The sequence below is a fragment of the Melozone crissalis genome, unplaced genomic scaffold, assembly GCF_028551555.1.
Source record: "Melozone crissalis strain CALT ecotype California unplaced genomic scaffold, PUWL_Pcris_2 ptg000016l_1, whole genome shotgun sequence".
NCBI classification, from domain to species: Eukaryota; Metazoa; Chordata; class Aves; order Passeriformes; family Passerellidae; genus Melozone; species Melozone crissalis.
Window position 1 is genome coordinate 52,436,145 of NW_026535794.1, and position 288,358 is coordinate 52,724,502.

The following is a 288,358-nucleotide window of genomic DNA, read 5'->3' on the forward strand; positions in this document are numbered from 1 at the left end:
CGCGGCTCTCCCTGAGGGACGGGCCGGGACAGCGCTTCTGCTGCACCCCCCGGACACCCGCGCTGCTGTGAGCCTCTGCTCCCCACCATCCCCGACAGGAGGGCAGGAGCTGCATGAGGGCCACGCCGCTTCTCTGCGAGCGGTGCCGCAAAGGCACGCTCATGCCTTGGGCAGCTGCCGGGCAGAAACTGCCGGGAAGTAGAAAATACACCCACAGACACATACACACACACACACACACACACACACACACACACACACACACACCCTCCCGAGCAAGGAGGAACGACTGAACTACCTCGTCCCCGCTCCCACCTCCTCTCATCCGATATTCCGGGACAGGTGGGGAGCCCGCCCCTTCTCCACCTCGGCGGGGACGGCGCTGCCGGATTCTCCTCCCCTCTCCTCCTTGCTCCCTCCCAATCCTCCTCCTCCTTGGCGTCCCCAGAGGGAGCCCCTGCGCTCCGCGACCGAGTGGAGAGCGCAGCCGGGCGCACCCCGTCCCACAGCCGGCTCCAGCCGCTCCGCAAGCCCTTGTGCGCCCGCCGCCGCCTGCAGCAGGAGGAGCAGAGGTGGGAGGAGGAGGAGGAGGAGGAGGAGGAGGAAGGCAGCAGCCCGCCCGCAGCGGGGCACGCACGTGTGCGCGCAGCCCTCGACGGCCGCCCTCCATCCAGATCCAGCATGCTGCTCGGAGCCGCGCAGGGCAGAGCGCCGGAGAGGAGCTGATCGCTGGATCGCTGCCGCGGGAGAGGAGCACAGGGGAGCAGGAGCGGCTCCGCGGATCCCCCGTGCGCCCGTCCCGTCCGAGCCTCAGGCACCCCGCCGAGGGAGCGGCGGTCCCGCAGCATGGGCGGCCGCAGCCCCCTCGCTGCCGCCGGGCCCCGCGGCGCCGCTGTCCTGGTGCTGCTGCTGCTGGGGCGCCTCGCTCTCTGCCTCGCCGTGGAGGGAAAGAAAGGTAGGGGGCCGGAGGGGTGCGGGGTCCCGCCGCTCTTTGCCTGCTGCGCACCGGGCACCAGGGAGCCGGGGCTGCGGGCGGCTGCGTGCCGCGGCCTCCCGTGGGGAGAGGCGGAGGGAAAGTCCCAACTACTCATTTCCCTAAGAAAAAAACAACAAATCAAAATAAAAAAACCCACCCCAAAAACAGAGAGAGGGGAGAAATGCGGAGAAAACCCAACCTATAGCAGCGATCACGCAGCCCTGACTTCCTGATTCTTGGCTTATTTTCTTTTGTGGGGGTGGAGGAAATAAAAGGGAATAAGCCTTGGCACATCTCATCGGTTGTGCTTCTCTTCTTTAGTGTTTCTTTTTTCTTCTTCCCCCCTTCCCACGTTTCCCAGTCGCTCCCCGGAGAGCGCTCCCCGGCTCAGCCCAGCACGGCACGGCCGCTCTCGGCTCCCCGGCACCGGGGAGAAGCCGCGGGGCTCCCGAGTCAGCGCCGCTCCGGTCACCAACCCGCTGTCCCTCTGACCCGGACACCTCCGCTTGTCCTGCTCAGAAACAGTCGTAGTAATAGTAGAAGGAAGTATACACCTGGGGAGGGGGTGACTGAATAAAAGGGGAACTTCGTGTGGGTTCTGATTCCCCAGCTATCAGAAAGAGCAGCGATTTATCCCTGCCCGACCCGGCGCGAAGGAGCCGCCGTCCCGTCCCGTCCCGTCCCGTCCCGCCGGTGCGTGGGAACAGCGCGGCGGGTCCGGCTGTGGGGCCGGGCCGTGGGGCTGCCGCGGGGGCTCGGGCTTTCCTTCTTCATTGGAGAAGCTCTCTCAGAGGGTGAGAAGACGTTTCTGGCCCGTCAGACGCGTCACATTTTCTCTGTGTGTGGTGTTCTCTTTTGTGAGTTTGGAGAGCAGGCCCCGGCTGCCGTTCCAGCCGGAGAGCAGTCCTCTTAATCTTGGAAATCTGCCAGCCAGAGGAAAAAATGCACATTTGGGTGGTTTGGTTTTTCTTCTTTTTCCTTTCATTCTTTTTAAAGAAAAAGTGGGAAAAGGGAACTATTACTTTCTAGAAGGACTGATTGCATGGCTTAGAGCAACTGAGTTAGAGTCTTTCGTGACTGTGGACTGTAAAGCCGCCCTGAAAGTGAGGAACACCCCATCCAAAAGAATTAGTTGCACAACCTTTAAAAAGCGGAAAGATTCTCTTGTTCCAGAAATCAAGTTCATACCTGTTGTTGATGTAACATGGGCAGTTTTTCTTTCCTGGTTTTCATTTATTTTTTTTCCCTCACCCTTTGAAGGTGATGAGAAGTAAAGTGCCTCCCATCTGCTCTGCCTGTCTTTTGAGGTGCAGTCTCAGGTGCACATGCCCTGTATAGTATGCTAAGGGTGAGGAGAAATACCTTGTTTATAAGGTTTAATTCTGTGTCTCATAAACTTGCCAGTTTTGGAGGTGATAACTAAATAATCAATTGCTACGTGATAAATCCAATGGAGGTTATTCTCAGGATGTTGTGTCAGCAAGTAACTGTTCCTCTGGTAAGAGCTGGAGGCTCAGTGGCAGAGGTGGAGGCAGAAGGATTTCTTCAGAAAGCATTAATCAATTGATTGGACTTCATTAACGTCTCCCCACACTTGAAGATAAGCAAGGATATTACTCAGAGGCACAAAATGAAGCAGCATTTGAGAATTGTGCATTATTGATTTGAAGCAACAGGTCCAGCAGGTAGTAGAGGATCAGCGTATGTTCGGGACTGCCTCCTTGGTCAAATGATATGACCTAGCATCAGAATTCAGAGAAATGCTGAGAGGAAGCTTGCTGTCATCAATATATGCAACACTTCTGCAAGTTCAAATCGCATGTGAAATGACACTTCTTAAAACTTCAACCTGATTTGTTCTGTTACCAAATGGAGTGGTCTCAAAAAAAGAAAAGGTAAAAAAAAGAAAAGAAAAGGCAGCTGTTAGAAGAACATCAGAATCAGCCTAAAAAATCCAATCAACAAAATGTCTGAATGGAAATTTAAATACAATTGTATCTTCTCCCAAAATTGTAGAATTAATTTTCTTGAAGATGGATGAGAGAAAACTGGTTTTATTGTAACACTGTAATCATTAAGATACAAACAAGCCTAATTGAACATATTCCAGAACCAAACAGCATTGCTCAAAAGTGAAGTACTCTCATCACAGGGATCAATACCCACCTCTATGTACCTGCTCTGATGTTGGCCCACCTTGAGCACGGTGGAACTAATCCAGATTTCCACTAATCTACCCGGAGGCCTGCTTGGTGGTACCTGAGATAAATACAGTGATAGCTGGCATGCCACTTACTGGATGCATTTGACCCGTGTTCTTTTTGTGTGCCAGTGCTCAGTGACAGTGCTACGGTTCAGCAAATTGCTTTTAGTTGCTATATATTGGTTTTATATCTGTAGTTTTGATCTGTAGCTGCAGCCCTTGTGGGATGGGAGTGTGCTCCGTGTCGGGAGTGTGCAGGCAGCCGTGCCAGGCGGCTCGGAGCTGCTGGAGTGGGCTGTGGTACCTTTCTGTACCTGGAGACTTATACAGAGAGTTCTGAGTTCTTTAAGGGTATCCAAGTGTTCATGTCTATGTGAAGTAAAAGATTTTTGTCTGATATCCTGTGCAGTGTTTACGTGTGGGCTGTGTGTGTACTTATATTGAGTATTGTCTTGTAGTTTCTGCACTGTGTATTATTCCATGCTCACTTGTGACAGATGCCTACAAGTGGATGAGTCTTTGTGGATTGTGCAGAGCTTGATCCGGTTCCGTGCAAGCATCCAATGCTTTTTTAGATGCACTCCAGTGTAACCTGGCTGCTGCTCTGTGTAGCAGAGGTCTGTCAGTAGCCTGTGAGTTGTGCCTGCGATGGGGGCCTCCCAGGAGCAGGGGGCTGCCCACACATCCACAGGGTGGCTGAGGAGTCAGCAGTGTTCTCTGTCTACCTGGTACCAGGTGAAGGATGCCTCATACTCCTGTTAAAGTCCCGGGAGAGCTGGTACACTGTTCTCTCATTCCTGTGTTTGTATTACCACTGACACAAGGGGAATTTTCTGTGTGGACAGGAGCTGGTAGTATGTTTGTGTAGGTATTTATTATGTGAGGTCTTGTCTGTACAACCATTTATTATTTTCTATTTCTTTGGTAAATGACCAAACATTTTTGGATTTGCAAACTAAAATCAATCTGTGCAGTCATGATGGTAAATACAGTAAGAGAAATGGAAACTTAGATACTGATATGGCCCAATTTGCTAAGATAATAGAAATAAATAAATAGTGTTGAGTGTAGAGCTGCTTTTACTCCAGTGCCTCAGTGGAGAACAAAACCCAAAATTCATCATTAAGAGCAGTGAAGGGAAGGTAAAATGCTAGCAAATCATCTCCTTAATTCAGGTAATCTGCAAAATATTGTGACTATGTGCAAAATTTTACAAGGGAGATTGGCCTCTCAGCAAAGTGTGTGTGTGTAGTGAGCAGACTAAATGCTGAAGTGCTACTAAATACAAATGTGTAATTTCTTGCATCAAGAGTATATTAAGAGATTTGCAGATAAATAGGAAATCAAGATCAATGCCCTGGAGACTTTACAATCAGAGTAGTCAGTTGTAATTTATTTGTTAATTTATAAAGAGAGACTTTTGGGGAGTGTCGCACAATGCCATTATGATCCTCAGGGCTGACTTTTGCATTTAGGTATCCATGTATCACTGAAATCGCTGGGATATGCTGGCTTTAGCAGCAAGATAGCTGACTAGCCAAACCAGTTCCTTCAGAAAGTGTCCTTATCTTCCTTGAGCACAAACTGCCTTTGCTTAATAGCTCTTCGGAAACAAGCCTAGTGGAAGGTTTGCTTCATTTTTGGGAGGATGACAGTACCTTCATGGAATGGTTTTGCATAGAAACTGTTGATGTTGCTGCAAACTCTTGCTCTAATCCAGGTTTCAGTAGTATGTGTGTGCATCAGAGAATACAGTCACACTGTGTATGTGAGTGGATTATCCCAGAAAGAACTGACACTCAAAATTGTTGTCAGCATGTTATGTTATAAGCACCAGCATTTACAGGTATGAGAACTTGTGTTAAATCTCATGTTAGACTTGGATCTGTATTGCAGAAGTGTTTGTGTAACAAAAATTTGACTTGTAGAACTTTTATTTGAGGGAGTCAGAACAGGCTGTACTCACAAAAACATCTTCTGGCTGTTCTATATTAGGAACGCTTCCTGGGGTGACCTGGCTGACAAAACTTTATAAATCTAGTCTAGTCAAATTCTGTAAAAAGATTACTTGCTAGATAGAATAATTGCCATTTTGGAATTGTGTGAATTGCATTAGGCATCTTCTAATTGTGTTCATAATTTCTCAGACCCCTGTTTGGCTGTTCTGCTCTCCTTGGACATTTACTTACTAGTGGAAAATTAACTTCTGTCAGTCTGGGCTCATCTGGCACAAGAATCACATTCAGCTTGGATGGGAAATGACTGGCTTTGTCAGAAAGAGAAAGTTATTAGGAAATGCAGCAGAGCTGTTATTTGGGAGGATCGGTCTCACTTTCTGACTCCTGCATTTGCTTTGTGGCAGCTGTGGGAGGTGTGAGCCTGCGATGAACACTGGAGCAGCAGTGTCTGTGGTGACAGGGATAGTTGCCTGTCTCGCACTCGCCTCGAGGTTAGCTTGAGCAACACATCTTGCTCTAAGTGCAGAACTTGCCTCTCTGGGTCCTGGGCAGTGCTTCACCCAGCACCTGTGCTAGGGACTGTGGCCAGGAGCTGTGTGATGCTGAGCTCTATGGCAGAGGAGCAGGGATAACAATGAGGGGCCCTCTCCGCTGGGATGCACCCTTCAAACAAAGCTTCTGCAATGCCACACACCTCTGGTGATGAGGGTGGTACAAGAGCTGTGTTGGATGTGACACATCAGAAGTCCTCTGTTCCTGAGAACTGCTGCTGTTCATATCTTGGTTTTACAGAGCTTGTGAAATCCATGAGTACGTGGAGGGCTTGTACTGTGGGTTTGTCAGCATTGTGTAGGTGTTGGTAGAAAGTGTTTAAGTGTTCAGGTGAATTATGTTTTTCCAGGCATTAATGGTACACAGTGTGGAAATGCGCTGCTTAGTGTTTGGTGTGGACTTTGATAGTCCTTGTTCAGCTTAATACGGTACACACTGATCCTGTTAAGTACATACGGATTTGACCTTCTCCTCCTTCAGGGAACTTCCAGGAACACTATTAGTAGGTACAGTATGAGACCCAGTGGTGTTTCAGTGCATTCTGATTATGTTACTTCTTGACTTCCAACTATGGCAAACAGAATTGTAATGCTTCCTTTTTTATGGCTGGATTTTGCTGACCTAATAGTATTGAGTAATAGTGTATTTTTTTTTTAATTTCAGAAATAGTTACAGAACATTTGGCATTAGTATGTGCAGAAGAAGTCATTCTTAAAGGAAATGTGGGAAAAAAAAATGTACTCCTCTGTACAGAGAAGTTGGACCAAAATAAATATCTATTTCTGCTGAAGCAAGGTGTTTATTTATTAGGAACTTTGACAACTTTGTTATTTGTCTTATGGAGGGAATGTGTAGGTGTGGGTATTGTGCTCTCCATGCTTAATGTTATTAAGGGTTGTTCAAAGGAAGAAACATGGGAAACCTACCTGTGAGATTGTGTGTTTGAACAGGAAACCTTTCTGATGACCAAAGTGAAAAGATGGGGCCATGTGTGTTGGCCATTGAGCTAACAAGTGCAAGTGCTACCACACCACACGTTTTTAAAATTATTTTTTAATGAGCAGAAGGCATACTTAGGAGAGAGACATGCTGGATTTATGTATCTCGTAGGGATGTGTGAGCTTTCGTTTGGAAGCTTCAATGCAAAGTGTGTTTTGCCTGTTGACAGATCCATGCAGGGCAGGTGCAGGGATTCTCCTCCTGCCAGCGTTCCTTCCTCTGCCCAGCACATCTGCGTACATGAAAGTAAACATCTACGTGTTCACATGCATGTTCTACTAGCAGAGTGCATTGAATCATGGGTGGCTTTTGTTTGTTTCAGTGGTTGAGGAGAAAAAAAAAAACCTAGAAAAAAGAATAATTTCCAGTCATACTGAAACAAGTATGTCAGGGGTGGTTTTAGTGAAGAGAAAAAAACCCAACAACAAAACACCAAGAAAAAAAGCCCTGTTTTAATATAATCTGGAAGATCAATTTGACTTGAGACTATTTCTTTTCAAGTTGGATAAGAAGCAAAATGAAATGTTGTTTGAAATGAAAATTTGCAGGTTTATTTTGAAAATACCAGAATACCACTTGATTTTCTTATACTTCCCTCCCACTTAGTTTTTTGACCAAGGCATGTTTGCTGAGCTTGGCTCAAAAAATTAGGGCTTTGGGAGTGGGGTAAACTGTCATTTGTGTACACATTAATAGTTCTGCTCTGATCTCTGTGAGCACTGAGATAAATCAAGTCCAAAACGCTTGTGATCACTTTTTTCTAATTTCATAAATTGAAATGGTGAAATCGTAAAAACAGTGAAACGGGGATAAATAAATAGGTTTAAATTAAAAGAAGCTTGGTGTCCATCACCTCCCTGGCCTCCACATGTTTGGCACCTTCACCATGCATAGCTGTGCTCCAGTGGAGGAGCCCGAGCCTTGCAGGCTCCTTGCTGGAGGCGGGCTGGGGCTCTGGGCACATGGGGTGACGCTGCTGAGCAGTAGCAATGCCCCAGGGGCCAGCAACGCTTCTGTGTGGGTTAAAAGCCTTCTTGTCTAGCAGTTACCTCTCTCTGGTTGCTTTACCTTGCAAAGGTGCTGTGTGACTAGCCTTCCCAGGAGTGTCCTCCAGTTCCTGGAAAAGTCGGGGATTTGCCAGCTCCCTCCCGAAGTGAAAAACTGGAAGTAAGCATTCAGGGCCAGCAAAGGCAGTGTTGCCAGAGCCACTCTGCTGGGGTGGATGGCTCCTTCCTGGGTGCAGAGACCAGCAGGGTTGGATGAGTGGCAGGGACCATGCCAGACAGGATGTTTTCTGGGGAAGAGGTGGAAGGAAGGAGAAGAGGATATAAACCAGCTGTCTTGATGACAGGATAGTAGTATTTTAGCTCTGGCTTTTATAAGAAGAAAATTATCACTTTGTGGAAATGGCATTTGTATGTTTGGTAATCAGGACATAGTGGCATAATCCCTGCCTTCCCATCACCAGATTCTGCAGTAAATACAAAGATAACCAGAAAAGCCTTGGAAATCAGCCAGTCTTGGCACTGGGGCACTGCGAGCTTGCACAGCGCTTTTCCTAGATAGGGAAAAGTATTGTTTTACCTATCATGATTCAAGGGCTCGAAGCCACAGAGACTTTGAATGCTTGCCTGAGGCAATACATCTGGCCACTGATGAAGTTGCCTGCTAGTATTTTGGCCTCTCACCCCATGCCCAAGCCGATGATAAACACTGCCCGGAGTTGATGGTAACCAACATCCTACTTGGGGCTTGTTCACAAGCTTTAAAAAAATGTCTGGTGCACAGCATCATTTCTTCCCTTTCCTGCAGGCCCTCCTGTGTGCCCTTCCCTGGGGACATGTCCCTTGGTGGAGGCTGGCTGGAGCCTGGGATGAGGTGACCTGTGGTGGCATGCGTCTGGCTTGGCTCCTGATGGCTGAGGCGTGCTCACTGCCTGCCTGTGGTAGGGCCCAGCGTGCCTGGCCCCTTGCTCCACTGCCCCGGGGAAGCCCCAGCACCTCCTGAAATAACACCACTGTGAGACAGTAGCTGCAAATCAAGGCTGGGTGTAAGCAGATGCATTGTTTCCTAAATTGTGCTTTTTATGTAGCTGCAGCACAGTTATGATGGCAGTTCTCACATTTGCAAGGCCTAACTTAAAAAAAGCCCCTAAAACCAACCAACCAAAAAAAAAAATTGTAGCTTCTTCTGTCTGGAGGTATGTATTCATGGATATGTATTCCCTCCTTCTCCCCCATTAAGCTCTGAGACATATGTGGAATTCTGAAATTCAAGTTTGAATCACGTCTGAGGCAGTGGATGTTTCTTCTTAAGAGCTGTGTACTTCAGTTCTGCAAAGTGAAGTTACGGCTGCATGTGCAGTTCCCTATTACTAAGCAATTTTTTCATCCTAAAAAAACCAGGTTTTCCATTGCATTGGAATTATTATTTTTTCAATTCAATTTACAGTGTTTTTGTAGATCCGTGATGTTTCCCGAAGTTCACTCGGGAAGTAAAACTAAAGAAGGAGGCAGGGTTCAAGGAAGAAGCTTGTTTTAGCAGTTGGGTCAGTTATTTCAACAATGCCTTTAGCAAAGAAGTAAGAGGCTGTTTGCACAAATCAGTAACTAGTTCCCATGATTCAGATTGAATCACGTAGCTCAAGTCATTTGAATAAATAAATGACTTCTAGTAAGTGAGACAACCTCTGCAATTAGGATGGCATGCTGCATATTTCATGTTATTTATTATGTGGTTTTCAATAGATATGATTAAGCTGGTTTACACTTGGAATGCTAGGTAGCATTTCAACACAAGCCAATTAACCAGAGCTCACATTAAAATGAGGTGCACATATGTTTTGCACAGGTGGCATTGTGCTGCATCTTCTGCACTTTTATTTTCTTGTGAATTTTCTACAAACAGATTCTTAACAGGAAAAAGAAATCACCTGGTCAAGGGCACCTCCATTTTCTGTAATTGTAGTGAGCAATTCTCAAGCAGGTGCTTTGCAAATATTTACAGTTGCTGCAGTCTTAGCTTTCCTTCATGTCTTAGTTGGCCATCAACTCCCATGGATGTGCATAACCAGAGGTGCAGAAAACTGCTTTTCTTAGACCTGTTCCATGGATTATGTGCTGTCCCTGGTGTTTCCAAGGGGATGTACTTCATGGGTCACCTGCAACTTCTGCTCTTGGATTTAGACTTTGGATGAGAGCATTGCAATTCAATGTAGAAGACAAGGAAGAAAAGGTCTGCTTGTCCTTTGTTTCTTGATGTTGTTATTTCCTAGTTTTGTTTTAATTGTAAGTAACTATGGTATGGAACTGATAAATCCCAGGCAGTTTTAGTGTTGTGAAAATAGTATTTAAAAAAATGCATGATCACTTTACTGCTATGTCATACTTGTTGGGCCATGTACAAAACAATATTAATGTAAGAAAATACACCCTGGACTATCAAAGGCAATATGATATGGAGCCATGGGATATGGTAAGATTTGGAGTCTACTGGCCAAGTGGTAATCTGCTCTATTCAGGATAAAATTTTGCTATCGTATTTCTTTCCAACTTTTTCAGTTAATATAGCATGAAAAGTACAATAAACACAATTTACAGATTTATACAAAACTGATAAAAGAGATTTCAAAATAAGGAAGATAACAGATCTTTAGTGCCAGATAAAAATACCATTTTACGTATGTGATCACTGTTTCTTCTGAGTGGAAGTTACATGAAGGCATTGGTGGTGAATTTTGCACAAACTTTAGAAGCTGGGAGAAAAACAAAACCTTCGTCGTTTTCTTTAATCATTGGGAAGGGACATCTGTGATATGAGCAGATATGACTAATGTTTGACAAATTTGTTTCTCATGTGTTAAATCTGAAGGTTCATAGACCATCTACTGGGCACATGAATACAAGGAAATCTTCCCTCACAAAAATGTGGGGGGAGATATCCTCGAGTCTGAGTGACTGGTGGTCATGATGTTTTGGAAACTGCTGAATGGCAAGGGCCTTTAAAAATGAAAATCTAAGTTACAGGAGTGCAGTGGTTTTTCTCCTCCATTTATGTTGCTGCCTATTTCTCATGAATGGAATTTTGACATTCTCACTTCTTGAATAGGATTCAATTTATTTTGCTGCTCTTCAGACTAGTACAGCACCAAGTACATGCCTTTTTTTTTTCCTTTCCCATTAAAAACAAACAGAAAACCCCAAGTGAAAAACCGATTAAACCAGAACAAAACAAACCAATTTTTTTTGGAAGCAGAAGTGTTAGTTGGCAAAATCCTGACTCTGGAAGCTGATTTGTCACAGCTAGACCATAATTGGAGCTGTTAGGTTTCCGCATGAACATGGGTTTTGCACCACAGAGCAGCGGGTAGGACGTGGGGCCCTTGGCATTTGAGGAGAGTTAGGAAATGGTGGAAGTGTGACTTCCACTTCTCTCTCTTAGTCTGGTTCTGAAAACACTCCTAAAAACCAAGCTGTCGGAAAACCAGTCACATCTGCCCTCCCTCAGGTACTGATCCAGGTCTTTCCTAATGGAAATGGTAATGTGGTAATGTGAACAGAAGATGAAGTATGCCCAGCAGGAGAGTTTTTTCCACCTCAAGTTCCATATTTGGATTGTGACTGGCATCAGAATGCTGAGACTGTCCTTAGTGAGACACAATGGCCAGCAGGACACTGATTGCCTGTACAGATGGACCGTTTGGTGTTTGGCTTTCTAAAGAAAAAAGCCCCTTCTAGCTGGTCCTTGTGTACCCAAACATGTTGGGGACACGGCACAGGCTTCTATTCAAAGTTTCACTTGTGTAGGAGAGGAAGTCAACATGAGAACTGAGCTGGTCTCTGTGCAGCAGACTGAGCAAGGTGCTGGCAAGGTGGTATCAGCCCCACACCTTGCCTTATTGACATGTTTGTAACATCTGGGTTCTGCCACATTTAATGGCAGAAGTTCAGTCTTCGAGAGTAGCAGCAGGGACAGGTATTTCACAGCAGATCTGGAAGGGAAAGCATGTAAGACAGATTTATGTTGTGTGTTCAGCTTCCACCTGCCTGTGAGGATAAGTAATTGAGTTGCGGCATTTTTGATTTGGTGTAAAAGTAATTTGTAGTTCCTAATTTGACCTCTTGCAGTGAGGAAGTCTGCAGTAAGAGGTGAAGTTGAAACTTGAGCATCTTCTGTTATCTGGTAGGATCTCATTATTTCTTCAAACATCTGTTCTAGGATACATGCGCAGTTAATGGATCAGTTTGATATTTGTCTTTTTGTTTTGAATTTGAAAGGATGACCACTGCAATGCTCTCTTATTTCCATCTGGTCTTCAAAAAGTAATTAAGTGTTGAACAATGGTATTGTTAGTCTGTTTCCTACCTAATAAGCTCTTCAAGGTGCTCTTGTTAATGATTTTATTATTTCAAATCTGCTCTTGTGCTGTCTTTCCCTCCTTAATGAGGCAGATCCCCTAGGCAGCATCGGTTTATCACAGTTGTCTATGGTAGATGAACTAATCCAGCACCAAGGAAGTTTCTGTTCAGCAGTGTGTAAGATGCTCCCATCAGTATGTGTGGGTAATTCTTGCTGACACATGAAAGACTTCGCATGTGCAAAAAAGGAGGAACAGACCCTTTTTCTAAATGAGGGTCATCTTGATTTGAACAGCAGCAGTCTGGTTTGCATCAATGAGCACATGCTATCCAGTGAATTAAGAGTAAAAATAGCTAATTAACACCTTCTCTATTTCTTTTCTTTCTGGTCATTAGTTACTACCAGCCAAATTAATTCCTGTCAGCATAGGGCATGGAAGGGTGTCAATGACAAACTCGGGTCAAGAATTGAATCCTTTGATTTTCTGGGGAGAAATATTACCTTTTTTATTGTATTGCCTGTATCATGTAATGTAATACAGGTATGCTAAGATCTGTGTTTCATATTTCACCTTATGAAGAGAAAATCTGAATTGATTTTTGGAATTTTAAAGAAAGGCTATTTTATCCTGTTTAATATGGGACCTATTGGATCCTATCTGTGGACTAAAATACAGCTTCAAAGACTCAGATAATTTCAGAAATAGCAAACATATGACTTCTAAGTAAACAGACTGATTATAATAGAGAAGATTAGGAAATGGATTGTTATGGGCCAGCTCTGTACTACTGAGAGAGATGATATCGTACTGGTGATCACACTGTTGGGCTTAACGGCCCATAAACTCTGGAAAAAGCTTTTGTAAAATGTCAACAATAGTTCCATCCATTGTTAGATTGTCAGTGAACCTCTTAGGGTCCTGCAATAAATTGCTACCATCAATTGTGTTTATATAATTTCATAAAATAAGGCTTTCGCTCTGAAGATGTAATAACTCTAATAATAAATAATAGAAAATGCTGCCAGCTAAAAATTAATGACTCAGGTCCACTGTTGCTGTAGCTACCCAGAAGTCCCTTACCTGGCTTGGGCTGAGGTGGGTTTACATTTGAGGTTCCCATGTGTAGAGGACAGGCACTTTTTCATTACCTCTGCCAGTTGCTCACTAGGTCACCAGATATAGGCAATGTCACTGCAGGGTTTGTATGAAAATTAAAAAAGAGTTTAAGTTTACTATATTTCTACTCTGCTGTTAGCTTTCACTGTGTATTTTTTGGCATTACAATTATTAGAATGTGAACATTATAAAGACTTAATTACTTTCATAGTCATTAATATTCTATTTAAAAAAGAAGTGCTTAAATTTTGGCTATAACTTACAAGCTGCGTCAATGTATGGTCTCTTTAAAACTGTTTTCACAGCTATTGCCTTCCTATCTCCTTTTTATTCCCCTCATCCCTTCCACATGATTGGTTAGATAAATTATTGGCCGTAGTGTGATACAAAATGGGCTTTAATCCAAAGTGGGAAGAGAAGGAAGTTCTTTTGCAAGAAAATAAATAGCACACGGTATTTAACAGTGCATTAAGCAACATCACTGTTAATACTGCACTGATAATGCAGTGAGGACAGCAGGAAAATATGTCATTAGTTTAGTCAAGCAGTGAATTGCTCCAGCTCTGATATTTTGTTGCTGATATTCAACATATCCAATGTGTAAGCTTATAAAGCTTAATGAAGAGTTGAGCATGGACTTTCCACCTCTGTAGCATGGGATAGAAAGAAAGAGCTGGTTTACCTGCCTGTATGTGGAGTTTCATTTTTATACTCTGGGAAGGAGGGGAACAGAATTGTGCTAAATGGACACAAGGTCTGTCCTCCTAGAATTACTGCTTGCCCATATTTATTTGCTTTATTTTCTTTAGGGGGTGATGGTAGAGGTAGGAAAGAATCTTGGGGGAATATATTCTCCAGTTTCCATCTATACAGCTTCAGGAATGCTTTTCCTCAGAAAAATACAATTCTTAAGCTAATGATCTTGAATGGCCCTTTGATAAACTTGCTTGCTCTATCTCCACCTTCCTGATGTACTTGACAGGGAGTAGTAAAGTGGATTTCAAGGAGGGGCTCAAAATGATTAGGCTCCCCAGCTTCAGAACGTGCAACTTTGAAAAAAAGCATTGTAGCTCCATACATGGAAGCTTATGGAAAAGGTAAAATTATGGAGAGCTGGAGGAGAGAGAAGAAAACCTGGAACTCTTGCTTCTCAGTTACAGTAACACTGCAGCAGGGACATGCATTTTCTCTTCAGGCTCAATCCAGCAAACCTTAGGCATTATATCCCTTTGAAGTCTGTGGATATTTTGCCTGCCACTGCAGGTTCAGGGTTTTTTTATTACTTTATTTGCCTAAGAAAATTCTTCTCATCTAGTTTAAAGAGAAAAACTGATATGGATAACCACACTGTGTTATATGAACACTATGCCAAAAATTAATTCTCCCAAAACAGAAGGTAAGATGATAATCACATCCCAAGATTTTATGGTATCAGTGTTATAACTTGCAATGGGTCCTTTGCCTGGGTAAGGCAAGTAAGTCTAGTAAGTAGATATTCTGGTAATTGTCCTTCCATTTTCTTTTCTGAAAAGATTATTTCTAGATATATTTTTGGATGTGATTAATATGATGGGTGAATTCTTTAGGCTGTGTAAAGCGCTATGGCTTCAAGCATTGATTTCTGCCAGCCAAAGCGGTGGTGCCATGGATTAGCAAAAATGAGATATCACTAAACTTGCTGGAATGAGCTTTATCAAGTTGAGTGGCATTTCTCTCACACACTGGATGTGTTGAAGCCAAAATTTTTACATGGGAGCTCTTGCAAAGAAGCGTGTGTATGTAGCATACACCTCTCTCTCTCTGTTCCTGAGAACCATTTACTATAGGCCTGAGATGATATGTTAATATGTAATTCTTAGTATATAGAGGCCTCTGGCACTCCTGCTTTATCATTTAAGAAAAAATGGTGTTACCACAGCAACTGCTATGCCACCCGGTACTGAAGCAGCTCCCATCTATGTAGCACTTATAAGAAGTACATTAGACAGATTTTTAAAGTGCATGTAGCTAAAGTGAGAGTAGGAACTTAACACTTGGTGAGTGCTACAGCGGAGGGAGATCATGAATTTGTTCAGAAGTTGAGAAAAGTTCTTAACAGAAATAAATTGCAATAGATCTAATTCAGCAAGCTCTTTTACAGATGCATCATTTCAAGTCTACAATCCCTTTGAAATCAGCTGAGCTCTGTGTAGGACTAGAGTTTGTACAGGTTCGAGAGTTGCTTTACAGGTGACAAAAATTACATTGTGAAAGGGAGTGATGGTTTTGAGAGGTTCCAGTGGTGACACTTTCGTAGGGTGTGACTGGTGAGGGCAGATACCTGGCATTTCTCTACAGTGAGCCACTGAAAATGATTGAAAGGGAAGTCATGAGTAACTGGAAGTATCAGAAGTTTTGATTTATGGGACATTTTGAATTTTGGACAAGGTTTGATATTACATTTGTGTATCACCTGTATTTGATATAACAAGAAATATGTGTTGAGGGGTGTGTATATAAGTATGTTTTGTTGTCTATTAAACGTTAGAGTGGTACATTGTAAAAGTTTCTGTACTATAAAATATAACTGTTTTAGGGGAGGCAAGAGACCTAGGGAAGACTAGGAAAGGTTTTAAGCTAGTCTGAATCTAGCAGTGTAAACCTATGTGAGTTTTCCTTGTAAGACACTGAGGTGTAAGAAGACCCTGCTATAGCTGGATGTCCAGGGCTGAGCCCCAGCCCTGGTGAAGTTATCCGTTGTCATTAAATTGCCTCTGAAAATTCACAAGTTTTGCATGAAAGCCATGCTGGGTTGTAAGGCACCTTTCCCTTCCTAGCCTGGGTCAGGCAGGCACAAACACTGATAGATCAATTTTGGATGATTTCTGAACCTCTACCTTTTACACCTTCGCTGTAGTATAACCCACAGCACTCGGGCTGATATTCCATCTCTGTAATCCCCATTCAGATCTTGCTCATGAGTTCTCTCTCTTGGTAACTATATTTACTGTCACTCTTACTTTAGGATGGTAGAGCAGGTTTATTCTTGATAACCATCCTACAGCCTCAGTATGTTTTGCTTGAACAAATGCCAAAAGCACTTGGAAGTTCACGGAGTTAAAGGCAGCAATAGGGACTGTGTCCTGGTACTGGAAACAGCACCTTTGTGGTGCTGCCCAAACAATAAGAAAAACTGATTGAGAGGATCACTAAGAAGTTTCTTCAGAAACTCAGTTTAGTTCTGGTACAAATATGACAGGGGAGTCCAGTGCATAAAAGATATTTCATGCATGTACTGTATTAAATGAATAGGTGTGTAGTGAAAGTGCTCAGACACATAACATGTATGATAATTTGCCTGAGACAACAAAAAGTCAGTTTGTGGTCAAAAGCAGAATTTTTAATGATATATTTTGTTATTTGTACGTAGCACTTTAAATGTACTACATCAAAAATTGAATGCAGGCAGTGATTTATCTCTGGAATATACATTCACCTTCAAAAATCCAGCCTGTCTGCCTGATATCTAATTAATCACTCACTTCTGATGATAAACTCGATGTTACGTTGGGAATGCCTTCCAGCACTAGCAGGTTTTTAACAAGCTGCTTGGGATGCATATTAAAAATGCTTTTGGAGACAGAGAGGCAGAAAAGCTTAGAAGTCTGATGAGTGTTTATTTGAAAGGAGCTCCCAGGGGCAGAGGAACTGGGTTCATCATTCGTAGTAGTTTACCCAGGTAGGAAATTTATTTGTTCATCTGCTCACAGAGATGTTGAGGGGAAAGTCTGTTTTGAATTTTAAAAATAAAGGTAGTGGCATTATTTCAGTGCATGAAGTTGAGGGCCTTGCCTAGAGGATGTGATGGTAGCTAGGGTTGATACCTGAAAATGATGTTTTGTCCATAGCTCACAGTGTGTGCACAAAGTGAAAGGCTGATGTCACAGAGTGGAAGCTTCCCAAGGTTTAGAAAGTTATTTCATGGACTCCATATTTCATTGCACCAGATGTATTATAAGGCTTAGCACTCCCAGTTTAAAATGCATGTGTGTTGTTCCCTTGCTGTGTTTCCTGATTGTATACAACATGCTAAAGAGAGAGAGAGCTTGCTTTAGCTATGGACTAAGTTAAACACCAAAGGCTTCTGAAAGCCAGGCAAGTTTGTTAGCATATTTCCATTTATAGGGAGGAATAGCAAACATTTACCTGTGCTGCAGGCAGCTGCATGTTACCTAAAGCTGACAATACTTTTACATGCACAGATATAAAAAGGGGAGAGTGTAAGTGTCTGCAGCACTGTGATAGGAAAACATAAGGTCACATTCCACCCTTAGGTAAATATTCTGCAGCCCTGCTGAAATGCTGAGGTACTGTGCTCAGGTCTGAAAGCAGACCTGGGTAATACAGTCAGGAAAAGCAATGCTCAAAAGCAGGGATGCAAGTCTTTCAGGTTTGCTCCCAGTCTGGGCTGTCAAGTGTAAAGGACTTGTTGGAAAAAAAAAAAGTTTGTCCTTTATGATTCATTGTAGATAAGTCCTATGCCATAGTCTGCCAATTACTTTTTGTTGTTTTGGGTATTTGTTTCTGCCCACTGTAACTGCAATAAGGAATTTTGCATGGAAATCATAATCTGTTGCAGATAAAGCAGGGGATTTTGGCTTAGTGTTTCAGAATAAGTGCCCAAGAAAGAAGTATGCTCAGAAGAAGTATGCCCAAGAAAAAGATACACCAAGGAGGAGCTAAAATTACCTGAATTCAAGTATCAAATCCTTAGCCAGCTTTGGATTTTGGGGAGAGCTTTGGTTTTGATTTTGTTTGGGTGGGTTTGACATGACTGTATAGGGATCAGAATAATGGATTTCCCATGAGATAGTCAAAAGAGGATTATAAAATCAGGATCTGTGTATAATAATTGTCTGCACTGTTGTATAGATTTGATATGGTCTAAGCCCCACCCTTCCCCCAACCCCAAGTAATTGTGTGTTATCAAGAATTAAGTGCTGCAATACAAGGTGTGTGTACTAGAGAGACTTCATTTTCTGACATGTAAAACAAAGGGTGAGTGAAGCCACAGCAGTGTGTAAGTGCTGGGGTCTTAAAAAGTGTTTGTGTGTGCATGTTTGGAGACTGCCACACAATCCACTGGTTTGGGGAAATGTACCTGTTACTAATTGCCTCTGACTTTCCAAGGAGTGCGTGGGCACCCCCGAGTGCTAGGACTGCTGCTGGGTGGGTGATGCCCCTGTGGGAGCTGCTGTCCAGGTGTGCCCGGGGGAAACCTCAGCCTGCCCCACAGCTCCTGGCACCGTTCACAGCCTTGGCAGGCTGGCCCAGCTCCGTGCCTGTGCTCTTTGGCCCCTGCTTGGCACTGGCAGGGCTTGGAGCCTCCTCGATAAGCTGGGAGGCTGTGTTTGGGTTAGGCATGATTCACTCTGCTAAAACTTCTCTAGCTGAGGGCTGCCTAACAGCTTCCTAAAGTCTCTTTAATTTTCCTGTCCATGGCATTTGCTTGCTGAGTTAATCAGCGTTTCTGAGTTTTGGACCAATAGAAAACAAAGCAGGGAATTAAAAAAAAAGAAAAGAAACTTTTAAAGCTTTGAACTATATGCTGTCTACTAACTGTCATTGGGCATGACTGCGTATTTATTAGTTCACAGCTTTAGGATATTCTGCTTTCATTAATATTGAGAATTAATCTGCACTGTGTTTTTCTGCAGCATTAGGAGCAATCCTTTGGCTGAATACAAATGAGGTTTTTTGCTGCAATCCAAACTCAGCTGTGGGTAAATACTTAAAGAGGATATTTATGAGGCACCTACATGGCATAGTGAATTCTGGTTTGGCTGTTTGCTTTTTGTTATTGTTTTCTGGCTGAGTTTTTTTAGTGATACTACTTTCTGCAACATGCCAGGATAACAGGTGGGATATTTACATCTCTATTCTTACTTTCTTTTTTAATAGCATTTCATACTGTAGCTACCTAAGGAAAGCATAACTTATTGCCATTGAAAGAGAGTTTGGTCCAAAATCTCAGGACAATAGCTGCTTTGCAGATCTAACATGATTTCTGAAGACAAAAGGCTTTTAGAAGGTAAAACTAGGCCTGTAATATCTGGAAAGCCTGCAAAAGGTGCTGCACAACTTCTGCACTTAACTGCTGTATCACAAGGATACTTGCAGCAAACTGGTCAGACTGAGCTGTGAAGACGAGGATTGGACACTTCTCCTTGGCCAAAGAACCCGATGCCATCCTTGGACATGTTGTGTTTGCTTTATTTTCTCCTGAGGTGGGATGGGTGTATTCCTTTGCCCAACCACTCACCTGTTGCCCTCACCATAAGTTTTCAGTTGGCTGAGCATTCTCAGGGCTGATTTGCGCCTTTGCACAAAGCTTCGTACAAAGGAAAAGCATCTTACAGCTGGGAAGAGGGGAGAAGAGCACCATATGATGGCTGTCCATTCTATGATCTGATTCAAAAAGTGTTCCTTCCCCACAATTTTTATTTATTTTTAAGTGAATATTTTCTTTTAAATTATGTGCATTGGACAGGCAACGCAAAATGCCCTTGATAACTTGCATATTTGTTCTTCAAGCTTGTTTTGTACCTTTGTCCTGGGCTCCATTTTATTGTCAATTTAAATCCATTAGAAAGAGAAACAAGTCTCCACAGATCCTGTTATGTACAACAGCTTTACATTTAAATTTGAAGTGTAATCATGCACAAACATTGACTTGACCAGTATTGCTACTGGCATTCCTGTTAAGTGGCTAGTTTAAGGCTTAATGACCCCTTTGAAACTGAGTGCTTGCTTTCTGTCATGTATTGATGATATTGTGTGAGGCCAGCAATTGAATTTTTTTATTTTCTTCTCAGTGAGTTTTAGAAAACGTTTCAGCTACTGGCCTGGTTTGTTCACTCCATTACCCTCACTGGTGGAGATGGAGCTGTTTGGACAGGGCACGTGCCATCCAAACCCAGCTGGTTCATGTAGCGTCCTCAGAACTTCTCAAATTTGGTGAATGCTTTTGCGATCATCATGGCAAGAAGTTGCCAGTTGGATGACAAATTTATACATCTCCCTGGTGCACGAGAAGATCCCTGGGGCCCTACACAGCAATGAAAATTTTCATTGGTGAGCCCAGTCACTGGGTGGATCTACTTGTGGTGAGGTCTGAAAAGTAAAGCTGGGGAGGCCTTGACACTGAGTGTTGCCCCATGTTTCTCCATAGTGTGCTTAAGGGTGGAGAGAGCAAAATCACAAAGTACCTGGTCTCCGAGTACCTGCAATGAATCAATAAGTAGTGCATAGAGGTCTAAAATACAACTGATTGAAAAAATAAATGGTTTGAGGTTTGGTAATGGGACAAATGGCTGGAAGCTTTGGGATGAAGTACATAAAGATGCTCACTTTTTATGTCACTTAGCATTAGTTTAACATAGGACAGGCTAGACGTGCCATGCTTTTTGCATGGGATTGGCACTTTAATGCTTTTAGCCTCCTTCTCCTACCAGAGAAAAGTCTGCATCGGCCAGTGGCACTGACTGAAGCCTTGGGCTGTGGAGTGAACATCCCCAGCTAAACATCGAGGAACCTGAACAAAATCAAGTGAAGCTTTTGCACCTTGTTATTCATTTTGTATTCAGTTTCTCATCCCATTATGAATTGTAATAATTTAATTTAAAAAGGCAGCTGGTAAAACCAAGAACACGCTGAACTTGGCATCAGTCCTCTTGTGCAAGTCTGGGACTCATAAAAGACTTGGACCCAGGATGAAGCACCTTCGGCGAGAGCCCCTGGCTGCGACCCAGGACAGCTGCGGGGACGCTGCAGCCTCCTCTGCCAAACCGGGCTGTTGCAATAGCAGCCACTCCTGAGCACAGAGGGTCTTTCCCACTAGCAGCTTTCTTCCATGGAAAAATGTATTCCCAAAAGAGAAGACTGAGCCTGGGACCAGCCTGGGGGGGTCAGATAAGATCTTTCAAAATGCCACTCTGCAGCCCAGAGATTGAATAAGCCTTTGGGTATGTCCGCTCTTTGGGACGCTTCACAGTTGAAGTACATGGTGCTCCCCAAAGTCCTGTGTGTGACCAGAAGCAAATGGGCACTTGGGGAGACAGCAAACCTCTCTTAGTTCATCCCTCATGCTGTTAAAGAAATTCCTTCTTCCAGTGCTTTCCACAGTGTTTCCACAAGATCTTTCGTCCTCTTGCCAAAGTGTTTGCATGCCTATTCTTGTGGAGGGGCACAGGCAAAGTTGGAGAAATTCCTTGCAAAAGGCAGGGATTTTGGACTCTTGGCAGGCCTGTAAGCAAGGAGGTTTCTGACATTCTAGTTCTACCTTTGGAAAGTTTGTTGTCACATTTTGTAGAAGGAATTCTGCTTATGAGGGAATAACTTGCTGCCCCTAATTTATGGAAATACACAGTGGATTTCAGTGGTGGATTCTATGAACCTACAGTTTCTCTAAAGTCTGAAATAAAAGTGTAACTTTTATTTTTCTGCTTAAGCTGTGCAATTTGGGTGTTTGCAGTATTTTAGAGAGGCAACAAAATTACTATTGGCTTTCCCACAATAAATCTTTGACCTTCCCCACCATTTAAGCATTAGCAGATTCCCTGTGCTGTGCATGGGGGTGGAGAGAGGAGCTGTGGAGTTACACGCACATGCTGACACACACGCATACATTTGTTAGTAGCTCTAGCAAGCACTTGGCCTGTGATCTCAAGGCAGTGTTAGGGGGTTTCTTTCCTCCTCTGCACAATAGTGGATGCAAAGCAGTTATGATGTACAAATTAGGGCAAAACTGCGACTCCATGCAATTTGCATCATGTTCAGCGCTGCCCCAAGTTCCCTGGGGGAGACCCGTAACATTTGTTGGTGTGTGTTTGTGCAACCTCCCTCGCCCAGCCCAAGGGGCTCTTGTGATCCTTGGCTCCTTCCTTCCTTCGGGCCCCCAGTGCTCACGCGCTGATCTGTCATCTGGCGACGGATGCAGAAGTTGGAACTTCATCTGTGCATGATGCTGATCACGGAGATGTAGCGTGAAATGGAGCTTTCCCCGCGTTACGTTTCCATGGGTTTCAGACTTCAGCAGCTTGTGAGCTTTATGCAAGCTGATGGATGCAAAAGGAGTGCTGAGCGCTGTAGGCATAGGGCAGGGAGAGGAGCAGAGAGGATGGTTTCAGGGCTGCACACATCTGTTACCTTCGTGCCATGCTCACAACAGAGCAGCGGGGGCTTTTTGACACTTTGGATTTTTCTCAGTTCAGTTGCTCAATCCCAGATTTTGTTTTGTGCATTACTGCAGTTTCACATTTCACTGGAAATTATTCACTCCCTGTGCCAAAAATAGGAAATTTGGAGAAAATATGGAGTAGGTTCAGTAAAGATGAGCAAATACTTGTGTTGGAGGTGATTAGCTCTGTGAGTTACACTCAGGTTCTCTCAGATGGAGCAGCTGAACTTTTTTGTGGCACATCAGAGCCAAGTGTGAAAATAACGGGTGCGAGTCGTATCCGTGGCAGATCCCAAGCCTCTCCCTTTGAGAATAAACCAGACAAAAGAACATCTGTATGCTTCTGATGGCTAAAAGATCTTACCAATTATAGAACATGTACAAAACAGAGTAAGACTATACATTGTATTACAAGTGCAGAGAAGTGCTGCTAGTGACTGAGTTTTCCTAGGCTAACATTTCATCCGGGATGGAAACTATGAGGCTCTCCTTAGCCTGCACGTTCTGCAATAACATTTTATCAGCAGGCAAAGTCTCATTAAATACACCCCATCGGCTGTGCTTGCACTGCCAATTTTTGAGTGGAAACATTGTATTAACTTGGCTGTTCCCTGCAGGATATTACTCTTGGAAAATTATAACAAAGTGAACAATCCCCAAATCAGCATTTTTCATTTATAGCAGGCCATAATTTACAGTACAGTATGGATCTATGCCTGCCTGGAGAATTCCCTGTCTGCCGTGGCAGGGAAGAGCGTGCAATTCTGTATTTGCCCAAGGAAGCATTTGTCTTACCTGCACACAGTGGTTTGGATTCTCAAGGCCTCTGTGTTTCTCTGTGTGTTACATGTAATGACTCATTATCAACTCTCTAAAATCCAGGCTGCACATCCGTTTTAGGACCACAGTTTATCTCCTGCATGGCAATGACATGCACTTCCCAGGGCCAAAAATTAAAGGACAGGGTTTTGCCCCTCGCCTCATCAGACCCCAGCCTGCTGTGACCACCTTGTCATGAAGACTTTACAAGAGAAACTAAAATAATTACTTCAAATACTAGACAAAAATCCAGCACCAGGGTTTCTAAAGCAGAGTTTCAGGCACTCAACAGAGATGCATAAGCAGCCCACCTCCTTGCACTCTAGAAGTTTATTGCTTGTAGCATCTATGATTGCTTACTTAACTGGATAAAGCCAATGCAGTGGTTTCATTTGAATTTTGGAAGATTTAGGTAAGCAATGCCCTGAATATATTTAAAAAGAGCAGAAAATTTTGCTGTTACGGGAAAAGGAGAAGAGACCATTTTTCTTCGCCCCATAAAGTTTTCTTTGTCAAGAGTAAAGCAGTTCACTGCATGCCCATAGGTTCTGAGTGGTTGTTCTCTTTTGTTTGTGTAACAATTTGTATCAGCAAATGAAAACAGTTCAAGCTATTAACTTTGGCAGTTTCTTTTTGACAAATGCAAATACTAAATTGTAACATGCTGGAAAAGTCCTAAGTCCTGGGGGCAAACCAACCCCTAGTGTCCACAGAGGTGTGGTTGGTGTTACATTTCTGTGTGTATTTACTTACATGTATCCATGGAAGTATAGTTCTATTCTTATTTTTACACATCTGCTGTGTAGTAACCCTGATTCTTTAAAAACATAACCAGTGGGGTTTTTATCAAGCAACTTAGTGTCAGATATTTCCTGACAAGCGAAACTATTCCAGCACCAGTACTTCTGAGACCGACAACTTTAGATACATAGTCTGTGGATATCGTTGTACGTTAAAAAAATAGAATGAAATAAAATTTACTTCGAGAACTATAGTGCTTTTTCCATCCAAAACATTCTCCTTTATTTCCCTTTCTTTTGGAGCATTTTGCAGAGAGTCTGGATGGGAAAGTATGCTTCCCTTATTACCATTACAGCTGAGAAGAAGGGGTAGATATGGTTTGTGCTTCTGGCTTTCATTCCCACCAACTCCAGTATGGCTTCTCCCTTTCTTACTCAGTCTAACCTGATTTAATATTCCGCTTCAAAAGAGGGCAATTAAACAAAAGGTCTGCGCTTTGTGCCAGCATCTTTGAAGCCAACCATGAGACTCCATTCCCAGAGGATGAAAGATAATTTCCAAGGAGGCCTAAAATTTCTAGAGCGTAAACAAAGTAAGTGGATGGTTTCACTAAATGGCTGTATTTATTAATAATTGCATTAACTGCCTCTTATGGGTCTACACCTGTTGATTTTTGCATTATTATTCTGGTAGCCAGCTCAGTCTTTTCAAGACCAGGGAGGCGTAGTGAGTGATGGCTGGTGTTGTTTCTGCCTGAAGAACAGGGTGAAAGTGAAGGTGCCAAATCTCTTTTTTCCACAATTTTTTAATAGCAAAGAGGGCAGCAGCAATAGTTAAATCTGCCCTGCACCCTTATAGGTGATGAAATAAAATGGAATGATATTTGGGGAAACTGTGAAGTCACCTTATTTTCATTCCTGTCCTGTGATGGTTCTGTTAGAGTGAAAGGACCTCTTCTATTATTTTCTTTTTAACATATATTTTTTTAAACATTAAAATATGTTCACCAAGACTAGGTTCTCCTTTCCAGATTTGTTATTAAGAGTCAGCATATTTGAAGCCTTTGTGGGTGGGCTCATAAAAAACTTGATCTTTCTTCATGTTCTTTGCATAATGAAGAAGAAAAAGTAAAAACACCTCTGGGGGATGCTGGTAATTGAAACCTAATTCCCAGGTATTTAAGCACATTAATGTCTTTAAAGACAAGGCCAGAAAATTATGGGAACATCCAAGACTTTGTACATATTTGTGTGAGGGAAAGAAAAAATTCACAGGCTTTAATTTTTTTTTTTTTTAATCCAGTTGTATTATTTTTTTCTTGAAAACATAAAGAGAACTGCTAAATGAAATAAGTAGAAACAGCATATAAAATGTTGATTTGTAGTCCTTCCACTCACTGAGGGGAAAGGAGATGCTTCCTGTGTGGTTGCATCTCTGTTGAAATTCACGTAGAACTCCATGGAGCTGAGAAAAAGAGATTTTTTTCTGTACCTCCCAGGTGGAAGTGCAATGAATTGAAAGGCCCATGCCAGAGTTCACTCACTTAAGCTCATGGGCTGTTCACAATTACACTCTCCAAAGTTGTTCCTGCCTCTTAAAGATATGTGGGATTGCTAACTGAAGATAAGGTTGGTAGCGACCCTAGTGCAACCTGTTAGCCTGATTTGATCCTGCTGTGCAAACAGAGAGTGGAGAACTCAGAGAGGAGGCACTCGTGTGAAGGCAGATCTTACTGCTTTTCAGCTGAAAGGTATCTTTACTTTTCACCTTCCAAAGGTGCAATCGATTTGGTTAGGGACTGGGTTCAAAATCTAGGTCTTGGCTGTAATGAAGTGTAAAAAAGAAAAAAAAAATCAGTAAACAATGAGAGAGAACAATTGTTTCCCTAAGGCCAATTTGAAAAGGTTGATTAATCAGCTTTCAAACTTGCAGTGATACCAACCAGCCCCCTCTCCCCCCATAGCAGTTCAATACCAGAAAATATTCTATAGGTAGTAGAACATTTAGAGCTGAATGGAGATTGGGCAGGGGATGTTGAAGAGAACCCACTTTTATATAAATTTCTGGGGGGTGGCAGTATGGATGAATTTCTTGGTCCTGCCATCTTATGACTCATGTTTACAGCCTTCATTTGGTAGAAAAGTCATTTGCTAATCTCACTGATGCATGGAACTATGTTTGGAAAGCATGTAGGATTCCATGCATGCCATGAGTGTAGGATTTAAGGTGCTTCATCTATTCCAGGAGAGAGGCAGAAGATTACAACTGGAGAGCTGCAGAACGGTTGCAAATGGTGTTTTGGCTGCTTGACCTTTATAGATCTTTTCTCCCACTCTTGTAAAAGGGAAAATTCCTCTGATTTTGAAGTTGTTCATCATTGCTCACTGTCCCAATGAGTTCTTGGGACTCTCCTGATCTTCTGTGTGGAAGCTGGATGCTTGCCAGCTGCACAGGCTGCTGTGAGTCATTCCCACAGGGCTCTTGCTGAAGCATCAGATATGTCAAGGCTGTCCTAACCTGTTATTGGGAAGTCTCCAAGTTTTTATAGATAACGTGCTTGAATTCCATGCATTTGTCTTTGGGGAGAGATTTCTGGGTCCCTTCCCACATTTCAGATTGGTGCTTGCCTGCATACAGGTAAATGCCCATGGCCAGCACTGCAGTCCATGGAATCCATTCCATGGAGGACACTCAGAGGTGCATTGCTTGGACCCTGGCTGGGGGAGGAGAGATACGTGTTCTGCATGTGTTGTCTCATTATTTGGGAGAGCAGGGTGTTTTGGGGAGGAGGGTCTTTTTGGTTTGGATTTGAAAATGCTGTCCCATGGGCAGTTAGTGTGGAATAGGGGCTCTGTGAGATGTATAGCAGCAGTGCTTCTCTGTCTGGGAGTTATCTTCAGGTTGTTCAGAATGTCTGCCCTGGGGTCACAGACTCCCTCTAAGGCTGCTTGTGAAGAAAATTGCTGTAACCTATTTTTTTCAAACGGGAGAAATGAAGTCAGGACAGAGGTTTTAAGTTGCCTGAGGTAGTTACTGGCTTTTCCTACTTTTATCAGGAAAACTTGCGTGTTGTGGTAGAAGCATTTGTCCTCTTGTGCTGAGGTGGCAGCTCTGATGGGTAACTTGCTACTTGGCAAGATCATTATATGTAATTAGGACCTGGAGTGTTACTGAGAGGAATGCTGATTCCTCTTTTGTACAGGTAATTTATCATGATTTGTATTTCAGCTGGGGTTTTTTTTCAGGTGTGTTGTTCATGCATGTCACCCTGTTTCTGTGATTTAGTCCCTTCTAGGTGATAGTGTGCTCTGTTTGCATTACCAAGCATGAACTTTCTGTAGATCAAACCTCTGGCTTAGACATAGGGTGCTTTCTTGAATCTGTAGGCTTTGTAGTCTTAACTAAAAGCCAGAAAACAAAAAGGGTTTCATACTTTGTGGTGGAGGAACATTTTACTGGAGACATTTCAGCCCAGCTGGTCATTACTCATCCAAATCCAGTGGTTGCACTTAGCCCATGTGGGAGGGACATTGCAATCTGTAGACAGGAAGTACAAATAAGGGATATTGCTTGGGAAAGAAATTTAGATTATTTTCACTGTGAAACTGTGTGTGTGTGTGTGTGGCTGTGGCTCTGATACTAATGGAAAATGCAACTTTGATTGTTCGCTTCAGGAGAATTTTTTAACAGTTTCTGTGCTCAGTTTTAAAATGAAATGTTTCTGCAACTGATTCTGCTCCTGAAATCTCTGCTCTTTTTGCACATCGACACCTAACATCCATTCTACTTTACCTGCACATTTCTAAAGCTTTGGGATGTTAAACTCATCTCAGATTTGTTTAACATACATATTTTCTTCAAGCATTTAAAACAAATTAGTGTATTTTCAAGTCTCTTAAGAGATGGAAGAAGGGATGGAAATTTACGTATGAAATTTTGAGGACAATTTTGATCTGACCCTCTTTATTTTGAATCCATGATGTATCCAGAAAATTACTACAGGTAGAAATGATAGATTAATTAAAGCTAAAATGGAAAAATTTGTATGTTATTAAAAAAAAAGAAGAGTAAAAGTCATGATGAAAATATGGAGCAGATGCTTCTTCTAGTCTTAAGGAAGAGTTAAGGCCAATTAATGTAGATGGCTGGAGAGACTTTTCATCAGAGCTGTGCATGCCAGGCCATGTCTGAGCAGGAATATTTTCTCTCAGTTAATAAACATTTGCTCTTTGCCTGGGGTGCTAAACAACCCTGTTGTTCTGTTCCGCCATGTTGAACACCTCTGTGAGCTTTACAAAGGAGACAAAAAAGCTTCAGCTTGGCTGAGTAGAGCTCCTTGTGTTTATGCTGAAAGCTGGAACATGTTCCTCCTCCTCTGCCTTGAACTTCTTGATTGGTGTAACTACACCCTGCCCTCTCTGCAGAGCTTCAGGTTGAGATGGTTTCCTGCAGCAGCAGCCCTCACCAGCAAGGTTTCAGCCCTGGGATTGTCTCTAGGAACAAGAAGTGGGACCCAGCAGCAGCAGCAGCTGTTTTCTGCAGCAGGAGCCCTCACCAGTGAGGTTTCAGCCCTGGGATCCTCTGTAGTAACAGTGGAGGTGGGACCCAGCTTTCCCTTTGGGTGATCTGGTGGCAGAAGGACAGAGTGGTCAGAGTAAAAGGCAACATCCACAGCCTCCATGGAGAAGAGTGTCCCTGCAGAAGGAGCCCCTGGGCTGTCCTGTCCCTGTGTTTATATTACACATGGTTGCATCCTGCATGCGCTGTCCTCGATGGCAGAGGTGTAAGCGAAGGGCTGAATGTAAACTGCTGGGTCAGGGTGACTCCATGTGTGGCCAGATCCACTCTGAAAAGTCAAAGCAGATTAGGAAAGCGGAAAGCTGTCTGTTTAATGGTGAGCACATACTTCTGAAGAGCACAATATGTGGGTGGTGGTGGTGTAGTAGGAGAGCAGTGTGTCTGTGTGTGAAGCTCTGCATTAAAGTAGCCCCAGCCCCACTGATTCAAACTTACATACACTGGGATTTATTCTGTGGCACTTGGGAAAGATTCTCCTGTTACTTTGAACATGGCCCTAAAACAGCTGAGATCATATAATCAGATTTTTTTTTAGCAGCACAGTGTTTTCACAAGGTATTTTTGACTGGAAAGAACAGAGAAGAATGCTGCAGACCCATTACTAATGCACCAACATTCCCCCCCCCCCCCCCCCCAGTATACTTACGGCTTGCATGCCTTTTGCATGCAGCAGGCACTTTAACCTCTGTTTTGGACTTGAGTGCATTTGTTTTCAGAGGATACAAATTGGTTTGATCCTCACTTTTCATTCAGGGGAAAGGCTAGAAAAATCACTTACACAAAAGAAAGTTAATGAACTTTTCATATATCACAGACATAAAATGGAGAGCTATTCATATACTTCTAAAATTTAAAGAATTTTGTCCACTTAAAGTGAATTGAATTGTATCTTCTGCCCTGTCCTCTGAATAGCAGAGGTTTAGGGTTACTTTGTTGCAGTGATTCATATTCAAAAGATCAGATAACACCAGATATCAGAGAATAGATAAAAACAGTTCTCTTGAGAGTTCAATACCATATTGTGACTCCTAAGAGCTCCCTAGCTTTTGTTAGAATGAATAGCATCCTTTATCTAGGTGTTTTTCATGCAAATGATAATATTAATAACAACATAGTCTAGTTAAGGAAGAGGGTCTGATTTCACTTGTGATTGTAGGACAGCAATTCAAGCTTTATTCAAGAAAATGTATGAATGAGGCAGTGCAGCTTGGATTCTCATCACACTCGAAGCCCTGATTTGGGTCCCTGGCAAAGCTATCAGGCCCCAAATCAGAATTTCAATCAAACTGTGTCCACTGCCGGATGTTAAATGCCTGGTTGGGTCTCTGCCTTTCTTTTGCAGAGTTTAACAAAGGCCATAAGGCTTTTAGATCGGTGTTGCCCTTCCCCACCTCATCAGCAACAGTTATACTGTGATTCACAGCTTGGATAAGAAGCCCCAATACTTCCCAGAAGGGTTGGAGAGCTGCATTCCCAGCCCACAGCCAGTTCTTGACCTCTCCGGGAGACTCAGTTGCTCACGAATCGGGCAGAAGGCTTGGTGGGTTTTTCACTTAGTTATTCACAGTGCACCTGGAAGCATTTGGGAGGTTGTTCCTGGTTGTGCCCCAAGCTCTCTGAAGCAGTGTGGCTGCAGAAAACTCTTTCAGCCATCGGATGTAAAACAATTTTGCAGTGGGAGGAAGATTCCTTCTCCCTCCCACCTTCAGCCATCCCTTAGGAAGTTCACTTTGGAAATCGTGTTTCTGTGTTTGGCCAAGAGCAACTCACTTATTTAAAAAAAAATCCTGAAAATGAGCTTTACTGAAATTTTGTTGGTGTCTGATACTTCTTTAATGATTCTATTTTATTTAATCATCATCAGACTTTCTTCTTCTGAAACAAGATAGTGATTTAAACTTTTGCCTTTGCTGGGTCCCAGAGTTGAACATCAGTCCATGCCATGGGTTGAACGTTCAGCCATTAAGCAGAACTTAAGTTAATTGCTGTACTGATTAAACAGCAGTTGTCACCACTCCCCCAGGTGAGTTGCCTGGGAGATACTCTTGTGCTGAGGCAATAAAACTATTTCAGAGAAAGCAAAGGTAAATTGGTATGCACAGGTATAATTAAATATAGTTATTACGGAATCTGAAACAGCACAACACTTGAATTTGTAATTTTACCAGAGTGAGTTTTTTTCATAGTGTAATTTTTTTCAGTGTTTTCCCAAACACACATGAATTTCATTTCTACAAATCAGTTTTGCAAATAGGATGTTTTCTTGTTTGTTTGTTTAAAAAGAGATGAAATGGAACACGTAGCTGGATGCTCTTGCGTGCAAATGTTTGAATTGAGCAAGCCCAGAAAGTGTTTGTTTGCAGTTACACACATTCCTGAGCTAAAAATTCTGGCCTATGTTTCATAAATACCCCTTGGATCTCTCAGGATAAAAGATTCTAGGTAAATAAAAGTATTTGTATAATTGCTCTGCAGCAAAGCAAAAGTCGTTATCTTCTAATCCTAAAACAAGGGAATGTACTTAGAAAAGCCCCAAACAATCCCTTTTAAATTTCTTTTCTTCTTTGCTCTGTTATTATGACTAGAGGAAGAAAAACTGCAGAATATTTTTTTTAAGGCAGTATTTGGAAACTGTATGCATTTCCAGGCTTCTGAGTTTCTGAAACAGAACTATGTATTGTCAGAGGCTTTTGAGGCTGAAAGAGGCTCGGGTGACGGCCTCTGAAGTGGAGGAGCAAAAGATGTGAATTCTAACATTTCATTAACAGGTCTGTTCCCTTGATCTTCTTCCTTTGAAACTGTCTACTGTTCTGTGGGATCCAAATTCTGCTGAATACCTCTGTGGATAGGAATGTGAATAGCATCTCTTTGAGAGTTCCCAGGTTGTCCAAGGCAATAACAAATACCCGGTGCTCATACGGTTAGCAAAGGGGCATTCTTCAAACATTTACACACTGCCTTTGCTCTAAGCATGCAAGGAATCTCACTGCAGCTGAGCTGGAGCCCAAATGTTTGCAGGACATTTAACCGCTCCAAGCACAGCCCTGTGTCGCTAATGAGCTTCTTCCTGCCAAAGGGGCTGAGACATGGGCCCATGCATTCCCTTTTCAAAGCATCCACCAATGCCTTTAGCTTGCCTGTGTTTGCTTTTTCGTAAATACCACACAGATACCACGTACTGCAAGAGTACTTTATATCCTATGTCCCGTTTGACAGCTCTGTCAAGTTTTACTTAGAATTTTTTAAAACCCTTGAACTCCCTACCACAGTATTTGCATGGGTTCAGAGAACAAACAGGGGAAATCTGTAGATGAAATATCTATCAAGTACCTTTTAATAGAACTGCATCCCCTTGTTTCAGAATTTATTTTAGTGGCAGGTTGATGGAGTGATAAAAAATATCATGAAAGGTATTTTCAGTACTTCCCTGCTGTCCTGGCTGCCCTCCTCTGCTGCTGATACTACTGGAGCAGGGACAAGGTGCAGGGAGTTACTGTTCAAATGGCCAGAAGGCTTTTACAGTCCTGAGACACGCTGAGCTCGATTTACTTGTATTCTGCACAGGTTAAAGTAGGGATTGAAATGGTATGGGCTTGGAAGGAGAAAATAAACAGATGTATCCTTGGACATGAAGCCAGTACTGAAGAAAATTGGCCTGGTCTGCTCCTCTCATTGAGTGATTGCCAACCCAGTTTTAGCATAGCAGTTTATTCAAACACAGGCAGTTTCCTTTTCTTAAGTGGTATAGTGGATATCAGATGAGTATACAATAGGGTGACTTGAGGGCAGGAAATGGATGATCAAAGCAAAGATTTTGAGGAATGGTAGAACTTGATGTCAAATTTCAGAGAATTTCCTTTCACTCTCTAGCAATTTCCAAGAAAAGACCTTGGGCTAATTGTGCATCCCAGACCACTGTCCAGGACAACAATCCTTAACATTTTAAACAAGATTTTGGATTTTAAAAAGGAAGCTGAGTCCAAATATCTGAATTTTCCTGTGAAGTTGTTCCACCACCAGTCTGCTATCTGTACGGTTTATAGGACTGTGCTTTTCTTATTCTGCTGACCTGTGGAGCCTTTGAAACACTTTGTCCAGTTTAAGATGTTTTACAGTAAACCAGGACACTGCTGAGTGGACTAGAGGCTATTAATTTGCAGTTCTTCAGCTGATTGAGTGTGATTCCTGCTGATTTGCTGGTGCTGGCTAGTGCAGTCTTGTGACCCCTGGATGCTTCTCATAGCTGCCATAAATGGTTTTGTAAAGCATCTCCTTCAAGTTATTGATATTCCCAGGAACCAGTTTCAGTTTTCCTCTTTTCAGTCATATTCAGATGGGCAGAAGACACTGCTGTTGTTGCTGTGCTCTTTACCTTTTAGCATTCACTGGTTGGAGCTCCAGGAAACCACTTTTAAGATGATCATGATGCTTCTTTAAGCTAAAACCTCTTGGATGAAAATCTCCACCTTCCACCCACTTGAAAAAATATCTCCAGGAGGGCTCTTGTGCTGCTTGTTCATTTCACGTCTCTGCCCATTTTTGAATGAGCATTAGTTGCTCAGAGGAGCTGAGCAAATTGCCCCTGTCTAATTTACAGAATTCAGTAAATGCCTCAAAGAACCAGAAGTGCTGATACAGAGGGAATGTCCTGTTTGATATCTAGGAACTTATCTGGAAGGAGACCCTGCGTTTTGCCTATACAGATTTGGCAAACCACAGATCCATTCAGTTAATGGTGATAATAGCTAAGGATGCAATTGCTGTGGATTTTAGCAGCACCAAAGCATCTGTGCCAAAGCTGCATTCACTGAAAACTGAGCTTTAGTCATAAAATTAGCTTCCCTTTCAGTAAAATAGAAATGGAGCATGTAATGGAAATATTATCTGGTTATTTGCTAACACTGTCCTGCCTGTAAATTCTTAAAGAGCAGTTAAAAGTACAAAATACAGCTGTTTCTTAAAGCTTTCCTGGAGAGGCTTTGAATAACTTCATCTCACACTGATTTGAAGGGAGCAAGTGAATGCATGGGTGTGACTTTTGGGAACAGGCCTTTGTAAACGGGCCATCTCCAGTATATTAATGACTATTTACTTCCAGGAAAAAAGACATCTGTGACATACTCTTTATCTCTGTAGCAACTTTTTCTCTTAGAGCATTTGATAAAGATGTAACTAGTATGGCTCCAGAAGCCAGTGAAAAGCCTAAAGTGAAACTTGAAGCTCTGTTTTGTTTTTCAGATTAATGTTACACAGTTTTTGTATTCCTCTGCTCCATGCCTGTTCCAAAAGCTTCCTTTTTTTCCTTTAAGCAGTCAAAGCACACAAATGACATGCCTATTCTACAGTCGTGGCATTTATATGTTACTGATGAGATGTTTGTGAACATGGTAGAAAAATCTGATCTGCTGGACAAGGTGTGCAGTGTAGTGGTGTGTTTGCCAGTTAAGGTATGTGCTTATGGGCACCCAAAAGCCAGAACCAGGAGTGCAGGGAGCATTCAGGCTCAGGTGTGTCTGGAGGCATAATGCCCCTTGATAGGGGTGGGGAACAATCACATTGAGCATCAATGACTGAAAAGGCTTTTTTGTAGAATGGCAGTAGAAGAGTGCTATCGATGACTTGTGCAATCCAAACACATGACATCGAGACAGCTGCAGGGGTTTTGTTATTGTTCTGTGTCCTGATTCCAGTCTCCACAACATACCAGTTATGTTTGGTCACTGGAAGTGTTTCTGTATGTACGTGAACTCCATGTGACAAAAATTACTCCTCTCAGAGGTCACAGATGATTCCTTTGCTTTGGCACAGGAGGCCTGCCTGACGCACCTTATAATGTCCTTCAAAATGGCAAATGTCAGATAAATACTCCTTGGAGAAGGCCCTGCTGGTTTTGCCAGAGTTTGGGGACTGTAGGATTTCCGTGGTTTCCCTTGTCTTCCTAGACACTTTGGAGATAAATCCTTTTTTCTCTAGAATGCATTCCCATAAACTGTCTAAAAAGGACAGTGGTCTGTGGTTATCAAGAGCTTTCAGTTCATGTGTGGCTGATCAGTTAATTACAAGGACACCAACTCTTGAACTTGCTCTAGACATTTCAACACTGATGATATCTGCTAAGATCATCAAGAACAAAATAATTAGTGTTAAGTGAGTAAGGGTTCATTTATTACTGCAGGAATATGTGTGAGGCATTGATATCCTCTAGTTGCAAAGCCCTCCTTCCTCACAGACAGACATGAGGTTGGTTTTTCACAGTTGTATCCCTGAATCAGTAAATCCGTTCATGGATCCACCTCAAAATTTATCAGAATGAGAAAATTTTTTACCTGAGTTGGAAATATTCTCCTGATGGTAACAAGTATGAAAGAAAGATGGCATTCATTCACAAATAAGAGGTTCCAAAACCAGAGCAGCAGAGGAATGCAGGTCAAGATCAGGGTGTCATCGTGTTGTGGCATCATGTGGTGGTGGAACAAATGTAGCTCAACTCTTAACGAGAGGTGCTAGGGCATGGAGCAGTGGGGCAGTGGTTGGTGATACAGAAGGAGCAGTCTCAAGTCATCTTACATAATGTTCAGATGTCAGCAGTGTCACCCCTGCTTGTTTTTCACTTGTGGTTCAGTCCTTAGCTGTGTTAAATTATGTTTGCAGTCAGTAGGGGTGGTGATAACTGTGTTTAATCTTACTCCAAAGCAGCAAAATAAGCCTTTCCCTCAGTCACTCTTTTGTTCATGATGACTTATTTTACTCATGATTGCTATTTGACTTTCTGGGAAGCATGGTTTTCACAGAATCACAGAATATTCTGAGTTGGAAGCAGCCATAAGGATCATTGAGTTCAGCTCTTCAGTGAAAGGCCCATACAGGGATCAAGTCCACAACCTTGGTGTTTTAGCACCATGCTCTAACCAACTAAGCTAATCTCTGGGTTTTCAAGAAAGGCTGTTTGTAAAAGTGGAATGGTCTGTGCCCAAAGTCGTGTCAGGTGAGGGCGGGCAGATTTTGAAGCCATTAAGTGTGGCTTGATCAGATGTGCTGATGAGCACCTCTGTGCATCTGTAACAAAACACTGCCCAGTGCAGTGTGGACTGTGTGGTTTTCTTACTGACTTAAGCAAAATGCAATACTCTTCCATTTTTCTAATAATTCCAGAAATGGACCTGGAAAAAGATGTCTATGAGGAAGCCTGTGAGGGAAGAAGGCATGTTAGGGAACTTATCCTGAACCACAATACTGTAAGGAACTAGTTACATTAACTTCCTTTTTTGATCTGTGCACTCTTTTTTCCTTCAAGATATCTGTTCCTTCCTCTCCTGGCCTCTGTAGATGTCTTTCCCTATAATATGTGTTTTTTGCTCTTGGGATCATCAGCTAAAATATCATATATAAAGATATTTTTGTCTTGATTAAATGCACTATTAAAGCTCCAGACGTCTTGCAGTGAAAGTGTTTTCTGTAATTACTTGTCTTGGAGCTCACTGAGGAATGAAGAATATAGGGAAACACTTGGAAATGCAATCAGATGGCAAAATATTTCTTTCTTATGATAGATAATCTTCATCTTTTAAAGTATTGTCATATTAGCACATGTGCAGGTGTCTGCTAGATACAGTGGAGAGTCTTTTAGCACTGTTTTAACAAGATACAAATCTCAGCTCAAATGCATTGATGTGTTTTCTCCTTGCCACCAAGATAAATACAAGCAATTTTTGTTCTAAAGCTACTGAGTGAACAGTGCTGTCCAACTGTAAATTGCTTTAAGGGGGAATCAATACAGTGCATCCACTTCTAATAGCCCATTTGCCAATGTTTTTTTAAATCCATGTGTAAAGTTTGGGCATGGATGATCATTGTTCATTTCAGTTCGCAATATATTGTCTATAACTAATGGTACAATTCAAGGGCACAGTGAGAAGGTCATGAGGTTTTAAAGGAAAATGGCAACTGAGCACGGCAAAGGAAAGTTTATTGTTGCACAGTCTTTTGTAATTAATCTTAATAAAGATTTTCTCTATATAACATAGCCTTTTTTTATTGAGTTCTTATGTAGTGGCTTTTACCACTGAGGATCCCTAGAGCACCTTCTTTCCTAAGTGAAGTTTAGAGGAAAATGAGTTATTTGTTCATGCTGCTTCCTCCTTGGCAACTGCAGATTTTCCCACTCTTCCATTTCAGTGCACTGTGTTATTAGATGCATTTCCATGGCAAGTACAACATAGCAAAAGCTTTCTCAGACTTGATTTTTCTATCTTTATTTTATAACTAGCTGCATCCAACAATTGCTCCCAGAGAATACCCTGAGAGTATTATAATTTCATCTCTATAAATCTTATGGTCACATATAAATCCCACTGGACCAAGCTACCATGGTTTTTTGTTTTGTAGAGCTCACCATTGACTTTGATATGACAATTGAAAAGTAAGAATTTCTACTGAGAACTTGATTGCCTGTATAGCAAAATGATTTGTTTCTTACTGCAGGGCCGAGAGGGAATGCTCTGGAGGCATTTTTCTGCAGGGTGGACAGTGCTTGGCTGTTCTCAATTTACACGTGCTTGAATTTTGTGTTTCCAAAAATATAGTTTCCATCTATGTTCGCTTAAGTTTTTTCTAATATCTGGGGGGTTTTGGAATCTACTGAAAAGGCATCCGATTTGTGGGGATTTTTCTTGTTCTATTTTTTTATGAGGTCTCTTGTTTTCTCAGAAAAAAAAAATCTGCAGTGGGATTTGTGCTTGTGTCCCGAAGCAGATGGATGCAGGAGGATAGGAGCAGCTTTCCCAAGGAGCTGGCGCCGAGTTGTTCTGAGCACATCCCCACGTCTCACACTCAGACAAGAAAGGTCACAGATCTCTGGGGGGGAATTGTGTTTGCACCTCAGCCTCTCATAAAGTATGAAGGTGTATTCCACAGTGGTCAGCACGGATAAAGGGGTGAAGGCTTTATACCTTTCCTCCTTTCTGCCTGATCCTTGCCTTTGCTTACGGCTGTGTTTGTGAGAACTGTGCTTCAGAACAGATGTAAAGGGCTTGACCAATTTCACCAGTGTGTTAGAAACAAGCAGATTTTTTCCTACGACATCTGTGTTGTGCATGTGTTTTCTATTTTATTCCTCTTTTTCTTTCAAATGTTTCTATTGTGAGTCTGGTGATGAAAGCTGCTTTTTTTGAGCCCATTTTCAGAGCTGGGTACCTTTCATAGAGTATCCTAGGGCGATGAATCACTTGGAGCTTTATGATTGTAGTCCCAAATGTCAAGGTAATGTGCAAGGCTGGTTACCTTTGTCCCAAGGTGTGTAGGAGAAATATGAATGACAACTTCTTTATCTTAAGAAAGAGGCTATTATGAATACGTTGTTGAATAATACTTTCACCTAAAGCAAGGCCACAAACTTCAAAATCTGTATTAAAAGTACTAAAATGCAAGTAACACAGAATGATTATTTTGTCCACAAGGAAAGTTTCATTCAGTATAGCTGTTAAGACTTGATATTGTCAGTCTTTAACTCTGAAAGCTTGTACCCAAAGCTGACTGGTGTCAACGTAGAGTTTAAGATGGGTTCCTGTGAAGACGTGCTTGTCTTTGTTGGAAGAAGGAGTATGGCTGCCTCAGTCAGGCAGGAGGGATTCAGTTGGGTTCAATAGCACTCTTTAGAGAAGACCTGGTAGCATCTAGAGTATTATGTTGCAGAGTTGCTGAAAGATTGTTACATTTTTCATTTTCCATAAAAGAAAAATATTTATCTGAAGATAAACATTTTAATCTGAAGATATTTCAAAAGAATTATCTTGAGAGAGTTTTTCTAAAATGCATTACCCTCAGTGTGTGACTTTCTCACAATGTTGCTAGTGCTCCATGGTTACCATCAAAGCTCCTGTCATGCTTTGCAGTGGGATAGTCCTCTTGCTGCTTGCAGCCATGCTAGGACTGGTTCTCACAACGTACATTCTTTCATCAGTGTTTAATCTTGGATTATATATATTTTTTCCTTCATTCTGCTGTCAGTTTACTCTTATCCTGCAGGTCTCTGCAAATGGTGATGGCATGTCCTGTGGTACTTCTATGGTCTTTTGAGTGGTTTCCCCCTTCTTCTCAGTTTTGGAATAAGGTGTTGAGATAATGCCTGATTACCAAGTCTCGTGGGAACATTGTTATTAAACTGTGGCCCATATTCTCCCTTAGAGATTGAATGAAAAAAACAGATGGGGTCAATTTACACATTAAGAAAAAAAACCTAAGTAAATGAACAGGAAATAACCAGTGCCCTTGTATTGCCTTTTGCTCTTTTCTGGTTCTTTTCCCTTCATTGCTACTCCTCTGTGATGTCAAGTGTGCTTGGTATGTGGGTTTGGGACTTTATTCCTCCCAGCCATGTAAAGTTCCTAACTTTTGAGTCACTGTAGGTGAGGCTGCCTACATAGCCCATGCCACCTCCCCTGGCAGATGGGTGGACAAGGCATTTTGGAAGGTCCTTGTGAAAGATGAGGTAGGGGATCTGCAGGAGGAAGGAGAGCTATTATGCAAAAACTCCTGACTTCCATTCTTAAACATTGCTGAGTCTGGGTTGTCAGCTGTCACTGCAACACTGCTACCCCTGGGGACCTGAACCTCATAGTCAGCACTGTCAGCTGGATTGCCAGAAAAGAAATTAAATAGGGGGTTAAAAAAAAAAAAGAACTGATACATAAACTATATAAAAGAGCAGGAAGAAATCATGAGTTGGAAAACTCTTTCCTCTAGTTACTATCTTGATGGGTTTTTCCATAGCAATGCTCTCTCCCTGTAATGGTTTTAACCTTTGGTCTATAGTTTGCTTCCTGCCAACATCTGCCAGCAGACATACTTGTGTTGGAAAAGAGGGATTAACCAACCAGTGTAGGACTGGCTCCATACTTCTTTCAGCATTTTCTGCTCAAGGAGAACCTTATAGTGCCTGAAAACATCTGAAATTCACAGTAAAGCTCACTCAATAGCTTGAAGATTTTACTACTAAATTTGATTTGGGCTTAAGTATTTTCAGTTAATCTCTGATTTACAAAGCCTAAAATTCCAAATGAGGAAAGTAGTTTTTATATTATCTTGAATGTCTTTGCAATGGTGGTTTGCAGGTGAGGAAGGCCGCCAGATTTCTTAAAAATAGTGCCACCAGAGGAACTTCATTTGGTGGTCTAAGGTAAAATGATGGAACTCTTTAGGCCTACATGCCAGAAGTACAAGGAAAAAAGAAGTGGAATTTTTATTATAGTTTCTTGTAAATGAAGAAACATCTGGAGTAGTAACAGCAGACCTTTTCATAAAATAGAAGGTGTGCCCAAATAAGCATATAGGTGCATTTTCAATTTCCAATAAAGCCAGACCTTGATCAAAAACCTGGATCTAGCGCTTCAGTTTAGTCTCATTACAGATTCAGCTACCTAAAATGATGGTTGTAGAAGGTGAAAAGTTTAGCTCTAGTTCTTGTCTACTTGTTGCTTCATGCATTCTCCAGTCTGCACTTGCAATTTGAAGACCGCTGGGTTTGGGGCTTGGAGGGGTTTCTCTCAAACCAAGTCTGCAAAGCTTACTCTGTTCTTTTGTGTATCTGCAGCAGTCTACTTTTGAAAAACATGTACTTCCACTTCCTTGAGTCTAAATACACTCTTTTAAAGATCCCTCAAAGAAATGCCTGAGAATGAGACAAAGGGAAAAAATCTGCTTGATGTTTGTGTTATGCCTTAGCTTTGGAACCCAGCAGTAGGCAGGTTATTAAGAATGGCTTTATTAGTTAAATAGAATTGTTTAAGAGTTTGAATTGAAATGAAGATGTGGATTACCTTACTGTACCAGCTGAAATAGGAGGCTCTCAAATGCCTACAGGAGAATTTCTCTTCGTTAGAAAGATATTTTTCATGCTGATTATTTCTTTTAGAGCTCTTTATACCAGGAACCACACTGAAATAGTGGAGTCAGAGGTCTGAAAACACTGAAAATGCATTAGGGACAGGGAAGGTGAAGGGTCAGGGCACCTTCAAAATGCCCTGTGAATGATACACACCCAGCTCCAGAAGAGGTATGGTGAGTGGCATGTCCTGGCAATGACAGGGAGGACTTTTGTCAGGACACCTTCCTTTAGCTGCATGCAAGCCCTCAGCCTCAGGCTCTCTTCAGGGAGGAGCTTCATGCTCCTCCTAAGCCTTTTGGCAGACTGGGGAGGTTGTTTCTTGTGGGAGACTTTTGTGAGGCGCGACTGGGAGGACAGGGGTGAGCTGCAGTATTAACAGTGGCCAAGTCTGATGGGCAGTTTGATCTATATTGTGTGGGTGTCTCTCCCCAGCTTACTATTTTTGGCTTGTATTGGCTTCACAAAGAGGTAAATCCCACTTCATTGTCCCTTGCCCATCCAGTCTCAAGATTTGTATTTAAAATTAAAAAAAAAATTAAAAACCAAGAAAAGCTGAATGATGTAATTCAGTACCAGTTGGCTTGGTGCCTGAGCAGATATACTGACGGTTCTGCAGCTGTCATGGAGGTGGTCTGAAGGCACTGAGTCAAAATAAATGTCACATCACCTGCCCCAGGTAACCCAACAGAAATGCTACCATGTGCCTCTGGCTGACCTGACCCCCTCACATCCTCCCATGGGACTTTTATCACGGCTGATGGGGGAGCCACAGCTTTCCAGTCCTGGTGTTCAAACCAGAGAGGGAGGTGGGAGAGCTCAGCACGACCCACCATGGCTCCAGCAGCAAAGTCTCAAGGGACAGCACTACCAGGAGCTCGTTTTCCCTTGTCAAACGTCAGGCTTTGGCATCTCTTCTTTTTTAATGTATCAAGGATAGGTATGCTCTGGCTTTGGAATGAAAAAGAAGCTGCTGGAAGACTCTGCCTGGTTCCTGAGCTGCAAGCCAGTAAAATTTTGTGGCAAGTCAGTTCTTGAGTGAAGGCTAAATAGCAAGACCTGGGTGGGGTTCGCCTCTGCCTTTAGAGAAGTAATTCAAGTTGTCTGTGAAGGACCAAAACAATTTTTGGTTCTTTGATGTAAGAACCAGCCAGTTCTAGACAGTCTTGAGTCTTTCTGTGGAAAATAAGTTCAGCACTGGCACTGACTGAATAAATGAAGAAAATAACCTGATTTAGAGTTTGTTTCAGAGGTTGTTACACCCTTTTGTGAAATATCTGGATCTGGTAGAATAAACATCACCAGTGCCAACAAGAATGGGGGAAAGAGGAGCTGTTTGCCCCTCTGCTTCCTGCTGGTGTTGCTGCCTCCTGCCCTGATGAGGTTTCCTCCAGCCATTGCTCCCTGCTGCAAATGTGCCTGTACTGCATTGGTGGAGGCTGTTGTTTTCCTCCAGCACCAGTGTCCGTGCTCATAGCTGTCATCTCAGGTCAGCCCTCTTCATTGCTCCATCCAGCATTGTATCTGCACTAACCTGCACTTCAAGGGTAGAAAACTGTCTCTGCAATAGGAATGATGAAGACAGACTTGGGATCTTCAACTGCGAATTGGGGAAGAAGAAAAAAGTGAGGCTTGCCTGAAGATGGATCATCAGAAATGAGCAAATTTGACAAGGTAAAGCAGACCTCCTTATGCTCATGTAATAGTCCGCTTCCCTTATATGGTACCTATAATTCTGGCTCAATAAATAAGCTGTGGACACTGAACCTGCTGGGAATTAAAACCTAGGTGGCATGCCCAGGGTAGGAAGGAAATGTAAGCCAGGAGTTTCAGTGTTTAGGTCCATCAGCCTCTGCTAGCAGAGCTGGGGCCAGGAGATGCAGCGGGAGGAAATGGGTGGATGCTCAGTTGCCTGGGCTGTTTGCTAAATTAGGGCATGTCTGTGGGTCTGCCACAGAGCAGTCAAAGTCTGAAACACTAACTGTCCACCTGAAGGTCCGTTTTCCTCTGTTTTTTAGAGAACTGCCAAATAGGAAAGAAAATAAGTTAAAACCCCTGGATAGGTATTAACCTCGGCTCTCACTCGATGACATATAATCCAACCTCAGTTCAGCCTAATGCTGTGAAAAGCAAAGATAAATGAAGAGGAAAATTCAAGAGATGAAGAGGAGAAAGAGTAGACCTGCAGTAATAATTTTGTTTTCCCTAGTTCATGAGCTGAGAAGGCTGTAGGGGTAGGGGCAGGGTAGATATCCATCTTGCTGGTAGGCAGGAGCCACTTCTCCTTTTAAGGCCCCTTTTGTATGTGGGGTGCTTTAATGAACAGTGGGAGTTTTCTACTGGAAAAGACAAAAAAAGGAGCTAAGGTCATTTGTACAGTTGAAAAGTAATATATTTTTCTGCTATACTGAGGGAAAGTTTGGACCAAGCCTTCAGTGTTCTTTTAACTGATTATTTCCATATGGACTGGCGTTTTATGCTCAAGTAAAATTAGTGCAGCTGAAACCCAAGCAGGTCTTAATTCCTGTACTTGCTGCTGCAGAAAATGCACCTCTTTGCATGCACCTCTTTACAAGCAAAAATTAGTTACATTTTTCTCCAGCTTCATAGTGTTTTGGGGAGAATTTCTTTAACTGCTTAAGAGCAAGCTACTGAAACCACTCTTGGGCTCTTGGAGGGAGTGGGCCCAGTACCAAATAGGAGCCTTTCCAGCATCCCAGAAAAAATTCTCTGCATATTGTTGATTGTTTAAAGTTTCCCTTTTTTCTGTATTTAGGATACTAATGAAATTTAAACTAAACTAGGAAATTAATAGAAATATTTACAGTGCAGCTAAGATAATTTGTGGTGTTAACACAAAAATAAACATTCCCAAGAAAGGATTGGAAAGCAGGATTATATCACAAAAAGAAATAGCACATTCTTTTTGTCCCATCTTCCAACCTGTCACTTGTGTTTGTCTCTTTCAAATGCCATGGACTCTTTGGATTTTTTTTAGATTAAATAAAACATACAGCTCTATATCTTTTTAAATATTGGGTCAGAGAGCATAACTGGCTCAATCCATAAAGCAGAAATGAAAAATATAAATATTTTAACAAGCGAGCAGCTGCTGCATTTTCACTTCTAACTGCATATACTATTCTTGAAGGTACTGGGAAGAGAGATGGGGCTGGAGGAGCAGGAGGGTAGAGAGATGGTATGTAAAGGGAGGCTGAGAAAATGCATTAAAATGACACATCTTGAGAGAATCTGTTTGAACAGTGGAGATTTACAAAGTTTTGTCCTACTCCATGACAACTTGGGTACACAGATCAAACATGTCATAGGAGTAACATGGGGCAGGTGAGCCTTGAGCCAAAAAATTCTAGAGGGAGCAATGTGAGGGGGAGGGTGATGCTGGAGGACTTTGGAGAATATGTGCTGCACATGAGCAGCAGGCCTGGCTGAGGAGGGACGAGGATTTGGTGCCCATCATGGGCTGCCATGGGCTACTGCTCGTGATTTCCATTCTCTTTTAGAAGAGCAGATAGGTACTTATTCTTTTGGGGTTTTTAGACAAAACTTTTATTTACAAGTCCTCCAACACTTGTTAAAGGAAAAATACAGGGTTTTTTGTTTTGCTTTGCTTTAGGGATGAGGTTTGTTCACCACTTCCCCATGGTTTCCCATGTATGACCAGAACACTTTACTCCATGTTGACTGGCTGCTTGTTTTCCAACATGCTCTAATATTTACATTCCAATTTTGTGGCATCTTTTAATTTACTTTTGCTTATGTGTCTTGCCCTGTTTATGCTGTGATAGCATTGAACATCCCAACCACTGACATAGTCTCTATTATATAGAAAGCTAAAACTGAAGCATTGGTGTGAATTTGGTGCTTTGAGAGCTTTTAATGCAACACCAGAAACCTTAGATGATTTCTAATACATCCTGATTGAGAGGGTCTCCCTTGAATGGAAATTACAATGTGATACCATGCTGAGACACCATAGATTTCTCATGGCAGCTTAACACATTCTCAGCTCAGCATAATTCTTAAGTCTTGGACTACTCAATATATGCCATTATCTTAGCTCAGTGGGTCTATCTGAATTGACAGATTAATGACAAATTGTCTGTTTTGTTCCATTTCATAGTAGAGTATAGGAATTAAAAAAAAAAAAAAGAGAGATGAGCTGCTTATTAAAATAGTAGTCTTTGTGGAAGCCTAAGGTCCCCTGCAGCTAGAGAATGGGCATGCACTGAGATGGAAAGCATGCTTCTCCATGAGAATAGTGGAAATATTCTATAGTGAAAACTTCTCCATAGTGAATTAGTGCAGCTGAAACAAGGATTTGTTGCATGAAATTCTGCCTGGGTAAAACTGGGCCTCCACTATCTGCAAGTGAGGCAGTCGAGGGGTGAGCTCCTGTTACACTCATTCCTGGGGTGGGGTGCCAGTGGTCCCAGGCATGACCAAGGTCCCCTTAGAAGAGCTGATGCTTAGGCTGATAATGAAGTACAGCCCTGAAGATCCTGTTCTAGGGCAACCCATGGAAATGCCTATAAGGAAAATGGGGATGAGGCATGCTTTATTCCAGCATGGCTCATAGTTCCTAGAGCAAGTGAAAGAGCTGTGTTCCACTTCAGAGTCAACTTCCTAGGGTGAATGTTGGAACTGTATTCCCCTCTCCACTCTTTTTCTTCTGGCCCATCACACATTGCTCAGGGTAACTTGGTCTGACCCCAGCAGCTGGGTCTGCCATGTTTTACTGCACTGTTGGGTGGCTGCCTGTAAAATATCTGAGCTCCAGGGCGCTGGAGTGGAAGCACATCATAAACAGGACATGGATTCTCTCTATACCATCCAGCAAGGAGGGGAGAGGGGATCAAAATGGGAAAGCTACAGGACAGGAGGAAATGTCCTCTTCTTGTTACTTTAACTTCTGATGATACTCCTGAAAAACAGGGGCTTTATACATTTTCTTCTGCTTGTTTTCCTTGCTGTCTTTGTGTGCACCTCTGTTCTTCACCAAAACACATTTGAAAATGATAGCTGATCATGAAGTCATCTCAAAGCCTTTCATTAGACACTACAAATATCTCACCCTAGCTAAATTCCAAGGGGAATGATGCGTGAAGCAGTACTAATGCTTTAAAATGTTAAGTAATTAATTACAAACTCACTATTTCTCCTTAGAGAAGACAGAGGAGGAGCAAGGTGGGCACCATGAGGACATCACAATTATTTTACAAACCTCTTCAGCCCCTTCATCTGGGCAGTCCTAGCACTATAAGAGAAAATACTTATCCACTTAGGGATGGTCGGTTCAAGTGGAATTTGTCTTTATTCATTTGTTTGTTTATGTGAATGTCTTTGGTTTTTTTCTTGAAAGCATTATTTGTTCAAACAAATTATGAGAAAGAGCAAAAGATGGTTCCATTGATAAAACCAAGGGATTTGGGTTGTGAGAGAAACAGCATTCTTGCAACTCCAGAAACTAAGGCAGCTTCTAGGCAGTGAGCAGTAAGCAGGTGGTGAATGTTAAATAAAGAGATCAAGGAAGGGAGCCTGTGGTTAAAGAAAGATAGGGTGAGGCTGGGACACTTCTGCCAGGTTCTGAAAGTGGGCTATCATTGTTTAGTCTATGTTGTGTCCAAGAGGCTGGGTCATTCTTGTGTGACAGACCAGCTGCTCTGCTCCCTCAAGTCACAAAGTTAGCAACGTGAGTCCTCAATATTAAGGTTTTGTAAGAACAGGGCTTACAAAAACTTACTTATTTACATAAGTTTCTGTACTCTTTCACACACTTAAAGTTCTTTTGGGCAGTGGATCAAGCAGAGTTTTTGCTGCTGCTTTTCAAGCACGTTTGCTGTCCCTTGAATGACTGGCTTCGTCTTTTTACATTTATCCTTCAATTCTGAGCAGTTAATTGTTAGCTGCCTGAACCTAAGAGGAGGCAAGAAAACATCAAAAATCAATACAGCTTCAAAAATAAGGCACTTCCCTTACCCATATGGTTCATTGGGAAAAACTGCTTTTTTTTTCTAAGACTTTTCTCAGTAGTTTATCTATCCAAGACAGGCCTTAATTTTTTAAATCTAAGATGGCATCTTGAGAGCTTTGGTTAGTTTTTCTGAGATTTATGGTATCTTGAGTAGTATAAATTGTAGGAACATTTCAAAAGAATTGATTATTTGATCTCCTTTGTTTAATACTTGTCCAGGGAGGGCACCTCACTTTGTCTGCTGCTTCCAGGTGTGAGGAATGAGTAGGTTGAGGAGACAGCACACACAAGCTCACCTCTGTGAGAAAACTCTCTAAGCTGGTCCCAGCTGCTGGTTCCACCACTGCCCATTGAAATTGCAGCTAGGATGGGCTTATTCCTGGGGCTGGAAGCTCCAGGGTGACTCAGGTTTGGGAGGAAGGTGAGAGGCATGGAGCTGGTTGCCAGTATCGATGTAGTGGACAGAGATAGCCATGCTTCACGGCCTGGCATGGCTGGGTGGGAACACTGGAGGGTGATGGAAGAAGCAAATGTGTTCCATCATTACGTGTGTCCTTCATGGAGTCATAGAATGTTTGGGGTTAGAAAAGGTCTCAGAGAGAATCCAGGTCCAACTGCCCTGCCATGGGTAGGGACACCTTCTGCTTGCCTCAAGTCCTATCCAGCTTGGCCTTGAACTCTTCCAGGGAGGGGAATAGGAATTGTAGTTGTTGCTAAAAGCAATTCGTGAGACTGTGGATGTTTAGCATGGCTTTAAATTATGCTCTGTGATCTCCACACCATATTGTTGTCTTGCATTACAGCATGTTACCAGACTCCTTTCTTCTTGCTCTTCCTTTAGTGAATGTAGGAAACTGTCAAAGTTTTATTACTTGCAACAAAAGATGGCAAGCAAAGGCATTTGCCTATGTATTTAAGTCTGTTTTCTGGAGCATGTTTTTTTGAGGGTAAACACAGCTGGTTAGTATTGGTCAAATTGAAGATCCTGTGTGTACTTGCAAACAAGAACATATTTTATTCAATTTCCAGCAGCATTGACATTAGACAATTGACATTTTCTTCAAAGCCCAGTATCCTGGAAACAAGTGATTAAATTACAAAATTACTTTTTTAAAAAAAAACCTCACAAACCCAAATAAGCCCACCCAAAATGCTGGGTTTAGTCTTCCTGCTTGTAGAGAATGTTATGAAATAAGACATCAGTGCTTCCTAGGGTTTAAAATGTAAATAAATAAAGCTCTCTCCACATTTGTTATCATAAATTTATTTTTATAAAACTCCTTTATGGAGACCTGTTTACTTTGAGACTTCTGAAAAAATCCAGGTGATTGTGGTAAATTATTCAAACACATAGGGTTTTCTTCTGATTAGGCTTAACATGCGTTAATAACATGTATTAGTGACTCCAAAATGTTTCTTAATCCATATAATGGCTTCAGGTTTCTTATTAATAGGTTTGAAATTTTCCCATTTGGAATTAGGTTTATTTAATTATAGTTGGATTAGGCACAGGATTGTGCACTGTGGAGCAGCCTTGAAGGCAAGATTTTTGTTTTGTTTGGTGGTGGTATCGAGCAGGATTGTGTCCTGGCACAATCTCCAGAATTGGTTATTTCAGCATTACAGAGTGTGCAAGCACCTCTGTAGAGTCACTTTTGTGTTACCCCCAGTTTCTCCCAGATTGTTTGTGGTTTGGTGTTCTGTTAGCTCTGAATACACACTCTGATGCCCTGTAGTGCTGGGAAGGAGGTGAGCACACTGAAACTGAGGTGGCTGGGAAGGGGGATTGTTACTGAGGGAACCCAGCCTGGTGTCGGACTTCTTTCCCGGTATTTTTTGGCCGACTCCAGCCCCGCATAGATGAGAGCAGGGCCTGGCAGCTGTTCAGGGCTAATGTGCCAGACTGTATTTTCCTTTCCCAAATTAAGCATGCTGGTACAGTGTCTGTGAGAGGCAGTGGTTCCTGGCTCCTAGCTTTTGCCGAGTTTGGAAATCACTGAAAGCCAGGAGCTACTGTGTGCCAGTGAAAACTGGCTTCATACTGCAGCATGCCAGCTTGGTTTAGAGCATCCTGGAAATGAGGGAGAGCCCTGTGTGCAGGCTCATTTTTAAGATCTTTTACTTTGCCCGTGCTCAGACTTTTCCTCCTCTGTTCCCAGCGAGCTTTAAAATAATTTCTATATTAGCTCACTTAATGGCAGTATACTTCTTTCCTGCCCAGATTTTTGCCTCTGAAATGAGTGTGCAGACGTGATGTTATCTGTCTCTCAGCCCACCACACTGGCTAGTCAGTGAGTGAGAACCACAGCTTCCATCAGGTCTGTCAGCAGGCTGGCTTACTTTCTGCAGGATGCTGAGGAGATGCTTTATTCCCAGCTGCTTCCTAATGCAAATCCTTGGTCTTTGCAATTCTTATGTGCTTATACTTTCCAGGGTTTTAAAAACTTATTGTCTCTGAAAACCCCTTTTTGCAGCTAAGGTGCAAGTTTCAGAAGTGTTCTCCAGACTGCTGGGGCTTTATCTAGGTATTTTCTCTTCCTGTTCCCATGGAGTGGCATTTGGTATTGCAGGCTGTCAAGGAAGGTCCTTGCTGAACCTGGCATAGCAACTCCGCAGTGGTTGCAGCTGCTCCCAGGATTCCTGGGTGCTTGCAGATAAACAGTGGTGTTGGTATCTTAATCCCAGTCATCTTCAAACCTTTAATTACTTTGAGCTATGTCACTTCACTTGTCCTGTCCCTGTTAAACTTGTGGCAACCAGAAGTTGCTTGGCCAATGCCAATGCTCTCCTGTGACAGTACAGGGCACATGCTTGGGTCTGTGCTGCCATCAGTGCTCAGACCAGCTGCAAATGCCATGCCTGGCTGATAAAGCATGTCTCAGGTTGTGCTGCCTTGCTGGTTGCATGGTGTAGCTAAAAACCTTTAAAAAAACCTGAGTTTTTCCTTTGCTTTTTCTTTTAATTTGCCACTGCTGAGGTATTTGGGTATATCATTTAGCTGCAACTGGTTTCCTTTTATTCAAGGGCGATGCACTACTGAAAAATGATAAAGTGGGAAGTAAGTAATAGTGAGATCGCATGCATTTTCCCAGCATGGGAGTTCCCTGAGCAGTTTTCAGGTTAACAAAGCAAAGCTGCTAAGTCCCATTGCTGTTTTTGTAAGGATTCATCCATCCGTTCCCATGTTCTGTCCTCAAACCCTCTGGAGTTTAGTCCAAGCAGGAGCTACCTCTGATGTTCTGAGTTATCTTTTTTCCATGCGACTTGGTCAGCCTCTTCCATAGCCATTTACAAATAAACACAGGAATCAAATTCTGCTCCATTTACAAGTAGGTCAACCTCACTGATTTCAGTGGGACCGCTGCAGACACAAGTCAGCGGAATATGTGCTCCGTGTTTTGCTAAGTTGTTGGCAGAAGGTGGATTTGTATAAGCTCACCAGAGCAGAGATTGTCCTTACATGAGAAAAACAACACTTAGTACAACAGTCCCTAATTCGGTTTTCTCAGAGGTGCTGCAATAACAAATACACTAGACCCGGTTACCAGCACTTGAAAGGATAACCTCATCCCTAGTTCCTCACCCAGATGTAAGAGGGGGATATATTTAGAATAAAGTCATTTCCCCACTACCACCACATACAAACAAAGCTGTGCAGTTGTAGAAATACTTGAGGCAACATGTGCAACTGATTCCCACTGGGTTTGGTAACTGAGGAGACACATGGTGGGAACAGCTTGGAAGAAAATCTTCAAAGACTGCGTAAGGACAGTAGTGCCTTTGCAGTGAGAGCCCTGCCGCAAACTTTGGCTTTTATAAAACCATTCTGACACTTGTGATCTGAAGGAGAGATCTGAAGCAGGTTGAAAGGGAAAAAATATCAAAGACATCCCTTACTTTTCATTCCCCTGTGTGCCCAAGTTTCCCTACTATCCTCCTGCAGACTCATTCACCAAAAAATGAGCAGGCTGTGGAAATTCACAAGGTAAAATTCACAGCACCTCAGTTTTGACCCTTGTGAGAGCCTCAAAGATGCCCCCTGTGAGCTTGATGGCTGCCGGTTATGTTTTGGGGCCCCTAAAAGTGATATGGACTCTGAACCAGCCCTTCCCCTTCCCTGAGGCATTCTTCAAGGCAAGAGCAGCACAACAATCTGAGATGTGGATGGGTGCTCTGCTTTTGCAAACCTGCTTTTGCAGGTATTTGCACCATTGCCTTCTAAACAGCTTGGGCAGTACCAGAACATTGGCAGTTATTGGTAAATACTTCTGTGAGCAGAGGATAAACCATCAAGGGCTGCCTGATTTCTTCCCATACATCTTCCCAAAACATAGGTTGAAAATAGTCATTGATTATTTCCCCCCTATTTATATATCCCAGAAGGAGTGTGCACAGAAAGCATATGTATGACACCTGCTTCTCCAAGTAGAATCTGTCTAGGTGGATCGCACACACCTCCCCCATCCCATTGGCAGCCCTCCAAATATGTCTTTTTCTGCTGTTCTCCTCAAGGTAAACACTCTCTGGTGTTCCATGTAGTATCTCTGTGTGAGATGTGCTGCAAAGTGTACTTCAGCACTGGAGCCTGCTCCCCCAGCAGAGCTCAGCTTCAAGCAGCAGTGCTGGGTTAAAGTCCCTGCAAATGAGCCCACTGTTGAAAGCAACTTACACCAGCTGAAAAGATCATTAAATGAGGTGCTTGGGGCTTTCAAATGCCTGTGTTCCCAGTGTGCCACTGTGTAGCCTCTCTTCAAAAGGCTAAGAGTATTACATGCTAATCCCAATTACATTCAAAATATCCCTGGGTGTTTACCACTGTTACCCTCTCTTTTTCATTCTTAATTGCATTGTAGCTGAATAACTCTGTATCCACATTGGATTATTCATGAACAGCATATTGAGTCGTATTCTTTTTCATTTCACAACAGGGATCTGCTCTTACAGGACTGGTGTAGTCTGAAGCAAGAAACTAATGTCTGCATTTCAAGTTCTTAATCTTGTCACTAACCAAATAACAAGAGTTGTTTGGGTTGGTTTTTTTCTCTATAGGTATGTGGTTTCCCAGTGAGATGTTCAGCTTGTAGGAAAAAATATGGTAAACAAGAGCTATGACCTATCAATATCGGGCTTGGAGATTATTTGAACATCTGTGTGTGCATGTCATATTCTTATATATGTTGATGCTTTGGGAGGAAAATAGTGAGAATATGTAAAACAACACCATCAATAACATAGCAATAACACTAATATATAGGGTGAGTGTGAAGAAACATGCTTTTTTTGGTCTGTCTTGTTAAATACCTAGATCACCAGTTCATCCCTGTGCCACATCCCTGTTGGCTGTTGGATCTCTGTAGAATGCTGCTGGCACTAATCAGTGCAGCCTCTGTGCTGAGGCAGAGGAATATTCCTTGTTGCTGAAGGCAGGCATGCCCAGGGTAGTTAGCTGGAGTAGCTTCTGTTGCATCCCTTCCTTGCAGTTTTTCTGGAGATAAGCTGAATTTCAGTTTCTGCAGCTATTGTAATCTGGCAGGTGCTTCATGGGTTTTTTTCTTTCTTTTTTTCTTGAAAACACCCAGCTTGCTCATATGTTCTTTTTAAGTTTTCAGCAAATATTCTTAAGCCTGGTTTATCCTTTCACCCCCCCTATTCAATGAAGAGGAGACATGAATACTACTGAAAATAATTGTGCAGGTATTTTCATCAGGTGTCCATGCAGACTTGTCTCCCAGAGATTTTAATGAGTGGCACATGTTGGACAAAGAGAATAAGCATGTGTACAAGTGGGGGGCAGGCTTTGAAGAATAGAAAGAGCTGCTCTTGGAGTTAGTTATGTTAAAATGGATCAGCTTTGATTTTCTTTTATAACTAAGAATAGCCTTTTCTCATAAACAGGATGGAAATTGAAAGTCCAAGAGCCTTGCCAGTCGTAGTGCATTTTTAGCGTTTGGGGAGGATTTTGGAGGAGGAAGATGGTTTTGTTTATCATTGAATTTCAAGTCCCCAGAGAGATGGAGCCTTGGATGCAGCAAAGCCAGCAGAGAATACTTGCAGACCTGGGCATCTTCCCACACCGCCTTGGCATTTACTTGAGCCCATGTGAGGGGGCTGCTGATAGGTGATGGTCTTTGTCCCCTTTGTTTTGAGGGTCAGGGGGGATGTTCCTCCTGCCCTGCTCCAAATTAAGTACAGTACAATTAAAACAACACGGCCACGAGTGCAGGCTTGTGCTGTTGTGTGTAACAGGCACCTGGGAAGCCTGGGGTGCTGAGCTCTTAGGGATATGGGCTGCTTAGGGAAGGATGGAGGGACCATGTGAGTCCAAGCTGCTTCAGCTGAAACTGAGGATTGGAAGAAAGATATTAAGCAGGTTTGCAAGGTAAAGTACCCTGGCTGTGTGCACAAATATAAAATAAAAAGTTTGTGTCACTGGTTTATTTGGATTCTGCTTGTATTTTTTTGCAGAATATTTAGCACTTCATCTAGATTTTTCTGGATTTTTCCTCTCTTCATCACTGTCCATTAGCAAAGTCCCTTCCTGAAATGTTGCCTGTTGCTTTTCTTTTTAAAAGCACTTTGAATTGAAGGGAAGTTGTTTTCTCTTTTCCCTCTTGCCAACCATGGCTATGTTCCCCCTATCTGACTGGAGGAAACCTTTGCTTCCTACCCAAGCCGACCCTGGGTAACCCTGCTGCAGCTGCTCACACGAAAAGCCTGGGATTCTCAGTGCAGGCTGAAAGGCACATGCAGGAAAACTTTTTTTTTTTTCCTGACTAACAAAAACCCACTGGAGAACTGGAAGATTTCCCATTGGTTTAATTATGGAGGTCTAATGAATTGCAAAAGTTAAAGAGGAGGAAGAGTTCTTTAAATGAATCTCAACTGATTTTTTTTTATTTTTTAATTGAGGGGGTTTCTGTAGCATAAACTGGCAGGGGAAGAGGGGATTCTTCAGTGAGAAATATAGAAAGGCCTGTCAATGTGTATTACTCTATTAAGCTTTAACCAAAATGAATCAGAAGCAACCAGGGGAGAAGGCTTTATGTGGAACAGACTCTCAGTTAAATAACCTCCACTACTTTATTTAAAACATTTGTAAGTACAGTATATGAGAGGTTGATATGGGCAGTGGAGTACAGGTACAGGCAGGGAATGAAATACCAATATAATTTATAGTATACATGTATTTAGGAAACTGTTTCCAAGACTGTTTTCCTCACCCACAAAGTTGGCTTGGGGAATATTTGCTTTGCCTCCTCTTTCATAGTCACCTACTGTAGTTTCTACCTCCACCCTGTGCCTTTCCTACAGCTGTTTGTACTTAGGGCTCTTCTGGAAATCAGGTCTCTGGTTCTTTGGTCAGAGTATTTAATTTGTGTTTAAAACATGAATAAGATTAGGGTGGGGGAAGTTGGGGTCTTTCAGGAGAGGCTAGAGGACAGCCCAGTGCATTTTTGGTAACTGCTGGAGAAAACCAATATAGCACTAAAGCAATGTGGGAAATCCTGTCATGTCATGGGTAACTCTTGGGATATTAAATCCCATTAACCACCTCCCAAAATAAGCACAAACTGAAAGCCCCAGACCCCTCTCAGAATCCAAGTGGTCAGGTGTGGACTGAAAACTAGGGAAAGTTTTCTAAGAGTAGCCAAGTGGTTTTGCTGCCCAGGCCAGCATGATTATTTCCTCTCTGCTTCTTGCTCCCCCATGCTCCTGGTGTATACAAACATAGACTTATAGGCTGTGCTGCCTCTTCCTCTCCACATGCAAAGAGTATCAAGCCAAGCATACCAGCAAAACAAGGTCGGTCAGATGAAATACAAATGTTTTTTTATTTTGCTCTTGTTATAGCTGCTGCCTATGGATGGAAGGATTTTCGTGTCCCAGTATCCTGTGACCTACTTAGAGAATTGGAATAGCTTATGGTTGCAGTTCATTAGAGAAAGGGATTCTAATATCTAGAGGAACATGATGACTAATACAATGTAATTTGTATAATAGCAGTCATATATACATCAATCTTGTCTGTACACTGGTGTTTCCATGAATGCCTTTAGTATGTCCTGCTCTCTCAACAGCACTTAGCATTTATCCAGTGTCTTCTGCTTTCTGAGATACAGAGCCATTTATGCATTTATACACCCATTTAAAAACAGAGCCAGGGGCCTTTGATGTTAAGTGTACAATGCCTATGTAGAAAGCTTGTCTCTGAGTAAGTTTAGTCAAAGGAGCTGCACTTCAAGTGGCTGCTCTTAAAACATGTCATTTGCCCTTGATAATTTCATGATAATGTGATATCTGTAGCAGTTCCTGTAAAGAGCGTTGAACATGGCTAGATGATATGACAGTAAAATTAATTTAAGGCAAACTGCAGAGTTTTCAGAAGGACTGACTACTTATATTGTGTTTCTGGCAGAGCTTGGCAGAAACTCTGCAAGGTTTGCTTGGCTGTGCAGCCTGCCAGCTAATGCCTGTTCTTGCTGAAAGCATGTTAGATCCAAATTTTCTTCTGTTTGTGCTTTGCTTCGTTGCTAGCAACAATTTCAGCAGTGATGAAAGAGAAAGTGCTTAGAGAGGAGTTTCTTACAACAAAGCCAAGTAATCCCTCTTGGGCTTTGACTGTCGTGAGTTTAGCCCTGGTGCCACTTGTCCACATTTCACCCTTGGTGGGATTGTTCTGGTGCAAATACTTGGAGTGTTATATTTGGCAAGTTTGTTGCATTTTCATTTAAAATAAATCAAGCAAATGCCTCTGCTACACATCAGAATAGCCTTGTCTTTGATCTTGGTCAGAGTTGAGAAGTGCAAGGGGGAAGGAAACGGGGAATCGATGAGAATAGTGTTTTTCTTGCATGTATTATATGATATTATTCATCTCTCTGGTATGAAGGAATGTTGCTTTAGGCTGCAGCAGCTCTATTTTCCAGGCAGTACCTTGTGTATGCCAACACCTGTTTTTATTTCAGATAATTTCTGCTCCGCTGTTCCCGCCTTCCTTCCCCCTCCTTCAGAGGAGGCGAAGGTCGGGCAGAATCGCCCTTCCCCTTCACTGGGATTAAACTCTCCCAGCCTGTTAGTTCACCGGGACCTTTTCCAAATCCTTAAAAGGGTTATTGGCAGAGCCTGAGCTGGTGCAAATCAGCCCAGCACCGTTGCTTCTCAGTGGCCCTCTGCCAGGCTCCGTGAGCTGAGGGCCGGCCGAGCAGCCCGAGCCATTCCTTATACCTCATTTCACCTTGCTCTTGTGTCTGAAAAAGGGTTTAATTTGCAAAGGAAAGATGCATGGAAGAGGGGGGGATGTAAGAATGAGTCTGTTCAATGCTGTGTGTGACTTTACTTGCAGAGAGGCATTGCCACAGCCAGAACTGAGTAGGGCAGCAGCAAGGAACAGCAGGTGAACTACCAGGCTTTTGGCTGTTTGACTGTATGTGGGGGATCAAGCATTTTGGTGCTGTTAGATGCATTAAAAAGGGGGGGAAAAGCTACCCAAAAACCCCCTCTTCTTACCTCAAGTTTAGATATGCCGAGGGGAAGATTTTTACTCTTGTCCAAATTAAGTTGAGGTTACTTTCTTTCTGGGTGCCCCTGTGGCTTTGCTGTCCCTGTCCTGGGGTAGCAGAGGTGGTGAGCACTGGGTTTCCAGCCCTTATGGCTGGCTTGATCCATTACTTGGTAGCCGTCAGTCAGCAGGCTACAGCCAGGCATCAGCCAGCCCAGCTGGCTCTGCTGCAAGGCAGGCTCACAGGGAGGAAGGGCAAAGACCAGCAGGGTTTAGTATAATAAACTATCCCAGGGAGGCCTTTCAGGGAATGGTGAGTGAGAGCCCATTGTGGCTGTCTTTCCCACAGGAAAGGAGAAGGGAGGATACTAACCACCTTCGAGGAATGTGTTTAACAGATTGCAGGAGCCCATGTTGCTGACAACTGCAATTGCAGTTCTGGAATCAATACAGTCTCAGAAGTTTGAAGTTGCTTGACAAATTGCTTGTGAATGAAAATCTCTCCTAGATAAAGTAATACATTTTCAAGCAAACACTGGGCTTAGGAAGAAAAATAGCAGTGAACAAAATTCCCCACTGCTGCTTTGATAGCCTCGTCCTGTTCCCAGCAAATTACAACCTGGCTGACATGAAAGCAGTGAGTGAAAGTCTGGCTGTTCTCTGCTATCATCTTAACAGAACCAAGGGTTGTTTGGAGCTGAGTGTGCTGTGAGCCTCTGCAAGCATCCGGTGCCTGCTATATAGATGTCAAAAACAGGCTGGAAGGTTCCAGATTGATATTATATTCTGCACTATATTCATGAGTAAAAGTGAACCAAGCACACGGGAGAGAGATATTTTAGTTACTCCAGCTTTGAGAGTTGGATCAATAGCCCATCCTTCTGGATTTTATTTGACCTGGGTAATTTTGCACCACAAAATAATTCTGCTCCCAATATTCTGTTGCTATTTACATTTATGGACCTCCTAGCATTATTCCCTTCCAGGGTGTTTGGAGAAAACCTCTGTGTAACAGAGTCATAGTGTAATGTTTTCACCTTACCCCATCCCTACAAGCTGACTTCAAGCAGCAGCAGAGCAGCTGAAGGAAGAACTCACTGTCTCCTGTATTTGCAGAGCTCCCTCCTTCCCCTTTGTATATATACAAATTAGCAATGGGTGGGGAAAAAAAACTCACAGCAAATAAACTCCCTTAATTGACACGGAGTTTCCGTGCCACTTCGCATAAACACGGTGGAAGTAGAGATTTGCTGGCCCTCAAGTTCAGCCACACTGCATGGTTGGGGAATCCCACAAGGTGCAGGGATTGTTTTGGCAGGAGAGTCCAAGTTTATGAAGCTGTGAGCACCCCTGATGCCACAGGAAGAGCTCCAGCTGAGGGAGGCCGAGTAAAACAAAACTCATTGGCCAAGCAGTGCGGCTCCATACTTAATTCAACATGACATAGGTTCTGGAGACCAGTAGTACTTCAAACATAGCAGGCTGGCTGAGAAGCTTAAATCTGGGCTTAAATTTTAACCTCACCACATTTTACAGTTGAGTAGGACTGGAATATCATTCTTAGAACCAAATATCAAAATCTTTAGCCAAAGAATAAATGCTACCGTGAGGACTTTCCCATGAAGAGTAAAAGCTGAATGGAAACTATTTTTCTTATTCCAGGTGTTACATTGGCATAAGCTATGGGAAGACTTTATAGTCACATTGAACATATGGTTGGGGAGATATGAATCAATGCATATTTTAAAATCATAACCTTTAGTCCTGAAGCACAAACTAGAATTTAGTGTGTTCAAGCACAAAGCTTTAAATGGGAAAAAAACTTATAATCTAGTTATCACATGAGGACAGCTTTTGACCCTTACATGGATGGGAGGAATTTTTTGTTATGAGCATCATTTCAAGGTTGCTGGCTGATACTCAAATGGCATCCAGAGCCCATGTAGGTAGTTGCTGCCAGTGTGTTTAATCATAAATGTAGGACATCCCACCTGCATCACCAGAAACCCATCTGTAATAGAGCAGGCATTTTAAATATCCGTCCTGATCTCTAGCAGTAAATGCTCAGCAGCTTATGTGCCAGGCTGTGTTGCAAACATGAGAAGTTACATTAGTAAAAAACCTGTAGTGAGTTAACTCCAAATTTTTTTCTTTTGTGGATTTTGAAGATTGTTTCTGCTTCCAAAAAGCCTCCAAAGCTTCTTACATGAAAGATTTAAGTGATAGCTACTTCATTTCTTCACCTAAAACTGCTTCCAGGGATGGTAGTGCCAGTTCATTTGTGTAAGTCTTTATTCTGACTGTGGTTTGTCCAAGACAGTGTCTTCCCTCAGGTATTTTCAGACAATTTCATAACCTATATGATGGCCATGCTGTGCTGAACTAGCGTTTGATGTAGGTTGTGGACCCTGCCAAAGAAGCCTTAAAAAAATAAGTCCTGAAAATTTTTTGTGTGGTTAGCTTTCTTCTAAGAGCAAGTAGTTTTATTTAAATATTTTTATAAGTCAAAATGTAGAAGCTTGAAGACATTAGAAGTGATTTTAAACATCTGTGCTGGGACACAGGCTAATATGACTCCAGAATCAGACCAGCTTGAAAGAAATGGGAGGCAAAGCAGCCATTGGAAGCTATAATGGAGGAGAAAGTTACGATGTACATTTCATGTGACAAAATCTTTCCTGGTGTTACCCACTAAGAGCATCCTCATTCTCCACTTGCCCTTACCTTGAGCTGATAAATGCCACCCCCTCACTTGTACCTGCCATGCTGTGCAACACTGGAGAATTTAAAAATAGCCTGGCAATTAAAATGGTTTAGGTTGGGTTGGTTTTTTTTCCTCCTTTTGGAGCCAGACCTGTTAGTCCGGTTCACAGAATGCGGCTGCTGAAACAGTTGTGCTGGCGCAATGGAGGGGGTGGCAGACAGACAGACAGACAGACAGCGTGGCTGGGACAGGAAGGGATGGAGGACCAGAGGACCAGAATGTATGGCTGGTGAAGAATCCACCTGAAAAGCCACAAGCAGCATATTCTCATTTTCTCCCTCTGCTCCTTCTCCTCTTTGGATCTCTTAATGAAGACCCCTTACATCACCACGCCTTCTGGGCTGCACATCCAAGCATTTGTCTCTTTCTAGGCTTGATGCAGGCTGATATTAGGTAGGGGGTGATCCCTTTTCAAATGCTCCCCAAGCCACTTACCTACAGAGTATCTGAGGAGAGCTATTTACAAGAACCACCATACCTATTTTCATACAAATTAGCCACCAGCCTGGAACTTGTGATGAATCTCAAACAGACTTCTCTTTGTCCTGTTGGATGGGTTTGAAAAGAAAATTTATGGGTTTTGAAGTTAGTGCAGTGAATTAGCAGCTGCTTGTCCAGTTTCTGCTGCATAATATTGTCGTGTTGCAACAGGTTCGTCCTGGAGTCGAGAGGTGCTGGTATGCAACCAGGCTTCCACAATGCTTCCACAAATCCTTCCCGGGCACTTTTTCATCTGGAAGTGAGTGTATGGTGATGAGGGAAAGCCTCTCTCGCTTCCCCTTCCTGAACCCCCTCCTTTTGTTGCTTGGATGTGCCCAAAGCATGTTGAATTAGGACTGAATTTCTGGTATGCAAGCAGAAAGTTCTGAACAAAACACAACCCTACTGTAGGTAGCCTCTGCTCACTTTGTTGCATGTGTTGATGGAGTGTGGGAAAACAGATGGACTGAGCTTTACCAAATGCAATTTGAAAAGCATGCAGGCATGTAGGAACGAGTGGCATAGGCAGCTATTAATACTTTAAACTCTGGAGTTGTAGTTAAATAAGACAACTTTTCTTTTTAAACAAATGCCAAGGGGTTTTTTTTCATAATACCACTAATTGTTAGAACACACTTGAAAGGTGTTTAACTCGCTCCAGCCACTTCATAATGGCACCTTTCCTACTACAAAAACCGGAGGGAATGAGGCAGACTTGCCCACACAAGCTCTTCTTAATTTACTAGTCTGTAGTTTGTTTTTTTGCTTCATGATCTCACCAGTCTTTCACATGGCTCACAGTCTGTGTGCTCTGCTGCAGTCATGCACCAACAGGGGTTTGCACAGTTCTCTAGCAATTTGTTAACTTTCTGTAGCTGAGCCTGTTTAACAAGATGAAATGAGATTTCTGCCCCAGAGTCTCCTCCCTGTGCTGCAGCAGGTCTCGCAGGAGGTTGATGAGGTTTTTAGGCCAGCTGGTTATTTCACAAGTGCTCAGCTGTGAAGGAGAAGAGCTATGTCCCTGCAGCAAAGCTGGTCACCTCTGTAATAAAGTAGTAATATGATCAATGAGTGCTTTGCAAATATTAGCAAATATTAGCAAATCAACTCTTCTGTCCCTGGCTCTGCAAAGATAGAGGGAAAGTGAATTACTTACCCAGCACTGTGCAGGAGGTGCACCATGGGGCCCAGTTTAGTGCACAGAGGTAATGTTTCCTCATCTAGATCATTAACTGCAGCATTTTAGCTACTTTTTTTCCTAGGGTTGCTTAGAAAGAGGTGTTTCTTAGCTGTGAGAACAGTGAGAGCTGTAAGAACGTTGGCACAAGATGAAAGTGGTGTTTGATGAGATTAAAGTGTTGGGCATGAAAAACAGCAATGCTTTGAGTTGGGCTAGAGATAGGCACAGGCTTGGAAAAAGAAGCAGAAAGGACAAGGGTCGTCAAATGGCTGGAGGTAACCATGCTGTGGCAAGCTAAATGAAAAATAGAATCCTGCTTTTTATATTATGCAACATACTTCCATTGCAGAATTGGAAACGCTGGATGAGACTATGGCTTTCCATGTTTTAGACTTCAAGTTTGTTATTTAACATTCTGGTTGACACCAGGTGGCTTCAGTGGGAAAGCATTTAGAGTGGGGAAATAAATAAACCAAATAATCTTTAACTACAAAGCCCAGAGTCTTCATGGGCTGGTGGTGATAAAGCAGTGGAAGAGCAAGAGAACTGATGTGTGATGAACAGCACATCAGGCCTTCAAGACAGAAGGCATCAAAGTGCCACACTGTCATTGGAATGACCAAGCAGTTGGTAGATGTATAAACCATGGCTTTGCCCAGGCTGTTGGTCCCATGTTGTTATAGCTGAAAAACTTTAATGTTCAGTGTGGTTTGTGAAAGAAATCTTCTGTTTTGGAAAGAACAGACAGAAGAGTTTTGTACCATGAAAGCTCCCCAAAATGTTTGAGGGTGTTGGGAGCCCACTGTGCCCCAGATCTGCCTTCTTGTTGTGGAGAAGAGACAGGCTGAGGTTTCCCATGGTATTGGCAGTAATGCAAACTATGAGGGGTTTTTGACATGGGCAGACATCAAAAGAAAGGCAGTCCTGCAAATTGTTCCTGCCTTGCTATTTCATCAGGCATCCTTATCTTTTGCCCTCAATAATCTGGAAAATGTGGTTTATTCAGCTTTACAAGGTATGAACTGTTTCCCAGGGGATTCTGGGCACCTATGCCTCTCATTGAAACTTTCAGATATATTAGTGTACTTTATTTGATAACTGACTGCACGTGCTTTTCTTACTGCTTTGTTGGGGTTTTCTTTGTTTGAATTTTTAAAATATTGTTTCCTAGAGGTAGATGTGCAAGGCACAGTTGTAAAGCTTTACTTAGCAGCTATCTCAGCCTGATGCTAAGAAGCGGAAACATTTCAGACTTGTGCTCCCAATTTATAGCCACAATTCTGCACCCACAGGAAACCTTAGTACAGAGTGAATGAAAGGACTACAGTGACCTTTTGCATGTCTTCCCCTTCTGGTTTCATATTCAGGAACTCATTTCACATTTTACATTTCTGTCCTGTTTCTTAGATTTCCATTTGCATCATTCTGGTAATAGCATCACTTCGTAAAAAAACTGGGATTGGGATTCAGCTTCATTTAATAGAATTATCCAGATAAAGTAATGACAATCCCTGTGAAATTGGATACCTTGCCACTGCTTCTGGGGGCTGAGAACGAGGAAAGGAAATGTGCTGATCAGATAGCTTTATACTAGAAACTAGAGTGAAACTTATGTTCTTTCTTTCATTCATTCATTTTTGGTCAATTTCCTTAGTTACCCAGACTAATAGGGCTCAATGGAGTACATTATTTTCATTTATATGAGAATAGAGGTAAATGCATTCAACCAGAAAAATTTTATTGTTAGCCAGTTAAACAACCTGGTTTTGTACTTTTCTCCCTTTCAAAGTTACCTCACTTTAACAGTATATTGTCGGGAGTACTCTGTCTTTGTGCACTTAAAAGAAATTTCATTCATATGAATGCAGAGCAGCACAAAACCTTCCCACCTTACTGGTGAGCTGCTCTCTTAAGACTGGAGTGAGTGTCCCTTGCCTGGGGATATGTAATAAAATTAGAACATGGGAAGTCTCTGTTTCCTTTTATTTGTCTTGCATTGAAATGCTTGCATCAAGGACCTAAGAGTTTTGCTACAAATAATGTCTCTTTTTGAGGACGTTTTTCCCAAATTTGCTTATACCTTCTCTTTGTGGTGATATTTTCAATTCAAAACCCCTACTTCAGTCATGGTGGGAATGTTCCTTCAGGCTTGAATAAATATGATCTAGGTGTAACCCTTTCTGATAATCACTTACCATGGGATAACAAACACCAGCCCTTGTACTGCACTCAGCCATGGCAAGTGATTTCACCTTTACAGACAATTTTCAACAGGTGCTATTTCAGAGAAGACAGGAACTTGAAAATGGCACAGGAAAAAGTAAAAGCTGGCACTTACACAGATTTGATATTTAATTGCAGTTTCTCAGCCAAGACATTGACAACTGATTTGTAGTGTGTTTATGGTCTGGACCCATCATTTTTAGGACAGTTTCTTTCTTAGAGCAGCCCTGAAGAGCGCTGGGTCTCCCTGAAGGGTTCAATAACAGCGCAGGCTGTTGCTTTTCCATATGCTGCTGGAGTCCCTGGGTGAGGCTTTGCCAGTGTCAGGCACACACAGGAGCTGGTAGAACAATCTTGTTTCTGAGAGGACTTTACCTGCCAGCTCTTTAGGGGGGAAACCTCATCACAGGAGAAAGACTGAAGCCAATGTGCTGTATTGGCTTGAGGCTATTCACCCTCACAGGGATGGGTATCACAGCTCCTGAAAACCTCATGAATGTGTTTGCAGGGTCTGGTACCACCTCTACTGCTGAGGTGGAACAGGAGGAGCCATGTAACAACTATTATAACAGTTTAACACCACCAACTGCTTCATCATCGATATTTACAAGGTCTTTCCAAGCCACAGCCCACACTGAGGCTTGATTCAAACCTACAGGATGCCTTGACAGGGCTGCTTAACATCAAGGTAGGGCTTCCTTTTTTTTCCTCACGTATTTTGTGTGTAATGGCTTTGTTTTCTTTGGAGAGGTTTATTTTCCCCAGTGGAACACCCCATCAAGGTCAGTCATCAGGGCTTGGAGGAGTGTGTCAGACCTTGAGTCATATCCTATGCCATCCCTCTCTCTTGTCTGGTTGCTCATTTTAAGAGTTTTTGGAATGGCTTTCTCTTTGTTCAGGCTTCAAAGATGTCTCTCTTTTCATACGTGATCCCTGTTGTTTGTTTAATGACAACCTTTCTGGGAACAAAAAAAAAAATTAAACAGCCACTAACCAGAAAAAGAATTGTTTATGATTACAAGGGCTCCTGGATTGACTCTTCAATGTTCCTAGGGTGCTGAAACTAGAAGAAAAAAGCTTAGACTTTTAAGTCACTTAGAACATCACTTTTTCCAGTCCTGCAAAATGACTTTTCTACCCATTAACGTTTTGGATGACCTCACAGCTGGTAAATGCTTTATGTTGGCGGCTCACGAAAATACAAATGCAGAATTTGCTTTCACTCAGATTTACTTCTTCCCCCCCCCCCCCCCCCCCCCCCAGTTATTATGAGGAACAATTTGGGTGAATATCAACAAGGAGTTAGGAAAAATTGTATCGTAATTATTTGTGCCGGAAATCCATTTCAGCATTTTTTTGCCTCTTATTTGCCGCCAGCTCAATTTTACACTCCAGAAAATTCTCCTTCCCCTCCTCACCTCTCTTTGTCCTTCCCAGTACCTTTGTGTGGTCTCTTGGGTCTGGAGCTTCTTTCTGTTTTTTAAATATATTCCCTGCTTGGGTGAAAAGCATCATATTAAGGCCACTAGACCAAAAACAGGGCATTTGAGGGTTTGGCCTTTTTTTTTCTTATTCTCTTCTCTTTTTTTTTCACTCTATGTGTGTGTCTGTATCAGTGACATTCTTCCTGTTCATTTCTGAGCACACTGAGGTTGGAGGTGTCTGTCCAGTCAGGCTGTCCCATTATCTCCAGTTTGACCAGTACTTTTCAGTTTGACATTCCTGTTCAGTGGCTGTTCCCAGTCATCCCAGTGGCCAGCCTGGTGCTGCTCAAAATAGAAGCAGGTGTGAGGAGTCCTGCACAGATCCATCCATCCTCCACCACAGAGATGGTTGCCCATGGGGACTTTATGTTGAATGTTCCAAAAAGAAAGGCTATAAAGTGGTTAAGTGGGGAAGAAAAGGGAAATGCCTATGAAGAAAGTACAGAGCAGTAGGGAGCTGAGGAAGAACTGAAAACTGCTATATAGGAGCACAACAAAGAGTGTGTAAAGTGGAAAAATCAGGTGTTGTCTGAGGGCACTAGCAAAGCATGCTGATAGAAAGCTGCTGTTTGGTACAGAGGTCGGTGAGCGTGTTAGGGGAGCTGTGTGTCACCTCCTGGCAGGCAGTGCACTCAGATGATCTTGGTTGCCACATTTTATGGCAACATTTCTGTGGGTGCAGCAAGATAAGCAGCCAGAGCAGGACTCACAGCAGATGGAGAGAGTGCTTGATGGACCAGGAGGAGGTGGAGAGGAATGGAGAAGTTTGTAACAGTGTCAGAGAGGAAGATCAGCTGTAACTCCGGGTCACGCCATCTTCCAAATGTGGTGTTGAGCAATCTATTTCTCACTGCTTTCACCTTCAAAGAGATCAGTGAATATAAACAGCACACGTTACTGTTTTTGTGGCAGTCTGGAGGACTGGTTTGAGTCTGAGGAATTGTAATTATACATGACTGGTGTAGGTGCTTCCCTAATGAGTCTAACAGCTTTAGCATACCAGCAGTATCCTACATACAAGGAAGTTAACGACGGGGAATATCCTTGATTGAAGAGACTTAAGTGAGAAAAAAACTTTTCCAAGTTGTGAAGGAGTGAGATGTCCCTGCAGAGGTGCTGTTGGGGAGCTGCAGCTGCCAGAGTGCTGCTGGCAGGGCCCTGGGATGCTTTGCCTTGCAGCCCCAGTGGCTGCAGCCTGTGCGTTGCATTAAACATGTGGGGCTTGCATCCTGCAATAGAAACTTAAATAGGGGTTTTTTGCATGGAAAGAGGGTCTTCATGGCTTTGGCTAAGTATACAGCATGATTTTTAGGAAGGACAAGGGAAGAAAAAGGAAACAAATTCAAATTAAAACTAATGAAAAGAGAGAGAAAGAAGGAAGGAAGGAAACAACCAGAGTTTTTAGTTGACATACTGAGCACTCATCCTTGTGTTTTGTTTCCTTCAGGCAGGAACAAGAACTGTCTCTGTGTTTTTTCTAGGCCATTCAGGAAGTGTTACAGAGCAATAATAGCCCAGTTATCTAATAGTCAAAGTTTATTTAGGCTTTCACTGCTTCCCCTGCCCACTTGAGCCCTCCGCCTCACCCCCAGCTCCTCCTCCCTCCATGGAGTTTGCTGGGCTGCTCCAGCCTGAGCTCAGTTTGACAGCCAGATGGGGGTGGGAAGCTGCTGCCCGCATGTCATTTCCATTACACTCACGCATATTTTCATCTGGAAACTTTTTTTTTTTCCCCTAGTCAACAATAACAACGGGGGAGGGAAAAACCTATGGCAGTAAAACATCCTGTTTATCTTCTGGTCAGTGCTTTAGGGACTCACCTTCACGAGACCCCAGAAGCATTTCATGCCTGCTTCAATCAAGCAGCACTGATCAGTTGGTACCACACTGATTGAAAAAGAAATCTTCACTGTTAGGGCTGCCCAGAAGTTATAGATATTAAATGCTTATTGTACTTCTGTATATTTCATGAGCAGGAGGATCAGATAAGAGCATTCTTTTATTAATCATTGCAAATTCCCTTATCTTTTCCTTCCTTTCCTCTGCTTTGAAGCATGCTGGAAATATTGTGATAAATTTAGATTAGGCAGTGGATGATAAACCCCAAAGGGTGTTTTAGTTGCTGTGTTTGCTTAGAAGTTGTCATTCAAATGTGTCTGATGTTCAGAAGGAGTAGTACATTGGGAAAATAGTTGGTGTGAACTGTGCCATACGGTAATGTATGCAGTGACACTGCAGTGAGAGGAAAAAGCAAACAATCAGTTATTTGGCAACTTCTCTTCTGACTCTGCTTACTGAATTGAGAGGAGATGCATGGATCTGAGACACCAAGGACCAGATCAGAATTAATTCCAAGCTGATTAGCTGCAGCCCTTCCTTTTTCCAAGAATATTGTGTGCAGTATCACATAGAACACTGAGAAGACCCTCAGGTGGTTGGGGCATGGTGCTAACAGTGCCAAAGTCAGGGTTCAACTCCTGTATGGGCCAGGGCATTCACTTAGGACTTGGACTTGATGATCCTTGTGGGCCCCTTCCAACTCAGAATACTCTATGATCCTCTAAGTTTAAGGAGTGGGACTTAGAATTCGACAACACTAATCTGATTTTGATCTTTTTATGATCATCATCTTTTCAAAATCATAACACAAGGAGAATTTGGGCTTTGGCCAGCAGATGATGCTCAGCTGCCAGTGGGCAGCTCTCAGACCAAGGTTATTTTCTTGTTTTCAGGCAGTGAGCTTCTAAAACACATGTATGGTAAATCACATCAAATGCAGAAAATTTCAGTGCAATATCTAAGTGAATTGTGAGGTATTTTTAACTTTAAAAATAAAATCTGAGGGTGTTATTTTGTTAAGGTAATGCGACATTATAGAGCAAATTACAGTACAGTGGGACACCTATGAGCATGTGGCATTTACAGTAAAGTCAAGTACGTGCCTTATAGTGTGAGTTACCTCTGTTATTACCACATCATTTGGCACTTAAAAGAAATGTTCCCTTGTGTGACATATGTGAAAGAAAAGGTCCAGTCCACTCCTTTATGCTAAATGTGAGTCTTTGCAGAGCTGCAGTTTCAACTCCCCTTCTGAAGTGCTGAAGTTTATTGCTGTATTTGGCTTATCCTGTGAAAGGACTATTTAGCAAGTAAAATATTCCTTTCTTTCTCCTTTTGTAGAGCCACTGAACTGTTTGGAAGCTTAAATTGCAATTCTGAGCTCTCACCAAAGAAAAAAAAGGCATGGGATTGTAGCATTTGTTTTGCAGTGTTTCTAATGCAAGCAGTAATCACACTGTGACATTACTCAAGCCAAAGAGCTAGTTGTGTACTGAAAAAATCCAATATGCACAGATTTATCGTTCATATGTTTCTTCCTGTTCCATATGTAGTTTATGTAAAATATTGTTGTGGTCAAGCTAATCAGCTGCAAAGTTTCACCAAGGTTTTTTCTCCTGGTTGACTGTGTCCTGACACCAAAATGGGACTGCTGTGTTAAAGTGTGCAGGCTGATGGAGATCTCATGGTGCACATGCTCCCAGCTAGGGCAGTGCTGGTGCAAGGCTGCTGAAGGCTGTCCTAGTGATGGCAGCTGTGCTGCCAGCTACCAGCCTGCTTGTGCACTCACACACTTACTGATGTGTGCTAGCTTTGTCTTCATCCCAGTGGTGCTGGCTGGCCTGGTGTGTGTGTGTAGTGGTGTGTGCACTGTTCTCTTTGCCCTGGCTGGGTTTGGAGCATGAATCATATCCACTCTAAATTAAATGTGTGTATTTGGTGCAGACTGTGTTGGTAATGCATATTCTATGCTCCAAGCACACAGCTCCCTAGGGATCTCAAGGCCCTTTGTGAACTTGTGCATCTGCAGTCGATAGCTGCAAGCAGAAGTGGCATTTTATGTGACTGCCCCACCTGCACTCTGCACATTTAATTCCAGTGGGACCTGCAGCTCACATTCCTGACCCCCAGTCCACCACCACCAACTGCTCTCAGTTCTTGGTCCAGCCATCCCCAGGGGTTTGCACTACTCTTGCTGCCAGGGCTGCAGCCAGGAGCCCCCAGCTCCTGTTCCTTTCCAACAGCAAACTGGGGGCTTGAAAGCTGGATATTATAGTCAGTCCAAGGGAAAATGGAAAAGCTCCTCCTCTCCTTAATCTACTACTTAGCATATATCAATGGGTTATTATTTATATTATAGGGTCTTATTTATTTATAGAAAAGCTGCTTCAGAAGTTTGCCAGTTTAGCCTAATTATCCCCTTCTGTGAGTGCACTTGCAGTAGATCTTTAATGTGCTAATGGGAGAGCATGAAAGCTATTACCAATAACATGCTGGGAATTCTAAAGCAGATCTGGAGATTGTGAAGTACAGTGACTGGGGGGATGTGAATCCTTAGCATCTCTTTGGGATAACCTGTGGCTGGTTGGCATTCAGATATAAAGTAGGAAATCCAGCCAACATGTAGGTGAGCCACTGGAAGAAGTGTTGTGCATGACACAAATCGCAGAATCTCATTTTTGTCAGGAATTGATAATTGTAGAATAGGAAGAGAAAGACTGTAAGTCATTTGTGTTAGGGCTAATGAGCAGGAGAAAATAAAATATGTGGTCTTTGAACCCCAGATGTACCCTCATATTGTACCACAAGTTTCTGTCCTTCAAAACTGGGCACAGGGTGAGCAGCTGGACATTTTGGCCTGTAGAGCCTTTGCAATTGCATGAGTGCACACATGCACCAGCACTTGGTGTGCACGTCCTTCTGTGTCAGCCACCCAAGTCTGCAAAATTCTGCTGGACAAATAGCATTTATTTCTTGTATTTTGTTTGTTTAAGCTTAGAACACCCAAATAAAGCTATTGACTGCTGCTGTAGTTCAACGGGAATTAGATTCGTATTTCCTTAAAATGTTTTGAAGGGGCTCTATGGGAGACAAACAATGGATGAGTGTGTGTTGCAAGTGAGTGTGGAGTGTGCTGATGGCCAGGAGGAAGCTTGTGCTGCATCATGTGGGGATCTTCTGAGCTGTGGGTTCAGTGGGGCTGGGCACATCACTGCCAGGGTGGCCCGCCTGTCCCTCACCGCCTTGCTGTGCCCAAAACCAAAGTGAGTTGCTGAGAGGAGACTTCATCCATCTTAAGACAGTTTTAATAGTCCTAAAATAATATGTATAAGCCATCTGTTAATTAAACTCTTAGTCTAAGTGCTTTGGAGACTAGGATGAATGTGAGGGCATGCAAAAAAAAAGCCTACTTGGATTTTCTGGATGTGAAAAACAGGGTTCTTGAACCTCTTCTTTCTCCCTTATAGCTCCAAAACCATCTGAAGCACCAGTAATAGAACCACTACAATCACAATTGCCAGTATGTCACTCTTAGAGCTGGTCTTAGCTTTTCTTAAGTGTGGTGAATACTCTTGTGTTCACAAGTCATGCCTTAGGACTCTTAATAGGTGCCTTCTATGTGTACCCGAGGAGCATAAGGTGGGAGGCATATTTTAGTAATCAAATGCAAACCCTGTCATTTATTATGTTTCTCAAATAAATGAGAGAACATGCTGTCCACAATGCTCCCACATGCTGTCCACAGTGCTCTGCAGAAATGCAGCACATTGAACAGCTTTCTACACTGCAAGAGAAAAACATAATTCCTGAGGCTGAGTCCCAGGAGATAATGTCTGGTGATAACATTCATTCCCTGGAACTTCTCTTTCTGTGCAGATGGCAGCTGCCATTGATGGAAAAAAAATATTGGTACGGTGTCAAACTACACACCCACTTAGGACATAACTCATCCCATGTATTACACAAGAATATTGTTAAGTTTCAGATGTCTCCTGGAAATGGCAGGCTTTTGACTTCTGGGAAGGTTTGGATTAATTTTGCTAAACCAGATGCAATGACGAAATTATATAAAATTCACATGTTCTTTTCATTGTGGTCAGGTTATATTAATGACAGCCATATCCCAAGCATGAATTCTCAGCTCATTGTTTAGAGAACATAATTAAATTCTTGAAATTAATTAAGGTTTCCAATTTAAGTAGCACTGAGCTGCATGAAAGAAGTTCTATTGCCAGGTAAAAACCCTGTGGCACAACCACTTCAGTGCTGTATGCTGTATCAGACTCCTAAAGACAGGCATCCACACAATATTGACAAGGTGTGCTAGATAAAAAATGTGCTGCTGTGCTTTGAGTGCTTGACCTTTGCATTTGTTCCATAGCCAGTATAGTTATAAGAGCATTGAAAAATTATTTAAAATTATTTATTTTATTTAACTGCTCAGAGCATTTACAAATCCCTTAAAACTAAAATTGTAATGGATATGCTATGTGGATTTAACTCACCAGATAGAAAGTCTAGATTATCTATTGTTTGCCTAATACAAATAAAGCCACTTTATTTACAGGGTGGCTTGGATGACATTCACCAGCAGAGAACCCGTTCTAATGAACTGGGTGTTATTCCACTTGCCAGACAAGTGTTTTATTTTCATTTCATGGTCATTGGAATCTCTTCTTACAGCAGTTGCATGTAAGCCACAGTCCAAGAATCCAAGACTTGTGAAATACAGAGCAGAAAACAGTCCTGTGCTGAAACAAACTGATGGGAACTTCTAGTTGTTGAGTCTAATCTTGTCCTTGGTTTAAGTCAACAGGAGATAAACCTGCAAAGTAAGGGCACAAATGGACACTTAAAAGTTTCTTAGGTGATAAACACTCTTTACTTTCTTCGATTTCAAAGGGAGCTCTAAGGACAGAGCTTACAAGCATTATCATCTATACTTCATTTCATTTCCTTACTTATGGAGAGGGGACTATTTTGCCTTCCAAGTCAAGTGAATAAGAGCTTTCACAGCTGGAAAGTAGAACATAAATTGCCAAAACAGTCCCTGAAAATTTGTTCAGCCAAATTATCTTCTCTTTCTGTAACCTCCATCTCCTTCTCATCCATCAGCCAATTACAAGTTTCACCAAATTATTTGGATGTCAAGGAATTTTTCTTTACTTTTTTAGCAAAAGGAGAGACTTACATTTTTAAACAAGACCTGAGATCAGGTATTGTTATTAGCTCTGTGTCTGCTTTGACTGTATGTGTAAACAGCCAGCATAACACAAACTGCAACCCTTATGATTACGCAATTATCTGAAGAGTAGTGTTTTATAATACCAGTGGTGCTCTTTGATTCACTCAATTGTCATTATTTGCCATACTTGTATTTCTTTTTTTAAAGTACTATCACGTGCCTCATTACAGTTACATTACACGATGTAATGTACTTTGCCATGTACCTCACAAAAATGTCTCTTTATAAAAGTCCCACTGCATGTGCAACACTGCAGAGATTGTCACTAGAATGCTCCAATTTGGATGATTTTACTGACCTAATGTGTTATTTGTTATTCAACACATTCTTCCCTTAGATTTTCTGGTACCTAGTACAAGAGTAGTGACTAAGAGCATGATGTTATCCCCCCTCACAAAATAAATCCCCTGCTCACCAAAAGTTTCTGAAGAGAAGGATGGATGGACAGAGCAGAAAAATGCACTGCACATTCCAGTCATAGGGATATTCTTTAACGTTCCTACAAAACAAGGCTTTCATCTTAGTGGGATTTCCCCTTCACGGTTATTAATGAGATTAACATGTTTTCTCTTTCTTTAATTAAAATTCCACCTACTTACTTGGGGATCTGGTACTGAAATGCTGCTCAAGTGAATGGATGTGCTCCTGCCCAATGCCCCGGGGTCTGATGGAGCCCGGCAGCAGAGGCAGCAGAAGGGGAGCGTCCAATGGCACACGTACATCTCAGCATGCAGAGCACATCCCAGGGTAAGCCAGGGAGAATGTGTCCCTTCTCCTCCCCCAGCCTAAAGTATCAAACTGTCAAGAACAACACTGGGCCCTTCCAGCCCCTGAAGGAGTCAACAGGGAATAATGCCTTCTGTCTCCCTCCAGCTGGGCCATGCAGCTGGAGTGATTTTGAAGCCAGTTGAGTTTCTTTTCTTTTGTTTTAAGTTAATTTATCTGTAAGAGGGTTGGAATTCTAGAAAAGTGAAATGCATCTCGTTAAGTGTGAGATTAAAACTGGTTTTGAAAACATTAAAAGAAGCCCTTGGTGTCTGATCTTTATTAAAAACGCTTTGTTCGAGCCCATGTTTTATTAAAACCAATTAAATTAGTGTGTTCAGTATCTTGGAATTAAATATATGCTTTTCATTTGAGGAGCTAAATTCATTTGCCTCCAGAATTTCCATTTCCTTGTTCATGCAGAAAGAAAAGCATAAGGGAAAGAGCACCTTCACTTTCTAGAATGATACCCTTTTAGGTAAGGCTCACAAATGCATAGCTATAGCAGGGAACTAACACAGAGTGTTAGCCTGACAGCCATCCAAATAGAATGCTTAGGTTTTTATTTTCATAAAAATGGAAAGATTTTTTTTCTTTTTACAGCCTTGAACAGGTATTTCTGCTACTATACTTATTTGTTATACAAATTTCTTAGGGGAAGTTATTGTTAGTGTGGTTTGGGTTTTCTGCCTGTAAACCAGCAGCAGAACATCAATACATACATCACAGGCTCTTTCAGGCAACAAGTGTCCCTTATCATCCAGAATAGTATAGACCATTTAACCATAGCCAGTTACTCCTCAAAGTGCTACTTCCTGGGTTTTATCTTTCCCTTCTCAGTGTAACTTTTGGGCACCAAGTACTCTGCGTGTGGTAGAATTAAAGGAGCTTCTTCTCTGTTGATGTTTCCTGTGTCTCCTGGGTATGGTGCCTCCTCATGGTAACCCCAGTTGCCCTCCTTGTTGGTGTGTTCTGATCTCCTTTTCCACCACTTGTGTCCCACCCTTCAATGACCTCACAGCTGGGTAGGAGTTGCTGTGCTCAGCTTGCCCAGTGGTGGAGGAATAGAAGAGCCAGCTTTATGCTTGTGCCCAGAGACAGAGAGGTCAAAGTTTTAACTGAAACAGCACCAAGGTCAATGGAAATTTTCTCTGTTCTGGCTCCCTAGAGCCTTTGTTTGCTAATTACGGGGCCGGGGGAGAATTGAAAGATTGTCATGTGAACCTGTGCTTTTTTAAGAGCCCATATCTTTTATATGTTTTGTTATTACAGTAACAGAAGAAGTTATATAGGAGGTCACATGCAGCCAGGCCTGCATTTGTGTTTGATCTGCATGGGTGACTTTGAGTGGAGACTGATTTCTCCATTGTCTTCACTACTTTTTTACTTGTTATAGGTGAGATAAAAGCAAGTAAACAAAAGCATCACATTGCCAAGTGCCCTGTGGTTTTGAGTGTCTTGTTGGCCAAGTGCTCAGATGAAGATGCTGATGACTTCTGCTTTCAGGTGCTCTTCTGCATCTCTCAGACTGTTACTGGTATTTCTGCTGATATTTTGATTCTGTTGGAAAATAGAAAGAAAGATGCCTCAATTTGGGTGCCAAAAATGAGATCACTCAGATAAGAATTTATGCCATAGAGGACAAAGAGAAGTAGAAAACTTGTAGCTAAAGATGCAGGAAATTGCTCCAGGCTTAATTGTCATTGATTTTTTCAAAACCATGCAAATCAGAGTATGTGTGTTTATCTGTTTCTGGAAAGAAAGAAAGCTTAGCAACAGATAAAAAAGTGGTCTCTTGGTTTTGTTTTTCTCCTGGATGATTTCTTTACAAGCCAACAAATCAACAAAAATTTTAGCTACTCAGGTTTTTATATTAATATCAGGTCTTATTTTTTTAAGATTATTCTCTAAATGCCAACATCTGATAAACTGGAAATCTGAAACACCAGGAAAATTCCTGGGCAAATAACCAGCTATTTTTCATATTTATCTAGCAACTTTGATTTTTTTTTTTTTTTAGCCTTTTGGGCCCTCTGGTGGGTTTGTATTTGTAGAGGACAGTGCAAAGAACAAGTCAATATTTATTCTAGTTAACTGATAAATAACTGGGTGACTCAGAGAACCTTAGTAAGAATACCCTTGTCATGGTCATTACTGACGTCTCTGGGTTTATTGCTCACTAGATTTCTGCAGGAATCTGTAATAAAACCCCTAAACATAGCAAGAGCTCAGAATGTAGGAGTTGGGTGCATACTGCGTGTGGAGAGAGTTAGCAATTGCAGAATCACAGGGAAGGCATCAGAGGTTTGCAGTTAAGCTTCAATCCCAGCACTTGGACTCAGAAAGGATTCATTGTTTATAAACTGCTCTGCTTTTCAAGGACTGGGCACATAATTAGCATCCTAGCTTTTAAATTCTTCACCTGAAAGGCTCCTCCTCTCTTTTGTATGGGTTATTCTCTGTGCAGTCATGCGAGCAGAAAAGGTGGTGTATTTGGTGTTTTTACTTAGTATGCACGCCCTTTGTAAAAGGAAGTTTGAAAAATATTAGTGGAGCTTTTCTGTTTAAGTAGCTGATGCTCTTTCAACTGAGCTTTAACAGCTCCCTTGCTGCCACCACAATCTCTTCCCCCCCTTCCTGTTATCACCAAGAGGCCAGTACAGTACGATCTGCTAGGGAACTTATTGCTATCTGGAAAGTCACATGCCCTGAAGCTGCTTTGATTTCAACCAGCTGAGCTTCTAGACCTTTGTAGACCATTAGAAAGCCAAACAGGGCTCTAAAAAAGCAGAAAAAAATGTTTATAGTGGAAGCTTTTCAGCTGTGTATTGCAACAATATAATACAGCATTAAAAGCTGGAATGTCCTCAGTAGAATAGACCCATGATTGGAATAAGGCTGCTAACAACTTTGGTGTGTAGGTTAAAGATGTGTGCCAGATGGTGTATGTTTAGTGTTTTCCTTCTCTAACAATATTTATGGTCCATACATTGGAAAAATAAATCTGTGGCTTTTTAGTACAGACCATTCTGGTTAATATTTCTTTTTGTGGTATATTGCTCAGCTTCTAAATAACTCTGCGTTTGGAAGAAGGAAACGTAATCCTGTTATTAAAAACTGGATCTGGACCACCCCAATTGATAAGCACGTATTTGTAAATATGTCATTGAAATGCTCCGGTGATATTTTTGAAAGTTTTTCTGTATCTGCAGTAGAGAATAAAATCATGATACCCAGAATGCTATCTCATTTTCTCATGAGAGTCAACAAGCATTCTTGTGGCCACACCTTTTCTCTGCCCTCTTTATTACCTTCTTGATAAGTGTACACCTTAAGTTCTGGCATGGGTTGTGTGGGGAGATGTTTTGTTTTTAATAAAACTTTACAGGGCTACTAGATGCTGTTAACAAAGTTCATATTTCACCTCGCCTCAAAGACAAGGACCATCCAGATGGCATAGATTGATTTGAGTTGGAAGAGACCTTAAAGATCATCTAGTTCCAACTCCTCTGTCATGGAAAGGGACTCCAACCTAGGTAAGGTTGCTCAGGGCCCCATCCAACCTGGTCTTGAACTCTTCCCACTCAGATCCAGTCTACTGTCAGTTTCCTTCCTCTTTGTGAATGGTTTTGGAGACACCCATGTGCTCTCGGGCACCAGGTTCTCTCTGTTCCTGTTATGTTTCAGCTCTCAAAATTGTGAATGTCCTCGGAGCTGGCACAGAGGCATGACTACCTCCTTCCACTGAAATGTTTGAGATTTTAAATCTGCCAGACAGAACATGCCTACATTTAAAGTAATTTGCATTTAAATAAAATTAAGAGTTTCTTCACCAGCTATGGCTGTTATCTGGAGTCTGTTATAGTCAGGGGAGTAAGCTGTGCAGGCTTTTGCCCATGTACAGTTTAGTCAAGGGGAAGCATTGCTGCAGGTAGCTTCAAATCGGTAGCTTCCCAAAAGAGATGGATGCAGAAAGGCTGTCTGGGGAGTTGGGGATGACTGTTTTCAGGAGGGAAGCCTGTGGTACAGAGAGAAAATGCCATTGGGAAGGAGAGAAATGGAAATAGTTTGCACTGTTGGTTTGGTCTCTTTATGCTGGAATTCTGAAAGAAAACTTAATGATTTAAAAGGTTTGGCCTCAAACTTTTAGGCAGTAGTAGACTGGGGCTGTTAGAAAAGCAAAACATATGTATTTCCTAACGTGTGCCATCACTTCTCATCTGTGGTCCTTCAGAGGAAACATGCCACAGAGGGGAAGACTGGGGCCACATGTTTCCCATTTCTCATCACATCACGCAAATGTCCTCATTTCTCCTTCCAGCTCTAAGCCTTAGGAACAACACTGAAATTTTATCCAAATACGTTACTGCCGAGTACAGAAACATTCCTGGAAAAGCACTCACTGCCTATAAAATGTCACCTGACTTAATTAGTCTGGTGAGACATTTCCCTAAAGGTTAATGAATACACCCACTCTCCAAGAGGAGTTTTGTAGTGGATTCAAAACCCAGGGAGATGGAGAGAAAGAAGAGGGGTCAACTGGCTCCTGAGAGGTGGCAAGAAGGCAAAGTATCACCAACAGCCTTTCTCAATGAGCCCTCCAATGCTGCCATTGCACTATCTCTCCAACATGTTGGAGCTATGGCTAAACCAAGTTTATTACAGTGCACTGGGCACTTTCTCTTTTACAGCACAGCAGGTGCTTTCTTTCACTTTCACACTTTAAAACCCTCGGATTAGGCTTCTAGCATGGCTTGTACAAGACTGGCTTGTAGCTTGTCCTACGAACAGAGTAGGAGTTGAGATCGATTTTAGGGTAGGTTGCATGTATGTTCTTTCCCTTAAATAATCCTCTTCCCTCTAGGTGGTGAGGAGAAGCTATGCTGGAGTGCTTTTGCCAGCCTCTTTGCTATTCATTTCCAATCAATATGCATCCTAAAAAGTTTCCATCATTTTCCTATACAAATATTTGGCTAATTATATTATCTTACTTTTTTGTAGTCAGAACCCTATCTAATCTTTTCTCATAGAGGTAGAATAACAGCAAGAAAAAATAGTTTCTCCCCATCTGGAAACTGATCAGTGAGGATTGAGCCATCAGAGGTGATGTTTCTTTGGTTTACTGGCTATATATATTTTTATTTCCTGGACTCCAGCAGTCTCTGTAGTCATTATGTATTATATTTCTAGGTATCACTCTCCTTCCCTCTTGAGGGAACTGCTCATAATGTTTCTCTTTGCCACATTTTTTTTGGACTTGTATTACAAGGAAGAAGGAGAAAACCTGCAGTGTAGGAGTTTTTCCGGACAAAAGTGGTAACACGCACATCTGGCTTATTCTGGTACTGTTTAGAAGGAGGAAATCAGGGGGCGTGGGGTTAGGTTTTGTTTGTGTTGCCTTTTTCTCTGGCCTCTCCTGCCACACGCAGGCTCAGCCCCTGCCACTTGAATTGGCCAGATGCCTTTGGGCTGTCCTTGTGTTGCTGATGCGGTGGGTGTTCAGCAGCTGCATTGCTGGCTGCTGCCACAGGGAAAAGCCTGGAGCCTTTCTCATCCCAGAACTGTTATGGAGGGAAGTCTTAGGGCATGGTGTCCCCTTGTTCCAATGTGGTACCAAGGTGCAAAATTATCAAGGTATTGGTATTTGCCTAATTTCTGCTAGTTGGCAGGAAATACAATGGGACCGGGGCTTCTGTTTGAGGCAGTGTGCACCCAGTAGAGTCACTGCCAGAATCAGTCATTCAAAGTGCACTTAAAAAGCCCAAAGGAGCACTGGGGAGTGTGTCCAGGTATCCATGAACTGAAGAGACTTCTTCCTCTATCAGTACATCTCTTGTCTGACCTGAGGCACTAACATGGACATGATCTTCAGAGGGACACCCTGTCTGCTGCAAAGATTTGTAGATGCCTTGGTGGCTCCCAAAGCCACAGAATGTGGTCTGTGACTTTTCTGTTGAAAAGGAAATTTTATAAACCCTCTTAAGTTGACTGGGGCCATGCTGGTGACCCATGATGTAGGCTGAGGGATGTGGTGCTGCCTTCCAGTCGTGAAGCCTGATTTTCCCTCAGGAACAGGATTTTCTCTTTTATCCCTCCATAGCAATGGATATTTTGTTGGTGTTTGTTGTGTAATACCACTGGCTTGTTATTAAAGGTCAGGCTTTATGAAAAGCCACTGTACACGCGCTAGGTTTAATGGCATGACGTTAAAATAAGCAGGGGCTGGTCAAGAGGCTTCCATACTGAGATCTACACTGACTTAAGTGTAAAGTCTCATTTTTTCCAGTAATGTTACCAGTCCACAAGATACTGCTCATTTTGCTTAAAGCACTGCAGACACTTCACCTCTTTCTTTAAGCAACAGGCACATTATCACTGCTGTTATTGACACCTAGTGCATGAATAGAGCACTTTCCCAACTCTATCCCACCTGGTTAAGGACTCTGTGTATTGACCTTTTTCTCCATTTTTTGGGAAGCATCAGACACCTCACATCTTGCAGTGCTGGTGGTGATTTGCTTGGAGAGCCCTGTGATACAGATGTGATCTGTGGTGCAGTTAAGCAGAAGTTCTCCCAAGCTGATGGTCCCAAGCAGCAAAGAAGCCTTCTTGTCCAATAAATCATGGGGATGGATCTGGCCAGAAAATCTTTCTTTTATGTCTCCTTTAGTTTTAAATTGTATTTTGATAACTTCAAGGGTTTTGTATAGATGTACATTTCCTTATGTGGATCATGACATCACGGTCATGAGACTGTGCAATCTCAGCTGGGTTTTGCACACAGGAACTATATCTGGTTGTACAGATGTTTTCAGCATACTGTTATATCACAGATATCTTGTATGAACATTTGTTATAATTTGTCTGTCTGGGTGTTAGGGTTTTTGGTTTTTTTTTTTTTTGCTTCCCAGCAAGATAAAAGAAGAGCTGATTTGATGCATGAAAGGAATGTTGGTCCCAAACCAATTGTTTGTTATTTTCTCCAGACCAGTATGAGGGAGAAAATGAATTGAGTTAACAGCAGCTGACTGATCTGCAGTCTGTTTTTCTTCAGCATTCTCAGACTCTGAACTTTGATCCAGTTCTTTGCATTGAATAAAACTGGTAATACCTGTGTCGCAGAATTAAGCTTTTTGGCCCCTCTGGTGAAGGGGCAAAGAAGAACAGGACATTTTTGTTTATAGTTAACATTTTGTTACTCAAATGCTTATTAGTACTACTGAGTGAAGTATGAAGTATCTTGGAAGAGTTTAAGGGGCTTGCTACAGTGATAGACATACTTACGTAGAAAATTATGTGGGGAAATCAGCTGTGAGTGCAGATCTTCGCTATATTTTTAAAAATTGCTGGTTTAAGTTTACTTTCTGTTTGTAATTTGGTTTTACCATAACTGTTTTCAGAGCATATGTGTAAGTAAGTGAGTTTTGTGCTAAGCCATTGAGAAGAAAGTAACTTAGGAGCACAATATGAAGCTGAAACTCATGGCAGAGGTGCATACTGGCTGTCCTCCTTACAGCCATCTACTTTGTAAGTGGAATTATTGGACTCTATGAATGCATTTTCCCAGATTAATAGTATTTGAGGCTCTGGAGAGATACTTAACTTTTGTGATATGGTGTAACTTTGTTGCTCAGCAAGTATTAAATGCCTGATTCTGCTCTCCTGAAGTTACTGGGATCTTGGCTGCATGTAAGATTAAGTGCAGCTATGAAGCTGTTGTGTCTATTAAATATACATATTTAAACATATTTAAATAATATGTTTCTGATGAGACTCTTGGAAGTTAATTCTGCCCTTGTTATTTGGTGTGAGGGAACTGGTTGTGCTCAGTATCATAATTCAAACATCCAATGAAGGAGTGAAAATGACATGCCACTATCTCTAGAGTCCTACCCTTACAGGAGCTCACATTTATTGCTTTCTTTTGCAGGGTGCTATATCATAAAAACTTCAACGAGTATGTAGCATATACTAGTCTGCAAATAACACTACCAGGGCCAAAAATAACTTTATTCTTTGATGGGAGAATAACTAATTGCATTTATTTGTAGTAGTTGTTATTGGAATTGTAGTTCTCACTTGTGCAGAGTGGCCTTTGTAACATAGGAGGTCTTTTCCTGATGACATATCTATAATTCAAACTTTGAGGAAGGACAGAAACAACCTTTGAAGACTATTTTGTGCATGAACATTTTAATATTTTAATATTAAATTCTTTTTGCTCTCTTTTGTGATTATATTTGTTTGAAGAAATAACATGATCATAATTTTTTTGGCAAAGAGATTTTCTGAGGGAAATTGCCTACAACTGAAATATAAGCATATCTTCAACACTCAAATAGTCACCAGTCTTTCTGGGTAAAAAAAGTGCATGTCTGAACAGATATTGCTATTTAGGATAATTTTGTTGATAACAGCAGTCTCATTGATTTAGGATTTTAATAGAATCATCAAGTGTCTATATTATAATACTTATATATATATAATATTAGAGATTGTTAAATCTCTAATGGTAAAAATGTGCAGCAGCTGGAAGCGTACTCTAGGTTCTTTTTAAATTCTGTGGTCTCAAATTACTAAGTCTAGTTGGAGACCACAAAGTGGAACATTTTTTCCCCATACTACAGCATATTACCTTTTTGCTATCCCTAATCCTATGCACTTTTTCTTGTCTCTTTTAGTTACATTAAATCCATCTGGGTTTCACATGAAGAATATTAACATAAAAGACTTGCCCAGTCTAGGAAACCAAACATATTAGAAAGCCTGGTCTATGCATTACCACTTTCAGAGCCTTCCAAAAAGTTATTTGATAGTGAGTGGTGACAAAAAAGATAGAAGGAAGTTTTGTCGCTCTGTAATTTTCATTAAGTTTAGGTAGGAAAGATTTCAGCTGAATTTTTAATGTAGAAGGTGACGAAAAAAACACTAAGGTCCTCTGCGTGTACTGCCGAGTTAATTGAACGGCAAGAGAGTGGTAGCAGCAACTTCTCTTTTTTCCTTCCAACTGAAAGGTCATGTTTACCAACTTGGAAATGTTTTGGAAAACTAAATGATTGTCTGTTCATCAATTCTAGGGTCATTTTGTAAGCTTTTTGATAGGCTATGTAGTCTACTGCCTACAAGCAATTTTGCATAACAGCAGGATGGGAAATTCTTTCAAAATATACATTTTTATTGGTGCAAGAAATGTACTTTCTTGTCTAGTAATATGCGTGATGGCAGAGTGTGTGTTTCTGGTTTTGAAGGTGATCATTTCAACCCTCCTGGAAATACTGTGTCTGGGAACACACATTTCAGCAAAGTTGCTCCTCTGCCCAAAATCTGGAATTCCAAACAGATTTTGCAGGAAGTTATGGTTTGATCATCTCAGCTGAACACTGGGCAGATGTGGCCAGGTGGCTTCTGTGCCCCTTTCCTGAAGCAGAGATCTTCCAGAACCGTGGTTCAGACAGGTCAAACCCGCAGAACACGGGAGAGAGTGTTCAGATGGCAAGTCTGGAAGATGCTTCTCCTCCTGGTCTAGCAGACTCTGCAGCCTGTTGTTTTTCAGGCTTTGGTTTGAGCCTGCACAGCAGAGCAGATTCTTTGAGGACACTCGAGTGTCATAGATGGTGAAGTGATTTGAGCAGCTCAGCATGTTTCTTATTTTCTAATTTTATGATGGTCTTCTTTTATATACTAACCCAGGCCTCATTCTTTGTGATTGACCAATTCAACAGATTTAACAGATAGCTGTGGGGATGGTAGCTCCAGCAGCTGTATTTTAAAGAAATTTAAGATCCTGTAGCCTGGGTTCTCTTGATGCAGGCCATGTTTGTATTATTTGCTTAGGTGCCTTGTTGTAGGGATTCTGGTTTTAATTTGTGCTATTCCGAGGACACCAGGATGAGAAGCTGCAAGTATAAACACATGTGAAAATGGGATTCCTTGGGGGTCCTTGACTGAACCTGTTAGAAAACAGGATTAAAAATATCTTTTCTTGACTGATGATTTACAAGAAGACATAGAGCCTGCAGTGCAAAGCCTCCATGTTTTTCTGGTACCCAACCATAGCCAATTCATTTCATTGTGATTTTAATTTCATTAGGAGTACCCAGCATTCAGCTCTGTGTTTTTCTAGGCAGACAATAAAATCAGGTGCTTGACTTCAGTATTGAAACCCAATTCCCGTATACTCATTCATCATGTGAAAGATAATTTGAGCCTGGCCATAAACGTTTTACATCTGTACTGGCTTTTACAAAGATAGACAACACAATTACCCACAGTCAATTTTTCTTATTAAGACAGAAGAGAGGGCAAGTTCGTTTCTCACTGGTGTAGTTCTGAGGTTTTCTTTCAACAATAAAAAGAGCCAGGGGGAAAGCACAGGATTTTTTACCTCAGGAAAAAAGTTTATATCACCTTAGCAGGAAATTGAACTTTGATTCATGATAGTAAGAGGAAGAAAATCATGCGGATATTTACTTCTTGGGACATTGTACAGGGCTGTGTTGGTTATTTTTGTGTTGCCTAATTAAATGCAATCTTTCAGTAATGCACTGAATGCTGATTTCTCTCTAATGAGGTGAATGGAACACTGTAAGATGACCTCTCAGTTATCTCTAAGTCCAGCATGTTGCCACTGGAAATTAGCACTGCAAATACTAATTAAGGTCCTGTTGGGCTGATCCCTCCTCTGTTAGCCCTTCTGAGCAAGCCACAGCCAAAACCGTGCTCACTTTACCCCATGTTCAGGGGTGAGATGTGAGCAGGCTTTGTCAGGAGGAACAGAATCATCCACATAGCCTGGTTCTCTTCTCTCTCTGTTTGCCCCTTGAGAAGACAGTACTGTTGAATGTGCTGCCCAGCAGTGCCCATGAACCTTGGCTAGGAGTTACAAAAAAATGAGAAACTACAATCAATCATATCCAGCATCTTAACAAGGCAAGGACACTTTGTGTCAGAAAGAGGGGAAAGGCACAGTAGAAAATACAGCCTTGCATTTAAAGATTTCTCTATTAAGACATGACTGTGAAAAACTGATTTATGCCTCTCTGCCTGAAAAGTGCAGATTAGCCAGAAGAAACAAAAAGGTGAAAAGCCAACCTGTTCCACCAGCAATAAAAAGGTCCATCAGTCAGTCTGGTGGATGAATCTCTTCTCTGCTGTAACTGTCTTCCATGTGGGAAGTTTTGGGTTTTTTTTTTCCCGAAACATCTGGTTCTCTCAAGGCAAGAGATCTCATTGTTTACACAGAGCAGTTCATACTGCGAATGCTGAGACACTTTAAAATAGTAGCACTCTCTTTTGGTATGTTGTTCATGGAAAGATTTGCTTTCTGGCATGAAATAAAAAGGTGAAAACTGTGAGAAACAGCTCATTATTGAAGGAATATTAATAGAGGAATGACAGCTTGGACACCCCCCCTTCCCTTTCCTGCCAGGCTCGATTGCTAAACTAAAAAGATGGAGCTGAATATCTTTATTTGAAGTGTAGTATCATTGCTGGTGAGTCACCAACTCCTATGGAGTTTAAACAGAACAAATCCTGTTATTTCAGGTGGTCGTGTAAACTGCTTCATTTCTGTGTAATTCTGCCACTCCTGGTAAACACAGGGCAGAGAGCAGAATGGGAATAACCACCTCTTCTACTCAAACCTTCCCTACTGAAATTCTGCTTTCATTTGAGAAGACCTAATATGAGTGGGTCTGTTAGTAAAAAGGTCTAAAATTAAGTTACCTTTTTTCACTATTATTCCCACCAGACAGTTCTGTGAGGCCCTGAAGCAAGTCACTGGCAGACAGGATGAACTGCTTAGGAGCTAATAAAAATATTTAAAGGCTATGTAAATATACAGAGCAGTAACTAGATACTGACTTTCTGTTCTCTCCACAAAACACTGAAAATGAGGCATCTGCCTGTAACAGGAAAAAAAAAAAAAAGGAGAGGTAGAGAGATCTTGCTATCCCCTTCCCTGCAAAACCTTCTCAGAGGAATTAAAATGCTCTTGCTAAATCACTGTCACAGTTTTGAGTGTCACCAAATTCCTGTCCTGTGTCCCTGTGGGCAGCTGTGTTGGATTTAGGCTGAAAGGCCAGGCTCTGTCGGGTCAGTCAGGGGCAATCCCTTCTGCAGAGAGTGGCACACAGGTGTGCCCTTTACAGTTAATGGGGCATGAATAATTTGCATTTTTAAAGGTATTTTCATTAATACCACACATGTCATTGCAGATGTATTCATGTGCTAGTACTGACAATGAGCTCTGATAATTTGCTAAAAAGAAAAGAGACGTTGCAAAAAATTTATCATTTTTTTGGAGAAGTTGTATCTCTCCTGTTCCCCCTCTCAAATTCCAAGAATAGACTTCTCAGATCTTGGGTTCAATAATTTTTCATCCATAAAATAGATAGCAGAAAGGATGGGAAGCTGACAGGGTTACACTAATGCTGAGAAGTTTAAAAAGATACCAGTTTTGCCACTGCTCATACAAAGTCCCTTCTGTGTGCAGAGGCAGGCTCAGCTGTGTATCTTTGAGGGGAAGAATAGGATGTGATCTCTGATAGCTTTAAAAAGGAAAGTAGGGTAGTATGAATGCATTGTCTATTGGTTAATAGTTGTTCTCTTCTTTACAAATAAAGCAAGAAGGGACAGGTACAAGATAAATAATTGGGAGCTCTTGATTTTTCCCAAATGAGTCAGTCTTCCTGGGGGTATTAACTTTGTCATTTATGCAGGTGATAAAAAAGGAGTGGATATTTAAATAAGTACTCTCAAATTCACATGGGGATTTACCATTATTTGAAACTGGATTCACAGTGCCCTTGTTCATGTTCCTGACTGCAGTTTGGCTAATGTTGCCTAATTATTTCAGGCAGTCCTGGAATTGAGTCATAAGACATGGATCTGGACAAGCACTTCCTTGCATGTTTTAGGCTATGGCCAGAGACTCTGTCACCAGGAGCACTTGAGCATCCATAGGGAAAACCCCTCCAGTGTTCTTGCCAGTGCTGCAGGCACAAACATGATGTGAAATTCTGGGCTGAATTGCTCATAGTTTCAACAGGGTATTTTCCCATGGAAGCAGATCAGGGACATGTCTTTGCTTCAGGGCACAGGTAACTGCATTTATTGTTCCTGTTTTTTGCTGTGTGCTGTGGACTGTGCTCTCCCTCATGTCTTTATCTCTGCAAGTCAGAAGAGACCGTTAAATGAAGGCAGAATTTGGTACAATAGTGCTAAGCATGTCGCCTGTGGTAGTCCCCTTATGCTGTCAGTCAGAAGTATTGAGGGAATTATTTTGTACAGACCATTTCAAATTTTGTTGTTGTAGCTCTAGAAATTCAGAAGGGAACTGTATCATAGTCCACAGGAAAATTCATATTCTACTCCGAGTAATATCAGATATACGTGTGTACACTGGAACCTCTGACAATTAGCAGCCCTGATCAGCTATGATGATGATCCTCTAATGCTATAATTTGCTTTGGTTCTCAGGAAATTTTATCAGAGCTGGGTGGTGGTTTTGTGCAAGAACTCTGTTAGATTTCTTTGTCATTATTCTCTTTCTGCCCTGCTTGGTGCCTCCACATCCTATCAGATATCACCTAGAGGGTGGTAGAGATGGAGGTGGCGCAGATGTTGGTGTCCCCAGGAGCACCTAAATGGCTCTAGCATGTATTTCAGAGAGGCCTGAAGAAGCAATAACTTGTACTGGCTTTAGACTTCTCAGTCTCTGGCATCAAGTGGACCAAAGTGACCTTTGTTTCTTCATAGTAAAGCATTGTGTCATGCCAAATACTGTGAGTAATTCCCATTTGGCCTCGCATCGTTTGCCTATGAGTTGTACATGAGTGGTACCAGCAGCAATAAAATATTGGGTGATATGTAATTCCCTTGTCCCTTGCTTGGCACAATTCTATTCCTAAATGAGATGTGACATGTTTATTGAGGATGGGTTTGTCCTGTTGAATCCCGAGTGCCTTGCTGGGCAGCAGCCAGCGAGGGCAGAGGAGGAGTGCACCTGTGGGTGGGAGAGCTGATGCCATCCTGTGTCTCAGAGATTTTGCTGCCCTGTTTTTCTCTCATCTGCTAAAATGTGAAAAGCAGACTTGAGTGGGTGGCAGACCCAGCGAAGAGTCCGTGCCCCAAGTGAGTGCCCGGATGTTTCTCCTGCGTGTCAAGTTTTGCTGGTTGATGTTTGGATTTTTCTGCTCACAGCCCAGGAGCTGACTCGGTGCCCATGCAAACCCTGGCCTGAGTTAGTGGTGAGCAGCTGACTGCACCTACTCTAGCTGTTCATTGCCCTCTCCCATTTGCTCTTCCCAAATCCTATGTATGTTAATTCAGGATGTGAATTTAATGGTTTTGTTATTATTTCTGATTTAACTCAGCTGGGGGACATGTTGTATTGCAGCAGAATGCTGACTTTTCTGCTCAGCTGTGGCTTGGAATGGAAGGGCAAGAGCTCTTGCAGCCCACAGTAACCTTGGCTTCAGCCAGCTGTCATGCTCGGGCAAGTTTTGTCTTGCTCCTGATGCTTACCTGGCCTTTTGTCACGGACCAGCCCTGCCTCTCAGGAGCATGACTACACCATGAACCACCAGATATTGGGCAGGATGGGTCTCAGCACCCTGTGCTGGCTGAGAAACCTCTCAACGTGGCTCTTTGGGGCTGGAAATAGAAATCCAGTTGTGCAGTGAGCTGGGTTTGCTTGGCTTGTTGCAAAAGGGTCTTCAGTGGCCCCAGATAAATATGAGTTATTATAAGAAAGCCAAGGGTGTAACCCTTACTTGTTTGAGTAATTGGAAAAGTACTTTCCTTTTCTAACAGTACCCTCTCAGTATGACTGGTGTGTTCTTCAGAAAGCAGTGATTCCACCCTTACTGGGAAATGCCCTTACTGATGCCTAGCCAGCACCAGGAGCTGAGCTGGGAGCAGCCCCAGCAGTGCTGCCAGAGGCAAGGACAGTGTCAGCTCTCCCCTCTGCAATTCACTTGGTTCCTCTGTTGGGAGGCTGGGGTGCTACTTCTTACCTCCTTGCCATCACAGATGACCCCAGTAATTCTTTTCCTTTTAGCTGCCATTAACAGAACCATCAACCCCTAACAGTAAAACATATCCTTAAAATGTGGCTGTCTTGATTTTTGCATATTTTTCCTGGTGCTGTTTGTGGTGGGGTTTATTTGTTTTTCATCTGACTCAGATAATCTAGTATTTTCAGGTTTTTTGTGTATGTTCACAACAGGGTTTTTACTCGTGGCTCCTGGAAATTGGCACTTCACTCAGGCATAGTACTTTAATATCAAATATTGGCAGTGGTTTTTTATTAGTGGTCACAGAGAAGAATAAACACCTCCTGAATGTAGATAAATAGAGTAGGCATTTTAATAAAGTGATAGGACACAAGGCTTCATATATTAACAAACAATAACTGCTGTTGGTTATCACATTTACTCTGGGTAAATGAACTCTGAGTGCGTCATAGCCCTGATTTTCAGCTTGAAAATGGTTTTGGGTGATGTGGATAAGAAGGAAAAAGGATTTTGCTTTTGGGATTTTCTGGGTGGTGATGTCAGGCAGTGGGAAAGGAAGCAATGTTGGCTCTGGGATGGGCACAGGGGTGTGGAACAATGTCCCCTGGCCTGTGCCAGCCCACCCAAGCTACAGCTCACAGGTGCACTCCTTACTGCACAGTAAGCTCATGCCTTCTTCACTCCTGGGCCTTGCTTCCCTAAAACAAGACCTTTCTCCTCTTTGCCTTTTTCTTGTAAATGTTTTGAGAGAGGCTGGGGTAGAGCAGCCTTCTGGTTCATTGCATTCTGGCTGCTTGTTTGGAAGAAGGCAGATTGCAGAGGTTGGATCTTTAAGGAAAAAGTTGAATCTCCATGGAAAGCACCAAGGAAAAAAATAAAACCACAAGGAGTTGAGGTTGAGGATGCATACAGAGAAAACCTTGATTAGCAACAGACAGTGATGATCACAAGGAATACAGCCCTCCTATTGATAATGGGAATATTTGTCTTTCCAGGCTTCTGGCTCTTCAGTACTAAGCCCTCGCTTAGACAGGGAGAGGTGGTGATGGTTCACACCAAAAAAAATTAACCAGTGTATGCAAGATCTCTTGCTTTTGAGATGCAGATCCTCATTTGACCTCCAGAATAGTGTGTTAAGACAGAGTTTATTCTTTCTGGTGCATTTGTTTCCCTGTATGATTCTGCCCAACTATAAGTGGCACTCAAGTAAGTGCATGATAAACTATGGGATAGGTTACATTATAGGCAGCCTTATCACAATTTTTAAACTCACTTGAGCATCTCTTTTGAGGAGAAAAACAAAGCTTAAAAAGCACTTTCAGATTATGTGGTTCTTCTAAACAGCACTGGGTGCTGTAAACCTGTGTGCGTGGTTTTTTGGAGCATGGAGGTAGAGGCACTAGGACAAGATGTGTGTGCTGGGACAGGTAACTGGCCACACATCTCTGCCTCCTCTGACCCCGCTGTGTACTGTGACTTCGTGACCTGATAATTGCGTTAGCAGCTCTCTGTGAGAGCCTCCCTTTCTCCCAGCACTTAAACCAAGGCCCATAGAGCTCTGCAAAAGCGAGCAGTATTTCATTTCAATGGTGAAGACAGATGCTCTCACTTTCATCCAGGAGAGGATGTAGTCCCAGATGCCTTCTGTGGGGATAAGAGTGGTCACACAGGCTGTGTACTGCAGGAAGATAGGACTGCCAAAGAAGTTGTTTTGACTGCAGTAGGGAAAATAAAATGTGAAAACCATTAAGGAAATATGAGAGAGAATTTAAAAGTGTGGCCCTCTTAGAGGATAATTTCATACTGGAAGGACCATTTAATCAAAACTCCATCCAGATCAAGCAATTATCAAAGTTTATAAAGTTATTCTCCTTTCTGCCATAACTTCCCTACTACAATATATGTGCTCATTCAGATTTGAATTCAAGGGGGTTTTATAGTGAGTGCTCCTTGGCAACAAGACAAACATACTAAGTCTAGTTTTTTCTCTTACTCATAACTTTAAAAAGTGTGATGAATTTGGACTTAATTAACTAGATTGTCTTTAAACTATTCTTTCTTGGTGCTGCCCATGAGGGTGATGTAGATCTGGAATAATTTGGCCCCAGTCAATGTCATTACTTTTGCTTTGATGTAGATGTAACTGAGAGCAAAATCTGATCTTCCCTGAGAAAGCCATCATCTACTAATTTAAAAGGAAGAGTGAAAGCTCAATGAGTTATGGAGAATATTCTTAAAGCTCTGCTGTGTGAATCTCACAAATATGCTTTATTAAGAGGAAAGACAGAGATAATTCAATTTAAAAAAAGACTTTTTATTTTGCAATTTTTTTCAGTTCATTGAATTTGATATGCATTTTCAGAAAGTAAACCAAAAGAAGCTTGAATCAGATCTGGGGTGTGAGGTTCATCTTATACATGAGCTTTCATCCTTCCTCAGGGGAGAGAATGCCTTCAAATGCGCATTTTTTCATATTCCCCTTCTAGTGCAGCTTGATCCCTCAGATAAATCTCTACTCACTGTTTATGTTATCACCGTGGAAAAGTTTGTGAAATCACAGATTTGGCAGCATGGTTTCACAAACATCCCTGAATAGGAGAACACCATCTGGGAAAAGTGAAATGTTTTATTACAATTGGAGCTCTCAGATTTAGGTGTCTGCAGTATCTGCTGAAAAACCTCCTCCCCCAGCCAGGAAAGATGGGAGTTAGACTGATCTGCCAACATTTATGGCACCATCTGATGGTCTCTTTTGCATTTTTTTTTTATTTCAGCCATAGCCTGGGCTAATTTTGGCACCATTGATACAAAATTTGGGTTTGCCTGCTTTAATTTCTAGTGTTTTTTTAAACTTGGGGAAACAAGACTTAACCACGTGTGAGAGGAGTATCTCAAATCAGTAAGACACTGTTACAGGTATGAACCCTGTGCGTCTGTCCCACAGGGGACAGGGGCTATCACCCCAGATATCAGAGATGTCAAAAAAGGAGATGTCAGTGAGTGGTTGGCAAAGGATGCAGAAGTAGTTGGAAGGATGCAACATCCATTGCTCTCCTGAAATATTTTGTTGCTTGCTGCACAGAAACAGACAGTAGGAAAGAAAAACCCCAAAATTTTTTTGCAGTGAAGCAAAAGCATTGCAGTGAATTTTAAAATGTTTTTGTCAGCGAGCCTAGAAAACAGCTTTTATTCCTCCCTCCAATCTGGAACTAGTTCCCAAACCACTCTGTAAATAATACCTTTTAAAAATCCATAATAAACAGAAAGTGACAGTTCTGGTCTTCTACTTATCTCCCCCTAATTTTCAATCAGCAGTAATGGACAAAGTAGTGCATGGGGAAATAGAACCTTATTGCTCCCCATGACCTCTCTAACCTTGCCTGAGACAACATTTGCATTTGGCTTACTGAATAAGTTTTGCTTTTCTGATAAATATTTGTTCTGTTTGGAAAAAAAGTCCATCAGGTTAATTGCGGTTAATAATTAGCAAAAAAGTAACAGGTAAGTAAACAGAGCATTACAAACAAGGTGTACAGGAAGTAGCAGAGTGTTTTCTGAGGCATCACAGACAGATAATTTATCAGGTACAGCTCATAGAGCTTCAGCAACACAGATATGACTGAGTTTGGTTTTTTTTCAATTATATTTCCTTTAAAAATTAACTTAGATTTAAAAGACCATCCTTCCTTATTTCTCTGCAAAGGGCATGAATGCTAGAAACTTACATTAATTAAGAAGAAAATGAATCAGAGGTTAGCTCCAGGTTACATCAGGTTGACTTTTGCTACCATGAAAGCATTATATGCTGCTGAAGACAGACAGGATGTTTACATGTACATGTAAAAGGTACTGGCCAGGAGAGATCTGCAGGAAAGTAATTCTTAATGGAATTTCACAATCTTAAATCTTCACTGAGAGAAATGTATCATCTCCGCTTTTCCAATCAATCTCCAGTCACAGCTCCACAGCTCTCTACACCCAGGTCAAGCTCCTATAATGTATGGTTTAAAAAGAGTGATAAATACTTTATTTTAAAAGTAAGCAATATAATCTGTCATCAAGCAATCATGATTCTACATGTCTGTGCAATAAAATGAGGCCCCCATGGTTTCAAGAAGTGAGGAAAGCCACACGGCTATAGAACCTTTAGGACCTTTGTTCTGCCCTTGAGATCATGCTCAGCTTCAGAAAGTGCTTTGAAGGAAAGGAAAATAAAGGTAAATAAAGTAAAAGGAAAATAGTCTAAAGCTTTTGTTGTGTTAGCAAAGATCAGTTCTGCCAAGTTGTCTTTCTTGGTGAGATGGTTGGGTTCTTGCTTTCGTTTCATTTTGTGGAGATAATTACTAGCCTGAACTTCAGTAACCCAAGTAATGAAATGAAGTTACTATATAACTTGAAGGAGGTTACATTAGTTTAGTAGCAGAGTTTAAACTTGGATAAAGATCTGATTAAAGGGGACACAACAGATTGTATCAGAAAAGCTCTGGAGACAGGTATCTACTGGGTATCCTTAAGAATTGTTCTTGGGATGTGTCTAATTAAATGTTTTCATTAAAGATCTTTGCATATGTGCTTCTCACAGTGATGATTCACAATGGAGAGCTGAAGAGGAAGGTTTGGATGGCATTTGAGTGGAACTGAAGAGTGCTAAGTGGAATAAAAGTTAAAATTGTGCAAAATGCAGAAGTACATACTTACTCTTGTTTTAATCTGGAAGAATGAAGGAACTTATGTGTATATCCAGAAAATAAGGATACACTGTGCAGAAAGTCCCAGTAGCGATAAAGCATTAATATAATTTACGATACACTGCTAAGTCCTTGGCAGGAACACTGTATATAGTTGTGATCCACAGTTTAATGGAATATGGATATTAACTGGATGGATATAACAAAAGGAAAATCAGGGAAATATTCTAGTTTATGAGACACGGCTAAGAGAGTTGAATGGAAAAGACAGTATCAGACTGGGAAGAAGCTACCTTAATGGAAAGAACAATGCTAGCACAATTTATACAAATAGTCTGAAAGGTAAAGCCTGAGTTTAGGCTGAACATTTAGAAGTAAATTTCATAAATACCAGAGGGATGAAGGTCTGGAGCAGCCTCCAAGAGGCACAAAGGGCCCCATTGCCTCCCCGGGGCTCCATGTGTTTCCAGAGGGCTGTGGCATGGCACACATTGAATTGAACACAAGCACTGAGCAGGGAACCTGTAGGAACATCACATGACCCTGTAGGTTCTAATGGGTAAAAAATCTGCTTATAGCTATCACTGGTGTCATTCATTCTTATTACTCTCCTAGTTGTTTGTAAATTAATAAGTCACAGTCAAATTAGGTCTTGTTGCAACCCAGAGGTTTGTAGAGAAATTTGATTTATGCTGTGTCTGTATTGAAATCTTGAGCTGTCTGCAAACAAAGGGACATTGAATCTGGTGCAGTGAGGATGAATAGTTCTGTTGGTTTTCTTATCTGTGCCCGCTGACTGCAGAGGGTCTGGCGACAGCTCACACCAGTGAGTCCTTCGAAAGCAGCGTGTGTGGTGCTTCCCCTTCCTGGGCACGAGTGACTCAGCAGCACCCAGCTGTTAGGAATGGTGTGACATGGGTTTCTGCCCCTGCAGAGGCAGGGCTTGAGCCCATCTGGCAGGCAACTGGTAGGGTTTGTGTGTGTGTGCAGCACAGCTGGGATCCGTGCTTGTTTGTCCAGTGTACCAGTCCTGATCTTTCCCCATGCTGGCAGTGCTCTTCATATAATGTAATTATTACAGTCCCCTTCCAGGAGGGGAAATACCTCAGGAGATGTCCATGACCTCCTAAAGTACACATTCATGAAGGCACTTGGTGCTAAGGTAAGGTGGTCAGAGGAAGCATCCATTTTTAAAGTCCCACAAGAGTGAATCACTTTGAGAAATACCTCAGAGTTTTCAGGAATATTTGTAAGATTGTGAAATCAAAACACTTCCTGCAAGGAAGAAGAAGGCACCCAGAAAGCATGTGTTATATGTCAAAGCCATAACTTTTGACCTCTTATCCCTCTTGAGCAAGAGATTCCCAGGCTATTAAATCGTCTTTATTGCTCTGTCATATATTTGAAGCACGTGTTCAGTAGTAAATATCTTATCTCATAACAGAACTAAATAAAAAACTGTGCTTTCCTTTAAAAAAAAAGGAAAAAATCTCAAGAAATACCAACCACCAAACAAAACAAACAAACAAAAAAAAAAAAACCCAACAAAAAACCAAATAAAAACCTTTTCTATTTTCTTAATCAAGACAGGAGCATGACCCTACATGAAAAACCTCTGGCGGAAGAATTCAAGACTTTGTTTTGAGTCATGGTACTGTGCCACAGAGGATAAAGTACATTTTTAAGTCACTGATAAATATGCTGACTACTTTTATTTAGGGACACACTGTTACATGATAGGCTGAGAAATAATTAATGCACTAACTTGGGCAGTTGTCATTGCAGAACATAATGCTCCACATCCCCCACCCCCACCTTTTTTCTCCAGCCAATTGGTGAGCAAGGAAAGAAGTTTTTCACGTCATAGCAAGGAAATAGTTACAGTATCTGGGTTATGTGATGATAAACTCCTGTGGAAGTTGAAACAGGATTGCTTTTCACTCACAGTCAACTCTGTGTTAGTATCTATACTATACATATCTGTGTTAGTATCTATACTATACATATCTATAAAATGTAGCAAGTCTCTGTTTTCTGAAGCACTCAAGAACATTTCCTACCTCACTGTGTCTTCAACTTCAGGATATTCATTGCACAATGAGTGGGGTATTTATTCATCTGAACAAAAAACTTATTTGCTCTGCTTCAATTAAAGCTGATGACATATATTCCTTGAAAATAAGTGAGGAAGAAATGGCAGTGCCTCCATAGGAAGATTCCTTGTAAGCATTTGCATGACTGGAAGTGTTTTCTTGTTAAGGGGTCTGTGCATAAGCACACGAGACTTTATGGGAGACAGTGGTAGGCACTGTTCATGCTCAGGGAGAGCTTGGAAATTGGTGTGCAATACTCTTACCACCCCTCTCCCGCAGTTCAGTCTCACCTTCAAGTACTTCAGGTAGACTTATGGTGGCAACAAGAGGCCATGTAATATATATATATATATATATGTTATGTGTTGTATATAAATGTGTGTGGATATACAGTGCTGGGGGGTGCAGGGGGTCAGGCAGTGGTAGGAGATGCTTTAAAGGAATTCACAGTTTATGCGTACCAGGGGTTTCCAGCATTGCTCAATATGCAAGCACCTCCAGTAGTTCCACGGGAGGTGGGGTACAGATCTCTCTAGCAAGTGTAAGCCTGCTTTTCACTTAGCTTTCATGGGCATGAAAATAGTCTAGAGTCTCCCAGGGTGGTGTTGAGCACAAATTGAAAATCTCTGGTTGAGGAAGCACATAAAATGATGCCTTAGAATGAATTAGATAATCCACCTTTGCAGTAGTAACCACAGAGATCTAATAGGATCTCTTTACTAAAAGCAGGCAAAAAATAAGTTTCCAGTGCCCTGTCTGAGAGATGTGCACATTTTGTCATTGCTTCTGAAATCCTGTTGCTTCTCCATAAGTTTTTACATAATGGGCATAGCGAAATGCTTTCAAACAAGAGACAGCCTTCCAGTTCTGTGGGATAGGGTTTGATTACTTATAGTCAGGTTTCAATCTAAAAAAATTGCTTGAAGCCAAAAAGGATGGGATAAGGCTTTAAGGCAGAATTTTCAAAAGCAGCAGTTTCATCATCAGGGGTTCAGCAGCTTCATCTTTACATGGTCACTGATCTAGGCCAATGCAGATTTTCCACTTGATGAGTTTTGTATTCCGGAAGCATAAAACTTATTTTCCCTTCCTGATGGAAAGCCAAATTTTTAAATAAATGCACTTAAATGGAAGAAGAAGGACAGACAGTTTTGCATGCTTGAACACATACGTTATTAGGAGCAGGTAAGAATATGTTTGGTGTTCATGAGCATCCCCACATTTTTGGGTAAGATTAATTTGTCACAAAAATGCAACAAAAAGTGCACACAAGTCCAATATTTTGCCGTGTCCCAGCATCTGGCCGAGCACATCAGTCACATCCTGTGAGATGCAGTTGCAAGGGTTGTGGGACTCCTCCTTAGAACAATGGGCTCCAACATGCAGAGGGAAAAGTAACACCGTAAACCACCACATTTGAGTTGCTCTGAGAGCTACATTTTCTTTCCTGAGTTGTGTTAGTTGCACGTTATCTGGAATAGATACACACTGCCAGAGCTTTTTCCCACAAGTATAAACTGCATTGCCATTTATTGGGAGAGTTCAGTAAAGCATAGCAGAAACTTTCCATAGACAGTTTTGAGACTTTTAATGGAAACTTATTTTGGCAAAGCTCGGAAAGAACTCAGTAATTTCATTTATGAGATCCAAAAGCTAAAAAACACAACCCCCTTCTATTGGGTGCTGTCTCGTAAAAGCAAACCTGGTGACAGCAGAGACATCCTGTAGCTGTATAACATAGCCAGATCAGAAGCTCAGTTTTCCCAAGGGATTGCTTAACTCCTGTACCAGAACCTTTGGGAAGTTTGTAAGCTGAATGCGGCTGTAATGCATCTACCAGCAGCTGTTTTCTGTCCCTTCTAAGCCCGTCTTTCTCTTTCTTTTTTTTTTTTTTCCCTTTTACCGCTATTATTTTTAATGCCATTTTGCATTCTGATTAAAAATGATGATACTGCTCCAAGGTACTGCAGCCTGGTGCAACTAAGTTAAGTCAATGCCTTCATGCAACACTGATATAAACACAGTGATGTTGCATTTGGGGGCAAAATGGGGACTCTTGTTCCTTCAGAATGTTCCTTTGTGGAGGCATAGTAGGTCTTGAAAACTTTACTTCTTAGTGGCAAAACTTGCATCTTTGTTTGAGTAGTGCTGATCCCTCTTAAAGAGAGGATTTTCAACAGCCAGTGCTGATGGCCACCTCCCACTGGCATGCTGTATGATTTACATGCCAAACTCCTATTCCTACTTTGGAAAATCTGTCTAAATCTTTTGAAGTTTTGTAATGCAGACCTTTAGTTCTGGTGTTGAGAACAGGATTGTTCTGCTTTATTTTTCCAAGACTGGCCATACAATCCAATGTACTACACAGTCTCGCATTCAACACTGCAAAGTTCATTTCCCAGCCCATGGAAGAAATAATTTTATTTGTTCATTATGACTGTTTGTTTCCACATTTTGGGAGGTGAGGATGAAGGCAACACAGAGCTGCTAAAACACGAAGCTGCTAACACACAAAGCTGTTCTGTTCTCAGGGGCTGGTGGCATTTCATCACTTGCAACAAGGCAGTTCACTGGGCTCGCAAGAGCTGCTGCAGCTCCTCCATGAAGTGATAGATAGATAGGGATTGAAGACTCGCAAATGCATCAAAGGCAGCCAAACAGACCTATGGCTCTAAGAACTTGGTAGGTGTCATTTTTCCCAGATAAGGTGGCTCTGGTTTTAGTAAGGCTTATCAGAAGATATTTCACAAGGCAAGGAGCAGCTTTGCCGTGGAGTGGAGAGTTGGCTGTGTGATGTGTCCATTTGCTCAGAAGGTGACCATTTTGCAATTTTGGAAACTTTCTGGGATGCAATGGCCAAGGCCAGATCTTTCTGAAGTTAATGTCATTTTCTGGAAAACAAAATGTGATTGGTTTTTTGGTTTTTTTTTTTTTTCAGCTGAGGTACATAAATGCCTGCCTCACATAATTTTTTCCCCTCGTAGTTCTGGTTCTCCATAAAAGTCCTTGGAAGATTCAAGCATGCAAATTCTTGGCTTGATGGATATCAAATCTTAACATTGCTTGTTTCTGGTGTCTTCTGAGGTTGCTACTCCACCAATCCTTCCTTTTGTTGAATTTCCACCAAAGATATGGGCTGGAGAAAAATGTGGCATCTCCAAACAATGACCCAGAAACACATTAGAATGTGATTTAAATTGTCTTGCTGTTCAAGAAATTTCTTCCCACAAAAAGCTGAAGTCAAAGAAGTGGGTTTCTTGGGCAGGTGCCTAAGAAGGTATTTTGGAACGTGAAGGGCATCCTAGCAGCACTGGAGTAGCAAACACGAACAGGGTGTCTGTATTTGGCAGATGAGGAGGGCCAATCCTCCTGCAACACTGCTGAGATGCCCCACAGCAGTGATGCTGGTGCTGGAGCTTGCACTGGGATGTTCCCAGCTCTGTTTCCCTTTTTTTTTCTTCTAGGAAACAAAAAAAGCCAGAGACCTGTGTACAGCAGCAAGTTTCCAAATTGTAATATAGTGAAAAGTAAAAGCTGATTATTTCTGGTCAGAGTGGAAAAAAAACAACCCAAATCCAATGGATGACAAAAATTCTTCCATTCATCAAAATTCTTGAATACTATCATCTGCAGAAGAAGCATTGCAGGAACAGAGGAGCAGATGGGAGCAGGAGCAAGTGAGATCAGTTCTACAGTCAGTCGTCTCTGGCTTTCATGTCTCTTCATGCATTTCTCTGCACTAGTAAAAACTTTCTGGCATTTTTCCCCCCTCAAGGCACTTTTGGCAAAGATAAGCACAGTCCAACTGTCTGCTACCGATAACATTTTCACATTCTGTGCTGGAGCTTAGGTTGTAGCTGATTTACCAGCTTTTTGTATACAAGGGGACGTTTATTCCCCATGTTCACTGAACTGATGGGGCAGTTCCTTTCTGAAAAATTTTTCTGCAGGGGGTGGAATGTGTTAAAGCAGGTTTGTGTCATTTATGTAAGGGCGGATTTTCTTTTAATCCTTATCTGCATGTCATCTTCTAGATTTTCATATTTGCATGTAGGGGGGGTGATGTGTTTTCTAAAGCTGTGCATTGTTTTTCCTGCCTTGTTGCTTGGAAAAGGTCCTTGAGAAAGACCATCCCTCAAACATTAGGGACAAAGGAGTTGCAGAACCAATTTAGCAGCTGCAGTCATCTTTATTATGATTTGAAACTGTTCACAATTAAACAGCCACTAATTCTGAGTATATGTGAAACAATAATTTGACCTAAAAAGACACACAGGTCAATGCAAGGCACAGTGTTTTGATAAACATGAGGCTTTGTTCTTTTCAGAGAAAAAAAATTCACTTACCCATCTTCAATATTTGTTTTATTAGTATTTTCAAAGACAAATTTTTTTTTAAAAAATCCACAAACAAACAAACAAACAAACCTCAGAAGTTTTTTCTCTCTGACCTGCATGAATGGACATTATGATCATAGAAGTCTAAGAGTGTTAGCAGGGCTTTATCCATATTACATTATATTTCCTGAGTTCAGATTGCAGATGTTCTGGGCTCTGTACCGAGCCGTGGAGATTTTGCTTTGTTGAAAAGGGTGAAAGGACACGAGGAAGGAACTATGCAAATCATGAGATGGAGAGGGAACTTCTTTGGAGTTTGAACAGCATGAAACGTACTGTAATCATGCATTTCAAATACCTTTTATAGTGTTCAGACCTGTTTACAGGTCTTCACAGAACTGAACTCTGGCATTAAATGTGACTGAGATTCCCTATTGCTAAATAGGACCAGCTCTAAAAGCAGTCCACTTGCTATAACTTGCAACATTTATAGTAAACGACTGAATTCAATGGTTTTTTTTTTCCCAGACTTTTGAAGATAAATTGTTCTTCATCTTCAAAACTTACCCAGGTGCTGTTAAAACATTTTGTGGCTTTTTACCTGGGCTTTCAAAATATAATTGTAGTTCTCCTCCTTCCAGAATAAAGGGTGGTAGAGAGTCTATTTACCTCATTTATTAAATTTCACACAGTTAAATTAAATGAAATAAATGCTTGATTCAGACCCCATTCATTTCAATAGCAGTCTTTCCACTGAGTTTTAGTCAAGTTTTAAATGAAGATCAGAAGATGATCCTCATTTGCATCTAATATGCTCTTCTGTTATGCCTTTTAAACTTAAATATTACCAGAGGCTCTTCAAACCCAGCAGCGTGTATTAACTTGCTTGCTTGTCAACATGCACAAATATCCAAATTTCGTCTGGAAGCCCTAGAGTCATTGTTAGCATTTATTCCCATGAAAGCACAGTTGTTGAAAACAAACTTTTAAAACTTTTTATCAGCTTGCATTTGTTCTTTGTAGTCAGTTGACAGGGCATTTGCTACTGTAGTAACTTAACAGTACCTTTTATTGTTTGCAGCAGTAAATGCTGTTTATCTTAGTCCTGTCTGCAGTTTTTGTCTTGTTTTAGTCTTGCCCGAGAAGGTGACCTGATTCTTAAAGGACAAGATGTCCTGTAGGGAACTTTGAGGCATAGATCTTCCTGTAGCTCTCCAGCTTGGCTCCACAGGAGTCTGGAACTCACTGTAGAGCAGCTTGGGAGGAAGCGTTGGGACTGATGCAGCTGCACATGCCCCAAGGCTCGGTGCAGCATTCACCGTGGGTGCTGGCAGCACTTCCCTGTCCTCAGAGGGCAGAACCACACACAGAAGTGCATGGGGTGATCATGGAGGTGGGCAAGTGAAGTTCAAGGCAGCAGATGAAGCTTGTGTGGTTGCTGTTGTGTTTCAGCAGTATTCTACATATGTTGCGTCTATAGAGATGTCCGTCCGCTTAACTGGGAGAGCTACAGATATATATATATATATATATATATATATATATATATATATATATTTGTGGGTGTGTATGTGTAATCATATACTTATTGGATGTGTTGTATTTGTAATAGCAAGCTTTTAGTGTTCTACTTGGAATGAGCTGCAAGTGGTTTCTCTTGTCCTTTTTGAGCCAGTTCTATGTGAGTGCTCACATAGAGCTTTACACCTCAGGGGATTCAGAAATACGTGCATGAGAACCACAGCTTGCTTCAACATAAGACTTGATTTAATATAAATAAAGAAAAACATATGTCTTTTTTCATTGGAAGGCACAAATTGAAATATGCAATTGTGGTGTCTCAAGAAATCCCACATGCTAAAATGTTCACAGCACAGTTTAATGCCTTCAACTCTCATTTCTCAAGTTAACTCATTTTGAAATGATTTTAAACAATTCAGTGCTGATGTAACTAGCAACTGATCCCATATTTTCACGGCCACACACCTTCAGTTTCTTTTTATTGTGCTATAAAATCCTGCTGCTTCATAGATGTTGCCAGAACAAACAAAAGTGAAGAATGTGGGGTTTTTAGACCATGGAAACAGGCTTATTTATCCATTGTCATCTACTTGTTTTCCCAAATATCCTGGTGTACATCTTAAGGTGCCACAGCCCTGCCAGACATGTGTCACCAGACTCAAGGCTTGGTGAGATATGCCCATTGTTGTGCTCTGTGCAGACTGTTTACACCAGTTGCAGCAAACACAGCAATACAAACTTCTCCATGGATGCCAGGAGAACCATTCCATTTCTGTGAGCCATTTCCCAGGGCCAGAACTTCACATGAATGGAGCTGTGAGACAGTCCTTCTTGCACTCCAGAGTTCTGCCCAGAGGATGCACACAGGTTTTTTGAGATAAGCATAGTAGATGCGCTGGTATATGAAGCTGGAGGTTTGGATAGGCAGCTTGCCCTCATTCCAAGTAGAACACTAAAAGCTTGCTATTACAAATACAATACATCCAATAAGTATATGATTACACATACACACACAAACATATATATCTGTAGCTCTCCCAGATAAGCAGATGGGATAGACAGACCCATCCGTGGGGGAAACAAGCCACTGTAGTGCACAGTGCTGCTGGCACTGACACCAGAGTCTATTGCCCTTTGCATGGTCTTGTTTGGGTGTACACAGTGCAGTGTAAGACAGACTTCCTTTGGTCAGTATGTGGATTTCACACAGCATGAGGATCACGCTTCTAAAACACAGACATGGGCAATGCTTTCTCTTGGGAGACCCAGAATAAGTGGGATGGCAGAACATCCATCCAGTATAACCAATATACCCCCAACTCTGCCTTTCCCCCACTCCTTAATTTCCTCCTCAGTGGTTCCCAAAGTCTTGTTCCTTTCCATAGCACTCAGTGGTGTTTCCCCGTGCTGTACACCTCTTGAATGTCTGAGCTGCAGTTGACATTTTGTCTTGAAGAGCCCCATTTTGCACACTAAAGCATCCAGCTTCAGTTGCTCTGTAGTGTGTAGGGAACAGTGAGTCTAAACATGGCCAGCTAGGGCATGAACTCATCACTTTGCCCATCCTGATGCTGATATATTTGTAGAGCCAAGCTGATCACCCTATTCTGTTGGGCTCCCATGGGAAAACTTCTTGGGGGCACCTCAGAGTCCATGCTGACTTCACATAGAACAGTCGGTATGGCTTGAATTTCTCTAAATATGGTTAAAAAGGGGGAGAAGGTGCCTCTGTGGTTTTCTGCACAAAATTTGTTAAGTGTTGTGTCTAATATTTATAAACTATTCATTTATAAACTACTCAGTATTTAAGTTCACTGGTTATTGCACTTGTAATAGACCTGGCCTTTTAACCTTGAGCAATAGCTGAAAAGAGAAAGCCCCGTGCAAGCTCTTAGTTGCCTTTGTGGCAGCCTCTCCAGAGGGTGTGAGTGGGGAGAGCAACCCAACAGCAGCACCCCAGCTGCTGGGGAGGACATCTTGGGGAGCTTGACTTTCCAGCCATCATTCTCAATAAATAGCCTGCAAAAGTCAAGGCAAAATCCTAGTGCACTGGCCATGTGTCAGGGAACTGGGCTGGAATGTAACTTGGAGAAGGGCTGAAGCCTGAGGTACATCCTGGTAGCACTGGGAGTTGGAGCTGCCCCAGTGGCAGCTGCTTTGCAGGGAGAGGAGAGCCCTCCAGTGCAGAGGCCACCACCCTCGGGGCATGCTGGGGCACCACCAGGGATTAATGCCAGCACTGCCTCCCTTCCTTCAGCATTTTGCCACCGATGGACCCAGTGGATCCTGGCTTCTCCCTCTGGTCACCTCATATTATTCCCAAGTCTTTTTCAGAGCAACTGCATCCCAGGACCCCATCTTCTGCCTATGTGATCTGCAGTCTTTGATGTAGCACTTTGCCTTTGGCTATAGTTCATGTAATGTTGTTCAGGGAGCTTATTTTCCTAAATTATACAAACCAGCCTGCGCAGGTCATCTGTCCCTCTTTGTTATTTAGAACTCCAGCAATGCTTGTGTCATCTGCAGGAATCCTCAACAGTGATTTGAAGTCTTTGAGATCAGTGACAAAACCACATGAAGAAAACTCAGCTAAACTCAGGTTATCTTTCAGTACCTCAGTGGAAATACCCTCTCTCAAAATTCCCATCTATTATTCACCTTTGGAAATCAACTTTTCCCTAAACTGTAGAAAATTGCAAGGTGACAATTCTTGTTTCTTTGAAATTTTACTTGTATTTACAGAAAATATCTGTATCAACAACAGTTTTATCCCAAGACATTCAGAGGGCAAAACTTAAATCTGGGTTAGTCCATCCTGTCCATGTACTTGCTCCAAATTTATACCGGTATCAGCAAGAGAAGAATTTAATCCCCCATCCAGTTCACATTGAAGCCAGTGGAAAGATTGATTTCAGCACATCCTGGTCTGGCCTTAATCTCTGGAGGATTAATAAACATACATGCAGAATTAAATAATGGCAACAAAGAAGAAAAATAGAAATATTAGTAAATGATATTGGGGAGGGAAAAAAAGCACCCTGGGGAATTAATAAGGTTGAATCCCTCATTGTCAGAAATACTGTGACTTTGGTGAGGTCTTCATCCAGAAACAAGTTGATTTGTATGTGATTATTTGTTTTTTCAGGCAAACACATTCGCCAGCAAACAGACCATCTGTCATGATACTTCCATCCTTTGCAATTCAGGATGTGACTTTCAACATTGAAGGGCAGGTCTCCACTCCTAATTGGAGTCAGGAAGGGAAACCTAAAATTACTTTTATCTGGAAAAGTTGTTTTTGTCAAGTAAATAGAAATAAGAAACCATCTGGGAAAGCTTTCCCTCAAGGCATATTCTTCTTCTCCACTAGGGTGTTAGTTTTGGTAATTTTTGCAATTACAGTTTCCATCTAAGTATTTTTAAGAGCTCTGTCATTGTTTTGGTCCCAGTGTGTCTGAAAGTTGGAATTCATCTCAGCAACTGCATTACTCTAAACCACAGTTTGAGCAAGAACTTGCTAAAGCCACATGAGGTTGTTTTTCACAGTGTTTTAAATTAAAGTATTTGGATATGTGCAAAATCATTATCTTCTGCAGAAGAATTTCCAGTGCCTGAATGTTGCTGTCATGAAGCGGAAACTGGACTTTTTAGGCATTGTATGGGTTTGCAGACACTGTTCTCAAGGGAAAATGTGTGCCAACATGTGAGCGCTGTTTGTATTCCTCACCTGTTTCCTAGCTCTCCTTTCCATAACTTCCCATGGCACATTGCAGCAGATTTGGTTTTCCTTTTGTGTCACGTGAACTTTCCTCTCTCTTGAAGTTCTTACTCAGTGAAACATACTCAGTAAACATACTCAACCCAGCAATACTGGGTAATTTCTCCATCCCTTCTCTCTGTAGAGCTGAGGAACTTGTGAATATAAGAAATATTTCTATTTGAGTGATTGATTACATAAAATGTAATGTCAATTTCTTATTTCAACCTCTGATATTTCATACCCTGTTTACTTTAGGGAAAACATTGTATGGTTCTTTCTCTTTCTAGTAGGTTAATCATGAAGACAAATGTCCTGTCTGTTCTAGTACGTTGTTGTAAGTTTTAATATCATTATTTTGATGATTTGACAGCTAGTAAGCTGCACTTTGCTGGTTTCCACCGCAGGTTATGTGGATCCATTTGATAGCTTTAAGGGTATGCTTTGAAGGTAGTTGAAAAAATACCTGATATAGAGGACCTGCCCTTAGAGCTGATGTGCATATTTATGCTTAAGTATGAACCATCTTCATTTAATTTCAGAGGGCCTATTAGATGAAGGTCCTCATAAAGGGGAAACAGGTTTTCCCCAGGAAAGATCATGGAGATGCAGGGTATGGCCAAGATCCCCTCTGGGTTGTGCAGGAGCTACCCAGGGGATACAATGGGCAAAGGCTGGGACACTGTGATTGCTCATGCAGACCCAAATTGAACAATATTTCATTTAAAGTTATTCCATTCACTTGGAAGGTGTTTTCCCCCACACTGATAGTAGCACACTCAGTAATAGTGTTATCTTCCCAGGCATTCAGTGCCAGCTTTCTATCCCAACCAAGCACCCAGCAAGGTGCTGCCCTTCCATTAAGTATCTAAAAAGAATCAAAAGGGAAATTACTGCTAACGAGTGAGGAGAGAAGAACATTTATAAATACACTGTCAGATTAAAGAAATATCCCTCATCTACAAGTTTTGTGTTTTTGTCAGTAATGGCTAGAAAACATGCAAGTACATAAATTTATCATACTAGGGCATATATAGTTATAAGTGACATATGAAGCATGGAAATGGACTTGTATATCTCTGAAATTGCCTTTGTGAGTTACTATTTTGATGTGTATCAGGGGTGAAGGGAGACTAACACAGACTAAGCAGGGATAGAAACAGTGATTTGGGGATTGGTGATAATTTGGTTTCAAAGCATTCTCTGGGGTTTTTCTCAAGTCTGGGGCAAATATGTGTGACAGGCTTGGGACTTCAGTAATCAGAGATTTTCTGGGGAAAAGATGAAAACCGATTTTACTTGTATCAGTGTAATTGCTGCAGGGACCATTTTGTTTAATCTGAGCTTGTATGGATTTGGGAAAATATTGTTGCTTAGCATTACAGCTGTATGAATGGCCTCTGTCTCCCTACCATCACTTGAGGAAAATGCTATTTAGGAAATGCTTTGGTTTCACACTACTACTTCAGGCTGCACAAGAAAAAAGTGGCCAAGGACCAAAGGATTGCCGAGGGTGAACCAGCTTGTATCGCCTAGAAATACTCCTGTAAGTCCAAGTTTGAGGCAGAGAAGGGGATGCATGTCTACAAGCATGTCTGTGGACACACAGAAACTTTTAGTAGCCAGGACAGCCAACCCTGCACTTTTCATAAGCACTAAATTCAATGAGTTTGCATTTGTCAGTTTAGTGTGCCTCTTTCCTGAGCCCTTTGATTGCTGCTGCCTTATACAGCACCTGACTTATGGGTCATTTCAGCAATATCTAAATTTTTGTTAGGCTGTCTGTTGAGGTAATGCTGCAGCTGATTCAAGATCAACATCACTTTGGCATTTAAGAATTGCAGCAAATGGGCTAAAATCTATATCACACAGAATTTAAATGCTTTAGGGTGACAGTCCCATGATGCTGCCCTGCAGAATTCTGGGTTGCCCCATGTCATAGGAGTGGTGGCTTGGGCACTGAGGGCCCAGCAGATCACCCTGGCTGGGACAGGAGAGCCCTGCACTCCCAGCCTGCAGCCTGCTCTCAGGACTGCCACAGACAGCAGCCTCTTGGGACGTGCCCTCTGTGTCAAAACTTTCCAGACCGGTTGTGTTTTCATTATATTAACATCACAGATAAAAGCAAAGCTTTCGTCTTTCAGGGATCAGCCCATGCCCTGAAGTTCAGTTCTGGATTTTGGCTTTTCTGCTGGTCAGGGTTGTTCTCACCCTGAATGTTTTACTCTCCCTTTTAGCTAAGATGTGTAAGTGTCCACACAGAACATCTATTATATGGTACATGCTACCATAACCTCCAGCAGTACCATGCAAGTATCCATGCCCACCACTGACTCCTAAACCTGGATAGTGCTGGCTTTGCTACACATTGGAACAAAATTGTGTAATGAATGTATTGCATGTGGCATCAGAATCTGTCCTTTAGAGGACAAGTAGGTTGAGTTCAATAGAGGTTAAATTGTAACAAATTCCATCCACTCAAGCATGCACATCCCACTTAAAACTCTGTGGAGCAAGGGGAGCACCTCATTGTCAGTGCTTTAGCCTCTGGCCAGAGTGGCATTCACACTGTGATATTATATACAGATGTATATATATAGCATGTATCTTTTTAGAACAGTTTCCATAAGCAAAGAAATTGCAGGAATGGTGTTATTCATCAGATATAAGCAGGCCATTTTATTTTGTTTTCAAATGTTCTAGTTGGAAAATTATTCTGCGCTGTTGCCTGAGCTCAGTAATACTGCTGCAGGGATTTACCTTGTTTTGTTTGATTTGGGTTTTATTTGCTCAGCATATACTGCTTATGACCCAGGTTCTCACTTGGTAAATACTGGTGTGATGAAGTTCACTTTGTGGATGCACTTAGATCCCTTGTATCTCTCAGCGCAAACAAAAATTTGTGCATGAGGGAGAAAGCTGCACTGAGGTGTTCTGGCTGATACTCTGACAGCCACACACTGTTGATTTCTTAGCAGAAGCAGCCCTCTTTATTCTGCTCTCCAGATGGTAACTAACATCTCATCTGCAGCTACTGTTTACTGGATGGAGGATGTGAGGAGGGGACCAGTGGATTTGAATTATTTTGGTAGAGAACTGCCAAAGTGCTCTCTGCCCCAGTAGAGGGGGGAAAAAGGAGGTCCTGGGGGACCAAGATGAAGCCCTTTCAGAGCTTGTTATGTCTGGGTTTCCCTCTGCAGCTTCACAAGCAGGGAAGCTCTTTCTCTTGCCTATTTGTTTCTGCCTCCTTGCTCTGTCCTCTGAGCTGTTTCCAATGCATGGAGCACCATAGTGAACCACATCAACAAGCTTTCCTGAGCTAAAAATACCCTCGGTCTAATTATTTATTTATTGTCCTATATTATTTGTAGCTTGGATCAACTCTTTGGCGTGGTTCCCTGAGAGGTCCCATGGGAGAGGGAGAGGGAGAAGTGCAAGAGTAACCATGCCCTCTGACTGCTGCCTTAGTCTTGAAGCAGTGAAAAAGTCAGTCTTTCTCAAGACAGCTGGCCCAAGTTCAGAGCTCCAACACTTGTCTGATCCCAAGAGAAGCACATTCAAATGAGTGCAGTTTGTCTTAGGGGTTGTTTCAACAAGCTGGGCTGTTTTATTGTATGATCTGACTGATGCCAAGCCACATAGAGTCGGCCAAGGGCACAGGTGGCCAGGAGGATGCCACCAGGGAAAACTCCTCCTTCCAGCCATCCTTTGGTTCAGGTGTAGCATAAACACTGCAGCTTTTGCACTGGACCTGTCCTGAGTACTGGGGCAGATCTTTCCTGGTAACCTCAGAGGTGCAACAAGTGCATCAAGTACATTTGGGGACCCTGAAGGGCACAGCAGGATGACTTACAGTTTTATTTCTGTGAGCAGTCCAAACTGCACCTGCTCCTGCACCGTGTTAGAGCGCTTTCCAAAATCACACTGTTCTAAAGATCAGATATGAGATGCCTAAACAGAGCATCTAAGCTGAGGTTTTGAACAGTCTGAGAATCTGTAATTACTGGTTTTTCTTGGGTTTTAGGATAACATTGCTTAAAATTCAAGATGTCCTCTGGGATGACCCCTTGACTTTTCCAGTCAGTTCAAAGACTCTTCATCCCTGTCCCCAAGAGCAACCAACACTTTTTCCAGAGCAGATTAGGCATATGACAGTACTTCTAACTTTCAAAATGTGACCACTCTGCAGAATTAAAACCTACACATGACTCTGATAATTTGGGGACCTTGTACTTGAAGCAGACATCAAGTACAGATTTGAAGTATAAACACAATGCAACAGTGAAGTTTGAAACTGGAACAGAAACTAAAACAGAAAATCCCACTTAGAATTTCTAAAGCAAGTGTTAAGAAATTCAGAAATTCAAAATATATAAAAAGGGTCAAGCAGCTTAGATGATGTGCTCCCAGCCTGCCATAGTGCTCCCATTTACCAGCAGTTGCCGCTCCGATTCCAAACACTATAATGTTTCTCTAGATGTGTAATGAGAAATAACAAGGAATGTGAGTGAACAGCCTTGCTTTAAACATGGTCCAGAGTATTTAATCTGTTATCACTCTAACTCCTAATGCTGATGATTGTACTGAGAAGTACCACATGTTCAGTGAATAGTTTTGATGATTGGTAAAGTGTGTTTTTATCAGTGTCATTACACTGGTTTTCCTACTAATAAAGCATCAGTTGTTCGGTAAATCTTCAACAGGTGTTGTCTTTTGTTACTAGAACTGAAACATATTTCCAGCTTTCTTAAGAGTCTTTGTTATTTGCTTTGCAGCACTCCAGTTTGTGATTGGTGTTTCTGTGAATTATGGCTCTACAAAACTGTAATTTCATATATTCATTTCTCCAAGTTAAAACAATATAATTCTTTCAATATGGAAAGCTGTGCAGTCAGGCTGGGGTTGCATTATGCAAACAATGAGATAACAGCCTGCTTCTGCTCCCACTGAAGAGCAAAGTGGAGCTGAAGGAGCCCCTGGAAGGGGTTGTGAAGTTTTTTACCACATTGTCTTCTGTATAATTCTCCTTTTCTCTGTATTAGCATAACTGAGAGATGTGCTCATTTGACCCCTGTAGGGATAGCACAGGGAATGACTGTATGAGTACAGAATTTTTCAGGGTTGTGTCTGGTGTTTTTCTTCAGAGCAAGTTTGCATTTTGCTCATGCATTGCAATCAATTACAATCTTGATAACTTTTTTCAGTTCCTCTAGATTTAATAAAGCAGTGTAATATAATGTCAGGAGGGGATTAATTTTTCCATCGTGCTGTTATAAATATTTGAAATCTCAGTGGTGCTCTGTGTGACACCTCTTCCTTCCCCACCAGGCAGAAGTGGATTTGAGTGCCAAAGATGAATATGCCAGAAAATCTAAATCTGTCATACTCCCAAAATGTCAGAGTGGCAAGAGATGTGTAAGCCCTGGAGGTTCAGTTAGACCTTAAAACCTGAGTTTGTAGCTTAAGGGGTCCTTCAGGAAGCCCCCCTTCCTTCCTCTGAGCTTACAAGGAGACCCAATGCCCCTGAAAGTAATGTAAAATAGGTCCTCAGGAAAATCACTTTTGGTGATACCTGGCAACATGCCATTTTCAGTAGTGTTCAGTGGAACTGTATCAATGTCCTCTCTTCAGGAACTGAGTTATGTCTGTGATGCACAGAACTTAGTGCTCCCTATGGACAAAAACCTTGTATTGCAGCTTTTCTATAACAGACAGTGATGGGCAGTTATTCCAACTCTGAATTCTGGTACATCTCTGTCCCTGGGAAACACTGCATACTTCCTACACTATTGCCAGTGGAGTCATGACAGCTAATGTTCTTGTTTCTTATGAAGCTGATGCTTAACTTACTGTAGTGCTTTTAAAGATAAGTGAGAAACAAGTCTTTGCCCTGTAGTTAATTCTTCCTTTCCTTCATGGAGCTTTCTCCTTTTCTCCACAGTTTGTCAAGGGACAAACAACAAGCTGACCCAACTGGGACATGTGGAAGACCATTTCACCAGCCTGCAGAGGATGTACAACAATTGTGAGGTGGTACTCAGCAACCTGGAGATTACATATGTGGAGCACAATCGTGACCTCTCTTTCCTGAAGGTTAGTGTTCATAGCCAATGAGGTCTTCTCTGCTACAAAAAAATCCTACTCCCATTTTTTAAGTGCAAAGGATCAGCTGCTGATAAAATTCTGTGGTGATCCAAAAACATAGCTAGTTACGGTCAGAGGAATCGCAGCCTGCAGTCTAAGCATACCTGTAGGCTGCAGGATGCACTCAACCCTACTAAAGAAATCAGGTACTCTGAGAAATAGCTTTTCAAGCACTGTGCTGGGTGCCATGCAGATGGATTTATTCTCATTTATAATTAGAATTACATCCTTACCTATTATCTCAGTTCTCAGAGAGCAAAAGGCTTTGTGGTGCTGTTGGGCAAAGCAAAGCACAAAGCGAGTGGCAGATTGTGAAGTGTGGAGGCCTTTTCCCTGCCCTCCAAACTGCAGTCCCTTCCCCTGCCATAGTGGTGAGTGTCTCTCCAGCCTGAAGTGCTCACACCCTCGGCAGGCAGGCAAGTCCTGTGCAATAACTTCCCACATGGATTCTTGAAGTGATCTTCAAGATAATACCCTGTGATTGACACATGGGCTACTCCCATCTCAACATTTGTTTTGTGCCCAAGTTCATGGGCAAATTAAGGCAAGCTGAGGAGGGAGTGAATCGAGGATGGATGTTTAAACACAGCCATGGCATGGGGAGGAGCCATGGCTGACATGGGGACCTGCAGGTTCTCCACCAGCAAGTAACAAGCAATATCAAAAAATCTGTGGTTTGAACATATGGGTTACAAATATGATGGTATTGCCGTTCTTGTTTCCCAAACACAACCTGACTGGGGAGCTCAGGGTTCCAAGGAACATAACGAGTCTCTTGAAAATTTACTGGTAGTCTTCACAGAAAAGGAAAATATCCTTAGTAGCCTGGAGGATTTTCACTTGCAGTGATTTTTGTAGGGGATAGAAATGCATATGTTTCACAGTGCAAGACAGGAATAAACCCACATGCAGGAGCAGTACCCCACTTGTCTTTTTTTCCTGTAAAGATATAAATTGTTTAAGAAGGAGAAGGTTGCCTAGTCTGTCACTTTAATGAGCACAGGAAGGGGCACAGAAGAGACCATGTGAAAGCCTGAATCAGGTGGCATCTGTGTGCTGCCAGCTGCTGAAGGTTAGGCAAGGAAGCATCACACTTAGCTGCCATTTCATACATGCTTGTCCTTTTCTCCTGCATGCCCTAGTCAGCCCCACTTACCCTTACTTGGGGACAGAACCAGGGGTGTGCTGGACCTTTGGAATGACTCCCTGGTAGCTGCTAAAAGGGTGAGTTTATACATGCTTACCCACCAAGATTTTGCACATAGTCCCTTTTTCTTCTTGGATTTATTTTGTTTTTAATGAGATTGGGGGGTCTCTCATCCCTTAAAATTGAAAGATGGTGCAGTGGAGGAGTGGGAGGAGGAAAGCCATTATTGAAGAGTACTGGATTAAGCATCTTGTTTCTTCTGTTGCTCTCTCAGTCAATACAGGAGGTTGCAGGCTACGTGCTTATCGCCCTTAACATGGTGGATGTCATTCCTCTGGAAAACCTCCAGATCATCCGAGGCAATGTGCTGTATGACAACTCTTATGCCCTGGCTGTTTTATCCAACTACCACATGAATAAAACCCAGGGACTCCGGCAGCTGCCAATGAAGCGGCTTTCAGGTGAGACACGGGCAAGGAGGGGAGGCACCTCTAAAGCCAACTCCAACTGTCAGCTTATTGGTGTCAAGATCTGTTGGAGATTGCCTCTCAAAGTCATGGGCCATCAAAAGCTGCTTTAGAAGCAAGGATCTGAATGTAGTTTTCTAATTGCTCTCCTGCTAGCCAGTCTTCTGCAAAAGACAAAGAAAACTCATCAATATTCATCTTTGTTCCTGAAACTGGCAAAGAAACATCCATTTATTATTTGTATTATTTGATTGCAGTGCATACATATCGATATTTTCTGCTAGATCCCTGTGGGAACTGCTATTATGTGTGTCTCACATGGTCTCTGGCTGGGCACACCAGCAGTGCCTACTCTGCTCACTGCTGTGGGCCCTAGACGTGGCACCAGGCAGAAGAATACACATAGTGGCATCTTGGTGGCATCCAAGAAAAGCTGGCTCTGCAGAACCTGTTGGTCTGATCCAGGTGTTAGTTACACCATCAGGAGTCTGATGCCCTGATTTTTCCTTTCTGTCAGTATCATGTGACTGAGGTGGAGAAAGATGTAACTTACTTCTCTTTCCTTAGAGCAGAGAGATTTTGGGGATGTCTCTGGGTCAAAATAAGGATTTGCTTCACTTAGCAATTTTTTTTTTCTTTAACAGAAATTCTCAATGGAGGTGTTAAAATCAGCAACAACCCCAAACTGTGCAACATGGATACTGTTCTTTGGAATGACATCATTGACACAAGCAAGAAACCTCCCACGGTGCTTGAATTTGCAAGCAACCTGTCTTCTTGTGAGTATTAACTTATGAAAAGTGCTGTCCTCCCCCCCTCCATTTCAGAGAGTAAAATGAACATCCCATCTTTCATGCAGTGGGTTCCTGGTCCAACAATTCCTAACAAAGGCCACCCAGCTCTGTTCCAAGAGAAGTGCTTTCATTTCTGCACCATTGGCCTAAGACAGAATTTTTCATGATGGTTAGGTCCTTAACTCACAGCTCAGCAAAGTTCTTGGGAATGTTCCTCTTGATTTAAGACACTACTCTGCATATGTGCTCAGCTCAGAAAGACAGCTCAGAAAAACGTGCATTCATTTCCTTTCCAGCAATCTTCTGTTTACATCATAAGGCTCTGGTCTAGAAAAACCATATGGGGAGCTTCATGGAGTTACTTGAAGCCTTCTTAGAGCTAGGGCCCAATTAATGCCATAAAATTCTCCTGTTTTGGGCTCCACACATTACCCTGGCAAAAGTATTAATAAACAGGTAGATAAATCTGACACTTCAGATCAACAGGGAGATGAGGGGATATTTAAAAGTTTGTACAGCATATGCTTAGAGCAGGCTCAAGCTAATCCTGCAGACTTATGAGTCCCTCATAAAATCCCCAGTCATTTCACAGAAAGGAGAGTTTATTTTCATTTCTGAGCATTTCATTTCTGGCACTATAAATTGGCAGGAAAACATATTTTCTTTATCTTCTTCCAGTTGCATAATTGCCTGAGCTAATAGCCAACTTCTGTGTTGACTTATTTTTCTATGGAGCCCTGGCGTAATCAAGGAGTTGCAAACTCTACATGTCAGCACAGGAGTTTGGCTCTGAACACCACAGAAATGTTAACCTTTAACTTTTCAACTTAAAAAAAATAAAGTTCTTTGGTCCCACACCAAATCAATCAACTCTTGGACAAGTATTGGCATTTGTTCAGCTATTTGATGGCTGATGGGGGGAAGGAGAATCACATGCTGTTAGTGGGAAGAAGCACTCGAGTAGGAAATGTCTTTTAAATGTAGTGAATTCCACATTAATCTCCTAAGACAGCCTTTTATGGCTTTAATAATGATGCCATACTCTAAAGTAAGTTGTTTCTCTGGGACTTTGCTTGTCATTAAGAGAAAAAAGGAAGAACGGAGCAAGGAGGGAAGATTGGGAAAGAACCCAGCACTGAACACTCGAGGTCAGGCAAGGCGTCTGTCCATCCTGCCCACCTCTCCATAAATCATCCTACTGCAGCATAGTCCTGCACAAGGAGTATTTTTGGCAGAGGATGGGAGGAGGGCACAAAGCAGACAAGTCAAATTACGTTGTGGTCAGAGTAGCTGGCAGTTGCCTGTGAATCCAGTTGGATTTGTTTTCTTTTTAGAACTGCCTTGTTCAGAAACACTGATTTACATGTGGCCTGTAGTGAGCAGCTGGCACATGCCTGACTTCAAGCCAGTGGTGACTTGCCATTGCATGAAAACCCCAGCAGAAGGGCCAGCTGGGCAGTAGCTGAGATTCCTGTTCCTGGGAAAAATATTCCTCTTTCGTAAGCTAGACTGGCTGGGTATTGTGCTCGCTTGCTCAAAGGGGTGGAGGTGGAGAACTGCACGTAGGAAAGCAGAGGTGAACAAAGGATAACAAATTCAGGTCTCAAATTTTTTGAGCACTGTTATGTAGGTGCTTCCTACCCTGGTTTATCAGGAAAGAAATATCAAGTAATTGTTTTCTGTTGTTCATTGTACATTGTTATTTTCTTAGTTTACAGAATATTGTACTCTCTCTTGTGTTCTAGGTCCCAAATGCCATCAGAACTGCACAGAAGACCACTGTTGGGGCCCTGGTGAACAAAACTGCCAGACATGTAAGCCTGTAGATTAGTTAAGAAATACCTTGTGTGCTCTAACATACATACTACATTTCTGTCTGCTGAAAAAATAACTGTAATTATGCAAGTAGGATGCTTCCTTGATACTAAGAGAGCAGCAGAAACATCCATTTACAAGTGCCTGAGATTTTGCAACAGTTTATTTTTCCTTAAGTAAAGGTTGAGGAGGAACACCATGACAATTTGTTTCACTGCTTTTTTTTTTTTTTCTCTAAAAAGTGCAGAAATACACTGGGTCTTATTTTGTGAAAAGTTCAGGTAGAAAAATGGCTGATCTAGACATAATGCAAATGGAAGCAATATCCTACATTCAGTTTTCCGTTGCAAATAGTCACCTGAACCTAAGATTTTTGTCTGCAAATATCACGCCACATTTGTATGAGTTAGAGCCTGAGGAAAGAGGAGCGTATACCTTTCCTGTCTTCACTTAGAGCATGCTTCAGTTTTTGTCAGCTGGCTCTGCAGGTTGGCTCTCGGGGTGCACAGTGGCTGTGCATACAAAGCCCTTCCTGGGCTGGTTCCTGCAGCTGAGGCTGCACAGCTGTCCCAGGACCTTGCGAAACCTCAGGTCTCAGCTCTGCAAGCTTCCAGCATTTACAAACCCTCACTGCAATCAGGAGTGCATGAAACAAAATCTTTTGTGGGCTCTTGCTCACCTCTCCAGGCATTTGAGACTCTGGCCAACTGAAAATGTATCCCACATTGCCATATATGGGAAAGTTTGGGGGATACGTCTCTTTCTTCTGGAAATGAACGTGGGATACTCTATATGAAGTAAAAATGTTTGATATAATGTATGTTTCCAGCAGGAAACTCTAGTCAATAGTTATCAAAGTGATGAGGTGCTTTATTCCCCTGCTAATTCTTATGAAAAAATTGTATCAAAATGCTGTTCATGTAGAACAATATGCCTTTTATTCCCCCGTTTCTAGTTGAATGGAGGAGGTGCTGTCAGAGAAACTAATGCATACTGTGGAAATAATCTGTTTCCTTGAAAATATCCAACCTTGCTTATAGGCCTACAAGAAAAAATAAAATAATACAGTTTGGATACAGAACTGTGTAATGGAAAAGGAATATGTGATTTTGAAAAATCACTGTTATATACCCTGTAGCTGGCTATTTTTTGAAATAATTTTCTGTTAATTAACAACCATGGTTTTCAGACTTACAGGAATTTCTGATACTATTGTAACTCATTTGTGCCAACTGTGAAGTTGATAACAGTTAGCACAGTGCACAGCTGAAATGCTCAGGAGGCTGTATGATGCAGAGTAGCCATCAGGTTCTTCTGGCATCTTATGCCATGCTTCATGGATCAGTAATTTTATTTTTTTTAACAGAACAAACAATCTCATTTTGGGTCTCTGGTACAAAAACATGCTAGCCATTCATTTGTGGGGTTTTGAAAAATTGTTCTGATGATCCTTTTCTTTGCTTTGATATTCAAATGAAGAAGCTTTCCCAATTCTCAACAAAAGGTTTCAGGCAGTTTTTGCTTTTCTGCAAAAAGCTGGACCAGGGCCAGCTCTTTCCTGTGGGTTGTTACACTGGTGCAAACCCTGAGGGAGTTTGGTAATGAAGATAAAATTTGGCCAAGGATTTGAACATTAAAGAAAAATAATTCAATGTGTGCATGAAATCTGCTTTCTGAGTGAGTCTCTCCTATCTCTGAAAATTTTGGAAATATTTTAGTGCATTAAAGGGATGTTTTACAGCACCACCCCTACAATGTATAGTTTCTAGTTATAGTACAGAGTCCTGGCAATTCTGTCACATTGTTTTTCCCAAAGTTAGCACCATAATAGTAAATTTTCTCAATGAAATGGAGACAGATGTCTCCATGTCTCTGTTGCCCAGCTATAAGATGCAATGACTCTGTCACAGTTTTGCTTGGTCTAGGCATTGGTGCAACCGGGTTCTTCTTTCTAAGCAGGACATATTTCCTGGCTGGGATCAGAGTTCTTAGCACCTCATAAGAGCCAAGATAATTACAGGCTGAACATGACCCCTTCTTACCACCACCCACACTCGCTCTCACCCCTCCCAAACTTTGGCCTTAAATGAGGACAGAACGTCCCATGAGGAAAATCTAGCACAGAACCTGCACCAGACCTTTTCTCCATATTTCTTGATCTCATTACAGCAAGCACAGCTGATGTTTTTAATTTTTTCTTGTATCTTCCAGTAACAAAAGTCATCTGTGCTCAGCAGTGCTCCGGTCGGTGCAGGGGGAAGGTGCCCAGCGACTGCTGCCACAACCAGTGCGCCGCGGGCTGCACCGGGCCTCGGGAGAGTGACTGCCTGGTAATGACACTGCACCACCACCACAATGGCCTCAGTCCCTGACACAGCAAGCAGGGCTTTCAGCTGCATGTCCTCTAGCCTTCTGCAGCCCCAGAAGGCCTCCTGAGAGATGCTGACCTGGAGGGTGCTCCAGGGCTTCCCTGCGTGGGTGGCTGTTGGGAGGGAAGATGACATGACCTTCACAGCACCCTGGGCTGGTGTTTACTGACTCTGCCCATGGACCTTCCTAGTGTGTTCCAAACCAGTGTTAGTGCCTTTGACTGCCCAGTGAGCTCAGCATTGTTGCAGAGCATCCAAGTATTGTTGCAGAGCATCCAAGTGTTTGCTGTGGGCAACTTCCCCACATGAACAGGCCCACAGCTGCCCCCATGGTGCAGCAGTTATCTGGGCCAGCACAGCTTTGCCTTGTGGTCCTTAGCACTAGTAATCTTGGTTTACCAAAGCAAGAACTTGTAAGGGAAGTAAAGAAGTGATGGATCTTCATTTCTTTGCATTTCACCGAACTTCACGCGTGAAATCCGGGTTTCCCTTTCTGCTTTTGACTTGCCACAAAAGCACTGTATTTGGGGAGCCCTGGGGCAGTGAAGAGAGAAGAAACAAATGGAGCTTCTTTAGGGAATAAAGGTCTCATTGCTTTTCCACAAGAGTTTCAGGGGTTTGGTGCATGCTGTGGTTTTAACTCTTCCCCATGTTTGCACTACACTCCATTGAAAATTCAGTGACATCTCAGTAATCACCACAGAAATTGTCCAACCTGGATTTTATTGTTGTTACCTCTATTCCTGGTTTTCTTTTAAGATGGCTATGATCCCCTTACTGGCTCACACAGTTACTGTTTCTCATCTGGAAAGCCAGGGGAGAAGAAAGGGAAAAAGGGAGTCATTATTAATTTAATGCAGATTTAGATTGGAAGAACCAACTTGCCCTTCATAAATGCTTGCTAAATTGTTCATTACCTGCAGCCAAATATAATGGCTTGAGTTTAATATTTAGCCAGAAAAGTCAGTAATTGGCAGGAAAGGACTTGATTTGATTTAGGTTATTAAAAACTGGCCAAGAAAAGTACAGTTTGTCTTGATCTGGTTGCTGCTTGTAAGGGAAAATTTTTCTGTCTAAGGCATGCAGATTTGCTCCTGTTCCCACGTGAATCCCAGCAGCTCCCCACCAGAGTGCCAAGGTTTCTTGCTCAGAAAAAGAAAGGCTCATGGTTTCTTTTTAAAAAAATACTGAACTCCTTTACCCAGCCTGAAGCAACCTTTCAACCTCAAAGCCTGAGGGATCATCCCTGTAGCTGCTTGGGGTTTCCATTAGAGCTAAGCAGAAAGCAGAGGAGGCCATCAGACTGTTTTGAAGACCTGATGTAAAATCACTGTCACTTTTTAAGGAAAAGGCAGTTTAACGGGTGCTGTTGTTCCATGACAGGCGTGCCGCAAGTTTCGGGATGATGCTACGTGCAAGGACACGTGTCCCCCATTGGTCCTGTATAACCCCACCACTTACCAGATGGATGTGAACCCTGAAGGAAAATACAGCTTCGGAGCCACTTGTGTCAAGGAATGTCCACGTAAGTACATTTCAGGTTGCAGCCCCAGAGGAGGTGGGGCATGGAGAAAAGGGGGAAGGGTCCTATGTCACCCCTCTGTGTTGTGGTCAGGTAAAAAAGCTATTGTTCTCTTCAGTTTCTGTGGGAACAAATGACAAAGTGAGCCTCTTGAAACAGTCTGCATCCATTACCTTGCCTGGTTTTCAATCTTTGCATTTTGACTTCTGAAAATTTACTGCATACTGAAGAGAAAAGCATCTTCTAAAAACCACTAAAACAATGGCTATATGGCATCAATGTATGGGTTACCAGAGTATTATTAACTCTTAACTGGTTCTTAATTAACACTTTTAAAAAGTAATTGATTTTAACACTCCATCTGAAGGCCTGTGATCCTTGTTTTCTCTACAGATTCTTGCTTTTCCTTTCTTGCTGTTCCATTTCTGTATTTTTTAATCCATCAAGGCTTTAATGTTGTTTCATCCTTCTGTGACCATTCCTCTCCCTGTAAAATGATGATAGCACTGTATGTTCATCTACCTTCAAATGATGTTTGTGATGATCATGGTTAATGCCTGTACTTTCCTAAGTGTGCCAAAAGCTCAAGTCCCTTTTTTCTTACCAGTCTTGAAGTGCTTGTCTGGCCCTCAAAGCATCCCTCTTGTATTTCAGCCACCTTTGTATCCTTTTTCTCCAGACAACTATGTGGTGACAGACCACGGCTCCTGCGTTCGCTCCTGCAATGCTGACACTTACGAAGTGGAAGAAAATGGTGTTCGGAAGTGTAAAAAGTGTGATGGGCTATGCAGCAAAGGTAAAAAAAGCATGGAATAAACCAGTGAAGCTTTGAGATGATAGAGAACTTACTAGTGGAGGGAGTTCTGATCTTAGTTAAGTGCAAATTCAATATAAATTAGGTCCAGTAATAGTTTGGAGATGTGACAAGAGGTTTGATCAGGAAGCATGACTGTGGAGCATGCTTTCCAGGAGGGATACACCACAAGTACAGTAGATAAAATTGTGTGTTGTGTACATGTATATCTTGCACGTCAGCCTTCTCCTCCATTTGTTCTTCCCTGTGTCTCATCAAGGGGAATGGAAATGGGACAAAGAGAGCAGGGAATGTGCCAGAGCCTGTGTGCAGAGATGCTCAGACCAGAGCTGCACAGCTGGGCAAGCAGGAAGCAGTCATCCTGTGTCACTTTCTGAAAAGCAAAAATAGGCAAAAGACCTATGAAACTCATCTTAGAGTGGTCGGTTTGACCATATGGGAATTCTTTCTGAACTTGGAGCACCTTCACATTTTTACCCTGCCATGTGACTGGGCTGCACTTTTGTCCCCCCTAACTTTTGTATCTCTCCTTTAACAGTGTGCAATGGTATTGGAATAGGTGAACTTAAAGGGATCCTCTCCATAAATGCCACAAATATCGACTCCTTCAAAAACTGTACCAAGATCAATGGGGATGTCAGCATTCTCCCAGTTGCATTTCTAGGGTGAGTTACCTGCTGGCCAACAAGAACTGAAAGGAAAAAGCTAGGGGAAATCCAGGCTAAGCTGTTCTTTTCCCAATTTCTCATTCTGTTTGTTTCAGTGATGCCTTCACAAAGACCCTACCTTTGGATCCCAAGAAATTGGATGTCTTCAAAACAGTCAAAGAAATATCAGGTTAGCAGTGAATTTAAGCTGAGGTGTTTTTTGACTGATACTGCCAAAAACACAAATGGGGAGGAGGGAAATTTTTTAAGCACATGAAGAGAAGTGCATGCAAAGTGTTTCTTGTCTCTCAGCTAACAAGGGTCACTCTTAACCAAGGTGGTCAGCAGCACATTGCCAGCATTACGCCCACATAACCCATAGTGGTCTTCCATCCAAGGTGTGTGGTTTGGCCAGATCATCCCTTCTGCTGAACTGTCAGCCCTAGAGAAGAGTAAAAGCAGTGGAGATCCTCAGCCACCCAAGAAGCATGTGGTGATGCAGAGGCGTGCCACTCCAGCTAAAAAAAGCCAAGTGTGTTTCTATTTGTGGAAAACCTTTCAGCAGCTCCTTAGGGAAGTGTGCTCAGGGGCTTGCGTCATCCTTATGGAGACACCCTCTCCAGCCTGATGAGCTCTTCCTTGGGGTGAATGTGTCTCCATGAGCACAAGGCAGCCAGCGGAGCACTCAGCCACCGTCTTGCACCAAGTATCAATTAAAAGTAATTGTGTTCAGCCCATTATGCAATGAATGTAACATTGGGGCTGGGTCTACAGGCATGACTCCAGTTCTCCTTTTGTTTCTCTCTCACCTGTGTGGCTCCCTTCAGGGTAGCAATGACTAACTGCAGAGCTTCATACAGCAGCCTGCAATTTTCCAAATTCTCCCCTTCCTCCCAAGCACCTCAGCTGAGTGGGGAATTCTGTTTGCCTCAGAAAATCCCCTACAAGTAGCTATTCTGCTCTGTTCCTGCTTTTCAGTTTCCCTCTTCCCTGAGGTCAGCTGAAAAACGGGATGGGGCGCTGCATTTCTCCCACAGATCCAGAGCCTGCAGCCTCTCAGCCAGGGTATCTGCTGGCAGGAGCTATCATTGCTGGTGACTCGGTGTGGCAGGATGTGTGGCTCACCAACACGCTCTGTTGCACTCCTAAGCCCTCATGGTGGGCTAAGAAGTAAACTGTTTATTAAACAGGGTTTAAAAATATCTCCTTGCTCCCTAAAATGTCATGTTAGACTTTGAGATGGTCCTTCAGATAAGCATAGGGAAAGTACAAGTGCCTTCTCCTGGTGCAGGATTTGCTACAGAAGAAGGTTCTGCTGCCAGTACTAACGGTGAGTTTATTTCCATTATGGTTATTTTTTAATCTTCTTTTCCTCTTGCAGGATTTTTGTTGATTCAAGCCTGGCCTGAGAATGCTACTGATCTCTACGCTTTCGAAAATCTGGAGATTATACGAGGCAGAACAAAGCAGCAGTAAGTAAATCATGTGCCACAGCCACTCTAAGAGAAACCCTGTTTCAGGCTGCTCTTGTCTGAGCACACCAAGGTTGCAAGCAGTGTGAGACTCAGGTGTCCCAAAACTGATGCAAAATGGGGCAAACCCTGCAAGGAGTAGAGCACCATCTCTGTAGCATAGATAATGTGCCCTGGGAGAGAAGACCCTCAGCTCTGTGCCGTGTATGGAGGGCTGCCCTCAGCCTGCGTTCAGGACCAGGGTTTCCCCCACCATCCTGCAAGCACAAGCAGGACAGAAAATGCTCTTTACAGTCTGGGGTAAGTCATGATGTGATCAGGAACACTATGGGATTTGAGGTAGCTGGGCAGTCGTGGATGGAGGCTGCCAAGCAGTGCAGACATCAGCAATGCTTCCAAGTGCCCTCCTAGGCTTGCCCCAGAGGGAAGAGTGACTTGGTGGACAAGCACAAAGTAATAACTGCTTTACCTACAACCATTGTTCCACTTCATTTACTTGTCAGAACACGTGTGTCCTGACAGTTTTAGCTTAAAAAACCCTTGCAAAACCAGATGTGAGTATTGCAGTTGCTACATAATAGGCATGGCATGTATGTGGCATTAAGTTTAGAAGGCTGAGCATAACCTTGCTTGATGAAAATGCGGTACACAGCAGGATGCATTTGACAACTAGAAGAAAAACATGCTGAGTACATCCTGCTTACTAATTACCTTTCTTCCATGTTTTTTCTATTTGTCCCTCTCCATTTTAGTGGCCAGTATTCCCTTGCTGTTGTTAACTTGAAAATACAGTCCCTAGGGCTGCGCTCCCTCAAGGAAATAAGTGATGGAGATGTTGCCATTATGAGGAACAAGAACCTCTGCTATGCTGACACTATGGACTGGTACAGCCTGTTTGCAACTGAGAGCCAGAAAACGAAGATTTTACAGAACAGGGATAAAAAAGAGTGTGGTAAGTGAGTGCTGCATTCCTGCTCACCATCAAAGCTCATGCTGAAATTCAAAAGTAAGCTTGCATTTTCATGATTGAAAAAGCAAGGCTTTTTTCTCCATGTTCCTATGGCTACAAAATTCATCAGTGACACTGCTTTAATGAAAGTGGTGAGGGAAGAGAGGGATTTTTTTTTCTTCCCACCAAAATGTGGACTTTGTGGTGTCCAGCAAATCAGGAGCTTCTTCAGTACTATGAATATAGTGAAGCCACATCACTTGAAGGATACAAAAGCTAACTCCTAAACCTGGCCTTTTTTAACAAGGTTGAAGCTGTTGTTCAACCATACTGCTATTGACTGCAGTGCTCCCTGGGCCAAAATCTTTTTGCAGAATATGAATTTGTTGTATTTTAGAAATTTGTCATAAAAATACAGAATTGTTCGAGTGAGAAGGGGCCTTTAAAGGTCACGTAGGCCCTGTGCTGTGGGCAGTGATGTCTCTCACTAGACCAGGTTGCTCAGGGCCCCATCCAATCTGACCCTGAACTTTGAGGGATTAGGCATCCACCAATTCCCTATGCAACTCAGTGTCTCACCACTTTGTAACTATGTCTTCATTGTATCCATAAATCTATCTACTCTTTCTGTTTAAAACCATTTCCCCTTGTCCTGTCACTACAGGCCTTGTTAAAAAGTTGTTATAAGTACAAAAAAGCCCCAATAATGTTTCTCCAGAGCTGTCTTTTCCCCACGGTGGACATCCCCAGCTCCCTCAGCCTGACTTAACTTTATTATACATCTGTTAAGCTGTCACAGAGGATATCATTCTTATTTTGAATGGCCAGAAATCACTCAATTTCAGGCTTTGGGATTTAGAGAAGAGTGATTACTCCTCTTCCACTCTACCAGAACCATTCATATCTGCTTTGGAACAGGCTGGGGAAATGGGTTGGTCAGCTGGAGTGAGAATGGAGAGTTTGACCTCTCTCTTACCTCCTTGACATTCATGTCTTTTCTTGTCCCTCTGTCTCTCTCAGCTGCTGCCAAGCATGTTTGTGACCCCCTGTGCTCAGATGTAGGCTGCTGGGGCCCAGGGCCCTTCCACTGCTTCTCCTGCAGGTTTTTTGATCGTCAGAAGGAATGTGTGAAACAGTGCAACATCCTGCAAGGGTAAGGTGTCTCAGGGGTGCTTTAGGTTTTGGTGATGGTCTGGGGGTTTTGGTTTTTAGAATGTGTTGTAGCTAGAAAGAAAGCAAGAAGATGGATCTCTGGTTGCATGGGATTGCCCCAATTTGCAGAAATGCTGTGTGAACACAATACCTAGCTAAGGTACCTCTCTTTCCCTATTCAGTATTGCTTAGGAGTTTGCTCCTGACATGGTGACTGCTAAGAAAACATCCCCTTAAGCCCACAAGGAGACTATCTGGAGGAGTTTAAAGCTCAATCTGTGGCTGTCAAGTACACTTGAGAGCCAGAGCCATTTAGAATCTCTGGGAGCTCAGTCATCCCCAGAGCCAGGGCTTCACTGCTTGGTAGATTTCTTTCCTCTTATATTTGCTCAGATGAGTAGCTCACCCTTGCAGTTTGCAAAGTTGAAGGGATAATGAACTTTCATCTGAAAATGACTGAGAGCAGCAATTTCAGACAAAATTGTTGCCTCAGCCTCACTCAGGACATGGAAAAAATATTGCTGCCTTGTGTGTCAATTCAACAGGTGATGTAGGTGGAAAAGGCATGTCTAGCAGCAAAATTACAAAGTCTGACTTTTAAAGCTCCTGAGTATTGAGCAAGTACTTGTCAGGGTGCTAATGCCTCTGATGTTTGTATTTCTCTAGTGGTTTGCAGTTTAGCAGCTGTCTTTTTTTTTTGAGTGAATTCCCTCTAGCAGCTATTATAACCTGAAGGGCAGATCAGGGCATTATTTTGTGTCAAATGATGGGTAGATTTAGTTTAATTAATAACACCATTACTTGAAGTGGAACAGCTTTATTGCTATTAAAACCATCTGTTCCCAACTTTCATATTTTAATGATTCATTGTGTGTTGTAGAGAGGACATGAATTTAATTATCAGTGCCTTGCTGTTTAACTTTCCTAATTATTATTTGTAGCCTTGGAATCACTTGAACTGTTTTTGCTGATCTCTTTGCATCACTACCATTTAAAAGCCTCTAGAAATGGTTGTGAGTATTCTGTGACATTAGCTTCAAAGGGAAAGTAAACTAATTTGTAGTGTGCAATCTGGAGTGCCATGTGTTTCACTGTCAACCAAATTTCCCTTACTCTTACATCCTCCTGATTGTACTGAGCAAGTGCTACTGGTGTAGCCAAGAGGGTCTCTCATCCTGTCTCAGTACCATCATCATCTCAGTCTAATGTGGAAAAGTCTGGAAAAGGAGAGAAGACCACAATTTATCACTTGCTATTATTTCTAAGGTTTAATTTTTTCTCTTTGTTTGTTGTTGTTTTCCAGGGAGCCAAGAGAGTTTGAAAAGGACTCCAAGTGCCTCCCCTGCCACCCTGAGTGCCTGGTGCAAAACTCCACCCTGTACAATGCAACCTGCACTGGACCTGTAAGAGCAGATTCATCTTAGCAAACCTGAGCCCCAGATCACATATTAATCTGTATTTCCCATGGTCAGATAATCCTGAGGTCTCATTTTAACCCTATTTGAGGTGAAGCAGAAAATGGGGGTGGTTAGAAGTCAAGATCTTGGGGCAAGGGAGCAGGATAGGAAACTTCAGGGTGTTAGGTCTATTTTCTGACAGGTAATCCAGAGTTACAGACATTGTAGAGTCCTTAATATTTTTTAAAATACTAAAATTTGTATTTTTTGAAAAATACTTACTTTGGCAAATATGGCAAAAATTTGAGTAATGTGTAACCACTCAACTTCCAAGTTGGTGTGAACCCTTAGATCAAACTCAGATCTTAATTGCAGAAGTCCAGTTCTCTTTTTTTTTTCTTTTGAGATCAGATCTCTTGCTTCCATCACAGGTCCACCTCTGTGGTATTTAGCCCAACTCTTTAAGCACCTCTTGCCACCACCAGCAGTGTTTGACCCTGTCTGAGTGTTTGACCCTTGCTCACTGTTGTGGTTTAGGAACTCCCTAACTTAGTACTCCCACTGAGACTCTCCAAATGACAAGCCACTCACTCACTCCCTTCCCCCTTCCCCTGTGGCAGGCTGGAGAGGAGAATTGGAGGAGAACATGAGAGGGGAAAATCATGGGTTGAGATAAGAGCAATTTACTGGAAACAGCAATGAGATAAGGAAGGGAGCAGTAACAGCAGCAACATTAGTAACAGTGTACAAGAAAGATGAAGGATACTCACGTAATTGCTCAGAACCAGCATTACCCCACTGGTCCCTCTGTCATGATTGCTCAACCAGAAAGAACCCCTTCTCCTCAGAAGAAACTCCTTCCGTCTGCCCCTGGGGGAAGGATGTATACATGATGTGGTACAGAATAGCCCCCATGTCCTAGCCATGCCCCTCCTGGCTGCTGCAAAAATTAACCCTGTCCTGTCAAGAACAAGGACACCCATCATCAGTTTGAGCAGTCACTGCTCAGTAATGTGAAGCATTTGCATCCTCTCTCCTAGCACCATGGCCTCAAGGATGTTATTTACATTATAAACTCCTTCAGGCACTGACCTCCTGTTCCATATTTGCCTAGCATCTAGTAATCAGTCCATTATAGTGGCCCTTGGACATTATAGTGATTAAAATAATCTTCCCATAACGTGTCTTACTTTTGTCCCACTGCAACCAGCACTATGGATCTGGTCTGATTTTTCTCCACAGTAGAATTTGACCCACAATTGCTGGTTCCCCGGCTTTAAAATATTTAGGTCATTCGTGATGCTGTTACAATCTTAATAAAAACAGTTCTGCCAAAAATGGCTGAAGGCAATGCCTTTAAATACCAAATACAAATTAAGTGCTTTTCAAAGTGGAACAAAAAAAAAAAAGCATGGACTCCTTGGGTTGCCTTCATCATCCTATGCTTCTTCCTAACAGAGGAAAGAACCTGTGCTGAGAAACCAGAAAAATAATGATTTGATTCCAGTTTTTCAAGGAGGTATCAGGAGGTCTATATCCACAGCTTTAAATTATGTGACAGGAGACTGCACCAGGTAGCAACCAAGCTGTCTGCTTTTCAGCTGACCCCTTATCAAGGTGTCATTAAATTCTTCCCCATTTAAAATGCAAAACACACGTTTTCCAGCCAGACAGAAAGCAGAGGTGAAAAAGAAGCAGCATTGCAATGCAATAAAATATTAGCTTTAAGCAACAGGAACTGTCTTTTGTATGGTCCATCCTGCAAGAGCAATTGCTTGCAAGAATATCAGGTAGCAAGGTAATAAAACCAGACAATGCTGAAAACTTCCAGCAATAAAAGGCATTTAGATTTATCTTCTGAATTTCCTCCTGAACGTAAGGGTGTAATAAACAAGTTGTTTCTCTCTGCAGGGCCCTGACAATTGCATGAAGTGTGCCCACTTTATAGATGGCCCCCACTGTGTGAAGTCCTGCCCAGCAGGGGTTCTGGGTGAGAATGACACCCTGGTCTGGAAATATGCTGATGCGAATAATGTTTGCCAGCTCTGCCATCCAAACTGCACCCGGGGGTGAGTAAAACTTGGGGCTGAATCGTGACAGGGGAGAAAAAAAAAAGAGAAACAGATTGTCTTGAGCTCTTTCTCCTCCTGATGGTCCCATGTCAAGCCACTGAGAACTAGCAGGGAGCCAGAGAGGTCAGGAGAGCATAGTTAATGAAAGCAGAGTGTGGCAAACTTTGTAAGTAGGAAAAGGTCAGTGGTACTTTATGCAGAAGGAAATGAAAAAAATAGTTTAAGGGGCTTGAAACAGGTTTGTTTGATAACTTGAAAGAATTTTACAGGACTCAACCACCAGTGATGCACCCTTTTTCTCCCACCTGGCTTGTTGCTGTGTCCTCTGCTTTTGAGAGGAACATCAGTGACATCTGGTGGATGCTGGGTTCCCAGGGCCCATTTTTCTGTGCACCTTTCAACTTTCAGGAGGGAAATCCCAGTGGGATAACACAGTGATTTTCTTTTTTTTCCTTCTTTCCATATGCTAGCACTTGGTCTGATTTTAAAGCCTTGTGAGTGTGGGTTTTTTAACAGAAGTCACAGTAAATGCAATCTATATGAGCCATTTTTTCCTCATTTGGCGACAGCTTAAACTGCAACCAGTAACAAGTTGTGAATTGATCTGTTTAATCTACATCCCAAGTAATAATGGTCTCCTCTCCTGATTTCCAACCTACAAAAGACAAGGGATGCACAGGAAAAGGTTTTAGGGTTTGAGAGCTGGTTATTGGACTGTGATGTTTCCAGAATAAAAAGCCAGCCCATGTTTGATGTATTTTCCTTCACAGGCCTCTGCTTTTTACCCTGCAAATTTGTCTGATCCAAAATCTTTCTATAATATGCCTATAATAAATGTTGTGAGAGAAGAATTGTAACACGTGCAAACCAACCATCACAATGTATATTAGCTAATCCAACTGCCAGTTCCCCACCTTCATGGGAAAAAGGAGATGAAGGGTGGAATCACTCCCTTCATCGGAGGACAAGTAACAGCCCTTTCCAGTGCTCATAGTGAAATTCAGTGCAATGGATTTCAGACAGTAGTTATACCAGCCTGCTGGATTTGCCACGATTTACAGCTATGGCCCTTGCTTTTCCTATAGTCACACACAAGGCTGATCAGGGCTTCCCACTGCAAGCTCAGGAAGAAATTTCCTCAGTTGAAAAGGGATCATAATTAAGCTCTTTATTAATTACTTCAGTAGTCCCTACTGATACAAACTGGCCACAGTGGTCTGATATCCTCCTTCTAACTGGCCACATGGAAATGCAGCTGATTAGTGGAATAATGTAATGAGTAACCACATCTGAAAAAGGCTTTTTTTCACTGTGCAGCCTTAGTGAGATCAAACACTAGACTCTAATGCAGATTTGGAGAACATAATTTGCCAGACAGGGATGTAAAATAAGCCACACAGTGGCTCTTGGTGCACAAGCAAGTTCCCCAAGCAGAATTGGTCAGAGAAGTCAATTCCTGCCTTGCTTTAGCGATGGATGGGGGAACCACAAGAGTCAGGCAGGAGATGAGGTTACAGTAAGGAGACTTTTTAAAAATGAGGTTTCCCCAACATATGCCTCAGTGTATTTGGCCCTGTGTTATTAAGGCAGAACATAAAAAGTAGTATCAATTTCATCTTTCTCATGAAAGAGCCGGGTTGAGTTTGCATCAGTTACATTGTGAACATGCTCAATAGCCCAAGTCAAATTGATGCCCAAATGTGGCAGATGAAATAGGCTGTGTCCCTGAAGGGCTCAAGAGAGCTAGAAGGAGGTAGTGCTGCAATATTTGCTATACAGATGAGACATCTGTGGCCATGGATGAGTAGGGAGCCAGTGTCAGGGTTATAATATGGGAACATGCAGTCAGGCACAGCATTGTCCCTCTGAAGGCAATCCATCAGCAAGGCCATTTCTCTTCACGCCTTTCCCTCATTTTGCTGTGGGAATGGATCTGTTCAGCAGTGGGTGGAAAACATCTGTCTCACAAAGCTTTTGCATCCTTAGAAACCACAGTCTCAGCAATTCCTGCATGACAAGAAACAACTTCATTTCTGTCCCTGTCCAATTTCACGGCTAGAGCCCACAAAATCTTATCAGCATGATTAAGTGTGCTGACTTCAGTCATCATGCAAGCAAGGGTTCCCAGGATCTCTCTCTGTTTTCCTTATTTGAAGAACATTCGACTAAAAGACTTCTCTTCCCAGCTGAGTTTTGTCAGGAATTTCATTTTCTCACTTTAGGTATGCGTACTGGTTGTACATTGCTTCTTTTGCAATGCCATGAAAAATCCCTTTGAGTCTCATTTTCTTTGCTGAGTCCATTTTTCAGCCTTCATTAGGAAACAGAATGAAGGATGCTTTCTCCTGCTTTTCCCAAAAGACCCCTTCTCTCAATTCTCCTGTATTCTCTTGGGAATTTTGTACACGAGCTTCCTTTTGCCCTGCCTCAAGTACAGCTGAGAATTATATGCTACAATAAAGAAAGCAGCATCTCAAAAGCCCTGGAATTACCCCATATGCTCATCAGTTAAAGACACCCATCATCTTAATTAATCTGGTCAGTGTTGAAGGATTTGGTTTTCCCTTGCCAGTCTCATAGAGTACAGGAAATAAACTCAGACACAGCCACTGGAGTGGATAAGCAAGGAAGAGAAGAAGCCAGCACTGTAGCCAGTACCACTGGCTGGCACATCCTGCCTCCATCCACAGTTGCTATCAACACTGTGTTTCACCAGTCTTCATTTTAAATGATAGGGGATTTTGGGGGGAAATGAGAAAGTGGCCAGGGGATCTGAGAGGGAAGGATGCAGAAGCACAGCACAAATTCTATGCCTTTGTCACTCTTGCAAGGTTACTTAGAAAGAAAGGACAAAATACAATTTTTCTAAAGTTTAAAAAGACTTAAAAATGGTTTTCCATTTCTTTTATGATTGTGAAGTAACTTAGGCTGTTATAGTGTGAGTCTCCTCTGAAAGGCCATAAATCATAACAACTTGACTCTATTACATCAAATTAGGAACTATAGGTCAAGGAGAAACTTGTTAAAACCTGGATGGATTTAGGAAATAAACAGCTGTGTCTGCACAGGGACCAGTAATATTTACATAGACAGGTAAAATGTGCAGTTCAGGATGAAGTAGTTTTCAGGAGCTGTACACAGAACTAATTTTCCAATAAGTAGAGAAATATATCAAAGACTACAACTGCTGTTATATTCATCTCATATATCCATACGATCTTGAGTTACTTCATAACATAAGGTCACATTTGTCATTTTGGTTTCCGTAAGCAGAAGAAAAATTACTCAGGAATGGAAAACGTGATTGTTTAGATTCCATAAAATCTGGGTTACTTATGGAGGGTGTCATCATAAAATTCCACAAGAAAGATAGTTATATATAGTCCTGGAGGGATAATTCTTATGGACTTTGTTTCTTCTCTGACTTGTGAAATTAATCAGAAAACCAAGTGGGATTTGAAAAGCACAAGCTGATCTCTCTATTTCTTTCCAAACACCTTTTTACTTTATCCTACAATGCTTGATATTGATGGATTTGTGTGGGAAAAGGAAGGGAACTGATAAAAAAATCTACAGTTCTCCTGCCTCTACTTTGATGTGTAAGAGAGGAATGGGTCAGTCATTCCTCAGACTGTAGCTACAATCCCCTCAGTCAGTTTTGTTTGCTCTTAGGAAGCACATAGAGAATTTGCCGTCTTAAAGTAGCATGGCAAACCAGAATTTTGAGAAGGAGATACTTTGAGGGACAGAAGTGATAGTGTGAAATTAGGTGAGGTCTTCTAATTTCTCATTTTTATCGAGAGCAGCGTCACATGTTTTGTTGCATTAGAAATTAATGTTCAGGAGGTAGACGATGGCTGGATGAGATCTGGAGTCCTAGATCAGTTTTCCATTGAGCACCTGAAGAGAGAAGCCCAAGGCAAGATCTGCCCCCTGTGATGATTAGCAAGCTGGTGGCCCTGCTCTGCACGTGCAGCCTCTCTCTGTGCTTAGTTACACAACTGAGCAAACAAAGCAAGCTGTGTGCTGGTAGGAAAGCTAACAAGGCTGAGGACCCAGAATCCGGGAATTGGTATGCACAGCACTTCCAGCATGTCCAGGACACCAGGGTGCACATTCTTGCATGGGAGCCCAGTGAACTTACAAGACCTTCCAGATGCTGGGTCTTGGAGCACTGTGTTGGCCCAGAAACAAGACAAATACACAAGGGAAGATCCAAGTAATGAAAACAAACAAACAAACAAACTAAAACCCAATAAAATGAGTAGTTGCTTCACCTCTTCCTTCCCCAGACCTAGTCCAAGTTATGGGAGATCTGCAACTCTACCTGGCATTTTGAAATTTTTTTGGTTCCTTCTGTCAGTGAGAGGGATTCCAGAGCAGTTTTCCTGGCATGGGCTCACTTTTTACCCCCTATTTGACCTCCTCTGGAATTGTTTTGGGATGATCCATTTTCTTTAAGTCAGCGCAAGGAGCGGATACCACAAACTGGACTTTAGTCCTTTTCTGTGCTCTGTTTTCTAGAGGTGATGTCAGCCTCTCAGTAATGCTCTCCTTCCTCAGCAGACACCACAAAGACCACAATTCCCATGAAGAGCATACATCTTACAGCACAACAGCACTAGGGGAATGCACTGTGCCTCTCACACTCATTAGACCATCAAGTGAACGCAGTCACTGTTTTCATCTGTGGGGTTTTTTTGCACTGCGCTGCCAAAAATTTGAGCATTTTAAACTCAAATGGAGGGTGAATGACTTGCTAGTAGAGTTCCTGGCTCCCTGGGTAATGATTGTACCTGTTTACATTACCAGTAACATAAGACTTTGTATTCTAAAGGAAAAATACCATGGACACATGCCAACAAGCTGTAGCCCAAGACAGTGCTGTCAAGTCCCATTTTTTGATGGAAGTCCATGCATCTGCTACCCCAGTTTTCCATTGCAATAGAAAGTCTGGAAATTGAGTTCTTTACCTTATCAGGAAACAAGGATTATGCAGGAGGGTCTGCAATTACATGTTTCCACATGTATTTCTGTCTGTGTAGGAGGAGGAGGCCACTTCTGCCCTCCTCCACATTCAGCCCTGGGCTCTGCAAAGAGATAGGGAATCCATGAATTTTGTGTATCTATATCCTCCCCCCCTTCTACCACATGCCAAAAAATTGTTTTAAAACATTCTTTAAACTGAGTATGCAGCATAGCTATTTCTCTAGATAAAAGATTCTGGAGCAAGGTTGTTGACTGATATTTAATGGAGTGTATGACTATTATAAATTCCTATGTTAACACTTGGACTGTTCTGAAACACAAATTTTCAAATCAGTAGCTCTCTGCTTAGTTGAAATTACAGAAGTATGTAGGCCAGAGCTACAATGTTTGTAATGTTCATTTGTTTTTACAGGTGCAAAGGGCCAGGTCTTGAAGGCTGTCCAAATGGGTGAGTATTTCATCTGCTACAATTAATGGCAGAGATGTAAGGAATGTGTGTATGTGTTTACATTTCCACAGTGGACATTGCAAGGCTGGGACTAAAGTCTTCAGCTGTTTACAGGGAAGTGACAGATTAAAGCAGGCTCAGAGCTATAAAAATGGTTTAAAGAACTGAGAAACACTGCTACTGGTTCAAGACTTCAAAATCTTGTTCTGCCTACAATTTTTATCAAGGTGAGACCAGGGATCTGTTACTGAAGAATAAAAGGAAGGGATGGAAAAAGGAAGGATTAAGGGCAGAGAGAGCTATATTTAGGATTGATATAGTTACCTGTGTTGCAGGAGACTGAGAGATGCAGAGGGTCTTTTCCAGCCCTGTGATCTGAACATCTCCAAATACTGTGTGTCCAGTTGGATTCTCATTCATCACACTCAGACTAGGTCTTATATCACACTGCTTGGCTTCATGATGTGCTCGAGGTCATGCAACAAGCAAACAGTCTGACTGAGAGAGAGAGGGATTTAGTTTCTGGCCACAAAGTCATGCCATGGCAAGATAAATTCAGCCCAGAAGTACTGTTAAAAAGTGACTGTATTTAATAGTAATCCCTGGGGCAACTTAGAAAAATGCTGGGAAGAATCTTTAAGTACAGACCAAAAAACAACCTCAGAAAACGGGTTTTTCTTTTCAACTTAAATTTGCAATCACCCAAGCTTTAATAAAGAGGCAGCAGTCTGTCTGTACAGTGGGAATGGTACACAACACCTGGCTTTAGACATTTGTACTTGTAAGGAAGACTGATGATCTGACATTCACTGTGACCCTTACAGCATGCCCCCTTCGCCCCACAATAATGGGGGGATATCAGCTGCATTGTTGGTATCACACCTGTGGATGCCTTTCTAAGAGGCCTTCTCCCCACATGCTTCATGTCTCGGATCACACATGGGCTGCCCACAGCTGGCAGACACAGGCATCACAGATCTGATGCTCATGTTCTTGGTGGGTGTGGGAACCCAGGACATCCCTCTGGCTGTGCAGGATGGCCAAGACCCCTGCCAGGGGGCTCAGAAGCCCTGGCACGGAGCATAAAACACCTGTGGTTTTGATTATGACCCCTGGAGGAAATTACCAACCTTATATGAAGATTAGCAAGCTACAACAGTTTAGGTAGAATAATAGTGAAGTTATCACGGGGTGAAAAAGTAGATTGTGGGGTTTCTAGAATGGGAGTTCAGGAGGGAAGATGGAGGGATCTGGGCGTGGCCAGCCCTTCTCCTTCTTCTTGGCCTCCATCTTCTGCTATGATGTTGGCACTAGAGTAAAAGCTCACTGTCTAACATAGGTGATAGATATTGGAAAGTCATTGTAAACATTGTACACATAGTTTGTAGTATAAAGACATAACACCGCCCCGGGGGCAGGCAGTGTGCCTGGAACTGTCCTGCTGGACAGACCTCGGCAGGACAGGAGAAAATTTTTTATAGATAAGACGCAATAAGCAACCTTGAGACCGAGAACTGAAGAGCTCCAACTCATTCTTCAAGCACTTGGGCTGGGAAAAGAGACTTTTAACATCTCTCGGGGTCGCAGCAACCACCAAAAGATCCCGAGAGGTGGGTTTGTTGGAGGGAGAAGAAATCCCCTCAGTTAAGCTATGAGGATCAGTTCCAATTATGAGTTTGAGGGAAGAATGAAGACTTGTGGTTGAAGTTCTGATGGAAATTAAGCACCACTTTGGACAGATTACTGGATGAGGAACTTAGAAATATAGGTGCCCAAGAAATCTGAAATGTCAAATAGGCTTATGTGGGCATCCAGAGTCTGATCAAAACATAAGGCTTCCTTCAACCTCTCTAGGGCTTCTTTAAAGTCTAACACCTAAGAATCTTTTTCTCTTCCTGTGTGCCCTGCTGTGCTGCAGCTCCAAGATCCCGTCCATCGCAGCGGGTGTTGTGGGAGGGCTCCTGTGCCTGGTGGTGGTGGGCCTGGGCATCGGCCTGTACCTGCGCAGACGCCACATCGTCCGGAAGCGCACACTGCGCCGCCTGCTGCAGGAGAGGGAGGTGAGCACTGCCAGCACCCTGCTCCTTCTGGCCCACCGGGGTCCTGCTCCTTGTGCCAGAGGATTAAAGCACCCTGTATCTGTGTCCTGCACCCTTGTAGCTCAGCCATCCCCTGGGATGGGGAACGAGGTGGTTGCCATGCCACTCAGGAAAGGAGCGGCATGCACCTAACATCTTCCCAATCTCAAATCTGATCCCTCTGTGTATAATTTGCAAAATATTTAAGGGATTTGGATGTCTCAGTCCCAAGAAAAGTCATTGAGATTGTCTGCCCAGAAAAAACTACACCTTCAGGTTGAGGTGCAATGTGTTTGCTGATCTGTACTACCTTCCTGTGTAGACCTTCAACCTCAAATTGTGTGTCCCTCCAGACAAGCCTTGGGGCTCCTCTGGCAGCTTGGGGTGCTTTTGAAAGTATTTCCCCCTTGATCCTGTGGAAAAAAATGGAGAGGAGGGAAAGGAATTGAGGAAGTGTTTGTGTCTTGTCTTTGGTTTGTTTTTAGCACAAAAAGCCCACAAAGCCATCAAAGTGAATGGTTCACCCTGTTGGGCATGAACAAGGTTTCTGAACTGCTCTTTGTTTTTGTGTGCATTACAGCATCACCCTCTGGATACCTCATATACAGCAAAATTCCTAATCCTGGGTGGAAGCTGCTCTTTTGTGGTTAGCCCCCTTCTCTTTCTAGTATGGTTCTAGTAAATTAGCCAATTGTTTTTAACATTCTGCTAAAATTCCAATTGTAGCTTCTTTCTGTACTTGCCAGCTTTGCAGAGTCAGCTGCTAATATCCTTTAAAAAAAAAAGAAGAAAAAGATAAGCTGGCTTGTTTTTCATTGCACTATGAAACTATATTTTACATACTGCTGTATTCTGCAGTTGTGATAGTAGAGTTCAATTTCTGCTCAGCTCATATCGTACCCTCTGGACTCCTCAAAATGAGGATATTTCATCACAACTGAGAGGGTGCTGGTCCTCTAAAATCAGATTGAATCTAGTTAAATATGGTTTCATTTGAAGAAAAAGCAAAACGAAAAACACTGAGGAAAAAGCTGACTTATGCATCATAAAATAATTAAATATCTTTGGAGGGCATTACCACTGTTTGCAATAAGGCTTAGATAAAATTTTGAAAAAATCAATAGGCAATTCAACATCCTTTTTTTGGAGGAAAGAACCACTGTCAGAGTTTCAATTGCTGCTTGTACACTGCGTGATCTGAGGGAACCGCTGGTACCCTGGGAATTTTATCCAGTTAAACAAGAGCAGACATGAAAGGTTCCAGGTGATTCTTGCCCATTATTTTAAACATTTTAATAATTTATTCACAAGTTCAAAACAAAAATAATCTCCTTTAGCATCTGTGGTAATTACATGATTTTTCATGCTATATGTTTCAAGGCTTTGAAGTCATAGCCTCCATTTGAGAAGAGGTATCCCTTCATTCTCCTTCAAAATGGCAGCTGCCACTCCGTGCTTGATTTTTGGAGCAGGTATTTATTCCTGCAAGTCAAAGCAGAGCTATCCTCCCAAAAACTTCACATGGAATCAAATGTTCATTATTTTAAATGAAGGATTTATTTGCTTCCCCAAAGTGTTCAACCTTCCAGACTGTGTAACCTTCTAATATCATCTTCTCTCTGCACCAGCTTGTTGAACCATTGACACCGAGTGGAGAGGCACCAAACCAGGCTCATCTGAGAATTCTAAAAGAAACAGAATTTAAAAAGGTCAAAGTTTTAGGCTCTGGAGCTTTTGGCACTGTTTATAAGGTAAGATCATTGTTTTTCTATTCCCTTTTCATCCTGCACCCTCCTGCAGAAGCCACCCAAACAAAGCAAGAATTGGGAGCTTCAATCATTGTGTAGATTTTTTTCTTTAAACCAGATTTTACAGCATGTATCTATCCATTGAAGGGTAGAGAGATTATTCAATCACCATTTGTTTTGTTAGAAATTGGCTAACAGGAGCAGGTTTACATAAAATGTTGCCAAAGTCATACTGCTGAACCTGGAGAACAAAGATCATGACCATAGTCAGATACACCCCACTGTAAATATTAAGAAGAAAAAGAATTGTGGTCAGCTCAGTGCAAAACCATTTTTCTGTGTCATCTGGGATCTTCTTTTTATAACGTTCAATCATTCTTTCATTAGAACTGATTCAGATGTGTGAAAGTGTCTGCACACCTTCAGCTGTGTAGGTTCACAAGTTATTTTTTCTCGTGGTGTTTGTTTATCCTCTGTGCTTCTTCATTAGGTTCCTCCTTTTATTCAGGATATGTGTTTCAGGCTTTTCCATTAACTGTAGATTCCCATATTTCTTTATAAAGCTCTATATTCTGAATCAGGCTTCCAGCTATGATTAGGAACTTCAGGGGCACAAAAAGATGTGGACCTGCACTGCTGGGGGTTTCAGGAGCACGTCCTCCCAGTGCCACACTGCTAACCTGCCACCTAAATGGCCTCCTGACAATTCAGATGTAGAGCACTGCACCAGTGGAACACAGACTTCCCTACCACTGCGTGTGTTTGGCTGGATTATTTGTACAGCACAGGTGCCATTTGGTTTTAATGAGAAAATGCTAATTATTTTCATCCCGTGATTTATAAATTGAAAGTGGCAAGGTTTTGCACATGTAGTTGCTGTGAAGCTCTAATTAGTTAGATTTCCTTCCACAAACGTTGCTCTTTATGCATCTCTTGGGCTACTTACAGAGGCATAATAATGAACATGTTTTTTCAAGAAAGTATGGTAGAGGTGACTGAAAAAGAAGTACCATCCCATTAACAGGAATTTGGTAATGCCCACAAGACACATTTTTTTGCATACTTTTGTTGTCTGCCATGTCTTTCTATTGCTCAGAATATTTAAGTCTACTCAGAAGATGTAAAATATATATGTAATTGTGAGAATTAACCTGTTAGGTATGAGACTGAATAACTCTCTGTATTTCTTTTTGGTAGGGACTTTGGATCCCAGAAGGAGAGAAGGTTAAAATTCCTGTTGCCATTAAAGAGTTGAGAGAGGCTACATCACCAAAAGCCAACAAGGAAATACTTGATGTGAGTTTTCATGTTTGTTTTCTCAAGTTGCCAGTGGTCTGTGGATTTTCTTCTCTAACAACTAGAGGGGTTTCAGGAATTTGTGTGGGAAGAAATATTTTGCATCCTAAACTCAATTGTCCATCTAGAAGTTCTGCACTTTGCAGCCCAGTCTGTGAAGTGCTTTTGTGTCTCTCATGAACCCAATCCCAATGCAGATTTTATACTCTAAATAGGGGTGGAGTAGCACCTAAGGAGTAGTTAGGACTATACATTTACAACTACTTCTCTTTTTTTTATTCTGATATTTCAGGCCTTAAGTTGTAGCCTTCATTGCCATTATGGTGGTACAACTAAGCCAAATAACAACAGACCTAGTGATTTATGAATCCTGCAGGTTGTCATAAACTAGTTGCTTGATTAAATAGAATTAAATTAACCATAAATTCAAAATAAAATTTTAAAATGTCAGCTGTCTGATTTCTCTGCTATAGAATGCAGGAAATTATCTCACCTTCTGACAGAAGCTTAGGATTTTTATTTTATTGTTTGGATAGAGCTCATAGCTTCAGAAAACAGGAGAAAATGCTGTGGGACACTGATTTAGGAGTTCATAAATGTTTGAGTTTACAATGAGTGAGCCAGAGTCCTAAATACAAAGTTTCCTGAACCTGGAGTTTATGAAAATCTTAACTAGAACCAAAGCCATGGAACATGCAGCACCCAGGATATATAAATTTGTGTACAAGGAAAGGAGACTGCTGAGTGAGGAGAGGAGCACTCAGAAGTTCAGTGTAACTTCAGATTTCCCATGCTGTGGTTCAGTCTTAAGCAACAAGAAGAAGGTGTCTGTTTGTTTCTGTCCTGACCCTGGTATGTCCCAAATGGACCTGTTTGTCTGGAATTGATGGTGTTGTTAATCAAGCACACAAGTCCTTCAGCCATGGGGAAAATTGTGGATTTTTTTTTTTATTTTGGTAGGGACTGAATTTAGAAGGTATTTTTTTTTTAAATCCAGTTTTGGTCAGCAAATGACACCTCAGGTAGGAAGGTTCATCTCAGATGGCTGAGGTTGGTAAAGATCTTAACACAAAGCCCATCCTTGTAGTAAGAAGTCTCAGGATAAATATCTGTGAACAAACCACCACTTGTGCTACTGACAATAATAAAGCTCACTGGATTTTTCAAGTCACCCTGAATAAACAGTGTTATTCCAATACATTACTCTGCTTCAGCAGATTGTGTGTTATGCACCATATGATTTGATAGGCGTATTGCAGAGTGCAGAAGAACTGGTGGTCCATTTCCAAATCCATACAGGAAGCAATATCCATTTTGGTTTTAGTTTAGTTAGACTCCAGACAAATCTTAGCCCTTCCCCAGGTCTTACCTATGTGGCCCTCATTCCTGCCCCTCCCTCCCTTCACTGGCATTCCCTGCATTGAGGAGCTGGCAGAGATGCTGCTCAGCTGCCTGCCCAGAGCTCTGCCCCACCATTTACTCTTTGCAGTGATGAGGAACATAACACAGTGTTCACAAAGGATGCTTTAACTGCATTAAATTCCTGAAGGCACGTATCCTGGAGAAAGGGTTAGTCAACAAGCCTACAGTACTTCATCCTTCCTTCAGCAGATCAAGATCACTGGACAGGGCAGTGATGCAGAGACTGTGTGCTCTTGGCTCAGTTTGGAAGCATAGGGAAATGAAGTTGTTTTGGTTTCTGCTTATGTCTGAGTATACAGCAAATTTGCAAGAATCTCTGACAAATGATGCCACAGATATACACAAACTGAATAGCAGATCGTGTTCCTGCTTTATCTTTCCTTGAGCTAGCCCACACAATCAGTGCTATCCATGACAGAGGGCTATTGGTCAATGATATGCCCACATCATGAAGCAGGTTGACGTATACTTCATCCTTCCTTCAGCAGATCAAGATCACTGGACAGGGCAGTAGATGCAGGGACTGTGTGCTCTTGAGCAATATCAAAGTGCATTCTCTTCTTAAAGAAATTTCTGTAGCAAATCCCCACTTTTATTTTCCTTTGAATTAGGATGTTTATCAAAAAGCTCTTGCTTTTCCAATCCTATTAATTTTTAGATAATTTGGTCGGTGGAACTCTGTATTTCAGAACTAAGTTTTTGAAAAAAATACAGAACTAGTGAAAGAAGCCAGAGGGATGACTCCAAAAGCACTCCTCAAAACAGATTTTTGCTCCACAACCAATTTTTCAAGGTCACTGGAACCTCAAAGATAATAATGTCCAATTAAAGATGATTTGTCTTACAGAACCACACTAGGTATAGAACAAGCACAGCAGCTTTAGCTCTTACAGTCCAGGGAAGCTCTGGCTGACTTTATTAGGGTAGGGTTAATTGAGAAGGTTGTTGTTAAATACCAAGCATACTTGGAGCAGGTCAGAGCGCACCCGAAGAGATTTCCAAGATAAACAGTTGAAACAAAGACCCACTTTAATGTCTTGGGCTACTTAGAGGGACCCACAGCCACACAATAGCTCTGTTCTGCTTTCTGCAAGGAGGAGGCAGTGGCCTGTTTTGCTCTGCAGTATCAAATGCAAGAGGCAATCAGCACTTGGACGCTCTCCGAAGGCTGTGGCCCAAACGCCCACCCCGTCCCAGTGCTCAGCCCCCGGGTCAGCCCCATGGGGGCTGTGCAGCAGATGGGCAGTGAGAACAGCTCGGGCTCTGCAGTCTTCTACCTGCCCTGACCTGCCAAAATGAATACAATATGGATGTGAATCCCAGCAGGAAGCAAGGCATCCTTCATCATTGCAATGGCTCAGTTTGTAAGCATAGGGAAATGAAGTTGTTTTGGTCTCTGCTTATGTCTGAGAATTGGATAACAAATTTGGAAGAATCTCTAACAAATGATGCCACAAATATACACAAACTGAATAGCAGATCATGTTCCTGCTTTATCTATCTTTCCTTGAGCTAGCCCACACAATCAGTGCTATCCATGACAGAGGGCTATTGGTCAATGATATGCCCACATCATGAAGCAGGTTGACGAGCTCTTACTAAATCTGGTGGAGATCCTATTTAACTTGTCTGGCTGGAGGCTATTTTCATTCTGAGGGCTCCAAAACAGGGATACCAAATGCAGAACTAGTACCTCAAAAGAGGCTGTATTACATCATGTTTTGCTTAGGCTGGCCCATTAAGCAACAACCCAAAGGCCAGAAAGTATTGCTTAAGAATTGGAGTTGCTTATTTCTTGAACGTCATTGCCTTAATAACTTTGTTTAATAATAGTTCTCACCAGCTATGGAGCTATGTGACATCTATGGAACTTGCTAGATGATGAGTAAAGTGCTTTGGTATTTATTTTCTTAAGCTCTTAGAAAGAGCAGATTTTCTCTTTCCCTTGCAGTATTCATGTCTTCACTATGATTTTAGGCTTTGGGGGACTGCTAGCCTGAATTGCCAAGGGGTGATTAGTAGATGTTACTCCAGATGCTGTATCAAGATGCTGACCTGCTCACTGAATGGAAAAATTCCCATTCATTTCCCCTTGTCTTGCTTTTCAATCAAATAACTTTTAAAATATCTAAAAGTGACATACTGTAAATCAGACACAAATTTAGTTAAAGAAACCAAACAACTGCAGCTCTATGTTTTTTCCCCTGGAATCCATTCTTTGAGCTGGCACTCTAGAGTGGATTTGAGTATAAATACAGATCTTAAAATTCAATCTATAAGTAGTTTTTGCATACAAAAACCATGAGATCAGGAATTTTTACTCCATGGCTATGTTAAATAATGTATTTGAACCCACCCCTGAAGGGGTCTTTCCCTTCCCATGGAAGAACAAAAGAAGAGGAGGTATATTGGGTGCTGTAGATAGGTACCTAAAGCTACACAGGGTGTACCCATATTTGAAAAAAGAGTTTTTCACATATGTATGAAACTAAACCCCAAAATTCCAATTGACCAAAGGGTCTGTAATGCTTGGGCTCCCACATTCCAAGTACCTTTCTAGTATAATTTACATTGCTATATGAGTCTAAACCAGCTTTTCCAATTGATGGCAGTATTTTCATCATTGTTACTTAAAGAAAAGCATTCAAGCTTCTAAAGCAGTGAAGTGATTATTAATCTATTTGGTTTGATATGGAATGAAGAACAACATGGTCAAGAAGAACATGGTCTCTTAAAGAATGAGACAGTCAGTCGTTTTCTAGATGACAACTTTGACTTTCTGGGTTAGTACCAACCTTGACAGGGGAGCAGAATTCTCAAAAGTACTGATTTCCAGTCAGTTTCATTAAAAGGTCTGTGGAGAAAAAAGCGATGCTCATAAAATGTATTGCCCTTTCAATTAGGTGCTCAAATTTATGAAATCCCCTCAGTTTCCAGTTGGTGTTCAATTTGTTAATTCCTCCTTGGTCTGTAAGTTTTAATCTCCCAGGATTTTATGTCCAGTGTTTGCTTGGTGTACAGTAGTGAGAGGCTGGTTCTTCTGTAGCATCTCAGTGATGATTTGGTGTTCAAAATCTGGACATTCCACTGAATGGAAAATAGTCAGTCCACAGAATGGGAAATATGTGTATTTTGTATGTGATATGAGACACAGAGTTTGCATATAGTATTTTAGCAACTTCTTGGATGACCAACTTATTTTAAACTGCCTCCAAATATTCATGTCATGCCAAGGAGAGTGTTCCACATTTCTTCTTTTGCCTTTCTTCTCAGGAAGCTTATGTGATGGCTAGTGTTGACAATCCTCATGTGTGTCGCTTGCTGGGAATCTGCCTCACTTCAACCGTTCAGCTCATCACCCAGCTGATGCCCTACGGCTGCCTGCTGGATTACATCCGGGAGCACAAGGACAACATCGGCTCTCAGTACCTCCTCAACTGGTGTGTGCAGATTGCAAAGGTAAGCACAGCTCCAGATCAGCTAAAACTCAAAGGTCTGACAGCATGTAATTACCTGTCTCTGCAAATCTTTCTGTTTCGCCACCTGGATCATAGGTATCTTAAACATGGCAGTAAGCAGTTACTTTTTCTTGAACAATTTACTTTTTTCATGCTGATGAGCAAACATTAACTAGTCTTCAAAATGGTTCTAAGCAGCTTAATATTATCACCTAGACATTTATGTCCAAACCAAGCACCTGGTATTGAAAGCATAATGCAATGCAAATGTGATGCAGCACAGGCAGCAGGGAAGGCAATAGAAGAATTTGTCAATTTCCATAGCAAAATGCTGCTTCCATCAGTGGATTTCTTTGGGCTAGGTCACAGGACAGTGATGTTCAATACATCTTCTTGTGTGCCTTGGAGATTTTCATGCTGAAATCTCTGAGGCCAGGGATCAAAACTGCTGACTACTGAATACCAGCTCCATCCTTGCTCAGGCTGGCTTTCACCAAAAGGCATTCAGGCACTCCAGAGCTATTCTGTAATTCATAAATGCTGAGCTGGGGTCTGTAATCTAACTGCAATGGCCATAAAAGTCTTATTATCACACCTGGTACTGTTTGCCAAAGAGCAGCAGAGGAACCGCAATACAGCCTCTAGGCCAATATGCTGTGTTTGGATGGTGGTTGGCTATTTGCAAATATAGAAAAACAATGCAAAATCAGCAAAAAAATAACTGCAATTTGTTGGAGATTCATCATATGAGATGGCAGTGTCCACACAGCAGGGTTGCTTTAATGCTATTTATTTCAGGAATGCTGGTCTGCAGGAAAACCACACACTTAAAAACTTATTGGTCCCTTGAGACCTTGTGTACATGCCAGGCTTGCTCAGCCGTGGTTTGCTTTCAGGAAACATGCTGAGGACCTCAGAAATGTATCCACCAAATGTCTATAGAGCACATTTTTCATCTCAGTGTAACTTTTTTACATTTTGCTCCACAACAAGTGAAATCTAATTTATGTGTCCACCTGGGATGTGAGCTGCTTTTTTTTATGACTTTTTGTGACTCTTTTGCTTTCTTGTCTAATATCAATTACTGCTCTGTCCTGGTTCCAGTCTCTTTGGAGGGTGAACTGGAGGCTAAATTTCCCTCCTCCTCCTTCTTCTCCTTGTTAATTTTTAAGGTGGCAAAATGTATCCCCAGATGGGTCTTTGGGGCATTGCTTGCCCGAGAGGTTCCCATTCACAATTGTTTGCTTCCGTTTGATTTTGTCGTGGCGGTTCAACATTTGCCCACAGCAACTTCTACCCTCTCCAGTGATGCCTGACCTTCAACATAACTCCTTTGTGCTACTCCACTGAAGTTCTTCTCAAAGCACTCATAAATCTTATGTACAGCTTTTTCCCACCAATGTGTCTGGTATTACTACTCTGATAAAGTTTTGCCAGATTTTTGAACATTCTCTGACACTTTAAAAATTTTTTACTTCTGAGTGGAAAAAAGAATTGAAACAAATACATGTCTGGTAACTAAACAGCAGGAGGCAAGTTCCCTGGGAAGCTTATTTTCGTTACTGTTTTCACAGCTTTGAAATAAGTTTTCTTTGCATCTTTTACAAACATTATCTTTTCCTGAGGTATGGAGTCCTCTCTTCCAGGCAAGATGTTATGATAGCATAAATACTCCATGTGCAGAAACAGTGTGAAGGAACTCTTTGAACACAAGGGTCCCATGCTTAGTGATGAAAAATGGATTAAACTCCAGGCCTGCACACAATTAAAGATCTGCTGAACTTTCTAAGCTGGCAGTTAAACATTTTTGGTATATGGTTATGCACGTGCAGGAGTATTCAGCGATCAGCACCCTAAACAACTTAGTGTGACACTGATATTTCAGCAGCTCTGAATCTTATTAGCCTCTGCAGCAAGTCAATTTTAGCAGGGCATTTTTTGTCCTACTGGGGCTAGATTACACAATTATTATTTTTTTTAAGATAGTCTGTTTTTTGTCAGCAGCTCAGAAGTTTTTGTTCTGAGAGCTCTGCTTGCTAAAGATCTATTTGTGTGATTCAGTGCACGCTCTGTGGTGGCTCTGTGCCAGTTTGTTTGGGTGGTTTGTTTTGGCAACATTAGCAGTGCATGGGTGAAGTTCTGCTGAGGGACTTGGAAGGAGGATTCGATGGTGGTCCATCTTAGAAGTGGGCTTAGGAAGTGGGTGGAGGATGGAAGACAATTATTCCCTCCAGTCCTTTTCCATCACATCAACACAATAATTTTGGTGCTAACTTTGTAGGTTTAAAGTAATTTTTTTATCAATTCTCTTCATAAAAATACAAGTGCACAAGCTACCACCAGCAGAAATGCATGGACTGGGATTAATAGTGGATTTTGGAAAAGATATTGTAGGAAACTTGGAAATCATGAACTTTTTGATTTCATATACCAAGAGACTGATGGGAGGGAAAGGGGAGTAACCTCTGTGGTCAGAAATACAGCTGTTAAATTTATGCTTTAGAAGTCAAACCAGCACAATTAGTTACATTCTTCCTTGAGAGGCAGTTGTACCAAAAAAGCACATATGCTATGGCAAATCCAGCCTAATCATGGGAGGCAGTGAAACTGGAAGAACTTGCCTTTTTCAAAGAGGATTGGAAAATGGATGCAGCTCTGAGTTCAGACCTAGAATGATTTTTTTTTTGTTTCCCCCCATTTTTACCCTTGCAGTGGACTGCCTCATTGTTGTCAGGAAGAAGGCAGAGTATGCTGCCTGTAATAAAACACAGTATGAGCAACTTTGAGCAATTGCCTAAATACTCTCTGTAGGGTTTGTGTGTGTACCTAATGGCAGGGGATAGTTAAACTCTGTATTGTGCTCTCCTGAACTCATTGGGTTTGCACAAGCGCAGCCGAGAGAAGACTTTGTCTCTTTATTTGTAAGTTCCATCCTGATTTTGTATTTCTTGAACTAAGTCCCAAAGGAACCAGATCCCCTGCTACTAACTACTCTACCCACTACCGCATCTTTTTCCTTCGTCACTCCACCAGTGCCTGGACCCACAAGAAGGTTCCTGTGGGGTCATAGTAACAGTCAATAATGTTACAACAGTAACCCTCATCCTCACCCTGCAATAAACATCACCTAAATGGAGAGTGCGGGTGGGATAACTCACCACGTGTTTATGGTGGTGTCTGTGGTTAACACAGAGCAGCTGAGGTTTGGTGACTTGAATGTACCAGTGAGAGCTGACCAGCAGTGTGTTACATTGCAGGGAATGAACTACCTGGAGGAACGGCGCCTGGTGCACCGTGACCTTGCTGCCAGGAACGTCCTTGTCAAGACCCCTCAGCATGTGAAAATCACGGACTTCGGGCTGGCAAAGCTGCTCGGTGCAGACGAGAAGGAATATCATGCTGAGGGAGGCAAGGTAAAGCACACTGCACAATGAACTACTGCTCATTTGCTGGTGCTTGTGCTTGCACACAAGCCTCAAACAAAGGGAGGGGGGAAAAAGAGAGTGTGTTTTTCAAAGCTCTCAGCTGCCATCCCAGCGTGCTGCCTTTGAAGCCTGTGGAAGTCCTCTGAAATCAGCCAAAGCAGCATCAGGCCAGTGGGACTGCAGTGGGAGCAGAGGGAGCAGAGCAGCGAATGCTTTTGAAATTCCCACCCAGAATGCCTGGGAAAATTCATCAGTGCAGCCAACACCAATAAGACTGTGCAGTTTATAAAGAGAAAGGGAATGTTGTATATTTATAGCAGAAGAAAGACCTGTCAGACTTGGTTCAACACGCTTTTGTGTTGTACTGCGTGCTGATGGAGAGAACGTGTCCTGCTGAGAAATTAAAGAGAAGCTGCTTGCAAATATTGCAGAGGCCATAAACTGAAACCATATGAGTGTAGATCAGTCATGTAGCCTAAGACTGGATTTGTGTCTTGTTCTGATAGAAAGCTAAAAAAGTAGTTATTTGACTGTTTAAAATACTGTAAAACTCTTTAGGAGATATTTCTGATACACCTAGTATTCCACATGCTTCCAGGTTCTTCACAACGTATGAAAATAATAAAGGAGAACTCAAAAGTTGCCTGTTCTACCATTCAGCTGGTTCTGTTGGCTGTTTTAGGTTTTTTTCCTTCTGCAACCAAGCTATTGATTTACACACCACCTGGTGGGAAATATCCCTGATAAATTTTGGGCCAGCTTCTTAAGGATTCTTTGTGAATTTTCCTAGGTTCCTATTAAATGGATGGCATTGGAGTCAATTTTACACCGGATTTACACTCATCAAAGTGATGTCTGGAGTTATGGTGAGTTTAAAAGCAGTTACAATTATTGCAGATGGGTTGGAAAATTTCATGATTTGCTGGTGACTCTATACTGACCTTTTTACTTTGCATTGTGAGAAGAACAAGAGATCAAATATATAAACACAGCGCCCAAATCACCTATTCAACAAAGTAAAATCGCCATGGAACTGCATGTGAGTGAGGTGTAAGATGTTTCCTAGAATATGCTTTGGGTAATGAGCCCTCCCCTGAAAGGGGCCGCAGGTAGGAGACTCTGGTCTATTTGCTGAAGTTCTGTTAACGCTTTTCTTCAGCAGCTTCACAGGGAATATAATGGAGCTGGCAATAGAGATGGATAACAAGGAGGACTTAAAGTCACTGACCACACTATCGGTTGGTGTCAATCAGTGTAACTGCTGAGGCCAAAAATGCTTATGCTGTCCTGGTACTGAGGACAATGCTAAAAGGGAAGCAGTGTGATAACCTCCTTAGAGAAGTTATTTATTTTGTATTTGGTATAGTTCATGAAGCCAGCTTGAAAGAAAGGAGCAGAAAGGAAACTTTTCAAAGCAACCTATTGCAAAATTTCCCCCCATGGGCTCTCATATTCCTGGAAAATATTAATGCAGATGGTCAGATCCTATGTCCTTTTTGAAACAGCACAGCCTCTGGTCTTCTTAATCCATTTATGTATCTTGGCATCCAAAATCTTGTTTTGTATCCTAAGCTACTGGACAATCACAACAGCTACATCACAAGAGTCCATGGTATGTCAGCAAATGACGCTTAGGCAGCTGGTTTACACGTCTTTCAAAAACTGCATTTTCTCGTCTCCAGAGAGATTGTTTTCAAACAAAAAGAGAACTTCCATTTTTAAAACCACTTGCTGTGTTGGAGTCGGGAGACAGTAACCTGCATTTCCTTTTTGTGGGGCCAGGAAGCATGTAGAATGTTCAACACTGATATATTAGTTGAGATTAAAAAAAAAAAAAAAAAGGATAAAAGCAAAACCTTAAATGGAAGCAGGATTATTTCGAATTGTTATATATAATCTCTTTATAAAATCATGGCAGAAAATGGTTTCTCAGGTTGGGATTCTGGCAAAACAGTGCTTCCAGGGGCCCCTCTCTGCTTGCTACTTCTCCACACCTGTGCAGAGCAGTCCAGCTCCTGGCTGTTTCTTTCATGATCTTCTCTTCCCACTCTGCAGGTGTGACAGTTTGGGAGCTGATGACATTTGGCTCCAAGCCATATGAAGGGATCCCTGCCAGTGAGATCTCCTCCGTGCTGGAGAAGGGCGAGCGTTTGCCGCAGCCGCCCATCTGCACCATTGACGTGTACATGATCATGGTCAAATGTGAGTTCACACCTGGGCTTGTGGCTGCTCACAAGCTGAGCTGAATGAGTAACTCCATTGCATTTTATGCTGCATTCCTGGTAATGGCACAGAAACCGGGTTGTGTGAAAAGAGTGGTGACACCAGAGTGTGCTCCCACACCTTGAGCTTTACCTAGGAGCACGGGATGTGGCTTCATTAATCACTCACTCAACCAACTAAGGTGTTTTTCACCATTCACACCACTGACTGATATTGTCAATTATTTTAAACCTATATGGTCAGGGACTAAAAATGAGCATAACACCAACCCTTTTGCCTGATACTCTGGTTTTGTATGCCTAGGAAATAAAATCAGCACTGCCTTCTCCTCCAGGCTCCCCCTTGGATCATTAATGTGCAAGCACACAGGTGGATTATTACTAAAGGACTGTCTGAAGCTGCAGGCACAATCATAATGTTAGATGCACATGAGGATTCAGCCTTCCTTTTCAAACTTCTTCCTCATTTTTGGCTGGTCTGTTTTTGGCATGCAGCTGTTGCAGTATAGTAGCTCAAGAGCACAGAGTTTCTGAAGCAGTTTTTGGCTGTTTTAGGACACGTAAAAGGGCTTCTGAACCTCAAACCCGCTTTCCATCTACATCATACTAAATGTCAGATTACAACCTGGCTTCCTGCACATCTCTAGACTATGACTGCCACATCCCTGCTCACTGCTGTGAAGATGTGATAAGCAGCCCACTAGGTGGCATTTAAGACCTTCTCAGTGGAGCAACATGTACCTGTTCCTGAAACAGGAGCCAGGCTGCCAAGAACACTCTGTAGTGCAGCACTTTTGGGGAATCCTAGAGCACACACATATTGCTGTGGTGGGACAAGCATCACACTAGGTGAGCCTGATCCTGTGCTCAGCAGGGCAACAGGAACTGCATCCAGAAATGTGCACCTAGCCTGGGAGATGCCCAGACCACAAAGCAATGTCCTAGAAACTCCTCCTCAGAGATTCTGAACCCTACTGACACCTCAGCCCCTGTCTTTCCTTAGGGTCAGTCCAGAGGTAGAAAGGTGCATTTTGCCAGGCACCTAATCTGGTACCTGTTGCTTGTAAACACAGCCAATGGAGTGTTCCCATCCTTTCCATGCCATTACACTGAATTTAAATGCAAGAGTGTGAGGATCTGGGGGCTGAGCCTTCCTCCTGGCACAGGACCCAGTTGCACATGTTTTGCTGCTCTGGTCACCTCATGTTTGCAGGCTACAGTGCAGACCCTATTGAAGCTGTGCCATTTTATCTAAAGGAATTCAGGATTCCCAGTCACCTCTTTTATAATCAGAAAGTATAAACTGAAATGTTCAAAGTAATTGCAAAATTATTACTAAGTTTTAAATTTAAAAACCAGCATTTAAATATAGGCAACTTAGAGAGAAAGTCAGAAACAGTAGATTCTACTCCTGCAAGAACAGCGAACTCCCAAACACTCAGTTTTGTCTAATAGCAAGAAGCATTTATTTTTGAATTAGTGGGGAATGATATTTCTAGCATGGTAAAAAGTCACTGGAAATAATGAGATTTTGTCTAACATGGATCTTTGTCTAATGCAGATTTCAGAAGGCATATCACCACTTCGTTTTCCCATTAATATAGATAGGCTGTTTCTTCTGAGTTCCTCTAATCTGGACCTTTATTATTTTTAATTTTGAACACAAGAGTCTCTAGATCAGCTCATCTGCTAGTTGATTACAGAAAATGTGGGTTTCCTAACTAATATCACATGTAAAACCTCCTGTATCTGTATTTGAAATCTCTTCTAGCATTGATCCAAACTAAGCTGTAAGGACTTACTTTTGTTGAAGTCAGTTTACTAATTAAATACAGCTTAGTTGCAGTAATCTTTCAATATGTCTCCAGTGAGGATGTTTTGTATTTTAGAAGACATCTGGTACAGAGGGAGGCTTCTGCTGAAAGCTTCCCAGGACTTCATGAAGCAGTCCAGTGACTGTCAGACAGCCAAATCCTGGTGCCTCTGCAGGCACCCACCAGTGTTAGTTTGATTCCTCTCCTTCAAGAGCTTTTTTCAAAGCAATCTAATTAGGATTATCCCTCAGGTGGGACCTGTCTGCCCTCGTGGATATAGACTCAGCCTGAAGCTTTTCCAATGTGGTGTTTTATTTCCGTCTTCCCAAAACTGCCAAGATCTGCATTTTAAATGTTGAAATTCACACCTGTGGCTGCTGAATTAACTTTTTATGGTGGTCCCTTAGGGGTAGCTCCTTTCTTTGTTCCACACATGGCACTCCTTTTTTCCTGTTATATTTTATTTGAAACTCTGTGTTTGATCACCCAGAAAACTTTGTTTGTGCACTGCTTTTCCTGCAGGCTGGATGATCGATGCAGACAGCCGTCCCAAGTTCCGTGAGCTGATAGCTGAATTCTCAAAAATGGCCCGTGACCCTCCACGCTATCTTGTTATACAGGTACTAACCACACTGGTGGGAAGACCTCTGATGGGCATGATATGGCTAACTGAAGGCCACATTTATTGTTGCTTTCCAGGTTTTAACTCATTTAGCTAGAGCCACAAACAAAATGTCAAGACTGGTCACTATTTTCTTAGTACTGGTCTCAGTCTAGGATCAGAAACAGTCCATGAGAGGAAAACAGAGTTTGATCCTCTTCAAAATGCAGTTATCTTACAGCACATGGACTGAGATTGCAGGTCTAGGTTCCCCTAAACTCTAGGTAAATTTGGTTAAATGCACAGATCACTGAATGGGCTGTTTACTTAAACATTGGACTTGCCCTGTGGGTCCCTTCCAACTGAGAATATCCTGTGAATCAATGAATCAAGATTTTGCATCTTGTGCTCCTTGTTAAATTACTTTGTCTCAGAGAGAAGGGGAGAATGAGGGCTTGAAAGGAGTCTGCAAGTCTTGTCTCATGCGGACTTTTTCAACAGGGAGATGACAGGATGCACCTGCCCAGCCCTACGGACTCCAAGTTCTATCGCACCCTGATGGAGGAGGAGGACATGGAGGACATAGTGGATGCAGACGAGTACCTCGTGCCACACCAGGGCTTTTTCAACAGCCCTTCAACGTCTCGCACACCTCTCTTGAGTTCATTGGTATGAAAATTTTCCACTTTGGAAACATGACATGAAATTTTAAGAGTGAACTGCTTCTCATAATGTCTGTATTTTCTTTCTCTGTCTTTTAAGAGTGCTACCAGCAACAACTCTGCTACAACCTGCATTGACAGGAACGGGGTAAGTGGAATGACCTTTAATAATGGAGTAAATCCTCCTATGTGGATCAGCTTCTACAAATCAGTCCCTTTAATATTGTTTTTCTCTACTTTCATCCTAGCAGGGGCACCCTGTGCGGGAAGACAGCTTTGTCCAGAGGTATAGCTCAGACCCAACAGGAGCTTTCTTGGAGGACAGCTTAGATGACAACTTCCTACCAGCCCCAGGTGAGTACTTTTCCTGTTTTTCCATCCCATGGCCACTCATTCAAAAGCCCTTTGCTTGCAAATATAATCATTTTCCTTCCTTTTCTGTAGAAATGAAGCAATTCAAATGCTTTCTATCTTTTTGGCTCAGTAAATGGGAGTTGAAAAGTGTTCACATACCATTTTCCTAGCCTTTATCTGTCTGCTTCTAACCATTTGTCATTTCAGTTCCCTCATGAGCCAGATTCCTTATGTTAGCCATGGGTGCCATCTAGGCAGGGAGTTTGCATGTGTGGTTATATGTTTAAAGCTTTCTACTTGAGAAAATAGCCTCTAAAAATTTTGGTTTCATTTTTTTTTTGCCATTTCACCAATATAAAGTGCTTTAAGGCTGTTTCATTGCTTTCAGAACTTAAACCACAGAAGGCAGTTCATGGTTTCACGTGGACTTACAGTGTAGGCGGCCAGAGAGAGAGCCAGTGAGCACTGAGGGAGATGGGGCTGGATAATGCAGTGATGATGCTTTGCGTCCTTAAAAAATCCCAACCAAGAATATGCCATAGCTAAAAAGGGTGAAAGGCCCTGTGAGGAATAGCACTGACGTGAAACGTGGAGTCACTGTAACTGCCAGTCCTGTATTTTCTAGGCATTTTCCTCATCTCTAAACATTTTTTCCAGGGAAACAGCTTCTGGCAGCTAACCTCCTAAACTGCCATTTCAGAACACTATCTGGGACACAGCCACCCACGCACCACTAAAATCAGCAGTAGCTATCTCACTGTCTCATGGTCCAAGCCATCTTTCTGCTGGTTGGCAAACAAAACTCTTGAAGGTGAACCTCAGGGCAGCATGTTTGGTGCCCCAGAGTGGCAGTCCCTGCCTTTGGCTCTTTTCCACTCTGGGAAATTCAGAGACGTGCCATGTGCAAAGACCAAGTGGCAGCTGGGTTGAAACTAAATGTCAAGTGACACAAATGTCTGCATTAATTTTATATCTTCCTTTTCATTCCTTCTCATTTTAATTTTCTTTTTATTCTAGAGTATGTAAACCAATTGATGCCCAAGAAAGCATCTGCCTCAGCAATCCAGAATCCAATCTACAACAACTTCTCTCTCACAGCAAACTCAAAGGTCCCCACAGACTCCAGCTACCAGAATTCACACAGCACAGCTGTGGACAACCCTGAGTATCTCAACACCAACCAGTCTCCCCTGACCAAGACAGTCTTTGAGAGCTCTCCCTACTGGATCCAGGCAGGCAACCACCAAATAAACCTGGACAATCCTGACTACCAGCAGGACTTCTTACCGAAGGAAACCAAATCTAATGGTCTCTTGAAAGTTCCTGCAGCAGAAAACCCAGAGTACTTGAGGGTAGCAGCACCAAAAAGTGAATACATTGAAGCCTCAGCATGACCATAGAGAATTTCTTCTTGCAGCAAGGCAAGCTGGATAAGTGAACTGTTGACTGCTGCAAGAGTGGACTCTGGCTCAGAGCAAATGGCAACCACAATGCATCAAAAAGCACCTCTGCTTTTCAGCATGGGGCTTGGAAACTGCAAAGCCTGTCTGATGGTAGTTTGGGTCTTTCCTTGCCCATTTCCATGTAATAACAACTGAGGCCCATAGCCTGCGCTCAGATGCATGTTGGGATGGAGCAGGATCTTCCTGGACTGAAGAAATATGGATGCATTCCTTTCATTTTCAAATGGTAGCATGGTAAAAAGCCACTCTGGGATGAACTCAAGAACTGTACACATTGTACAGTCAAATTCCTTTCTACATTCTGTATTTTTATAAATGTTTCTAACAGAAGTTTTGGATCTTTTACAAGATCAGATGCTTGTACTGCTCGTCTGCTAAGTGTTGCTCAGATCACCAGCAGGGAAAAGAATTATGTTCCAAATCTCCTGGAACTGAAACTGTTATTCAAACCACCAGATTTTTACAAGTTGGCTCCATATACTGCCTTTTGGCCCAAAGGTGAGAAGTGCATCTGAGGGACGTATGGGTGATTGTGCCCAGGGCAGTATGGAGTGGATTGATCTGGGGAAAACTAGCACAAGGAGCAAAATGGCACAATGCATCACCTGCTGACCACTACTGCCACAAACTGACAAGAGGAACACGCCTCCAAGTCACCTATACATGATTATAAAGTGCTCACTAGTCTGTTTTCTGATGGTCAAACACAAGACTTTTTTTTGTTCTGATCCCTTATGCAGCTGTCAAGTTGTCAAAATGCCTTTCTTCTTCCACAAAACTGTTAAAGGTGTTGCCGTAACTGAAAAATGAAGTGTCAGATAATGTTTAACAGACTTCAATTAAATGTCAGGGAAATGCAAATAGTGGCAAATTGGAGCACTCACGAGACAGACTGGAAGAACTATACTAAATTAAACTTGACTAAGGCAAGAAATACAGGTAGTTCTGGCCAAACAGCTTTATTTCCCATTTTAAAGCGACTCAAAGCAGAAATAATTTTCCCTTATACATTTGGCAAAGAAAAGGGGTACTATCTAAGTAGTACATTTCACTCACTTCAAGGCAAAATACTACCAATTGTTGGTAGTAGGCTGGGGCTAGTTAAATGTCCCTTTGGGGTTACTATTCTGGCGATGCAGGAGGAACAGTGAGAATGAATTAAGGAAAGAAAGAATAATCTAGAGTGATGGAAAATATTATCTTCCTCTTCTGAAGCACAGAGTTACCTACTTCTTCTTTGAAATATGCAGCAACATCATCTGGTTATTAGTGTGGTACAGGCAGGCAAGGCAAGGCAAGATCTAGGCTTGACAGTATAAATCAGTCACAGCAGCAAAAGCAGCTACACTTTCCAGTGACCCATAAAATTATTCCATCACTAACATTTCTTATGAATGTAGGAGGAATAAAGTGCCTAAAGTGTGAATTTAGTCAGTCCTTTAGATGCATCCCACCAGCAGCTTGGCAGTGCTATTTTAATCAAATCACTAGATCTGAAAGCAAATTCTCATTTGGGGACAAAAGCTCTTAACTAGTTGAATGTTGGCAACTTGCTTGAGGGTAGCATAAGCAGCTGACTTGGAGAGGATCTGTAGTCTATATTAAGTAGCAAAAAATACTCATATTTATGCTGCTGCTGTGTTTAGAATTCATCATAATGTGTTTCAGTTTAGGTATTCCATCTGAAGTCCAGGATCAAGCAGCAAATGCTTAGAGCACTGTTTTTACAGAATTACAGAGGAAAGGAGACCTTCAGTCATGTGAAATGAGCCCTTTTTTAAGTAACATGCATTAGCAGTTTGTATGTGTACAGCTCATGGGTCCCACTACAGTACAGGGTGAAGTGGCATGTTGGGTCAGAATCCAGAGATTGTTCCATTTGGTAGATGTGTCTCACCATGACCAAGTCCCAGACACAGCAGTGTGGAAGATGCAATGTTTGACTTGGATTATCAGTGGCTTTTATTTAAAACAGCAACCAAAATTCAGTTCCCACGTCCAATTAACAGCAGATTTCTCCTTGCATTCCTGGGAGCAGATTTGTTGTGCTGCTCTCACAAGTGTGTAACATGTGCACACAGGCAGTGATGCTTTCCCCCACCCACTGCTCTGGCAGAAATGTACATAAAACTAAAAAAAGTTCTTAACAGAATTCACAGATAATTTTTCAATTTGCTGAAGATGTTATGTCTCCAAGCAGAACACTAGAAAATCACATAGTGCATATTCTCCCACAGAATCTTTCAAACGCTACTGCACAAAGGAATTTACTGATTTTAATCTGTTTAATCTGTTAGCTAAAACAAGAAAACCACTGAGAAATAGCATTATGTATCACCAGCATTATGTAGCATGAATAGAGATTAATGCCTGCCCTTTTAAAACAATTCAGGAGGGATTCAGTAGCAGCTCATTGCTAGAAACAAGGAGATTCATCTAAAAATTAAGCAATTTAAGTTTGAAAGAATCTCTCTTTGATGTTTTTGATGAAAAAAGTAGGAAAGAGGATGTAGGACCACAAACTCTTGATACAAATGTAGATTCCAGACTGGCGGGATCAACTCTATTGTGAAGTATTTCTGGTAAATGGCATCTTGTAAGCCATGATTTGTAAGTTGGCAGCTCAGTAATGATTCAAAAGCCAGCAAAACATAAAAGCTAGGTAGTGCCTGCAGGGGCAGATACAGTGGCAGTGGGAGCAAATGGGACTGTGCAGCAATGGCTGTGGCTGGAAGCACAGGTGCTGTGCAGGCTGATGCTCACAGGTAACAGATAATAGCAATATAGCAAATAATTTCCACCAGGATTAGAAAAAAAAACACAACAACAACAAAACACAAGTAAGCAGCAGAAGTGCCCTGGTTTATCCATTGCTGCTCACTGAACATCAAACAGCAAGGAGACCCCAGCAGATTGTGTGTGCTCATACAGGAGACCATGGTTAAGCAGCATAAATCAACATCCAGAAATAACTTGAAAGGTCAGCTGGAGGTGTGGGTAGAAAAGGCTGATTTTAAAGACACAGCTAAACAGGAAAATGTAGCATAACAAAGCCTCTTCTGAAAGCTGACAGTCTTGCCACTAGAGAAAGATAAAATTTCCCTTTTACTGTATTTGTCATGGAAGACCAAATAAAACACTCACAAATTATTCCTTAGCATCTATCATAAAGCTGTAGTTATTACAGAACTCCTTTTGCAGTAATAATTTAGGACTTTTACTAACTTCTAAGTGTATGAAAATGTAAGTTAAGAGTCTTCATCTTACTTTGATGTTTTCCAGTGACTGTGTGCAGTGTCAGCGCAGTTGATTTCATTGTGGGCCTTGGGTTGTTTTCTTCTGCTGCAAAGGGAATTGATCTGGGAAATTTTCTTCATGTTGCAATAGATTTTGTCAAGTAAATTCATCCAGAGACCAGGGGCTTGCTACTGTTCCCAGATGACAGTCAACACTGGAGTAAGCTTTTTTAGAGAGAGCAGTTGGAAATAGATGGTGGTTTCTGAATGCCTCAGGGTGATGCCCCATCACACCAACCTCCCCACGACTTGAAGCCTGCCCTAGCATTAGGAAATGTGGTCCTGTGGTTTGTTTGAAAGGAAGGGACTTGTATAGGGAGAGTAATGCCAGGGAAGGGCTGCAGCTGACCAGTCCATACCTGAGAGAGCTGCTGAGTTTGCACAGGGACATCACCGAGGCCACTGGCTGTTCTGCAGGTACAGGTGCTGCTGTCCCTGAACCCAGCTGGATGTGAAGGGGGCTGCAGAGACTGCTTGTGCCAAAACCAATGTACATGGCATTTGTATTATGGGGGGTATCTCTTCCCTGGGGGACGTAGTTAGGGTTACAACAATGTCAGAGGACCCCAAACAGATTGAAGAAATCCCATCACAAGGTGCCTGGGGTATTATTGGTCTGTCTGCGTGTGCTCCAGGGTGTCAAGAAGGAACTTTGCATTTCCAGACAAGTGCTCATTTTTCACATTCAGGGTTCCACATTTTCTGTTAGTATGACCACTGCCTGTCAAATAAGCAGCCATTGTTTCCCCCAAAGTTTCTCTATGAGAAAACACTTGAATCAGGACAAAGTATGAAAATGTACCTGTGTCCTCCTTCTTGGTGGAAACCATATACTCATGAAATGTCAGACTCTGTGTATAACACTTAACAAGACTGCTTTGTAATGTTTTATCACCACTGATTCAAATTTTTATATTGGGATCCCATTTTCTAGCTCTCTTCTTATAAGTGTCCCCTCTTTGTTCTGACATACAACTTTCAAGAAGCGTTTTTAAATAATAAAAAAAAAAAAAAGAAAAAAAAAGTTTATACAAAAGAAAAATTTGACACCTTCAAGTAGCTTATCAAATGGGCTGCATTAGGACCAAAGATGTAACGTCTTGTTTTCTTGCTTTAAAGGAATAAGGTATTGATCACCACTTCCACAGCCTCTTTTTATAGAGAAGAGCTACAGAGCTGCACCCTTCACTGGGGTAGGGTCAGACCTCCACTGAGCAAAGAGAGCTTGGCAGGAGGGTGAGGCCTGTCCATAGAAAACCAAACTGAATATCAGGACCATTCATCACTTCAGGGCCAAACCTACAACCTCTACTTTTTATTGCACTTAATGCAATATCTAAACAGAGACATAGCCAAGAAAAAAGAAGCAAATAATAGCCAAGAAAAAAGAAGCAAATAATGATATTTTGGCTCAGTATCAGGAAAAAAATACAATGATGTGAAGATGAGGCATGATAAAATAACTTCTTTGTGTGAGGAAGTGTGTAGGCAGGCAGTGAGACTTTAAAACAGTAACACTTTTCATTATGTATTACTTCAATTATGCAGGGGAGTTGAAATCACAGAGCTTCCATGATATGCTTTGCTTTCTGCCATGTCTCCTGCCTATGTCTGATGTCTGTTGTAGGCAGATCACCACCTCTATCACCATGGCCGTGTGGACTGAGAATTTTGGGTTGGTGCAAGCCCTTCTTTTTATGCAGGGAGAGAAAAGTGCAGCCCTAGTTGGCTGTCCCACAGTTAGTGGTCAAGCTATGCCCTCAAAAGCCTCCAAAACTGGGTTTCCCAAGGGAAAAAATTGGCAACTGAAAATCTACCTGGCAAAAGACACAGTACTTGTTGCACTGATGAAGTCAGCATTCACAATGCTGAACACCTTCAGCCAAGATTTGGGACTTCATCACCTTTGCTGTCATCTTCTAACATGGTGCAGATGGGGCAGCACAGGTCCTATGGTCTCTATCTCTCACTTTGAAGTAATGGATTTTTCTGATTAATAAGGTAAAAACCAGAAATCAAAAATGCCTCTAACAACTGGACTAGTAGAAGGTGTTGTTCCTACACAGCCAACACAGTACATCATTTCTAGTCAGGCTGGAATTTATCCAGACTCTTCTCCTTACCTCCCATAAGCTAGCTGGAGAGTGTGCATTTGCAACCACCATCAATGTTATCTTCATATTTTATTAAAGGGAATAATCAAAGTAGTTGTCTACAATGGTAGAAGGCTTGGCTCACATACCTACATTCCCTTTTTAATCCTACATTCCTAATAGTATTCTCCTTGAAATTAATGGGATATTGAAATTGATTACACTGAGAGTATGAAACAAGGCTAATGTTGAGTGATTTTTGAAAATCCCTCACAATAATCAGAGATCCTATGGATCCACTGCCCATTTTAGGCTGCTTTGTACTGATGCAATCAACCGAATATAAGGTATGATGACTTGGTTTTAATAAACTATCAAGCAATATATCCACAGATACAGATGGTACCCTCAGAACATTGTAAAGTTACTCAACTATGAAAGCACTATTTGTAAAATAAGAAACTCTTGACTTTTATATGGTTTAATGGTTTATACTGTTGATCAAAGATTGTTTGTATATGAGCGATGAAAAAATGAGGTGTATATTATTCTTTTTAATTGTTTTTAATTTTTGGAGGACTTTTATTGTAATATACTGTTGTATTTGGGGGGAACAAAAAGCAGTGGCTAGCTTGTAGCTTGTAGCCAGAGGAGAACTCACAGTAAGGGTTCTTTATTGATGGACTTAGATTTTTTTTTTTCTGGTAAAATTTGTCACCTTGGGGATTTATCCAGAGCTTAGTGAAGCTATTTACAGCACTCTTTCCTCTCTTCAAGACTCTTTGGCTCTCTGCATGCACAGTGCTGGAGTTTCATAATATGAGCAATAATACAGGCAGCCCTTGTGACCAGTGAAGTGCAATATGAAAGCCCAGGTGCTGCTTATCAGGGCCTAAAAAAAGCTGCTCTTTTATGTGTCAGGTTCCCACTTCACTTCCATGACAAGAGCAGAAGCAGAGTGAAAGCAATCCCTCAAAGGCTGATCCATGTGGCATATGAAGCCATAGTGTTGGCCATTTCCAAAGTGCATAGCTAAGTCAAAATAAAGTCTCAACCAGAGTCACACTGATGACTTAAATTGTTGTACTATACAAGGCAGGAAGAGAAATTCTCTTAGCAAAGGCTGAGCCAAATGAAGCCCCAGTGTACCCTGACTATGGCGTGTAATATCCAACTGGTGGAACATGTGGCTGACAAAGATTAAAGGAATTGCAGGGTCTCCAACATAACAGAGCAAAATACACTGCCAGACAGTAAAGAGAGGGTCTGGAACTGTCAGTTTGCACTCAGTCTGGATAGGTCCCTGGTATCACAATTTGTAAATGAAATAATTTTTGTCTTTATAGATTAATTTTGTACACAGAAAAAAAAAAAAAAGCCACAATAGCACCTTTCTCATTTTCATCTTTCCATCCAGACCCTTCCAGTACATAGGCTGCATGTTTTACCAGCTCAACCTATTTTATGCAGAAATTATGTAGTCTTAATCTTCATATTACTGGTTCTCAAAAATGTCTAATGCGTATTAATGCATGATATTTTTATTTTAATAAAAGTAATTAAATAAATATTTGCTCTCTCTGCACATTATTTCCTTCCCCCTGCTTTGAAATCAGCTGGCTTGATAAGATTCTAGATAAGTTAGTATTGCTCTGAAGAAGAATAATTAGTATCAAGAAGGAAATTGAAATATACATTGTACATCTATGCACCTCCTCTGAAGATCAGAAAGCAACTTGTAGATTTAAAAGTCCTTATCAGACAGGAAACTGCTGTTGTCTGTATCTGACAGAGGCAGAGCAATGCCTCTGCATTTACCCCAGAGGGATTAGGACCCCGACTTGCTAAATCCCACTTTCAAAGCACCAAAAGAAGGAACTTAAAATGAAGAATGATATAAGTATAGAAAAGTGTGGGTGTTTGGTAAGGATGAGCATTCAGAAATTCCACTGAGTTCAGTGCAGTCAAGTTCAAATAAACAGAGAAGTGACAGAGGGTGCAAGAATAGAAGACAGCCAAAGAAACACAGCTGCAGTTTAACCTCCCTATCTGCCTGCACAGGATATGGCAGATTAAGATAAGATATAGAAAATTGCTATTAAAGGATAGGAGAGGAATACAAGTCTGTTCCATAGGCTCCATCATTATTAACAGCAGCCCTAAGCAAGCCTCACCCTTTGGCACTCCTGACCTTGACCCAGGAAACAACAAAGCCAGCCTTTGGGGAATGGATGCCCAATCATTACATCAGAACACATCAGAAATGTACAAGGGAGCCAGTAAAAGACAATATGCCCTGAGGAGGCTCACAGCCACAGCTGGACCACCTACCATGGCACCTGGGACAAACCCACACAGCTCCTACAGCACTGAACATGGAAGGGCTCTGCCATCACTGAGACAGTCACATTGCAGCAGTAACTCATCATAAATGGCCTTGTTCCTTCTTGTCCTAAGGCTGCTGACTGGGGCAAGGCTTCTGCAGCAGCATTTGGTAAGGGGTGTTTGTACCAGGCATTGTTCTGGCAAGAAAGAGGGGCCTTGCAATTGCCAAAGGTGGGGGGTGGGAACAGCAGTGAAGGTGTGTGGTGGTGTTTGCAGGGGTCCCCAGGATGAGGGAAGAGACAAGAATCTTGACTCCATGTTTCAGAAAGCTGATTTATTATTTTATTATATATATATATATATATATATAAAATTAAAATTATGCTAAAAGAATAGAAGAAAGGATTTCATCAGAAGGCTTGCAAGGAATAGAAAAGAATGATAAAATCTTGTGACTGACCAGAGAGTCGGAGGCAGCTGGACTGTGATTGGCCATTAATTAGAAACAACCAACATGGACCAATCACAGATCCACCTGTTGCATTCCACAGCAGCAGATATCCATTGTTTACAATTTGTTCCTGAGGCTTCTCGGCCTCTCAGGAGAAAAGATCCTAACGAAAGGATTTTTCATAAAATATGTCTGTGACAAAGGTGACTCAGCTTCCTTAAAGTGGCAGTATGTTTGCTGTCCGATATGGGCTCGGTTCTTCTGTCAGCATCCCTCAGGAGGGGTGTCACTGGCATGGCAGGCACAAAGGGACCTGCCCTGCTCACGGTGCTCAGTGGGGTGGCTGATCTTGCTCCCCACATGGTCTGCTTGGAGCCCATCTGTAAATAGAAATGAAGTAAGGCCCCAGGCCCACACTGTGAATTATTGCTGTTTATTTGAGAGAGGAGCTGGAATTGCAGATCAGGTGATGCTTTAAATTGTTTGTTGGGAATTGAAGTCTCTCTAATAAGCACCATCTGTGTGAAGTTCAACACCAGAGCTCTTGTTGCAGAAATCCTTTCACTTGAAAACCAGTTTTCTTTCTAAAGAGAGCAGAAGGAATGTTATTTAATGTGTGTGTCTTAACCTCAGAGTCTGCTTTCTCCAGCAAGTTACAGCCCTGAAACTGAAGTAGATCAGAAATAGCACAGTAAGTGTTGTTCATCTTTATCCTGTACTGCATGCATATATTGTGTGTTTGCACCTTTTTTTCTTTTCTTTTTTGAGAGCACACAGACTTATGGATTGCTCTAGACTTCACTGGACACTGTCCCTCTCAGACAGGAGCAGTGATGATACAAGAGATGGATATCCTTGTCTCACAGACGACTTTTATTTAGCAGTGTTTGTCCTGGCACCAATTTAGTGAGCCAAAGTACAGCTAGTAAGGGTCACAGCTGGTTGTACAGATTCCCATCTAGCCCTTGGAGCCTGTTAAGTCATCAAAAGCTGAAGATCTCTGTATGAATTTGCTGGTTGTGGGTAAGAAATAGAGCAATGTGTAACCTCTACTGCTGCCCATGGAGGCTAGGCTAGGTCAAACCAAGCCTGGATGGGCATAAATGTCACGGGAATGCGGCTCTGGCACAGCACAGTGGTGGGATCCCTCAGGCACAGCCCTTGCCCCTGTGGCCAGACATCCTATGGGGCACTCATAGAGCACATCTGCAGCTCTTTGAGATTTCCAAAAGGAACCCAAGCTTGCAAAGCCTCTCTGGGACTATTCCTATTACCCCTGCTTCAAAGAGCAGCAGAAGGAAAGCTAATGGTGCCCTCTCTTGGAAGGAAGAAACTCTGTCCAGAGCACACATAGCTTTAAAATAGGTCTCCCAGCAAACCAAGCTGAAAAAATGAGCTTGCGTGGGCAATTTATTTTCCAGTCCATTTGGAGTACAGGTTCATGGTACATTTAATCCAACCTACGTAAGGGATGCTGCTGGAAAGGGCTGCTGCACTGATCCGATGGAAAATTAATCCTTCTCTTTGGCAGCTGAGTTTTAGCAGCCTTGCAAGGCAGCTGCATGCACCACAGAGCTGACTTCTAACATGGCAATGTACATGCAAAGGACACGACCATACCCCTTGGTGGCAAGTGTACAAGTGACAGCATCATAACTAGTGTGACATCCTCCTGCCCTCAAAAGCTCTTGTGCATATTACTATATATAATTCTATTTCCCCAATTTCCAGTTTCTGGCTTTCTCCATGTCTTGCAAGAAAAGCAATATTGTGTAGATGAAGCTGTGAAGAATCTTAAAGTAATGCAAATAGGCTGTGTCAGATCAAAGAGATCTTGGTTCAGGTTTGGTTTGTGATCATTATATTGCTGGTAGGGCGAATTCTTCATCCAGCCTTTTTGTATCTCATGGGAATGCTCCAGCATGAGTCTAACACAATGCAGAATGGCATTTTTAGAAAAGCCATGGTTTTGCCTAATGCAAACACTGCTTCCATATACTTTTAAAAATTACTGTATTGGCTCCTGGGGCTTGCTAATGCAAGATTATTTCTAGTACTTGTTTTGTTGGTTTATTATTCAATGGGGATCTCCCTAAAAAATCTGGTCACTTTATGTCACAGACGTTTTTTCATAAAAATCCTCTCTTTGGGATTTTTCCTCTTCTGGGAAGCTGAGGCCCCAGAAAGAGAATGTAAACAATAATTATCTGCTGATGTGAAATGCAATAGGTGCACCTGTGATTGGCTCATGTTCCATGTTTACAATTAAGGGCCAATCATAGGACCAAGCTCAGGGACAGATTCACAGAGAGCTCTCTTGTTTTTAGATTCCTATTCTATTCTTAGCTTAGCAGCTTCTGAACTTTTCTCTCTATCCCTTTTAGTATAGTCATAATGTATTATATATCATAAATCAATAAATCCAGCCTTCTGATCATGAAGCAAGATTCTCGTCTATCTCTTCACCCCTGAGGAACCCTCACAAGTCATGTAACAACTTTATGTTTTGCTGCCGTGAATAACGATGCTGAACAGAATTGTAAACAAGTGAGACTTTCAGTTATTCTTGGGGTTTCAGTGCTAAGCTAACAAACCTAGCTTCCATCAGACGTGAGTTGCACCAATGGTAGAAAGTAGCAAAATGTCTGTGTGCCAAAACCTGGGAACATTAGGAGCAGAGAGCAATGGGCATGCCCCTGAGGCATGTGTCTATAAGCAATGTGTAACAATTCAAGAGCACACACACAGCTGCCCTCCTCCCAAAAGTCAGGCTGCTTTCTCCTCTGTCTCATATCAATGCCTGATGAGGAAGACTTTGTAAACCTACAGAGCCTTCCCCCACCACAGGGGAGGCAGCAGCAAGGGACACCTTCACGGTTACTTGATGGTCAGGCTGCCTCCAATGGGCACTTGAAACCAACACAAAAAGGCAGGCAGGCACCAGGCAATTCCTGGGAGAATCAGTGATCTATATGTAATTAAACCAAATGTGATTAAGCAATAGTTATTAGAGGTAATACTGACTACAAATTCATCTTTGTAAGCAGCCTTGTCAGCATGCTAATTGCATTGGCTTTCTAATGCTTCCCTTCAATACAAACTGGTGCAGATCAATAGATCACTTCTCCCAGAGGGACAATGCTCACTGGAAAGCTTAAAATAATTATTTAGCCAGAGATGAGCCCATTGAAATACTGGTGGCTGGGCCAGATCCATCAGAGGATTTTTACCAGGCTGGTTTACAAGGGGGAAGCCAGAGGAAGGAGACAAGAGGGTGTAGGTGGGACATTCAGACTCTCCAAAGAAATCCTGAGGAGACCTTGGAGGGAGGTGACCCTGTCTGCTTCACAGTATGTGACTCATATGTAGTCATGCAAGGACCCTGGGAGGTAGGAAAGCTTGTTACATGCAGGTAATGAAAATAACTTGTTTTTTTTAACTTTAAAAGGGATGTGAGGAAGAAACACAACCTGGCCTGGTGTGGGATGGCCTGAGAGGAGGGAGCAAATAGGTAGGAGTAAATTGGCAGGATAGAAGAAGTGCATATTTTTTAAGGATTGGAAGAAAATGTGGTGGGGGGTAGAGCTAAGAAGAGGTGTGTCAGAGACTGGTTGACTGATTTGGGAAAACAGGTATTAAAGTAAATTTGCACCAGAATTTGGTTGTGGTTGAGTGACCAAAGGCACGTGCACACAAAGAGCATTTTATTTCCTAAATCATTAACTAGATCCCTTTACACATGTGGGTTTTTTTTATTTTGCAACAATGGTTTGAGCCCTCTGGAGGTGTTTTGGACAGGATTGGATAATTTGCTTCTTGGATGGTCTTTTGGACTTGTATTACTTAGTGGAGGACGATGTAGCAAGGGGCATATGGGGCAGTGCTGCAGAAAGCAAGCTGACTGTAGGTCCTGCCTGGAAGAAGAAGAAGTGTGGGCTGTAGCAGGAGACAGTTTGGAGGAAGTACCTACAAGAGTCAGTTTTTGAGCCCATGCTTATTACTTTAGCTGAGGTGGTGGCAGCCTTTTATACAGTTTCTTTATCAAAGGGTCAGTGCAATTCCACTAGTATTAGCTCTGTAGCAGAACCACACACAGGCTGCAGGCTGTCCTGTGCACTGCATGTTTCTCAGCAAGGCTTTGTAGGTACTTAGCACAGTGAGGTCTCTTTGAAATCAGGCCCCTGCATTTTGTGTGGGAAAAAGGATCCCAAGTGTGCCTTGTGAAAAGAGATGCTGGGTGTGTAGTCTTCTGGTCTCACCTTTCCATGCAAAAAGCTTTCACAGCAGGCAGAACAAGCCACAGGCATGTATATATCCTCTTGCAGGGTGCAATTTCCTATTTTGCAAGCCTGTCACCTGCTTACATAGAGAAGGTATTACCTTGAGGAGTCTTTATTGGGCTCAGAGTTTATATTTTGTCCTCAGCACTTGGTTACTGTGTATTGAAGTTATCATTCAAAATGTTTGCTCAGAAAACTTTCTTGGATGAAAGACTGCTATTCTATTAAACTCTATTTCAAACTCAGTTAATGATCATGACTCAAGCTTATGCTTTCTCACAGCAAAAATTTTAAAAAATTACCCAGAGGCTATCAGGATATTAATAAATAGGTTCATCATAAACTGAATTATCCCAAGATCATGGATGCCTTCTTTTCTATGTGCTTTCATTGAACACCTACATTTAGCCACTGGGAAAGATATTTTGCTATATGGACCTTTGGTCTGATGAATTTTAATAATACTGATGGAAATTTGAGGGAAACCCTGGCTGCAACAACTCTTGAAACATTTTTGGTAGGCCACTCCTGTTCACCAAGCAGAAGAGTTAGTTCCTGGTGCTGGGGGTGCTTCAGCTCTCCAGTGAGTATAACACAAAAGGGTCTGATTGGAACCCTGCTGGCTTACAGCCACTGAGCCAGCTGGGCTTTATATCAGTTTACAAATTTATGGCTTGTCTTCTGTTATATTGACCATGATTTTTGCCTTGAAATATCTAATGGGTTCACTCTTTGTATTGAAAACATAAATATAGAGAGACTGCTTACCCATATGTGCTGGGAAATTAGTGCTCAATAAACTAATAGTGATATTTTATAATATAATTTCAAGAAAAAGAGGGAGAACTATTTATGTAGTATAGATGCCTTCCCTCCAACATCATATTGCTCTAAAATAAATATTTTTATACAGATTGGGCTAAAGAGGATTCTTAGCTCTTTGCTGAGGAAATGCCTTGTTTTTTCATTTCATAAAATGAAATTTTACATTCACTTTTTTTTTCATTTAATAAAATTCTCAGTCTGTACATGCAAACAAACTGGTTTGATCTGGCAGTGGGTTTTTGTCATAGTTCTCTGGATGATTTTTCTTATAGAGAAGGTGCATTTCACCCTATGCAGAAGCAATGCAGACAAACAAAGCAACATGCAGTCAAGTAACCAGCAGTGGCTAAGATGCAGTCCAATGCATCGTCTCAAGGTATCCTCATGTCTGAGCTATAAAAACTTTCAAATATGTAAATATCCCAAAACATATTTTTAGCACTATAAGCTGTTTCACAAACCCACTTGTACAGGTATAAAAATTTTCCAATACTGCAGTTGTCTGACAAGGAAAACTTAATAAATTTGACCCATCAAGATTGCTGGTAGAATAACATTAATTTTACTGAATATGAAAGTATACTAAGTTGTATGATGAAGGAGACTGCTGTTTGCTCTGCTCCAGTTCCTGAGGAAGTGTAGGTAGTAGATAAAGACCCACCTAATGAATTCAATGAAGTTTTTTTTTATTGAAAGAGCAGGAAGCTCAGAGAATTAGACTCAAAGGCAGTTGTTGCTGCTAAGCTCTAGTGTTTAAATGAATAACATGCACTAGTGCAGACTGTTTAGTACTTGACTCCTTAAATATTGGTGTTTTGTACTGGATTTTGTGCAAAGAAGGTTTTGTCAAATTTGCCAGAGACAGAGCTGCTGTCATTTTTTTCAATCTTGCATGGTTAAGATGTATTCTACTAAGCAGAATGGCAGTGTGGGTTGCCTTTGCAGATGAGAAGAGCTGGCCCAACAGATTCTGTTCAATATGCACTGTTCGTTTCCTGGGTTGCAAGGTTATGTTTCTGTTGCTTGTTGAAGTCAAGGAGTAACTCTGATGGACTTAGAGAGAATGAGTTTCTATCACTTGGCCCACTGTGGGGCTCCTGGTGGTGTGCAGGAGCATCCTCAGCAGTGCTGGTCCAGGGAAAAGAGGGCAGCATGGCAAAAGGCAGCAGCAGGTAAAGCAGATAAACTAATTACTGAAAATCTGGCAGCAAAATGAATTCATGGCAAACCACTTCAGTGCAGCATGCAAAACAAAGAGGCTGACAAAAATCCCACCTTTATAATCATCAGCATGTTTAGCCCAAAAAAAAAAAAAAAAGAGAAAAAAAGAAAGAAGACAAGCTTTCATCTTCAAAGTCCTTTACAAACTTTCACTAATTAACCTTCTATGTCTCAGTATTGCAGCTATCATGGGAAGCGCCTTAGGGAAAATGGTAGTAAAGCTTCTAAATATCCCTTTGAGATATCAGCTGAGACACAGATTTTTTTTCTTTTTTTTGGCTCTCTACTGAATGCAAAACACTTCTATAAATACTTCAAATAGCACTAAGCATGCTATTGAAATGCATATGTGTGTGTACAACCTGTGTAAAAAGTAATGCATCATCTATGTCTCTGTTAAGTCTTTAAAGCATGACTAATGGCACATCACTCTCCCTGCTGGAGTGAACTTCTCTGGGCTGGTCTTGGAAGGCTTGCATTACAAGATTATTTCTGTAAAGTAGTCCCCCAGAAGCTCAGTGAAGTTGTTCCTGGGGTAACACAGGAATGTAACCTTAGCATGAGCAAAGCCATGATGAGTGTAAACTGGCTTTTGGGACCATTTCTCTTGTTGGCACACACTGGTAGGTCCTTCAGCCCTGCTGAGGTTGCTGCTCTGACTCTGTTTTCTTTTCTGGTCATCCTCACATCTGGGGAGGCACCTTGGGGGCTCCCTTGAAGGCCCAAGCCACAGAGTGCTCCAAGAAGCCTCACCACAGCAGGGTTTGCTGCCATGCCACCAATAAGAGTATCAATCATTTGTGCATGATATAAAAGCTGAGTTCAACTCACTAGCTTATTATTTTTATCCAAAAGGTAAAACTGTGTCTTAAACTGTATTTTTAATCTGTATTTTAACCCACACAGTTCTGTATATACTTCCTCTTAGATGACATCAAAAATACTGTATGGCATAATGCTTATTCCTCAATGAAGGCTCAGAGAAATAGACTTCTAAGTAGCTGTCTCTCTTTTACAATGAGATTTTGAATAACCAGATCACTTTTGACCCAATTCTTCAATGCACACATACACTTAGACATTTAGACAGTCTCCTAGCAGTTGGATTACCATCTGACTCCCACTGTTTTCAAAACATAGTTCTGATTCATTTACGGAAACTTTGCTTTACTCTTTTCTCACAAACCTTCTTAGCTGTTTTAGAAAAGTGGCCATAAAGTTTAGTTTCCCATTCAATACTGAGAAATGTCTTCACAGAAGGGGTTTCTTTCTGCACTGAATTAATATATGGAAATTTATGACTTTCTCATATACTTTGTTGGCTGATACTGTTGGGACTGCTTTAGAATCAACTTTGCTGAAGACCATATTGCATAGTTAATTTCAAAGGCAAGTTTTTAAAGGCTTTGCCACAATAGAGTACACGCCATTCTTACACTGTATGAATACTCCAGTTCTTCAGTTTTTGGGTTTCTGCAGTGACCACCATGACAAAGTGACAAAAAACTGATAAGCTGGCTTCACTGAAAATGAAACAAGACCAGCAAGATTTGCTGTTTACTGGTCCAGCTGCAACTTCCAACAGTTTCAGCAGTTTGTCAGTTAAGAGAAATTATGCAAGTGAAAAACTAGATCTGTAAAGTTGCTAATGAGTAACTGGATATATCAGAAACTTTTCCTCAAGTATGATTTGCTGACAGGATTAGAAGCAAAGCAGAGTTGTCCAAATGGGGTAAGACATTCTTGGTTTTGTGGTGCGCAAATGGTTGCAAACATTTACACTAAAGGAACAAATGGGCTACTACTAATGGGAATTTTCTCTTAAACTTTCCTGAGGGAAAAAGAGTACATATGTTGATACAGGTGAAAGCTTTTAAGCAGGCTTCCATACAGGGATGTCAGTGTTTGTTATATTGACTTTCCGAAATGTTTTCATTGAAGCTTTTATCTCAGCTCCACACAAGGCAACCCTCACATCTTTTGCTTCTTTGAAGCATACAGCTAACATTTGTTTCCACATACAAAAGGTTTTCTCATCTTTCAGAGAAACTTCCAGCACCAGCAAGTTCAAAGAGGACTTGAGTTCACACTGCACGGTGGAAGGGCATCTCCTTGCCTTTTATAAACCCACACCATTTCTTACTTATGCCAAGCTCTGTGGGACTATAGAGGCTTCTGGACTACCAGGACAGTTGTTTTTCTCAGTGGAACTGTCTTGCCCAGCTTACAGGTTTAGTTTGGAAGTTAGCAGTGCTGATATGTGCCGGTTGGGTGTCTTGGGATATTTGAGTTCCTGCTCCAAATGACCTCTTTTTAAAACTTTCAGGCCTTGAATGAGGTCATGCAAGTTTTGGCCCACTGTTTCAACCTTGCAGTTACCTTTTCAGACAGTCTGGTAGTATAACAAAATTTATGTATTTTTCCCTGTGCAACAAGGACCAAAGCACAGTAAAGTTCAGAGCCTCATGTTCAATCTTTCTTTTAAGTGATGAAGCATTTTGCTATCAGATATATGCTAGCACAAGATAGCACATTCCTATTGCCTCATCAGCTTTCAGGTATATTAGGTACATTGTGATTTGTTTTCTGTTTCGCCCCTCCTTCCAGTATCTGGAGTGGTGGTTGAACACTTGCTGTCCTCTGAGCTGCCACCTATTTATCCATCAGCAACCCACCCCAAAACACACACTGGGCAAAGCCACACATTTTAAAGACAGACCACTCTGCAAGCAAATTATTTCAGGAAAAAGTCAAATCAGTGCTAATTCTGAAAAAAAAAATAAAGGTCAAATAGTAGGAGATGAGGCTAGATAAGCTTCTTAAGAGCTTACTTCTTTAATCTGTGGAGGACATTTTATCTGGGTATTTACCAATAGCTAGAAACCGTACAGCATTTTCTTTTTGTTTTTTCTAAACTCTCCATCTGTTTATATTTAAAACCAGAGATGGAAGGAAAGAGAAATATTCATAGATCTGGAACACCAATGGAATTGACAGGGGACTGGAATGAATTTCGAAAGTGGTGGTACAGTGCTACTTAGAACTTGTGTTTCATGAAAGTTAAGTCATCTTCTGATGGCTGTTTCAAGTATGTGGTGTAGATAGATGGACTCAGTCTAGTGATTGAAATAAAATTGTGACATCACCAACATGTTGAGTCTAATCATCATAAGAGAGGCCTGTTTGTTTATCCTCAGAACTAGCCCTAGGAGACCTCAGTAGCACAGAAGCTTAAAATGTCTGATTGTACTTCATATGAAAGATTTCAGCCTCTTCAGCTATCAGAATATAACTTTCTTTGAGCATCAAGACCAATAAATAATCAAGAAAACATACCCATTTTGCCCACATCTAGAGTGGGAATGGAAGCATTGATCCATTCACTCCTTTTTCCCATCCTGCAGCATTGTTTGGCTCAGCAATAACTGAAGTGGTTGAAGGAAACACTCCTGGTCAGAAGAGCACATCCCTCCTCCCTATCCCACCTCACTAGGACTGGCATGCTAAATCTGTACCACTCATACCAGCAACATGTCTGGTCCTCTTGTTCCACTTGACACCTCCCCTGCCCCATCGCATCTCACACAGCTTAATATAACACTGAAAACCACCTTCTGCCTCCCCTTTCATAGTTCTTAAGCAAAATGTGCCTCTCTGAGAACATCACCCAGGCTTTTCATCTTCTCTCACTCCTCTCTCACCACCTACTTGTGTTAAAAGACTAAAGAACTCTTGGCCAAGGTCAAGGAGCTTTTCCTGATCAAAGCAGTAGTAGAAGTTGCCCTGTTGGTTTGCTTCTTCTTTTTCTCTTTTTAATCCTTCACATCTTCATTCTACCTGTTGTTTAGAACATAATATTTTTCACCTTAAGGGATCCTTTACCCACTTCCCACCTTTCCTTCACATCCTTGGACCACCTGCTCAACTCTTCAGTTTCTCATCCCTTCTCAGTCTCAGACCTCAGTCTTGTGCTCTTTTGCACTATGATGAAGCCCTGAGTAGAGCCATATGTACTCTGGGAGGCCAGATCAGACAGAGCCACAAGAATCAGGCACCCTGCTGAGGAGGAAGATCTCATAACCAAAGCCTGTAGCTCCATCCTGTCAGTCACTGAATACTATACTCTGTTGCCTTCTCCCCTCAGAACTGCTTTGGTTGAAAAGCAATTTTTTTCTATGTTTTTTTTTTCCCATGTACAGCTGATAGATTATCTTACTTAATGAAGCACTCTGCAGCCTGATGACTCTGATTTATTCTTCTTCCCAAGTGGTTTAATTCTACATCGGTTATCCCTGTCAAAAAGGAATAATAATTGGAATGGAAGTCACAGAGGCTGCTTTAGATCAAATGAAGCAAGAATTCCCCACGGTCTTCAGTCCACTACAGGTTTTCTCTTTTCTTGCTGTATTCTTTCCCTCGGTGCCTGACAAAATTGCTTCTTTTTGTTGAAATTCTCAGCAAAAACAACTCAGTGGTTTGGAACAGGAATGTTGTTGTCAGCGGTAAAGACAAGGATGGAAGGCATGTTGTGAGTAAAATAATCTTATACTTTTAACAGTGCTGGCAAAAAAAGCAGTTAGCCACTGAATGCTTCAGCTAGTCACATTGCTTTCAATGGCAACTGGGCAAAATTTTAGGTATCACAGGAGAAACTGATTCTGAGTGAGCAGATCCTTCTGCTGTGCTAGCAGGCTGTGCACATCAGATACCGCTCGCTGCACCAGACTGGATGCAACACTCACTGGGCTGTCAGAACATGAAGGGCTGCTGGGAAATCTCCATCCTTTGCAAGGCAAAGAGATCCTCACAGCATTTCCTCAAGGTGGGCGCTGATTTGGAGATAGCCCCTATGAACATCACTGTGCAAAATCTAAAATAGGGTTTCCATCACACATTGCAGCTGAGAGGTCTCTGAGCACAAGCTTCTCCCTCAAACCAAGTCAAGTGAGGTATCACTGCCCATTACAGCATCTCAGGGTGCTTTCTGATGGGCTGAATCCAGGGTAAGTGAGATGAACTGGACTATCAGAAAACTGGTTTTGTTCAGGTTTTGCTGTTTCACAAAAGTAAAGCCCTAATAATGTTCATGCTCATACTTGAAAATTGAGATGATACAAGTGCTGTGTTTTGTAGATGTCTAATGTAGGAAGCACCAGTGTGGGTCAACATGCAGCATCTGATAATCACTGAATGTTTTCAATTTGGATAATGCTGTGAGGAATTCAAGGTGCTTAATCTACTTTTTTACTATATTGCCAGATTTCACTTGGTCTTCAAATAAATACTTCAGAGAAGGAGAGAAGGATAAAAGGGAAATTTCCTCAGCTTTTCAAACTGTGCCTTGAAGAATCATAGAATGGTTTGAGTTGGAGGGCATCTTAAAGATCATCTAGTTTCAAAACTCCTGCCATGGGCAGAGACAACTTTCACTAGACCAGGTTGCTCAGAGCCCCATCCAGCCTGAGCTTGAACACTACCAGGGATGGGACATCCGTCCCTGAAGAAGCAACTACACTGTAGGAGCCTCACTGCTTTGTGATCTAGTAAGTACATCAGTGCTTGATTTGATGTACTTACTAGTACATCAATTGATTTGTTGCAAAGCCCTATTTAATATATTTGTAAGCCTCCAAAAAACATTTTCAAATCCTCTCCTAACCTGCCTCCCTCAACCTTGGTTCTTGTATGTGGGAGACTTAGTATCCCAGAATCTCACATCTTCCATTCTGCCAAGTGCCAAAGAAAATACTAATAGCCCCTACTTGTCCTTGGCTCCAGATACTCCAACGACTCTGTTTGTGTTCTAATTCAAACACACTTTTTTAAAGCAAGGACTTGGTAGTATTCATTATAAAAGAGAAAGTATGGCCTAAAATTTCAAATACTGCAGCAAACAGCAGTGCCAGGATATGAACACATGAAATTTAAGAAAAATTAGAATTACTATATGGGTGTATTGGCACCTAGCAAAATCCATGATGCTGGCTTATGTTGTCTGTCCAGCACACGTTGTCTTCATAGTAATGTCACCAAAAAGGGCATTTTCCTTCCATGTGACAAAGGATGCCTGTGAAATAGCATGGGGTTTGACCCAACACTATTATAGAGAATGTAGAAGTGATACACTTGCAATTTTACAAGATGTGGATCCAAACTCGGACAACCTTCAAGTTAGAAAGATTAGCTTTAGCATTTTTAACCTCATCTTGAAGTTAGAAAATACTCAGAGCTAAAGAAGACTGAATTACAAACTGTGGTGTGATCAGACAAATTTTAATATGTTTTATTAATTTGAATGTGGCACTGCCATTCAATTTGTTAGAAAATATTAGGCATCAGAAAACATCAAAACATCCACTTAAATACTGAGCATATGAAAAAGAAATAAAAAGAATTGGCAAACAGAACATACCTGACAATTCTATTAAAATGTAAATCTTAAGTTTTGCTTCTCTTGTGCTTAATTGAAGTCCTGGCATGAAGACAGATGTATTGAATGTGTATTCCCCAGTACCCTATATAGCCTCTAAGTCAATTCAGTCGTGGCTTGAACACAAAATCTTTTCCCAGATGATACGTCTGTGATTCTTTTGCATCCTGAGGCACTTGGCAAGAATCCTGACAAACAATGTTAAACTCAAAAGAGACTGAAAACACCCGAGGCAGTGGGTTTCTAAGCCTTGATCAACTGAAAGAGAGGGAAGTATTTATTTTTTAAGGGAGAGAAAAAAGAACAAAGAGAGGTCATTTAAGCTATGCAAACTCAACTCACATACCAAGAATAAAAAAACCCACAACAGTGACAAACCAGGAGGCAGCAGGCAGAAAATATCACATCACTAATTTTGTTAGTAGAGCCAAAATAGCACAGGAACAAATTTCCACTGAACACAAAGTAAAATCTAGGGATGGTTTAGACTGTAACCAGCTTTAGCAATTAGTGAGTTCTTCACAGTCACCATCACTATCTCTTTGATATTGTTAATAATGGTTTCTTCAAAAGCAATGTGATATCTTTGATGGGGGAGGAAGCACAACTAAGGTCAATTTCTTCCACTAGAAGGCAGATGTATTGAAGAATAAACTTTCTAAATAAATGTGCCATATTTTATCTAATACTGCAAATTCTGGAGTTATCACAAGCATACACCCTTCTTTTTTTTTTTTTTTTTTAATCAATTTGTCTAATGAGAGGCCAGACCAGAGCTAAACAAGTCGCTTTTCTTGTTACATCAACACCCATCAGTTTCACCCTGGATAAGATGGAAGCATCACAAGGATGTCTGTGTGCCCATTTAACTCTTTCTTGATGTTGCTACCAGGTGTGGAGTTAATTGATATTGTCACTATACTGTGTGTAAGTTAACATCTTAACTATCATAAAGTTAGTGCATCTTTTATTTAGGAGTCACATACATGCTTTTCAATTAAAGATACTTTGTTGGAATGCTGAAGCACTAATAAAATTCAAAATACCTACTGATATGGATGAAGGCAATTGAATAGAATTTGTAACAAAGAGAAAAGCCAAGGTGTCATTTTGAAACGCTACAATTCAAAGTTAAGGTCTTTGCTAGCTGCAGAAATTGCTGTGTGATGCTCTTTGGTTTGGATTGCTTACAAAGACAGATACTCAACAGTCTATTTTAAACACTGAAATCTGAATGCTAGATATGAGTTGGTAAACTTAGAGGCAAAGAAAGAAGCAGTGAAAGAAATTCTTACTACATCAAAATACATTAAAACTGAGTATTCCCAATTATTTTTCACAATACTTTTACTGCTGGTAAAATCAGGAAAGTAGCCATTTTTAAGGTGTCTCTTTATTTTTCAGCTGATCTTATACATTTGTTAAGAATTTACATTTATTAAGAATTACATTACATTTATTAGGAATCTTTTGAGCTGATTTGAAGATAAAAATACTGGTTTTTGAATCTTAGTCATTTGAGCTACAAAAATGCTCTACATTTAGGGAAGCCCAAATTTTAACCTGCTTTGCCTTTCATTGAGAGAATTGCTTAATTAAATCCCAGACAAAAGATTCTACATGTTATAATCAAGTTTCAATCACTGATGATGACTAAGCTGGGGTGGGGGGGAAATCATGTTCCCATACCCTGCTGTGTTTTTCAGTATTTGCAAATTATCAGTGTTGTCTTGTAAGAAGTCTTTCCTCCCTTCTCTGTAGCAGTCCTGTTACAAAACATGTTCAATTTACTCTAAGACAAATAGAAATGCTTGCACTGTTTCAGCACATTTTTAGAGTAGATGTTTCCTCAGTAACTCCTGATATGAGGAAGATAAGCAGATCATGTTGTACAGACAATGAGCTACTTGGTGTTAGCCAAATCTCCACATATCTTCAAGAAAATGTGAGTTTAACTGGCTGCAGCACAGGCAATTTCATTATCTGGAGGTGTAATAATGAGCATCACAGATATAGAAAACAAAAATCACATCATTACATATTAAATTTTCTCTGTTGAGGTGCTTGAAATTATAGACTAAAAGGCTTTGTCTTAAATTTTAGTCTTACTCATTAATGGGGGAGGATTTGTTTGCAATACAGTAAGAAGAATATCCAAAGTTTAAAGTAAGCACTGTGCATAAATCCTCCCCTTTGTAGAGAAATAATATGTCCTATATATATGTTAAGCCTTTGTCTATTTTATTTTTGAAAGGGCAATCATGTGAGGTATCATTAGCAGAAGAGCTAACTAACTATGTTCTTTAGCTAATTAGGATAGCATGTCTTCTTTCTTCACAGAAGCAAAGTTTTGCTGTTATTTCCTCTAAGCAAAAAACCCTTCTGTTTAATTTCTCATAGGTACAAGATAAATTATTGCCTTGAATAACTCTTCAAAACCTCAGGCTTTATAAGGCAAAGATGCTGACCTTATGGCTGCTTCTCTCTCTTTTCAAAAATCAAGTGGACACAGTTAAGACTTACAGGTCACTGTGCCTTAGGGTCTAGCTCTATTTCATCCCCAAGCACACAACACATGGGATTGTTGAGACCCTGTAAACCAGACTCGACATACATCAGATATTTCAGACATTCTGCTTGCTTCAGCTACATGCAGAAACATCAAGTTTTTTTCCTTTCTCAGCAAAAGCAGAAGAAGTCTGCTTATGAACAGAGATTTAAAAAATCACACCTGTTAAGGCCTGTTACCTCCCTTCCCAAACTCTTACTGCCCACTGTCTATTGCTGCTCCCTCAAGGGGCATGTCAACCTGTGTGTATTACCCTGCCTCTGCTCAGAAGGCTAAGAGGGACATTTGCAATCACTGGTGTTTAAGGATAATGATTCCAGATTAATGGTCAGGAGATTTATGTGGAATAAAGATAGAACTCATTCAAACTTAATTCCCTTTGCTTCACAAGCTTTCTCAGAAAACATGCTTCCCTCAGAACAGCTTCTTCCTTCCCTCCTACTCTTTTCTAAACAGCATACCATAGCAGATGCCAGGCTTTCTGCTGAAGACTAGAAACCTCATTTTAGTGGATCTCTGGCTGCCAGGCATCAAAGTTCGGGGTGCAGTGGGTAAAGTATGCTGGTCACTCAGTAGGAAAGGGAAAACTTTCTGCCCCAGACCACGAGGTAGCTTCATTTGCATCCTGTACCCACTTCTTTAGCTGAGGTGGTCCACCTGCTTTCCCCATGTGAAAGGAGGCACATAGCCCAGATTCAGCCTCGGGATTTACGTTAGATGCAGAGATCCCAAGATCCCTGTCCTTAGAGGAGTGCTGCCACCAAACAAGGCTTCAAACAGATGCAAATATTGCAGTTGGGAAAAGTGTTTGGGGGAAGGAAGCCCAGGCTCTACACTGTAAGGCTTCTGGCTGCCATGTCCCCAGGTAGGGTGAGAGGAGCTCTGTCCTTTTTGTAGCTCCATTGGCTCATCTCTGAGGATCAGTTCTGACTGGGTGAGGTTGCAGTGCATGGGATGAGGTCCCAGGAGGGATGCTGTGTTTGCAGAGACACTTGTCCTCTGCACTGCTCTTATGGCACCCTTAGGTTGTCTGGAAGAGGCTGTGTTGGTGACACCAGCCAAAGCTTTGCATCAACAGTTTGCTGGCAGTGAAGCCTCCTTCCTCCAAGGCTGTCAGCAGCATTCACAGCCACTGCATGCTGTACATGGATCCAGCAGCTGAGGAAGAAGGGTGCTACATTTCACAGCTCATAGGTAACTCCTGTACTGCATTTCATCTGGGGTCCCACCACTGCCATTCAAACCCCAAAGCTGTTCTGATAAATGCATAAACTCCAGCAGCCAGCAAGCAATGCCCTTTGCTGCTGCTGCATTAAGAGACCTCATTAACCAGCACTGGTATAGTCTTGACATACAGACACTTTATTTGGGAGAGATCTTTCAAATAGAGTGACACTGAAGTGACAGCTTCCCAAGAGGGTTAGGGCCATAGCCCTCCAGTGACCACCCTTCTAGACTGTGACTGCAGAGCAGAAGGGTGTAAATGACAATTTTGGAAACCTTTACAGTCACTGCCCATGTTACAGGCTCTTCAGGGAAGTGGTCCCAGCACCAAACTTGACACAGTTCAAGAAGCGTGTGGTCAACACTCCCAGGCACATGGTGTGATTTTTGATATTGTCCTGTGCAGAGACAGGAGCTGGACTTGATGGTCCTTGTGAGTCCCTTCCAGGTCAGGATAGTCTGTGATTCTATGACAAACGCAGAGAAGATTTTTGACTTAAACGTATTTCTCAACTATTGCTTCTGATTATTAAGGTCTTCAGGATTTCCTACACCTCTCCTTGACTTTCCATTTCTTGTGTGCTTGGTTTTTCACATTAAGTTTGTATTCTGTATTATACTCCATTTTCTTTTCCAATAATCCTAAGAATGGACTTTCAAAGTAAGTATAATTAGAGTGATTTCTGCCAACAAGGATCCAGCTCAACTGGCCTGCTGAAATTATTGGGATTTCATTACACACACCAGATTTAATTCTTTAGAGGCCTCCCATATTTCCTTAATTACATCTTGTTCTCCACATATCATTATGCCTTAACTGGCCCCAAATTAAAGACAGTTTAAAAAAAATCACATTCCTTTCTTATTTGTGGTTGTCTAACATCCATCTAAAACAAAAGATGCCTTAAAATAGCCTTGTATATTTGAAGTATGGAAACAAAAATTTTCTGCAAAGATAATAAAGTCAAATCCTGCTGTGTTCCTGGCCTTAATTTAGTAGAATAATGGCAATGTAAGCCTGGTAAGGACATCCTAGGATCTAACAGTCCTTTTTCCTCTCTGAAGGATTGGGCTATTATACCTAGACCATGTTTAAGAATTTGTTGAGCCTGATTTTAAGGTCCTTCCATAAACACTCTCCTGTGTAGCATATTTAGGCACTGCACCACAAATATCTGTGATGCAAATTCATTGAGTTCATCATGGTCTGTTTTGCATGAGAGAACAAATTGCCATCTTTCTCTTTAACAGGCTTTGAATACAGGATTATTATTACATTTTATTTCTCGTCTTCTCTTTTCTATACCAAACAAAGCAATTTCCTTCAATCTTTTCTCAGAAGTCACGACTTTGGCTCTTGTTTTCTGGCCATGATTTCTCTACCTCCTACCTTTCTCATTTCCCTCTTCTGGACTCCTCCCAGTTTGGCAACACTTGAGAAAGTGTAGAGTCCAAAACCGCTCCATGCCAGTGTCAGCATCCCAGGGTCAAGCAGGAAAGGATAATTACCTTGCATATGTTACCCACAACACTTCTGTCAGTGCCTCACAGCATGAGATTTGCCTCGTTTTGTAACAGTATCATATTATGGCACCATTAGACATCTCCATAAGAGCAACCATGCACCTTGGTTCCCTAATTTAAAATTTGTATTTTAATTTCCATTTCCCAAGGTTAAGTGTTTGCATTCAAATACTGAATTTTCCCTTGTTGATTTGGGGCCTTTTGTGCTGTTTCTCAGTATGGCTCTGAATTTTGGTTCTGTGTCTCAAAGAGCTTGTAATCTCTCCTGGCTTCATGTTGTTTGGACACTTGTGTGTTTCATGATTCATGTTGTTGATAAAAATGCTGAGATGATTTCTACAGATCCCTGCATGTAATGCCTTCCCAGTTTAACCTCAAAGCATGAGAGTGTGTGCTCACTGTACTGTGACCCTGGGTAGATATAGGTTTCTTTTGTTTCCCTCAGAATATGATAGATGGGACCACACCAACAGCCTCAGCATAGTCAAGATATGCCTACAGCTTCTCCCTTATCCATGAGAACAGTTTTTCTATCAGACAAGTAAACCATTACTTAGACACGATTTATTCTTGACAAATGTACTCTGTTTTTATTAGCATATTGTTCTCTACATACAGATCACATGTATCTTTCAGGATAACACAGATAGACTTGTTCTCTCCCTGAATCTTGCTTTTTGTCTTTTGAAGAATGGGTTCTGTGGATTTTCTTCTAATTCCTAGAGAACCTTCTCTTCTTTCGTTACCAATAGGTGTTACTGGTTCAGATATTGTTTCTTAGATATTCCAGGGTCAGTTTTATCAGGCCACTCTAGCTTTAATATATGTAACATATTAAGTATTTTCTAACCTCATCTTTCCCTACTCCATGCTCTTGTAAACAACCTAAGTGCTTTAGGCATTTGCTAACAATTTATGTCATGCCTGAAGCAAAGATGTCATTAAATATCTTGGCTTTCTCATCATGGCCTATTATTTGTATTCCTTGCCTATTAAGGAATGGGCCAGAATTTTACTTTGCCTTTTTCTCCTCTTCTAGCGTTCACACAATCTTTTCACATTAATTTGTTATCGTCCTCAATAGTAGTAAGTCATTGTGTAGTTTATACATCTGGGCTTGACCATGAACTTTGGGTCTATTTTGTTTCTACTCAGCTTCAGGCAGATGTCTTTGCTCCTAATTTGTAAATAAATCCCTTTTAAACATGCAAGACTAAAGAGCTTCTGCTCCAGCTATTCCCTCTTACGCTGATTCCTTTCTCCTTTGCAGCACAATAATTTGCTGTTGTGTCTTAAATACAGCTTCTTTCAGCAACTGGTTTATCTCCTGCACTCCTTTGTCCTTAAATTATCCCTCCAAAAGAATCCTCTCACAAATTTTACCAACCTCTGCTTTACTAAAGCCTATTATCTCTATTTTGCTTCTCTCATGCTGCCCTTTTCTTTAAATGGTCTACTGTGATCAATAGTTTTGCAATCATTTCCTCCCGCTTAGTCCCTGGAATCTATAACTTTTACAGAAGTTGGCCCAGTGTGTTAAGGAGCCTCTGGGCCAAAAAGATGTTGTAGTTTATGGTCACAAAAACTAGATGTGAAAATCATGACCTGCTTGAGCCTGGATGCAACAATATTTGTACTACTGGATAAGGGCCAACATTACTCCAGAATAGCGTAAAGGTTATTTGTTTAATTCTGATGTGATATGGCAACTGAGTTGCAACACATATTGAGAGAAGTAATGTTAATTTATTTAACTACTTAAGGAAGTCCAAACCTGTCAGTGTAGTTACCTCAGCAGAATTTAGTATTTCTGTGGTGATAGCAGTCATCTCTTTCATTGTTCAAGCACACAAACTTCTGTATTCTGCAACTTATTATCTTCATAACTGCAGAGGGGTACTCAGCCTTATGATGAACTGCATGCAGTATGACACTGATGGAGGGACTAAACAACAACCAAGTCATTACTCTTTTCTGTGACCCAAAATGCTCTTCAAAGCTAGAATATCTGAGAAAAAAAGGGGACAATATCCCACATAAGTTCCCTATCTGCTTAGCTTAGGAAAAATCTAAATACAGCAGTAGCCTCTTTTATGTCAGACTGATAGTTTTTAAATGGCTTCCAGGAGGGCCCTACTTTCATATTTCAGCTGTCTTCTCATTATTGTTAGACCTGGAAGCTCAGTACTAGATGATGGAAATATTTGTACAGTTAAACATCAGGAGAGAGCTGAGGAAATAAACACACATGTCAGGAAACTGTCTGAATGGGGAGTTCACTTCAGACAAAAGTCTCCCTTCAAGCCATAAAATGCAAGACTGCCTAGATCCATCCTTTTCTAACTTTCTCTTATCTGTCAGATCAGTAATTTGGCTTGTCATTCCCTTGGCAGAATTTGAAGTAGGTTTAGATGCCTGCTCTCCATCCTCACATAAACACAACATGTGCAGAACTGTTAATGACAATTAGACTTTAAAAGCCTGCTGTGGGAAATCTCACACTGAAGCTTAGTGAATATTACAACCATCTCACTTGCCAATATCCCTCCCTCAGCAGGAATTTATGAAGAAAAAAACCACTTTGTTTGAATATTCACTGGCTCCTAGAAGGTGTCACTGCTTATGAATAAGGAGAAGGTCGTTTGTGTCCCTTGAGACTACTGTACTTCCTCGAGTCACAGAAATATGAGTATCTTGGTTTACTGGCTCACAACTTCCACATTATAGCACTTTTTACCCAAGAAGTTTATTGAAGTACTTCCAAAATGCCTCACTGATAGGTTGCTCCAAAATCTTCCTCTTCTGATAGTTAATCACTCCTTTTTTTTGTTTTGTTTGTTTAGCTTGAATTTCATCATGGGCAACATATAATAATTTTTCCATTATATATACCCAAATATACAGCTGTATGTACATACCTCCCTAGCGTACATACAGCTGTATATTTATATCTCTCTCTTTTTTATGAACAGCATCTATATATCATTCTAGCCTTCATTCTGCTAAACAAGCCAAAATGCTCTCAGCTTTCCTCATTAAACAGACTCTCAATTCCCATTTTCTGCATCTGCTCCAATTTCAATGGATTTTTTTGGACTACAACTGACCAGATCCCCTGCAGGCAGATTGCTGTGACCTTGGACTCTGGTCAATACACCGTTACCCCTATTAAAGCTACCAACCCTTCATTCACAACTGCCCATTTCGCTGAGGTCTTATACTACAGCATCCTAATCATCCTCGGCAAAATTAACTGGGTTTTTTCCTTATTTGCTGTACAAACATTGCTAATACAAATGTCTGTTAAAAGTACTCCCAAATCCACTCCTTTATTACCTTACTACCACCCCTACTACCTTTCCTCTAACCTCATGCATTCCCTTTGACAATAGCACATTGTTGCTCCCCTTTCTTCTGGATCCTCACTTACTGTAAGATAATTGTATTAACCTGCTACTGGGCTACATGGGAAATTACCAGTTATGGTACTGCAATTGTACAAAGAGTGACAGCTACCGAATTGCTTTTCTTGCCAAAGAACAGTAGTGAGTTTCTCCCCCCTGAATGATATATTACAAACCCACATGATGTTTTTTCCATTTATCTCCATCTTTCCTATTAATCTTTTCTTCAACCTCTGTACTAAATCTTTGCATCCTGCCAAGGTCAAGTAATGGTTGGTAATGGATGGCTTCATGATTCCACTGTTGGTTAAACAGGACCTTTATGTGCTGTTCCCCAACCACGCAGTACTTGCTAATTTGCTCACTGCATGGATAAACATCACTAGGGGTATTACAGTTTCATTTGCCAACTTCAATAATCCCAGTTAAACTGAGTAATAAATAATCTAAGTTTAGTTTTCACCCAAACCCTGAATGTGGTAATTTGTTCTCCTTCACTTATTCCCATTACCCTCTTTCACAGCCATGTTGTGTAATCTCTCTGCTACTAAATACTGAGCAAAAATACTAATTTTGCTTTCCACTAGATTTAGATTCACTTTAGTATCCTGAATGGGTTTTAACCTTATCCTTCCCTTAAATAAAACAAAACCTCACACCTCTTTCTTTGCTCTTTGTCACTTACATGGCTAAAGGGGTTTTACCATTGTTACAGCAGTAGTTGGTTTCTTTCTCAAGATCATAGTCACCGACACTTTTGGAAATTTGACCTTTTCCCTCATGCTTTCTGAAACAACATGGTGTTTTTTAAAGATGCAAATCAGAACTTAATGGCCAAGAAGAATTCAAAAAATAAGATTATCCAGGCACAGGCTTTTGGCTAACGCAGACCATTTCAGTGACTAATGGAAAAAGTGGATCTGTTCCTCTTTCTGTCTCTCCTTCCTCCTAGCCTCAAAATGTGGAAATTATGGGAAGCTAATGGTGCTAATGTACACCTTGCAGGGGTAGATGAAGCCCAGCACTGACTGGGAGGAGCTGGAATGGATGTGCTGCACAGCCTTGTACCCATGACTCCATCCTATAATGTGTGAGCAAGATTGCATTAGGCAATGGTAATAAGGGACCGTGACTCCCTTGGTCACCACTGCTTTTTGGGAAAAACACACCAGCTCCCCATGCTGTTTCCACATGGAAAAAAAAGGGATGTGCCATACCTAAAAGGGAGAGGGGGGGCAGGAGGCAGGGGGAAAAGAGAAGAGTGCTGTTCAGACAAGGAGCCCATTTCACACACCTTTCACCATGATCCACATGTGCACACGATCCAACACTGTGCTGAGGGCAGCTGTACTTGTGCTAGTTTTGATTCCTTAGCAAGGCAACAGAGGCATGAATAACATGTAAACACTTCTCTACATGGTCTGAAACTGCAGCAGCGGACTTACAAGTTCGACACAGGAAATAATTTGATGAAGGGAACAACAGCAGAGATGACTGCCTGTGGAGGAAACCCTTCTTGGTGGTGTTTGTCAAAACCTGGTCAAGCAAACACATGAGGAACAGCCCTGACCTCTTGCAGCTGAAAGATGGGCGAGAAATTTGTTTGTTCTCTAGGTTGGTGCTGTATTGCTGATTCTAAAGGTTGGTGACTACCTGCAGTGACAGGCAATGGATGGCACATCCTGTGTGAGAGACTCTCTTGCCATTTCACTATTATCATTATCAAGGCTGTACTATCTGGAGCACTACTCGCTGTATTTGTGTTTTCAGTGTCAGGGCAGAAATAAGCTATGTGCCTTATTTACAGTCAGTAAGATCTTTCATTAGGTAGGAGCAGTATACAGTCCTTGATGGTTTTTTGTCTAGTTTTTCCCAAATTCCCTTGTCTCTCATTGTTTATCTTCTTCTCCATTCTTGTACTGTTGTAGTTGTTCTTACCCTGCAAAAGTTGTAAAGCTGCTTTGCCTGAAGGTGCTTGTTCCCTACTCTGCCCTGATTCAGCAAAAGCCACTGAAGACAGAACCCAAACCTATGGACTTTTGAATTTGCTCTGAAGATCACAAGTCTCCATAAAACAACCCTGAAGAAACGGGACTGAGATCACTCAGTGCATCACAGCAACATGGCCATAATTTCTGGCGAATCCTAGGCCTGAGTCTTTCACCTATCCTAACCTCAAGGTAGTGACTAGGGCTGCTTTTTAAGCCCCTGACATTGAGTCATTCAAAGAATATCAGAAGAAATAAGGTGTGCAGCTTGCAACAGCTTCCTTAGACAAAAGGAATCCTCTTGTCCAACACTTGTTTTGTTGCTCCTTTTTATTGATACTGGCCAGTAACTGCTATTCTAACATCTTTCCCCTCTGTTCCTCATGCTTCAGGAGGATTACATTTGTTTTCTACTAATTCAATTTTCCCCAGACTTACAAACCTTGTCAGGTTTGGAAATAACTCCTTTTAGAACTGAACATTAGGCAAATGATTGTAAAGGGCAGATTTTAATAGCAGCGAGCTCTCTCCATTTTCATCATAGATGGTGAGGACCTCTAAGAACATTTACAGACATCTTTGCATGATTTCAGCATTAGTTGTATTGTACTGATGTGCAAATCAAACCCTACTGGCAGTAAGGGGATAAGGAACATAAACATTTGATTGTAACAAAATCCATTCTTTAAAAAGAAGCTGAAGTACAAGAAATGCTGTTCAGGCTTATCATTTATTAGCAGGCAGTCATCAGAAGTGCAGCAGACTTCATGACACTGCTTTTTCTGCTGCAAAACAAAAGACAAGAAAAGAAAATAAGAAGACAACTATATTAGAGAAACATTACTTTTGTGGTCTAATCATGAAGTGTCTTCTCAGATTCACAGAAATCTCTGAGATCTTAAATGGTAAAATTATACAATAATAGAGGTCACTTATTTACAGCAGCCAGACAAATTTGTTGCCACTGATAACAGTATAATAACATCTCACACAGAGTAGTTGACTCTTACGTTGCATTACTGAACACGGGACTGAACTTGATCCAAAGCCTGCAAGTCCTTTGCAATTAAAAAGCAAAACCTAATCCTGCGGATTTTATTTCATAATATCATGGTTTTTTACAAGCAGCAACTGTCCATAGCTTATTAGACCTAAACAGCTTTAAATAATTTAGTAGCAGAATATATTCTTATACAATGGTGGAGGTAAAAAGAAACTAGGAAGTGCAGATAAAGGGAAGTGAACAGGGAATTAGGAAATCCTTTCTTATAGGCTAATATAGGTCTATGGCAGTGATCAAGCAGTAAAAGGTTTCCTGCAGAGCACAAAGACATCATAGACAGAGTGTAGTCTGAAGAGATAACCAGAGAAAAAGCAAAAGCTTTTTATGAAAGTATGAAAGACTATATTTGTGTTCAATAAAAGTATGACCGCTGATTTGCAGCAGGTATAAACTACTCCATCTCCACTGAGAAATTGCCATACCTTGTTTTTCCAAATACTGCTTTAAAATAAAGCAGCACACAGCCCTGTTCTCCATTATGCATCACCTCAGGGTCCATTCCTGAAGCTCTTGCTTCTCTCAGTTAATTTCAGCTGGATCTCTACAATCAGAAATAAAATGAGATTAATGCCAGCTGCTACAATGGTTTCCCAGAATTTAAAAAGCACTTTAGCATGGGTGCTGAAGTCATATACCCATCATCCTGCCTCCATGGAGCAAAGCATGGATGGAGCTGCTGCTTGCATATTTGTGGAGCCCTTGTGCCTGAAAATAAATGAGCACTATTACACTGTAATAAGAATGATCACAGATGCTGAAAGAACCACTGAACATGTCACAGCTAGAGCTATGGAGATTCCTGATGGGTGCTCACAGTCCTTCCACAGCCACATACATTGCACCATGCTGCAGCTCCCACTGAGTGTAGTGGGAAGGGCAGCTGTGTGCTAGTCCTCAGAAGGTTGACTCTGTGATAGACGATGCTCTTTCCCACCTTGTTAGTTAGGTTCATTTACAACTCATGTTGGGAATCAAGCAGCAAAATGCATGGGAAAGTACAGCATCACTAATGATTTATGTATGGATTCTGGCTTGTAGTCCTGACTGAAAATGTAACAGATATTTTATTTTACTATTAAAAAAATTGGCACTAGTCTCATGATGAGCAGAGCATCAGATGCTGCAGTGTGTGAAGAGGATTGGAGAAAAGGAAAGGCCATAAGAGAAGCGTTTATGATTTCCTCTGTGTAAAGAATGAATAGCCCATTGATCTGATAAGCAAAAACTTCCATCATTTACATGAAGAAAGTGATTTCTAAGTAAGAATCAGGCTTTGTTTAGACATTAGTTGGATTTTACCTACATGATAGAAAGGAAAAGTACAGATTTCTGCTACACTGGCTTGCTGCAGGGCTGCATATGCTGCAGAAGGCAGGTTACAGGAGTGCTTAGCTGGGATGGTGAAGTAAGGGTTAGGGCTCAGTGCTTTCAGTAGCATTTAGAAATTTTCTGGATGAAAGCACAAATGTAATCATGATTTCAGTAGGCAAAGCCTCCTGCTTCATACTGCTGGAGATGAGAGATGTGAATTTATTATTGCTTAAAACTTATGTGACAGGTGGACGCCTCAGTCAGCCCAACTTTTTTCCTCCTCCTTCATCCATGATTCCCATTTGGGCTGTGGGGGCTCTACATGCATCAAGGGTAAAAGAGCAAAAGGAAAAAACACTCCCTGAAAAAAAGTCTGAAAGTCTTTTGAACTCTATCCCACCTGCTAAGAACAAAAGAAGGCCTCATATGCTGGAAACTAGACATGCCACCTTGGAACAAATGTGAAGAACAGTGAACATGAAAGAAGCACTCCAGAAAACAGGGTGTTAAACACAGCAGCATGCAGATAATCAAACAGTGCAATGATGCAAAAGGGAAGAGATGCCAACCCAGCAACCCACAAACCCACAGCTCCACAAGAAGGGAAGAACCTGCTCTTGCAAGGTACCAGGGAGCACCTTCTCTCCTTACCTGTAGGCCTTGAGCAGGTACCAATTGGTACGATCCTGCTTCTATATTTGCATAATTTTGATTCAAGAAGAGTAGAAGGTGTAAGAAAACAGAAACCACATACACTCATATTAAAGGCTCAACTCTCATCTTCATTATGGGAATGCCATCACTTGTGCTGATGCAGCTGGTCTCCACTAAAGGTAGGAAACTATCCTAGATGAAAACATGTTACTTAAATATTTACTCAGAGGCAAGAGATGTTTTAAAAAGGTTCTGAATTTACCTTTTCAGGCAATGCAATACAGCACAAAAGATTTACCCATTAAAGAATACATGATGCATAAAGTGATTTTTTAATTATCAAAGAAGAGGATATTTTATAGATTACTCTGATTTTTAAGTGACTGGTTATATTCACTTCCAGAGCAAACACAAGGTACTTCGTGTCAGACAGATTGCTTGGAATTTCTGCTTTGTCATCAGCTTAATTTATAAAAATAAATAAAGTGAAGCAAGTATTAATTCAAATTCACATCCTGCAACAAGGTGACAGAAATGTCCCATTTATTCACATGTATATTGCTACCAGCAACTGTAAACTGAAGCTAGTGCCAGGACAGATGTCACCTATATTTAATCTTACGCACTGAATATGTATTTTGATAGCAATTAAATACCCAATGCATAAAACTAAAGATCAATAAGTCTGCACAGTGCCCAGTTATTGAATTAATGCTTTATGGTCCGTCTGACCTACAATTACTGGCAAAAAGGAATGGCATTGTTGGGGGTAAATATTTCAGGGGATAATGAGGTCTCTCCCGAGCCTGTATTTTGACACAACGCTGTGTGCAGCATTTGGCCGGATTGCAGGCTTTCTGCCGGCTCGCTCCACACAGCGATGTTTCAGTACGCAGTACCAATTCCTGAAGGCTATGACTACATCGACAGCACGTACCATTTATTTGTGAATAGAAAAGATTTCTCCTTAATGATTGTACAGTTCCCTCTCATCTGGAGCTCTTCTCCTAGCTTAAAGTGGAGGTGTCATAAGACGACGGGCTAAATTTATGGTGACACAGTGCCCTGGCATTCAGCCTCCCCCCCTCGCAGGACTGGATCCGAGACACAGCCGCGCGATTCACACGGGATCCAGACGCTGCTCCTCCCCAGGTGGGATGCGATCCCGCCCTCACGTCCAGCCGCCACCGCCGATCGCTGAGGGCCTTCCCCACCCACCGCCGCCAGCCCCCTCCAGGGCTGTGAGGTTTTCTGGTGTCTTTCGGGGGGGCTTGGGGCTGTTTTTCTAGCACGTTTTGGCTCGTTGGAGCGGGCTGCCCGCCGGCCGGCCAGGCCGACATTACAGCCGGAGGCGGGCCGAGGAAAGGACACCACCCCCCTTCTCCCCGGGGAGCTGCCGCCTCTCGCCAGCGGAGGGGCGGTCGCCGCTGGCTGCGCCGTCCCCGCCGGGCGGTGGCCGAGGAGCGCGTCCCTCCCTCCCGCCAGGGCTGGCCGGGGACCGGCGCGCCGGGCGCGGGGGCTGCCGGCGGATGAGCGCGGCCCGGCGGCGGCTGCGGATGAGCCGGGCGAAGGAGCTGGTGGCGTACTGCCTGCTCCTGGGGCTGTCCGTGCCCCTCCTGCTGCTGCTGCCGCTCCTCTGAGATGCGCCGGGCGGCGGCTCGCCCCCGCCGCGGGGGGACGGGCGGGAGGAGCCGGCGGCAGCCCCGCTCCGCCGCCCGGCGTGCGGCCGGCGGCAGCAGCAGCCCGAGGCACTGACGCCCCGGCGGGGGAGGATGAGGCGCTGGAACGAGCTTTGCAGCCGTGCCACCCAGCCTGCGCCGGCGGGCGGGCTGCCGCTTCCGGCGGGGGGGCCCGGCCGCGGCCCCGGCCGCGCTCTGCCCCTGTACAGGCTGTGATGGCCCCGCGCTCGCCGCTCCCCCGCCTCGGGTGACAGGCACGCCGAGCAGAGCCGCGGCCTCGCAGCTTTCCCTTTCGCCTGCCAAAGTTGGGCTTCGGTGGCTCGGGGTCGGGGCGGCGGCGCCTCCGCCCTGGAGCGGCCCCGATGGGCCCGCGGCCGCAGACCCTGTCACCGCAGCCGCCCTCCTGAGGCAGCCCGGCGGCACGGCCGCTGTAGCCGGGGGCAGCTGTAGCCGGGGGCGGCCGCGGCGCTCGCGTTGCTGCAAAGCCGCTCTGCGGGGCGGAGTGTGTCCCCGCCGGCTCGCCGTGCGGGGAGGCGGGCCGGGGGCCGGCTGAGATGGGAGAGAGCATGTCCAAGAGGCTGAAGCTGCAGCTGGGCGGTGAAGCGGAGATGGAGGAGCGGGCTTTCGCCAACCCCTACCCCGACTACCCGCCCCAGGGAGCCGTGGCAGCCCCCAGCGCGGCGGACGCTCACCGGGACAGGGCGCTGCAGCCGCCGGCGGAGGAGGACTCCCTCCCCTTCGGCGCCGATGGGAAGGTGAGTCCCGGCGGAGGGCAGGCGCCGCGTCCCGGAGCCTGGGCCCGGCCTCCCCGGTGGGTTGCTCGCTGCCAGCGGCCCCGCGGCGCGGGCAGCCGTGGGTTCCTCCCCGGGGCGGCCTCGGCGGGACGCGGGTCTGGCGGCGGGGGCGCTGGGGCTGCCGCGGCCTGCGGGGGGCCGGCAGAGCTCGGGGCGGCCGCCGCGGCCTCGGGGGCGCCCGAGGGGAGGGAGCGGCGGGGTGAACTGAGGGAAGCAGCGGGAGCTCGGCCCGGCAGCAGCGGCTCTGAATTCGGGCTGTTTGTTTTACTCCGGTACGGGAATGAACGCGGTGCCCCAGCTGAACGCTGTATAGCAGAACAGCTATAGCAGCTCATACCACGGTGGTTTGGTGCCTCAGAAGAAGTTGTCAGCAGAAGTTGCCCGAGTTCCACCAGAGAAAATGCATGAGGGAATGGAAAAGATGGACGCCCATCTAAAAAAGGAGAGTTTATTTTCGGGTGACAGCAACGCTCACTCATTGGGTGAAGCTAGACTCTTCTCACGTGTTTATTTACTGACATGTGCACTTTTATAAGTTCAGGGGCACCATGATAACCACCTGGCAAGTTGGTTCATGCTCACAGAAGGTCTGCCTGGTAGGACTGGTCACACAAGGTTTGCAATCGTCCTGCTCTGGTTATCTCCTTGATGCCATGTGCTGCTGTTTGGTATACTGTGTCTTAGGTTTTAAACTCAGAAGCTGATCTGGCCTGGTCTGTTAACATGCAGGCTGGATTAATCTGCAGAAGGAATGCCAGAATATGGACTTTCTGTCATTTAGCCCCTCTGCAGCCTCATCCTTCAATACTGTGCAGCTTTGTCATCTTTTGCATGGAAAACACTGCGTGGTGACACTGCTGCAAGCACAAATGCATTGATGGTGGGAAGTTAGCTTCCTAACTTTCTTGATTGTATGCTGAGATGAATAAAGGAAAGCTCTTGATACCAGCTCTGTATTTTCCTGCTTGTGGCAATATGGAATTACCTTGACTTACTGATAGAGTGAGACGAGGATGGTGATGACCAACAGTGGGAGGGACATTCGCTCTGACCATTTTAAGTACCTGCAGGATGCCATCAGCTCACCATAAGTCCAAGGCAATGAAAGGTTTCACCAAGTTGTTTATGACTGAGGTTTATGAAGTTGTATGTGGCTAAGCAGAGTGCACAAAAGAGAATGCTTTGGGGTTTCAATGTCTTAACTGCTGCAGATAATTGCAGCTGTCAAAAGCAAAGCATTTGAGAAGGTTTAAAAAGCAAGAGTAGGTGTAAAAGTGAAATGTACTTTGTTTTGTATACAGCTCCCTGGCAGTATGCTGAGTGTAGGTAACGATATTTTTTTTCCTAGTGTAAGAGAACTGTTATTTCTTTGTTCTTTTGTGTCTGGCTTAGTCTCTAAAAACCATCCAAGTATGATGAGTTGAATTATAAAGGCAGAGAGGAGATGGCAGAGCCACTATAGCTATATATTGGTGTTAAATCAGTAAAAAACATACCGAGTCCCTTGTAGGCCAGTCATCTTGTGTACCTGCTTTAAACCCCACACTTCATGTCCATATTTTAAAAGAGAAAACACTCCTTCATTTCTTGCTGATCTAGATGGACTAAAGCTTTCTCAAGTGAGTTAACCAGAAGAATGGTGAGATACCAAAAGAAGATGAACGTCCTTGAAGATGAACACTACATCCTTAGAAGATGTACATTTTAGAGTATACTAGATCTATTTCAGAATAGTTCAACTCTAATTTATTTCAGATTTGATTCTTGAATGAATCCAAATGGAGAGATGTTGTTCTGTGGCAGAGCTGAAATGAGTTAGTCAGGAATTTCTAGCCCTGTGTTGACATTAGCAATGCCTGTTAGGCTCTCCTATGCATGAGAATGGTGTTTTTACAGTGCGTGTATGTGGTTTTTCCCCAGCATCAATGATGGATGACATTCCTTTTTGGAAAGTGGCAGTCAGCTGCTATTGGTGCAAGTGTGTTCAGAAAATATGTTAGAGCACCTGAGTAGTCTTGTATTTGATAAAAGGTGGTGTCTGTTCAGGAGGGTGAAGTGCCTCTGGGAAAAAAAATAATTCTGTACTGCCTTAAAACCATGTAACTATAGCAATTCTGTGCATGTCATAGGAGAAGGCAGAAGCAAGTGTACATTTTCTTTTGGTTTTGCATCTGCAAAATCTCAGGAGTCATTTTATGTGTTTCTGGACTAGAATATAGCTGTGAGAATATTTATGTGCATTTATATTCTTTGAAGTATTTGCATGCTGTCACTCCTAGTACTGCCTTTTTGTGACATTTCATGATGGGTACTTTTGTTGTTGTTGTGATTTTCAGTTTATGTTTTAGTGTTTTATTTTTGCATTTAATGACTCCCATTCCAGCGGAGAAATGTTTTTGCTTGCCTAAAGCCCCAGTGAAGACAAAGGGACTTTACACAGGGTAGGAAGTCTGTTCTGTAAGCTTCTGTACACAAGCCCACCTGAAAATGAGGGCATCTTTCAGAAGGCCTCAGTGCAGTGCATAATGCCTTCCTCTCCCATCTGCTGCTGAGTGACTCACGTAATGACAGCCTGAGGTGTGCAGGGCTCTGCTGTTGTCATGGAAGGCAATGCATTATTAATCCATTCGATTTCTTAGTCTGTCATGATTGCCATCTAAAATTCACCTGCTTGATAAAAGGACAAGAAGCTCTTCAAGGCATTGTCTGGAAGGTGAGACAATTGGGACAAAAATCTCCATATGGAACTGTGTGTGGGTAAAGTATTGTTCAGAAATCTTGAAGGTATGGGAGTAGGAGAGTAGAATTTGAGGTTGCTGATTTGCTTTCTTATTAGTAGTCACAGTAAACAATGCAGCTATCTATGTGGGCTCTGCTCATGTAGTTGAAATTCACTGTTTTTGTAACTAGATCTCTTCATCATTAAAGTACCATGAACTTAAATTGCTTCTGTAACTTGTCTGAGAAAGCCAAGGTAATAATTCATCAGACAGCATTAATTCTAGATTAATAATAAACAATTTTAAATGTAAGCCTTTGTTTAATAAGTGATGTTTAATATTTCAATCAAATATACATCCTGTAGCCTTTTTCTTTTTTGTTTGGGCCCCATAGAGATACCTAACCTAAAAATATACCTCTAGATATTATCTCAAAGTGGTCAGTCCAAAAGTTTTCAAAATGGAAATGTAGATGGTTGGGGGAGGCAGAGAAATTAATAGACTCATAACAAAGAACACTCCCTAGTTCTTAGTTCCCTAGTGTGCTAGAGAGTTACACAGCTCTAAAGGATTTCCTGGGAAGGAAAAGGGTGAGGAGAGCTTGCTCCTGAGGGGTGCTGATGGCTTGTTCAAGGGTCTGTTGCCTCCTCAGAGCCACCACAGCCCTGTGGCTGCATTTGCAGTATGGTCAGGTGTGACTGGGGATTCTCCTTCACACTGACTACAGGCAAGTGACCTGGGAAGAAAAGGCAGCCTGATGTTATCTGCTCAGCCAGGGGAAGGTGGAAGCCTAGACAATGGTCTGCGTTTTGTGGTTGTGCAAAAAAAAAAAAGAAGCATCCTTGTCATCAAGAAATTAACATGATCCCAGCCCTTACATTAAGATTGTCTGAATTTGTTGTGGAATCACAAGACAGAAGCAAAATTAGATTCAAACTTCATGGATTGGTCACTAGAGTGCCCAAACTTTTAACTTCTTTTTTAGGCAAATTCTTTTTTCCTGACTTGCCATAGTGTTCTAAGAATATTAGAAAAAAGTGGTATGTTCTGAGAAATGTATACAATACCTTACTAGGCTTTGCAGGGGACTTCTTACAGGGAACCTGTTCAAAGATAATGGTGCTCATTGGCAAGTACCTATTAATGGTGATATAGGATATTTAATTAGATTTATCATTTGGATGATTTAGTAGTATTTAGTTTCCTAATGCTTTCTTAATCTCCTGTTACTTCTGATAATGCCCTTATGTGGCTTTGAGTCTTCCTTCTCCTGTAAAATATACTTTTAAATACAGATATATATACATATATATGTGTATGGATTTTTATCATAGCCTCACTTGTCTTCTCCCTTTGTTTTTTTTTTTTTTTTTTTTTTTTTTTTTTTTGTTGTTTTTTTGTTTGTTTTTTTAGTTTGGTTTTTTTTTTCATTTTTAAAAACTTTTTGCAGTTGCCTCACTGTGCATTTTGGTTACCTCACTGGGAGCAGCAATTTCTCTGTGTTCTGGGACTGACTCAGCAACAACTTATACTAATGAGTATTATACAACTTATTGCACTGGAGGCAAAATTCAACCTCCAAAGCCACTAAATAATTCTTCCCACTTTTTTCCAGAGATGTGAGATGAGGTAGCTGTATTTCTTGAGTTTATTACTTTTTTGACCATTTCCTGGCTGTCCAACTCAGGCATGTGCTATTTTCATAGGGGACTCTCAGACAAACAAGGTTTGCAGTGTTCTCTGTAATTCTTCAGAAGGAAAGTTTGTTTTGCTTTTTGAGAGTCTTGGTGAAAACTGAGCCTGGAAATCACTCTGTTGTCCCTCACTAACTCCTGGCAGTCGTACACAGCCTGGAAGGAAGAGCTGCTGTTTCTTTCCCACAGCACAGGCAGCACTGAACACTGCTTAGCGCTTTTCTGATGCTTTTGTAGTGAAAGCCTCTCCTGCCGTTCAGGAGGTGACCACAGAGTTAAGCCTGTTTGGTTTCAGTCAACCAGTTCTGAATGAAAATACTTAATGAAATCAAACCCCCAAGTTCTGATTAAGTTGTCTCACATCCATCCACTCTTCATCAGTTTCTAGTTTTATCTTGCAAACCTGCATGTTAATGAGTTGTTACTCCAGCCAGTTGTGTGGTCAAGTGCAATAACACGTACTTGCTTCCTGGTGAAAATAAATTTTATTTGGGTCTAAGTGCAATTATCTGCTGTCAAGCTCAATATGTGGAATATATCTGCTCTTTGCATAGAGATAACTTAGAATTGGTAGAGGTTTTAGCTTTTTTTGAAACTCAAGGACCACCTAAAAATGTCACAGCTGGGCTAGACACTTCTGTGTAGTGAGTGACTTTAAATCATACTCAGACTTTTATTTTCTCAGCTTTCAAGAAGTTGCATGTTGGTGTTATGCTACCTGGAGGACGCGATTTTCAGTATTGCTCTTTTGCTTTATCAGTGTCCATTTCCCAAAACATAGGATATCCGTTAATCGTGTTTATTTTGGTTACCAATAATCTGGAGCTCTTTGATGATTCTTTGTGATGATCTAGATCTTTAAGCTTTGGATTTTTGCTGTCTTATAACCAATGAGAGATATAACTTCTTTCACACACAAATACGTTAGAGACAGTCTTATTTCTCACCTGCCTTAAGTAGTTCTTTCTGTAACTTGAATGCTTGCCTTTTAATGATGCTTTTCACACCCTTATATCCCCTGAGACAGGGCAGTGACTGTGTTTAAAGCCTATTCCTAAGCTGGCATTTGTAGCAGTGTAGGAATTTGCCTACAGCTATTGATTTCTCTGTCTCTTCCTCCTCTTCCCCTTCTTTTTTTGCCTTTTGTTTTGTTTTGGTTTTTTTGCCCTATTGTCACATGTATGGCACTAAGTGGTAGATCACTGAAAATCAGTGCAATGTGTTCTACAGACAGTAGTGTTTCAACACATTTATTAATCATGTGGTTTTGCAGAACTGGCATTTGTTTCTGGAGGACCTGTCTGAGAAGTAGCAGAGAACTGTGAGTGTTTCAGAGGCTGGGTGATGAGCTTCAGCAGTGTCTGGTATTTTCAGAGAAGAAGGCACTGCTCTTGGAGCTGTAAGAGTCTTTTGACTTAGGTAAAAATAAAGTAGAACTTGTTCTTCTGTAGAAAAAGACTGGTCACCTCCCAGCAGACCTTGCTAGATTCTGCATATGGGATCCTACTGCCATCCCTTCTTGTCTGCTTTTGCAGGAACTTGTGGAGGTGAGTGTGCGAGCTCATCCTGCTTCATTAGACCCATGCTCCAATGCATGGGTGTGAAACCTGGCTCCCTTACAGTCAGTGGCAAAGTTCCCAAAGCTTTCTGTACAGCCAGGATTCCCCATTTCAGCAGAACTGTGAGTTTTCCCCTACTACATTCTTCCTCGCCAGTGACTGTCATGTTCTTTCTGCCATCTTCTATGCAAGTTTGGTTTTTGAATGAGTTCTTGCTGCAGCACCAACTTGAGCTCTGTTTTCTTCTCTTTGAAATACACTTTGGCAAAGACAACACAGCACCATGTTATGTGTTCTGTTCTACACATCACCAGCAGCAAAATGAGGTGAATTAAAAGTATATATTCTTCTTGTTTGGGGGGTAGCACTGTGTGTCTGGGTAATCTCCTTTCTACTTCTGCAGAATCAGTTGCTTACTTTTGCAGTCTGGCTTTGCATGTAACATCTATCCCCCAAAACAGGATGAATTAAAATAGGGTTAAGAGCAAGATGGTTGTTTTGGGAGCTGATGTTAGCAAGAAAGATTGGTACATTGGCAGCTTGTGAGGAAGCTATGCTCTCAGGTCTCCATTGCCCTGCTGTGGCTCTGCACAAGTTCTTAGCATAGATGTCATGAGCAAGCAAATGCCAGGAGGTGTTTTTGAGCAACAGCATGGGTATCTAAATGTCTTTGACAATTGCAAATGAGATTACTCATCCCATGTCTCTCAAACCAGACTGTTACTTTTAATGACAAAAGGAGTGCCATGAGGCCTCAGGGTTACACTTATGTCAGCACTGTGACATTTGGTCCAAATATGCATCTGAGACTTTAAAGTTACAGATTTCTCTTACCTACCGGAAATCATGGTGTACAACACATATATGCCAGCTGCTTATTGCCTCCTCTGCCCCTGGTTCTGGTTTGTTTTAATGCCATGGCCATAAAGCTGGATGTGGCTGCAATGGTCAGTAAGAACTGGTATGTTATTGTAATGTTGCCTGCAAGTGCAAAGTTTGGGGTTTTTAGGAGATTTTTATTTGCATCATTACAGAAATTTTATAAATATAAGTATATAAATATTTTATATCTATAATTATAAATATAAAAATATTTTATAATAACAGAATCACAGAATATTCTGTGTTGGAATGGACCTAGAACAACCACTGAGTCCGACTCTTAAGTGAATGGCCCATATGGGGATCTAGCCCATGACCTTGGTGTTAGCACTGTGCTCTAATGTAGGTGTGTAGTTCTAGTGCTGAATTTACAAAAGTAGATGAGTTAAATTCTCTTTAGAAATCCTACAAATGAAAGAAAGCAGATAGGGGAAACATATATTGCTAAGAAGGACAGCATAATTTAGACATCTTGTGATTAGTGCCAAAGGTGAGTGATGTTACATAAGTACTTACATTCTTTACATTTTTGTTGGCTTTGGAAGGCTTTATATTGGGATATAGCTTTGCCTGCTCTCTCATTGCAATGGAAGAAGTGATGTGGTTTGAATAAATAACAAAACTATTAATTTCCAAACTAACATATTTTGGTTTTTCTGCATCACTTTTGTGCTGATAATGAGCCATGTTAGCTACCATAACCAGTATGGCACAAGGCTCTATTTGGTATAATGAGGAATGAGCCCTTGTTTTTGTGTTTTGACAATATAAAACTTGGGCAGTGTTTGGGATGATAATGGTTGTTCTCTCTGCAGCAGCAGAGGAGTAATGCAGCAGTTGAATTCCTGGAGAAAACCTTTTCTGATTAAAGATACCCTTCAGCTCCTGCTATTACCCAGTCTGTTGTGAACCAGAAGTAAATGTGCCACTGGATATCAGAGATCAGGCTTCCTGGCTTTTGTTTGTCCCTACAGGATTAACAAGTCACCTGCAGCAAAGGCTGAATGCCAGTTGGAAACATCCTCTTGAGATGAATGTGCTTCTGATGAAAATCAATCTGTGCGCCACACAAGTGTGTGTGTTATGCTCAGTTGTAATGCTGCCCCAAGATTCCTTGAAGGAAGCTTTTAAATCTTCTAAAGCCACCTTTCAATATTCATTTCTTTGTGCAATTAATTTATTCTAGTGCATGTAAGCATATGTTACAAACTTCTAGGGAAATCTTATAAAATGATCAGTGACAGTGCTTGCTTGGGAAAGCTTCAGAGCAACCAGAAAAAAAGAGAGAAGGATAGCTGGGGAAAACTTAGTTGCCACTTATAACCTATTCACACTGACATGAGCTTGGGAGTAGCTTTGTTTGGACTTACAGATAATTATAAAAATAATAATAAAAATATCCTTTAATCTGTGCTTTTTCAAGCACTGAACCAAGACTAGTAAATTACAATTCAGATTCTAGAGAGAGAGAGATTACCAACCTGAGCTAAATTATTTGTATGGGACTGAGATTTCAATGCAGAACTCAGGCATCCTGATGTCCTAGTATTCCCCCCCTACCTCTAAGTAATCTGGTGTTTGATATAAAATATCCTGATTTGGTAACAGCAGGTGTATTGTCAGAACAAAAAGATAACCAGCCTGCTTGTGATGTGCAGTAGGTAAATGGGGAGTCTGAAGCCTTAGTTCACTCTTGTCAGATAAGCTGAGCTCTGTGCTTGGATGCATCCACATGAATATCCTCATGCTGTTTCACCATATGCCTTAGTATCAGCATAGCTGTCTTTTGAAGGAGAGAAGCCCTGCCCTTGAGGAAGGTTTTCCTTTGTGTTGAGACCTCACTGAACCAGTCAAAAAGGGAGGGTGGTGTGGTGCTGGTGATGTGGATGCATAGTACAGTTCCTTAACAGAAAGGTACTTAACACCACTGAAGAGTAACAGGCTTCAGATGCCTATTGTGTTTGGCTGCTCGAGATATTAGAGAAGGTTAAGGTGTCTCTAGCTTGTTTCTAGAATGATATGTGTTCAGTGTGAGATATTTCCTTCGCAATTTCCTTCTCCCTTCCTGTCCTACCATGGATATCCTTAAATGGATTTGAACTATCCATCCTGAAGATTTCTGGTGTGTCAGAAGCCTTGTGCAATTCTTAAATATTTCTGATTTCTGAATCTGTTGGATGGATGTTTGAAATCACTGATTATTTGAAGTTTCTCTCTGAACAAGAGTATGAAATGTGGTGCATCTTGAGTAATCGGTTGCATGGTGGCATCCAGGACCTGTAATTTATCCAAACCCCACACTTTTGGGATGTACTGTAGTCAAGAACTTACTGTACTACTGTGCTAATTTCCATGTTCTATAGGCTTTAGGGAGTAATCACTAACTTATCTTCCCTAAAAGTGTGCATAATGAGAGAGAAATGTTGGAAAAGGTAAAATACTCTCTGATAACATAGATCATGTATTTCATCTATATAAGCATTTTTTGGTCAAAAGTAAAAGCAAGCAGTGTGTAAAATCAAAGACTTGTTTCTTTCCCTTTGTGCCTGAGCTGAAGATGCTGAGCTGCTTCTGCTCATCTTCTTTGGCTTGATTGTCTTGAGTATTCTGTACAAAAAGACTGGTCACCTGGTACATTTCTTTTCCTTGGGCTATTTCCTGCTCTGTAGTGCTACAAAGGGTGTGCAGGGTGATTATAATGAGAGCAAGCACCTATAACGTGGGGGGCTTGTGCTGTTTGTCCATAACATGGTCTTGGTACCAGGACCCTGATTAGAATTACATGCTGTCACAGTGTCCATAGCTGTTCTTTGTGTGACTTTACAGAATGCACAGGTAATTTTTGTCTAATGTAGATACCTGTAACTTACTCTAAAATGTAGTCAGAATGAATTTGCATGAGACACACTTAAGATGAACCACCTTGATGCTGCTGATTGCTGTATGTGTTATTTATTTCCTAGTTATTTTTTGTTTGATTCGCTTTGGTTTGGTTTGGTTTTCTTCCCAAACAAGAAAGTGGAGCAGGCACTTTGCATTGTTTAATTACTTTCTTTTCTGGCTTGTTCCCTGTCTCCTGCTTTCAGGTCAATGCTCGGTTCTCAAAACGGATCCAGGCAAAAATCAAGGACCTTCTGCAGCAAATGGAGGAAGGGCTGAAGACAGCAGATCCACATGACTGCTCTGCCTATACTGGCTGGACTGGTGAGAAAGCTAGAATTTCAATGAAATGGATTTGTTAAATGATGTGATTGGATTTATGCACAGGAGATTCTGATATTCTCATAGGAGTGGCAGAAATCCTCTGTTACGGGCATTTTTGTGAGTTGGTTTTTCTTTTAACTCTGGAACCTTGGTCACCACTGCCTGTAACTTGTATTGACTTCAGCAAATAAAGATACAGAATGATAATTGACTTTTGTTTATGGACATCATTGTTTTGCAAGAGGAGTGGATTTTCTAAGGCTGGTCTTTTATCTTTCCTCTTGTTTCTTTAAAATTGCTTTTAAAAAATTGTTACTTTTCACCTTTTTCTGTTCGACAGGCTACTAGTTAGCAGTTTTCTAATGGTAACAGCATTTTCTAATCTCTGGGAATAGATGGGGGGAAATATGTTCTGTGGCCAGAAGCTTGTAGCCTTCAAATCTGGAATTTGGGTAGTTTGGCTATTCCTGTTCTGTCTGTACAGAAATGGTAAAATGGTTGTGTGAGGAGGAGGAGTGTAGAGGTATGAATGCAAGACTGTGAAGATCGTGAGGAAAATTAGGCATATGCACGTGGTGGTTGTTGCTGGGGACCATTTTTCATTTAGCATTGCATCACTGATGCTGTCCAGATGTAAATGAGCCCTTCTAATTGGTGTGATTTGACCTCACCTGGCAACTAAATATCGAACAGCTGAGCACTCACACCCTGCCTCTCCTACATCCCCTCTGCCGTAGTTGCATAGGGAGGGGATTTGAAAAAAAGAAAGATAAAACCCATGGACTGAGATAAGAACAGTTTAATAATTGAAATAAAGTAAAATAATAATAGTAATGGAACCAACAATAATAATTACAATTGTAATGAAAAGGGGAGAAGGATAAAATGCAAGAGAAATGGGTGATGCAGTGTGACATTGTTCACAGGGATCTTAGGCTGAGGGAAGAGATGAGGATCTGACTCCATGTTTCAGAAGGCTGATTTATTATTTTACAATATATATTATATTAAAGCTATAGTAAAAGAATAGAAGAAAGGATTTCATCAGAAGGCTAGCTAAGAGTAGAATAAGAAGGAGTGATAACAAAGGCTTGTGGCTCAGACACTCTGTCCAAGCCAGCTGGGCTGTGATTGGCCATTAATTAGAAACAACCAACATGGGCCAATCACAGATCCACCTGTTGCATTCCACAGCAGCAGATAAGCATTGTTTACATTTTGTTCCTGAGGCCTCTTAGCTTCTCAGGAGGGAAAATCCTAAGGGAAGGATTTTTCATAAAAGATGTCTATGACAATGCAGAATGCCTTTGCTCACCACCTGCTCACCAAAGTCCAGCCCATGCCTGAGCCGAGATTGGTGGCTTCCAGCCAGCTCCCCCCAGTTTATGTACCCAGCATGGTGTCCTGTGGTAGGGGGATATCCCTTTGGCCAGTTTGTGTCAGTTGTCCTGGCCATGCTCCCTCCCAGCATCTTGTGCACCTGCTCCCTGGCAGAGCATGAGAAAATGAAAAGTCCGTGACTTAGGGTAAGCATTGCTCAGCAACAGCTAAACCATCAGTGTGCTATCAGTGTTATTCTCACACTAAATCCAAACCACAGCACTGTAGCTACAGAGAAGAAAATTAACTATATCCCAGCTGAAACCAGGACACTGATCCTTTAGGCAGAGCCTGCAGTTTTCATGTCTGATGTGGCCACTATTCTTCAAGTTGCCAGGACATGTCCATCTAGGCCGGTTAAGTGTGACTTTGCTGGATAGACTGGCATATTCTGTTCCTGCTCTTCTAGCTCAAACTTCAGGCATACTTAAACTTTTAGCACTACATTTTTGAAATGTGGCCTGAGGAGATCTATTCTTTTATCTCTGTCATGAGGGGGGAGTAGCTTGGAAAAGCTCTCCAGCCTTCATCCATCCTTAGGCTTAAATCTGGCAATTAAAGGGTAAAATTTCTTTGCTTTTTTCTTGATGTTTTGGTACAGATGGTGCTGTGGGTGGATGGGTGGGGAACTTTTAGACAACTCAGGCTTAAAAGATAGACGTGTTTCAGGGTCTGAAAGTGACTGGCTGCTGAGTGCGTGCAGAGCTCCAGTGGTGGGCTTTCTCGTGCTGACAGTACGGAATGGCTCCCGGGGAGCTGTGTTCTGGCACAGTGACTGACAACTGAAATTATGGCTGATAAACCAGAGCATACTGAAAATGAGTCATAAGGTAAAAGTAACAGCCATCATTAGCTGAAACAGGAATATAGATGAACAAGTGACGTTGTCTAATGAGTGTGGGATTTTTCCATCCCGTAGAAGGATTGCCATTTACATCTATTCCAAGCTGTTAACTTCTTTCAAGGCTCCTGTGGATATGGTTCTGAATAAAAGTCTTTAAATTATCTGGTTTTTAAAATACTTAATGCAGATACTTTTTCCCCAAACTTGCTCTTGCTGCATTTTGCTAGTGTGCAAATCAGAAGGTAAAAGTAGTGCTGTAAACAACTGCCCTGCTTTTTATGTACCAAGTCTGGACAAATCTTAGAGGCAGTGCAGTCATGAGCATTGGCTTGCATTTTGTGAAACATCTTTAACGCCTTGGAACATGTGCTCTTGGCATGTAGCAACCATGGGACACATGTAAGAGTCCATCTTACTTATACAAGTACTTTTTTACTTGTCCTCTTGTACTTTTTGGCCAGACCTCTTGGAGGAGCCATTTTAAGGGTGTTGCACTGAGAAACACTAGGAAGGATGAGATGAACTGGACTTTGTGGCTACATTTCTAATCATCCTTTGGTCAAGCCAAGATATTTACACATCTGTTGCAGCATAAAAAAGGGTTCCACAAATCTCTGTAAATAGCCCACAAGTTCCCATGATGCTGAACTGGGTTACCTAAACTCTGCAGCTTTCTTCTTCTTAGATTCAACTAGAAAGGCTGGCTCAGAGCCTGCCCAGGGAGCATGTGAGGATGTACCAGCACTCTTGTGGTACTGTTGTTCTGTACTACTGTGGTAGCCTCTCTGGGAGCTCAGTGGGCCTTGTGTGTACTTGGCTTTGGATGAGGCTCAGGAGAGTGCTCTCTCCATTCAGAAATGGGTTTGAGTTACAGTGTGGTCTGGAGATAAGTGATTGGCCAATAGGCATCCACTTAGATGGATTTGTTTCACTTCCTTCAGCCTACATTGTTGTTACTTCTAAGGTTTTAGTTTGTTTGAATGGAAAACTATGTAATGAGTTCAAAAGAGTGAAGCTTGATAGTACCTCCTGGCATTCTTCTAGCCCTGATTTGACTTCTGGCTTTTATAAACCTGTTTGACTTGTACAAGCTTGTAATCTTGTTATGAAATACGTTTAGGGGGTGTGAAGAACTTGAGAGCTTGAATCCAAAAACTCATCAAAATATCCTTTTACAAATCAAAAGGGAAGTCACTTCTTGCATATAATAGATGAGAATTGTACAATTAGTATACTGAATCACACATGTGCTTGTTAACTCAAATTTTTGAATCTTCAATGATCTCTTTGTGTAGTGGGTTGATGCCAGCTGAATGCAGGGCACCCACAAAGCCTCTGTCACTCCCCTCCACAGCTGGACAGGGAAGAGAAAAATACAACAAAGGCTGCATGGGTTGAGATAAGGACCAGGAGAGATCACTCACTGAATACTGTCATGGGCAAAACAGACTAGAATTAAAGATACTAATTGAATTTATTTCTAAAATAAATTTTATTTCAAAATCAGAGCAGGATTGTGAGAAGTAAAATAAGACCTTCAAAACACCTTCTTCCCTTCTTCCCAGCTCTACATCCTCCCCCAGCAGCACAGAGAGACAGGAAATGGTAGCTGTGGTCAGTTCATCACCCATAGTTTCACCCCCTGCTCAGGGGGAAGAGTCATTCTCCTGCTCCACCATGGGGGTCCCTCCTACAGGAGACAGTTCTCCATGAGTCCATCTCACGAGCAACAGCTCTCTGCAAACCTGCAGCATGGATCACTCCTCCATGGGGTGCAGTCCTTCAAGCACAGGCTGCTCCAGTGTGGGCTCCTCTCTCCTCAGGGGTTACAGCCTCCTTCCAATAGGTCACAACCTCACCTTAGGCTGGCATGCCTGCTTTAGTGTGCTCCATGAGTTTTCTCCAGGGGCTGCAGATGAATGTCATGGTCCTCCATGGGCTGCAGGGATACAGCTTCACCTTGATCTGCACCACAGCCTGCAGGGGAATCTCAGCTCCAGTGCCTGGAGCACCTCCTCTCTTCTCCTTCTTCACTGATCCTGGTGTCAACAGAGTTATTCCTCTCACATGTTCTCACTCCAGTCTTCTCTGCTCACAATTACAGCTGCTCAGTAATGTTCTTTTCCTCTTCTTCCTAAATCTGTTATTACAGAGATATTACCACTATTTCTAATTTCCCAGTCTTGACCACATCAACCTTTGGAGCCACCAGGGATTGGCTCTGCCAGACATGAAGGAAGCTTCCAGCAGTTTCTCACAGAAGCCTGTAGCCTCCCGCTACCAAGGCTGGGCTATGCAAACCCAATACAGTTTGTGAAGTGTTGAGGCCTGAGTCATGAGTTTGCTTCTGTTTTTGGAAATTGAGACTCTACCATTGGGCTTCAGTCAGATAATTTTTATTTTTCTCACCATCCCATTGAAATGTCATCCAAATAGTGGCCCACTGCCTTCACACTGTGTAAGCTAGGACCCTTGACTGACATGTTTTTATTGCCCAAATACCTGTTCACATTTGAGTTACTGGTTCAGAGGCACCAAAGAGGGGAATAGGATACACTTAAAAAGAAAAGTGAGTGAAACTCTCTCTTTTTCGTGTGTTCATTTCAGGTATTGCCCTCTTATATCTGCAACTGTACCGCGTCACAAAAAACCAGAGCCACTTGCAGCGATCTCTCGATTACGTGAAGAGAATCCTTCGCAATCTGAACGGCAGAAGAGTTACTTTCCTCTGTGGTGATGCTGGGCCATTGGCAGTGGGTGCAGTGGTTTACCACAAGCTGAAAAACAGCAGTGAATCTCAAGATTGTGTTGCCAAGTAAGTGGTTGATGGTGGGAAAATCCATGCCCTTCATTTGTAGAGAGCGTTGGTTCAGTAACTTTGCAAGTGAAATTTTAGAGGACAGGGTTAAAGAATGGACACTTTCTCTCCTGATAAGGTTTTGGTACAGCAATACAAAATATGCTTTATCTTTATTAAAGCTGGCTTGCACTTGATTCATATTTAGTCGTTTATCTTGAGTCCTCTATCGCTGTTAGGACAGGATGTCCTGGGCATATCTGTAGTGCACACACGTTCTGATTTTGTCACATTGAAGTGACATTTAACAAAAGCCATGCTCTTGTCATCAGCAATATGTAGTGCTTGTGCAGTATGTGATGCTTTCTGTAAAGAGTGGGTCTTAGTTGAAGATTCATTACAAAACATGTGCACTGGGTCTGGATGCAGGCAGACAGAAACACGGTGTATGGGATTGGTACGTAACAAAAATTTAATATATCAAAGAGGAAGTATTTGCAGGAGCAGATTTGTAAAGGCAAAGAATTTAATTAGGTCAGAGCATAGGAAGGGTTGCCTGAAAAAATTCCAACCCTTTTTCAAAGTAATCTAAATGGAACAAATGTCTCAAGAAATCCCACTTAGATGTAGCTTCATTAGAGAGCTGACTGTGCCTTTGCTGGTACAGTTGATTGCTATCCCAGCAAGGGCTGGAAGTCCTGGAACCCTGTGGGGTTTGCATTCAGCACCACAGTCCATCTGATAGCTGTCCAGCAGCACACCTCAGGCTGGCAGAATTTGCAATGAGGCTTATGTCCTCATCTCCATTCTAGTTTATGTTTGGAAACGTAACTGGTCTCTTTCTATTCTAGAATCCTAGTGTGATTAACCTCTGCTGCTGTTCCTGAATGAATATTTCAGTTTTGAAGTGAGCATTAGGTTTGGGGTTTTTTGCTTTTACAACTGGCAGTCAGCTTGGGCATGTCATTTTGAATGCAGCTCAGAAAGCAGCATTGCTTGCTGTAAGGCAAAAAGCATGAGTATAGCAAAAATGAGATTAGCAGTAAAACTTTTAGTGTTGCCTCTCCTTGGAAAGTAATTTCTATGAGGAGTAATGAAAAGGAGTTTAGTTTGATTGTTTGTTTATAACTTTTTTGTTTACAAATAAATACATGACACCAGCTGAGTGGTACATTATAGATGTCAAAATATAATCTGTGATTTCACTTGTAACTTTTTATCTTGTCCAGTTGTATGAGTTCAACAATAAAACTTAATAGTGGACAATTTAGAAGAAAATCATTTAATTATAAACCCAAATTATAGTTCTGAGAAAGGAGATATAAAACGGGGGTTTTTTAGTGGCTTTTCCCTAGTATTAAGCAGGGATAGCATAAACACATGATTGGGGTCAGTGGTTTTGCCATGACCTGATATTAATGGTAACATTTCTCCTGAGAAATAATAGCTGGAGGAATCTGGGAATTGAATTTGGTCTTAATCCAGACTGTTGTTACCCCTCCCCCAATTTAAAATGGGATCATCACCATGGTTTCATCTAAATATCAATTTAATCAGAAAAGATAGGAAGAGATAGGGAGGGAGTGGTCCTAAAACAGATCTCTGACCCACCTCGGTGCTAATACAGACTGGTAGAGTATTAGTAGAGAGTCATTCTGGAGAAAATGAGGATTACCATGGCCAGCGCTTCTTGTTTCTTGTTTTTTCACTGCTAAAGGCAAGCAAAACACTTGTGCATTGTAGCAGTGTGCTTTTCAAAACTGAGGTGCTAAATGTTTGAGACAGTGTGTTTTCTTAGGAGAGGGAACAACGAATGGTGGTATTGGGGTTTTTTGTGTGTTTGTTTTTTTCCGTCTTAAACATGTATAATTAAGTGTTCCTCACTTTGGTGAAATTCCCAGAGGTTCCAGGAAGTTTCTGTCTTTGCTGGAGTAGCTCTCTGGTCTTCTCCACCTCCTACCCTGCATCTGTTTCTGCCTGCACAGAATCCTGACAGCTGTGCTGATACTGGCCTGGCTCTGGCTCAGAGTTTCCCATCTCCAGGATGGCAGGTGTGCAGAACTCCTGCCTGTAAACCCAGAGTCAGCTGGACTGGGAGTGGTTGAAGGGGATTGGTGGGGCTTCACCATTTGTTCTGCTTTCTGGTTGGATTGATGGGCTTGTACAATGCAGTGTGATCTCTACAGAAGATCCTCTCTCCCCACCTTCCTTGTCTGATGCAGGTTGTTGCAGCTCCAGAGGACAGTCATCAGCACAGATTCTGAACTTCCAGATGAGCTGCTCTATGGCAGAGCAGGTTACCTGTATGCCTTGCTGTACCTGAACACTGAAATCGGTCCAGACACTGTCCCACAGTCTGTTATCAAAGAGGTAGGACACTTTTCTCTCTCCAGCATCACAGTATCACTGAGGTTGAACTGGGATCACTCTCATACATATTTCAAGCAATTTAAGAGAGGGGTGCTGGAGAGAAGAGGGGCCTAGAGCTGGAAACCCAATTTCATCTCATTCAGTCTCTTCCCCCTTTCCCTGCTGCCCAGCTGGGGCTGGGACAGGCCAGTGTGGGTGGGTCTGTGTCCAGCCAAGGAAATAAGTCAATATGTAACTAGTTTTGACCACTTGAGACATTGTTACCAAAAAAACCCCAGAAGTGTGCAAGTATTTTAAGTAAAAAGAAAGGAAATTTACCGTGGGGAGCATGCATGACCATTTTGCGGATACCAGAACCAGAGAAGCCAGGGCTGGAAAAAAAGTAATTAGAAATATTGATAGATTAAATTTTTACTCTTAAAATATAATTGAATTCATCATTAAGGAAAATACCTTTTCTCCTTCAGCACTCAAATCCAAATGAATTGAATATTGTTGTCCTACCACTGTATTGTGGCTTATTGTTTGTTGTGAGTTTAGTCATGCAGAAGCAAAACCCTCTGAATTGAAGAAAGCAACATCAGGATATGTTCTTTTCCTTAGGTAATAGATGCTATTATTGAGTCGGGGAAGAACTTCTCCAAGGAGGAGCGGAAGACAGAGCGCTGTCCTCTGCTGTACCAGTGGCACAGGAAGCAGTATGTTGGAGCAGCCCATGGAGTGGCTGGCATCTATTACATGCTCATGCAGGTAAGAGCATCTTCTCTTGGCTGGGGTGAGGTAGCAGGGATTTTTTGATCAGAGGGATCTTATCTTCAGCTTTCATGCGTGTGCAGTGTTGTGCTGGATCAGGGTCTCACAACTTGGAGTTAGACTGCAGCACAGAGCTGTGCTGAGGTGGTACCTAAGGGTTTGGTAGCAGAGGAAAACTGTGACTAGGGTAGGATCACATTAGAATGAATTAACTCTTGAGCTGTGGTTCAGAGCACCAGCTTTTCAGGATCTGGTTTCTTGTCCTCAGCAAAGACAGTGAAGTGCTTTCTCTCATCATCATACTTCTTCTGGTACCTGCAGTTAGAACAGCTAAAAATTCACTTACTCATTATCCATCACTCTTCAACTTTTTGCTGTTTTAAAATTATTGTACCGCTGATGCCTCCTGTCCTCCATGCCCTTCCTCTCTTCTGCAGTGATTTTTTTCTCTCCCTCCACTGTCTTGGTGCTGTTGGAAGACTATCCTTAGTCACATATTTGTCTTCAGTATGCTTTTAATATTTAGATGTTTTTCTTCTTCCTTGGCTCCCCTATTTCTCACACAAAAGTCTGATGTACTTTTGTGTATTTATGACCTCTGCTTTCCTCTTTTTGTTTTCCTTAGTGACATTCCTCTCTTCTGTAAACCTCCTCTTTCTCATACTTAAATCAATTCCCCCTGCCCTGAGATTTGCAATAGGTTTATGATTATTTTTGTTCTACAGTCTGGGAAAAGAGTCTTAAGATTCATTATAGAAGATTGCCACAGAACTACAAAACTTTATTGCACCTGTTTCTGGTTTTTGAAGGTGCTGCTGCCAGTCTGCACATCTCTGTAAATATCAATTTCCTTGCCAGCTCATGCAGAATGAGTTTTCTTCAGGCAAATGGAAGGACTGTACATCCTCACAGTCTGCAGCTTTGTACCAGTGCTCACTGCAGAAGTGATTGAGCTGGTATTTGGTGCTGCTACTGCTCAGCCATTCCTTGCTTAGAAAAAATACTGCATTACCTTTCACCATTTCCACCAGCAGTTCTGGTTGAACCAGCTGACTTTGCTATAGAAGTAGCTACTGCTCTGCTACCTGGGGTGTGTCTTGACCTTACTATACCCATTTTCTGCAGTGACCAACCCACTGGGGCCTCAGGCTGCTCTGATTTACCCTGTTCCTATCTTTACCTACTGCCTTCTTCAGCAAGGTTGTCCACCCCCTTCTGCTTCTTTCAGCTTTCTGGCTTCTCTTTCTCTTTCCCTGCTTGTGCTAGATTTTCAGAGAAACATCTAGTCTTCTAAGGAAGGCTCCTTAAAGGCTCCATGCTTCATTTACTATTTGAGGTTGATAGCAGAAATCATTGCACATTGCTTTTTGGTTTGAGGAGAAGCCATTCTATCTACATGTTAAAATTCTAGTTATTTTTCCTTTACATGTAATTGCTGCTCTTAAGAATTACCAGAAAGCCATTGTTTATGCAGCATTACATTACCATATTTTCACTGTATGTTAAATATTGTGAGTCATGCAAAGTTGAGTCATCCACTGCAGAAGAAGATGGCATATCAGAGTCCCATACTTTCCTCATCCCTCCCACGCCAAATGGGGTGAATTTTGCTGTATTTTCATCAAAGAATTCAAGAGATGGTTTGTTGAGTGGTTATTTGATAACAAAAAAAAGGCATTGAACGTTGCACCTGAGATGTGAAGGTTACTGAGGGTAATTCCTGTACAACACCTATATCATACAATCATAGGATATGCTGAGTTGGAAAGGACAAATCAAGGTCATCAAGTCCAACTCCTGGCCCTGCACAGAACACCCCAAAAATCATACTATGTTCCCAGAGTGTTGTCCAAACACTTCTTAAACTGGAGAAAACAGGTATTGCTGGAGTTATTTACAGGCTGCTAGAAGAATAAGAGCTTAGCCATGTTAAATAATTCATCCAGGAGGAAGAGGGGGCATTCTGAAGTGCTAGCTTGGAAGTCTCTAAGATCTTTTCACTAACCTTGAAACACAAGTGTCTGTTTGCATACCATTGCTCTTGGCCAGAAAGTCAGGACACACACCTGTAGGTTACTCTTTGCCTGTTTGAAGTAAGTGCTGGGAGCCTCAGCAGCTTGGGCAAGAAACTCCTTTGTACTCAAATCTTCTTGGAAGCACAAGGTAAGGAGGTTTGTAAAGAGCCCTGCTCTTCTTGGATTTACCTCCTAAGGATTTCTGAGCTGGCCTGGGCTTGCCTTGCACAGCTCCTGACTGAAGGCATTTATTGCTGGTGCCCATCCTCTTTGCCTTCTTCTGCAGGATTGCCTTGTGAAATCAAGAGCCCCAAAACAAACATTCCTGTGAAGCCTCCCTACCACACAGGGAGGGTTCTGAGTGAGGGCTGGGTAGCTTTGGGGTGTTTTTCATGACAAGCTGCTCTGTATTCAGGTGTACTTCTGATGAGCAGCAGGAACAGTCTGCTTGAGGGACCTGGTGGATAGAAGTCTGGCAGAGGTCTTCTGGCTGAGGGGAAATAGAGGCTTCTCGTTTCTTCAGGTTATTCAAAATATAGCTATTGAAAGTTTACATTCATTTGGCTGCTAGACTTTGAATTCTAGAAGTGTGCTCACCTGTTGAATACAAATGTGCTGCAGCTGATGGGAATCAGTGGAATTTTATGACATTGAATCAGTAATAAAGACAAGTTATTTTAAAAAATAAGGTCAGTTATTAGGCTGTTATAGGCTCCAGTGCCTGTGGTTGTTCCCAAAGCTTGCAGAAATTCCAGAAATCATATAGATTGTGTCAAAATAGAGAGCTCTGCTGTTACAATGGTGGAAAATGGGCTGGTAGTGGAGGGAATGCCAAACAAGAGCAAATGCAGACACCACAGTTACTTGGCTTCTAAACCTTTAGTTTCAAGGAGCATGCAGGATTATGGATGTGTTCTCTGTTTGACAAGGATGTAAATTAAACAAAAAAATTAGAAAGGAAATTCCTAGGAGCAACTGAAGGGTGATTTTGTAGTACAAAGATGTTTAGGTATTTGGTGAGGTAGCTATTGCTTCTGAAATTGGAAATGCAGATTTATAGCCCATAGCTTCAGGGAGCTTTGTTTATGATGGAGAACTTCAGCCTTCATAAAGCCCTTGCCAGGTATGCTGCTATATACACTTTCCTTCATTTGTTGGGAAATAGTTATTTTTAAAACAAAATGTGTAACCCAATATATTGGAAGTCTGTATTATGAGCACCATGTGTACAAAACTGTCTTTCTTCTGTAAGTGTTGTCCCTATTTTAAGTCACAAAGAGAGGTCTGGGAGTCGTCATACTCTGTTCTCAGTTCTTCCATTATCTTTCTGTGTCACCTCCATTAAGACAGGTAACAACTTGGTGCCCCAATTTCTTTGTCTCTGCAATGACTGTAAAAATGCTCTTAGCAAGGGTGTAATAAGCAGGCATTAATTAAATCTGTAGGATGTGATTCACAGTATTTGGATCAAGGTCACTTATGTAGGATACTTGAAAACAGATTGTAGAATTAAGTGTTGAGACACAGTTTGTTACTACTTCTGTTGGTGTATTTAGTGATGTTTATTTTAATGTTTTCCTCAGCCAATTGCAAATGTGGACCAGGAGACCCTGACAGAGCTGGTGAAGCCAAGCATTGACTACGTGCGTCATAAAAAATTCCGATCTGGGAATTACCCATCATCGCTGAGCAATGAGACTGACAGGCTGGTTCACTGGTGCCATGGTGCCCCTGGAGTCATCCACATGCTCATGCAGGCTTATAAGGTAAATCATTCTGTGTTCATAGATTTCACAGAGTATTCTGGGTTGGAGGGGACCCACAGTGATCATCGAGTCCAGCCCTTAAGTCTGTGGTCCGAGCAGGGATCAAAGCCACAGCCTTGGTGTAATTAGCACCAAGCTCTTAGATATTTGTATATATATATATATATATATACACATATGTATGTATATATACCTCTGTCTTTACAGAGAGACTTATGTGCAGGCCTGTTTGTTTGCAAGACTTTATAAGATATCTTTCTAGATGTAGGCTTTTGAACAAGAACCCCAAGCAAGACACCTAAGAATCTCAGAATACTTACATTGGTATGTTTTAAAGAGAAAATAAGTGGGTAAAATTTCTTCTCAGGGCACTAGCAGTTACTAAGCTTTCTTGGAAAAAAGATGTATATTTAAAGAGTTTGGCATCAGAGTCCTGGATGTGAGAACTTTGACATAAATTCTTTATTAATTTATTTAATTAATAATTTAATTTATTAAATTCTCATCCCAAGAGTTTTAACAATTATGTTGGTTTTCAAAAATATAGGTTCATGTGCCTTGCCAAAGAATGTCTTCCACAAATTACTCCTTTATTAAGATATAACTCTCAAGAACTTAATGTCAGAGCTAAGATCCCAGGCCCCTTCCAGGGCATAAATAAAACTGCTGAGCTACCACAAACCTGCTGTTTGCCCTTCTCCATTCTTAACTAGGTTTGCTATCTGACTTTTTGTGTGCTTCTGATTTGTGTGACATTTGAAAGTATGCCATTTAATTAAATTTATGCAAATCGATTCTTGCTTTTGACAGCCCTCCTTGACAGATTCCCTGGTTGGCATCTGGGTGGGCTGATGAAAAGCAGGCTTGGTTTATGGAATAATTACTTATGCTGCTACCTGAAATGTGAACTTTAAATTTCTTACAGCATTGCTACATGTAACAGCAGTTGTAGTTGCTTTTTCTTTGGACTGGGGCAGGAGATTGACTTAACACTTCTCCACTCTCTCCTTCTTTGTCAATGTCACGCTTTCCCCAGCACAAAATGTTTTGCAAGAGGTGAGAGGGATAGGACTAAGTTCTGATTAGCAGTCTCCTTTTTGGCCTCAACCTGTGTTTAAAGTGATGAAACATATGTTTTTCTATTATTCTTTACATTCTTCTTTTTGAAGTACTGAAAGAAAAAAGTTGGCATGTGTTTGCTGGCTATGCTTTCATACCAGGCACAGGACTTGTGATAACAGACAGCAGTGTTTGTCCTGGAAATCAAGTGCTGTCACCAGGCCTTAATTCAAAATGTTATGGCTAAGCAGCTGGCAAACCCTGTTCAGAGATAGGCACTTCCTGTATCAAGCTTGTGAATTTAAGAATCTTGCATGTTAGTTGCTTCTATTATCTTACTAAATAGTTTGGCAGGGGATACCATCTCCAAAGGACTAGGTCTACAGCAGTGCATCAGGTTTGTTTTGTTGGGGTTATTTTGGTTGGGGTTTTGTTGTTGTTGGTTTGGGGTTTTGTTTGTTTGTTGATCTGTAAAGTGACTTAGGCAAAGGTGAGCAGCAAAGTGGCTTTATGAAGGTGGAATTCTGGTGTTAATCAGCTAAATTACTTGCTTTTGTTTGCTTCTTTCTGTATGAGCCCTCTATGTTTAAAATGTATATCAGTTGCAGTAAACTTTGCAAAAGTGTTCCTTTGCTCAAACTGACTACTGCTTCTGCATATATACTCTACAAATATACTAGTACAAGTACTCATAAAGGAAATGTGGGGTTCCTGCTTGTATTTGTGGCAGAGAAAAGAGTCCTGTGCTATGCAAAGAGATATTCTTGTGCATTTTTGACGTGGAATTGAAGGCAGACAGTGAGCAACCAGGAAGAATTAGTCATGAAGACCAGACCAGCAATTTAGGACCAGATTTGATATCCATTATTCTGTTTTACGTTTCTTGGAGGCAGCATCACATTTCTGTATTTTCAAATTGTGGTTTGGGAATAGAAAATGAAGAAAAAAGGACCACATAATGTTCAAATAGATTGTAGGTTTTAGAACCAAAGGCCTTGAACTTGAGTTTTTTCTTTGGGGGTCCTGATTTTGAAAGCAAAAACCAGAAAAGCTTTTTCTTTTACCCTGCAGGAAAAGGAGAAACAACCTACTAAGGAAAGAAAGAGAAGTCTATGAAGAATAGATTATTAAAAATAAAATTTATATGGAAAAACTCTACACAAACAGCAAAACATCTGTCAGGAGCAGCTTCCTTTTGTTTTCATTAATACTTCAATTGATGTGTGTTTATTCTCTGTTTTTATTCCACAGACTTTTAAAGAGGATAAATACCTGAAAGATGCTATGGATTGCAGTGATGTCATCTGGCAGAGAGGTTTATTGAGAAAAGGGTATGGGATCTGCCATGGTACTGCTGGCAATGGCTACTCCTTCTTGTCTCTCTATAACCTAACTCAGGACAGAAAGTACCTCTACCGAGCTTGCAAGGTGAGCTCTGCAGCATGCCAGCAGAATCACTGCTCCCTTCCACATCCCAGTACAGCCTGTACAGACTGGGCTGGGGCTGGGCTGATGTGCCTTGGGGCTGGCTGGGACACTGGGTGGGGTAACAGGGCCCATCCCTGCTCCACTTCACTCACTTTGGCTGGACAGCTTCAACTGTGTCTGTCGGGCAGGCACTGTCTTGATAAGCAGAGTGAAACAGACAAATTATTTGTAAGAGGGGAGGGACTAAATGTATTCAGAAGAAAATAAGAGCCTGAAAATTAGCCTGCCTGAACAATAACAGACTGATGTTATGTGGTGCTAATTATTCCACTGAGAGTTTCACTGTCCTCCTCAGGTCCTCAAGCTGTTTGTATTTGTGTTTTGTAATTATTTGTTTTCAAACTAGTGCCTGTTTGGGGCTTTTAGAGCTCTGAATTGCAGTTATTGAATTGCTCACTTAGAGTTTTTTTTAATACAAATTGCAGAGAAAGACACACTCAGAACTTTTCCATTGGAATTGTCCAAGTTCTGCTCTCAGCTCCTGACTGTGCTAGCACTTACTGAAGGAGAAGGCTTTCTCTGCCTGTTTTCTTACCTTGCAAGACCTTGGTTTGGTTTGTTGGTTTTTTTTTTCCCAGTTTAGTTCACTGACATGAGGTTTTATATTGTGTACACAGCTTTTTAGCTGAAGCCTTTTACACAGTATTGCAAATGAAATTTGATGAGTTGCTTCCTAGGTGTTTTTTAGTGAATATTGGCCATATGTAAAGTTACTGTATTCATCTCTGCAGTCAGCCTGTCCTCTCTCAGCAGAGCTGTAAAAATCTGCTGCTTGTCTCACATTTACCAAAGCATCATGCTGTGAGGACACCTGTAGACATACCTGCATCCTAGAGATTGAAATAAAGCCCTAGTGCTCCCACAGCAAATGTGTGACTTTGTTACACATGGAGTCACCCGCTGCTGGTGTGTGAGCCACAGCACCCTGCAGGCATTGCTGGCAGCATGGCTGTCAGCTCTCCCTATCATCCTCCGTGCTAGCACACCTGTGCAGCTCTGGGCAGCTCCTGGTGCTGCTGCATTTCTGGCCCAAGAGAGCCCAGGTGTTTGTCCACACCTGTCTAGAGAAAAGCTAACATACCTGTCTCAAAGCCAGGAAAGGCAGAGACTCTGATACATAACTGAAATTCCTTTAAGAAGGAGGTTGTGATGCTGTGGCCAAAGACTGTTTGCTGGAGCTGCCCACCTTAGTCAGGCAGTGGATTTGCAGCCACTCTGCCTCTCAGCATCTCCAGCATCCCCTTGGGGATGCTAAGTGGGAGAGTGGGGAGACAACAGGCAGTGTAAGGGGAAACAGGCAGAGGAATTTGCTTGTCTGGCATTCTTGAAATCTTTTCTTTCTGAGCCAGAGTGTGCAGGGAAGCAAACATGTTGTTTTGTTGGTACCTAGAGGCATGTAACTGAGAGAATGAGATGGCTGCCCTCCCAGGAGTGCTTCTTCACACCAAAAACATCAAGCCCAGGGGAAGGAGTCTTGCCTGGAATACCTGCTTTGAAAAGCCATGAAGCTGTTTCACAAATGAGCCACAAGAACTTGAACAGAGAAGACCCCTGTTTTGTCCTTCACATTTTATCCTCACAGCTTTTCTCTCAAGTTGTCAGGAGCTGAGGCACTCGTAGCTGGTCTGTGTGTAAGAGGAGACAGGGGCTGTGGCATCCTGGGCTGCAGGCAACAGAGCATTGAGCCCTGTGCTGTTCAGCATTGTGACTGCCACTGTTGGTGGCAAGCATGCCAGTCTGTCTGACAAATAATGTCAGATGTCTTCCTAAGATATTGTTTCTTCTCCCCTCACCAGTTAAACAAAGATCCTGTGGCTTACTGAATCACAGTTGTGCTGAAGCTATGAACTTGCAAATGATGGTTGTGTTTCAGTAGCCTAAGGTGCATTTTTAAAACATCTGTTGCAGTTCCCAGGCTGGAAGTAATAATCAAGGCTAGTGTGCAATGAGATGTGGATGTTGCAAGAGTTGATTGTATCTTAGAAATATGCCATAAACATGTTTGGTCCTCACATTTAAGACAGGATTACATGGGAGAATTCAACCATAGTTTGGAGATCTATACCCAGAGGGTGAACAGAAATGTTTAATCAGTTCTTAATAACAGTGTGAATCACAGTGTTTGTGGTTTTTCCTTGTGTTTCCTGAAGACACACACATATGCACATACCTCTATCAAGAGAAGATCATCATCCTCCACTAAATATTTAAACAGAGCAGAGTGGGGAGGTGAGGGAGAAAGGAGATACCACCCCTTTCCTTCTAATGAACAGACTGATGGCTCTGGAGTCATGCTTAGACCCCATAAAGCCCCAGCTCTAGGGCAGGGACACCCTCTAGTTAGGCTGATGTGTTTGCCAGCAGGTAGCCAAACTGCAGAGGGAGCAGGGAGAGACCTCTCAGTCCTTTGCTTTGCAGGAGTCTGTGCATGTATTTCAAACAAACAGTGGTTTGTGTCCAAGCACAGAAATGCCAGGGGAGCTTGTGCCCCCTGATGCTCTGGGGAGCTATAAAGGAGAAGTAGCTGCTTGTTACTGAATTGATCCAGGTGTGGTTCATAAGCCATGTGTGTCTAATGTAGCTACAGCAGCAGTGCTGATCAAATGTGAGAAAGACACTTAACTGTTAACTCTTTTTAATGGTAATCCATCTCCTGCAACAAAACATTGATGACCATAATTGTCTAACTTTATTTATAAAGATTTTTCATAAGGCTTGGGAAGAGCAAATAAATGAAACTAATTAATGACAGCTGAAGATTGAATACTCTAAATTGGTGCACAGAAATGAAAGAAAACCAAAATGCAATTAACAGCTATAAGTCCTCAGTTTGTGGATAAATTAAGCAACAAGAGAGATAAGAGACTGGTACAATATTAGTAAAATTTTGACTGAGTTTATCTGTTCTTACAGCATTTTTCCTTGGCATGTAGCAGGGTTGATTTACAAAAAGCAGATGTCTAACCCACCATTACATTGTTATGAAACTGAAACTCACTCTATGCAAATACATATTTTAAAACCTGATTGCAGGCCTTGTCATGGTTGAAGGAGGACAAATTGATCTCAGTGATTTATGTATTGTGTGTCTGCTTACACTGCTTCACATTCTGTACCTATTAATGATATTCAGATACTCATGCTAGCATTTAACAGTCTTGAGTAAAAATATATTTTTAATGTGTTCCCCAGTTTGCTGAATGGTGTTTAGAGTATGGTGCACATGGATGTCGTATTCCTGACCGACCTTATTCCCTCTTTGAAGGTAAAGTGCTGGTGTTGCAGATGGTCTTGTACTACAGGAAAGAGGGGCATCCTTGCAATTTTGGCACATGTGTAGGAGTTGGGAAGTCTTTGGTGGGTTCCTCCACTATTAAACCCCCCCATGCCATCATCTCTGCCTAAAAGAAGGCAGGGGGTAGAAAAGGACAAAGAAGAATCATTCACTGTCACAGCTCTCACTCCTGCTTTCATTTCAGCAGCTTGAATGTAAAACCAGTGGCAGTATTACTCCAGAATAAAATTCTGCTGTGCTGATGCAGCTTGGCTTAAAGCAAACAGAAGTTCAGGCAGCAGTTTTGTCACAGGTGGTTTTTCAGAGGGACTGGGCAGAGGAGCAGCTGTGGGTAGGGGGTCTCCAGCTAGCTGCTAGCTGTCAGGCATTCTCTGCTGCCATATTCAACCAAGGAAAAGGTAGTTTTAATATGAACCCAAATCACTTGAACAGGAAAGCAGTGCAGAGTTCTTAGGGGCTTGTCTTAAGTTCCAAGATGTTACCAGATACTTTCCTAGAGCTTTGTATTTTTTTAAATATAGCTTATTTTCTATTCCTTGTATCATCCTCATGTTCCAGAATCAGTAGCAAGGAATGACAGATCCAAGTGGGATTTAAGGTAGCACCGTGGCTGCTCCGTGAATAACGAGCCTCGTGTGCCACCTGCCGCAGATACTTGAAATTACAGCAGCCGAGCAGGGGTATTTGCAAATTAACAATCCAGGGTGTGAATGAACACAATAGAGCAGGAGTTTATATGCAGCCCTACTAAATTCAGAGTTATTGTCTTAATGCTTAAAGGAGAAAAGCATAAGTATTCCTATTCCTGAGAGCTCTTGTAGGGAGGGAAAAGAGCATGCATACAATCTGTTGTATAAAAACTTTGAAATTTGTTGAGAAAGTGAAACAGTGCAAAGAGATGGATGTTTTGTGCTTGAATGCTGACATAGGGCTTATATTTTGGTTTTTAATTGTCTAGATTTTTAAAAGAAAAATACAGAAGTCTCCTATTTGAGATGGAAAAACTTCTTAAATTGGGGGTTTGTTTCTTTTTGAAGCCAAAATCATGCTTGCAGTTGTCCAATTCTGCCTGAACATGTGTGCTTCGAACAGAAGTTGCATGTGCATCTTATGGAATTGTCCTAAGTGTTTTGTTTCAATCAGATACTGTAATTCAGAAAGGTTCCTTTATATGTATGCATAGCTGTTTATAAAATAGGATTTTAGCATGAAACCGAACTTGTATTTGCACGATTTCCTTGTTGTGCCTCTCCTGTCTGTCACTCTCTGAGTTCTGCTGGGTGATGCACTTTGGGGTCTGGATGGCCTCTTAATGGATAGTGAGGAAATGAATCTGTACTTCACAAGTGCAATAAAGTTCTGCCTTTTTCTTTTAACCAATGAAATGAGAAGCAAGAGCTGCTCAAATTATGAAGGACAGTCCAAGCTTGGATTAACTTTTTCTTAATTTGAAATAGCATTGAGGTTGTTCAGTTGAAGTCATGTTAGGAGAGACATCTTGGTTCTTGCCTTTGATATTTCCAAAGAAAATCTGGTTTTTGGGCAAAGTACAGATGAACTTGCCTTTCTGTAGGGCCTAAGTTCACCTCTTTTAAAAAAGATGCTAGTGAGGGAGGTGTTCAGATAGGTGCTGTTGCCTTTGCTGTCAGCTGTGCTATTTTAATGTGCACAATGATCTCCTTCTCATTATGTTTTAGGCATGGCTGGAGCTATTCACTTCCTCTCAGACATTTCAGTACCGGAGACTTCCCAGTTTCCAGCGTTTGAACTTAGACCTCAAAGGAGAGAAAACAAAGTGGAACAGGACAGCTAAAACCATCATTTTGAAAGGAAACTGATGCCAAAAGAGATGAGACTGTTTCGTGCCTCTGATAGTGAACGAACTTGACGCTGAACCGACAGATGGATAAAGCCCTTTTCTCACCCCTTCTGCCCCAAAGGACCATGAAGTCTTTAGAGCATGAACAGGAGAAGCCACACCTAAATTCTGTTAAAGTGACACCTTCAGATGTAGGACCAGAGAAGTCAAGTTTTGAACTTTCTCTTTTCTGTTGTATTTGTCTCTTCAGGTCTTTGCCATGCTCTGCACGTTTATTGGTGTTGTGTGTTGATCCGAGTCCTTTGTTGTTAGCCACAAGCTGGTCTCCGTGTGAATCTCTGTCCTGTACCTCCGTGCATGACTCACAAGAGCAGTGTTGCTTTCTGCAGCGTGCTTACCGCAGGGAGAGCTCGCTGCAGGACGGTGCCCAGCTTCACTGGTGTGCTGGCAGCTCTACAGAGAGGTGAAAATGTTTCTGTGTTCATTTTTTTCTGCCTTTTTCTCCACAGTCCTTACAAGCTAAGCTGGTGGAGATCAGCCTGTTTTGTTGAAGAGGCGTGAGGCCGTTTTTGTTTTCAGAAAGTTAGCAGGTTGGAAGGGATCTGATTTGTCTTTTGCTGCTGTTGTGGGAGGCTGCTTCTGTTGTTCCCTGTGATAGCTGCAGCTGGTTAGTGTGTTAGGTGCTTATAGCAGGGTGGAGATGCTCCTTCCCACCGCTGCAAAGCCCATCCCATGCCTTGAGCTTAAGCTGCAGGTGGAGTCACTCGGACTGACCTCCCTCTGCCACCAACAGCAGAGCCTGAACAGCAGAACTGCTTCTCCTTTCCTAGACCTCGATTTGGAATAAACCTCTCCTGCAGCATCTCATATACACATGAGCAAGGGAGGCTGCCAGGGCAAGCCTCCCATGCAGGTAGCTCAGGATGGTTGTTACTTTGGAACCAAAGTGGTGATTTGTTCTGGCCCTCCCCTCCCATGCAGTAGTACAGGAGTGATAAGTACCAGCTGCTTTTGGAAGCTGCAGAGATTATTGAGCAATATGAAGCCATTGCTAGTGGCTGTAATTGAAGTATAATTCATCTTCAAATCCACACAGTAAAAGCTCTTTTCCCATAGTCTTAACTGCTGCTAGTGCTTTGCTTCCCCTTGTAGTGTGGTGGGGTTGTGAAGTACTAGACCTGCCTCCAGGTGCTCCTGAGTATCAGGCCATTGGTTTGGGAGAAGTGGGACATACTTTGAGTGCTCTCAGAGCAGGCTTATGTGTCAGGTAGTACCTGAAGTGTAGTGCACTCCCAGTCACTCAGGCTCTGTGGTCATCCTCCCCCAGGTCTCCTGTGCTGTCTCAGTCCAGGTGCTGATTTTAATTGGTATCTTCTGTCAGGTGTAAGTGTGACAGATGGCACAGTTTGACCTTTTGGGCACACATCAGGATATGTGTGACCTGTGGGCCACCTGCTGAGTGCCAGTGTCTGTGGTTGGGCTTGGAGATGCACTATTGCTCCTGCATAAATCAGACTTGATTTGTCACCTGGCAGGTGACTTCCTAGAGCACATTCCAGTGCCCGTTGCCACATCCCTTGCAATGTTAATAATTTCTCCATTCAGTTCTGCTGGACAGCAGCAGCAATGTAAGTGCACAAACAGCTTACCATCACAGTGTAGCAGCTTCTCTGCTGGTTTGTCAGGGAGGATTAAAACATGGGAGCAGCAGAAGAGACTTCTCCACCCCTCTGGCAAAGGCAGAAGGTGAGATGGGAGCAACAAACCCAGCTGCATCTCTATAGCCAGAGACTGGGGAAAATGCTGAAAGGCAGTGGGAGTGGGGAATGCTGCATGGCAAGCAGCTGGGCTGAAGCAAACAGGAGCAGAGCAGTAAAGTGAGGAACAGAGGGAGTTATTAATGTGGAGAATCAGTGAGGAACAGGAAGAGCTGGAAGATCATGCAGGCAATGCACAATGTACCAACAGAGACATCTCGATAAGAGATTCCTCCATGCCAAGAATGCCAAGAGCTAACTGTGTCTTTCTTCAGCCTGTGGATCCCTGATCCTGCCCATAGAAAAGCCAGGAAGGAAACTTGCCCGGGAAGTCTCAGAGAAATACTAACAGAGGTGGATGGCAGCTCTGATCCTGTTTCACATCACCCCTTTGTTCCTCACCCACCTCTTTGTTCCTTCCCCTCCACTGTGGGTGCAGAGCATGTTGGGTGTGTGAACAGGGGACGGGCTCACCACATTTACAGGAACTGCCTGCCAACACTGGCCACCCTGGCAAATCCCAGGCCTCTGTTGTGTGGACTGTTTAACTAGGGGGTCAGCTGGCAGGTTTTTCATTCAGTGATTATCTGCATATTGGTCTTGGCTACTGTGCTTGGAATGGCTCCTGTGGGAGGTAAGTTTGGCTGGCTGGGGCCTAAAGGGAATTAAAACCGGGTAGTTTTTAAAATGCACAGATATATCCACAGTAAGAACAGCTGAATGCTGAGCAGATCCCCAGGATGCTGAAGTGTACCTGTCAAGCTAATGAGCAAGTCAGCTACCTGCTCTTTGGTACCACAGCCAGCCTTCTGCCATGGTGGGGCCTGGCACCATCTTCCTCTGCAGAGCCCTCTCAGAACTGAGTAAGACTGGAAATGTATTGAGCTGGGAAGTGTCTTGACAGTGCACCTGCCTCATCTTCCTGACGTGACTTTCCCCGTGGCTCCTCCTTCCTGTTTGTCACAGCATTGAGGTATCTAGGTGGCCCCTTAAGGAAAGACACAGTGTGAAGGTGAAAAAGGGCATTTCACCAAGGCATTGTCTTCAGAAATGACATCAAACTACAAATGTAGAAAATGTCTTAATATTCCCTGGTTTGCTTTGTTTGTGTGTAATAGTTCATCTGTTGCAAAAAGCAGTAGTGTTAAAAATGGAAATGCTCTTTGGGCAGAAAAAGAGGAAAAAATGCTGATGTTTTGTTCTTTGGCTTTATTAGTAAAGATTAAGCTATGTGGTGGTAATTTGTGTGAGTCTTTTTTTCTTCATTGTGGTTCTCCTTCCTTCCCTCCAGCACTGTGGTGCTAGCTGTCCCACTGATCTGACTGCTGAGCTGCTTCCCTATCTTGTAGTCCTGCAGGATGAAACACACGCCAAAAAGAGATTGCTGGTTTTGTAACCTTCCCATTTTCCTAGCACTGCAGGTGCCTTTCCTGCTGCTGCTCCCAGATGATTTTTAGTGCTTTAGTGCTTTGCTTAGTGCAAAGCTCTGCTTTCTTTTGTGGCCACACAGATCCTGTTGAAGAGTTTGCTGCTAAAGCCAGACTCAGAATGAACTGGTTTTTAAAACACATATATGAAATCTCCCTGTCCAGCTGAGTAAAAGCTGTTTCCCACCTTTGAGGAAGTTTGAAATGTTTCTCTAGCTAGGCTTTAACAGAAGGAAACATCAGAAGGAAACATCAATTATGCTGCAGGCCAAGGGCAGTATTTCTGTTTCACACTGCCCTTTGTGTCACTCATAGCTATCTTGGCCACCAAGAGAAACTGCTGCTTTTTTTGGATGGAGAGGATCAGTTTGGTCTGCAGACAATCTGTACAAATTCAGGTGTAGGTTATAATGGCATTGGGGCTTCTCTAGCAGAGCAGATCTCTTAACAGCTAAACAGCACATGAGATGCATGGGAGGCAGTGCATGTGCTGTGTGTCACCTCACAGCTAGGGCAGAGTCACCACTGTGCTGCCTGAGCCCTGCCCAGCAGGGCGTTTGATGCAGCAGCCTTTCCTACTGAAACTTCCCTTTTTCCCATATGTTTCCATTGGTTTCATGTTGATTCATAGTCAGGGCCAGTGTGATTTGTGCACAGGGACCTGACTTTAAACCACTGCTTTCTTCTCCTTGACATCTACAAGTGGATTGTGGTAAATTCAGCTTGTAGCTATTAGGTAAGATAGGGTTAGGCAGCAGGAGAGAAGCAAAGTGGGACAGGTAAGAGACATCTATCCTTGTGACTCCTCTCACTGCATAGAGCTAAAATAACAGATTGATGCTGGAAGGCAGGGCTGCTCTATTTGTCACTGTTCCCTCTGCCTTCTCTGCTGCCACGTTCACCTTGCAGCACATGGCAGCTTGGAACAGTGGCTGCCAGTTGCACCTCTCATCTTTAATTGCCTTATTATCTAGCAGTTACTTTGTAAAAGCTGTCTCATGCTGGATCCTGCCCTGTGTGGTGTCTCTGTAGTCATTTCCCTGCCAAATAGTACAGACTGTAAGGCAGCTCAGCTCCTGGTGACATCAAAGGGGAGGGTTCCACAGCCACAGGGCCCACAAAGGCATCCTGTTCCACCTACTCAATTAGCAATGTCAGATCAGAAAAAGAAGACAGGCTTCACTATCTGAAAAAATGTTATGGCTTCTTGGCTAACCTGTGTGCCAAAAAGTGATATTTTGGATATATGTACATGGAGCTAACCTATCTGAGGTTTTGGAGTTGGGTTTTTTAAAGCAGAGAAGAAAGAAAACCTCCTTTGCTTCTTCACATGGTCTGAATACCTTTTTGGAAAATATAGGTCCAGCTGTTTGTTGTTACAGCAGTGTAAACTGTCATAAAAATTCCACAGGAAAAAATAAACCCAAAAAACACCCACAAACCATAAGAAGTCGTCACTACATTATCACTTCCCAAAGTGATGGAACACAGGCCCCACCAGAGCTACAGGCAAGGTGAACCAAGAGTCCCTGGTGGTGACTCTTCCCATGAAGCAGCATAGCTGGAGATTTCTGAAGGGCACTGACCCCCCTCTCATTCTTCCTGCTGCCAGGTCACAGGGGCAGAGACCACAATGGTGTCCTCCCCTGCATGGTTCCTCAGAGGTACACCAGACACATTATGGGGATGCAGAGCCAAAGAAAGGACTCGAGGGGTTACATTGTTCATGCTCCTGGCTCCCCACCTTGGTGAACAGCAGGTTCAGTGGCTCCACTAAAGCACCTCCCTTCTGGCCAAGCCTGTCAAGGGGTTTAACCCCCCTGGATCAAACTTGCAGTGGCAAGAACCAGGAGACAGACAGGCACAAGACACAAAAATCACCTGCCTGAGGTAGATCTCAAAGACTGGCTGGGAGTCAGCTGCACACTGGCCCAGTGCCTCTGGGAAAGGGCAGGGGAGTGCCCCACAGATCCCCAGGGCTCCCGGCCATGACAACCAACCTTATTTTGCAGTCACAACACCACCCTGCCTCTGGGAGGCACCAAAACCTCTCTAGTGTTTGAGAGAGGATGCAGTGGCTGCAACCAGAGAATCCCAGCAGATAAAGCACCAAAACCCCATGGGGAAGTTCACAATAGCAAAGCTGCAGCAGCTGGCAGCTCCTAGGGCATGGCCAGTGCCAAGTAAAATCCTGTTGGACCTGGCGAGGCAACTGGAGGAAAGGCATGTAAACAACCTGCAATTAACGCCTATGGATGACCATGCAGGAGCTGTGTTTTCCAGAAAAGACCAAGCAAGTTGGCTAGCAGAGAATTCCCTGTGTTGTACGAGGTAGTGTCATCCATCAACACTAGGAAATAAACGAGCCAGACTTGAGGAAAACTTCACCTGAAGTTGAATTTCACTGTACAAAGGCTTCTGTTCAGTGTGTCCAGGACAAAGCCAGCTGTCACAGATACATTTTATAATATAAAAGGACTTAACAACACCTATCTATTAAAATGAGGTCTGTAATTCCTATTGACAGAAAAAGGTTGGAATTGCTTTTAAAAAAATATGTTCTGTAAACACAACCATACGCAGTGACATACACAGCTTTCACACTTCAAGTGATGTGCAGATGGACCTTGTGTCCTCGTATTCATCCATAAAATGTACTTTTTTGTTACCTGAAGCGTCCCTCAAGCTAAGACTGCACGCACAGAAGTACTTTCCTTTGTTTCCTTATTATGATGCACAGTAAGGAAAAGCCTTGGTTACAATTTCACCCAAGTCAGGTATGCAGGAATGAACTCCAGTGCTAGCTCTGCTCCAGATGGCTACTCATTCCACCAGCAGAAAGAAACAGTGGCCCTTACAAGTTTTTCTGTTAGACACTCATATTCACAGAAAAAGGGATGTGTTGCAAATCCAGCTTGACACCTAGAAACAAGTTCAAAAGCCACTGGCACAGAACAAGAGCACAATAAAGCTTTGGCTCCCTGTGCAACACAGGTCTTCAGATGACTCCAAACCACCACAGTGAAACCCCTGTGCCCTGGCTGGTGTCACACAGGAGCATTCACCTGGTACTCAAAAGACCACATGGGACTCTTAACCCTCAGCTCTGTTATTTTTGCAGGTCCTTCAGCAGCAGGAGGCAATGGCATCTTCTTTTGACATGACACTATGCACAAAGGGAGGAGGTCCCATGAGCAGAAGTCATGTTTCAGAGCAACTTCAAATTTTTGCTAGACATGGATGGGTGTGAGAGCCCTCACAGGCAAAGGGGCTCTGTGTTTATTCGAAGATGTTCATTTGTGGTCACTCAGAGGATTGGCCATGGGCACTCACAACAAAATACATGAAGAGCTAAGGGATATTGAAAGCCAAACCATCTGTGCACCAGGTCAAAGAATGCTATTAAGAGCCTGTCCCAAAAAGGTATTACTTTTCTGACCTAGAGAGGAGAGCAGATTTACAGATCTGTCACCTAAGATGACAGCTTTACTTGGTACTCTTTGTGGCAGCAGTTACACTGTAATGGAAGAAACTATTTCTCAGGGACTAAATTCCCATCAATGCCAAAGGGAGTAAACTGGTACCTATGCTTCCATTCCTTCTTACTGTAAATATTTTCTAATTGAAGGAAGAAAACTTATGCATTTCAGTGTTTCTCACTGTTCTGTCAAGAGGTGAAAGTAGTTCTGAGGTTGTAACACCTTCCTCTCGTGCCAACATGTAGGTCATTACCAGTTTCATACAATCTCAGTGCTGGCAAAACAAGGGGAGCCAAGATCCCCAAACACATGGGTGAAGTTCACATGATGGGCAAGAAACACTCAAGTCCCAGTCCTTAATTCTGGATGCATCATTTAAAGTAACAACTCCCTCTTTTCTAGGGCACTTGGCAGAGCCCTTGCCACAACTCAACCAATACTGGTACTCTAGTCACAGTGATTTTTATCAGAGCATCTTTCTGTTATCCATCAGAACTGAACTGTAAAAGAAAATAGTAAAAGGAAAAGATGGTAGTCACAATTTCTGGTAAAATCATTGCCCTGCTGCTTCTACCTTTATCTTCTTTGTCTGTCATTTCCCTTAGCTGAGGACATTTCTGCTGTGGGGTCTTAGGAGGCTGCACATCACTCTGGGGTCACAAGAACTGCTATCAGTAACCTGCCACGACGCAATTAAAACCTTGATTGAAACAAACAATAAATAAAGAGAAAGACATACAGGTTTTAAATATAGGTTTCCATTAAAAGCATTACAAAGACAACTTCTCTCATTTTGAAGAAAAAGAAAAAATCCACTTCTACTAAAAAAAAAAAAAGAAAAAAAATTTAAAAATCACCCTTTTGCAAGTAACTTTAATGAGGAAAGGTGCAGGGAAGGGAAGGAGAGAGGACTTGGAGAATTAGCAAGTGTTCAAAAGGGCAGGCGCCCTCCATCTTGGTCATTTTGCAATTGCACCTTCTTCTCACACAGTCAGGTCAGAGAGCCAGAGTCCTCATGTGGAGGATTTCACCACCTGCTCGTATGGGGGAGGTGGTGTGTTGCAATAGGAAGGTGGGGGTGGGTAAACCGGGTTTCCTTGTGGGGAGTTGGGCTGGACGTGGAAAGCCATAGCCATGGGATTCATCCCAGGTCCGCCTGGGTCTGTGTAATACGGCACTCCAGGTTGTTGCGACCCTGAAAGAAAGGAAAGGAGAGAAAAGGTATCAGCAACAGCACAGGCATCAGCCTGTGCTCCCCCAGGGCCTGTGCTCTGCATACTGGGACAAGGTTTTCCAAAGTGTTCATCAGAGCAAAGGCAAGGAGTCTTTCTCCCTTCCAGAAAAAAAAAAAAAAAACCAGGCTGGCAGGACTGCATTCACCTCTTCAGATACTACCAAAAAGTTTCAGTTTTGATCCAATGGAAATCACTTAGTGAAGCAAAGGGCACCACTGCCCCCCAAGCAACTGGCATTTCAAAGGGAAAACAGTGAGCCCTGTTCAGCTGCTGTGACAGAAAAGCTTTTTGTCTGCAGAGAGGAGAGGTGTGGGATCCCAGATGGACAAAGGAGTCTCTACTGTGGCCCTGACTCAGGTGTCAAGTTCTACAAAAGGACTTCAGAGATTATTTTGTGGTGTCCTGGATCTGCTGATAAACCAGAGTGAAGCTCATAGAGATAATTTCCCTCCCACAGTTTAGAGGTGAACCTTTGTATAAAGCAAAGAGCCAAGCTGCAGTCAGTCACTGCTGGCAAGCACAATGGGACAAGATTGCTTTGCATAGATTCAATTTAGGAAATGATGTTGGAGCCTGCAGGGACAAGGAAAGGAAATATATGGCCACACACAAAATTCCTTGGCTATGACACATAAGGAGTAACAGAGATTGCTTCCATAATAACAAAGCTGGTGTGTAACCCTCCTCAGATATCACAGTGGGTGGTGGAATATGACTTAATGCAACTGAAGTCACAGAATATATCAAGATCTAAGTTAGCTTTTTTTTTTTTTTTCCTTTCTCTCTGTCTGTTTAAATAAAGATGGACTGGGAAAAAAGTCATGGCTGAGCAACAGATTTTCTTCTTTTGGTGCTAGTCTGCGTTTCCTATAATGATACAGCTTCTAAGAGATCTTCCCCTTCCACTCTCCCAGTCAGGCTCCCAGAAGAGCACTCCCAGCAGATGCTCTCTGGAATGGCAGAAGATGCTGCTGCTATCTCTGCAGGGAAGGAAGGACACAGGCAATGAGCCACATTTTGAGGGCTCCACCTCAACAGTGAATTGGCTACTGGTACCAAACCCAGAAGAGTAATTACTGGAAAATGGGAACTTGCTTGACTACTAATTCTCATTGCTTTTGCTGTTAAATATTTCTAGAACAGTGGAAAAAACTAAAAATAAAAAATAAAATAAATGTGGGGTTAGCTCAGAGCCCAAAGCTTTAAAGTAACAGTAGTAACAGTCTGGAACCAGGTACCATAATCATGTCATCAAAGAGCTTGTGCTTATTTTATATTTGCCCACAATTAATGTTCCATGAAGTCCCATGAAAGAGTAAAACTGTGCTCTAAATTTAAATCTGGGGTTTATCAGTTCAGCCAAAGACATTCCCTGTTCACATAAACTTCAGGCTATTTTTCAGGCTTAAAAATATTAGTCTAGTTGGATTGGCTCCCCCCCAGTTGCAAAATACTCTCTGTTCAGCTAAGGAGAAAAACAGATGCGGAATGGGAGCCCTAAAAAACACTTAGAATTTAAACAAAGAAGTGTCAGTTTGTGTCTGTAACATCTTTTTAACCATTTAGGCCTAGGAGTGTTCCCAATCAGAACTAGCTACCAGAAAGGAAGAAATTACAAACTTAGAAAGAAATTTTGGCAGAGGAGCCCTCACTAGGTAGGTCTTCCTGATGCTCACAGTATTTACTTACTCGAGAGACAGCAATCAGACCAACAAGGGGAAAAAGACCACTTTGGCACAGAAAGACTCCAGCACAGAACACTGAAGGTAAATAAAAAAAAAACCTGCAAGATGGCCAGATTGTGGAAGAAAATGCTAAGCTTCCTTCAGCTCTGCCCGATATTGTCAATTGTATTTAAAACTCTTTATTCCTGTGACTGTTGAATTTGGACACCTATCATTTTGTCTACACTGCAAAGGGAGAGCTTGCTAGCCTCCATCCATGCATGGACACACACCTGCAAAGGTATTAGGAACTGAAAGAGAGCTGAAAGTTCTCTCATCCCATGTGTTTCAAAACCCCTTCTGTACACTGCAGCTGAATTATGCTGTTGGAAGGGCTGAGGACATCACTCACTCAGGAGATGGATGCATGCTTGAGTGCAGAGCAATCCCTTGTACAAATCACACAGTGTCCAAAAACCAGTGAAACAAAAGCCCAAAACCCCCCCATTTTTAGTGCCTCGGCCAAAGTAAGAAACTTGTTATGAGCAGTGTCTGACCTGATGCAGTGTTGACTGGTTGTCTGGTGTAAGACACATTAAAAGTAGGTTCTTCTACTAATGGAGGAGGGTACATCCGCCTTCGGATAAAGAAACCAGCTCCACAACAGAACAAAACTCCCATCATCAAAAGGAACCTAGGCAAAAAGAAGGAGGAAATCAAAACCTGTACATTTAGGCAGCATTTAAATCCAGATTTTCCACTGAGAATACATCAGCCTACAACTTTTAACAGGATTTCTTAAGCAGGTTGTCTCTTGAGAGCAGGTCTGTCATTTGGGATAGCACTCATGGAGCACTTATGGATATATTATGGACATCTTCAGTGATTAGTACTGCTGTCAGTGTTCTCTGGCATGTAACCCAAAAGTAAAACACATGAAATTCTCAAAAGTTCAGGTTCACACATGACCTTGGCCACTGGGATGCTAAACTGAAATTCCAGGTCTGTACAGTTTCAAACTGCGCCTCTTGGATGCAGGCCCCAGGCTCACAGCATCTAGGCTGCTCAGGATGTTCGTGGAATACAGAGAGGAATACTGTTCTGCATTTGCCATTTAAAGAAGAATCTTAGATATTCTTAAATTAACTCAACATTTTAATTTCAACTCCCATGGGAAATACAGTAGCTGGCACTTAAGCTCAAGCCAGAAGACTGAAGCATTCAGTAGTGAAGGCGACAGATTTTGCTTTGTGCTTCCTACATGGGATATTACATTCTCCATGAAAAAAGACATTATTTAGCCACAATTCTCCTTCTCTCAGCATCCTTTCCAACCTAATTAAACTGTCCTCATCATTTCCTGCCCTGGTGTGGCAGAGACAGGAACATGCAGCAAGGGCACACAGATTTTTGTCTTTAGACAGCAGCTTTCACTGTGTTTTCCTTGATCAGTTACCAGACACTCCAGTGACTCATAAAAGCTCTTGTAAATTGGAATGGTTCTTCTGTCTGTAATTGCCATCTTGTTTCATGGCCTTTTACTGGAAGACAATGACAACTGTGCTTTTTTGGAAGGCAAGGAAGTTGGCCAGAGGCAAGCCTACACACCACGCTCATCTCTGGAAAATTCCCAGGTGGCTGAGAGAAAGACTGTGGCACAGAATGGCAGCAAGAGTTACTTCATGCAAAGGCTCAAACTCTGTTCTTGTTTCTACATTAGAAACGAGAGCAGAAGGAGGTTCTTTTTCCCTGAGCCAATATTTATACATTCCCCTTTGGCAGTGTTCCTGCAAAGGATTTTTTTCTGAGCAGAAAAACAGAGATTTACGACGTCACCCAGGGATTGAGATAGAGAGCTCTTCACTTATATCAGTAAGGATTGTACACTGAAATCCCACAGTCAGCTTTGGGAAATCTCTGTATTATAGTATACATCAGCCTTCTGTTTCTCACTGTTTATTTGTTTCAGTTTTGAAGGCTTTTTTAAAAATCAATCTTCAAATTCCACATTAAATGCCTGAAAAAAGGTTTTCTAGGGAGCCTTTCCTTTCTCTCAACTGTAATGAGAAGGTTTTATTCAGGTGCTTTCTTAAATTCCACTCCAAAAGGAATTTACCTTATTTTTTCATTATGCATATAACAGTGATTACTTTAAGCTTTATCCAGATTACTGCTGCTGGTTGCACAAGCTCAGTCTTTCTGCCTTCTTTTCCTTTGCTGTCATCTCCAGTGAAATCCTCATAGCCATAAATGCACCTCTCTTCCTTTTTAATTGAAGCCTCAATTCAGCTGGCAGGAATATATTAAATCCTGCCTAAAAGCGCATTCCTGCTTACAGGATCCATTTTTAAAACCGAGTGCCCAAAAAACCCAGGAAGAATGTTGCTGTTTGGTAGTAGCTGGGACAGGCATAAAGAATTCAGCAATTCTGGATAAAAGTGGAACCGCTGCTTGTATAAAGCTGCAGGATGCAGAAGCAGGAAAGGTCAGCCTGACATGACTAACCTCCTTTTTCAGTGTTTTCTTACTACATCAGGAGAATTTTGTAAGAAAGAAACAAAATCCATGCATTTCTATGTGCACACATACCTTCCTACATACCCCTACTGTAGTTTAAAATACCAGGGCTGGCGATATCCTGATTTAAGTCTGACCAACAAGATGAGGACAAACACAACATTCCAAATGCCCTGCACCTACCAAAAATACCATAGTCGCTGGATAGAGAGAGCTCTTACACAGCATCTTGAGCCACAGCAATCCTCATAGGAGCGACATCTGGGGAGAAACAAAGACACAGGGATGTTGAGTGGCTGTCAGATTGAAATGGCATCCCCAAACCTGACACCACTCACACCCCCAACCAAAGCATTATTTTAAGAACAGACTACCCTTGGCTGGATAAAGCTGTCAATCATATGCACAGCACAGCTCTATCCCTATTCAGGAACTTCTCCCATGTTAGTGAAACTAACTTCCTACATACTTAACCTCAAACCACCTCTAAAAGACCAAATACGGTGTTCAATTCTATATAAAAAAGGACAAGTTATAAAGAAATGCAGCATCGCTGCATTTTCTTTAACATTAAATGAATACTGCAGACCCCCAACAGATGTTTGGAGTTTTACTGACAGGAACAGACAAGAATGAAACTGCCAGATCACTCTTTCTTTGAAATCAGCACCTTCCAAGCAGAGAAACCACTGAGTGCAGAGAAAATTCCAATTGTACCATTATTTGCAAATTTTATGCCCTTTTTTCTGCTCAGAAGTTGCACTGGACTTCAACTGCCAGCAGTTCCATTATTAAAGCAGCCTTTCCTCTAAAAAACTCCCACACTTCAAATTAATATTTTGTATGCACAGAACATTTTCAAAGGTATTACATCCCCAGTCATTGTGGGCATGAGGTACCACTGCACGAAAAGCAGGCACATACATTAAGGGCAACCTCTGAACAATTCCAATGGTAACTCCTATTCCCACACCAGTGAAACTTAGTAGGGAAGAGGACCAAGTTAACAGAGAATCTGTGGTATGTTACAGACTTGAATGAAAATAAGCATATAGCAATAAGATTACCATATCCACACACAAATAGAAAAGAGTAGGTGACCACAACTGGATTGATCTTTTTTAGGGTGTTCACATCTGTGCGCAGAATGCACATATTTATTTAAGCATCTGATCTTGGACAGTTTGCTCAACTGCATGACTGTGCTCCCATATTTGTATGCAAACTAAAACCACGTCAACTGAATAATTGTACAGACAATTACACATTTACATGCTCAATTAACAAGGCTTCACTCAGAAAATACATTGTCACATAGGCTTCAGCCTCTAACTGGGGCCAGAGGAGAATGCTCTATGGATACATAATCAGTTGTTTTGCAAGTGAAAACAGTTACATGCTCTTCTGATGACAAATAAGTAGGATTTATTGAGGCAAGCCGGAGGATCTGACATGATCATCATGGCAAAGTTCATTAAGACACTCAGGCACCCAGTTTGAGACTCAGGCCAAGGAAGCTGCTCATGCCAAAAGAGAAAACACCCACTTTGCTGCCACTGAACATGAAAGTGACCCATCTGCAATTTTCCTTCTTTAAAGCTTCCCAAGACCCTGACAACTGCTTATACCCGAACTACCAAACCTCACATAACTACCAACAAGACTTAGCAAGTCAGCATTAACTTCAGTCCTCTTGGGACCAAGAAATTAAGTATTCCTCCATGTTTCCACAGTGGTTCAACACAACAGGAGCTTTCAAGACATATGTTGAAGTCAAGGACAGAGTCAGGTTCCTTACAAAATGGGCTGGGAGCTTCTGTTACACCAGTGCTCATGGCACCCACTTGCTCTTCAACATGCTTTGGTTGGAGCACTTAATCCACGGTGATGGGTACTTGCCCCCTTGGCTGATGATGCACAGCAAGGATTTTGTTGGGCCAGAAAAGCAGAGAAGAAACTGAGCCCATAAACCTAGAAACCCTTCTTGAGTCCATTAGGGCAAAAAAAAAAAAGAAGGATTTTAGGAATGTGAGCAGTCCTTATCTCTATCTCTACACACTGGCTCTGTCAGCCCAGACACCTACATCTGACCACACACAGGATGGGGAGTGGAGGCACCACTTCCCAGAGCCCCAAGAGCTTCACCTGTAATAAAACTTAGAGAGATCACAGAGACTGCACACACACCTCCCCCCATGCCCACCCTTGCCTTGCTTATTTTGCACCTGTTTTCTCCAGAGCCAAAAATACGGGAAATAGCTATTTTTAAATATATAATTATGGGCATTCAAACCACCAAAATGAAAGGAGCATCTGTAGAGGAATGCAGTACCTCAATCTGTTTTTTATCTTTAAGTTATCCAGGTTACGAGTCAGCACCATTTTTAAAGTCTCAAAGGCTTAGCTTTTATTCCTGCAAAGGAAGGCTAAAGCACCAGCTGGAAGGCAGAAAGGCTACACTGCTGAATATTTATGAAGCTCCTGAAACCACTGACCGACAAACAAACAGGCCATCAAGAGAAGTTTCAGGTGACTGAACTTTCAAATGGTTGAAAACAACGATGCAAAGGATGGAGGAGTCTCTCCTGGTGGCTCCAATTCCTGGCAGTCAGTGAGCTCTCTTACTGTAACAGCCAGTGAGCTCAGCCAGCTCATCCCAGGCTGACCACTGCATTTGCTGGGTGGATCTGTGAAAGGAAACAGGTGCCACAACCCTCACAACCCTCTGAGATCTGACACTGGTAACCTTGTCACTTTTTACACATAAAACCAAGCAGGTGCTTTATTCTGTGTGCCTGTGAGAGTGGACACATGTACCCATATGTAGGAGCATGGAATCAAGGCTGGAATCAAGGATGATGCCAACCTGCTGTCTGTACTCCCCACCACTTGACAGCAGCACCAAAAAGGACTGGAAGAGTGAATATTCCATTTGCTGATACTGCCATCAGGCTACAGCACAAGCTCTGCTGATCTCTTGTCCTTGATTCTATGCACTGTGGAAAAACAACACAACTCCTGACAATATTCATCTCAATTACAAGACAATTAACTTACTTACAAAAGCCATATTTATTAGCCTGCAAAAGTCAACAACAAAATCAGCTTATTAATGGAGTAACATGCAAGCTTAAGTATAATCAGTCTTTGATGTACTAACTCTCACTGCCTGATGGCAAATCACAGCAGAATTAAGACCCTGGTTCATTAAAAAAACCATAATTAAGCACATGCACATATATTTATTGAATGGCATGCATTTTCTTTAAATTGAACCCATACTCTGGCTTTGCTTTACAAGGAAGGACCAGTGTGCCTAATGCCAGTTGAAGCAGAATGACCCTTACTAACAATCAGAACTGGACTGAACCCATCTCCAGAAGCCTTTTCTAAAGTCAATTTCCCTCTTTCACAGATCAGAGATGATCCGAAGAACTGCATTTCCCTAGGGCAATGTTCATTTCATTGATCAAAAGTTAACCTATGACACAGGAGAAGACACAATTAGTTGCTTTGCTAATCTGCAACTTCACCAAGAATACAGTCTCTCTTTCAAATCTGAGTGCAATGGGATTTATTATTTAGAAGGTACATATTTTCATTCATAATTCAGTGGAATAAAAGGACTGTATGTGCATGTCCAACATGTTGAACTGCTGGCACACCAAGGAAGTGCTGTGTCACAGATCAAAGTTACACACTGTGTCAGGTCACAGGGACATGGTTTTTCTCTGGGTTCACGCTTAAATCATGGCACTGAACTTCCTTCCTGTAAGGACAAGCAAAGCATAGTTTCTCATAAAGGAATATGGTAGGACCTAAACCTTACAAACCAACTCTTTACTTGCATGTGTTCTGTGGATAATAGCTGCTCAATGATATGGTCCAATAGCTCTTCTCCAATTATACCTGCATCTACACAGCTGAACAATTCCCTTCCTAGTAGAGCTGCTGCAGCAAAGAGCTGCATTCCCTACCACCACCACATCTTGGAATGGAAGCTGTAGTATTCTTAGGTTTTTTCTCTAGATGTTTTGCATCATATGGGCCAAAACCTGATTTAGCATTTAAGATGTTTGATTAGTAATGTATTTTGGAAGAGTGAAGAAACCATAAATTGTCAATCCACATGTAGTGGCAGAAACATACTGTAGACACAGAGACAGAGGATGAGTGGGTGAAATAAAACCACAGCTCCTCATCAACAACCAAATACAGTGAACTGCATCATCTATAACATCATCTTGTTCTGAAGACAGGCCTGACATGAATTTCAAAAAAAAGTTGCATACCAGTCAAAGGTTAAATGATTGCTGCACATATCTGTAAATTCTATGATACAAACTGGGACTCACTGAAACACAAGAAGCACTGGCAGTTTTGGAGTGGGGGGCAAGAAAACTGAAGGGAGTCAGGGAATGGTGTAAATGAAAATACAGCAGTAGAGCAAAGCTAAGAACACAAAGGAAACATTTTGGGGGTTGGTAGAAGCATTAGATGAAGCAAAGGAAGTGCCAGATGTGGCCCTAATAGTGGTACAGGCAAAAGACCAGAAGGATTCTTCATAAGGGATGCAAGGAAGGGATGAACTGCTGAGGCTGGGTCATCTCCAGGCAGATTCAATGCTGAGCCCTGAAGTCAGAAGGTTCAGGTCTGCTCCTACAGAAAAGATGACAGCAGACATCTGAAGTGTGCACACACATTTACTTGTTCTAGGACATAGGAAGTTTTAAAATAAAATAATCTAATCTGCTTGCAACTCAGGAACAGAGAAAAACCAAATAAGGCTTGAAACAAGAAGAAAAAGCAGGCAATCACCACAAAGTGACTATCAGAAACAATTCTGATGAAGCTCTGAGTCATGGCTGTGCTATCTATGAGGAGTGATGTCACTGAGGTACACTGCCACAAGACACAGACCTGACAGACAGAAAATGGAGAAGATAACTGAAGGTGCACCATGTAATTGAGAAAGAGCTCTTTTTCTACCAAGTTTACTGAAACTTTTATTCATTTCAGACATTTCATAAGTGCATTGCCATCTTCCCATAAGAAGCAGACTTCAAAGCAAACCCACTGCCTGCACTGCTTTCTAAGGAAGGACACAGACTATTGGCTGCAGACATGGGGAAGGCCACCACACAATGGAGAGGTTGTCCCAAGGAATCTGTTTTGCTACAGGAGCCCACAGAACATGGAAATAGAAACAGAGAGTCCAACTCTGCACTCAGGAGTCACACTTAAGCAACTATTTCTGAGTCCCAAAGTGTTTCAGTCTCTCTCCAGAGAGATGCTGCAACAAAAGGCCACATCCTTCCATAGCATTGACTCAAGTGCTTGAGAAGCAGTAAGACAGGTAAGGTCTTTGCTTGTAGGGAACATCTGCATTCCAGCCTTGGTCTTAGGGTCATTTATGTCTTCTTGGCCTAATTTTCAGTAGACACCTGCAGTTACAGGTTCTCAGCACCCAAAGGCATTATCTTCTTATACATAGCAAAGGTGATCTCTCAGCATATGCAATAACAGTGCCTTGTCAAACATAGGTCTGATAAGCAAGAATAGGTTTTTTTATTATAATAAATACAGCTGCTTCATAGATTAATAGAGCTGCGTCCTCAGTGCATATCTGTACTTAAGAGCAAAATCACTGCTACTGGTACTAAAGAGAGCACTAGAGATAGTTATCCAGGTGCTTGGTAAATCACACAGCCCTTATGTAAGAAAATATAAGCCAAAAACAAAGGAAAAGGGCTGTCAGGTAATTTTTTTCTACAGAGTAGAAACAACTGAGACAGAACAGTATTTGCTCAGATTAGAGTCCTGTCTGCTTTTACACAACTAAAATCTCCTATAAGACAAGATACTTGGCTCCTGTCCTTCACACAAACATGAAAAAGAAGAGCAGGCAATAGCTGAAAAAGAACTCATTTCTCAATTACTCTTTAGGTGAAGAGCCTATAAATACCATCTCTGTGCAAGAACTCAGCAGAACACAGTAAATCCTCCCCCACTTCTGATGGTATGAGAGTTATTTGCTCAGGTGCTCCTATCAAACCAATCCTTCTCACGATCTTCTGCTACCCAAAGGTTTACCATAACCCCAGCCTCTCTTCCCAGACCCCAAGAAGAAAGCCACCCTGCAGAGGAATTCTCTTTGTTGTCTGTAAAGTACCACTACATGGCTTTCTGGCCAGCACATATCCATCTAGATATTTTCTCTGCTTCCCTTGTGGCAGAACCTAGCGAGAATTGCAGTGGCTTGGGCTTTGGCAGTGTATGGAGCCTTAAAGAGCTATTTTTCAACAGAGGCTGCAGGCTTTTCTTTCACAGAACAAAGCAGAGAAACAGGATTGCTTAAGGCTCTGACAAAAGTAAGCCACAGATAAAGTGTATGACAAGTCTGAATTTTCTGGAGGTGGAATTGCAAATTTCTTGTATGAACAGGAATGAGGAATCCTAGCTAACCATCAGGCCCCTTATAAAACAGATTAGTTCAACGTATCTCAAGCTGCTCCCAGTGGGCAGGCAGTCCTACTGCATCTCATCCCTGCTTTGGGAAAGCATAAGTCTGCTGGCAGGGGGCGATGGGTACCCAGGAATTTGCTGTCTGCCTCAATTTAAAATACTCAAGCATAGTAAACCTTTTTTTCCTGCACCAAGCCACTGCATGATCAAATGCAGAGAAGGACTGGGTAGTAATGGCCAGCTGTTAAGTGCCATCAAGTCTTTCAAAAATTTAATTTGGAGTCTCCCTACTTAGAAAGTGTTAGAACTTCAAGATCACAGGCATCAGATGCACTCTGACACTGTCCACTGAAGCTCAAACCAGATACAACCTTTACCACTGACAGGAAGCCAGAAGAAACTGATTCTCAGTCTCTCATTAGGGTTCTTGCCTGGGACATGGAAGAATTAAGACCTGAGGAGTATTTCAAGTCAAACACCTTCTACAGGAAAAAGTGAGGCTCACTCATGGTAGCGTGGTTATCACAACCTCTGGAAATGAGAAGGGGATGGGACTGGGTTCTCTGCTCCACCTCAGCCAGGGGAGGGTCTGGTCTCAGAGGAGTACCCCACTAAAAGAGAGAGGATGCCCTCTTTTCTTCTTTCCTCACCTTCTCAGAATTAGCTGCCTATACCTGGTCAGCCTCCAACTCCAAAATCATCCTTTAAATCTGAAATTAGGTCCATCACCTGTTTGATGCCTTGTGAAGGTTGATATTCCAAACCCCTCTCCAGGACCTGCTCCTAGCAAGTTGAGCCGGGTGTTAATTTGGCAGCCTAATTCACCCCAGATTGCTTTAGATAATTGATCCACTGAAGGAAATTCCAGTTTGTGGCAATGCATCTACCTGCTAGGTAACTCTTATTTGGAGCAAGGAGTAAGCCCCTTCAAGGGCACTGACTTTTGAAGTTTTGACTTTTTGCATCACTACTGTTTAAGGCTGCAGAGGACTGAGCACTGGCAGTGGGATTCTGTTGCCTTTTCTACAGGTGGTCTGGTGATTACTGCTGTCTTTGCTGTCAACACAAACCATGTCCTTACATTCTTGCAATGAACCACATCTGCAATCAGGCCCTTCCTGGGGCTGCTCACTGCAAAAGTGAGCCCTGGAGGGAATCCAGGTCCCTGTGTCTGTACAGTGCCAGCTATTCGAGGCGCCCGCAAGCGTGCAAAACTATTACATTGCCTCCCCTCTCCCTCCTCCCTGGTGGCTTCAAAGCAAATGGAAGGATAAATCAGCAGCTATATTACCTCCCTAAGCACACACCTGCTGACACTTCATGCAGCTGTAATTGCAGTGGAAAGCTAAGTGTACCATCAGGAAAGCCAACTTAATTAACAGCAGTAAACACAACAGGATGTGGAGCACGGACAATAGGCACCATCGTGCAACACTCCCAGTGTCTGGACTGGGGTGGTTTCCCAGCCTCTTGGACACATGTTGATTGAAGAAGTGCCCTCTGAGCTATCTGAGCAACAGCAAGAGAAAAACACTTTTTAATGTTTTCACCTGGGACATTTTGCAGGTTCTTGATAATGCACAGAATTATTATGGACTGATCACAGACAATACAAGGACTCACATTCAAAACCAGCCAGATGAGTATGGCTGTGTGACAAATACAACAAAACTTAACATCAGCAAAGTAAGAGAAGCATGTGAAAATGCACAACAAAATTACTTCAAAATCCCTGAAAAAACCGCAAATTTAATGTATTCCTCATTCTTCTCTACAATAAGAAAAATAAATTACTCTTCCCATGCAGGGTAGGAACATGTCTTAAACATGAAGAATAATACCTAACATTCATTTAGGTGTCTGTTAGTGTTCTTATACTAATTCTAAATGAAAAATTAAACACATTTCATCAACACAAATGTGTTCATGTGCAGTTGTCTGCTGTATGCAGTAAACTGGTTTTATGGCCAAAATAAAACTTTGGCCAAAATACACTACCCTAAAAATATAGCACTTTCACCTGCTTTCAACATTAATTCAGGTCCTGCTTTGGATAAGAAATAGAAGGTAATAAGAGATACTCGTCCTCTCTGTTCTGTTCTTCACATAATTACCAACAGCAATGGTTAACATTTCCTTCCAGAGAAAAAGTTCATGTTTCTTTCTGGAGGTCTTTCACCTACTACCATACCTTTGAGAAGTCAAGAACTACCTAAGACAAGAAACCCAGGGCAGAACTCAGATGCAAAAAGTCAGTATTTAGGAGGTAGAAGATGATACAGGCTACCAAGGAGGGATTTAGAAATCTTCACATACACAAGTAGGTGTGATGTTAGAAAAGCCAAATCTCACCTACACCTAGTAGTTGGAAGGGACACCAAGCGCAGCAAGAAGAGCTTCCACTGCTACACTGGCAGTGGAAGCCATCTGTGGATAAACCAGAGAGTGGGAGATGTCATTTACCCCAGCTTCAGCATGGCTTCCACACTGTCTCCCTCAACATTCTCATAACCAACACCTTCCAGCCTGGACAAGCTAAATGTGTTAAAAAAACCCCAAAAAACAAATGAACAGAAACACCATGGTGAGGCTCAGAAGGCAGGGGATAATGGGTGCCCCTCCCTGTGGGTGAGTCCTTCACTGACCCAGTGGCACCAGCCATGACATATCTATTGCTGTGGACACAAGCCTACTGCTCACACTCAAAAACATTCCTGCTGTTTTATAAATATGCCATGCAGCCTGGCAAGGAGAGGATTAGAAACATGCATCTGGAATTTATCACCTCATTAAAAGCCCCAGTGTGATGGTAGCTAACAACTGAAGGAAAAATAAACAGAAAAGACCTACGGGACTGATCAGTCACACTAGGAAATACACTTGATTCTGCAGTGAAGGAGACATCCACAATCATTCCAATGAAACTACTACTCATCAGCAAAACATAAGGCAGTCTTCCCTCTCCTATTCATGCCCAACTTAGAAATGGAAAAACAGCTGGAGTATCTTAAGTGCTGCTGGCATCTGCCTACATGGAAGGTGGTTTTGCAATCTAATGCATTCTCTCTGTTACTATTCACATCATTGCCATGGAAGAAAAGTACTTTGACTGTTTCTTCTGCCAACCATCAGCACATCTGAGATAAGGCTGAGCTGGCTTACTTAAGTGAGAGTGGGATGAGGATCCTTGTAGAGCATCAGTCGAGTCTCTTGAGACAACTTTAAATTCTGAATCACTTTCTGTGCATCCACACAAGGAGACGTATGATCTAATTCTTTAAGCAAACTCAGGAACAACTTGGCTCCCTGCTTTTCCAAAGGATAAGAATTAGACTCCATTGACTAATTCCTTTCTCTGCTTTATATTTGCTTACTTATTTTTCTAAGTCATATTAAAAAAAAACATGTAGTAGAAAAGTATCTAACTGACAACAATCTCTGGTGACTCAAGCAACAGGGACATGGAGAACTGGTTGGATGGGTTAGGGAAATAAGTTCAGAGCAGTCTTTGAAATTGTCTGTATTAAGGACAGAAGACCAGCATATGCCTCTCAAATTCTTGGTAAACTTTCCATGTTCACTTCTGGTCTGAAATACGCTGTACCTTACTCCCATAGGAGAGGGAAAAGATTTTGGAAAATTATCAATTTCTCAGTCTAGCCTTAAGAAATGGAATTACATTTGGAAGAAACATGCTTGAATTAAACTAAAGCTTATTGAAGATATATGAAGGATGGAATAACTATTTTTATCGGAAAAGTATTATTTTTAAAAAATACTAATACCATTAAATAATTGGACAGAAAGATGTATCATTAGTTCTGGAACTGTGATCTTCAACCTTTGCCCTAGCTGTTAAGATGGAAAGTATAAAAGACAAGTTTTAAGAAAGTTTTGAACAATATCTCCAAAAGATTTTTCTTTTTAAAATTATTATGCTGGAAGGCAGATTGAATAAAAAAAACACTGAAAAAAATTAAGCTCCAAAAGAGGAACTGTCATATAACTGCAAGTTTTAGCCACCCAAATCTAGCTGAATTTCCAGAACACTTCTTTCGGCACACTGTTCCTCTGGCTTAGCAGACACATTCTTATCTGTCTTTGGATGGCTGAAGTAGAGCCTTTACAGGAAAGATTAACTCAGCTATCTTGCCTTTAAACTTTGGAGAAAAGCAAACCACCACTTTATATGACAGTCCACCGGACTTCTATTGCTCTGGGTAATTTAAAGAGAGGCAGGCACCTTCCAGGAGGATGTGCCTACCCAGAAGTGATAAGGCTGTAGATGGGCCAGTTCAGGGATACCTCGGTCCCAGCATGCCCTCGGTCCCCCCATCCCCATGCATTTGTGGATAGACACAGCACTTGGCATTTCTGAGCTGACATGCCAACCTTTTCATTATAATACCAACTGTCTCCATTGGAGATGTGACATAGTGCCAGCATGGGACTGGATTCACAGGAAAATCATTAAAAAGGATTGCATTGCTGGCTTTCCTAAGTCTCCAAAGATAGTCTCGAGACGAAAGGAGAGACTACATATATTAACTGGGGAGAAAAAAGTCTGTTCACAAAAATTAGTGATAGAAACAAGTGGAATCTACTGCAATCTCCTTTAAATATAAATCTAAATATATCTGCTTGGCATGGACTGTTGCTACAGAAATGGTAAGATAAAATAAAACCCTTTTCACTATAGCACACCCCAGATCTAGATTCACACAGAGGAGGCACTCTCAGGACAAAGTTATGCATGATGCCTTTAGATAATTTAAATGTAACCATATGCTGATGGAGACGATGCTATTCATGCCTCCTCCCCCACAATATGCAGAATACTCCCTTCTTCCCATTTCACCAGTGTTTGCCAAAAACTATACCAAGCTGATTCAACACCGACTCGAATGTGCTAAAATGAACAACTTTCTGTGGGATTAGCAAATTGAATTCATTCAGTGAAGGGTCAAACAAGTGCTGAAGCAATGGGACTTCGCCCTAAGATATTGAGATTGGAGTTGAGCCTCTGTTCCACCACAGAGGTGTGAAAAGACAGCACAGGTAGGAAGCAGCTGGGGACCCTGAATAACAGAAACTGACATTGCAGAAGTAACAAAGTAGAACAGCTCAGGTACCGCAGACATGCACGACCTTCCTACTGCTTTGATGCATCCCCCCTTTAACCCTGCTGGGCTCCTGTGCACTAAATACCCTCTCCCTGTTCCTTCACTTGTCACACATAGTATCTGTGCTCTGAGCTTTACCATCCCCAAATCCTTATCGCCTTTCCCTAGTGTTTCTTCTTGCCCACTTAAACTCATAATCACAACAACAACATTAGCATTAACAGGACACTCATCACCCCTGGGACAACTGCTGAGCACACACATCCTGCCCCTTCCCCCTTCCTTTTTCCAATGACTTCCACTACTCAGGAGGGTGGCAACCACGACACTTCCATGCAATGACTTGGCTAACACGGTGCTGCAGTAACTACCACAAAACACTCAACAACTAGTGACAGTCTTCTGATTGACTTGACAGTGCCAATATAGAACAGGATTTTTTTTTTTAGCCCTTTTTTTTTGGAGGAATCTGTATGTACACAAAGGATCTGAACCCAATCTCTGGATACCCAAATTCCAAGTAGCCACCCCTTTGTATTGCCAAGGGAGACAAACACTATCTGTAAAATCTCGTGGGCAGAAACCTAAGCAAAACACCAAGGTGATGATGAATAAGACACTCCTGAATGTCAAGGTACAGTGGGATTTTTGTAATTTTGTGACATTCCAGCTTCTTTCCCACATTGCAGAAAAGCAAAATAAAATGTAGGGGGAACCAAAGTCCCATTGTTATTAGCATGCAAAGAAAATGAACTTATTTAAATTCCCCCATCTGTTTTGGCCAACCATTTATGAGTAATTCTCCACATTTCAGTCACCTGAAAAAAGGACAGTTCTAGGCACAAACACTTCCCAAGCAGTTAATATCCAGGATCACAGATGATTAAATCATGGTGTTTCATTCTTTCTGTGGGCTTTGTTTTGCAACTGGCTTCCTGGCTGCTTTTTGTCTCTTCCATTTCGCTCCTGCTTCTGGCAGATGAAGTGGAGGTGGAAAAGAAAAGGGAGGGAAGTTCTTGGGTAGCATAAGGATTACAATAATTTCCAATCCTTCAGCAAGAAAGAGCTTGCTCAGGGAACAGATAACCTAATGCTTTTCCACCCTGCCTTTTTTTTTTTTCTAACTTATGTTTACAGTTGTTTGCAATTATAAAGTTATACAACCAGGTAGAAAGTTTACTACATTTATCTCCTTTCTGCCCCCAAACCCACAATGAATGTACCTCCCATCCACATATTTCCTCCACTCTTTTTGCCATTGCTGTGGGCAATATGAAACAGAAAACTGCAATTAGAGAGATCCTCAGCCACATACCTACAGGTCACTGACATTTGGTTCGTACCCAAGCTTGATGTGAATGCAGATGCCACTCATCAAAAGGACAGTTATGCCATGGATAACAAATGATCTCAACTCCCTAAATTAAACAACAGTACTAGCACAGGGACAAAGTTACTTTCAAAGCATTCAAGGTATTCTGTCTGATTACCTGTCCTTGTTCAAAACAAAGGGAGAACTGTCTTCACATTAGTCTACTTATGTTTCCTTTCAGTGCTCTGAAATAAGAGCTATTCAAGTACTTGAGTTTTGTTTTCAGTTGGAAAGGTCATCTGGGGTGTGTGGCAAAATGAATCTGCACACTTTTTTCAATAAGGAAAAAGGGAGAGAGACGGGTTACAAGGAAGGAGGGAAATGAAAGTTTACTGCATCTTCATTTTTGAATTTGCAAAAGTCTCAGATGAGTTATAGAAAAAGTATAATTAGTAAAAGAGCAACAGTCTAAGAGCCTACAGAATCTAATTCTCTTTGGAAAAAGAAAAGCAATGACTACTTACATATAATATGTAGGATATAATCCTTCAAAGTACCAGCAATGCTTTTTGGCCTCTGTACACTGCAAAGAAAGAAAAATATGGTATTAATATTTACATAGGATGATTTATAGCTATAAACACAAGCTTAGAGTATTTATAAATACTGTGACTCCGAGCAGTTAGGAGAGGTTTATACTCCCAAAGATTTCCCAATCCAGATACGCACAGCAAGCGGGAAGTCAGTTCACGTAAATGGCAGTGTGTCCTGCCAGGATTCAGATCCCTCACACAGGGCTTTGTCTGCGGGGCCCCACCAGCTTCCCAGAGCTCCCAGACAAGTCAGTACATTTGGCACAAACCCAGGATCCAGCTGCACGTGTTCCATGGCAGAGCTGTTGCCTTAAAATCACAGACAACTTTAGAGTCCATGGCGGTCATAGCCCCTTACGTGACATCCAAGGCACAAGCAGTGTGATGATACCACACGAATGACTGCACAGTAAATTCAAGTCACAGGGAATTATTCATCTTGCTGGAAGTGTGTGGCATCCAGAGCCAGGCTCAGGAAGGAGCAGAATAGAGAACCATCTATCCCATCTCCTCTTCCTACAGCCTGGAAATGCCTCAAGTGTTCATTAAAGCAGTGGGGAAAGGAAACTGCTTTCTGCAGCTCAGAGGTACTGTTCTCTTTTGCAGATTGCCCTGTGAAAGGCCTGGACAGGCATTTCCTCAGCACGTGTGTGCCAGCCACGTGAGAAGTGCTCATCCTTACGGACACTGCCCGAGCACAGGCGGCAGCTCGGAACAATAGCGGCCCCAATAAAGAAAACCAGATGTCAAGCTCCAACTCTACACAATGCACCAAATATTTCTGTGTATCCCACTGACATCACTAGCACAAAATGCCATCTTCACTGCAGACACGGCTCCAGTAGCTCCCCTGCAAGCTGGATCATCCCATCACTCATGGGCAGGGCACTGTGGGACATCCACTGCAGAGCTGTGAGGAATATCTGGGGTTTTAGCCACAATTCCCTCTGCTGCTCACACCTGACCACAGAGAGCCATTGGCACACTGCCAGCGTTTGGATCATTCTTCATGTTCACCTGGCAGCTCACCTTTAAATAATAGCTCGTTTAAGTTTATTAGCCTTCCCAAATCCCAGAATACTAAATGAATCCAGTTAAGACAAAGACAAAGTGGTTTTAGATCCTTGAGTCTCACTCTTCATGAATAAAAAAAGGCTGCAAACTCTTTAATGAGTGCCTGATGAGCTAAATCACAGACAGATCAATTACAGCCTGGGAAGACAAACTGCTATGGATTAAATTGTTAAGAGTGGTACAGGAGACTGGGGGAGGAGGAGAAGCAGAAGATGCTTTTGAAGCATGTGTTGAGGCCTTTTTCCAGTAACACAACAGGCTCACACCAGTCTTCGAGATGCACAAGCTTTAGGTCATGCTGGAAGGACCAGTCCTCTTTCCCTGGGATAAACACAGCAGAAACTTTGTTCCCCTCTCAAACTGATGCCATGGCCCAGGCAGTATATTCAGGAGGACTCTTTAGCTTCTGCTGAGGCAAGTGGTGTTCAAAGATCCATCTTTGCATTCACTCTATTCCCTCTTTGTCCTCCTTCAATGTTTCCAACTTTTTAACCCTTCCTTCCAAATATTTTCACCACCCAGCTGTTTCCTCTTACTCTAAAATTAGAAATATGTCAAGTTTCTCTCCATAACACCATGCAAACCTACATGCATCGAAAAACCCAGTAGGCATGCTGCCAAATTCACTGAAAAATACTTTGGCTCTTCACCTTTGATGGCTGTAGATCAGCAGACATTGGCTAAAATCCAGTGTCTGCAGGTCACTCCCCTGGGAAGCCTCATTTCAGAGTACAGCTTGGGGTGGCGCTGCCATTAAATGTTTTTCCTTCCTGCTTCTCGGCCAGTATGAGTCACCATTTACCTTAACAGCCTGGAAGCTTTTTGTCAGTCTCAAACATTTTAATTGATGCGTTCCCAGAAATGTTTCTGAGTACGTGGAGACTGCACACCCTTTGTAAGTGTAAAGCAGACATTTATTTATATTCAGCACTCTCCCCCCATATTTTAATCTGCTTCACAAGTTCTAAAATTAATTGGGAAGATTCCACCTTCCAACATCTCCCTAACTGTAGGATTTCTGGTTTTGCCTCTAAATAATTCTCCTTTTAGACAGCCAATATGCTTACTGCTGTCACAAGAAAGGCTCCAGCCTGGGAAAGTTCCTTCCATCTTACAGGGCTTAGATACCTGCTCTAAACATCCTTTGGTGTCCAGATTTAGTTTTAAATTGGCCCTGGAAGAGCAGGCACCAATCCCAGTCCTGCCTTTTTTTAACATCACAGTGCTATGAACACTGCATGGCAGTTATTCAGCTCTCCTACATGGGAATCGGGCAAGAAAATCCAGTGGACCTCAAATGTGAGCAGCAGAGCCAAATGTGATGCACATGACATGTCAGACAGATTTACACGCACAAGGGCAAAGCGCCGAGCTCCCTGCTCTGCTAAACTCCCACCCATCTCCATGGCAACTCCACTCCAGGAAAGCCTGACACAAAGCAGGCGGCTACTAACCACCCTCTCTGCTGCTGGTTAGCAGGCTTTGCAGAATTGCTGCTGAGAGCAAGTGGAGAATGTCACTGCTGCTGAGGATTTGAGTGCCTTTAGCACTCAGGCCCAGAGAGACGAACGGGGGTCAGGGTACAGATTAGCTTTTCCCACCCCACACCCATCCTCTGAAGAAGGCTATGATAATCTGCCGCTTGCCAAGACCCAAATTACTCTTCTGAGTGGTATTGGCCTCCAGAGCTAAGCTGGTGGAGAGCCACACAAGAGTAAGAGGAGACATGTGCCATCAGCATCAGGCTCTCATGTCCTTGTAGCTGCTGGAGACTATTAAATCCTCAAGAAAGCACAGCTGGCAGGAACTCGCTGCAGCCCACAAACCAGAGGCAAAGGGAGGATTAGTCATATTGCTGCCATACAATAGGACCTCACACATCAGGAGGGCTGCCCACTCTGCCAGCTCCCATATGAAGACAGGCTGTATCTGAGGCTTTCTAACAAGCATTCATTCATGTATTTAAAAAGCCATTTACCCATTCACTAGTAGCCAAAACAGTGTGTCTACGGTTTTGTAACTAAGATTAGGTACAGCCCTACTGATACTTCCAGCTTTTCTAGGGAAAGGACTACTGCACATTTCTCTCATGAAATTTTCCCTTCTATGCCCTTTAAGGATTTGGCACAGCTATAAAATATAAATATGAGAGTACATTCATTTTTAAAACAAATTATGCAGGTCTAATTAGGTGTGCATATGTAATCTTTAGAGAATTAATGGTATGTGAATTAGCCAGATGCTTGAATACATTCCTTAAGTTTGCAAAGAAAAGGAGAGAAAGAAAAAACACGAGACTTGTTTTTTTGTTCGTCTGATTTTAAATAAATCAGCATCTGTCTTGTAGTCGGTTTTCTCTGCAGGACTGTTGCAATGTGAATTGCAACCTGTCCTTTTCTGCGGCCTCTAAATTAGTTCAGATTTCCTTTTAAAAAGGACACCTGCTTCCTGCCACAGACTGATATTGCAAATGTTACTGCTGCTAGTAAGAACAATGAGAAATAGGAGTTACTAAAACATTATCCAAAGACTGGTTTTGATCACACCATAAAATACAGAACACAAAATACATCTGTATGCACATGGTGTGGGGGATGCTAGAGCAGGCAGCCTGCTCACTGAATGTCAGGTGGTACTCCACAGATAGGCTTTGCAGGATTTGCAGAAATACTATCTCTAGCAGGAATACCCTTCACATTGCACATCATTATCTCTCAGCCCACAGGACAACAAAAAGAAAATAGATCTGATCAATTAATTACTCTTTGTAATCAAGGGATTCACAGCCTGGGCCTTCAGTGGAGGTTTGGAAATTAATAACAAAAAAGCAAAAGCAAATAAAGCCCCATGTGCACATTCCAGCATGAATACAGTACAGTCCAGCACAAGTACAGTCCATTTCTGTTACGGGTACCAATGGAAAAAGCACCCTGCTGTGGACAGCCATGCCTGTGGAGGGCAGATGGAGAGCGATTGCTATCTGTATGCTGAAGGGACATGCAGAGAGAACTGGTGACATCTGCTCAAAGCCAGATTCTGTAGGAGACTGTTATCTGTCACAAGGCCAATGAAAACCTATCAGTTACCAGCAACTGAGGGTGAGCCTTTCTCTTCCATTATGTATTACACTTACAAGGATCCAAGGTAGATTCAGAAGAACAAAACCAGATATTTAACAGTGACCTGGTATTCTGGGATGACCTGCTTAGTGGCTGTAACCTGCCACTGAGCTGGGTACATGTTATACCTTATTAGGGTTCAAGATGATCCATCCCCATGCCAGTCCTGTGGCTGCAGCCCCTGAGGCTCTGCTCGGATTAATACACAGATGAACAGGAAGAAAGAGCTAGAAGTATCTTTGACAAGTATAATGCTAGAAGTATCTTAATGTTTCTGAGCATCACACAATCTTATTCCAACAGCCAGAACTCTGTCTTCCATACTGCTGGATCAAACTAAAATCTGAGAAAATGGGAAGGAGAACACCTTTCTCACCATAGGGCCCCACAGCATCTGAGAAACAACTATCTATACCTGCTGCCTCTCTTACAGAAGGCCACTTGCAAAATTCAGCTCTTCCCTGGTTTTATTGGTGACTGCATGCAGCAAATACTTGATGAAGCCCAGACAACGTGAAGATAAAGTCCACGGTGCAACTCCAGACTAAATAAGCAGTTCCAGAAGGCACATCATTGGCTACGAATCACAATGTTTTATGGGATCTGACCTTTAAAACTGCATCAGTTTTCAGAACACTATCCCTTTCAGTGCCTAGACAAGAGCTGGAAGCATTATGAGATACAAGCTGGGCTGCATCAGAAGAAACTTGTGTGCTGAAAGTTTGAAAGACTGTTTGTGCAGACACAAGAATACGAGGCATCCTGTTCTTTTATTGCCAAGAAAAGGGCAAACTATCCATTAAAGTAAGAGACAGCATATCCTGAATCTGGAAAGTGCAGTCTAAGGGCGAAAATTGTTTGCTAGGGAAAACACATTTTGTTTTAGCCTTGCCTGAATCCATCAAAATTCATCCCTACTTCTTCGCTGGTGATGCTAACAGCTGAGGGTGAAAGTTGCCCATCTGCAAAACTATTCCAAGACACTGAGCTAGCAGGCCATGCTACCAGTGACTTCAACTTATACCCTTGTTGCAAAAGACAGGAGCAACTTTTAGTAAAACTCACGATTATGTTAAGGTATTTTTATTTAATGAAGTAATGAGAACACATCAGGAAGCTCTTGTATAAAAGGATGTCAATCCTTTATCAAGCTTACCCTCCCATTTAACAGTAAACAGAACAAATGCTATTTCAGCTATACATCTCTTTCACCAATGCCAAAATTACCAAGTCATATAACTCACAGTATAAATAATGATTTTCATATATTTCATAAGGAAATTAACTGGTTCTGGTTAAAATCTTTTGGTTAAGCCAATTGCTTTTGGTTAGACTTTTTGTCTCTTCTCTAATAAAGAAGAGAATGTTTCTGATAACAGGATTCATAAAAGAAACAACTTTTCCACCTTGAATTAATCAGTGTGTGTTTTGCAACAGCAAAAAATTTCAGCACAAGCACCTAATTCTTATTACTTCTTATGCTGTTCAGAGCACATGTATTTGTTATCATATTTTTATTTAGAATTAATGTGAGTTTAGCATTAGATAGCTTCCCATCACAAAGCATTATTTTACATTTAGATCTATTAACCTTTCCCAGAGAGGAAATACAAATATCCCTTGTGTTCCATTTTACCATTTCATTTCAGGAACCTGACTCATTTATTTGTTTAATTTTCTTTTCTTTTTTCTTTTTTTTTTTTTTTTTTGGCCATTATGCAGCAAATTGCAGATGCGCTCCAGTCCCAGAACAATACAATTTCAGTTGAATATAATTCCTCCATCCATATACAAGGGAAAAAGGAAGAAATAACAGGCAGAGCAAGGCACCCATATTTATATTTTTCAGAGCGCACGCAGGGAGGGCGCGGGGCGGGCGCTCAGCACCGCGGACAGCGCCCTCCCTCCCGCAGTGCCCCGGCCGGGCAATGATCACTGCACCAACCTCACCCACACACACCGCCTCGCACAGCTCTCAGCTCCCTCCCCACCTACACCTGCTGGCAGCAGCCACACCTACCAATTATCTCTTGGCATGTGGGAGCACTGCTATGAGAAATTAATAAGCACAACTACCATAGAATCACAGAACATCACAGCTTGGAAGGGTCCCATGAAAATCATTAAATCCAGGTCCCTGTTCCTCACAGGACTATCTGACATTACACCATATGGCTGAGAGCATCATGCAGATGCTCCTTGAACTCTGACAGGCTTGGTGCCACAACCACTTCCCTGGATAGGCTGTTCCAGCAATCTTCTCAGCAAGGAACCTTTTCCTAACGTCCAGTCTGAATTTCCGCCACTGCAACTTCATTCTATCCCCTCACGTCTTACTGCTGGTCACCAGAGAGAGTTTAGCACCTCCCCATCCACTACTTCTCTTGAGGAAGTTACAGACTTCCATGAGATCACCCCTCAGCCTTCCTTTCTCCATGCTCCACCAAACCAGTGATCCCAGTTGCTTCTTATTACATCTTGCCCTCAAGGTCTTTCACCACCTCAGGCACCCTCCTCTTGATGCTCCCCAATAATTTTATGTTCTTCTAATACTGTGGCACCCAAAACTGCACACGGGACTCCGTGTGGAGCCAAACCTTTCAATGCAGTGAAGAGCGGGATACTGGACCAGCCAGCAATGCTGTGCTTGATGCATCCAGGACACAGCTGGCTCTTTTGGCTTCCAGGGCATACTGCTGCTGACTCATATCCAACTTCACATCTCAGCCCAAACCACCATCAGATTGCCTTGGATGGAACAGCTGTACTCAGTCTTTTTCAGACTGTTTGGAAAGCATAGTTATGACAGTTGTCATAGTTGTGTGAAATAGCCAGCTCAGTTCTACATCAGAATATCAAACCAGATGCTTACAAAAGTGCAAAGAGAGCCTCAACATCAGAGAAGTTTAGGACTTGCTTTACCTTCTTCCTTTCATTTCTACACTCATGAATGCAGCAATAATTGCACAAACATAAAAGGTGGGAAGTGGGAGCATTTAAACCTTCCTGGTGGAATTGACCTTGCACTGAAAGTTCTAATGCTAGATCTGCAAGAAAGCGTGAGCAATGCCACACACTGAAACATTTTCACCAAGAAAAGCAAAACAGACTCAGCATTCCACTGGAGTCTATGCAGCTTCCAGGGGGTAGTGGCAGACTTTTTTGTTCCAACTGCAAGTAAACAGATGTAACATTTTCCCAACTCCACTTGCAGAGGTTGATCCATTCCAAATGGTACTGGACAGGTTCCACAGCTCCAAAATTGAATTTAGCTTCTGCAATTATTCTTTTTCCTTTTATACATGCATGAGAAATAAAACCAAGGGTACTATTATTTGCATTCTTTAACTACAGAACAAGTCACATCATAAAACAACCCATAAAGTAGGGTGCATGGGAGGAAGGGATCACTTGTCAGGAACTGAAAGGAAGACCATGCCAAGAGTGAGGACGTCACTATTTCCACCCTCAGTCTCTTTAAAAATTATACAAACCTAAATTAAATTTTCATGTAAAATGATTTGGTGATACAATGTTTTTACTTTTATGCCTCTAATGAGCACCATGAACACAGAAACCAAGCCAGCTTTCCTTTGCCTAAGAACTGGAAGCTTGGTTCGTCTCCAGCCTCAACACTGAATGGGCACTTCCTGCTGGAGGGAACTGATGCTATTTAGGGCACTACTAAGGGAAATGTCTAGTTTTCAGTTTCCCCAGTTTTTATCTAAAATGACGCCAGTCCATGCTGAACTGGCAAATTTGCCTGTTTCCTACATGCATTTTGTTCTTCCACTTTACCACCCCAAGAATGAAAACAGCTCTTAAATTACCTAGTACTTAAATCCTCAGGGGTTGTCTTTCATCTACCAAACTAATACAATAAAAGCAAAGAAAGACTGAGCAAAAGAAGATTAATTCAGACAATTTTCTTAGTCATCTGCAGTGCAGACAAGATCGAGGCACTTAAAAGCACTGCACTACAGATGCTGGTTAGCTAAGTTATGACAGCCCTTCAAAGGATGTAGGAAAATGGATTTCTTGGATGGTCCCTAGGACATAGGACAGCTGCTTTGGGAGCTCCCAGGCTCTGTTCTGTTGATGTTATGCAGCTCCCACGTGCTCATTTGTCCCACAGAGAGAGACAGCACAAGCTGAGAGGACAGAGTGCAGCTGCATAATCACGGCAACTCTTGCTCCCCACCCTAATACCCTTATTTTTCATTCTTGACATTTAATCCGGGGATGCACACCTTCCTCAGATCCTTCTTATGAGGAGTTATTGGAAAACAAAACTTTTTTTTTTATTCAACTAAGACTCTTATCTTTTCCGTTTTCTGAGGTATTTATTCCAAAACTGCAAATACTGGATCAAGAAATGCTTTGTGCTTAGAAGTCCTGAAAACATCTGTAACACTGAAGACATGAAATCCCCAGCCTCAAAAAAAAAGAAAAAAAAGATGCAGAGTCCATGAGCAATCACACACCCAGTGGTGCAGAGAACAAAAGAAATCAATAATAATGAAATATTACTTAAGTACTGTTCCTATAACCTGGAAGGTAAGAAATGCCAAGGCAAGTTCTCACCTTGAAGAGGTTATTCTAGAATCTCATCACGTTTAGTGTTGGATTGTTTTTAGGAGCATCTGTTAATTTTAAATCAGATTACACACGTCATGTGTATATTAAATTAGTAAGCATTTGAACACAGTGGAGATTAAAGAGGTTACCTTGGAAACCTTCTGATATTTGAAAAGCAGTTTCTAAAAAACCCTGGCAAGTGAGAATCCAGGTACTTCTTTGAGAAGAAGCATCTACTTATCTACTTGAATGCTTTGTTGGGGGAAGCTTCATACTGGGGCAACTCCCCCAATAATTGACTTCACTGCTTAGCAGTGAAGTCAATTATTACCTACACACTTACAATAACAGCCATCATTACTGCGTCCTTCACGTCCTCGCAAGGCCACTCAGTCTCTCAAGGGGAAAGCAACGATGTATAATTGATTGTACAGGTCCAATGTAGTTTAATGACCATACTGGGACTGGAGAAACAGTTCTAAAGGAAACTTTAGTTCATTTGTTCCAGCTACATTAGACTAACCACCTTGCAGTAAATGCTGATACTCAGATAGCAACACAGCAAAGGCAGACATGGTCTGGTCTGCAAGGCTGGCTCACCAAACAGGGCTGTCGTGCAATCATCTCCCTGTCACAGTCCAGAAACACATTTGCTCTGGAACTCAGTTACTGGAACACCGGGAGGAGTTTATGGGCTTGGGTTCAGCACATTTTTCTATTCTTGCACACAGTCTCTTAAAATTCCTACTGATCAGCAGCAAACACATCTCTGTCTCAAGCCAAAACCCTCCTCACAGGAAAAAACAGCAGAAGAGTTAACTCAATGTAATTTGTACTTGTTTAACAAGTCAATTCAAGCTTTTTGGGAGATGCTGACTTGTGGCTTTTAGGCAGACACCGACCAGGTAGACTGAAACATTAATGCCTTTTAATTTAAAATAAGACCCTAAATGGACTCCTATTCAGACAGTCCAATATACACTACCATAGCAATAGCATGTGATTATTAAACTCCAGTGAGACAAATCTAACAGCTGTACCCCAGAACTACTTATTTGAGCAGGAAGAAACACTAAGCATTTGTCCTTGAACTATTTCCTGTTAAAGGACTAAAATAGCAAATAAAGAGATAATCCTTTCAGGCAAGTAACAATGACTACTGATGGTAAAGCATTCTTCCAAACGAAGTAACTTCCTACATAAGACCTTCATATTTGCTTTTCTTTTATTAGGAGCCTGAATGTACCTAAACAAAAATCTACAATGTCCCAGACTGCCCAATTTCAACATAAACCACTAAGAATGTGACAAAGCTCCTCATTTAAACCAAAAGTACACAAGCTTTGGCATTCTTCTAAATGGATCATTTCCTTGCTTTGAGTTATCACCCGAGTTTTATCACACTTAAAATAGTTTCCTGGAAGAAGAAAAAATATATATATTCTTAAGATGACTGTTTAGAAAGAGATACTGGATACACATAACCAGACAAATTTGCACAACCTCTTTGGTTATGTATAGAAGCCACAACTTGGCTCTCACTTCCTTTCACCCCTCAAGCCACTCCCTTCACAGCCTGATGAAGGACATGCAGGATGTGGGTAGCTTGTTACACGCCCCCTCTCACTGGTAATCAGCGCATGCCCCTCGTTCAAACATCTGCCCACATACACAGACTTTTCTGGGACACCATCAGGCTTGCAGCTTCCATTAATAACAGTTAAAATGCAAATGCCCTAGTTAGCACAGCTGGACCTCTTGCCACCACCCTTGTGGTCTGTGGTTCCTGTGATGCTTTACTTTTTTCCAGCTTGTGGATGATAGATCATATTTGTGTGTTGGGAAGTTGCTTGAAAATACATAAAAAAAATTTGGGATGCTGCAGTGAACTCTGCTCTTTCCTTTGACACAGAAAACACAGACATCAAAAATCTTCTTACTAAGGTTATTTCCTCCCAAGAAATATCTGAGGTTACCTCAGGGATGTTCTGCAACTGAGAAGTGCAAGAGTAAGATGAGACATAAATGAAACATTCGCTCTTCTTTAACACATGGCCTGCACTCCAAAAAAGCTCAAGATCCTTGCCTGGAGGTATTGCTATGGATGGATAATAGCATGAGATATGGCCATAAATGTTTAATTTATAAACCTAGCAGCTAGAAAATTATTCAACTAGACTGAAAGTGCTGAGGATTTTAATAGTGCCTGCCCACACTAAGAGATGGAAATAGCACCAAGAGCTCAGAGATGAGCACAGACACACTTGCATATTTTGGTCAGTGTTGATAATGTTGCATAAACTGAACTTTCGGAGAAAATTTAATCCCTGCGCATGTAGTGGGCAATTCCAGAGATTTCAAGGGCATTGCTTCTGCTTTCACAGGATATGGTTGGCTCGCTGCCCCTCTCTTCATAGGCCTGCCGGCTGCTTTTCCAAGTGCTGAGTTCATCTCAGTGGGGAAACAGCACTGCAGTACAAAGGCACTAATGCTCCCACATTTCTCCAGGGCAATTCTGCTCAGGCAAAGGAGCCTTTATACTGTAACTACAAATGCAAACTCGTGGACGAGAGAGAGAAAGAAAGAATGAAGCAGCAGGGCAGAGAAGCAAGGAAGACAATGACGTGCCCATGAAAACCAGAAAAATATGAAGTGGAATAAAACCTAGGGCTAACTGGAATAAATGGCACTGACTGAGCCACAGCCAAGCCTTCTTCCCAGCATGTTTCCCAATAGGCTTCAGAGGATGGAAACCAACAGGGTGGCAGCCAAAGAAATCACAGAGGTAGTCCCTGAATTACTGGCTGCTATACAGGAATGACAGCATCTTGCAAAGGTACTGATGAAGGGACAACTCCACTGGCTTCGTCATTTTTATACTACAGACAGATACCTGGTGCACCTCTCCTCCATGCAAGGCAGAAGTTCCAATTTTTCACCTACAACCAAGTTTTGTGCCTTGAGCCCTTTCCAACACAAAAGCATGACACCATGAATTAGCTACAGCTCCTCGTGCAAGGCCAGGGAAGAAATCTTTTTATGATCTTCCCACAGTGCAAGGCAAAAAAAATAAATATCTGTTTTTGTGTAGTGTGCTTAGTCTCTAATTTGGGAAAGGAAAAGCCTAGCACCTCACCATTGAGAGGTTGCTTGCCTTTGGCTCATGCTTGCCATTGTTCTTTTTCAATGAGAAGATGAAAACTTCTAATAGTTTAGATGCAAGGGTGCTAACCCATGTCAATAAAGCCACTTTCATCTAAAACAGTAGAAATTTTTACCAGTTTAGAGACTCCCAAATCAGACACCAGATACTGAATAAAGGCTGAGGCTAAATATATCAACAGGGCTCCATATACAAAGAAGACTTCTCTTACTATTCACAGTGGACCCATGCAGGGGAAACAGGTTTAGCTCTCCCCTAAAATTTTAAATTACTGAATATGAGCAGCAAACCATCGCCTTTATTAATTTCCACTCAAATCCAGAAATATACCGACCCATATTCAACACTTTCAAAGGAATGCCTAGAATCCCCATAGTGGTATGCAGTTTTCTAAAATGATGTCCAGCCCAATGAAAAGATCTCTGGCCATGAGTTAGGTCACATAACCAGAGCAAAGAACTGGACCACCTCTCTCTTCAGTTAAAGGGAAAAAATACATTCTTGCTAAATTGCTTTTCAAATAAAGAAACAATGCACTCATGCCTGGTTCCTACAGTTGCTCTAAGGAGCATTTTCTTGAACTTTTAGAAAGGCTAAGGCTCTGCCTTGTCATTCCTCACACATGATCATGAGACTTATGGGAAGAAATTCAAGCCACTGGACTTTTGAAGGATACTTAAGAAATCCTGTTTAACAATCATCCTCTAAAGCTTTCCTAGTTTGACTTCAGGGCCTCATCCAAGACCACCAAATGGAGTGGCTTTTGGGGACTGAGGCTTATATCTCTGACTAGGAGCACAAAACATAAATAAAATGGAAAATTGCTGGCAGTAATCTTTTCTAAAGCCTAAGACAGATGCTATTAGTAGCAGGACTTTTAAAGCAGAGAGCTGACTGTGGAAAGTGCCAATTACCTCACCAGGCACTAAGGTGCCACTAAAGCCCTCAGAAATTCATACCAGCAACCCCACTAAGGGGCCCACAGAACACTGAGAAAACTGCTAGGCAACCCTTGGTACTATTTGTTTTATGGATGCTTTTGTTAGGCACTGCCCTTTTTTTAATTAAAAACAAAAAATCAGCCTCTTGGGGGATCTATTTTCCTTTCCTCTTCTGACTTCAGCACAAACACACTAGAAAAATTAGAGCCACAGTACAAATAAAAATAGCTGAAGAACTTGCAGCTGTTGTTAATTTCCAAAGCATTCAACGTTGCCTGTTTAATGATGGAACAATATGCTCCAGTTTCAGTCCTGGCACAAGGCTATCTGAGCAGCAGGCAGATATTTTAGCTGATGTGAATGCCAAAGGCAAGTCAACAACTACAGCAAGTAGAGAAATGGAAGGAGGACACAATGTAAACCACTGGATGTCCACATCAAACATTTTCTCCAGCTTTTTGTTTCTCATTTAATGCTATTAGTTGACTCCCCAGATGGATAGACCAGGCTTGCAGACTTACTAGCATGCTTAGCAGGAAAAAAATGTGCCTAATAAAAATTCATGAAGTGGAGAACATTTTTACAGCTGAAGAGCTGATTTTTCTATTTTAAGTATAGGGTGTTTCTGGTGTGAAATGATTTACACAGGGAAGCTCTGCTCACTTATCTCCCTGAATAAACCAACTTGTGTATGGTCTGGTTGAGTGGATTTCCCGAATTTCATACAGAACAAAGCAATAAAGCACTTGGTATTTGTAGAAGAAAAGAAATTAAACAAAACATGCCTCTTAAGCTTGGCAAGGAGAATCTAAATACTAAAACCACTGAAGTCAGATGCAGCAGAAATGCTTTCTTAGTTACATCTCTTGACGCTCTGCCTTCAGTTGCTAAGCATCTTCTCATGCATACCCACTCACAAACCAGACCGAGCAGAATTAGCAAAGAGACAATGCCTATAAATTCACACACAACAGCAATGAAGTGCAAAAGAAAAATTAGGACTTTATGTACAGGATTAGCATTCAAAGGCTCAGAAGTGACAAGGAAATTGGGAAACAGCTGATTATTCCTGGAAATACAGAGCTCCCATCTTGTTGGGCTCCATTTGCCTCATTCCCATGCAAAAAGGCACAGTCAGAGGTCATAAAGCCAGAGCATTTAGGAGTTAATACCTAGTGGAAAAAAAGAAATTATAGAAATTATTCCCCTCTTGTTAAGGGCTTACTGACAGAGAAAAATTTAAAACGTGGTAAGTTACAGTTTTAAAAGAGGGGGAAAATAGAAATTTTAAGTAAGTCAAAGCTTGTAACATTGCCAAGAGCCCTCTATTATGCTCAGATATGGTTTTAATTTACTCAAGGGAGGGAATAAAAAGGCCCCAACAATCCACCCTTGGCCCAACAATCGCAAAAGCAAAGGCTCAATCCAACACTCAACAGAGCAGAGACTTGGGTTCAGGTAGTTCTACATAAATAAACTGTCCAGCAAATGTGAAGGAAGGGGGAAAAAAATGGCCTGGTTGGGTTGAAAAGCAGACATAAATAATAGTTCCACACATAGCCCCATGCCTTCCTGCAGGTAAAGAATGGGATTAGCTAAATCCCACTTAAAAAGGCAATTGACAGCACAGATGTGGCAAAGCCATCATTGCTGAGCACTGTGGTGGTTTGCAGGGGTCCCAGGAAGAGGGAAGAGACAAGAATCTGACTCCATGTTTTAGAAAGCTGATTTATTATTTTATTATATATATTATATTAAAACTATACCAAAAGAATAGAAGAAAGGACTTCATCAGAAGGCTAGCAAGGAAAGAAGTGGAATCATAACAAAAGCTCATGACTCTCAGAGAGTCTGAGACAGCTGGACTGTGACTGGCCATTAATTAGAAACAACCAACATGGACCAATCACAGATCCACCTGTTGCATTCCCCAGCAGCAGACAATCACTGTTTACATTTTGTTTCTGAGGCTTCTCAGGAGAAAAAACCCTACCAAAAGGATTTTTCATAAAACATGCCTGTGACAGAGCAGCTGAAGGCAGGTGGAGCGGGCACCCAGGGTGCAGAGGAGCAAGCAAATGGACATGGTGCAGTCTTCTGCAAAGGGACAAAGCAATGGTGAGAGCTATGGGGAACCAGTTGGAGAGAGCTTGGTGTCCAGCTGTTCCCCAGCTTTTGAGCTCTCCCTGACTTCATCCTGCCCATAGAAAGTGTCCTTCCTGCTCCCCTCCCCCTGCTGTTCAACAGAGCAAAGCCACATCCCTGTGGTGCCCACAGAGACAGCAGTGACACGGCTGAACTCGTTATTCATGTTTGATACTTGCTCTGGCTGTCCACAGCTCAGTCCCTGCACGTATGGCTGCTCCCGTGACAGATGATATTTGCACATAATAGGTCACATCACAGGACAGTAAATGCATCAAGGCATACAGGCACCTATCCAGCCAGGTACAGACCTGCCAGGATATAGTCCCCAGCCATCAAAGACAGAGCCTTCATCGTTTGAAGCAGGAGTGGCTGCTACTCAGAGGTCCCTGATAGGGATCATTGACTGTATATTCTCTGAGAAGGTATCAGCTTCCTGACATATTTCATTTTCTCTATAAAGAAAGAAACTAGATCACAGAAGTGATTTTATTCAGCTTTTAAATCTAGTCTCAAAGCTACCAGCAGAGTGAGCAACTATCTGGCCACAGAGAAATTGCAAAACTAGATAAAATTAGGGAAACTGAGGAAACCTCCAGAAACAGAGAATCACACATCTGGCACCGCAGCAATGCTCATGCACACACTGCAACACAAAGGTGATGTGTGGAATGGGTGAAACAAGACCCTGTTCATCACTGACAAACCACTTAAAACAGAGGGTTTGGAAGTAGAACTTAGCTGGCCAATTACACCAATATGAACATGCACAAGTAGTGCTTATATGACAGTTTGGAAACCTAGGGACCAGAGGATGTGCTTCACACTTCAAGCCTCGTCCAGCCAGAAGCTTTCAGTGAGATTTCAGGGCTTGCCATTACATCACCAGGTAACTACTAAAGGGCTCACTGTGTTTTCTTTTGAGTAGCAGGAGAAGTGGTAGGGGAAAAAAACAGGAAAGAAAACACGCCTCACTGCAGGGTAAAAGCCAAAATGAAACCCTACATCCAGAATGACTAGATTTGTGAGATGATTCGATGACTTATTCCAGGCACATACATATAGACTGCTCTTAGAAGAGTACAATGTCCATTTAAACAAGAAGAAAGAAAACATCATCAGTTGAAATCTTTCACTTTCAAACTGAAATCAGCAGGGCTTTGCCGTGATATACTGTTGAAATCCTTTACATGTTTTTGTGTTGACTTTCCATAACTCTCTTCAAAGAGAATGAAATATCAAACTTTTTCATCTGTAACCATGAGACTACAAAGCTCCCTGCTCATTTGTTAGAGCAATCAAAACCCCTTGACTCTAGCAGCTGATCTTGGCAGTGGAAAGGAATATCACCAATGTGAGACTGACAAATAAATGGCAAAGATTACTAAAAATAACAAACCCACAATGCACCAAGACAATAAAAATGATCATTTGGAAATTCTTGTTCTATTTCAGATCAGCTCTTTAAATTTAAGTCCAGCTATCACAGCAAAGGCATTCTTAATGGGTTAGAAACATCTGCTTTAAACCAGAACAGATATCAGGAGACTGGAAACAACAAGACAAACATTCTTCAGAGTATAACAGAAGAAATACAAAGATCCATCAAAGGAAGCAAGAAGAGAAGCACACGATGCCAGGACACCAGACTGTGAACTCTAAGATTGCCGCCAATGACACTGATGAACACGAATCAAAGAATAATTAAATTTTAAAAATATATACATGCAACCATATCCATCTAGATGACTGGGAGATGTGCTACAGGGATAATGAAACAAATCCTAAGAGAGAAATAATATCTGGACAAGCAAGAAAAGTGATGATGCTGTGCTGTTCACCCACTTCTGCAAAAGCAGAGAGATGGAAAGGAAAAGTCCATATGAACTTAATAAGTGCTCCTCTGGCTTACAGGGGCAGAGAAAGAAGCCTCAGTTCCTTTATTAGACTTAATGCACAACTACCAGAACACAGCACGTAACAGAGAGAGATAAATCTTTTCTGAGCTCTGTTTTAGGAAAATTTAATCCTCTCTCCTGTCCTTTTACTGTCCCTGAGGTCATCTACATGCCTCTTCCAGCATCTGTCTTGTTCTAGCTGGTACTACATTTTAGCATTGTTTCAGTTGACCGGAGGTTGTGGGGAGCACCCATACTCAGTGTGCATCTTTAAAAAGTTTGAAGTGCTGAGAGTTCTTCCTGAAAAAGAACGATCATGACATCTTTAGATTCAGCAAGTAAAATTAAAAAGGCAGAATTTTTGTTTTCAGCTTTAAAGAAGGAAAACAAAGGAAGAGACTGCAAAGAAGGGACCAAAGCTCTCACAATTTTGTATGGCTTTTGCAGAGGTCTCAGGCAAAGCCCAAACATAAAGCACCCAGAAAAAGGGTGTCAGGAGAGCAGAGGTCTTCTGACCTGCCCATCTGTGAGGTTTACCACTCAATGGAAAGTGCCAGGGTGCAGCCACCCTCACAGGCAGCTGTGTCTGAAACCAGACCACAGTCTGCCCATGCAGGTACCCAAACGTGAGCACTGCTTTTGTTTATCTGGCACAGCAAAACACTAGAGGATAATATATAAGCAGATGGTACTAGTTTATATCTGTAGAGGGTTGGTAGGTAGTTTTACAGATTCTGTATACTTTGAAATACACAGTGTGCATCCCTCAATGCACACTTTACAAACCCTAGGTGAATAGAAGGCTTACAGGATTTTTGCTGTTGATGCTGTTGCTCAGTACCAAAATCTCCACGTGTTGGGTCCCATGAGATGCTCCTTTTCCCAACCCCCACAACCAGTGAGATAATCAGAGAGGCATTCTAGCAGACACCCTGAGGCTCCTTTGGGCCTGTGGGGAAGACTCCTTTTCAAAGCCAACATATCATACCTGGCACATGAGGCATAGTGCTGCAAACACATAGTCTGCTAACATTGCAGGGAGAGAGCTTAGGAGGCAGCCAGATGAGCCAGTCTTATGCATAAAATGCAAAACTCATCAGAACTCTGTGCTTGCAAGCTAACTGGGAAAGCTCCTCTGGTGCCTAGGCAGCTGCCAGCATTGCTGGAAACACTGCAAAGGATATTTACAGAAGACAAAGCCAGAATGTAAAACAAATTATGAGAAAGTGCCGACTCCTCAACCTCAAACAAAGAGCTCACAGCAGCCAGTGTGCATATGAGTGGCTCTCTGGATTCACTGGCACTTGGTTGACTTCTTTTCAGAGCAAATTCTTGGATTTGTCACTGCCGTTTTCTTTTGTCAAGAGCCAGTAATATTGTTTTGCTAATGGTTTATGCAGGAGTACTGGAGCCAGCAGCTTACACACTGGTTGCTTTTATAGGTCTATTAAAATGAAATGAAGCTGATACTAAAGCTTTTATAATCATTTGGGTTACTTCATTATGAGTTCAGGGCAGAAAAGCAACCAATGGTGTGTTACACAACTGAGCAGGCAAAGTACATCTGCCCCTCACTCTAAAGGAGAAATCCATATGGACTGAAGGAAAAATCAACAGTGGGAAGGTTGGTTCTCCAGAGTTTCTGCTGGTAGACAGCTGCTTGCTGTACTTAGCACCACAGAAAAAAAAAAATAGAAAGGAAATAAATTCACCAGAAGTAGAGTTTGACAGAAAGTATGCCAGGATGACTGCTAGTGCACATTTACATTGGCTGCATCCAGAAGCCCACACCAGGAACCAGGACATGGCTGCACAATCACTACACAGAAAAGGAATAGGGACTATCAAAGTGTAAAACAAAAGACACAACAGAAAGCAAGATGCAAAGAAAGGGTAAAAACCAACAATGAAGCAATATTTCTTGTCCTGACAGCAACTGGTCTCGATACAGCCCCTTAACTGCTGCCATGTTTTGCATTCGTGGCAGGGAGTCCATGGCAGGAGCGGCAGATAAACAAGGGAGGAAACTGCAGGTGTTTACTGAAAGCCTCCCCCAGTGTTTGGGAAAAAGGCAGGATGAAGGAGGCTTATCAAGAATTTCACAGATTTATTTGAAGGCTAGTTTTGGATTTAGGAAGAAAACACTAGGAACAGGACGATAGTACAGGAATGCAAAAAGTCTTATTCTGACCAATTATTTATGTTCTCATCCAAGCAGGAGCAAAGCAAAACCATCTTGCAACATCATGAACATCAAGGAAACCGTCAGATGTATCAAGGAATCTCACACCAGTTTGTTTTGCCAACAACCAAACTAAACTGTTCATGTCCCTGTGTTTCTGCAAGTCTTCCTTGGACTGTAGAGTCAAGAAATACTATGTACCCACAGTAATTGCATTAGCCTTGCAAGCCTACAAATATTTTTATTTGGGATTTCATTCTCAACAAGTCACTGCTCATATTCCTACAAGAACGGCAAATTTTATTTTTTAATTTTTTAATTTTATTTTTTTTACATTCCATCTACACTGACAGGTTTGCAATTTGATTTTCTGGCCCCACACAAACAGAACATTATTTTAGCATCAGGCTGTCACATAATAATTTCTCCTCATCTTTTTTTTTAAGCTCTATTAAGTGACGTTCCTGAATTTGTAGAACAATTTTGAAGAAACCTAGAAACTAAGAAGAGAGTTGGTGGTATAATACTATTTTCCATTCATAGCAAAACAAAAAGAATACGTGTACCAATGGTTCAAATTCTCAGAAGAATTTAGAGCTGTAACTGAACCAAGATTACTGTGCTTGAATTTCATATGCCATTCATTCAACTAGCTCAGGTCTAAGGAACAGCATTAGGCCACTCTTCATTGATATGACATAGAAAGTACAGATCACCAACTCCAAGTATCAGATGTGCTTAAAACTGCTCTTCTCAAAAAAAATTACTAGTCATACATCAGCAAAATATAGTAACACTAAAATGTACAAAGACCTATGTGAACCAGGCTGCATGCATTTGAATTAAAAAAGAAAGGACAAATCAGAGAAGCAACATGTCTCGGAGAAAGCAGCACCCAAAGTCCTTGTGGTTTTTCATGAGGAACATTAAAATCATGTGCATATGATTTATCAAAAAACCTCTGTGCTGATGAACAAACTTACAGTTACTACAGGCCCACACCTGGAGCTAAAAAAAAAAGCAACTAGGTAAGATCCATAGCAGCTGAACTTTGACTTGCAGTATTTAATGTAAAACACACTCAAGCATCAGCTGTTAACAGCCCAACTGTGTAATCTCACTGCTACAACACAGAACAAAGCATACAATCCAGTTCCTTCACCAGCAGTTTGAGTCCAGACAACCAAATTAATGTTCAAAAGGATCAATCAATTTTCCTTATTTACAGTCATACTGGAATGGATGAAAATTACCTGGATATGAATGTTAACAATCTGCAGACAATTTTCAGTTCCCCCTACATCTCACCACTCTGACCACAGTGGCACTACTGGGATGACAGGGTAAGATAAGGAAGGCAAAATACAGAGTAGAATATGTTTTGAGGATTTTCCATTAATCTCTGACTCTCCATATACATCCACAAGTGGTCAAATTTGCCTACCATCTCAAGGGCAGAGCACAATTAAGAGGCACCAACAGCTTGGAGGTCCCAACTTCACCTCGTGGCCTTATGTCTTGGCATGAGTGCCTTTGCCATCCCTCAGTCCAGCTGTGGCACTAACAGATGGTTGTGATATACCTTAAAGGCATCAGTGGCTCCAAAAATCCAACAGGAACTAAGCATCAAACTGTACTCCTTCAAGAACACAGGCTAAAAGCTAGAAAAGATGACCAACACCTCATCCTGAGTCCCCCCAAACTCATAACAAAACAAGTACAACTTTCTCTCCTTTGTCTACAAAAAAGTTTCATAGGATACAAAACAGCCTCTTATATGAAAACCTACTCAGCTCACTGGAAGAGGACCCAGAACAGATATTTGCCATGCTGTTTGTTACACAAGAAGACACCACCACAGCAGTGGCAGGACAGCTATATAGAACAAAATTTAATCCTAAATAATAGCTACAAACCACATAATAAAATTTCCATTATGTAACACAGCTCTGAAGAGCCAGCTGTGATGATGAGCAGCCTTTATGCCCATGCTGCAGAAGGGAGCTGAGCGTTGGCTGCAGAAGCAGGACGTGTATTCCAACTGGCTTCTGACAGCTGCACTTACCCACACTCCTTCAGGCTAAAATCTATCCATCTCCTCCTACAGGTACACTCCAGCAAGCCTCTGAGCACTGAATTTTGAAAATTCAACTAGACTAGTTTCTCTCAGAGGAGGTGAGCACATGATAATTTCCCCCTCAGCCAGCCCCATCAAAAGCAGTGAGGCTCCAGGAGGCTCGAGTCAATCCGTGCTTTTCTGGTGGGTTTCACGCTCTTTAGCTCTGTGTGTTGAAAAGTCCTTTACTCCACTAATAACTCCTTGCAGAGTAAGGGCAACCAAAAGTCAGTAACACTACTGAAATCCAACTCAAACCAATGAGTTACTTTATTACAGTTCTTTAAAAGCTTAGAAATTGAAATCAGCTGTATTTTAAAGATCAGTTGGATCTCTTTTTCCATACAGGAGATGAATCCCAAATTTTCAGCAGATCCTCGTCACTAATTTCTCCCCTATTTTGAAGTGCATCACTTAGTTCTTATTTTTGCTTTCCAAGAAGTGCTTGTAGCTAGAAATTAGATGAACAGGGAGGAAAAACTACAATGAATAATCAAATGGAGCAGCTGCCTTTCAGGAAGGGTTTAAAAGGTTTGGGAGCCTTCAACTTGGAAAACAGATGCCTGGGTGATGAGGAAAAGCAAGGTTGAATGCACAGCTAAATGAGGCCAAGTACAGAACTATTATTTGCCAAGCCCTGTAACAATAGTTTCAATGAGTGTCCCTTTTCCTAGCAGGAAATTCATTTAAAAAGTACTTTTTTACACACCACAGAGACAAAATCTGAAATCTGTTGCTGCAGGAAACTGCAGAAGACGACAGATTCAAAAGGAACTAGACAAATACAAGGAAGGCAGATCCAAACCTGTAATTAAATCCAATAAAATGGGAGTTACACCCTAATGTCTCTGACCCAAGTGGTCCATATGTTGGGGAGGCATGAGAGGAATGCACCTCAGACAGTGGGCAGTCTTGTGGCCCTTCCTGGCACAGCACCTGCCACCATCCAAGACAGAGTACAGACACAGACAGACACCTGTCTCACCCATCTGATTACTTTCAGTCTTGCACACACTCGTATTTCTCACTATACCATTAACAAGAGCTCAATTAATAAATGGTGTGAACAGAACAATATTTTGTTCTGTAACTGAAGGTGAACAAGGCAAAATCTTTTATAAAGGTGCAAGAAGAAACATCCTTACAAAGGAGGACAACGGAATCCATTTTCTAGTCCTCAAATAAATTCAGGACACCAAGGAGATTTTCAATCTTGCTAACCCTGACAAAGTTTTTTGAAATAAAACCAGCATGGCAGCAATATAACTTTTTTCCTATTTCATATTAAATAAATGAAATATTCATCATTCTGTATAATCACCACTTAATTGAGTTTTAACCACTACCACATATCTGGGGGCAAGCATGAAATATTAATTACCTAAAACCTACACAAGATCTATAAAACATTTCAGACACATGATCTCTGACCCTACAGAGTTTAAGAAGCAAACCAATCAATCCATCACAACACCTTCTCCAAGTTCATACATGGAAAAGTTATGCAGTATTCAATACTCCATTAAATATTCAGACTTCCTCTGCAGAGCTGCAGTCAAAGAATGCAAACCCCACTATTCTGCAGATTTATAAAACCATAAACAACCACTAAGATCATCTTATGCCAGCAAGACACAGACCATGCAATCAAACACAAAACCATGACAAGTAGGAAGAGCATCTCCTCTCACCCCTACAAATGTCCCAGTGAACTTTATGGCCTGAGAGCTGGCTAGATGAGGATTCAGAAAGGTGCTCCATTTTGACCAACACCTCCCAAAGAGCAACATAACATATGGATGGGTCTGTATGGTAGTTTACTGAGGGTGCTTCTCCTGAAAGCATCATCAAAAAATGTGCTGAGTTTGGATGGGGTAGAGTTAATTTTCTTCACAGTAGCTAGTTTGGATTTGTGTTGGAAACAGTGTTGATACCATAGGGATGTTTTAGTTATTGCTGAGCTGTGCTTACACTGCCTCAAAAGGCCTTTTCTGCTTCTTGTACCAGTGAAGAAGGCTGGGGGTGCACAAAAAGTTGGGAAGATACAGTCAGGACTGTCTAAAGGGATATTCCATGTCATACAGAGTCATGATGAGCATACAAAGCTGGGGGAAGAAGGAGAGGGGGGTGTTCAGAGTGATGACTGTTATCTCCCCACGTAAATACTCTGTGCAATGGAGCCCTGACTTCCTGGGGATGGCTGAACACCTGCCAGCCCACAGGAAGCTGTGCGTGTACTCCTCATTTTGTTCTGTTTGTGTGCACAACCTTTGGTTCAACAGCTTTTACCTCAACCCATGCTTTTCTCTGACTCCAACCACTGATTCCCTTCCCCATTCTGCAGGGTGAGAGTGAGGAAGAGACTGTGTGGTGCCTTGCTGCTGGCTGGAGTTAAACCACAGCCAGTTTTGGTTGGCAGCCTGGGATTTGAACATTTGGAGATAGCAAGAGGTTGGACTGAAAGAGGCTAGATGGAATTCTAGATAAAATTATTGCTGTTTGGCCATTAATCAGCAGGCCCCTGTGCCTGCATGGCTTGCTTGCCTTACTGTATGCCAGGGTGCTCATTACTGGCTGCTCCTTGCTCTCACTGCTTCCTGTACTGCTGTGCTCTTATCAGCTCACCCTGCTGTGCCTGGAACATCCTGATAACAGCCGTGGCCATGCCCTGGGCTGGCAGATGACCAGAGCATCACTGCTGTGCTGGACAGGCTGGAATTCCAGTGTGACCCCAGTCTCAGGGATTGTCACCTGTGGATGAGTCCACACCAGAGCAGAACTCTCCAGAGCGCCTGTGGTTGCAGATAAGCCCATGCCAGAGCAGGCACTGGGCTGTGCTTATGTCTGGGCTGCAGCAGGTGTACCTCCACAGGGATTGTGGCCAATGCATAAAAGGCCATGCTGGAACAGGTACAGCTCAAAGCAACTTTGCCCACGTCCATGCCGCAGCAGGCACACCCTGGCTCGTAGATAAGGCTCCACCTGGAACAAGTACAACCCTAAGGAATTGCAGTTTGTGGATAAATCCAAGCTGTAGCAGGGTCAAGTTCATTGCACTATTAAACCCAAGGTCTGGCCCAAAGGGAACAGAGTTATGTTATGAGAATTACAACAGCAGAAACCCCTGAACCAACAGAGGGTAAACCTTACAAGGAACAGGCAGTGACCTGAGCTGGTTGTGGTGCCCAGTAATTCCATGCAAGTAACTCCACATCATCCCTCCTGTCCTGAGCACTCCCTATAAGAGATGGAACCCCTTAGCCACGCACTAAAAGAACCCAAAGTTCACTGACTAAGGGAATGATATCTACATATTATACCAAAGGATGTGAGGGAAGGGTGGTGGGGGTTCATGAGGATGTATTGGATAGTGTGGGACCTAAGCATGATGTAAATGGGATGGAATCAGCAGTACAGAATGTGCTGGTTTTGGCTGGGGTACTGTTATTTGAGTCACAGTAGCTACTATGGGGCTATGTTTGGGATTTGGGCTGAAAACACTGTTGATAACACAGGAATATTTCAGTTACTGCTGAGCAGTGTTTGCATGGAGCCAAGGCCTTTTCTGTGCCTCACACTGCCTCGGCAGGGAGCACACTGGGGATGCACAGGAAGCTGGGAGAGGACAGAGCCAGAACAAGTGTCTTCAAGTGACCAAAGGCATATTCCATACTATATTGTGTCATGCTCAGAGTATCAGGTGTGGGAAGAAGGATGAAGGGAAGATATTCAGAGTGATGGCATTTGTCTTCCCAAGTAACTGTTATGTGTGATGGAGCCTGGGAATGGCTAAACACCTGCCTGTCCAGGGGAAGCAGTGAATAAATTCCTCACTTTGCTTTCCCCACAAAGCTGTCTTTATCCCAACCAGGAGTTTACCAGCTTTGACCTTTCTGATTCTCTTCCCCATCCCACCAGGACAGGGTGAGCAAGTAGCTGTGTGGTGTTTAGCTGCCAGCTAGGGCTGAACCATGGCATGAAACACAAAACACTTTTTGTGCTTTTAGACAAATAAAAACTGCTGGAAGATATTTCTCCTTTATAACATTTTCTGACAAACTTAGGCAAACATCTGGAGAACCATGGTAAACCCATAATTTCTAGATAACATTGTGATAACATTTCTAGGTAACTTTGCTTGGAGTTACAATTCATTTGAAGACAAATCTCAGATCAAAACTGCATGGATTTAAATAGAACTTACTTACTCATTGCAAAATTGTGTACCCAGGCTCCAGAATCAAGGTGCAGGAGGAACAGGATAGCCCAGCTCTGGCAAACAATGGCAGAAAGTTTAACCCTACACAATGGCAATGTCTGTGGCTCCTTAAGGTACAATGCCAACTGTATCACAAGTCAAGCACTGCCCAAGGCTCTTCAGGCCAAGAGGAACGTAGATGCCATCAAGGCCATTAAACAAAGCAGAAAAAAGAATCCCAGAGGTTAATCTTTCTCAAGAGAGGGAGTGAAACTGATACCCAGATATTTTTCTATTTTTTTAAAAACAAGGTTTTAATAAAGGCCTTAAGTTCACTAGCTAAAAAAACCCTCCTGACTATGAAACAGTACAGACTGAAAGAGGGCCCCCAGCCCACAGTCAGAGAGAGCAATGCTTGATGTGAGAAACAACATGTTACATGGCAAGAGATAACTCTATGGTACTTGGTCATGACCCTTAGTACTCAGTAAAATGATACCAGAGATCCCTCTTCCTCATCTCTGTTAACAGTAGGATCTGCTCAATTCAATCTACTGAAACCTATCTGTCTTTCCTATGGCTTTTAATCCATGGCTTTATTCTACAGGTTCCAAGACTAGCTATGAATAGAAGTTAGAATTCCTTAAACTAAAAGAAGAATATGGGACAAAAATCACAAAGAAACATGCCCATGCCTGTCAGCAGATCCAACAGCAGAACCCCACTTTCCTAAGTGACACTGCCTTTAGCCACGAGGCCATACTTTTAAACTGCATCCTACAGAGTAAAGTAGATCACAAAAACACACTGGATGGAAAAATACCTTCAAATACACAAAGTCACGAATGAGGAAACTGAGTATTTCTAACATAAGACAAGCTCTAAAGAAGGGGGTTTTTTTCTAACAACATTTAAAACTGGGTTCTTCTGCATCAAGCAGAAAGTCATCCTCATCACCAGGATTCATAATCAACTTTGCCAACAGCCTTATCTGAAGGGCAGAGCTCTGAGGAGGCGGGGAGCTTGGGCTGTGCATCCACCCACAGATGTATTCCCTCCAGGTCAGGTTTGAGGCTGATTTGCAAGGCACACATGTAGGCAGCTTGTTTTGAGACTGCCTGGTAGCAGAACAGAGAATTCTTGTGGGACACTGTAAAATCCAGCACTATTTATGCACATAAAATTGTGATCAGAGGCTCAAGATGCAGGGTTTCCTCCAAGCTTAAATCTACAGTGTGCAACAAGAAACACAGAGTGTCAATTCCACACACTGGTAAAAAGAACTGCAGGACTGATGCTGCTGATATGCATGCTTTTATTTGAAAACTCTTCACCTTTTTTCTTTTTTCACTGCACAGATCACTTGGATGGTCTCTCTTGCCAAAAGAGGTGGCAAGTGTTAAATCAATCCTGATTTACCAGCCCTGTCACCAGCCACAGAAATACAAAACTGGAAAATTGGACTATGCAGAAAAAATGATAAATCATTGGATTATTTAAAAATATTCAGGGGAAAAAAACCAAGCAAATAAAGCCAATTAGAGCAGCAGACCCAAGACAGACTTAGGAATGTATAAACTCACCACTTAACGCAGCTCACATCCAGTTCCATGGACATTCCATCAGTTCACATAAATAAAATTTGAAATAAGTATCTAAGACTGCTTTAAGATGTTCACTAAAGGAAAAGTACAGCAGCAAAACCAGCCTCAGCGTGAATTCCCTAACCTATTCCCTATCAGACAGGAAGGAGCTGAGGAAGGTACCATGAACTGGCACAGCAATGGCAAGAATACAACAGCCCTGCAAAAAATCTTGTGCTTATAAAAGATACTACCAATACTCTCAGCCTAAATGTTGTATTGCTCTGTTTTGGAACAGTCTGTAAGTCTGGAAAAGCTTTACCAGGCATTGCCCTCTCTGTATTCTCCATTGTACCACCTGCCCATCTCCCTAGCTACTGGAGAGGAATGTTGATTATTTGTAATATATCTCTCCAGTATTGCCACAGTCCTTGCCTGGGTGTGCAACATTCAGGACATTGCCATGAGGTGCTCTCAATACAAAAAGGAGGGAAGAGAGATTTTTATGAGCTGTTTATTAAACAAATACTTTATGTCATCATATGAATCACATACATAGCAGCAGGTAAACTACAGATAGTGCCAGCTTAATATGAAACTTTTAGAGAAATCTTTGGACAACCCTCTCATAATCGGGGGCTGGCCACATAACTGTATTTTTCAGATCCTGCAACTGTGCTTCCTGCATTCCTAAAGCAAAAACAAAACAAAAATGTTCCTTTGGGGTTTTTTGCATCTGTTAGGTGTCCAAAAGGACAGATCTGCAGACCAGAGAGGTATACGGGGAAGGGTGCAGTAGCAATTGCAGCCCAGCCAATGTGTTCTGCCAGAATATGCAAGTCTGTTTTCTAATCTCCCACCCATAAGGACTCAAGCCTCTCTTGCTCTCCTGGAAGTGAACAAAATTTAACTTCAGGCAATTGGAGGAGACAGAACCTCAAACTTTCGTGCTGGCAGCGTTTCTTTTCAACACTGAAACAGAGTGCATATATTTATGCACTCTATGCATTTGCATGAAATGCATAAATATAGGTACAAAGACCTATTTTCACCAGCATCCTATCTCTATCAAGAGATAGCAGCAAAATTTTTGGGATACTGTGTAAAAAAGCAGCAAGGACAGAATTATCTCTTTCTCCAACACACACAAGCAGATGCCTCAAATTCCCCATATAAGCACTCCCTAAAACAAGGCCACGCTGTGTTATTGCAACCAACAGACCTGATGTCTCACCCTTTTCTGTCTTCCAGTTTCTATGTTCAGTCTCTGAAGGGGTGTAATCAGAATAAATGCTGCAAACACAGGTGTCTCTTCAAAGAGTGTCTAAACCACTGAGCAGGGGTGAAGCTTCCCACCTAGCTTAGCACATATTTCCTTTGTAAGTGGAAAAGAGAGATAACGTCAACAACTGACATATAGCAATTCTAGTACACCCCATCTAGGGTAGGAACTCTTTCAAGGACTCATCCAGAGGACACAAAGGAGACAAAACTGGCCTCCCACACCCTGGGCGAATGCCAGGCTTTTCTGAGAAGTTCCACTCTCATCACACATTGTAAACCTGGACTTTCAATTCCCTAGCTTTTGGAAGTGCTTAAACAAAAACAGCCTTTGGAAGTTTGATACTGTTCTGATGTGCTGTTATTTCTATTTTAACGTAATCTACTCAGTGGCATTGACCCAAGTTTGTAAAATATTAGAGTGTCTTAGGACTGCATTGTCAATGAACGGTTAAAAAGGAAAAAAAAGTGAAAGCAAAGAACCCCACACAAGCTTTAGTTTCTGTGGTATTTCAGAGTGCAGCACTATGAAGACAACAATAAGTTAAACAGATTTAGTCAGCTATCCAAAGAGGTGAGATGCAGGTGGACACTTCCATTAATTCATTTTCTACACAAATAAATACTGGCATCACTAACAGGCTGAGGTTAATTAGATCATCAGAAAGTCATTAAGTCTGGAAGACAATCCCAATACAAGTACAGCTGAGTGGTAAATGTGCAAATGCATGAAACAAAAGAGTAAGGGTAAGAATCTGGAGCTATCTATTATCTCAGATTCACTACTAACAGGACACACTGAATAAACACAATGGTTGCAATTTGTTAATTCCTCATGGAGAAGAGTCCAATCCAGGAAATTTTCCTCCAGACCACTCACATGCCTGTAGAGATTCATGCCATTGACAAGATGCCTTGCTTGGAACTTCCAAGAAAATTCCCATGTTTATAACTTCATGAAAAAGAAGGGCTTGTTGCAAAGTCTTTATAGTGAAGTCAAACCAGTTGTCTTATACTGAACTGGGATAGGAAACCAGGAATCAGAAACCTTAAGTTTCTAATTCTGCTACAAACACCCTGCACAACATTTTCAATACTTTCTGCCCACTTACTCATCTGTACAAGGCTACACATCAGGACTGGATGTGACTGGAACATGCTATGACAAATTTAATATTGCTAAAGTACTATGAAATCCTTCTGTGAGAGATGGCAGACAAGCATACTTTTTGCCATTACAATCAACTGCAAAATTCTGTCTTCCCATAAAAATCTAAGTACTGGCAAGGACTTCTGAAGCATAACAGCATGAATTGTTCTTTATTTGATTACTCGTGTTTGAATAAAGCATGAAGAAATACCATAAATGTACAAATAGATTTAATCTAATTTGGAAGATGGATAGTTGGAAAAGCTGTTACCATGAATACAGAACATATATCAGTCTAGGACATCATTAAGAAAGACTTTCTCCTCCAGAACAACACAAAGCACTGACAGAGCAAAGAACAGTGATTTTTTTTCAGCAGCTGAAGAGCCAGGTATTAAAGTCAGGCACATGATGCAGTTTTGCCACCTTCAGCCCATGTTCTAGGAACAAGGATCTGAGTGCGAACACCTCTGTCCCTGCAGGTGCAGGCACAGCAGGCAGGAGCTGCACCCAGCCCAGCAGAAGGATGCCAGCCCTGCAGAATGCCAGTCCTGCCAGCTGTCACCAGCACACCAGTGCCACAGGCACAAAGGTGGTACATCCCTGCCATCAAATGGCTGCAAAAACACCTGTCAGGCTGAGGGAGAGTCAGATCCGGACACATCTGGCACAGACATGAGATCAATTCCCTTGGAATAGTCACTTGTTCCTGCAGATGGCTTCAGAGTCAGACCTCAGTCCTTCCTCAAGATCAGGGTGCTTATAACCCTCACACACAAGGAGGCAGTCACCTTCAGAGAGATGTCCAGGGAGCCACCAGCAGGGCTAGATAACACTTGCTAACACTGACAGTGAGATTACAAGTGTATTCCCAAGTGTATCCCTACCACAGGAAAAAGGCTGCCAAGCTTTCTCTAGGCAGTACCAGGAAACCCAGTACTAATTGTCCCTTCATAATCTTGCTTCATGTCATGTCAAAATGTTCTTGCTTGAAGGAAAGACCTTTTACAAAGGGTTCCTGCTTTCAAGCCTCTCTAGATCTTTTTTAAAAGCTTGCTGCAGGAACATTTCAAAGGGGAACTTCTTAAAAGTTATTAATTTGTCTCCATCAGGCACTTCCTGACAGCGGGATATTTGCAGACACTACTCATTTTTTTTCCTCCATTGGACTTGCTTTTGGACGTATCTTTAACTGAAGCTATTTAACTGAACTCGAACCTCCATAAGAAATTTAATATCTTCACAGTCTATTTTCTTCAAAAGGAACAGATGACCAATTAGGATTGGAGTTCAAACTCCAAAACATGGAGCCCGTTCTGCTCCTTCCTACCAGTGAGAGTTCTGCCTTCACACCCAGTACAACTGGCATGCTCCAGAGGAACCCCAGGGTGTCTGTCACACACTAACAACCACATGGTGAAAACCTGCACCTGCAGGTTCCAGAACAAGGAAGGTAACATTACTACTAAAGTCAATCAGATTATACATGCTGCATGTGACACTGGCAAAGCAGACAAAAGTAAAGCAAAATCTTGTATGGTGTCTCTGCACCAAATGTAAAAACTGCCTTCATACCTTTTATACAATACCTACACACCTTGAACTGTCTTATCCACCTGAAACTAAGAATTAATGGTTTTCTTTGATCCTAGGCAGGAGTTTACATACATACCTTTCATCAAAATTGATGCAAATGTGATACCATTTCAGTTTCCCTGGTTTTAAAAGTTAAGGAAACCAAAATTCATGTACTGTGTTATCTTTTCACTACTTCACACTTGCCTATCAGTCCAGATAGCATTATTCTTAATGTATCTGTACAGTTACAAATTAAACACTTCTCACTTTACAAAAGCTCCTGTAACAGCTCTAATACATCCTTACATGCTTTTGCACAAAACCTCTCAACTCTAGCCACATCTTTTTCCAGATGTGTGATTTGAGACTGAAAAATTAAGTCCATTAAGCATCTGAGAATGTACATGGCATCAAAATAATTTCATATTATCCATGGTCTGTGCCTTCCCTTGTCCTCTACATTCACAGGGTGCTGCACACACAGTCTCCTCTGCCTACTTTCCATCTACACTAAGCAACAGCCATATGTTTATTAAGAATATTCCCCTAACACACTTTTGTCCTGACAACAACTGCAGCATATTCCAGGGCCGATACTCTACTAAAAGGAGAAGGCATAAACACCAAGAAGAAAGGTTCTGTACAAGACAGCCAACTGCAACAAGGAATCACCCACTCCATGAAGGGAATTCTGGGGTGAAGCTGCAAACTGAACTCTCAAATCTCCAGCCTAACATACAAAAATGAGAAAAAACATGCTAGGAAACAGATATTTAGGCAAAAGGGACAGGATGGAAATCTGTATTTCTATCAAGGGAAAAGGATTTTTTTTTTTAATCTGCATCCAACACCTAACTGCAATATGTGGGAAATGGATTTATAAGGCACTTTTAAGGGCAGATGGTACAGCCTTTCCTTCTGCAAGTAGGGAAAAGTAAAGAAATGACAGGAGAGGCAAAACCCACGTGGGAAGTGGTTGTGCCGGGGCTGAATCATAGATGGAACTAAAGAAAGCCTAGAAAAGAAATAAAAAAGGAAAGCACAAAAAAAAAAAAAAATTTAAAACAGGAATGCAGCAGCCAGGGAACTGGAAACTATTGCAAATCATGAAATCAATAACGCAGAAAAGAGAGAGGAAAGCCATCCTAAGCCAAGAAGGGTGGAACAGCAGTCCACAGCAAGGATGGGAGGAGGAGGAGGAGAAAATCAGGTCAGAACCGTAGGTGGAGAGAAGATTATGTGGCAGCTTGAAGATAAGGTTAAAGAGCTTGAGCTTCAGGCAGCAAGAGATGAGAAGCTGAAAAAGCAATTCAAGGTAGAGAAGACGTAGCTGTAGCAATGAGAGAAGGTGGCAAACTGTACCTTCAGGACAGTGAATGGGAAGGCAAATTGAAGCCACACATAAGAAAACCTAAAAATAACCCCAAACCCACAACAAAGAGGCAGGAGCCACCCAGACTCCAGAAGCTGATCGGAAAACTGCAGAATATTTTTGGAGCCAGGACTAGCGTTCCCAAATGAACCACTGGTGCTCAGAGAGTTTCTTTTGCTCACTTCATCCCCTGCCACTGCTTTTCATCCAGCTTCCTGCCTTCTCCCAAGCTATCCCGAGCTCACCCCTGCACAGCCTTCTCATGACTCAGAGACTACAAGGAACAGCACCCATCTCCTTCACAGTTTCTCCCTTGACTTCAATTAGCATCAGAGAGCTCTCACTGGCTTTGGCACCATCTGATAATTTTTTTTTTTATGAGTCACCTTCCCTTCTGCAAGAAAGGAATAAACCCATGAACAGAGATGCAAGTAAGAGTGGGGCTGAAGCACACATGGTCTTCTCAGTTGTCTCAAAGCAGGCAATGAGCCTTCTTGCTCCTCACCAGGATCCTGGAAATTGTCCAGCACCTCCCAGACACTTCTCAGGGCAGGGCGGAGGGAAGAGGTACTGGCAACTTCAGCATGAAAACCAGACAGCTCTGGGAAGCAAGAGAAAGCAAAAATGGCCCCAATCCATGGAGAAGCAACATGTGTTCCTTCCTCCATCATCTGTTCTGCCTATGCACTGCACAGCCTCGTACAGATGGCACAGGCAGGTGGCACAGGCTTATCAAAAGCAGTTGGACACCTTCACTGCACCTGTGGAGCAGGTCACGCCACAGTGTGGAGCAGGGGGACCTGTAGCTGCTGTGTCTCACCACAGCAGCACAGGAGCGACAGAGCTGCAAAGGCTCTGCAAACACACACAGCAGGCACAAGTCTTTCCCCCTGTGCCACTGCCCAGCACCCACCTTTCCCAGCACTCCATCACTGTGGATGGCTATCACAGAAATAAATGCATATTCACAAGCTATTCTTAGCGTTCACCAGAGAGGCGATTACCAACTTATCCAGTTACATAATCTCTTTTATATAATCACTACGATGCTTTTCTCCTTACGCAACGTGGACAGTGGCCGTGGCTGGCTGCAGCAGCTGCTGCTCCCCCAAGGAGAGCTACAGCAGCAGCTCCAGGGTGGGCACAGTGCTGCACGCTGCAGGTGCTCAGAGGAGTGACACCAGGGGCTGCTTCAAGGCAAGCAAACTTGCCAGTGTGTGTGCCTTCAGCCCGGGGCAGACACCACCATCCCTGCCCACAGGGCTCCACAAGCTGCACAGAGCAAAGGTCACCTGCACCTCAGGCTGCTTCAGACAGCAAATCCTCCGGACAGCCTGTCCCAGCACCCAGTGGAAGCAAGTGGGATGTCTCCATTGACTTTTAATGGCCTTTGGATGGAGCCCAGGATTAGGGCTTTAATAAAAATAGGAAGTCAAGATTACTACAGAATTAAAACAAGCTTAATCCAAATCCCCCTGGCTTTGTGCCACATGGTGTGCCCATAGTTTTTGTCCACAAGGAAAACCAGGTGAAGCTGCAACCTAAATGTGTTCCCACAGGATGCCTTGTGACAGGCATACATGCACACAGAGCTGGCAGTGTGGGTCAGCACAGCCAGGCCAGGAAGTTTCACCAGCCAGGTTTTGGGCATATTTGAATGTGTCTCCTACAACATTTTCAGGATCCCATGCAATGCCTTCTAGGAACACTGAGATACCTGTTCAAATGATTGCCACGTACACGGTATAGTGAGACCCAACTTGCTAATATTCACCCTGGGCTTTAAGGAGTCAGAGTCAGAAGTATTACCCACAGCACATGAAAAAACAAATCTAAGACCTGGATTTCAGAAAACAAAAGCCTCAAGATCTACAGATCACCTGCAGATTCTGAAACACTTTTCTATCACCATACTGCAAGTCCAGCACTAAGTTCAGCTGGTTGCATGGTGCTCGCATGATGCAAAAGCCCCAAACTGCCTGAGGTTTTCCTCAACATTATGCAACTTGTAGTAGCTCGCTATTATTAGGCACTTATGCCTCTCCTGCTCCCCAGCTTCCCTAGAAATACAGGTCATCCTAAGAAATATGCAGGCAAACACATGCAGCCTTAGAGTAGCACTGTAACATACTTTATGCAGGGACACATGCACACAAGTTCAGGAACTGAGACCGCTATCATTTCAGCTACAGGAAAAAAAATAAAAATGAAGCAGCCTAACGTCTAGCGTTATCTTATGCTATCTCAAACTGCAGGATGACCCAGTTCTGAAGAGTTTAAACCTAATCCCATATGCTATTAGTATTTCTGTATCACAGCCAAGGGATGTGAATTGCTTTAGTCAAGAAGCAGATCAGAGCAGAACTGGGGCCCCTGATGCAAAACCCCACTGCACATGGTGCAGCCCATCATGGCAGTAGGCATAATTTGGGATCAGCAGGCATCCTCTGCACCACTGCTGCTCAAAACACTGAAAATCATGCTTATCTTTACTGATAAATGTTTGGATAGGCAAGACAGCACTCAAGATAGTACCATCTTATGTCAGCCTGAAAAAGAAAAGCAGACCTCGAAAAAGTAGATTTAAAACTTCCCACACACCCATCCTCCCCCACTTTTTTTTAGGTTAGACAATTGTCTGACCATTTGAAAGCAGCATGTTCAGAGATTGTGTGTCCTCTCTTTTGGACTGAGATTCTGCCAAACTTAATGGAACTTGAACAACTGAAGGTGGACTTTTACACCCATTACCCTTCCTGTAATAGGTTAAACCCCTGGCTCCAATTGCAGCAGGGAAATAAGGCGCTGAGCTGGGAACTCACACTGTAAGAGGGCCAGCAGCAAATTCCTGGATCTCACTCACATCAGTATGGAGAGAATTATCTGTAGCAATGAGCAATGCATTTTTTCCCCCTCCCGAGGAGCAGAAATGAAAGAAAACACTTGCTTGACTCATCCTTGCCTGGTTTTTGCATCAAAAGCTGAAGCACTTACAGTCACCCACTAACCAGACTGAGAAACACCACATTTACAGCTATCATTTACATTCACAGATATGATGAGAAAATCAGAAAAGAATTCACTAAGTTAACATGTTTTCTATCCACTTTAGTGAAGAGATTTAACAAAATTGGGAGAAACAAAACACTGAGCAACACCTGAACAATTCCCCAGGTACAGACCCTTACACTGTCTGTTGTTGTATCACCATGTCTAAACAGTGCTGCACAGTTGGATATCAATCTCCTGTGTTGATGCTGAAGGGACTGTGCCAAAACCAGCAAGGTATAAACACCTGGTTATAAACACCTAGTTAGACAAGGAGCATCTCCTGTCCAGAAAGGGAGAAAAACTGACTCCGACCAGGACACACAGAAGAATTTTGCTGGTGTGCCTACAGCCATCAGACATGCATGCAGCAAGACACAACAGTGCCAGCCAAAACACCCCAAGTCTGCAGCAATTCAAAAGAAGCCCATTTTTGCTGCTACACTCATTGATTTTGTTTTTCTTCGCTAGTATATGTTCCCTGACAGAGCTCCTAATTTATTGCCAACCAAACTCTCTGGATCACAGGCACACTACCTGCTCTTAACCCCACAGCAGCACAAGCCTGTCACTCTAAGTACTCTGCTGGCAACACCAAGCTAAGCAGAGTAGGCCTACAAAAGCATCATGCTCCCTTGGGTGCTAGTGCCCCTGACTGAGGCCCAAAAAGATGAACATGCACAAGAAAATGCTCCTCTCACATCAAAAATAACATGTGCTACCCATCGCCTTCAGCCTGCTATTTGTGAGATCCCTGCCACCTTCCCAACATGCTCACGTTCCTCTCATACTAATTTCATTTCAGGATTCTCCACTTCTTCATACTCCCAGGGAAGATCCAGACTGGAATGCATGTAACTAGAAAAGCATCAGAAAACATAAAATGTAATTACCTTAGAAGGACAAATCTTGAGAGGTATTGGCTTCATTCCTGGAGTCCGCAGCCCTCACATCTTATTCCAGCAGCACAAGACCTTGGAAGGAAGGATCCATCCCCAAAACGATTGCCAGCTCTTTAGTTGTCTGATGCCTATCAATGTCAGAGGTGGGAGACCAGGCCAGCTGGCACAGCATCTTTCCTACTCCAGCTGGAAACAGTGAGCTGCTTCCAGAGGGTTTGTGTGCAGCCAGGACTGGAGTCTAGGCACACTCCCATCACCCTGCTTCATCACCCTTCACAAATGGCCCCTTCCACTCCTCTGGAAACTTCCTCTGAACTTGGAAACTAAGGCCCAGATCACTTCACAGTCACTTTCAATGAAAGGCCAAGGCTTTGGGGGTTTTTTTTAGACCTCCAAATGAGAGAGGTGGAGTGAAGGGTGCAGCAGAGGAGTGCTGTGTTTGAATTACCCTCGGCTGGACTTGAGGACAACAGTCCCTCCCACATTGCAACTGATGCTGGACCTTCCCCAGAAGTACAGTGTCCATCCATGACCCTCTCCTGGCTCACAGAGGGAAAAGACTGGGGAGGCTTCGGAGGCTTTGGAGGCTGATGGAAGACCATCAGCTCCTGGTTGAGCACTTCTGCTCTAAGAGACATGTGGCAGGTGATTTGGGAAAATGATAAGACTAACTTTTCCAGAATAGTATCTAATGGCATCTTTCAGGCAAAGATAAAAAAAAAACAAAATCACACTCTGCTAGTTTTCCCTTCTAGCAGAGCACAGAAAAGGTTTCCATGATTGCCTTCCACTCCAGTACCAATGCAGCATCATCTAGGGACACAGTTTATCAGTGGATGTGGCTGTATTAAGTTTACCATTGGACTCAATGACCTTAAAGGTCTTTTCCAACCAAAAGGATTTTATGATTCCCATTAGGAGATACCTAATGTTTTGAAACAAGAAGTGTGCTACCAAAATGAGCAGTCCTGCTCCAAGCCATACATTCTGTCTCCTCCCTTGCAGCAAGTTCCACGATGCTATACCAAGGCACAAACCTCTGCTGAGCCAATGGAAAACTATTCCCTCTCACTTTTCTCCCCCAGACCCTTTTTTGTGGCTTAGTCACACAGCATCAGTGGGCTGATATGATCCTTTAGTGGTCCCAGGGTCACTAGAGCTGCAGGAGCTGCCAAAAGCAGGGATTAGAGACCACCAGCAACAACCCACACCTCCACTGCATGAGATACAGATGAGAAACCACTTCTTGCTAGTTCCTGTCCTTTAAAAAATTTACCAGACTGAAAGCTGAGTCATTGAGAAAGAAGGAAGAGATTTTTAGTTGAGCTATTTAAAACACAGGTGTAGCTAACACCCATTTAGCATGAAGTTGAAGACACACTTCTGAAGAAAGACATTTTTAACTCAGCCGTGATAACTCTTCCATTTAATATGTGAGAAACCTGTCAAGATATATTGTTCTCAAAAAGGAAAAAAACATTCAAAAAACCCAGATTGTCCTCTCATGGCCTTCTGAAATATTAGGCACAGCATTTCATCTCATATCTTACTGTTCTGGTATCAGGAAAGTGATAATATCCACCATTTAAGACCTAAGCTTTCTTATCTTTAAACACTATTTAATGCCCAAGATCCCAGACTGTGTCCCCAGACTTCAGACAGACCTAAGATTCATTTCCCAAAAAACAGTATGCAAGCAAATTTTAAAAAAAGCTTTTAGAAAGGCTTTGCCTCTTGCTAGTCCAAAGAGAGTTTATATTTGCCATAACAAACTCAAACAGGATTTCAACAAAACCTTCAGCAAAACAAACTCAGCTGCATTGCTGAGCATACAAAGCAACACAGTGCTGTCAAAATATAGACAAAAAAAGTAAAATATGCTAGCTTTATGTAATGGTTTTTCATATGGATTTTACTTTTTATATCACAACAAATTTGACGTAAATTTGTAGCCACCTTGCCCCAGTAAGACATTTTAAAATATTTTTTAATTTCTTTATTTTAAGTTCTGTAGCATAAGCTTAAGCATTAATCTCTTTCTGCCTGTAATTCAGCATACACTGATGACCAGAGCAAGCCTCTATATGGACATACTCACTGCAATTTTTCTAAGCCTCTTCTTACTGGAGAAAACCAAAATGAATTTGTATTAAACCAAAGAGTTTCAATTGATCCCTTTTTTTTACTGATTTTAGTTAAATCCACTTTAAAAGAGCACCTGAAGTCTAAGGGCTTGCTTTGGCCAAGTTTAACCTTCCAGCCACCTGCATTAGCTGAGTGGAAAGTGGGAAGAGGAAAAAGAGTCAGACAACTTCCCTTTTATGAAGAAAGCACAACGGAAAGTGCTAAATATTTTCGACTGCTGTAAGAAAATATAAACAGGTTTTACAGATGCTTCTTCTAATTTAAACAAAAAAACCCCACGCCAACCAAGCCCAAAAAATCCCATTTGCAGCTACTCTTAGAGGATGCAAATGGCAGTCGGCCACCCATTCCCTACCCGCCACCAACACGAATCTGTCTCCTCCTCAGCAGGAGCAAAGTGAGAAAAGTGTGTGAGCTCAGTCCTGCCGCCTGGAAATCACAGCCCATCTCGCTGCTGTCAAGAGGCAGCAGAGGCTTGCCAGCACCACTTGGATCTCCAAGCTATAAATCCTAAGAAAGCTCTTTCCTGCCTTCACTCTGCAGTGCAATAGCTGCTTTGTAACCAGCTGCAGGAGGGTAAGGAAAAAAACCCACCAGAAATTGTTTAAGCTGTTAAATCCATTATGTAACCAAAACCAAAAAGGAGGAGAGGGTTAGTGGCCACATCTACACTAATAACTCTGTAGCAGATTTTTGGGATAGATTTTTCCCCTTATTCCCCCCAGCCCCCACGGTGTGGTATCTGCTGGGGTCCCTAGGACAAAGGAGGAATTGATGAATCTGACTCCATGCTCTTAGAAGGCTGATTATTTTATGATACTATTATTATATTAAAGAAATGCTGTACTAGAACTATACTAAAGAATACAGATAGGATCTCACAAAAGGGTTAACAGGAATAATAATGAAAACTCATGACTGCTTCCAGAGTGCCAACACAGCTGGACATGATTGGTCATTAAGTTAAAACAATTCAAATGAAACCAATCAAACAATGACCAGGTGGTAAACAACCTCCAGACCACATTCCAAAGCAGCAAACACAGGAGAAGCAATCAGGTAATTATTGTTTTCATTTCTCTCTGAGGCTTCTCAGCTTCCCAGGAGAAGAAATCCTGATGAAGGGATTTTTCAGAAAATATGAGAGTGGCACCACTGAAAGAACATGAGTTAAAACATCAACAGGGCAGTATCTGTATTCCACAGAGAGGAACAGCTCAGAGACAGCAACACTGGTGTGCATGCACATTTGTACATTCAAGGGTACATACACTATTACAGTCCTTTATATAATGGAAAACCTGACAACTAATGGATAGAAAAAATACCAGAAACAGGGGGGAGGGGAGGAGGTAGTGATCCCCATAATCCTCACAAATTCTTGAACTCCACCTGTGCCTACCATGATTAAAATGTGTAGGTTTTTTCTTTAAGACTGGTGGCTTTCCTCATCTTAATGTTCTTGTTCCGACAAGGATTAATAAAACAGAACCCAAACAAAACAAAAACAAACCAAAACACAAACAATCAAACTAAAACTAGAAACAAACCTCTTCAGGAAGGACAGAAATTTTTGGTTTCTCTGATATGATAAAATCTCTCCTGTTGAAGCCCACTTACAAAAATAATACTAAAAAGCTCAACCCAGCAGTGAACCAACTGAGGAGCACCAGCCAACTTTGCTTTTACTTAAACAAATCCTGTATGACAGACTGTCGGGAGTATTTGAATTTTCTTTCAAGATAACACATTTTGCTGTTCCTATGCCATGTCCATTTTCTTGTTCTTTTTAAAAAGGGCACTTGACTCTTGCGTAGTATCTTCCATCTGACAAATTAACAAGAGGACTCTACTGATCACTAGATTCTCCTGGATACAATATAGTGGCCAATCATAGGTTTAGGCATCTAAAATTACTCGACAGTTTTGAAAGTTGAGGCTGCCCAGCAAGCTTCTCTGCAGCAGCAACAATAAAGCACCATTATTACCACTGCAGCACAGACAGGGTCCTCTGTCAGCCTGCAACAGCTCTGTTCAGCTTCCCCATCCTTGAGCTGAGCTTCAGCTACTGAGCTCTCCTCCATCCAGCACCTCTACAGCTTGTGAGAGGGAAAGCAAGCACTCAGTCTGAGAAGTGAGCCCCACAGAGACACTGGTGCCCTCATTCAGGCTGAAAATAAGCTTGCTTCATCAGGGGGTGGGGGGACTGCCTGTTTAGTTTTATTTTCTCCCCCCTCCAAAGACATCACTATTAATTAAAGTCACATTTAAGATCAGACAAGCAAAGCGCTTGGGATCACTGATAAAAGAGAAGGAGAAAATCTTGATATACATGCTCCAAACAGTCATCACTTCAAGGACCTCTTCAAATCTTTTTGCAAAACTGAGAGCCAACTGAGACAAAATACAGTCCTGTTGTCAGAACCACGAGCCAAGCTAGCAAGCAAGACTAGTGGTTATTTGTGAGTGCAGAAATCACACAGCCCAGCACTGTGGGTATCCCAGTCATCCAGGCTCCTGGTGAAAAAGGGCACTTCAAGCAACTGCAGTTAATGACACACTGCTAGCTCCAAGTAGCCAAATTAATTTGAAAAAGACAGATAACGATTCAACAGTCTTCATTTCTTCCTAGAGAACCAAAATTACCTGTCAAATTGTCCACCTCATTTTACCTTACTTGCTGAACTGCTCAACTGCAATTAAGTCATGAGCAAAACACATGACATCTTTAGCTTTTCTCCCCTAATAATGTCTTCTCAGAACAGAGCTTTCTGGGTCCTGGGGTTGGAGATTTTTCTTCCACCATGGTCTTTGTGGTTGCAGTGAAAAAACCCTCGTCACAAAAGAAAATTCAAAATTAACTCCCCTCTCCCACCAACACAGTGCTCTGGATGTGTTTCTGTAATTAGCACATCTCAAGCTTGTCTAGAACAAGGAGAGGCATTTCAGCACCAAGAGCCAGCAATTTCTTATGTGTAAATCCTGCTTTGGTGGCGATGCCTTTTGTCACCTTCATGAAACCAGCCACCAGCACATGGAAGCTCCTTCCCCTGGTCCCTCAAGCCCCTCTTCTGCATCTTCTGCCTCTACATCAGGAACAGCAGACCCTCACCTCCTCGTGGGAGACTGCCAGAGCCAGCTACTGACTAGGCTCCAGCCTGAAAGCCACCAACACACACAGTGCCCACATCCAAACTCACACCCACCACGAACCTGATGCATACTTAACTGTGAAGGAGCTCATTCCTTTCATCAACATAACCAGAAATAGTGGTTTTGCAATACACAAACATTTTACAACAAGTATTTTTGGTAATCTACCCAAGGAAAACCCAGCTAGAACCAGTAAACTACTGCACAGTGCTCTGACAGACTAAATGGGTTCCTCCCCACAGCACCTGGGTAATAGTCAGAGCCTTTTGCAAAATGATGAATGAAAACTACACTTCTCAGCTCATGCTCTGTCCAATAATAACTAAGACCATGTTGAAGCTGCAAACAGATTTAAAACAATTGCAACAATGTTATTTCAGATAATAACCAGCACAGAACTTTGTGCAGAAGACAGCGAAAGTTTCATGCACCAAAAACCTTCAAAACAACCAGATGTCTCCAATTAAGTTATTTAAACACCCAGCATTCTGTTTCTGGGCATGTAAAATACAGCCTTATTTACAAAGCCATCTCATTTTAATAGGCAACCTAAGAGCTTCCAAGACAGAAAAAAAAAATCCACAAAACCAGATGGCAAAACAAGCATTCAAGATTAAAGGAAAAGGGGGCGGGGGGGGAACCCCACAATTAAAACCAGTAGAAAAGCTTAAATAACAGCACCACTGGCTAGATCCAATGAGGATTTATGCAAATTACTTTTTTCAGGCACGAATGATCTTTTTCAGCAGAATACACGTTAGGAGAGCAGACACATCTAATCAAAGAGATCCTGGAGGGGCGAAACCTTTCAGCGTCTCAGATGAACACAATCCCTCAGGGAAATGGTGGTGTTTGTTTCATTTAATCGACATTCTGCTATTCCTGCTTTCTGAAGAGCTGCTGTGGAGTCAAGAGCAGTCGAGGGCTAGAACCAAGGGCAGGCTTAGAGCCGGGGAAAAGAGATGCAAATCAATTAACCTGTAAAGAGTTACACTTATTTACATTAAGCGATGATTTTGACCTGAGTGTTTTAATGGCATGATGCTGGATGGCACAGTGGGCAACACACCAGAAACCATTCATCTACGTAGGTGGCATAAACATGTAGTAAACATCATTTGCATGAATTACATCCATTACCAAAAGCAGTAACTACGCAGCCAGCACTCCGGTTTCCATGTATGGGTTTGGTGGCACGCCGTTTTAAAAAAACATAAATAAATTCATTTCCTGTCTAAACTGCTCTATCACAGAGGCAGCACAGCTTCTTTCACCTCTCTGACACTTTCAGCTACGTTGCCTCTGGGTTTAAGAGCGTGGAGCTGTGCCTAAGAGAAGCCCAGGGGTGTTTCCGAAGCCAGCCCGGCGCGGTGCCGGCGGTGACCCCGCACGGGAGCGGCACAGGGCACACGCCCGCTCGGCTCTGTCCCGGGGGACACTGCTGTCCCCTGCCCGCCCCCAGCCCCGAGGGTAAACCACACACCGACACACAGCTCGCCCCCGAAAATATCTGCCCATCCGCCCGCTGGAATAAAGAGCTGCTTTCCCAACCCCGATCCAGAGTCATCCCAGCCCACCGGAGGGAGGTTTAAACTAGGCGATCTTTAAGGTGTCTTCCAACCCAAACTATTCTACAACTGCGTGGCACAAATCCCCCCTCCAATTAATGAAAGCTCCTAATTCACTGTTTGTTTGGTTGTTTTAAGTACGAAAGCTACGCTATCCAGGTTTTCCCAGAAGTTTAACCACGCTGCACGGTGCCGCCACGGCTCCCCGTGAGCTGATGCCGCCGCACCGACCTCGCAATGACACTTTGCCCAGGAAATGAAAATAAGAGGATAACGAAAATAAGAGATGAGCCTTCCGTCTAACCCTTCCTGACAGGCTTTGTGTCCCCTGGACAGTCTGCTAGTGTGCTGGGAATGGGCAGCTCCCAGCAGCTTGTGCCCCTGCGTACAGGTCCCGTGTTACTCTGCTCCATCACACCGCGGATAATCCTGCTGTGCTCCAGCAGCGAGACCCCGGACCCCCGTCGAGCCCGGCCGCCGCGACCGCCCGTGAGCACCGCGCCCGCAGCCGCACCGGGTCTCGCCCAGCCCAGCCCGGCCCGGCCCGCAGCTCCCCCGCACCCCTGACCGCGCACCGCCTGTGGAGCCGAGCCCATAGGCAAAGACATTAATCCCGAAATAGATCACCCCGGCCGGTGCGGGCTGCAGCTCCCCTCGCCAGCCGCGCAGCTCCAGGTCGCGACCGAGGGCGGAACCCCGCGGGTGAACCCGGGGCTGCCGCAGGCGCCGCTGGGCAGGGCAGGGTAGGGCAGGGCAGCGCTCCCCTCACGGCCCACCTCACCTCCCACAGCAGCG

At 42.2% G+C, this 288,358-nt stretch overlaps 3 protein-coding genes across 3 annotated transcripts in view; 2 read left to right on the top strand and 1 right to left on the bottom strand.

The window, feature by feature from the left end:
• Nucleotides 1-867: 867 nt before the first annotated feature.
• EGFR (epidermal growth factor receptor) lies at nucleotides 868-155,500 on the top strand. The gene is made up of 28 exons (XM_054273403.1): nucleotides 868-955; nucleotides 109,222-109,373; nucleotides 110,846-111,032; nucleotides 111,683-111,817; nucleotides 113,578-113,646; nucleotides 115,859-115,977; nucleotides 117,400-117,541; nucleotides 118,218-118,334; nucleotides 118,891-119,017; nucleotides 119,116-119,189; nucleotides 120,381-120,471; nucleotides 121,224-121,423; nucleotides 122,441-122,573; nucleotides 123,876-123,975; nucleotides 125,881-126,038; nucleotides 131,443-131,478; nucleotides 133,397-133,538; nucleotides 135,185-135,307; nucleotides 136,502-136,600; nucleotides 141,296-141,481; nucleotides 144,738-144,893; nucleotides 145,696-145,771; nucleotides 146,961-147,107; nucleotides 149,464-149,561; nucleotides 150,044-150,211; nucleotides 150,305-150,352; nucleotides 150,453-150,558; nucleotides 151,576-155,500. The coding sequence occupies exons 2-28, from the start codon at nucleotides 109,293-109,295 to the stop codon at nucleotides 151,950-151,952; spliced, it is 3,495 nt and encodes a 1,164-aa protein (XP_054129378.1). The 5' UTR covers nucleotides 868-955; nucleotides 109,222-109,292; the 3' UTR covers nucleotides 151,953-155,500.
• A 33,035-nt stretch (nucleotides 155,501-188,535) lies between these two features.
• LANCL2 (LanC like glutathione S-transferase 2) lies at nucleotides 188,536-220,638 on the top strand. The gene is made up of 9 exons (XM_054273542.1): nucleotides 188,536-189,113; nucleotides 199,094-199,211; nucleotides 204,043-204,250; nucleotides 206,455-206,602; nucleotides 207,206-207,352; nucleotides 210,954-211,136; nucleotides 213,447-213,623; nucleotides 216,876-216,948; nucleotides 218,676-220,638. Exons 1-9 carry the CDS (start codon nucleotides 188,913-188,915, stop codon nucleotides 218,789-218,791), a joined length of 1,371 nt encoding a protein of 456 aa, XP_054129517.1. The 5' UTR covers nucleotides 188,536-188,912; the 3' UTR covers nucleotides 218,792-220,638.
• Nucleotides 220,639-226,196: 5,558 nt separating this feature from the next.
• VOPP1 (VOPP1 WW domain binding protein) overlaps nucleotides 226,197-288,358 on the bottom strand; it is a 62,325-nt gene continuing 163 nt past the window's right edge. The window contains exons 1-5 of the mRNA XM_054274259.1: nucleotides 288,345-288,358; nucleotides 244,301-244,359; nucleotides 231,060-231,137; nucleotides 228,917-229,053; nucleotides 226,197-226,655 (exon numbers count right to left, since the gene is read on the bottom strand). The exon at nucleotides 288,345-288,358 is cut by the window's right edge and continues 163 nt beyond it. Coding sequence (XP_054130234.1) covers nucleotides 226,474-226,655; nucleotides 228,917-229,053; nucleotides 231,060-231,137; nucleotides 244,301-244,359; nucleotides 288,345-288,358 — 470 coding nt within the window. The 3' untranslated portion in view covers nucleotides 226,197-226,473. The remainder of the gene's footprint in view (nucleotides 226,656-228,916; nucleotides 229,054-231,059; nucleotides 231,138-244,300; nucleotides 244,360-288,344) is intronic.

Coding starts and splice junctions, on each gene's coding strand:
- EGFR (XM_054273403.1), top strand. CDS start 109,293: ATGTACAACAATTGTGAGGTGGTACTCAGCAACCTGGAGATTACATAT. Junction 119,018..119,115: donor CTCCCAGTTGCATTTCTAGG/GTGAGTTACCTG, acceptor TGTTTGTTTCAG/TGATGCCTTCACAAAGACCC. Junction 149,562..150,043: donor CACGCTATCTTGTTATACAG/GTACTAACCACA, acceptor CTTTTTCAACAG/GGAGATGACAGGATGCACCT.
- LANCL2 (XM_054273542.1), top strand. CDS start 188,913: ATGGGAGAGAGCATGTCCAAGAGGCTGAAGCTGCAGCTGGGCGGTGAA. Junction 189,114..199,093: donor CCTTCGGCGCCGATGGGAAG/GTGAGTCCCGGC, acceptor TCCTGCTTTCAG/GTCAATGCTCGGTTCTCAAA. Junction 211,137..213,446: donor TGCTCATGCAGGCTTATAAG/GTAAATCATTCT, acceptor TTTATTCCACAG/ACTTTTAAAGAGGATAAATA.